This window comes from Natator depressus, chromosome 2, assembly GCF_965152275.1.
Source record: "Natator depressus isolate rNatDep1 chromosome 2, rNatDep2.hap1, whole genome shotgun sequence".
Taxonomy (NCBI): Eukaryota; Metazoa; Chordata; order Testudines; family Cheloniidae; genus Natator; species Natator depressus.
In genome coordinates this window covers 184,645,457-184,933,814 of record NC_134235.1, presented here as the reverse complement: position 1 = coordinate 184,933,814, position 288,358 = coordinate 184,645,457, and the positions used below count along the sequence as shown (strand labels likewise).

At 42.4% G+C, this 288,358-nt stretch overlaps 6 protein-coding genes and 1 non-coding gene across 10 annotated transcripts; 3 read left to right on the top strand and 4 right to left on the bottom strand.

Annotated features, from left to right (window-relative positions):
• Positions 1 to 4,664: 4,664 nt before the first annotated feature.
• On the bottom strand, positions 4,665 to 7,440 carry CCR9 (C-C motif chemokine receptor 9). The gene is given in 3 exon segments (XM_074943529.1): positions 4,665 to 4,770; positions 4,772 to 5,913; positions 7,423 to 7,440. Coding segments are annotated over 3 exon segments (1,266 nt in total).
• Positions 7,441 to 54,768: 47,328 nt separating this feature from the next.
• Positions 54,769 to 74,342, top strand: LZTFL1 (leucine zipper transcription factor like 1). 3 transcript variants are annotated; one of them, XM_074945526.1, is made up of 10 exons: positions 54,769 to 54,871; positions 56,744 to 56,868; positions 60,476 to 60,670; positions 61,313 to 61,373; positions 62,432 to 62,500; positions 65,275 to 65,340; positions 65,474 to 65,551; positions 68,381 to 68,539; positions 72,200 to 72,303; positions 73,320 to 74,342. In XM_074945526.1, exons 1-10 carry the CDS (start codon positions 54,779 to 54,781, stop codon positions 73,336 to 73,338), a joined length of 969 nt encoding a protein of 322 aa, XP_074801627.1. In that variant the 5' UTR covers positions 54,769 to 54,778; the 3' UTR covers positions 73,339 to 74,342. The 3 variants fall into 3 exon arrangements, with proteins under 3 accessions (XP_074801627.1, XP_074801626.1, XP_074801628.1); XM_074945525.1 differs by having other exon boundaries at positions 54,773 to 54,871; positions 68,366 to 68,539; positions 73,320 to 74,341; XM_074945527.1 differs by lacking the exon at positions 54,769 to 54,871 and adding an exon at positions 55,394 to 55,498 and having other exon boundaries at positions 68,366 to 68,539; positions 73,320 to 74,341.
• Positions 74,343 to 82,588: 8,246 nt separating this feature from the next.
• On the top strand, positions 82,589 to 117,251 carry SLC6A20 (solute carrier family 6 member 20). Its single transcript, XM_074945523.1, has 11 exons — positions 82,589 to 82,742; positions 89,742 to 89,882; positions 93,459 to 93,550; positions 97,548 to 97,775; positions 100,135 to 100,245; positions 100,937 to 101,178; positions 104,490 to 104,652; positions 106,792 to 106,996; positions 109,745 to 109,904; positions 112,692 to 112,857; positions 115,586 to 117,251. Exons 1-11 carry the CDS (start codon positions 82,622 to 82,624, stop codon positions 115,730 to 115,732), a joined length of 1,776 nt encoding a protein of 591 aa, XP_074801624.1. The 5' UTR covers positions 82,589 to 82,621; the 3' UTR covers positions 115,733 to 117,251.
• SNRPD1 (small nuclear ribonucleoprotein D1 polypeptide) lies at positions 114,358 to 127,192 on the bottom strand. Its single transcript, XM_074945524.1, has 4 exons — positions 126,989 to 127,192; positions 125,027 to 125,103; positions 121,604 to 121,795; positions 114,358 to 117,205 (listed from the first exon to the last, which is right to left on the bottom strand). Exons 1-4 carry the CDS (start codon positions 127,000 to 127,002, stop codon positions 117,129 to 117,131), a joined length of 360 nt encoding a protein of 119 aa, XP_074801625.1. The 5' UTR covers positions 127,003 to 127,192; the 3' UTR covers positions 114,358 to 117,128.
• A 2,394-nt stretch (positions 127,193 to 129,586) lies between these two features.
• On the bottom strand, positions 129,587 to 187,478 carry SACM1L (SAC1 like phosphatidylinositide phosphatase). The gene is made up of 20 exons (XM_074945522.1): positions 187,265 to 187,478; positions 164,301 to 164,398; positions 161,422 to 161,496; positions 158,379 to 158,506; positions 155,919 to 156,068; positions 151,675 to 151,734; positions 149,558 to 149,591; positions 142,479 to 142,580; positions 141,119 to 141,204; positions 140,832 to 140,918; positions 140,217 to 140,285; positions 140,045 to 140,124; positions 137,120 to 137,218; positions 135,231 to 135,369; positions 134,909 to 134,978; positions 134,738 to 134,810; positions 134,102 to 134,195; positions 133,925 to 134,017; positions 132,970 to 133,027; positions 129,587 to 131,615 (listed from the first exon to the last, which is right to left on the bottom strand). The coding sequence occupies exons 1-20, from the start codon at positions 187,300 to 187,302 to the stop codon at positions 131,479 to 131,481; spliced, it is 1,770 nt and encodes a 589-aa protein (XP_074801623.1). The 5' UTR covers positions 187,303 to 187,478; the 3' UTR covers positions 129,587 to 131,478.
• A 341-nt stretch (positions 187,479 to 187,819) lies between these two features.
• On the top strand, positions 187,820 to 187,892 carry TRNAR-ACG (transfer RNA arginine (anticodon ACG)). Its single transcript has one exon. It is a non-coding gene; the product is annotated as a tRNA-Arg (tRNA).
• Positions 187,893 to 194,488: 6,596 nt separating this feature from the next.
• LIMD1 (LIM domain containing 1) lies at positions 194,489 to 259,119 on the bottom strand. 2 transcript variants are annotated; one of them, XM_074945521.1, is made up of 10 exons: positions 259,018 to 259,119; positions 257,562 to 258,617; positions 256,686 to 257,285; positions 242,389 to 242,490; positions 215,537 to 215,604; positions 213,705 to 213,767; positions 210,072 to 210,202; positions 204,173 to 204,224; positions 203,334 to 203,402; positions 194,489 to 202,497 (listed from the first exon to the last, which is right to left on the bottom strand). In XM_074945521.1, exons 2-10 carry the CDS (start codon positions 258,184 to 258,186, stop codon positions 202,360 to 202,362), a joined length of 1,848 nt encoding a protein of 615 aa, XP_074801622.1. In that variant the 5' UTR covers positions 258,187 to 258,617; positions 259,018 to 259,119; the 3' UTR covers positions 194,489 to 202,359. The 2 variants fall into 2 exon arrangements, with proteins under 2 accessions (XP_074801622.1, XP_074801621.1); XM_074945520.1 differs by having other exon boundaries at positions 256,686 to 258,617.
• Between the last annotated feature and the right edge of the window lie 29,239 nt (positions 259,120 to 288,358).

The window sequence follows — 288,358 nt, the reverse complement described above, 5'->3', positions numbered from 1 at the left end:
ACTCTCCAGTCTATCTTGCCTCCCGGGCAAACTGGATTTCGTGAAAAATGGTCACTTACACCAAAAATCACACAATACCCAGGTTGTTTCCAGGCCCAAGAGACCAGTCACTTGCCTCAGATCCATTGGAACCCTAGATCTTACACCCACGGGCAGCACATATAAAATGCCAGAGGAGGCTAAGCCTCCCCCAAAAAAGGCCAGCCGTGCAGGGGGGAAATGCTGCTGATGCAGTGCAGGTGACCCCTCCAGAGGCGCGCCAGCCAGACACTGCCTTTGGAGCACCAGAAGTGAAGCTCCATAGAAATGGGTGGGGGAGCTGTGTTCTGCCCCTCCCTCGCTGCGCCTCTTCCCCCCTGCTCTGCCTGTCCCCTAGAGGCCTCCCCCCGTCCCCTGCTAACTCCTCTCTGTCCCCTCCCCCCGTCACTCACCTAAGGCAGGAAAAAGTGATAGGGTCATGGCCCCATAGTGTCCCCCGACCCCGTTCCAGGAAGGAGGTAGAGAGGAGCAAGCGGCAGACAGGGGGGCCCTGGGGGAGGGGACAGAGAGGAGCAAGCAGTGGGTGGAGGGGCCTCAGGGATGAGGGTGGGAAGAGGCGGAGTGATGGGGGGGTCTCGGGGGGAAGAAGTGGAGTGGGGAAAGGACCAAGGTCCACGTGCTGGTGGCCCCCCAACTTCTAGGTGGCTTCCAGCACTCACATGTGAGCCTCCCCAAACAGAGGACTCATGCACCACCTATGCTTACACCAAAGACAACCCCTGTAGCCAGTCCTGTAATAAATCATCTAAAGGTTTATTGACTAGGAAAAAGAAATGAGTTATTTACAGGTTAAAGCAAGCAAACATATACACAGATGAGTTGCAATCTAAATCCTAAGAGTGACAGAGATCTGTCAGTTAAAAGCGTCTTTCAGGGTGGACCGAAGGGGTAGCCCCTGGGGAACTTTGGCCTCAGTTGGTGTCTCTGGCCCTGTGAGAGTTCAAACAGCAAAGAGATGGAAAATTTTCCTGTGTCTTTGTTGTATTCCCTCCAAGTCCATAGGACAAGCTTCTGTGCACACAGCATTTCCAAGGTGCGATACAGCCATTAACCAGTCCTTTATATTACAATGCTCCTTGATGACCCATCTGATTGTGACAGTTCTGGATGGGCTGGAGGGAAACACTCTTCCCATCTGGGTTCACAAGTTCAGAGCAAACATTTTCACGTTATAAAGCAAAACTTGCATATTTCCTTACAGCATGGAATACAGCCATTACAAATAAGATGAATGCATGCAGCAACTTACAAATATACTATAAACACTCTTACATTCTTATAACAGTTTTACCTATTTTGAGTAACATTAACACATAAGTGAACTGCTCTGGTCTCCAGTAGGAGTTTCTCGGTTCATAGCTAATACCAGCAGTCTGGGAAAGAGCTGACATCTGGCCTGCCTGCATCACAGTCATGTAGCTGAGAATCTAGTTGTCCTATTTCTGTATAGTGCATTAGGCTATCATAGCTTCAAAATCTTCCGATGAGAATACAAAAATATCCAAAAAGTAACTCATAGGCAAAGTAGCATGACCAGGTCACAACCTTTCTATCTGAGAAACCGTGAGAAAATTCAGATTAGATTTCAGAACACTCAAAACGCTTCACGTATCAATTAACTCAGGAACATGGTTCACCAAATACCACACAGAAAAGAAGCCATTATTTCTATAAAGGAGACTTGAGACTTCAAAGGGCTGGCAAAAAAGTAATACTGAAAGTGACATGCAACAAGGTGGGGGTATTTTGAAGTGCAGTCTTTCACTTTTTTCCCACACTGGGGGATATGTAAAGAACAGTGGTAAAGAACTAATCAATGCCTAATGGGTAATTATCTACATAGTTTGCTCTGCTGGTGTAGATTTTTCGATTGGCAGATGCTAATGTGGTTTTCTTGCTGTTTGGGAAGCCGGTTCACTGTCTATCATACGTAAAGATTCCACTGCTTTAGCCAAAGCCTGAACTCACTGTGGTTCTCACAGCTGAGCTAAAAAGACAGTGAAAGCAGCACTGTGCTCACAAGGTGAGTCCTAGGAGCTGCTGGCTGGAGCTGGAACTCGTGTCAGAGAAGGCCATTTGTCCTGGACATCAAGTCAGTGTCTAAGGTTTGCTCATTTACTGTTCAGGGCTAAGGATTAAGAAGGCAGCTTGCAGGGGAAGTAAAACTTTAACTAGAATTAAAAAAAACAAACAAAAAAAAGCAAGCAAAAGATCAATGCTATAAGATTGGTCATTTCCCTTTGCACATTTCTGTCCCTACCCTGAGATAGGTGAGTTTGCAAAGGGGAGTTAAGAAAAACATGCTTGAAATGATTGTGGTTGTTAACAAAAAATCCCAACAAGCAGATGATTAGAATGTGTTTACCACAATAATTATATTGTCTGGAACAACTTAATATACAAACGCTCAGAAAGGGCTGTAGACTGTAGTTCAAAAATTTGTTGATTACTGGTTTTATTATATGCTCTAGTGCAAGATCTTCTCTTCAATTAGTCATGATCTAAGGATTTATTTTCCATAACATGCTTTGCTGTCTCATGTAGTAAAAGTAATCAGTCTGTTAATGTTCTTTTCATGCTGTTTCTCCTCGTGTTAGGGCTCCATCCAGCAAAGCGCTGAGCACTCCTGCACAATGCTGACCACAATCAGCGCCAACTCTGATGATTTTGTCATAAGTCTCATGATAATTATTGTTTTCCTTAAAGTCCCAGCTCCTGGAGCCAAGTGATTATGTGATGATTTCAGCCTTCATTTTTAAAGAAAAAGTAAGTTTCTAGCTCTTGTGGCTGTGGAGAAAGCTTCAAAATGTGACCCCAGTGCATCCTAAAGGCTCCAAAAGCAGAAGGCAAGTAAAAAGAACTGCAAATCTGTTATTTTTCCATAATCTTGTGATTTTAAAGCCAATCTCATGATTTTTGGTGAACTGGACTCATGATTTTTGAACATTTGGGGTTTGCAATACTGCAATGCTCACTGAAATTTGTGATAGTTTAGGGCACCCAGAATCTTGCAGGAATGCTCAGCGCCTTGTTAGGCCAATCATTTGGATAAACAGCAATTTTGTTGTTTCTTCTTTCAATATGGGGCTCTATCATCAACATCTTCTATGCAGAAGCCCTGTCTTAGCTCTCCCTTTAGGACTTTTGCTTGCCATTTACTCTGAAGTGTTGTTTTTTTCCTTTTTAGGGCCATGTTTTCCAAAGCATTCTCAAAACTTGCACTCTCAAAATTGCCTGTGTATGTCCATTTCCCGCATATGTGCTAAGCAGGTCATTGTGTGTCTAGCTGCCTTCTTTGTGCACAAAAATTTAGGCTTTGTACATGCCGATGGGTCAGTATGAAAATTTTGCTCAGAATGGAGGCTAGCTGGGAACATGGTCCTGAATCTCAATCCCATGTGCCTGTTGCCATGATAACACTGAAAGAGCTCCTTCCATGAGTGCTTACCGAAACTAAAATGGCCACCAAGAGACATACAGTCTAGTGCATGTTAGGGAGCAGAAGAGAGCAGACAGCAAAGCTGTGCATCACTTATGCCCAGATCTTGTCAGTCAGAAGGATGGTGTTTATGGCACCGAAAAGCGAGACAGGAGACCCTGAGCTGGATTCCGTTTCTGACTCTGCCACAGTCTCCCTGTGCACTTGGAATATTGAGAGGCTAAATTCATTCATGCCTGTTAGGTGCTTTTGACACCCCTGAGCAACAGATGCTATAGATGCGCAGGACATTATAATTGCATAATGTGTGAGACTGGCCCATCTCCAGTGACCAGAGTGAGGAAGTCTCTCTAAACTGTTCCTGCACCTTAGGATCCACTCCTTTCCTCTCTCTGCCTTACAGGCGTCAGGCTGGATACACTTTATGAACCAGTTTATTATGCTCAGCATATATCAGTTTATAACCCATGGTTCATTCAGGTATCACTTTGTTCGTTACATCCAGCTTTACCAGAGGGTAAAAGGCAAATGCCATATTGCTAGAAAATTACAACCACGACCCTCTAAAAATTGTGCTGTACGATGCAACGTTTGTTTATGTGTATATATAGTGCAAGTGTCTAACATCAAAGCATTGTGGTACAAACCATGCACACAGTTTCACCCTAAAATCAAAGACCCACAAAAAAATAATCTAAATCAACGCAGTTCCACAAGGGCCACGTTTGTGATAAAAAGACAAAAATAATCAGGAAACCATGATAATTCCATTATTCTAGCAATGTAACAGCTTTGCAAGTGGAACAAAATTAAATCTGCATTCACTGAGAGTACACTTACAAATCAAAGACTGAATAGCAAAGCATTGTGGGAGCCAAATTCTGTTCTCTTTTATACTGGTGTAAATCTGCTGTAGCTCTGGTGAAGTAAACAATTATTCTGAATTTAAAATATTTTTATCCCCTCTCAATTATCAGTCTGCATACAATCAGCATCACATTATTTCCTCTGCATCTTTTCAAAAGTTTCACTTTCTTTCAGCCAAAAGTCTAGGGCTTGATCTTTCAAGGTACTGAGCTCTTCAGGGGAAGATGCTGAGCACCCTTAATTCTCACTGACTTCTATGGGAGTTAAAAATGTTCAGCACTTTGCAGGATCAAGCCCTTTGTGATGTGAACATGCAAATTCACTCTGTTGAGAGGGATCTTGCTTTTTCTCTCAGAATGGAAGAAGAATCACTTATATAGCACTGCATTCCTCTGGCCAGACTCCCATTAATTTCAAAAGGAGCAGTTGGATGTGAGTGAGAAATTTGGGTGAAAGCTCAAAGTGAGAGAGACCCTGATTTATCATTGTCCCAGCAATGCAGAGGACCTATTTGAGCTCCCATCTTGGCTATCATATATGAAAGAGCTCTGTTCTCGGCTCTTACTAGTGCAGTGAAATGTATCCTCCAGAATTTTAAAGAGGGCTTTACGGAATCTCTCCCCAGCAAACACATAGAGGAAGGGGTTCAGGCAGCTGTGAAGGAAGGCGATGCTCTGAGTTATCTGGAATCCAAGGTCAATGTTGTCAGAGGTTTTGCAGTCATATATGACCATGGTGTAGGTGTCAATGGTTTTGACCAGCAAAATGCTGTTGTAGGGCAACTGGGAGAGGAGGAAAGCTATGATAATCATGATGATGATCTTTAATGATTTGTGCTTTTGAGATCTTTTCGCTTGAAGGAGGGTACGAATTATAGAAGCATAACAAGTAACCATGACAAAGAGAGGAAGGAGGAATCCTATTGTGATTTTCAAAGCTAGGATAGTAACTTTGATGGTTCGGGTAACTGTGGTAGGGTATACCATCTTGCAAACAGTTGTACCACTAACTTGCTTAGATTCACTGTATACTATTTCTGGGATGCATAAGCCTATTGCAGTCAGCCAAATACCAAAGCAAACTAGTTTACTGCGCAGAAGGCTTTTTCGCTTAGAGTTCTTAGCTTTCATGGCCTGGACAATTGTAATGTACCTGTCAAAACTAATGCATGTCAGAAACAACATACAGCTGTAGAAGTTGATCTTGTACATGCTATTGACAATTTTACACGTGAAATTCTTAAAGATCCAGCCATCTGAAGCAGCTTTTGCCCAGAAAGGGAGAGTGAGAAGAAGGAGCAGATCAGCAATGGCGAGGTGCAGCAGGTATCTGTCAGTGATGCTCTTTCTGTATCTGTATTTCCAGTAGACGAGGATGACTAAGGCATTACCCATGGTGCCAATGGAGAAGACAATCCAGAAAAATGCTGGCAGGAAAGTTTGAGCAAACTGCCAGGCGTGACCTTTTTCACAAATGATGTCTGTGTGGTTAAACGGGTTGTCATATGGCAGCAAAACAGAACTAGAACTCGTATAATAATCCAGGTTTGCTGAGTAGTTCTGGGTGGTCTGCAGGGGAACATCAGGTTAACTACATGCTGACAAAATAATTAAATAAGAAACAGTGAAGATGGAATTTTTTCATAGTTCCATAACTCATTGCTTGGAAGTGAGATTCTGACATCTCTTTCACCCACAAGAAATGTTTTCTTCTTCAACTCAGAATGTTTGTGACAGCCTGAAAGCCCTAAATCAACTCTGACCTATTGGGGATTCTTCCATGGCAGGCAGCTCCCCATGGATGTAAACCAGTATGCCGTTTCCCCATAACTCTGCACCACCCAGCATAGCTGGTGTGTCAGGGTTGGGAGGTACCCGGAAGGACTATAGCTGATGTGTCTTGCAGTCTGGCAATACAGATGGTCCCATAGCCAGCCATTGCAGTTTACATCAGACAGGGATGGAGCCAGGGTAGAACCAGACCCATAATCAGGGACCTAGAACAGGCAACCTTGTGGCTTCCCTCTCTCTGCTGTGCCCAGAGGAAAGTGAGATCAACAAAGAACCTAGCCAACAGATTCTAGGAAAAACAGGCACAAGGCTAAAATTTCATGGCAGACACGTCACTCTGGTGATCTTTTTGGTGTATTAGAACTTTTACTCCAAAAAGGACCCTCTAGGGCTGTCTCCTCTTGCTTAAATTCTGTAAATACAGAATAACTGCACTGGAATCAATCAGCCATTTTCTGACTTGACTTGGACTGGTGTTGCATCAGTGGAGCTACTGCAGATTTACACCAGTGTGACAGAGATCAGACTCTGGCCCAGTGGAGAATGGCCTGTGTAAAATGGGTGTGTCATCAGAATCAGGCCATCTCTTTCTTACATATTATCTACATAACTATATATCTGATTTTTATATATATATAAAGTAAATGATAGTGCCCTTTTATGGCAACATTTCTAATCTGGGCTTCTAGAAGTCTTGCAAGAACAGGTTATTTCCAGAGTGAGCACCTGAATCTTCTGATGCTTCCCCATCTGTGCGGCATAGGCATGATCCTGCTCTTAAATGATAGGTATGGGAGCTGGCTTATCTATGCTCTTGCCGTGTGAATTTAGGTAAATCAATGAAGTTCTCTGCTTCTCATTCCCTAGGCGAGAACTACAGCAGGAGGAAGTTAACTTAGTTGCCCATTTACATCAGCTGAGGATCTGGCTCCCTTGCTATGAACTACAAACAATAATACTTAGCTTACAAAGGTGTTTAAGATCCTCAGCTGGAAGATCCAATAGGAGAGCAAAGTACAGTTATACCCTCAGCTCAGCAGGCAAATTCACGTCCAGCATCTTTTGGCTGACCCATACTACAAGTTTGCATGAGCCGAGTTATTTGGTATGGCGGGAGCATCCATGACTGAACAGATGTTCATTGCTAGCTTGGAGAGGACAACACAGTTCTAGAATATGTTCGGGGAATGTGTTGTAGCGCCTTAGGGAATGATGGTATAGCCTTGGTCACAAACTGAAAGGGGGGAAGAGAGAGAGATTATTCGGCAGTAGTAGATTTATACTCACCATGCTCGTAAATGCCATCTGCAGTCAGATCTTTATTCAGTCTTGAAAACAACACTATGAACTTGAGAGGGAATAAGGTGGGTAAGTGACATATAAAATACAGACCTTCAGGCAGACTGAGATGAGTGTAAAAACCCAGGAATATTCACAGAAAGCCTTCTCATATGAGCCTGCAGGCCAGATCCTACTCTCCTTCCTCACATGAGTTGTCCCTTTGAAGTCCAACTCTGTGGGTGGGTAAGATGAGCAGGATTTGACCCTGAAGTTTTGAGTTATATTTGCAGCTTCATTTTGATAACAGAAAGTTTTCAAAAAATAAACCTCTCTAAATATGCTAATGTTTTTAACAGCATACTGGCTGTAGCTTTTCAAGTGCTCTGTGCAGGTTAAACTCTTTTGGTGGCTAGGATTAATTCTATTTCTTTTTTAATAAGCTGTTCATACTGGGTTCATACTGAAACTGGCTTTCCAAAAGCGCCCAAGAGTGAAAAAAAAATTTCTCAAATTATGTGTAGCAACTAACAAGAAAATCTACCTGTCTTCACTAACAGCCTGTAGCTTAAAAACACCTCCATTTTCTGCAATAACTGGTTATCTAATCTTTTTCGTTCCCTCTGGGAAATGTCTTTTTCTATAGGCCGTGATCTCTACTTGGGATTAATTTCAATTTTAGTCATTGATGGCCAGGAACCATGTAAAACCCAAGGGTGGACAGGAATGGGCCCAAGGAAACCTGTGATTTGCACCAATTGACAATCCTACATTCAAGTAGGAATAAACTAAGCTAGTGCAAATCATGGCTTTCCTTGTCTACAGCTGAGGTTTGCACCAGTGCAACTGTACACCAATGAGGGAATCCCAAACACTGAGAAGACCTAGAGTTTTCCTCTTAAATACAACTCATACAGTGACCATACACTCACTGGATCTGTACAATTAAATGTCTGGAGTTCAGTGAAAATCACTCAGGACGTTCAGAGTGTCACTTGTTCCTGCATCTTTGAAAATAGGTCACACTACAAATAGGTTTCATTGTGTAGCTGGAGCTGACACGTAAAACTGAAGACCACAACAGCAAAGTTACATTAAATAGAGGTTTTTCCAAGGGGCTGTGACCAACGTTCAAGTGCTAGTTTCCCATGAAAATAAAGAAAAAAAACACGTTTCTCATGTGTGCTGACTAATAAAACCTCTCCTGATCTTATTAGTGGTAGGTGGTAATCCATCATGCAGTCCATGCACTGTATTAATTGAGACGACAATCTCTTTCTCTTACATATATTACCATTATCCTTTGGTCTAAAATCACTTATGCTTGTACTCAGCCCAAAAGGGAAAATTTGAAGAAAATCTACTCAGTGTTTTTCTCATTAGCCAAGGTCAAAAAACAACACTTCTTTCATGCGTTATTTGGATCCTTTTTGTTCACCCAACTCAAAATGATTTTGTTCTAAAAGTACTAACTTTGGAACTGGGCCGACCACCTTTTGTCATCATGGTGCTATTTATGTGAGTATCTGTTACTTTATGAGTAAGGTTTTAAAAATGGCAAAGAGTCCTGTGGCACCTTATAGACTAATGGACCTATTGGAGCATAAGCTTTTGTGGGTGAATACCCACTTCTTCAGATGCATGTAGTGGAAATTTCCAGAAATTTTAATTTTAAAAATGGGCTCTTTTCATTTATATCCTTCTCAATACAGGACATGAGCTTTGACAAGATAAGGTTAAAAAAAAGATTTAAAAAACAACAACATTTAAGGTAATGAAAACATACGTGCTCTGTAAATTTTTAAACAACATATAGAAGAAAGGAATGCAGATTTATGCAGTTCCCTGAAATTCTATGCATTAAAATACATTCAATAGCTTTCTTTTTATGCCTAAGTATATGCTGTGGTGCATTTAGTTGAATTTGTGATCGCACACGTAGGTAAGGCTCACATCGTACATTCAGTTTTCCTCTTTTTTAAAAAAAACAAACAAGGAAAATAAATACGTAAACTATACTAATGCCACAATGCGGGTGGGAATTTTACACTATTAAAAGCAGGCAGATTGAAAATCCTCATCTCCAAAGAAGTCATAAGGCAGTCAGACTACACCTAAATGCTAAGGCATAAATATTAACACCAGAACGTGTCAGATAAAAATAGTAAACTAATGGAACAAACTCTGTTCTGAGATGATCATTGTAAATCTAGTTAACTCCACCAGCTTCATTGGAATTATCTGGATTTATGCTGGCCTAATTAAGAAGTAAAAACCTTGTGTAACATGTTAGCTGCAACACTGCTCTCATGTTGACTTTTTTATTATTATTATTTACCGTAGCTTCATTTCAAATATTTAGAGACACTTTAGATGTTGAAGAAGATACTGACTCATTCTCTTAAAGCAAACCCCGAACCTGAGAGGTGACAAGCAGCAGGCTAGGATGGCTGTTAAGACAATCAGAGCAAAATAATTCATCATAATCAATTTGATCCCCTTTTGGTTGCTTTTCTGCAATGATGCAGTTTGAAGGGGGGAAAACCTGTGAACTGACCCTTTTCAACTACCATTTGTCATTTTCGGAGCCAAAATTAAACAATGTGATCTCCATCTGCCACATTATGTTCATTCAAAATCTTCTAAGCAAGTGGGAATCTCCCAGGTGAGATGTAACTGACAAAATTACTTTCGGAGGGCCAAGTCCTAACCTCAGTCACACTGGTGATGATTCATAGTAACCCCACTGAAAGCAAATTACACGGGGGGTAACGGTGTCATTTAGTTAGTGATTGTCTTGTTTGCTCTCAGTATCGATTTCAAAAATGTTACTGTAAATCCTTTTGGGCTGCACAGGGGTAGCTTGGCTGGGCTGACTGCAGCAGCCTTGGGCACCCCAGCAATTACTTTTAACAGTAAATATTTTAAAGTAAACAGTAAAAAGTCATTACAAAAGGATGAGTTAAAAACTGAACTTACTGCTCGCCAGGAGACGTGGTGTGTCACAAAGACTCATCTCCACTGCAGCAGCATGTGGAAATTAAACAGCAAAAGCTTATCCCTCATGCCAGGGAGAGGATAGGAGAGAACTGCGCACTTACTAGTGGCTGTAGCTCCTTTTTGAGTCAGTCTGTCAGTCACTGCATTGGTGGCCCCAGGTGAATGTGTGGCTCCTAAGACATTAGCAACTCCTGGAAAGTGTTCAATGTGGGTCTAGGAGGGTGTATGGCTCCAGGACACCGAGTTAGGTGAATCTCTGGCTGCTTTTTTATCTGTGGCTTGGGTTGCCTGTGAGGTAAACCAAAGCAACCCCCCACTTCATGTGCAGTTCTATTAAGCCTAAACAGCTGGGTGTTTTCTTCATGCTTGCAGTTGTTTTGTAGTCATTCCTCTCCCATTGGTTCAGTGGGAGGCCACTCCATCACACTACATCACTGGGGCACCGCCCAGTTCCAGATGATTAGGGATTCAAGAGGTGGGGCCGAGACCCCTCTAGCAGGATAGAGCATAGCAAACAAACAGTCTTGGGGCTCTGGACCTCAGGCAGGGCAGATTAACCAAATAGTCAGGTCCCATCCCTTGGGCAGGGCAGAACAAAGACTATGGGCCCAGTCCCTTGTGCAGGGCCGAGCCACAAACAGTCTTGGGGCTCAGGCCCTCAGGCAGGGTAGAACCACAAACAAACAGTGTTAGGGCTTTGTCTCTCAGGCAGGGCAGAACAAACAGTCTTGGGGCTCGGGGGGAAGGGGGTGTCTCTGACCCTGAAGACAGCCATTTGTAAGACGTCTTGGCTCAGGTAGACGGCAGACAAATGCAGGCATTTTGGCCTAAGGTGGTGAGGCTGCCACCCCAGGGATGGGGCTGGCAGCCAGGGGTAGGGGGACCTGAGCCCACCCTATTCCACTGGGTCCCAGCCCAGGGCCCCAACAGTGGGGAAGTGTTCCGTCACTGGGGATCTGCCCAAAACACATTGACCGATGTTGAAGCAGCAACACAACCGGACTATATTGGCTGTCCCTGGGCTACTTCCTACTCTCCCACTGTAAGGTATCCATGGCTCAGTCTCTTTGGGGTACAGGTGAATGGCAGTCCTGGCAGCTCTTCTCCTGGATCACTCTCTTCCAGGAGCAGGGCGTGGCACAGCACAGGTTCCGCTCCGGGGATCTGCAGAGGCCTGGAGACATCTGCTCCCTTTACTGGCTCAGACTCAACTGAATTAAAGGCTCCACTTTTATACTTCCTGTCCCGCCTCTTAGCTTCCAGTGGGAGGAGCAAGCCCAGCCTGGCTCCACCCACCAAGATCAGAGAGTGGTTCCTACTCCTCTGGCTCAGTGGGAGGCCACTCCGCCTCACTACAATGCTGAACAAATGATGTTCTTTATCTTTTTTTTTTATCCTTTGGGGTAAGTAGTTGGATTCTTGGATCCTGTGTAAATGTCTGTCTGACTTTTAGCATCTGTCTGCTCACACAGCAGCTAATGCAGAACAAACCAGAAATGTCCAGTGCCATGACTGCAACTTGCTACAAAAGCCACTTTAACTGACACTAAATTAGCTGTGACCAGCTCAGCCCAGGGACTTCTCCCTCCTAGTGCATCAGTGGGAGCAACCAAACCCAAGGAAAAGGTGAGAATGAATGAGTTGCAGCCATAGTCCTGACCACTCCACATTGACCAGCTCAACTGGCTTCGGGTGCATGGGAGCACATATTGCGCACTCTGAGGGAGGCCTTGTTTTGTACTTCCATGGGGGACCTACTGTACAGACTAAAGGCCAGGTGGGGATGCTAGCTGAGCTAAAGTCTGAAGGAGTCTAAGTTGTTGTAATGTCTTCCTTCTTCCAGCCCACTTGACATGTGTGTTACTGCTGTCATCAGTGTAGAGGAAGGATGGTCATGGCCCTGGACTGGGATTCAGGTGATGTGGGTTCAAATCCTAACTGCTACAGATTTCCTGGGTGACCTTGAGCAAGTCATGTAATCTCTCTGTGCCTCAGTTCTCCAGCTGTAAAATGGGGATGATGATACTTCCTTTCTCCCACCCTTTGTCTGTCTTGTCTATCCCAATTGCAAGCTGTTTGGGGTAGGGATAGTCTCTTACTGTGCAAATGTGCCCAGCCTAGTACAGCCGGCCCTCATCTTGATCGGGGCCTCAAGGTGCTATGGTAACACAAATATTAATAATATTTGAGACTGTCACTGACCTCCTTGAGGGGGTCTGTCAGGAGAGAAGAGCAGCCGTAAAACTCAGCTGGGGCTCTACAAGAGCCACAGGTGTAGACTAGTCAAAAGAGGCACTTAATCAGCACATCTCCCACTGGCTTAGGCCCAGTCCCTTCGACTCTGGTGGCTGTGTCAGCTGACTCTGGATCCTCAGGTGCCCCTGTTCCAGGCAGACTTACTTCCTCCAGTGTTTTGCTGCCCAGTTCCTGCTGACATATCAGACTCTGACCCTGAAAGTAGCTCACTGAGCCTGTGTCTAAGATGGTGTCTAAGATGATGTATCTCACATGAAAAGGAACAAGAAGGGAGGAGCAATAGCAAGAAAAGCAGCTAAGAAGAGGGTGTCAGGAAATGTAACAATTATATAACTTGCACATTCTTACAGTTTTTTCCTGCAATCAGCATGCAAAATACACCGATTAAGACTCCCTTATGCATTGCTATTTTAGTAAGTGGGTAAAAGCAGAGTGACGGGAGCCTAGCTGAGCATAACTTACACCACATATTTCTTGCACGTTCAGCTGTGAATTTGGTTCTAAAACTTTTATCTATATTTAACAATTCCTTGACATTCCTGTTGAAGCTATTTCTTGATTTCCATGGGATATGTGGTCTCCAAATATCTGTTTGTTGCACCTCATCTACACAGCTCTCTGCTAATTGTTTACACCTCATTTTGTACTGCTACTTATTTCTGTTTTCATTTGCTCATTTCCTAAGACAAGGTCAATGTTCTGTGATTGTAGTTCAGACTTTATAGATTTCTATTCATGCTTTAATTTTATCTTGCACTGAGGCAAGGGAGAGGTGCTAACTCATTCCCCTGTGGAGTCATGGTTGCTGTGCCTATGGCTTCCTGGTTGGAAAGGGAAAATTGTTGATGGAAATAGATTCTGACTGCTGCTCCTGCTGCTGGCGAGTGGGTAGGGCCAAGATGAGATGCAAAGATGACTTTTTCTCTCCTTATAGAGCCTTCTCGGCTGCTCCCACTGTCTTTCAGCAAAGTGTTTTTGAGTATGACTACCCCTGACCCATAGTTTCCCCTTCCCACTCTGTTCCCATCAGACAATCCTATTTCTATAAGGAACTACTGATTGCTCTTAAATGATAATGTCAGGACCAGCATCCATTATTCAGATTTGAGGTCACATATAAAACAATCAAAATCTTTATCTACACCAATAGTTTATTGAAATAATAAAATACGACAAGTAGGGAAAGGAGAAAATTTGAGTAATAGTTAATAACCAACTGAAAAAGCACCATTCCCTTAGTCTAACCATTTATCCTTGTTTCAGTGCAAGCTGTGATACCACAAGATGAGTTAGCCTTAAAAGAGAGATTCCATATACCTACTTATATACAAGGAAAGGATTTTTTCATCTGGACCGCTTGGACAGAATGGCACAATCAGTTCAATGCATTCACATTAGCTCTGTTGATTTGTGTCTTAAACCCTAGCAGTTCTATCCTGTATCCACACTAGCATTATTTGGAACAGTATCCGTTGCAATACCCTCTGGGTACCTATCCCACAGTTCCCAGCACAGATCCCAGAGGCAAGTAAATAATCGTCTCTATGGTATATAACCTTTATTTGTATCTGTTCACATTTTCGGTTTGTTCCATTGCTTTTCTTCAAATGTGTGGCACAAGGAGCTGCATACACATTGTGAGACGTGATGTCCACTCACTGTCAGGAGGCATGGCAGAGAACATAGAGTCACCCAACTAGCCACATATTTGAGCCTCTCCCTGGACAGCTCTAGGCTTGGTATACACCATATATGGTGGAAACCATCACTTCCTATTATTTTCACACATTTATTCTATACTTATTTTCATTTTCATTTTATTATTCTCATTTCCTCTGTTTTGTTCTTAAAGCTTAGTAACTGAGCTAACTGTTTCTTTCTCTCTTGTGTTCTTTTCTAGGAGACAGAGTGGAGAGTAGTCTCGGCCCAGATCCAGGGGTGCCTCCTTGTAAGCCAACCATTCTACCCATACTACTCTCCCACCGGTTTCAATGGAGCCCCATAAAAAGGGCTGTATCAGTCATAAGGTGGAGATGAGGAGTGGCTGCTGGAGCACTATGGAGAAGTAAGTAGATATACCTGGGGGCAGGGAGGAGATCTTTGTTGTTGTTCTGTTCTTCCTCACTGAAGACCCTATTCTTATTTTCTCTTTATTAGCACTCTAAAGTGTGGCAGACGCTCCTCAGAAGGGGCCCAGATACCTGTGGCACTCATAAGAACATAAGAACAGCCACACTGGGTCAGACCAAAAGTCCATAGATAGATAGATACTAAGGTCAGAAGGGACCATTATGATCATCTAGTCTGACCTCCTGCACAACGCAGGCCACAGAATCTCACCCACCCACTCCTGCGAAAAACCTCTCACTTCCATCTAGCCCAGTATCCTATCTTCCGACAGCATCCAAGGCCAGGTGCCCCAGAGGGAATGAAAAGGACAGGTAATCATCAAGTGATCCATCCCCTGTTGCCCATTCCCAGCTTCTGGCAAACAGAGATGAGGGACACCATCCCTGCCCATCCTGGCTAATAGCCATTGATGGACCTATCCTCCATTAACTTATCTAATTCTTTTTTGAACCCTGTTATAGTCTTGACCTTCACAACATCCTCTGGCAAGGAGTTCCACAGGTTAACTGTGCATTGTGTGAAAAAATACTTCCTTTCGTTTGTTTTAAACCTATTCATTTCATTTGGTGAGCCCTAGTTCTTAAGTTATGAGAAGGAGTAAATAACACTTCCTTATTTACTTTCTCCACACCAGTCTATGATTTTATAGACCTCTATCATATCCCCCCTTAGTCATCTCTTTTCCAAGCTGAAAAGTCCCAGTTTTACTAATCTCTCCTCATACGGAAGCCATTACATGCCTAACCATTTTGGTTGCCCTTTTCTGAACCTTTTCCAATTCCAATATATCTTTTCTGAGATAGGGCGACCACATCCGCCCGCAGCCAATTTAGACCCCATCATTGTATATGTATAATTGGGATTATGTTTTCCAATGTGCATTACTTTGCATTTATCAACATTGAATTTCATCTGCCATTTTGTTGCCCAGTCACCCAGTTTTGAGAGATCCTTTTGTAGCTCTTCGCAGTCTGCATGGGACTTAACTATCTTGAGCAATTTTGTATCATCTGTAAATGTTGCCACCGCACTGTTTGCCCCTTTTTCCAGATCATTATGAATATATTGACTAGGACTGGGCCCAGTACAGACCACTGGGGGACACCACTGTTTACCTCTCTCCATTCTGAAAACTGACCACTTATTCCTACCCTTTGTTTTCTATTTTTTAACCAGTTACCAATCCAAGAGAGAACCTTCCCTCTTATCCCATGACAGCTTACTTTGCAAATACTAGTTCCACAAACGTTCCATAACCCTAAACAGCAAAGTCTAAGACAACTATGTAAACAAAAAATAGTTGAATGACCAACATTAAATGGGGGCTTTTTTCCAAATAAAAGAGAAATAAGTTATATATAACACCATTCCTGCTCTAGATATCCCCAAACACTTTGCAAACCAAAGCCTGCACACTTTTATTCATGACAGTATCCCTTATTCATGCATTAAATCTCATTCATTTCAATGGGATTACTCACAGGTATAATGGTGTGTTTGATCAGGCATCATGATAGAACAGCAGATGAGTCAAATCTGGATCTTAGTTATACCAGTGTAAATTCAGAATAACTTTGTTGAAGTCAGGGGAGTGAGTATGGTCCAGTGTACAGAGCACTTTCTTGGGAGTCCAGGAGACCTGCATTCCGTTCACTGACCTGCTGTGTATCCTGGGGAAAGTCACTTCATTTCTCTGTGCCTCGGTTTCCCCTTTTGTATCTGAGCCCTATGGCTGAAACGTGCTATACAAGAATTATTATTATTAGAATTTGTAACTGTAAACTCTTCAGAGTAATGACGATGCCTCCTATTGTGTTTGTACAGCACCTCACATCTTTCAGGAGCTACTGACGTGTAAATAAAAATGACATAAAAGAACTACACAAAAGAACAGTAAAGTTGCAAAGTCCAGCACTCAAAAGTGAGGAAATGCCAGAATTAAGGTTGCCTGTGACATTCTTAATTCTTACACACACTATTTTTTCCACAGGATCCTTGCCACATTCAGTGAATGCATTCAATATTCTCTGTATCTCTCTCATGCAATGTGTGGCCCCAGGCCTTATTGAATGCATACCAACCAAACCCTGCACTGAAGACAGAATTATGAATTTCCGCCTAGGTGTTTCTGTGGGGATTCACAAATATACATGAAGTTATATTCACAACTCTTGTGAGATGAGGCGCTATTATGATTCCCATCTTACAGCTGGAGAACTAAGGCACAGAGAAATTAAGGCCAAAACTGTCAAAAGTTTCCATTAACTTTGCATGCCCAGTTTGAGATAAATCGGACCTAATTTTTCAGAGTACTTAGCATTTTTACAGTACTTCGTATGCTCAAAGCACAGTTCCCATTGACTTTTGTTGGAGTTGTGAGTATTCAGCACTTCTGCAAATCTGGTGCTGTGTGTCACTTTCTGGGCACCTAGAAAATGAGGAACACACAACTAGTGGCCACGTTTGTACATTTTGGGAAGTGAATTAAGATTGGATGGGCAACCTTAATTCTGGCATTTCCTAACTTCTGACTTTTCAATCTTACTGTTCTTTTAATGTAGGGTTGTTGCATCATTTTGCTTTGCAATGTAATTTCCTAATTCAAAAAAACCCCAAAACCCGCAAACAAAACAGAAATTCCATCATGTGGAACAATACTGATCCCACCTTGGGTCATCAGCATGGTTCGGACCTTAGATCCACAGCATGGACCTCTACCATTTGAGTTCACAGAGTAAAGGGTAGCAGTAGTAGGTTGGTATCCTATGTGGACCAGACCTTAGAACAGTGGTTCTCAAACTTTTGTATTGGTGACCCCTTTCAGACAGCAAGCCTCTGAGTGTGACCCCCCCTTATAAATTAAAAACACTTTTTTAATATATTTAGCACTACTATAAATGCTGGAGACAAAGCGGGGTTTGGGGTGGAGGCTGACAGCTCGCAACCCCCCATGTAATAACCTTGTGACCCCCTGAGGGGTCCCGACCCCCAGTTTGAGAACCACTGCCTTAGAAGGAGATGAGACACACACTTTGCCGGCAGGTTTCACAGCTATTTGCTGACAGCAGGGGAATGGTGAGACTCAAGCCTCTTGGGTTCAGTTCTAGATTTTGGAGGGCAGTGGTTATAAATCCTTCTGCCCCTGTGCCCTCAGTCTGTCTCCAGCTGCCTTCTAGTCCTATTCCCTCCCCCCACTTCTGCCTCCCTTCCCTTCTGCTCCTGTTGGCTCCTGCACCTATCCAATCCCCAACTCCATGCCCTTGGCTCCTGTCCCACTCCTCCTCTGTTCCTAACCAATCGCCTTCTCCCAGATCCTGCCCCCCACTCTCTGTGTATTTTTCAAACCCACACCCCCACGCTTCTGAAACCCCCACCCCATCTGCTCCTATCCAGTCCTAGCACCACTCCAGCTCCTATTTCCCTCCCACTCTGTACTTATATTACACCCCCATTCCTGGCTTTTGTCCCCCTCCCCCATCCCTTTGCCCTCCTCTGCTTCTATACCTCCCCTCTGCTGCCCCCCACCCTCTGTCTGAAATGAATGGGACTACTCACAGAATAAAGCACTTCACAACTACAAGTGGGAAAATCCCCTAATGAATTAAGCTTCACAATACTTATGTTAAGTAAGTAAAGATTATCTCCATTTTACAGATGAGTAAACTGAGACACAGAGTCATTAAGTGAGTTGCTCAAGGTTAGGCAATCAGACTGTGGCAGAGTCAGAAATAGAATCCACATCTCCTGACACCAGTCCTGTATTTTATCCATCAAGCCAGCTGATTCATAAACTTTATTCTCCCCAGATACTCTTACACCCAACCCTAACAGTAACTCTGACAAAAGAAAACATCAAGATCTGTGTAGAGCTGCTGGGTGGGTAGAGGGAGGTGAGAAGCTTATTTGCATCAATTCCTTGCTCTGAGCTACGGTTGTGTGGGAAATGGTTTTTCTGTCCCGTGAAAATTTTCAAGATTTCAAAAAAATGGTCCCATCCCAAATTGGAATGAAAAGTTAAAAATCTCAAAAACTTTTAATAACCAAAAATTCAAAATAATTTTAGTTTGGGTCAGTTGAAATAGTTCATTTTCATCCTTTTGAAACATTTAGCTTTGATTTAGATCATTTTACATTTTTTTACTATAGTTAACTAAATTTCTAAACAAAGTTGTTTTGAACCACAAACTGGAATTTTTCATCTACAAAATGTTGAAATATTTTGTTTCGACAAATTTGAAACTTTTTTCATTTTTTTTAAGTCAAGAAATTAATCAAAACTGCCCCTTTTCTGCCAAAAGGGTTTGTTCTGAGGAATCTTCATTTTCCGATGAAAAAATGTTCAGTTAAAAAATTCCCAGTCAGCTCTGCCCTGAGCATCTTCATAGCTCCCAAGCACATAACAAGAGTGGATACCTTCCACCCCTCATATGCACCTTACAGGACCAGTGACACCATCTGGACCAGTTTATACAGTCTTCTAGGGCAAATGATCCTGATCTAGCCATTATATATCTTTGAAAAGTAGGAGACTGCATAAATTGCTCACTCTGGAGATGAAAATTAGCTCTTTATTTATTACTTTTTAACATCAAAAGACAAGAAACTCTTTAACCACAGCTGTTGAGACAAGTAGGCACAAAAAGCTGCTATGTCACCCACTTTGCTTATTGCAACCACTTTTCCTAACACTTGATCAGAACAGCATTTTATTGCTTCTTTCTGCGCTTTTCAGCAGTACAGGAATATTTCCTATGAGGGCAACTCATCCACTTCAAACTTGTAAAGAGGCAAGCCCAAATCTCTCAGAAGATCAATGAGAGTCAATGAGAAATCAGGTTTCAGAATAGCAGCCGTGTTACTCTGTATTCGTAAAAAGAACAGGAGGACTTGTGGCACCTTAGAGACTAACACATTTATTTGAGCATAAGCTTTCGTGAGCTACAGCTCACTTCATTGGAAGCATTCAGTGGAAAATACAGTGGGGAGATTTATATACATAGAGAACATGAAACAATGGGTGTTACCATACACACTGTATCAGCAAATGTCTAGTGACAGAAAGAGGGAGGCTATGCAAACTATGCAAGCACCAAGTCAGCAGGGACGTTCAGTGCGATCTTGAGAGAGAGACTTGTAGGGCTGAATTTTCAATAAGACATTCCTGAAACACACACCACAACTAAAACTAACATTTTGTGTGTGCACCTAATTAATTGCCTGCACGTGTGCCCATAACACATTATTAAATTATTACCTCTTAAGATTTATGATTGTGGTGTGGCAGGGTGGCTAAAAGAGTCCTCTCGGGGATTTCATTTAACATTCTTGTTCTAATCAGGCCTCTAGAGTGGACAACAACATGAAGAAATACTGGTTTAAAACTGTTTCAGCCCCAAAAGAGAGGAGGGGGAAAAAAAAAAAAAACACCAGAAAGACACATTACACCATCTACTGGTACAATTACAGGTTAAAAAGTAGATTTACTCAAGGTGGGTGAAACTCATGGGTATTGGTTCCCAAGGGTTTCTACAAGGCTTTCTGATGCATTCAGTTTTCAGGGGGTTGTCTAAAACCTGAAATTTATTTCAAATCTTGTCCAATCATCAAGAGACTCAGGCTCCTCCTCACCCTTTTCCTGTCAATTCTTTTCTTCGGTGGAGGCAGAGAGTGGTGTAGGGGCATTCTCTTTCCTTTTATTTTAGCATTTTTAGGGAAAGTTGATTCATTCATCCCTCAACCTTACCAAAAAAGAAAGAGCCAGATTTTTTAAAGTATTTAAGCTCCTAGTGGGATTTTCAAAAGCATCTAGGTGCCTATTATCCATTGAAATCAATGAGTTTTAGGCTCCTAAATGCCTTTGAACATCCCTTTAGGTGCCTAAATCCCTTCAAAAATCTGTCCCTAAAGAACTTGGTAATTCCTAGAGGAAAGGATTGAACAGCGTATCTGATGGCATAAATGGATGCCCTTGGGCGACAGCTTACTCTGCAATTCATCTTGCTGTATGCTCTTCTGCAACCCAACCTCCACCCCCTATATTTAGCCTAAGTTTGGTTACAGAAGATGAAGATTTGAGAAATACTTTTGTGATGGAAGAGTAGTCATAAAAAAACAAAACAAAGCCAATTTTGGGCATCACTTGACTGTGCTTCCTGTGGGCACAGCACTTCTCAGTGCACCAAAACGGCTACATACAGGAAGGAGAGTATAGCATGCATGTTTCACCATGCATGTTGGATCTCACCAAAACCTGCAGAAAGTCTCTTCACAGGCAGTACATGAGAGGAGCCACGATGGAGCATGATCAGGCAGGGCATAGGGAACAACATAAAAAAATAAGAATATAAGAACGGCCACAATGGCCCATCTTGCCCGGTATCCTGTTTTCTGACAGTGTCCGATGCCAGATGCCTCAGAGGGAATGAACAGAATGGGCAATCATCGAGTGATCTATCCACTGTCATCCATTCCCAACTTCCAGCAGTCTGAGGCGCGGGACAATTCCTCAGATTTGTCACCTAAAAAGAATGGCTGAGGTGTGGGAATCTCCCGATGCAAAGAACTCATTTAGCTTCTCCACGATGGCCTTATCTTCCTTGAGTGCTTCTTTAGCACCTCAATCGTCCAGTGGCCCCACTGACTGGCAGCCTTCCTGCTTCTGATGTACTTAAAGATGTTTTGCTGTTAGTTTTTGAGTCTTTTGTTAGTTGCTCTTCAAATTCTTTTTTTGGCCTACCTAATTATACTTTTATCCTGGACTTGCCAGAGTTTATGCTCCTTTCTATTTTCCTCAGTAGGATTTCACTTCCAGTTTTTCAAGGATGCCTTTTTGCCTCTTAACTGCTTCTTTTACTTTGTTGTTTAGCCATGGTGGCACCTTTTTTGGTCCTCTTAATATGTTTTTTAATTTGAGTTATACATTTAATTTGAACCCCTATTATAGTGTTTTTAAAAAGCTTGCGGGCATTTCACTTTTGTGAGTGTACCTTTAAATTTCCATTTAACTACCTTCCTCATTTTTGTGTAGTCCCTTCTGAAGTTAAATGCTACAGTGGTTGGCTTCTTTGGTATTTTCCCCCTCATAAGGTTGTTAAATTTAATTATATTATGGTCAATATTACCAAGCAGTTCAGCCGTATACACCTCTTGGACCAGATCTTGTGCTCTATTTAGGACTAATTCAACAATTGCTTCACCCCTTGCGGGTTCCAGTACTAGCTGCTCAAGAAGCAGTCATTTATGGTGTCTAGAAACTTTCTCTCTGCATCCTGTCCTGAGGTGACATGTATCCAGTCAATGTGAGGATAATTGAAATCCCCACTTATTGTTGAGTTTTCTATTGTTATAGCCTCTCTGTTCTTTTGGATCCTTTCACAAACACTAATCACATCCTGGTCAGGTGGTTGTTAGTATATTCCTACTGCTATATTCTTATTATTCAAGCATGGAATTTCTATCCATAGAGATCCTATGGTATAGATTGATTCATTTAACATATTTACTAGATTTGACTCTATGCTTTCTTTCACATATAGCGTCACTCCCGCATCAGCATGACCTACTCTGTCATTCCTATATATTTTGTATCCATTGATTGTCATTGTTCTAACAAGTTTCTGTGATGACTATTATATCAGTATCCTCATTTAATACCAGGCACTCAAGTTTACCCATCTTAGTTTTTAGATTTCTAGCATTTGTATACAAGCACTTACAAAAATTGTCACTTTTCAGCTGTCTGCCATTATGTCATGTAATTGAATGGGACTCTTTTTTCATTTGACTGTTTCTCTTCAGCTCCTACCTGTGTTTTACCAAATTCTATCCTCTCCTCCTTACTAGGATTTAGAGAATCCCCATTAATCAATCCTCCCCTAAAAGATGTCTCTGTCAAAACTGTGCGCTCCTCCACACCTGTCAGCTTTCCTGCAGCTCTTAGTTTAAAAACTCATCTACAATCTTTTAATTGTACAAGCCACCAATCTGGTTCCATCCCTAGCTGCAATGAGTATATTCAGTGATGAGCTGCCCAAATCTTAACAACCGGTTCCCTCCTCACCCCACAAGGAGGTCGTGGCCCGCACCCACCCCCCAGGACCCCTGCCCCATACAACCCCCCGCGTTCCTTGATGGCCCCCCCTGGACCCCTGCCCCATCCACCCCCCTCCTCTGTCCCCTGACTGCCCCCAGAACCGGGCAGGGGGGTCTCGTGAGCCACCGTAATCGGTGCCCACCGCGCCCGACCCCTAAGAGCCAGAGGGACCTGCTGGGGGGAGGTGGGGAGTCCCGGTGGTGCTTACCTGGGGCGGCTCTCGGGAAGCATCCAGCAGGTCCCTCTGGCTCCTAGGGGCTGGGTAGCGAAGCTGGGGGGGAACAGAGGGAGCAGCCGCTCCCCCCCCAATCACATCAAAAGTGGTGCCTTAGGCGCCGACTCCGTGGGTGCTCCGGGGCTGGAGCACCCATGGGGAAAATTTGGTGGGAGCGGTTCCGCTGTGCGCACACACCCCGCCCCGGGTTACCTGCTGTGGTGAGGGCGGGGTGTGTGCCCCGCCTCATGCCCCCCCACCCCAGCTCACCTCCGCTCCGCCTCCCTGGGCCTGAGCGCAAAGCTGCCGCTTGCTTCTCAGCCCTCCCAGGCTTCCCGCACAAACAGCTGATTTGCGGGAAGCGGGGGGGAGGGAGAAGCAGAGTGGGGCGGAGCGTAACTCAGGGATGGAAGCGGAGCGGAGGTGAGCTGGGGCCGGGCGTGGCACGAGGCGGGGAGCTGCCAGTGTGTGCTCTGCACCCACCAAATTTTCCCCGTGGGTGCTCCAGCCCCAGAGCACCCACAGAGTCGGCACCTAAATGGCCGGTTGTTAAATTTAGAAGCCCTTTTAGAACCGGTTGTCCCTCGTGGACAACCCTCGTGGGACAACCGGTTCTAAAAGGGCTTCTAAATTTAACAACTGGTTCCAGAGAACCGGTGCGAACTGGCTCCAGCTCACCACTGAGTATATTCCCATGTGTTTTATGCCCCTAGAAAAATGTACTTGGGAGAGTGTACAGAGGGCTGCTATTTGCTAGAAGGAGGACCCGCAAGCTACAGATTCTAAGGCCAGAAGGGACTATTGTGATCATCTAGTCTGACCTCGTCGTGTATAACACAGGCCATAGAACTTCCCCAAAATAATTTCTAGAGCAGATTTTTTTACAAAAACATCCCGTCCTGATTTTAAAAGTCAGTAATGAAGAATCTACTACGACCCTTGGTAAATTGTTCCAATGGTTAATTACTCTCACCATTTCCAGTCTGAATTTGTTTAGCTTCAAATTCCAGCCATTGACTGCTGGATTGAAGAGCCCTTTGTAAAATATTTGTTCCCCATGTAGGTACTTATAGACTATAATCAAGTCACCCCTTCAACTTGTCTTTGCTGTTCAAAATAGATTGAGTTTCTTGAGTCTATCACAGGGGTGGGCAAACTTTTTGGCCTAAGGGCCACATCTGGGTATGGAAATTGTATGGGGGGCCATGAATACTCATGAAACTGGGGGTTGGGGTGTGTGTGTGTGTGTGTGAGTGTGTGTGTGTGTGAGGGCTCCGGCTGGGGCTGTGGGCTCTGGGGTCGGGATGAGGGGTTGGGGTGCAGGAGGGTGCTCCGGGCTGGGACCAAGGGATTCAGAGGGCAGGAGGGGGATCAGCACTGGGACAGGGGGGTTGGGGCACAGTAGGGGGTCAGAGATGTAGGCTCTGGGTGGCGCTTACCTCAAGCAGCTCCCGGAAGCAGCAGCATGTCCCCCTTTCATCTCCTACATGGAGGTGCAGCCAGGTGGCTCTGCACGCTGCCCTATCCGGAGGCGCCACTCCTGCAGCTTCCATTGTCCATGGTTCCCAGCCAATGAGAGCTGCAGGGGCGGCACTTGGGGCAGGGGCAGCATGCGGAGCCCCCTAGCTGCCCCTACATGTAGGAGCTGGAGGGGGGACATGCTGCTGCTTCTGGGAGCCACACGGACCCATGGCACAAGCGGAGCAGGGCAAGCCTCTAACCCCACTTCCTGACTGGAGCACCACAGCAGGGAAAGCCCCAGATCCTGCTCCCTGGCGGGAGCTCGAGCACCAGATTAAAACATCTGAAGGGCCAGATGCGGCCCCCAGGCCATAGTTTGCCCACCCAGGTCTAACACTATAAGGCATGTTTTCTAATCTTTCATCATTCTCATGGCTCATCTCTGAACCCTTTCCAATTTATCAACATCCATCTTAAATTGTGGGCAACAGAACTGGACACAGTATTCCATTAGCAGTCACACCAGTGCCAAATACATAGATAAAATAATGTCTCTACTCCTACGCAAGAATCCCATTTATTCATTCCAGGATGGCATTCGCCCTTTTGGCCACAGCATCATACTAAGAGCTCATGTTCAGCTGATTATCCACCATGACCCCAATATCTATTTCAAAGCCACTGCTTCCCAGGATAGAGTCCCCCATCCTGCAAGTCTGACCTACATTCTTTGTTCCCATATGTATACATTTACATTTAGCTATATTAAAAGGCATATTCTTTGACTGCACCCACTTTACCAACCAATCTAGACCACTTTGAATCAGTGACCTGTCCTCGTCATTATTTACTACTCCCCCAATTTTTGTGTCATCTGCAAACTTTACCAGTGATGATTTTATGTTTTCTTCCGGGTCACTGATAAAGATGTTAAATAGCATAGGGCCAAGAACTGCTCCCTGCAGGATGCCATTGGAAATAGACCTGCTCAGTGACGTTCCCCGATTTACAGTTATATTTTGAGACCTATCAGTTAGCTCGATTTTTATCCATTTATTGTGTGCCATGTTAATTTTATACCATTCTAGTTTTTTAATCAAAATATCACGTGGTACCAGGTCAAACGCCTTAGAGAAGTCTATTACATCAACACTATTATCTTTATCAATCATCAAAAAAGACATCAAGTTCGTTTGACAGAATCTATTTTCCCTGAACCCATGTTGATTTTGCATTAATTACATTACTCTCCTTTAATTCCTTATTAATCAAGTACAGTATCAGTCACTCCATTATCTTGCCTGGAATCCATGTCAGGATGACAGGACTATAATTACCCAGGTCATCCCATTTTAAAAATTGGTGTAATACCAACTTTCTTCCACTCTTCTGGAACTTCCCCAGTGCTCCAAGACTTATTGAGAATCAACATTAATGATCAGCATGCTCCTCAGCCAGCTCTTTTAAACATCTTGGATGCAAGTCATCTGGACTGCTGTTAATAAAAAATGTCCAACTGTAGTAACTTCTGTTTAACATACTCTTGACTAGAGATACTAGTGGAATGGAAAGTTTTCTTATCATCACCATATGATGACACTGTATCATCTCTTTTTTCCCCAAAATATCTTTGGGAGCAGTGACTCTAAAAAAGATATGGTGGTAGTGGTGGATAATCAGCTGAACATGAGCTTCCAGTGTGATTGAACATTTCTGCTTTTTCTGCATTATTATTAATAATTCTACCATTTCCATCTAGTAATGGACCAATGCCATTGTCATGAAAAAGTCCTTCTTGCTGTCCTTAACTCTGTTGGCCATAGATTTCTTCCTTTGTCCCTAGACTTACCTTCTCAATTTTCTACAGTTCTTAACTTCTGATTTATAGTCATTACTATCAACTTCCCCTTTCTTTCATTTGTTATATATTATTTTTTACAGTAGCTTCACCTCCCTGTAAAGCAAGTCAGTTTTTAACCAGGACAGCCTTCTTCCTCAGTTGTGGGACTGTGGCTTTTTGGGCATCTAGTAAGGTGTTGTTAAATGACTCCGAATTATCATTCATATTTTTCTGATTAAATTCTTCCTCCCAAATGATATGGCTCATAATCGTTTCAGGTTTGTGAAACTGGGCCTATTAAAGCACCAAGTATACATATTACTAGTTCGGACTTTACTACACTTGCACGTTCTAAGTGTGATCAAGTCATGATCACTTGTACTAAACTAATTAACTTTTAGTTCTGTTATCACTTCCTCTTTATCTAGTAGGACCAGGTCTAATATAGAATTCCCCTGTGTTGGCTGCCACACTTTTTGAGTTAGGAAATAACACTGTATGTTGGGGACATTCATACATTGGGTGTGAATCAAGACCTTAGAATCATTTCCTGTAATTGCTGTACTCTATGTAGTTTTGTATTTAATGAGACTGATGCATCAGTCACTGGATGTGACTAAGGCGTTTTGTGTACTTCCATCAGCTGCATTATTAGTTCCATTTTATGTAGTTATTACAATGATTTACATGTAACAAAAACACTTTGGAAAATATCAAACATTACACACTATTGTCCCATAATCAGGCCCTTAAAAAGTGACTTTTCTTCCAAGGGTACTTTAGTTTTATTGGATGAAAACCCCATAAGGCAGATCCTCAGCCGGTGTAAAATTGTCATTTCTCCATTGGACAGTTGAGGATCTGATCCCTATATCTATTCACCTTGCACTTGATTTTCATCACATTTTGGCCACCCTTGCTAATTACTGAAGATGTTCATGTCCAGAGAAGGTCTTGCTTTGCTCCAGTCCCTCTCTTCTCCCTAATTTATCCTCAGCAGTTAAAACAGATCAAAATCAGAGAAGGAGCTCACCATTGTTGCTATCTGTCATCACGGGGCTTATGTCATGTTGAGAGGCTGCATTGCACTTTGCATAGGCGCCGACTTCCCCTCTTTGCTGTGGGTGCTCAACTCCCCCACCCCCCGGCGCTACCTCCACTCCACCCCTTCTATGAGGCCTGACCCCAGCCCCACCTCTTCCCGCCCCTTCCCCGTCCCCATTCCAACCCCTTCCCAAAGTCTCTGCCCCCTCCCTGCCCCTATTCCAACCCCTTCCCCAAATCCCCACCCTGGTCCCTCCTCTTCCCTGCCTCCTCTCCTGAGAGCACCACGTTTCCACTCCTCCCCACCCCCGGAGCATGCTAACGCTGACAAACAGCTGTTTGGCGGCAGCCGGGAGGGAAACGCTGGGAGGCAGGCGGAGGAGCGGAGACGCAGCACGCTTGAGGAGGTGGTGGGGGGAGCTTGGCTGCCAGTGAGTGCTCCAGCCCTGGAGCACTCACAGAGTCGGCACCTATGGCACTTTGTATGAATGGGAACAAGAGAAGAAAAGTCTTCGAAAGGAGTTCATGTTCCCAAGCAGGCCCACAGCCAGCCAAGGAGAAGGATATGAGTGTGTGTTCTGTGTATGGATTGTGCAAGTGTACATCCTTGTAGCTCCCCAGCTGCATTTATTTAAATGCTGTCATTGGCCTGAACAGACAATCTGCACTGGCATCAAAATAAATAAGAAGGAAGAAGAGTAAAAAAATCTTTGCTCAGAAAACATCGTCTACAATGTAGGGTATTCACTGAGTATTTCAAAAAGAAATAAAGGTAGGCAAGTGTGACCTACTGGATAAGCATTGGATAAGGATACAGGAGACCTGGATTCTATTTCCAGATCTACAAGTGAAATGTTGGGCAAGTCACTGCTCTTTTCTGTACCTCAGTTTCCCAATCTGTAAAATGGGGATAATGTAAAGCGCTTTGAGATCTACTGATAAAAAGTATTGCATAAGAGCTAGGTGGCATTATTATTTTCTGTTCTTCCACTGCCTTCCCCCTTGAGGTGAAAGACAGACAGCTCCATCTTCCCTTCTTTCCTTGATCACAGGAGAGGAGGAGGTGTGAAGCAGAGATTCCTGCAGAAGATAAGAAGATTGGCATTGTATTTAAATATTGATATAATGCATTGCTCTAAAAGTGAAATCCCGACTAGTTATTCACATTCTAGTCTGTAGTACTTCCAGATTAAACTTTAGTTGCTTCTATGGTAGACATGATTGATTACAGTTTTCAACGTGATTAACTTTCAGGAATGCACAGAAGGAGAAATGCTGAGGAAACGGAATGAAGGGAAATGGAAAATGTACCGTGCATCAGGTTTCTTCTTTTAAGACAGCTGCAGTGCAGACAGAATAACAGAATTCTAAGTGTTAGCATCTTCCTGTTGTGCCTAGGCATTTGCAGCACACATGGGAGAACAAGGTTTATAGTCTCCCCTCAAAACACATGCGACTACTCTCATGCGTAGACAAGGACATATAAATGGTCTGGGTAATATCTTTTGGCCAACCACCTAAATAATTATGAATTCAGTGTGTATGTGTTTGGGGTTGATCCATTGGAGGGAGGTCTGTGGGTATCCTTCTGCAGGAAATTCTAACGGCTGTTTGGTGCAGTCTGGATCATTTCAAAGGCAAAAACTTTGCTCTGCAGGAACCAGCTATTGCCTTTGTGTATACAACTCCAAAGTAATTCTTAAAAAGGATAGTTTCTGTAAGTGTGCATGTGTATATACAGTGATATGTACACAGACATAATTGGTTTTATATTTTAATGTAACTTTTAGAATTATACTTTTTTTTCCGTACATGGTGTTCTTTCCCTTACCTTTCCTCAGTCTTTCTTCTATTCCCCGGCAATTTTCCTCTTCCCTGTTTCTCATCTCCCCTTCCTTCCTCATGCTGTCTCACTATTTTTCCCTTCTGATTTGTTCTCTGTCCTTCCCTTTTATTTTTCTGCCCTCAGCCCCTTAGAAAGAATGTTTTATCTCTTCTCATGTACTTTCTCCCTCTCCCCAAACATATCATCTTGCCCCATATCCACTCCTCTTTCACATGCCTATATGTTTGCTCAGCACCACCTCAATTCACTAGCTCTCTTCCCAGTCACACACCACTCCAATCCACTCTTTTCCCCTAACCACACTTGGTGAACTGCCCCCAACCAAGACACCCCCCTTTCCAATCCAGTCTGTTTTCTCCCTTCCTGGAAAATGCATTTGGTATTCCGTCATCTCCCCGCACCACCAAATGCGTTCTGTGTATCTCCCTATGCCCTGCTCCCAGCAAAATCCATCCCATGTATGTCTCTTATTTCTTCACTCATTGTCCTTATAATATCTTTTGTGGTTGAGCTGAGGGAGGAGTGCTGGGAGAAATCTGATTCCCAGATGTCTCTGGGGAACAGGAAGGCTATAGGGAGCAGTCTTCTTCTCCAGGCCAGGGAGACAAGAGGCAAAGTTGTTCACAGTCTCTCAGAGAGAGCAAGCACAGGCAAGGCAGCTTCTGTCCAGGAACAGAAGGAGTGAGTGACTGCCGGATGCTCTTCCCACTTTCCCTCTCCCCACGTTGGGGTGGGGGTGGGGGTGCAGGAGAGAGTGAGTCTATTTCTCACTAGGAGGAGATTGGATGGAGGGAAGGTTAGCAGCTCACAATGAGAGGGAGCTCTGCCTGCTCTAATATGAGAGCAGACCGAGCCAGTGGAGAACAGCTCACAGGACCCATTCTGTACCAGTTCATTGACCAGAGTGGGCCTGTACAGTTGGGAGAACTCTCAGAAATTGAAACACAACACTGTGAATTAGTTGCAGTTAGAGGACTGCTGGCTGACGTTTTTTATAATTAAAATATTCTTGATGAAAAAATGGCTTTTCAACCAAACTGAAAATGTTCAATGAATTTTCATTTTGGTTGAAATGTTTCTTTTCTTTTTTTTTTTCATGAAAAGCCATACACTGAAAATTCTTCATTTAAAAACTCTGAGTTTGTATAAAACATTTCAAAAAAATTACCAAAATTGAATATTTTAAAACCAAAGCCATTTTTCAAAAGTAATTTTTTGTTGAAAATTCAGAAAAAAATTAGTGGAAAATTGTAAACAATACTTTTTTTTTTCAAAATCTCCCATGAAAAATAATTGGCATTTTTTTTACCAGCTCTGCTCCAGGCTGGGACAGTAGTTCTTCTTCCAACAGGTGCTTCGCCTGTCCACATACCACCAGGAAAGCTGGAACCTCCCATAATTCCTCAGTCGGATGCCAGCTACTCCTGCTATACCCTGTTCACTAAACAAAGAGAAGAAGGGAGTTGTTTGGGAACAGGGCTTCAAAAAGCCAGGGAAGTCCCCGATCCTCTAATCCCTGCTTGTCCTGCACTGAAATCATGAGGTTGTATTTTAGACATGACCACTCCTTTCCCTGACACTAGATTGTGTGTCCCAGAGAAATCTCCTTCTATTCCTTAGGAAGGGAAAAAGTATTTTCCTGATTTAGAGTGGTCTTAAAATACTTCTCCCATTTGGAACAAGTTCACCAATTCCGTTGTTATTCCTCATTTTAAATATGAGGAATATTTTTCTTACTAGTATAATCTTTCCAAATGCAATGAACCTTTCAAGTGTGTTTACTGTATTTGCAATTGCAATTTTAATTAATCTCTGGGAATTTTAGCTGTACACCATATTTCTACTTGCACTATGGGTCTATCCCATTCCTTGGCTACTATTTTGTCCAACAAAAGATATTCGCTGATTTTGAAAACATATTTATGTATTTGTTTACATATTTCTACGCATTTGTAGGGAGCTCTTCATCATAATGCCAAATATATAATAGTAACACATCAAATATATATTAACATATCAAATAGGAATGATAAATAAGCCATTTTGTGCATCTTTACTTTATTTATCTATATAGGGCCATATTTTTAAAAACAGCCTTAGTTTTTGTGCCTGCAATTAATCACAGGCACAGTTTGGGTCACTTAGACATCTATATACTTGGCTGTGTCTGCAAATACTTTTTTGAGTGCCAGACTGTGCCCACAAACTGCAGGAGTAAAAATTAAGAGCCAATTAAGGCTGGGCTGAAGAGCTGGCCCCATCTGATGTATGCACGTTTGTGTCCCCTTTTTTAGTTATGAAATTAAAATCAGATTAAATGTTATGGGATTGTTCCCTTTGCCTGGGCAGGAACCAAGTTCAACTCTTCATGCAGCCCCAATGACGTCAACGCAGCTGCACAGGGGTCAGTCCTCGGAAGAATTTATGTCAGACAGAGGGTGCCCAACATTTTCATGTGCTAGATAGAAGTTGAACTATTCTGATGTCTGTAGTGTAATAAATAATATTTTCACACAGGCAAAAACTATTTTGAGCTTTAAAAAAAATTGCAAAAGGAAGCCTGACGCTTTTAAACCAATCTATCTTTCCCGACTGGAGGACTTACGTGCCCACAAAACTAAACATAAATCATTTAGACCTGAATAACAGAGCAGTGGTGTCAGCCTAAGTGAAACTAATTTGATTTATTCCATGGGAAGCTAAGCAGATGACTTCTGCTCAGTTTACACAAATAAAGGTTGTGCTCCATTACAGGTTTTGCTCCTCTGCATGATGGATATCAAGTCGGATGTGGCTAAGTGGTAAGAAAAACACTTTGGAAAGTGTTTATTTTTGTTTGCTGCTTTGTAACTGAATAACAGAGATCAAAAAGATGTTTGTATCTGTTGAACTTGTGTCTGTTCTGTCAAAATTTTTAACTGGGATTTAAAAAAAAATGCTTTCGTGAATTTTGTGCTGATAAAAGGTGCAGAAAAGAATGAATGAACAGTACAGTAGCAATGCAGGCTCCTCCAGACTGCCAACAGGAGTGCCAGCTGCAGCAGTTGTTTTGTGACGTGAACATGATGGCGAAAATTTTCAAAACTGAGTGCCTGAAGTTAGGCTCCCAAGTCCATATTTAGGTCCTTAAATAAGTGGTCTGATTTTCAGAAGTGCTGAGCACTAAGAATCTAAAGTTCAATAGAAGCTGTTGGATGCTAAGGACTGAAAAATAGGGGGTACTTATTTAGGGGGACCTAAAGATGGACATAAGAACCTAACTTTAGGCATCTATTTATTTTAAATCTTGGGGTGGGATCTTCAGAAACACCTAAATGGCTTAGGGACTGATGTTCCGAAGTCACTTTTAGGTGCTTGATAAAATCCCCTCCCTGACCTTTGCCATAAAGAATTGAAATGAGAGCAACCCATGTTCAGCATATTGAACAAGCAAACTCAGATGGAAGCAATTGTTATTCACTACCAGCCTGAATCACATTCACACCAATGACTTAATGTTGAAAAAAGAAAAGGAGTACTTGTGGCACCTTAGAGACTAACAAATTTATTTGAGCATAAACTTTCGTGAGCTTATTCGTGAGTCACGGCTGCTACTCTGAAACCTTTCATCAATGTTGAAAGGTTCCATAATAAATTACCAGTTCCCCAAGCCATTCAGTTCCCACCACTTGTTATTTGTAAGCATGGTGATAGAGTCTGAATCATAGAATAGAATCATAGAATATCAGGGTTGGAAGGGACCTCAGGAGGTCATCTAGTCCAACCCCCTGCTCAAAGCAGGACCAATCCCCAATTAAATAATCCCAGCCAGGGCTTTGTCAAGCCTGACCTTAAAAACTTCTAAGGTAGGAGATTCTACCACCTCCCTAGGTAACGCATTCCAGTGTTTCACCACCCTCCTAGTGAAAAAGTTTTTCCTAATATCCAACCTAAACCTCCCCCACTGCAACTTGAGACCATTACTCCTTGTCCTGTCATCTTCTACCACTGAGAATAGTCTAGAACCATCCTCTTTGGAACCACCTCTCAGGTAGTTGAAAGCAGCTATCAAATCCCCCCTCATTCTTCTCTTCTGCAGACTAAACAAGCCCAGTTCCCTCAGCCTCTCCTCATAAGTCATGTGTTCCAGACCCCTAATCATTTTTGTTGCCCTTCGCTGGACTCTCTCCAATTTATCCACATCCTTCTTGTAGTGTGGGGCCCAAAACTGGACACAGTACTCCAGATGAGGCCACACCAATGTCGAATAGAGGGGAACGATCACGTCCCTCGATCTGCTCGCTATGCCCCTACTTATACATCCCAAAATGCCATTGGCCTTCTTGGCAACAAGGGCACACTGCTGACTCATATCCAGCTTCTCGTCCACTGTCACCCCTAGGTCCTTTTCCGCAGAACTGCTGCCTAGCCATTCGGTCCCTAGTCTGTAGCTGTGCATTGGGTTCTTCCGTCTTAAGTGCAGGACCCTGCACTTATCCTTATTGAACCCATCAGGTTTCTTTTGGCCCAATCCTCCAATTTGTCTAGGTCCCTCTGTATCCTATCTCTGCCCTCCAACGTATCTACCACTCCTCCCAGTTTAGTATCATCCGCAAATTTGCTGAGAGTGCAATCCACACCATCCTCCAGATCATTTATGAAGATATTGAACAAAACCGGCCCCAGGCACTCCACTTGACACCGGCTGCCAACTAGACATGGAGCCATTGATCACTACCCGTTGAGCCCGACAATCTAGCCAACTTTCTACCCACCTTATAGTACATTCATCCAGCCCATACTTCTTTAACTTGCTGACAAGAATACTGTGGGAGACCGTGCCAAAAGCTTTGCTAAAGTCAAGAAACAATACATCCACTGCTTTCCCTTCATCCACAGAATCAGTAATCTCATCATAGAAGGCGATTAGATTAGTCAGGCATGACCTTCCCTTGGTGAATCCATGCTGACTGTTCCTGATCACTTTACTCTCGTGTAAGTGCTTCAGGACTGATTCCTTGAGGACCTGCTCCATGATTTTTCCAGGGACTGAGGTGAGGCTGACTGGCCTGTAGTTCCCAGGATCCTCCTTCTTCCCTTTTTTAAAGATTGGCACTACATTAGCCTTTTTCCAGTCATCTGGGACTTCCCCCGTTCGCCACGAGTTTTCAAAGATAATGGCCAATGGCTCTGCAATCACATCCGCCAATTCCTTTAGCACTCTCGGATGCAACTTGTCTGGCCCCATGGACTTGTGCACGTCCAGCTTTTCTAAATAGTCCCTAACCACCTCTTTCTCCACAGAGGGCTGGCCATCTACTCCCCATGTTGCGATGCCCAACTATTTTCTACAAAGTGGTTGGGAAGTGAATAGTATGGAACTAATCTGCATAGGGTAGTTCTCCTGAATTAGGAGGAGGCGCTCCCAGAGTGGCATGGATGTAGATTCCAGGGGATGTCCTTTTGGAGCAGCCAAAGGAGCTGGGGCAGGTGTGAAGCAAGAGGTTCTGTAGCTATGGAAAATCTACTCTCCACCTCACTTCAGGGGAACCACATATGAGGCTGTCGGCACTGGGCTCAAGTAACCTCCAAAGAACAGCCCTTAGTCATTCCACAACCTAGAGGTAAGAATTCTTCCCACCTGCCTTCCTTTGCATCTGCGCATGAAATGAAAAACAAGCAGAGAAAACAGCTTCTTGGGATTATTCTTAATGATTTATATTTTCCTCCCCGACAGTAAAATTAATACCACTGTAACCCCTCACCACACCAAACTATGTGGGTGTGATCCAAAGCCCATGAAAGTCAATGGCAAGATAATGATTTCAGTGGACTTTTGATTGGGCCCCATATCACTAGAATCATAAATATTGTTTTACATTCTTATTCTGAGGGAGCTGTTTTGCCAGAAACATCTGCTGAGGCTGCCTTTATTTGTGACCTGCTATCTTTAGGCTGACAGTGTGTGGTTTTCTGCTGTTTTCTGAGAACACTACCAGAATGTTAGTTTTGTTTTTACTAATTATCTTGGGTGATCACATAATGCTTTTCTTGGTTAGCAATTGGCATTTTGTCAATGACAGGAGATAAAGGCTTTGTAGGAAAGCATACGTGATCGTTTTATCAGATAAAAGAAAAGGAGTACTTGTGGCACCTTAGAGACTAACAAATTTATTTGCGCATAAGCTTTCGTGAGCTACAGCTCACTTCATCGGATGCTGCACGAAAACTTATGCTCAAATAAATTTGTTAGTCTCTAAGGTGCCACAAGTCCTCCTTTTCTTTTTGCGGATACAGACTAACACGGCTGCTCCTCTGAAACCTTTTATCAGATAAGCAGCAGATGTGGAAAGATGGCATCGCTTCCTAAGTGGGGAGGCAGAGAAAATGACCATCCTGACTTTTTGTGCATTTTGTTCTCCTTGACCTAATTTTTCTACTATTCTGTGCTTTTGAAATCCTTAGATGTAGGCATAGAAGCTTGTCACATGAACTGAGTCTAAATGGACCTGTGGCATAATTAATATAGTAATTAGAAAACTAGTTAAAAGAAACTTTTCCCAGGTAACGTATATTGTGTGTTGCTAACTAGCTATGCATTTCTAATTTGCCCTTTGTCCTATTATCTAGGCTCTAATGTAGATAGCATCGTATCTTCCACATGTATTTACATTTTGTAGGAATATATTATAGTTCAAAATATATGAAAGCCCTTAAGTACTTTGTGGATCGGGACCAGAACATTTATCACCTAGAAAGACTGACCATTGTGTGAGTAAACCAAAACACGTGAGTCATTTTTTATGTTGAGGGAAAAAATATTTTCCACAAAATTCACTCAATGGATTGTTCTCCCTTTCCTGTTAAAGGATGGACGGAGACCAAGCATGTAAAGTTTCAATGTAAAAGGATAATTTTTCAGAAAGTCTGAACAACTGAAAACGGGTCCTTACTGGAAGTGGGTTTGCAACTTAAAATACAGTGTTTGCTAGCAGATGGATTTGGGTGGTGTCTTGATGTGTGAAACCAACTCAAACCACAAGTTACATTTAACTATATGTTTCTTATCTCTTCCGTGTTTCCAAGCTTGTAATGCAAAGCAAAAAATGGTCATACATTATTTGGCAGAAACTGGACTGTTTGTAGTTTATAACAATATTTGCTTCTAAAAGTAATGTTAGTAAATGATGGTAAGATGAACTGTTGTTTTTTAGCAATACAAAAAAAAAGATCTAACACAATATTTGATATTTTTCTTTGATCAATCATTGTGCCAACTTTGTTGGTGGATGCAGGGGTGGAAAGAGCTAATTCATAAAGACACAAAGTAATAAATTATGCTCTCAATTATACTACTGTAAATGTGGACTAAATCCTTTGGCTTCATGGTACTACCTCAGATTTACACCAGTGTTATAGAGCAGAACTTGCCCTCAAAAAAGTGATGAAGTATACTCCTTTGTACTGTACATATGCTTAACACTGTTTTATGAAGGTGCCTTCTTAATTGCATCCCCAATATTTACAATATTCCTCATCTGAGCATGAAAAAGTGTGATTCTATGCCCTTGTCATTTTCCTCTTAGATCAAGTAACATCATGGCTCCCCAATGTTCCTTCTTCCCTCCCAACTTTCACTGTTTTTTTTCTCTTTTATTCATCTCCCTGTTATCTTGGCAAGTCCAATGGCTGACATTCCCTTGATACGTTCATTCTGAGTAGCTTGCCGTGTAGTACATTGACTGTTGATTGTCATTTCACAGGTTTCATTTATCAGCTATTTGTTTGAAAGGAATTAACCAATAATCCATATTTGTTACAAAGTAATAAAATAAGTGCAGATTTTAGCGGGTTCATTATTGTATCAGGTATTTCTCATAAAGTGCAATTTAGTTAGGAATTTTTCTCATCAAAGCAGGAAATGTCTTTGACTTTTTCATACTTAGTAAAAAATTTTTAAAATGCTCTTGACAATTCTTGGAAACTTTTTATCGGAGGGGGAGCAAATTTGTTTAGAACCAATTCTTTTTCTTTTTTTTCTTTTCAGGCATTATCTATTTTTTTTCTTTTTATTACAGGGGTCATTTGCATTGATAAAGTTCATTTGGATCTGCTGGTTATTCTCCATCTGAAGTCACAGTCTTCTATTTGTGACTTCACAATTAGTTGTGGTGACTGAGACACAGCAGAAATACAAGCAGATGAATGTTAAGAAACTAAATTCCAAACTTGTGAGAGAGTGGGGATTTCCTTAAATCCCAGTGCATTCTGGGGCATGAGTTCAAGAGCCAGCCAAGGGTTTTAAGGCCAACCAAGTGGTATTAATAGCAGAGGAAGCACAAGCCCTTTCCACTTATACTGTTGCAGAAAGGGGTAAAGTCAAGCAGAACACCAATTCTTCAGAAGATGCTTGATAATGAAGATTTGGACTCAGCAGGCCTACTTTGCTGGCTCACTGAATAAACAGAATGGGTGAGACAGACCAATCAGATATCAAAGAGCCAAGAGTAAGCCTGCTAACCACTGCCTGAAGACCCTAAAGAGGAAAGGCTGATAGGAGCAATTGAATCTGCTCCACCAGAAGACAAGTGACCAGAGGGAGGGAAGGAAAATCTGAATGAGTCATCAGTTTTGTAACAAATACAATCTTGTCAAATGAACTTTAGCTTTGAGTATTCAGATTCCCATAAACCCTAAAGTTAAATTGGAGGTCATGAAACCAGGCAACTCATACAATATAAGATTGTCCAAAACTCACTATGAACCAATACATCTGGTGTTCACACAGCCCAAGAACACACTCTTAATTGCAAGAATAGCCATTCCAAGCTGTAACTGGATCCCCAGGGTACAGCCTGGAACTGGGGTACTGCTGTGGCCTCTTAACTCTGCAGCCTGGGCTCTCTCTCTCAATGCTTTGCTAATGACAAGCAACAAACCCCTCTGGGTGCTAGTATAATTCCGTACAACAGCATGTGGAGCCCCACACCCAGCTAGATTGAATGAGCCACTCATGAATCACACAGAGAAAGACACTAGTCAGTTCCACCCAACTCCACACCCTTGTACCCCAAGAGCTGTACCATCTTGCCCTGGTCAGAAGCCTGATCAGTGTAAGTTCCTTACCCAGTCTGCCCCTCCCTCGATGTGGAGAGGATACACACTAGCCTTTGTGACCTGAGCTAAGATTTCCCAAGCACTTCAACCAAAACACACTGTTTTAAGTAAAATATAAAACAGATTTATTAACTACAAAAAGATAGATTTTAAGTTATTAGAAGTGGGAGGCACAAAAGGTCAGAGATGGTTACCCAAGAAAATAAAAGGTAAGCACGCAGTCTAAATCTTAAACCATATTAGACTAGGCAGAATTTGAATCAAGCAGTTTTCTCACCCCATTGGATGTTGCAGGTCGGTTATAGTCCTTAATACACAGGCTTCTCCTTTAAGCCTAAGACCAGTCTCCTCAGTTCAAGTTTTTCTCTTCCCAGTGTTCTTGTTGTTCCAGAGTAGGTGGGGGAGGAGAAAGGTCAAAGCATGATACCACTGTCCCCGATATTATATCCTCAGTCCACGTGCCTGGAAAACACTAGCCCAGACATGTCCTGGTGGGCTTTGCTGAGTCACAGAGTTGAGCAATCCCTCATTGTGTGATGCTTGTGCAGCCCTCTTACCATATTCTAAACCCCTTGTTTACAACTCCCCTGCTGATTAATGGTCGCTTAACACCCTACTCCACCTAGCAGCAGAGACTCTCAAACTTACAACATATTTCAGTAACAACCATACAGCAAAACCCCATAACTTCATACACAATAATGATATACATATTTGGATAGAACAGTGGGTTTCAGCAGATCATGACCTTTCACATGATATCTTACATGGCATGTTTTGTATGAAATATATCATAATTATATGACAGGAGTGAGTATGGGGATTCCAGGGTGCTGTTTTGAGGTACAGCATGTCACACAAGCACATTGCTATTCTTAGCTCTTATGAAACTACAATGTATTATTACTACATTACTACATTATTACTACATATTCCATAATGATAACCATACATTATTATTTATTTACTTATTGTGTATCATAAAATATTACAGTAGACCCACAGACTTTCATACCAATGGTAACACTTATCACTTTCTATTTATTGTTCAATCGCTTTCCTGTGAGTAAGGAGAAAATGACTCACTCTTAGATTCACCAAGCAGGGCTAAAGTAAAGAAATGGTTGCAACCAGGCTTAGCACAAGTAAAATATATAACTAATACCACATTAGAAAACATCTCCAACAATAATGACCATTTTGTAATGTCTTGGCATGATCACACGGAATCACAGAGTAGTGGTCATGTGGTTTTCTTTATTTTCCATTTGTACTCATTGAGTTCTTATTCTGATCAACTTTTTTTCCCCTTTTTCTTTTACTTTATTAGAAGCAAAAGGCAATACCCCTGGCTCCTGTACCACTGGTAAGCCTGGTTCATTTGTCCTTTGCATTACTTTTTTGATATTTGAATGTTTCTTGCCTATATGAAGACATCCAGAGGGACATCAAAAGTTTAAATGCATGCAACCAATGAATGAAAATTAGCAAAATTCTGTTCTCATTTACACCAGTTTAAATCTGAAATTGACTCAAGGTGCCTTATACACCTACAGCCCTATTGACAGCAGAGTAGTGGCAAAATAGGCAATAAAACTCAGGTCTCCTAAGTCCCATTTTAGTGCTCTATCTACCAGGCTATACTGCCTCAAGGTTTGGGAATTGTTTTTAATATAGCATGTTCTTAAGTGCTTTGCCAGATCATGGCTTTATTTAGGATCCTATATAGGTACCTAACTGTAGGCACCCAAACTTGAAAAAAAAATGCATTCACTTTTTTTTTATTTTAACTATTTAAAACTTTAATTGTAGAACCTCAGGGCTGGGGAGGGTACCAGAAGCCTTTTTCCCTCCCTCTCTCTTGTGTCCCTGACCCACCACAATCTCTGACACTGTGACAAAGGGGGAATCCCAGGAGTCAGTGGTGATGTTTTCAGGAAGTTATAAGTGTTTGCAAACAGTTTGTCAAAACTGTTATGAAAATTTTACTATAGCATTTGCTACCAAGTGATCTCTATAATAATAAGTATTTTTGTCCAACCTTCCATCAGAGGATTTCAAGGCAATTCATAAATTGATTAGCTATTACACAGCATTCATTGGCCAGATTTTGCTCTCCGTTATACTGGCTTTACATCACTATTATTGGTATCAGAAACTGGCCCAATATCTTCAAAGTGGTGTACACTCATTAATTAATCCAGTAGAAATCAGCACTCTAGATATGAGTATATGTTTTTTATTACTCCTTTTAAATTGCAAACCTACTAGACTCAGTACCTTCTTTCAGGGCACAAATAGGAACAACAAGTCCTCTCAGACCTGCAATATTCCTGGAGCATTTGGAACCCATTATTGCAACCAAATATGGTAATAGTATTTATTTGTCAACCTATTTACCTATTTAACCTATTTAAACCTTGATTACTTTACTAAGAAGAAGGTGGGTACCTACCAGCATTTCCTTCTTGTTCCTTTTGTGGACTCTCAGCTGACATTAAAATTAGCAATAATTTTCATACCAGTGCCCTTCCCTCATCTATTGGCTGTGGTTCATCAATTCTGGGACCCCTGATAAGACAAAAGAAAGTGCTTTACTAAGCTGAAGGTCTACCCTTCAGGCTTGAAAATTCACAGAATTTTTTTAAACATCAAAATCTTAATACATTTTTAAATGCTAGGAGTGAGGATTGTGAAGTTCATGGTTTCTGCTCTTGCTTTGTCTTTGTATAACTCAAAACCAGCTTTTATATTTTTAAACTGAACATTCCAGTTCATATAAGCTAGTCAGTGGTTTGGGGTATTTTGGAAACAATAAATGAAAGAGGGTGTTGTTTCATTCTGAAAGGCAGTGGTAAATTTTGTTCAACAAACTTTCTATAAAAAGAAAAGGAGTACTTGTGGCACCTTAGAGACTAACCAGTTTATTTGAGCATAAGCTTTTGTGAGCTACAGCCCACTTCATCGGATGCATAATGTAGCTCACGAAAGCTTATGCTCAAATAAACTGGTTAGTCTCTAAGGTGCCACAAGCACTCCTTTTCTTTTTGCGAATACAGACTAACACGGTTGCTACTCTGAAAACTTCCTATACTGATTTTAGTATATGGCTGGACTATGCACACAACTAAGGAATTCTGACTTGACAGATCAAATATAGCTGAAAATGATGCTTCCACAGGAGCCATTTAGTCAATGATCCATGTGTTAAGTATTCTATAGGGACTTGTTACCGTTGGCCTCATCTAAAGCTAATTGAAGTCAATGGGAGTCTTTTTATTGACTTCAGTGGGCTTTAGCTCAGACCACATAGGAGCACAAAATCAGTCAGAAATATGCATTTGACAATGTCCTTTTCTATGGTTTTAGTGATAAACCATAAGGACTGACACAGATCTTTATGGATAATGAAATACTGGATACGTATTGTAAAAAAGACCATCTGTACATTTTCATGATAGCGAAGAGGCTCATATTTTGAAGCTGAAAAATCAAGCACTATTCTATCAATATTTTTGAGAGTGCAAAATATTCACTCAAAAACAAAATTATACTTTAAAAAAAAAGTATATTGGTGTCACTACTGCCAGCTTCTGACTCAGCAGCCACATATGCATGTTTTTGGAGGGTGTTTTTCCCCACAAAATATTAATGTTCTGAATGAATCTATCATGAAACAATGAACAGGTGTCTTAACTTTTACTTTGAGCAAATGAACAGTTCTGATAGTATATAAACTCATCAGACTTTTTTCTTTTCACCCCAGATACTGTTCATCACACTGAACACTCATTCCACTGGATTGTTTGCTCCTGGTAAACACAGAGCAAATTCAATTTAGTAGGGCAATATGTCCTGAACAAACATTTTATTATAAAGAGAAAAATCTGAACATGTTGACTGATTAAATGAAAAACCCAGTATATCCCAGGTGTCTCAGAAAGAAGTTCCTGGGATACCAAGACAACATATGAAAAAACAGGGCATTTCTGGAAAAAACAGAATATAGGGTCTTGTTAACAGTAGCTCACATTGGAAAAAATAATATTTCAGTGGTTCTCAACTCTCAAGCACGTCCATGAGATTTTTCTTACAATAAGTGTTTAAAAAACAAAACAGAAGACATTTGCACCCAACGTGTGTTCTGTATACACTATTCATATATTTTCCTCCTGTAACACTACATTTACAGTTAATTAAAATAAACTATTTCCATTCAGCACACCTGTCTCTGACAGACTTAATTTTCAGAACAAAAATATTTTTCTCCACATAATAAGAACATTAAAATAAACTTAATTTTTGAACAAGTAACTAAACTCATGTCAAGAATGATAACGTTGCTGCTTTCCTTGAACTGTGGTTAATAATAATTGGTTAAACCAAGATATTTGTTCAACAGTGGAGTCACTATATTAGCCTACATTGTGATTTCAGACTTAAACCACTAGGGCAATAAAATTGAAAGGAACAGAAAACAAAGGCCTAGATCCTCAGCTAGCGTAACTGGGGTAGTTCCTGACCTATTTCAATTTACACTGACAGAGGACGTGACTCAGAGTGTGTTCCTTTAGTCTTTGCTGGTTGTTTACAGAGAGGATTTTTTGTGTGGCTGTGCAAATTCTGAGGCAATGGTACATCACCAGATAAGCCTGCTCATCAGAACTTCAGCCTCACAATTTTCCATTCAAAAACAAGTAGAAAACAAAAAAATTACTTCATATTACTGGGAAAGGTTTTATTTTCCATCTTTTCCCATACCCTAGCTCCCAACAGTGGATAACACTCTGGTTTAAAGCAAGGTATAAAACCTCAATAAGAGACAATTATGCTGTTCTCTGCCTGTGGGAGATGTCTTCCCAGCCCCAGACAGTTACTTATGACTTGAAATATGAATGCTGATATCTCATGCTTGGTTTTAGCTAATGCAAATGTGAATAATATTCACATAGTTCATATAAATGTCTAATCTTGTTTTGAATGCTATTAAGCTCTTGGTCTCAATAGTATTTTGTATCAAGGAGCTCCACAGGTTAATTACATATTGTAGAGAAGTTTTTCCTTTTATTGGTGTGATGGGTTCGGTCACAGAGACCCCCCTTGGGACTGTCACCTGATGTGCTGAGACTACCTCTGAGCTCATTTTCTCTGATGGCTTGGGGCTCCAGAACCTGTCTTGTTGAGCCAGCACGCTAGTCTGCTGCAGCACAGACCCAGGTCTGGTCCACGCCCCCAAAGCTGCAGACTTTAACCAAAAACTGCTCAGTAAGTCACCTTCTCCAGCACCCAGACACCCAACTCCCAATGGTCCAAACCCCAAATAAATCCATTTTACTCTGTATAAAGTTTATACAGGGTAAACTCATAAATTGTCTGCCCTCTATAACACTGATAGAGAAAGATGCACAGCTGTTTGCTCCCCCAGGTATTAATCCCTTACTCTGGGTTAATTAATAAACAAAAGTGATTTTATTAAGTATAAAAAGTAGGATTTAAGTGGTTTCAAGTAATAACAGACAGAACAAAGTAAGTTACCAAGCAAAATAAAACAAAACATGCAAGTCTAAGCCTAATACATTAAGAAACTGATTACAGGAAAATCTCACCCTCAGAGATGTTCCAATAAGCTTCTTTCACAGTCTAGACTCCTTCCTAGTCTAGGCCCAATCCTTTCCCCTGGTACAGTTCTTGTTAGTTCCAGATCAGGTGGTAACTAGGGGATTTCTCATGACTGGCAACCCCCTTTGTTCTGTTCCACCCCCTTTTATGGCTTTGGCACAAGACGGGAATCTTTTGTCTCTCTGGATCCCCACCCCTCTTCTAAATGGAAAAGAACCAGATTTAAGATGGATTCCAGTATTAGGTGATATGGTCACATGTCCTGTGATACCCCAAGCCTCCATTCTTTCCGGCCTGACACACATGAACACAGGAAGGCTTACAAGTAAACAGAGCCATTTACAGCCAATTGTCCTGGTTAATGGGAGCCATCAAGATTCTAAACCATGATTAATGGCACATACTTTGCATAATTATAACAGGACTTCAGAGTAATACTTCATATTTCTAGCTTCAGATACAAGAATGATCTATTCATACAAATAGGATGAACACACTCAGTAGATACCTTACAAGAGAACTTTTGCATGAAGCATATTCCAGTTACATCATATTCACACTTATAAACATATTTTCATAAAACATATGGAGTGCAACATCACAATTGGATTTAAATTTGTTGTCTCTAATTTCATAAGGATTCCCTCTGGTTTTGAATTATGAGTGCTAATTCACTTTCTCTCTAGCACTTGTTATGTTATATGTCTCTATTGTATCTCTTCTTATTGATTCCTCTTTATACTAAATGTTCATCTTTTTAATCTCTCCTCACATGGAAGTATTTCTGTGCCTCTGATCACTTTTATTGCCCATCTCTGGGTATTTTCTCTTTCTACTATATCCTATTTGAAATGGGCTGATCCAATCTGAACAAAATACTCAAGGTGAGGCTATTTATTTTTCGTAATAGCTTCACGTGAGGGAGTTTATCAAGTCTTTTTAGACCATATCCTACTCCTCCAAAAGAGTGTGGGAAACCTACTGAAACACAAGGACAGATGGATAGTACTGGGAAAAGATAAGTGGCTTGACCAAAACAGTAGAGCTCAATGCAACATATAAAGCTCAGCTATGTCTTTAAGAGCCTGATCTGCTTTGTGGTGTTTGAGGTAGCAGAAGGAGAGCTATGGCGCCTGAAGGCATTATGCCTTTAAATGACATAACACTTTTAGAAAGCTAGAGAAGCTAGGGAATGAGTAGCCTTTGCTTTACCTAATCAAGCATGGTAGCCAGTTCTGCTCTCAGTGCAACTTTCCAGTAAGTAAGGAGGCAAAGCCATGCTCCATTTCCTTCAGCTGCCCACCCAAGAATACCCTGTTAGCAGTGCTAACCAGCAATTCCATATCTTTGCCATGCCCATAGCTGAAAGCAAAATTATTTCCATGCAGTGAGGTAATAGAGAAGGCTCACTATCACTCAACCCCAACCACCCCAAGGAGAGTTAGCAGCATTGTTAGCCCAATTATATGGATGGACGAAATTGAGGCACAGTATCTCAGAACAAGGTCGCAAACCCAAGGGCATAAAACAAGTGGCATTCTCCTGACTCTGAGCCCCATGCTGTACCCAGTAGAACACAACTATCCCTGTATATGTATCAACTATCTAGAGGGCTGTAATTTGGAATCATAATTTTGAACTGAATTGGCATTTTCTAAATTTATTATTTAAAGTTTAAAATGTATTAAGTTCAACGATTGCTCAGATTGCGCGGTTTTGGGCAATCACACATCTTAAATGAGAAACACATGGCTTAACTAGCACATAATAATTAACTTTTATTTTAACATCTTAACTGGTAATCTTATAAGATCCTAAGCACCAATATAGACAGGTGTTTCCCTACTCAGAAATTAGTTTTAGGATAAAAGGTTTAGTTTTCATTTAATTTTCATTTAATTTTTTGATTCTTTATTTCTTAAGATCTAATACCTTGTGTGAGTTCACTGTCTTATATTAAAGCACTGTCCCTTAAACTTATATTCACCAATTTAATCATTGTTTCTTTCCTTTTCTTTCAAAAAATCTATTTTGTTTAATTAAATTTATAGACTCAGAAGAATTCTCGAGTTTGTGTTTTAGCAAAAACAACCCAAATTTTGAACAAATTAATGGAGATTCTAGCATGGGTAATTGGTCAATTACAATTTAATTAATGATACACTTTTATATCACATTGACCCATTCGTTCTCATAGAAAATTACGAGAAGGACCACAAAAATTTTAAAAAAAATGTAAAAGTTGAAAAAGTAGAGTTTAAAGCCTCATTTGTTTGAAAATTAGTATGAAATGTTTCTTTAAATCAGTGTGCCTGTCTGTCAAGTATGGATACCCCTCTCAGACCAATGCTTTTGCTGTAATCTCCTGGACTGCAGTATTACTTTGTTCTAAATAGGGCATCTATTGTTGATATGAGTTCCCCAGTTTAGCCCTGAAATTCCTCTCAGTGTCTCCTATGGGAGAACACACATTTGTTCCTCATCTTACACAGGGCAGAAGTGATTTCAGATGTGCTGATTATGTCAAAATGCAGGTGTGTGATATACAGAAGTGAAGGTTCTCTGGTGGTACTCTACTACTATTAATTAATAATAATGCTTTGCATTTATAAAGTACCTTCCATCCAAGGATCTAAAAGCATTTTATGAATTCATAAGTTTCCCAAACTACACCTCTGTTGGGTACTTGAGCATTATCATCCTCATTTTACAGCAAGAAAAACTGAGGCACACAGCTGGTTAGTAATTTGCTCAAGGTCATACTGCAAGCCATTGACAGAACTAGGAATAGAACCAAGGATTCCTAACTCCCAGTTACTTGTTTTAACCACTGAACATATTCTGCTCTTTCAAATGTGTAAAGAGTAACAGGTTCCTACCAAAAGCAAATAAAGCACACAAATTAAGCAACAAAAAAGAATATTATAAATGCCTTTCACAATAGTGTATCTGAAATTATAGTGAATCCATCAAGTTTAGATAAAATTAATGTTGCTTACTACCAACAACTTGAAGCACAACTTTACTTAGTAACATTGTTTCAGTTATTTCATATATTTTAATGATGGTAATTTCTCACTATCAAGTTTTAGTTGCAATCTGTCCTATAAAAATTACAAAAGTTAATTGGACATCATTTCTTACAGCAGTAGACTACTCCTCTGATTAATAAATGTAATATAAGCATCAAAAAGGGAGAGGGATATCAACTGAACAGAAAATTACTCCCTGTGTGGCCTTGGACAAGTCATCTACCAGCTCTAGGCCTCAGTTCCCTGATTATAAAATGAAGATAATTCCTCACAGAGGTGTAGTTAATTAGTTGTCAGTCTACCATAAAGTACTTTGAACATGGAAACCACTGCAAAAATTGTGGAGATCACTAACATGGATTTAGTCTAATTGTGCAAGGAGCTCGCATTCCATGGTGATGAACACAATATAAACATCTAGATCAGAGCTTCTCAAACTTCATTACATCGAGACTTCCTTCTGACAACAAAAATTGCTACAAGACCCCAGGTGGGGGGACCGAAGCCTGAGCCCACCTGAGCCCTGCCATCCTGGGCAGGGGGGCCAGAGCCAAAGCGAGAGCCCCACCACTCTGGGTAGGAAAGACAAAGACAAATCCCAAGGGCTTCAGCCCCAGGCAGGGAGCCTGTAACCTGAGCGCGCGCGCTCCCCCACCACCACCACCACTACACACAGTCAGTGCTGAAGCCCTTGGGCTTTGGCCCCAGACAGTGGGGCTCGGACTTCAGCCTTGGCCCCAGGAAGGCTAATTCCAGCCCTTGGCAACCCCATTAAAAGAGTGTCATGACCCACTTTGGTGTCCCAACCCACAGTTTGACAACTGTTGATCTAGATAGATGGATATGTTAGATTGGATAAAGTGTTAACTACTAATGTGTTTTCACAAGAGAATTGTACAACTCCATTTTTAAATGGCTGCTACGGAAAGAAAAAGATCTAATAATAGGGGCCAGATTCTCACTTACCCTAAGGTCCCTTCACACTACCACAGTGATGTAAAGAAACTTAACTGTAAATAAGAATCTGGCCCTAAAACTGGTATGGTTTTTTAATGTGCAAAAAACAGTATAAGCTCTTTAAACTAGTATCAAACTCATACATATTTTGCTGTGAGAAAAACAGTGCTTTTATTTTATCATAACATTTCATGTATGCTTCTAAAAATAAATAACACTTATTTTATCCTGCTGCTTTGGTTTTGTGTTTTTGCTTAATATATGGTGCACAATATTAGTTTAAACAAACCTTGGGAGGGTCTAAGTTTCAGTTTTATTCAGCACTAACCAAAACGTGCTCATCTGTCCATATTGGGGCTGTTGATTAATCGCAGTTAACTCACACAATTAACTCAAAAAATAATCGTGCTGTTAAACAATAGAATACAAATTGAAATTTATTAAATATTTTTTATATTTTTCTACATTTTCAAATATATCTATTTCAATTATAACACAGAATACAAAGTGTACAGTGCTCACTTTATATTTTTATTACAAATATTTGCACTGTAAAAATGATAAACAAAAGAAATAGTATTTTTCAGTTCACCTCCTACAAGTACTGTAGTGCAATCTCTTTATCATGAAAGTGCAATTTACAAATGTATTTTTGTTACACTCAAAAACAAAACAATATAAAACTTTAGCGCCTACAAGTCCACTCAGTCCTACTTCTTGTTCAGCCAATTTCTCGGACAAACAAGTTTGTTTACATTTGCAGAAGATAATGCTGCCTGCTTCTTGTTTACAGTGTCACCTGAAAGTGAGAACAGGCGTTTGCATGGCACTGTTGTAGTCGGCGTCACAAGATATTTGTGCCAGATGCACTAAAGATTCATATGCCTCTTCATGCTTTGGCCATCGTTCCAGAGGACATGCTTCCATGCTGATGACACTTGTTAAAAAAATGTGTTAATTAAATTTGTGACTGAACTCCTTGGGGGATAATTGTATGTCTCCTGCTCTGTTTTACACACATTCTGCCATATATTTCATGTTATAGCTGTCTCAGAAGATGACCCAGCACATGTTGTTCATTTTAAGAACACTTTCACTGCAAATTTGACAAAATGCAAAGAAGATACCAATGTGAAATTTCTAAAGATAGCTACAGCACTCAACCCAAAGTTTAAGAATCTGAAGTACCTTCCAAAATCGGAGAGGGATGAGGTGTGCAGCATGCTTTCAGAAGTCTTAAAAGAACAACACTTTTATGCAGAAACTACAGAACACAAACCACCAAAAAAGAAAATCAACTTTCTGCTGTCTCAGATGATGAAAATGAATGGGCATCAGTCCGCACTGCTTTGGATCGTTATTGAGCAGAACCCGTCATCAGCATGGATGCATGTCCTCTGGAATGGTGGTTGAAGCATCAAGGGACATACGAATCTTTAGCACATCTAGCATGTAAATATCTTGAGACGCGGGCTACAACAGTGCCATGCAAACGCCTGTTCTCACTTTCAGGTGACACTGTAAACAAGAAACAGGCAGCATTATCTTCTGCAAATGTAAACAAACTTGTTTGTCTGAGCAATTGGCCGAACAAGAAGTAGGACTGAGTGGACTTGTAGGCTCTAAAGTTTTACAATGTTTTATTTTTGAATGCAGGGGGTTTTTGTACATAATTCTACATTTTTAAGTTCAACTTTCATGATAAAGAGATTGCACTACAGTACTTGTATTAGGTGAATTGAAAAATACTATTTCTTGTTTTTTACAGTGAAAATATTTGTAATAAACATAAATATGAAGTATACACTGTACACTTTGTATTCTGTGTTGTAATTGAAATCAATATATTGGAAAATTTAGAAAAACATAAAAATATTTAAATAAATGGTATTCTATTAGTGTTTAATAGCACAATTAATCACGATTAATTTTTTTAATTGCTTGACAGCCCTAGTCCAAATACGTTCCAAAATATTATAACCAAGGGACCTCAATGATTTCAAGTTTTCAAATTATTATAGGGCTAGTAATCTTTAGCTCTCTATTTTCTGAATTAACAGTAATAATCATTTTACACTCTAGCACTAAGCTAAACAATGGCATATGTAATTAAGTATTAAGTTTTTGAAGATAATCTGGCAATAACAAGTAGGATTTCTAAAAGATTTTTGTAAAGCATTGTCAGGTGCAGTCATATAGTTTTTGTAAAAAGCTCTGACCTGTTAGAAATTAAATAAACCACTAATGATGTTTATAACCATCAATAGATCTATATTGCTTTATGTTTGAAAAAACAGCAACTTGTGATTTATATATCAAATCTCCTGATTTTTAAGAATTTGTCTCTTGCTTTGGGAGACAGTGGGATTGGCAACATTGATTAATACCCTAGTTTCCTCATATGCCTCTGATTCAGCTGAGCCTGTTAATTTTTGAAATCCAAGGATGACCTGGCAGAAAAAAGGCCTTGGGGGTGGTGGAAGATGGAGGGCTTTGCTAATGCCAGAGGGCCTGATTTGTGACTGCCTGACTCAGTATTGACAACTTCAGAGGCTCACAAATCCGGTTTCAGCCTCCTCCTCTCCCCCCGCCCCCCACAAAAAAAAACCCCACCAGATTGGTTTCAACATCGTATGGTTTCTCTAATTAATCAACGTGGCTCCTCTGGCTTTGCATTGCCAACCTTTCCTCTGCCACCGGCCAGGCTTGGCAGCCCCTTATTCTTTTATACAAAAGTCACCCCATCGCTTGTCTTCCATGGTCGGAGCGTTACGCAAAGCCCTAGCTATCGCCACACCCAGCACCGCCCTGGCTTCTGTGCTGGAGAGGGGACTGGCTGGCTTGGCGTTGGGAAAGTTACGCAGGTGTGAGGCAGTCGCGGTTCTGCTCCACACACCGCCTTTCCCCCTTTGCAAGGCAGGGCCTGGGATGCTAGAACAATGTGTATGGGGGTGGAGGTGCTGAGAGCTAATGAATCAAATTGTAAACCCTGCATATAATGGAAACCCAGGAAGTGAAGCAGCACCCCTTGTTGCAGCACTTCTTTTTTTCTTATTTTTTATATTACATTTTGTACATATTTTATTTACACGATTTTTTTAATCACAATTAATTTTTTTAATTTCTTGACAGCCCTAGTCCAAAGATATTCCAAAATATTATAAACAAGGGACCTTAATGATTTCAAGTTTTCAAATTATTGTAGGGCTAGTAATCTTTAGCTCTCCATTTTCTAAGTTAACAATAATAATCATTGTACACTCTAGCTCTAAGCTAAACAACGGCATGTGTAATTAAGTATTCCTGACTTTATTGGACCTGATTCTCCCCTCTGTTATACCAGATTAAACTCAGCACCACAGAGTGCAGGATCAGAGCTTCCTAACTTCAGCAGGGCTATTTGCACAAGCATGGTGACCCGGTTCCAGCCCAATGTTTGTAATGTGTAATATAAGGGCACTTACTGCAATGAGACATGCTCCAGCGTGAGAGCAGAAAATACCAGACATACCAACTTTGCCAATTTATCGGATTTCTAACTAAAATTAAGCTTCACTCATGATAGAACTCTCAAATCTCAGGAATTTTTTTTCTACTGGTGTGATTCACATGAAGCTTCTCATAAATTGACAAGAAGAAATCTTGTGCAGCTTCCTTGTGTTCAGCAGACATCATCTGGCACGTGAACAATGAAGACTCCTAGGGGTTAGCTGAGGACCAGGCATGTGTGTAGTCAGCTTTTGCATTGGACTCAGCATCAGCGGCATCTCTGTTGAGCTCCCTGTTTGTTTCCCAGTAGCTGGGGTGGGGCTGGGCCAGGCCAGCCTTAGGGGTGGGAGACACGGGCCCAGGGCACTGAGGTCAGGGGGGCACCATCAGAGTACTGCAAGCTCGTGGGCCTGGGCTGCCTGTGCGAGGATCAGTGCAGGTAAGCCTGGGTCTGGAGGCCCTACCAGCCAGGTGGGGAGCGGTCAATGCTACCCAGAGCTGCCAGCCTGGTCGGGAGGTGCAGGCAGCAGGGCTCACCTCTGCGGAGTTAGTGGGCCAGCCCTGGGTCCTTTCCATGGGCAGTGTGGTCAGGGGGTGTATGGCTGGGGGAGCTCCCAGGCTCAGAAACTCCTCCCTGAGCAGCCCAGCCTGAGCTGCTGGCCAGGTGCCCACCTCTGAAGGCAGCGCCGCCACCAACAACAGCGCAGAAAGAAGGGTGGCATGGTCTGGTATTGCCACCCTTCCTTCTGCGCTGCTGCTGGTAGCAGTGCTGCCTTCAGAGGTGGGCACCAGGTCAACAGCCACCGCTCTCTGGCCTCCCAGCTCTGAAAGCAGTGCTGCTACCGGCAACAGTGCAGAAGGCATACCATGCCACCCTTTCTCACGCGCTGCTACTGGTGCCGGCGTTGCCTTCAGAGCTGAACACTCAGACAGCAGCTGCCACTCTCCAGCCACTATGGGGCACCATGGTCAAGAGGCAAGGAGCGGTGTGAGGCTGTGGGAGGTCAGGGCAATGGGGCGTTGGGCAGCAGACCCTGGGGGTGATGGGGATCCTAGGGAGGCAGCAGGGGGCAGCAGGGATGGGTGGGGAGCGCAGGGAGGCAGTTGCAGCCAGATGGGGAGCCCAGGGAGGTAGCGGGATCAGTGGGGAGCCTGCAGAGGTGAGGGGGCAAGGGTTATGGGGAGTGAGTCACACCATAGTATCAGATATATCACAATTGTGCTTCATCTGATCTATGAGCTAGCGGAGCCCTAGGCCTCCAATTACCGTTGTGCTAAAAAACAAAGGGCTGATTTTCCATTGCCTTGTACTTAAAGCTGTCCTTTATACCTATGAAAAGTGGGTGTAAGATGTAACCAAACTGGTTTTTACATTCACTTCATTTTACATATGGCACAAAGCAGTGGAGAATCAGCCACATAATCTCCTGTTTCATTGTTCACAGAAGACCCCGACTGTTCAAGGGCCAACCCTGTCTTTGAGATCTTCCTGTTTAATCAAGGCTACCTTAAAGAGCTCAGTGAAGAGTGAATATACTTCCCTTACTTCTATATATGGGCAGATGTTTATCTGACATATCTCAGGACGATATGATAGTTTCTGAAGATAATCTGGCAATAACAAGGAGGATTTCGAAAAGATTTTTGTAAAGCATTGTCAGGTGCAGTCATATAGTTTTTGTAAAGAGCTCTGACCTGTTAGAAATTAAGTAAGCAATAATGAGGTTTATAACCATCAATAGATCTATATTGCTTTATGTTTGAAAAAACAGCAACTTGTGATTTATATACCAAATGTCCTGATTTTTAAGTTTGTCTCTTGCTTTAGGAGATGGTGGGATTGGCAACACTGATTAATACCCTAGTTTCCTCACATGACTCTGATTCAACTGAGCCTGTTAATTTTTGAAAACCAAGGACTTTTTTTGAAGCAGAAGAAAAGCCTTGGGGAGGTGGAAGATGGAGGGCTTTGCTAATGCCGGAGAGCCCAATTCGTGACTGCCTGACTCAGTTATTGACAACTTCAGGGGCTCAAAAATCCTGTTTCAGCCTCCTTTCCCCCCCCCCAAAAACCCCCATGAGATTGGCTTCAACATTGTATGATTTCTCCTAATTAATCAATGTGGCTCCTCTGGCTTTGCATTGCCAACCTTTCCTCTGCCACCGGCCAGGCTTGGCAGCCCCTTGTTCTTCTAAACAAAAAACGCCCTATCACTTGTCTCCCGCGGTCACAGCATTACGCAAAGCCCTAGCTATCGCCACACCCAGCACTGCCCTGGCTTCTGTGCTGGAGTGGGGACTGGCTGGCTTGGCGTTGGGAAAGTTACGCAGGTGTGAGGCAGGCGCGGTTCTGCTCCACGCGCCGCCTTTCCCCCTTTGCAAGGCAGGGCCAGGGGTGCTAGAACAACGTATATGGGGGTGGAAGTGCTGAGAGCTAGTGAACCAAACTGTAAACCCAGCATATAATGGAAACCCCTTCAAGCCAGGGAGTGAAGCAGCACCCCTTGTTGCAGCACCCATCGGCGCCAACTTTCCCCGGCGCCGATGGGTGCTCGAGCCCCCTGAACCCGGCGCCACCTCTTCCCCCAGCACGCCGCATTCTCCCCCCGCCCTCCCAGGCTTGCAGCGTGAAACAGCTGTTTCGCGGCGCAAGCGCTGGGAGCGAGGGGGGGAAAGCGGGCACGCAGCGCGCTCAGGGGAGAAGGTGGAGCGGAGGCGAGCTGGTGTGGGGAGCTGCCGGTGGGTGCAGAGCACCCACCAATTTTTCCCATTGGTGCTCCAGCCCTAGAGCACCTACGGAGTCGGCACCGATGGCAGCACCCAATGGGCAGCGCCAGGCTCCAGTGGCTCAGCAGCGTCCCCTCCCGTGTGAAGCAAGCCGCCCAGGGGAGGCTCCTGGCAACTGAGGGCTGGCGTCATGGCCAGCCCCATGTGGCTGCGCAGGGGCCAAGCCAGCGCCCCACAGGTAACGTCAATAGCATTAAACAGGGTAGACCAGGGAGTCAGCGGGCGACGTGAGCAGCGGTTGCTCAGGAAAGGAGGCGCGCGCCCCCGTGTGGCTTGGGCGCTCAGAGCAACGCTCAGTGCAAAGCGCGCGAGAGACGGGCTAATGGGCGTGCGCAATCTGCAGGGGGCGGGGGAGTTCCGCGAGCAGCTCGCGGCTACGTCGCCCTTGGAAACCGCACAGCCAGTAACGTACCGCCCTAAAAGTCCACGCAACGCAGAAAATAATCCGTTAGGCGGCCGCGCCCCCTTACTTCCGGTCACATGAACATAATCGTCCAATGAGATGGTAGTAAAGCGCCTGCCAGGTTTTGTTCTCCATGGCAACCGTCGCTGTATAGTCAGCTGTCACCTCCTAGTACCCGTTAGAGTCGCCATGGTGAGTAACGAGGTTGCATCCCGGCCTACCTGGGGACGGTACCGGCTCTGGGACCTTGCTGAGCTCGCTACCCCAGTGGCCCTGTTCCCTCGCCCCAGCCCGCCGATTGAACTCAGGTCCCCGCATCCTTTCCGGGGTCAGCGCTCCTGGGGCCGTCAGGAGCCACCCGCCCAGCCCCGCCGAATAACGGCCGCGATGCTGAGACAAAGACGCGCCCCCATCTCATCCCTCAGCGCGGGGCGGCCCGACCGCAGGCGCTGAACCCCGCCCCCCTAAGTCCCCGGGCGGCGGCTGGCCCAGAGCGGGGGCGGCTTAGTGGAGCGGCGCTGCTGCTGGCCCTCGCCCAGGGTCCTGCCCGTCGGGGTGGCTTTGCCCGAGCCGTCAGTCGTGGTGGTCGGGCAGGAGCTGCCACTGTAGGCGCCATTGCGGTGATTCCCAGCATGGCCAGCCCCAGGCGTAGACGTCCGGAGACTGGCCTAGAGCCCAAGAGCAGTATTTGGAAAGCAGCCCGCGGCGTTAGCTCAGTATTTGCCTGGGAGGGAGCGGGTCCCCGTTTCAGGCTTTTCTCCACAACCACGAGGGTTGGAAACTTCTTCTGCTTCCCTAAACAAAACTGAAGATTGTCAGGTAAATCAACCTGGCTCTGGGAGCTGGGGCTTTGAGAACAACAACAAATGCTGCCAGACTTGCAAGAAACCAGTGTGAGTTGGTTTTATTAATGTTAGGAATCCAGTGCTGCTTTCTTGGCTGCCGTTAAACCCACTTCTAGTTTTGGATTCGAACCGACCCTTCCCCTGCCGTATTGTTTTTAGCTGGGCATTACAGTTAGTGCATGAAAACAATAAACAAAGGCAGGGTGGATTGGTTTAAATCGAGGCGATTTAACTCACCAAATGTAGAGCCTCCAGTTAAATCATCCATTGTAATCGACTTTTCAATTTGTACTTCAGTTGTTTTCTAAAAAAAGCGGTGCATTCTCCTTGGTTGATTTACAACTAAATAGAACTTTTACACTAGATTTGGTACATCTTTCTACTATCTAAGAGGGTACACTAGAACTACATACATTTATTTAAGGAATTACATAGCTTAATATTTTCAGATTCTGATTAAGTGTATGTTTTTCATATGTTAGAAAAAGGTGAATAATATATTGCTTATTTGCTAACTTTTTGATCATGATTTGTGTCAAGCTGAATCATGATAGTAACTGAAATTTAACACACAAAACAGCATATAAAATTTATTTTTATTAAACAAAACAAGTGTGTTATACTACATGTTGTATCATATTTATAAAGCTTGGCCTCCAAAAGTTAGATTTTTTTCCCTGATTATTTAATATAGAAAAGAAGACTTTGCTAGAGGTTGATGGATTCAGCATATTTATTTTTCATTTAAATGTTTTAAGAGATTATTATTAATTTAGGCCTTTAACATATTTTGTATTAAATTCAGATTTAATTTTAAACATGTTTATTTTTAAGAGAAAAACTTATTATAATTTAACAAAATTTTAAAAACTGATTTAAATTTAAAAAGTCCATATTTTCGCCCCAAAATCATCCCTTTCTGTCCACCCCAAACAAAGATGAGCGTTCCAACGCTATTTCATTGTCTAAGCTGATTTAGAAATGCACAAAGTAAATAAAAAGTATAAACAATAGTGTAAAGTCAATCCTGTTTGTAAAAAATTTTCAGATTTAATTAAGATGTTACATTTAACTTGCAGAGAGAAATTTAAATTCCTAACTTCCGTTGAAATTAGAGGAAGTTAGAAGCCTAAATACCTTTGTAGAGCTGGACCTAAGTCTTCTATGTTAGATTTATCTCATAGATATGTTAACCTTTACTGTGTCCCCTGATCCACAGGCGGAGCTGGGTCTAAATGATCACCACCAGAATGAAGTGATCAATTACATGCGCTTCGCTCGTTCCAAGCGTGGCCTCCGTCTCAAGACAGTGGATTCTTGCTTTCAGGATCTTAAGGACAGCAGGTACCATGAGGAGGGAAAAATAATAAAGCAAAAGCCCAAGGAGAGCAAGACTCTTCTGCCAGGGATTAATCCTGAGGCATCTGTTAAATTATCTATCAAATATGTTTGACCTCACCTGTATGTAAAACAGCTAATTTGTATGCAATGTGTCTGTATATCCCTGTCAAGGAAAAGATAAGAATGGCCACCATACTGGGCCAGACCAATGGTCCATCTAGCCCGGTATCCTGTTCTTCAAGAGTGGCCAATGCATCAGAGGGGGAATAATCAGAACAGGCAACTATTGACTGTCGTCCAGTTCCACCATTCTGTCAATCAGAGTTTAGGGACATCCAGAGCATGGGATTGCATCTCTGATGGAGGAACCTATCCTCCATGAATTTAGCTAATTCTTTTTTTGACCCCAGTTATACTTTTGGCCTTCACAGCATGTCCTGAAAATGTGTTCCACGGGTTAATTGTGTTGTGTGAAGTAGTACTTCCTTTTGTTTGTTTTAGAACTGTTGCCTGTTAGTTTCTTGGGTCTCAAATTATGTGACAGGGTAAATAACACTTCCTTATTCACTTTCTCCACACCATTCATTATCTTATAGACCACTATCATATATCCCCTTAGTCATCTATTTTCTAAGATGAACAGTCCCAGTCTTTTTTAATCTCTCTAAACTCTTCCATATCCCTAATAACTTGTGTTGCCCTTTTCTGTACCTTTTCCAATTCTAATATATCTTCTTTGAGATGGGGATGTTGTGCTGTCTGGACGGGCTCATGACCACGAGTGCCTACCTCAGACCAGACAGTCAAGAACAGGGCAGACACCCCAAACTGGTGGTATGTTTTATAATTAGATTTCACCAACCCAGTTACAAATGTGAACTCCTGGATCACTATATCAGTCTTACCATAGAATCACAGACAGTCCCCTTATGCTCTCTCGTTTATCTTGCCATCCAGGCAAGCTGGACTTAGTGATTAATGGTCACTTACACCAAAAATCACAAACTATTCAGGTTTCTTCCAGTCCCAAGAGACCAGTCGCTTACCCTAGATCAGTTGGTACCCTAGATCTTGCACCAAAGATTGTGCCTGTAGCCAATTCTGTAATAAACTAACTAAAGGTATATTAACTAGGAAAAAGAGCCATTTGCAGGTTAAACCAAGCAAGCATATAACACAAAGTAGTTGCAACCTAAATCCTAAGAGTGACAGAGTTGTAGTGATCTGTCAATTCAAGATGTCTTTCAGGGTAAATCCAGGGATAAACCTGGGGCGGGGTGTCTCACTTCAGTTTAGAGTCTCTGGCCCTGTGAGAGTTCAAACAGCAAAGAGATGACACATTTTCCTGTGACCCTGTTTTATCTTTACATTTGGCTTTCCAGTCGATGAGACCAGCTCATTTCTGAGCTGTGATAGAGCCATTCACCAATCCTTTGTATTGTGATTATTAATGGCCCGTGCCTGGGTTCACAAGTTCAGAGCAAACATTTTTAAAGCTATAAAGCAAAACTTACATATTTCCTTATAGCATGGAATATAGACATTACAAGTGAATTTAAAGTAATTTACAAGCATTTCATAGAGTTTAAACACTAAATATGTTGTTGGAAGACTAATACCTATTTTGAACAAAACTAACATACAGGTGAGCTGGTTTGGTTTCCAGCTATGAGTTTCTCAGTTCCAAGCTAACACCATGGCCTTGGCCAGAGCTCGCCCTTGGCTTACTAGCATCACCAAGTTGAACAGAACTGCATGGAATATTCAAGCTGTGGGCATGCCATAGATTTGTGTAGTGTCATTATGATATTTTCTGTCTGATTATCTATCCCTTTCCTAGTGGTTTCTAATCTGTTTTAAAAAAAAAAAAAAAATTGGCCTGCCACTGCACATTGAGCAGATATTTTCAGAGAACTATCCATGATGACTCCAAGATCTATTTCTTGAGTGGTAACAGCTCATCCAGATCCCATCATTTTGTATATATAGTTGGGATTATGTTTTCCATTATGCATTACTTTTCACTTATCAATGCTGAATTTCATGTGTGGTTTTGTCGCCTAGGCACCCAGTTTAGTGAGATCCTTTTGGAACTCTTTGCAGTCAGCTTTCGATTTAATTATCTTGAGTAATTTAGCATCATCCTCACTGTTTATCCCCTTTTCCAGATCATTTGACTCTATTGAACAGCATAGGTCCCAGTACAGATTGTTGGGGAACCCTACTCTGTCCACTGTGAAAATTGACCATTTTTTCCTACTTTGTCTCCTATCTTTTAACATCTTATCTTGACTGCTTACTTTGCTTAAAAGCCTTTGGTGTGGGACCCTATCAAAAGCTTTCTGAAAGTCCAAGTACATTATATCCAGTAGATCACGATTGCTTTTAAAAGTACGAAAAGGGAAAGGTTTCAATCTAAACAATTGCTAAAAGAGTTTTTTTTCTAATTTTTAATTTTAATAGGAATTGATGTGTTAAATTGCTGTGAAACTGTAAGCTTGAGTTACATATTACGGTTGGTAAATCAAAATTAGATTTAAGGCCCAAAACAAAATTTATAATTACAAAATTTTTATTTAATCAAAACTTTCAGAGAGAAGATTCAAGTAAAATATTAAATTGTTAATGACATTGTTATCTAGAATAATAGAAATGTAAGGTTGGAAGGGACCTCAAGGTCATCTAGTCCATCCCCCTGCCATGCTGAGGCAGGATTAAGGTTACCTTTGTAGACAATCCCTGACAGGTCTAACCTGTTTCTAAAAACATCCAATGATGGGGATTCCACAACTTCCCTAGATAACCTGTTCCAGAGCTTAACTGTCCTTCTAGTTAAAGTTTTTCCTAATATCTAACCTGAATCTCCCTTGCTGCAAACTTCTTGTCCTACCGTTGGTAGACATGGAAAAAAATAGATCACCTCTTCCTAACAACCTTTTACATATTTGAAAGTGTTATCATGTCCCTCCTCAGCCTTCTTGTCTCTAGACAAATCCTGGTTTCAGAGTAGCAGCCGTGTTAGTCTGTATTCGCAAAAAGAAAAGGAGTACTAGTGGCACCTTAGAGACTAACCAATTTATTTGAGCATAAGCTTTTGTGAGCTACAGCTCACTTCATCGAATGCATCCGACGAAGTGAGCTGTAGCTCACGAAAGCTTATGCTCAGATAAATTGGTTAGTCTCTAAGGTGCCACTAGTACTCCTTTTCTTTTTGACAAATCCTGCCCATCGTTTTCAACCTTTCCTCATAAGTCATGTTTTCTAAATTTCTTTTTTTTTTGCTCTCCTGGGGACTCTTTCCAACATGTGCACTTGTTTCGTAAAATGTGGTGCCCAAAACTAGACACCATATTCCAGCTGAGGCCTCATCAATGTGAACAGAGTAGAACAATTACCTCTTGAGTATTACATACAACACTACTGTTAATACATCCCAGAAAGACACTTACCTTTTTCTCAACAGCATCATACTGCAGACATTGACACACCTTTTTTTTTAAAAGGTCCTTATGCTAGTTGCAAGCGTTATCTGATCTAGTGACGTTTTTTGGATTGCTGTAGAGTCTTTATTTTTATGATACATGTGACTTTTGTTAACTTTTCTGTTTAGGCTGGTGGAGGAGACTTTCACAGTAGATGAGGTGACAGAAATGCTGGATGGGTTGCAGACTGTGGTACACAGTGAAGTGGAATCAGAACTCATTAATACAGCATACACCAATGTGCTACTTCTACGCCAACTCTTTTCACAGGCTGAGAAGTGGTACCTTAAACTACAGACTGACATCTCTGAGCTGGAAAATCGGTAACCTCATTTGAATTATATAGAAATAGAGAATAGTTTCACTGATACCTTTAAAGTGACTAAATACTATTATGACAGGTTTCAGAGTAGCAGCCGTGTTAGTCTGTATTCGCAAAAGGAAAAGGAGTACTAGCGGCACCTTAGAGACTAACCAATTTATTTGAGCATAAGCTTTCGTGAGCATCCGATGAAGTGAGCTGTAGCTCACGAAAGCTTATGCTCAAATGAATTGGTTAGTCTCTAAGGTGCCGCTAGTACTCCTTTTCTTTTTGTAAATACTATTATGTTCACCTCTTACACCCCTAAAATCATTTTCTAAGATTATTATACCAATGACAATTTAGTTTCAGATGCAGTTTTTCAATTAAAAGATTACAAATGATGATTTTAACTTCTTCATGAAGTGATTTGCCCATGTAAATAATAATCTTGCTTGCCTAGAATTTCATTATTTAGAATTTTTATTTTTATTTCTATATAGGGTGTACTTATGTTGCCTTTTTTGTACTGACCCAGGGGTCTGATCCTGTGTGCCTTGGAAGTCTTACTTGAATAAGAAGCACAGCAGCAGACTTGTAAATTGTGTTTAACAAGATTATTTGTCTAATAAACTTAATGTTTCTCTTCATTTTTCTCTCCAAGAGAATTGTTAGAGCAAGTTGCTGAATTTGAAAAGGCAGAATTTACATCTTCAAACAAGAAGGTAGAGATTTGTTACTCTGAAATACTATAATCAAATGCCCTATGAAACCACTACATTTGTTAAAGATGTTTACTGTAGACTATTTCCGTGTGCTTAAGAATAAAGGTATTTAAGCTAAAAATAACCTTTAAAGATTTTCAAAAATAGCAGCCTAAAGTTAAGTTCCAAAATCTATATATAGTCACTTAGTGTATGCGCAATGTGCCTCAAATGGCAACTTGAACACTGATCCATGACCCTCTCTATATAGTCACCAAAGTAAATGGCCTGACTTTCTAAAAGTGCTTTTTCATTAACCTCTTTGGAACATGTAAGGTATTGTTTTGGTTTTTTGGGGAGGTACAGTTTGTTTTTTAAATCTTGACCATATTTATAAGTTGCAAGGTAGAAAGGACTATCTTATTATTACAAAGAAAGTAAGGTTTCTCTGACGTGACCACATATTAGATCTTGTTTGCCAAATTTATACCCAGTTAACATACACAGTATTTGAAAATTTAAATAGATTACAGTGAACAGAAATTATTTTAAAGGGTGTAAATATTTATGACAATTATAAATTCTGTACTCCTTTAAAGACATAGGCATTCATTCTTTCTTTTAGTGTTTTCTAACTTATATGACTTGTGATAATTGCAGCATCAGGAGCTGTATATACAGTATTAAGATCCTGCCTCCCATCTCAGTTTTAAAACTAGTTAAATAAAGCTTCAGTTCTAAGGATGCCAACTGTAAAATAAATGTATTGTCATATTTTAGTTTCAGAAATCTCTTCTCTTTATTCTGTCTTTTAGACTTTGAAAAAGAGTCTAGTTGAAAAAAATGTGTACTCGGCAAATATTTTAAAAATTGAAAACAAGTTTTATATAAGATTTGTTAGTTTTAATGAAAGAGCCCAAGCCTGAACAAATAATAAAATGAATTCAGAATAAACAATCATTGGTTGCATTTCACCAGACAGCAGAAAGGATAGAGTTGGAGAAATTATTTTAGCTACTTAAAAATGCTAGAAAGAAAACATGTCATTTTAATTTTTTGTATCTTTGTCATTACTTTAGCCCAGTTCAGAGCTCATGAAGCCTAAACTTGCTCCATTAAATGAAGGTGGGTCAGAGCTGCTAAACAAGGTAAGAATTTGTTCCCTTGACATATTTGGGGTTGATGAGCATTTAATTTATTCAGCTGAACTTAGATGCTACCCAGTAATCAGGGTTTGCATAATGCATTAGACGCCTACTCTGAAACCTACAAAACTTCAGTCACTTTAATAAATGAAACACTTTTGAAGATTCATTTTAATTATGTGCTTGTGGCATTTAATGTATTGCAAATATAAAACTTATTTTGCATGCATTTTAGAAAAAACGGTTACTGTTACAGTTTCTCTATTTAATTAATAGGATTAGTGGGAGGTGATGTTTTGCTGAACTTTCATGAGACTGGACTTCCTTCTGGGAAGTAGATTGAAACACAAGTAATGCAGCCCATCATTGGAGTGAATGGGATATTAGAGATTTTCAAAGTCAAATTCTGTTTCTTTTATATTGTTTGGTTTTTTTCATTTTTTATTTTTGCAGTAGTTTAAATTAAATTCTAATTGAAGCACAGTTTAAAAGGAAAAAAATTAAACTTGCCTTTCAACTTTACAAATTTCCAATTTCCCATTTGTTACAGATTTTCAAATTATTGTAAAGCAAATGCTAATTTTTTTTAATGGTGATTCATTCAGCAATAGTTTAGACTACTAAATAACCCGAAAACTTAATATAAAGAAATAGAACTAGCCTTACCAGAACTTAGTGATGCATGGACTCTCATGAGATTTTTTTTTTTCAGTGATGAGCTGTATTTTCTTTCTCCATCACCAAGAGATCAAGTGAAGATGGAGACTCCTTTATGTGTTTAATTCTTATATTTAAAGTGAATTTTAACATTTAGCAAATTTACTTTTGTTTATAACTGAATATAATTAGAACATCCAACACCACATATTAGAATATTACACTGCAGTTTTTTATCCAAATAGGATTTTTTTGTTTTTTTGCAAAGGTGGTTCAAAGCTGAAATGTAAATTTACTGTGACCAATAAAACTTTGTCACATTTTCTGACACAAAACATAGGAAGCAGCAGACAGACTCAGCAGGAACAGCACCTAAGTGAAAGGTAACTGTTGTTGCAAAGCAAACTTTTTCTGCAGCGTGGTGCCAGTAGTTTTTCTGGAATCACTTTGCAGGGAAGAGGTTTTCAGGATTGTTTGAGGAGAATAGTTTGTTCTACAGATATTGTGATTAAGTAAAAGTCAAACTAGGTAGGGAAAACTATTTGTGGTGCTGTGCCAGTAATTCCTAAATATTTGAAAGAAAGAATACCAAGGTTAACATGGTGAATATAACTATACAAGTGAACTTGAAAGCTGTTTAGGCCTCAATCATGCAAACACTTAGGCACGTGAGTAACTTTAAGCAGGAGAGTAATTGTTAATTTTAAATGGAATTACTCATATTTAAAGTGAAGCATGAAAGGGATTATATGACAGGGCTGCAAACCTGATGACCCAGGAGATCCCTTCCAGTCCTATATCCATAGACATAAATAACAGCAGGATCACAGCCTTAATATTTAAACTCTTTCATTCCCCAACTGTTGACATAATACAGTGGCTCTCAACCTTTGGAGACCTACTGTACCCCTTTCAGAAGTCTGATTTGTGTTGTGTACCCCAAGTTTCACCTTACTTAAAAACTACTTGATTACAACATCAGACATAAAAATACAAAAGTGTTAGAGCACACTATTAGTGAAAAATTGCTTACTTTCTCATTTTTATCATGTAATCAAATAAATTGGAATATAAATATTGTACTTACATTTCAGTGTATAGTATATATAGAGCAGTATAAACAAGTAATTGTCTGTATGAAATTTTAGTTTGTACTGACTTCACTAATGCTTTCTATATAGCCTGTTGTAAAACTAGGCAAATACCTAGATGAACTGATGTACCCCCTGGAAGATCTCTGCGTACCCCCAGGATTACGCATACCCCTGGTTGAGAACCACTGACATAATATATATGAAGACTGAACAAATACATTCCAAAATAAACATTTGAAGATCACTTGCACTCCTACTTGGCTAAAAGAGGATTTTTGAGAGGGGTTGCCTGATTTTTCAGAAGAGCCTATCTGTCACGTTTTAAACAGTTTTCAGAGTAGCAGCCAGGTTAATCTGTATCCACAAAAAGAAAAGGAGTACTTGTGGCACCTTAGAGACTAACAAATTTATTTGAGCATAAGCTTTCGTGAGCTACAGCTCACTTCATCGCATGCATCTCAAATATGCTCAAATAAATTTGTTAGTCTCTAAGGTGCCACAAGTACTCCTTTTCTTTTTGTTTTAAACAGTGAACATGAATAAATTGTTTCCTGTCCTGTTGATTGGAAAGCATTTTGACAAATACCACAAATAGGATCTGTATCTCTAAAATGCAATTTTACTTTTGTTTCAGTTAATATTATTCCTTATCCTATGTAGTTTGATCCTGCAAGGTACTGAATGTTCTGACTCTGATCCAGTAAATAACTTATGCATATGCTTAACTTTAGCATGTGAATAGTCCTATAGACTACAGTGCAACTGCTCATATACTTAGGTAAGAACATGCTTAAGTTCTCTGCTCTGTTGGGGCCTGGATGCCCAAGACCGTGCAGGATCAAGCCCATAAAGAAAAACCAGTGACCACAGTGGGCTGGTCATCTTTTTAAGCATTGACATAGTAGCTAGCTTTTCTGAACTAGAAAATATATTTACTTACCTGAAATAATTGAAAATAACTGCAAGTCTATCAAATTCAGTCATGCAAGAGTGTTCATGGTAAAACTAATTTTTATTTACCGAAAGGAAATTACAAGACTTCAAGAAGAAAATGAAAAACTGAAGACCAGACTCAAGACAATAGAAACACAGGTAAACTCACTATGAACCTGGATAGTAAATATATGTACATTTTAAAAAACCTAAATAGAAAGAACATAATTATAATTCTCTCATTTCCAGTAAAAGATGCTGCTTTAAGCTTTGTCTTTCCAATTTATTGCAGGCTACAAGTGCATTGGATGAAAAATCAAAACTAGAGAAATCACTGAAGGATTTACAGATGATTCAGGGAGATCAAAAGGTTGGCTGTTTTCTCCATTGAACTAGCATTACCAAGTCATGTAGAACTAATTAGACCTGACAGGTGCAGTTGGCTTTGTGGGGCACACAAAGGTCCTATTCAGGGTTGCCATGGTCCCACTAACATTTAGGGCTCTGATCCTTTAAGAAAAATATTTCATGCTTATGTGTGACCTAATCTGTGGTAGGAAATTATCATAAGAACCATTCCAAAGTTTGTTTCTTTGTATTCTAAAGATCAAAAGGAGTTTAATATTAATAGGTATATGTTTTGTTATGTTTTTTTCTTATTTTTGTTTTTTCCTCTTTTGTTAGTAAAGAGATGTCCTCTAGTTTCCTTTCTGATTCAGCAATAAAATGTTCAGTCTGTCTTGGTCAATATTATTGTATATTCTCCTTATGTGTATGCATAGCTCTTTTTGGAAAGTATACCAGCATATATTGTTTAAAAAAATGCACAAATAGGATCGGAGCCTATACCAGTGGAGTCAGTGGGATTTTGCCATTGACTTACTTGAGTATAGGATCAAACCCAGAGACCTCTAAATTGCAAATATACCTTAAACACTTTGTCAAAAATAGTTCTTCCTACATTTACCTGTCAACACTTGAATTGAGGGTCTCCGGTTTCTCCTGTAAAAGTTGATAATCCAAATATGATTAAGCATTGCAGGAAAAACATAGAAATGGAAAAACCTGAACTGCGGACAGATTAAAAATATTTTTAATAAACTGTTAGGTATTCACATTATTAAGAAAATAAATAAGAATTAAAAAGGTGAATCAAACAGATTTTTTCAAAGTATTTCAGTTCAACTTGTAACAAATGAGTTGAAATGTTTTAGTCCTATTTAGCTTTTTCTGCCTTCTATGAAAGTAAAGTTGAAAAACTGACATTTCTAATACCGCAATATTGCTAACTTTGAAGTGAGTTTTTCAATTCCCTGTCTTAAAAAAAATTGTATGTCCTCTTAATTTCCATATTTTTAATCCAAGTTTCTTTTTATTTTGCTTTCTTAATGGTTTATGGTATGTACTCTATTTTGTTAATACGTTATAGTGCCCCTTAGTGATTTTTAGGATCTGTTATTTTTCATACAATGATATTATTCAATGGTAGTTTGATTTAAAGGTCACGGCAGATACTTTCCTTATCTGACTTAAGTTTTGTAACTGTAATTATTACACTGGTAGTTCTAAAGGCCTGGAGACCAGTCTTATCTGCTGCCTGTCTGTGTAGGCATCAGCTGGCCTAACTTTCAGACATGTTGAGTACCTGCAGTTCACATGAAGCCAGTTGTTTTCCCCCACCTTGCCACTCACTTCTCCTTCAGCTCTTAAATTTCCTTTTCATGGGCATATATATGTGATGGAACCTAGCTAGTTGATTTTTTTGCAGTGAAATATTTACACAAGGTTGAAATCTTTTTCAGCCAATCTCCTAGATCCTCCATGCTTACCCTTTTTAAAATAGTCTTCAAAGATTTTGATTTCCTTCTTAAAGGAATTGTGACCCTACATGGGATTATTTTGGTTAATAGAACTTCTAAAACAGATGTTGTCCCCATGAGGAAAGGTGAAGAATTAATGTACTCCACATTCATCTCTGAAAATATTAGGTGGCTGGATTCTGCTTTTTAAGTGTAGCTGGTGTCACTGTGCCTTTTAATAAAATGAATGTCAGTAAAATGATATAATCCTAATCATGCTTTAATGGCCCAGGTTAACATGGGCTTAAAATACTCGCATTCTGTCTAACTACTTTCATCAAAACTACAGCAGATCATGTCTGTCACAGAGACCCAGTCATTAGTGAGTTCAAAATCGGAAGAGAAGGCATGTGAACTACTGAGGAACAAACTATGCCTAGAGACACATGCAATTTCCTAACTGTGTAGCATCTTTCAACACAGCATCAATCCGAAAACATTTGAAGATAAAGTAAACGTTGTTTCTCGGTGAATACCATATTGACTGAATTCCTGCTCTTGGCTCTTAGCTCCCTAGCATGAAACAGGCCTGAACTTCTTCCTTCTTAGATTTTGGTTCCTTTGAGGCCCTGATAGTTCAGATCTTTTCTGAGTCCTGATACAAATGCATTGAGACTTCATTCTTTTGTTTCAACACAATGTTATTTTCAAGAGTCTAGTCGTCAGATACCTCTCTTATAAATGAGAGGTTTTAATATACATGGACGTGGCAGTTAACTGAACACACATATGGCCCAGGGCTGGTGCTCGAAGGCGTGTGTGTTGCTGCTTTTCACCGGATGACTGTTGCTATTAAGGTATGCTTTCCTGGTAATTATGGAGATTAGTCTTCTTGTATCTCATCTCCAAACAGTGTGGCTTCAGCTCCTGTTGCTGGTGTGTTCCTTAACACACACACCATCTTCCTCTACACCTCTCATAACAGTCAATGGCTTTAAAAGCTACAGTATAGCCATGTATGTTCTCATTATATTCTCTAAACTTCTTTATACGCTTCATACAGTGTGTAATTTGTATCCTAAGTGATAACTGATAGGAGATAATGAAATATAATTCCCACAGAGAAATGAAGCAGTTTCTAAGAATTTGAAATCTTGACTTGGCAGAAAAGAAGCCTTTCCATTCACCCTAAAATGTATTTATTGACACTTTCTGAAGGCTAAACATGTATTCTTTTACTGCTTTGTGATCTATGGGAGGGGGGGTTAAAGCACTGCGGTTTGCCATTTAAAGACCTTCTGTGATCATTTTCAACAAATAATTTAAAATGCACTCTTTCATTTAGGATTTTGCAAAAAAGATTCATTTTAATATTTCTTTTGAAGACTAACGTAACTCAGGATATAAGTGAACTAGAAGATACAGTGTCTGCTCTGAGGTGCCAGTTTGAGAAGACTCTGAATGACAGTACTGCAAACCAAAAGTTCTTGGAAGAGAACTTGGTGACGACAAAGCATGACCTACTCAAGGTTCAGGACCAGTTATCTACAGCTGAAAAGGTTAGCTTCTTATTGCGGAGCTTATAGATAAGCTCTTTGTTCACTTTTTTTGACTATCTACTAATGTAACAAAGATTCTGTCTATTGTATGCAGATTACTAGGGATACATCACACCATCTTCTGGTGTGTGGGGGTTTTTTTTGTTTGTTTGTTTTTTTAGTATTCTTCCCTTATTAGAGTGAAGAGAGTCTATTTCATAGATATGGAACACAGCCCACTGGTTGGTGCCAATCAGACGGACACTTAAATACAGCTTCTGCAGCCATTTCAGAATGATTGTGAACAGTGACCGCAGATCTTTAGAATGAAGTTTTGTTTTTGTTGTACCTCTGTGAAAAGTTGGTAGCACCAGATTCCCACCACAAGAAAGTGGTGATTGCCTTGTGGAAGCTGGCTACTTTGGATGGTTAGTAATCAGCTGAGACACCAGTTTTGTATTGGAAAGTCCACAGTAAGTGTTGTAATGGTGGAAGATTGCAGAATTTGCCCTTGAATGTATTTCTAATTCACAGACTGCAGCTGAAAATGACACACTGCACTGTTGGGGGGTGGGGTGGGGAAGAGGGATTAACTTCTTCAATTTGGTCCCGACATCTTGAAAGCGATGTGAGCATCTGGTTTGATAATTACCATTGACAATTTCCCCTGCAACACTCTAAAAATGTAGGCATAAATGCATATTTGAACTAATGATGTCATCTGGAAAAACTCACTGCATGCTGTGATTTTCTTCTCTGTAGAACCAGTAGAGGGAACACTAGTCAACAGATTGTTTCTAGACCTATGCTGATATACAAGTATAGCTGTGAGGAAATGGCATGTTAATTTTGTATGAAACAAGGATAATCTTACTTTCATTCTAAACAGAGAACGTAGTTTTTGTTGAAGTCCTCTGTCTGAAATGTGATTGGCAACTATCTACAACAAAAAGCGAAATTGGGAAATGCCACTAACTGAACACATTTTGTTTTTGACAGTCTCAAGGCTGTCAGCCTCATTCTTTAGTTTCACACAGATTTTTAGATGACCTCTTTCCCCCCGCCTCTCCCCCGTCATTGGGGTTATATGACAACGTGTGGGGTTAATTTAGTGATCTAAGGATTAGTTTTGAAATATCTAAACACAGGTGTCAAGGTTCCTCCCCCACTCTGAACTCTAGGGTACAGATGTGGGGACCTGCATGAAAAACCTCCTAAGCTTATCTTTACCAGCTTAGGTCAAAACTTCCCCAAGGTACAAAATATTCCACCCTTTTGTCCTTGGATTGGCCGCTACCACCAAACAAATACTGGTTACTGGGGAAGAGCTGTTTGGACACGTCTTTCCCCCCAAAATACTTCCCAAAAACCTTGCACCCTACTTCCTGGACAAGGTTTGGTAAAAAGCCTCACCAATTTGCCTAGGTGACTACAGACCCAGACCCTTGGATCTTAAGAACAATGAACAATCCTCCCAACACTTGCACCTTCCCTTTCCTGGGAAATGTTGGATAAAAAGCCTCACCAATTTGCATAGGTGACCACAGACCCAAACCCCTGGATCTGAGAACAATGAAAAAGCATTCAGTTTTCTTACAAGAAGACTTTTAATAAAAATAGAATTAGAAATAAGAAATCCCCCCTGTAAAATCAGGATGGTAAATACCTTACAGGGTAATTAGATTCAAAACATAGAGAACCCCTCTAGGCAAAAACCTTAAGTTACAAAAAAGATACACAGACAGAAATAGTTATTCTATTCAGCACAATTCTTTTCTCAGCCATTTAAAGAAATCATAATCTAACACATACCTAGCTAGATTACTTACTAAAAGTTCTAAGGCTTCATTCCTGGTCTATCCCCGGCAAAGACAAAATGTAGACAGACACACAAACCCTTTGTTTCTCTCCCTCCTACCAGCTTTTGAAAGTATCTTGTCTCCTCATTGGTCATTTTGGTCAGGTGCCAGCGAGGTTACCTTTAGCTTCTTAACCCTTTACAGGTGAGAGGAGATTTCCTCTGGCCAGGAGGGATTTTAAAGGGGTTTACCCTTCCCTTTATATTTATGACAACAGGTTTAAATGCTGATAGAAGGCATAAGAGCCTAGTTTACCCTAAGGTAGACAAGTGGATTGTCATGCTAACTATGTAGAGGTCACATGAGAACAAAGATCCTGTCTACACTGTATGGACACTATATCTCTCATGAAGAACAGTTTGTCTTATTGTGTCACTGACCAAAACTTCCCCATTCCCTATGTAGTGTAGCCTGCTTTTGCATGGATAGGTTGCTATTTTGGACCCAGTAGCTAGCTGTATTTCATTGATCTGGTGTGTGTCTAGTTTGTGAAATACCTGTGAATCTTGCAGAAGGAAAGATGCTATTCAAATGTAAATTATTTTATACCTTCATTTCAATCCACCCTGTTCTATGTCATATTCTGTTAGCTTTAAAGCTATCTTAAAAACTGAAAGAAGAAATCCAGTTTGTCATATGGAAATGAAGGGAAAGACTTGTTTGGGCTTGCATGTTTCTAATGGTAACAGTAGACACTAACATGTATATGTATGCATATTTTTTAAGTCTCTTTGAAGTCTGTAACTAATTCTATTGAAGTAAGTATGTTCCTTATCTCCTAAGAACAACTTTTAATGCAAGGAGGAGTGTAATTGGGAAAGCTTTGTACTAGGTAATTAAGAATTCTTGTTGTTTTGTTCAGATATGGTAGATGGCACCTTAGTATTACTGGAACAAATGTGAGCTACTCGGCAGAACAGGTGTTTATCAGTGTGAGAAGAAAATAAAATCGCACTTAGGTCATTTAAAAAAACAAAAATATATTGACCTACAAAAATATCTTATGCTATTTATATTTGGACATACAAAATAAACGCTTGTTCAGAGACAAAAATGCCACTTTACAGATTGCAGCATACATCATAAAGATGCATGGCTATCAGCTAAAATCTGTGTTTGTGGTATCTATACGTGTTGTTACTTGTAGACTTCTGATCCATCACACAATGAGGCTTTAAAAATATCACTGCTTGTAAATCACATTTATAGGGCTTTCCAAAACAACTGGAATGCTTTGGATCACAGGGCATCAAATTATGACATTTACTTGACTGAAGGCTTGCAAGTAGATTGTAGAGAAGTGACTGGATATTCTGTAGTATTCTAGGTTAGCCAGTGTTTGATTTGATCATGAGTATAGTTGAACTGTGAGCTAGAAGTGTACAGTCTGCATTTGCAGTTTGTTCATATGCCTGTAACTTTGTTGATATTATTAAAATGCCCAGATCAGTATCTGGTAAAGTTTTTGGGCGTTTTCTTTTTTCTTAAATCTGTTTTAATAAGGTTGTTCAGCACCATGGTACCTGTGCAGAGCCCCACTGTAGTAGGCATTATCTAAACAAAAGCCAAATGTTTTTAGTACAAGTTTTGTTACATAACAGTCAGCATCACCAAAAGTTCCATAAGTGTTTCATTAATACCTACTGAGTATTGATCAAAAGTAGGTAATAACAGCAGCAAGTATTTTGGAGAGGGAAAAGCTAGACTGAACACTAGAATGAAGCCTAAGGAAAGAAACAGTTGAATGGTTCTTTTAAAAAAATAAACTGTTTTAGATTTTTATTTTTTTTAATTGTAATGCATTGATGATCCTGTTGAGCAGGAGTTGGAGAAGAAGTTCCAGCAAACAGCTGCCTTCCGCAACATGAAAGAGATTCTCACCAAGAAGAATGAGCAGATAAAGGATCTACGGAGAAGACTTTCAAGGTAAGTGGTGCTCTTCCATCTGTTATCTCAAGAAGTCTGTTCCACCTCCACATTGTTTCCATAAATGTAAAACAGATTCTCTTAAAACCAGTTTTGTTAACTTCTCTTTGGAACAAATTCAGTAGGGCTGTCATCAAACTTTGGATATGCCAACCTTGACCCATTTTTCTTCAAAATGCCAATTTGAATTTTAATGTTTTAAAAAATCATTGATATCTTTACAGTAACAATCATGCTGCACATACTCATTGTTAGGAAACAATTTTCATGGGATTCTGACAGAGTCAAAACATGCCTACAAGATCCATGCACAGAGGTGCAGAAGAGGGTGGCAGTTGCTTCTTTTGCACCACCATTCTCTCCTGTTCCTAATGCCAAGGTGGGGTAGGGGTGACTTTTTTTTGCTTTCATGGCTTGGGTAGGTACCTAGACTCCCAGCCATCTCAAGTTACAGGTGGGGAACTGAGGCACAGAGAGGTGAAGTGACTTGCCCAAAATCACACAGGAAGTCTGTGGCAGAGCAGGGACTTAAACCCAGGTTTTCCATATTCTAGGCTAGTGACCTAATCACTCAGGCCTTCCTTAATGTGGAACTATCCCATTACACCATCCATTCAGGGGAAGAAGGACACCCACTGTAGGGCCAGTGGGTGGCCCCATATTGAGTGGGTGTAGGAAAGAAGAGGTGGGGAAAGACCGTTGGGATCCCAAAATTTCTGTAGAAGCAGAAAGCCTAAGTCTGGCTTCCTGTGGCTCTTGAGATTGGTGGGTGGCCACCAGGGCTGATTCCACTGGTTGCAGGGCTGGTAAAGTGGCCAAATGAGTTTGTGTTTAAAAAGAGAATTTTTTTAAAATGAAAAATAGTTGGTTGCATCCTTGTAAATTGTGCAGTGTAAATTGCCATGAAAATGTCACAGATATGAGTAATTGGAATTGGTTGAAGTGGTTTTTCTCTTTGAGGACTGAATATCTATCTGGTATATTACACTCTCTAGCTTTAACTTCTTTCTTCTTAGATACGAACCAGATGATTAAAATGTGAAGAGCATTTGGTCTGTCAAGAAGCTGCCACACAAAGAGAACAGATTGTTGTGTTACTTTAAGGGATTTGTTGAAATACTTTGAGAGATTTGTTTTGAATGGTTTATTTTCTGCTTCTGCCAACACTTAAAAATAACCTTTTGTTGATAGGAAACTGAAATTCCTACTTTATTTACTTAAGTACTGAAAGATGAGAACAAAGTTTATAGAGTGTCATAGTTTCTGTACTTGTCTTTTTAATAGTTAACCTTGTTCATTCCCTGGGAAATAGCAAACACCAAATTAAGAGTTATTTACAAAGAAAGGAGTTTATTTTTGTTAAACTAAAATATATATACTTCTTCTCTACATAGCTTTGAGATGCAATTTACATACCTAAGATGTGACTCTTTTTTTCTTGCTGCGGGCATAACTTTCACATAAAAACACCCATAAGCTAACTTCATAAGGTTAATCTTCCTACTGGATGCCTGATTTCCTCTGTGCAAGTTATTTGCTGAATATAGGGTGTGCATTAGATAAGGGGGACAAATATGCAATATTTGGGAATCAAGGAATGTGTACTCAACTTAACAGTGACATTACTAGAAAAAGATGTACATTGGACATCTGTTGTTATCAAACCGTGTAGTACAGATTTAAAGGAAAACAAATACTTGCTGACTTCTGCAATATATCACAGATCTAAATTGCTCAATAGGAATACAAACCAAAAAGTATATTTTTTCCCCCCACGGGCTCGCCTAAAGACTTTAACTTGAACACTAGAATCTTGAATCTTTCAAAATATTAAAATTAAACCAGCAGGATGGAGAGAGGCTGAGGAAGCTGGTAACAGAGCAACTTTCTGGTGGGGAAATAACTTTTAGGAGGTTTTTTGTTTGTTTGTTTTTGTTTTCCCCCCCTACTTTCTATTGCACCCTCAGCTACCCAATTCTTGCACTCAAACTGTTCTGTATTTATCTGCCAACCTATTTTAATGCATTTTACTTGTTTGTGTCTCTGGTCATATATATATGTTGCATACAACTCTAAATAAAACCATTTATGTTTTCCAACATCAAACTCTGGATTTTGGAGTGTGGCTTCTTTACAAGTACCATCATATTTGCTTTTTCTTGGGGACAAGGCAGTGGAAATTTTTTTTGTAGTGATGTTCCTCAAGGAAGAGCGTTATGCTTTAAATCGCTCTGGACTGTATGATTCCTGTCTCTCTTTATTTTGAGGTAGAAGTCCTCATTGATTAAGTGGCCTAGCCCACCTAGACTAGGCCCTATGTTCTGTAGCTACATACTACTACCCTAGTACAATATTAGTAAATTTGTAATAGTATAGTGAGATTGTATGTGCAGTATTAAGTTAAACTAATGGAAGCTGTTGCTTTAGAGTATCCTCAGATGTTAACATGACTAGTTAAATCCAGTTATTGTTAGTCCTCATCTTTTCATTATTTTGCACACTATCAGTTTATTGAGGGCAGCATTGCTCTTTATTAAAAATAGCAACTCTAACCTTTTCTTTGTAAGGGATAAAATTCTTTACATAGAGATAATGAAGAAATTTCCTTCCGGCATGTGTTCTTGTAGCTAGGTGTTTTGCTCAAATCCTGCCTAAAAATACTACTGTCAGTCTTGCATCATTTTCATACAGTTCATTTACTCTTTAGTCAAACCATAAAGTCCCTTGGACAAATTGTGTCCCAGGAACACTAACTTTACGGGGGAGGGGGTTGTAGCTGTAATTTAGGAAACATTTGGCCAAGAGTCTCTGTTCTAAGGTGATTGATTTTCATTGGTTGGAATACAGTACAGTGATGTATTTGGGGTTGTAGAGGTCATGTTCAGGACATTTTTTTTTTTTATATATACTTCAGTGTGAATTAACCAACTAAAACTTAAATGTTATTTCAAACTGAATTCTTCTAAATCCTCCTTACAGAAGAAGAATGCTAACAGTGAGGTACAGCATGTTGTATAGGGGAAGAAACACATATATAGAGCCAGATGCTGTTCTCAAAGCTTAATTTGGCCTTATTTATACATTCAAGAAAATATCAAAAGCTTCCATTTCCAACTTAGAGCCACTGGTTTAGTGTGTTGATATCCCCACAGATCTATGGGCTATTTATTTAGGGCCCAGTTCTTGGAACCCTTACTCATGTTGAGTAGTCCCATTGAAATCAGTGGAACTACTAGTGTGGGTAAATGCTCTGTTTCACAACTGGGTCCTAAAACCCAGTGATAGGTTAGGAGTGTTAGGCTGGGAGAGGGAAAGCAAGAGATCTCAAATTGTTGTTCATGCCAACATTTACTCTTTGATAAATCAGGGCTATTGACTCAGTTAGACAACTAGAATTGGTGATCATTGATATCCCTACACTGTCTTAGACCCCAATTTGACAAAGCAGTTAAGCATGTGCTTAAATACCACAGAAGTCAGTTGGTCATGGACAGAGACTCTTCAGATAACCTGGGCAAAACTTAGAGAATTTTGAATAGCCGGGCCAAAATAATGAATTTGATTCAGTATTTAACAGGGACCCAATACAGACCATGAAGCTTTAGGGTAACGTGCTCTTGTTGGCTTGTGTTGCTGGGTTGGAGATTGCTGCATTCCAAACCAAATGGAACCCTTAATACAACTGCTCTTGGGCTGACATTAGCCTGGTTATTCAAAAATCCATGGGTCGGTATACAATGTGTATGTTACGTTGAAGTGGGAACACCGTGCTGGAAGTTAAAGCTACCACATGAATTTGTTTTTCTGAACTTCTCCCAAGGCTCTACTTTCTCTAAAATGAGAATCCCAGTTGCACATCTATCACCTTTTCTCTTTTGGAAATTCATTACTCTTCTGATAAACACCACACACTTCTTCCAGTTGAGGTGTTAATTCCCTAGCTCTACCTAAAAGAAAAATGTAAACACAATTTCTCCATAATCCTCTGATCGGAAGAAATCAAATCTCTCTTAAGCTGCTTTTGTGCTTGAGAAGTGAAGCATGTTTTCTGCAAGAGCAAAATTCAGGCAGCCCAGCTTTACCTTTTATTAACTATGACAGAATCAGCAACCAGTAGGACATAATTTGAGTCCAGCAGTTGGTCATTAATAAACTCAGAGGTCATGCTGGATACTAACATTTTAATGAGTATGTTCCCTACCCTTTCCCAGAGTGTTCATAAAATTCCCCACTGTCTGTCTGTCTGTCTCTTTTTTTTTTTTTTTTCTTGTGAATAATAGCTTCATAACAGAAGGCTGGCTGGGTACACTTCCTTACACTGGACATATTCCCATTGCATTCAATAGAGCTACTCACATGAGCAAGGATTGTTGAATTGGGCCATATCCCATGTAACTTGTCTTTGAGGGTCCACAGTGATCTCTCATTTAACCACCTATTTTATCTTTCTGCAATACCAGCTAACAGTTGTTTTATCAGGGTTCATCGATTTGTCTCTTTCTGTCCTTGTAAAGGACCACTGCTGGCTTCTGAGTGACACCAACTACTGCAAACCTACAGCAGAGCGATTCTTACGGTTATGGTTAGTGAATGCAAATTATCTCATTGCTTCAGGTGGTTTAAACTTCATAAGTTCAGCAAGAAACAAGCCTTTCTAGAAAAATAGCCCTTCAGAAATATATTAAGTAAATGCAACAGACTAGTAGTATTTGACAGTAAATTCGTGTGTAAACAAATAGAAACTATTACTTTAAAAGCTCTTGTAAACAGGCAGAGTTCCCACCTTGTGCTAAGCACAGAACTAGCCCACTCACTTTCCTGGATATATTGTTAACTTGATAGCAAATAGAGCACAAGCATCAGCCTAAAATTTCTGCCCAAGTTTGGTAATGCTCAGGGCTTTCCCTGCAGGTCCTCCTCCAACCCAGTCAGTGTGCCTGGAGCACCACAGAAAAGTTTCACAAAAAGAAAAGGAGGACTTGTGGCACCTTAGACGAACCAATTTATTTGAGCATAAGCTTTCGTGAGCTACAGCTGAATGCATCCGATGAAGTGAGCTGTAGCTCACAAAAGCTTATGCTCAAATAAAATGGTTAGTCTCTAAGGTGCCACACGTACTCCTTTTCTTTTTGCAGATACAGACTAACACGGCTGCTACTCTGAGAAAAGTTTCAGTGTCTTATGTTCTGGTTGGGGATAATAAGATCCACCTGGAAGCATGAGTCAGCAAAAACATATCTGCATCTATATGCTGGTCCAAACACTGATCATTATCCTAGGATCTGCTAATGTGGTGGTTGTGCATGGCTACATGTCATTCTGTCCACGTGGCCTGTAAAGGTCAGTCCAGGTGTTTCCCTAGGTAGTCCTGTAAGTGCCTGTAATACATAGATCACGTTGTTTAGTAGACAAAGAATTTAAACAAAAAATTCTAGGTGATCCCTTGTATGTAAATAAATACAAATGAAAAGGTTGGATTTTCAGTAGTCACAATCTCTTCAGAAAGTTATGGAGACAGAATGTAGAAGACCAATGGATAGTACAGCCGGAGGTTAATCAGCCTTCCTAATGAAAATATATAGTGTATTAAGGAGCAGCATTTGTATAAAAAAAAAATCAGGTACAAGAAGAAGTGTCATTCTGAGTAAACAAGACAGACTTAGGCTAAAACGAAGCCAAGTACACAATGCAGAAGAATCCCTTCATCACCTCTCTGTTAATGTAAAGTTTAGTGTTTTTGTTATTTTGAATTTTTGGCTAGCTGTTCTTCAAACTCCTTTTTGCTTTTTCTTATTACATTTTTACACTTAATTTGGCAGTGTTTATGCTCCTGTTATAAACATACAGCTAAGGGTAGCATAAAATCCCTCCTTTACCTGTAAAGGGTTAAGAAGCTCAAATAACCTGGTTGGCACCTGCCCAAAAGGACCAATAAGGGGAGAAGATACTTTCAAATCTGTGGGGGGAAGGTTTTTGTTTGTTTTCTCTCCAGGTCAGCGAGGAACCAGCGCAGGGAAAATACATCTCCTAAAGCCATACCTGAACTAAGCATCTAAGATTACAAATTGTAAGTAATAGGAAGAAAAGGCGTTAAATTATCTTTTGTTTTAGCTTGTGAATTTTCCCTGTGCTAAAAGGGAGGTTTATCCCTGTTTTTTGTAACTTTAAACTTTTGCCTAGAGGGGAATCCTCTGTGTTTTGAATCTAATTACCCTGTAAAATTACCTTCCATCCTGATTTTACAGAGGTGCTTCTTTGCTTTTTTTCTTTATGATAAAGTTCTGTTTTTTAAGAATCTGATTGGTCTGGTCTGTGCTCACCTGGTTTACCTATTTGATTGGTAGATTATTTTCAAGTCTCCCCAGGAAAGGGGGTGAAGGAGTTTTGGGGGGATATTTTAGGGAAACAGGAACTTCAAGTGGTCCTTTTCCTAAATCTTTGTCTAACTCACTTGGTGGTGGCAGCAGTACTCATCCAAAGACAAGAAAGGATTTGTGCCTTGGGGAAGTTTTTAACCTAAGCTGGTAAAAATAAGCTTAGGGGGTCTTTCATGGGGTCCCCACATCTGTACCCCAAAGTTCAATGTGGGGAGGGAACCCTGACATGGTGGCAGCGCGGTGGGATCATTTTGAACCAGAAGCACAAACCTCAGGATATTAAAAGGACTTTTCTTTTGGCTGCTTGAAAAGCAGGGAGTTGTTTTTGTTTGTTTTTTTATTTATTTATTTATTTTTTTAAAGGACACTTTTTTTTTTCTTTTTTTTAAAGCTGAGAGCAGCTGGAGGTTTTTTTTTTTCTTTGCCTGAAGGCAGAGGAGTTAAGTTACAGCAAGGGAATTCACAAGCTGTTTGGGATTTTTTGTTTTTTGTTTTTCTTTTTCTTTCTAGCTCTCGGGTTAGGCTAAGCTAAGCGCCGGAAGCCTAGGATAACAAAAAGTAATATCCAGAAAAAAACTAAAATTAGCCAGACTTGAAGCTGAAGAGAGACAAAAAGAACATGAAAGGCAAATAGCCTTAAAGCGCTTGGAAGCAGAGGCAGAGGCAAAACGCTTGGAGACGGAAATGGAGGCAAAATGCTTGGAGGCAGAGTTAGAGCTAAAGCGCTTAGATCTGGAAAGGGCTAAAATTGGGTCTACTGGATAACGCTAACAATCCTTCCCCAAAAATCCACAAATAGGAGTGACTGTGTCCACAGTATGATGAATCCAGTGATATTGCTGAATATTTCATCACCTTTGAGAGACTGTGCACACTCCATGCAATTCCTGACGATCGCAAGATAACCACATTGGTAGCAAAATTGACTGGCAAAGCTCTAAACATATTCAACAAGATGCCTATTGAGGATGCTTCTAACTATGATAAATTTAAGGATTTGGTTTTGAAACAATTTCAGATTACACCTGAAACTTACAAAGTAAAATTTAGAACCCTTAAAAGAGGGCCTAGACTAAAAGCAGTGCAATTTCTTAAATGTGAGATTTCTAAAAATAGCTACAGCACTCGACCCAAGGCTTAAGAATCTTAAGTGCCATCCAAAATCTGAGAGGGACGAGGTGTGGAGCATGCTTTTAGAAGTCTTAAAAGAGCAACACTCTGATGCAGAAACTACAGAAGCCAAACCACCAAAAAAAAAAATCAACCTGCTGGTGGCATCTGACTCAGATGATGAAAATGAACATGCGTCAGTCTGCACTGCTTTGGATCATTATCAAGCAGAACCCATCATCAGCATGGAAGCTTGTCGTCTGAAATGGTGGCCAAAGCATGAAGGGGCATACGAATGTTTAGCATATTTGGCATGCAAATACCTTGCAGTGCCGGCTATAGAAGTGCCATGCAAATGCCTGTTCTCTCTTTCAGGTGACATTGTAAATAAGAAGCAGGCAGCAGTATCTCCCGTCAATATTAACAAATTTGTTTGTCTTGGCGATTGGCAGAAAAAGAAATAGGACTGAGTGGACTTGTATGCACTAAAGTTTACATCATGTTGTTTTTGAGTGCAGTTATGTAACCAAAAAAAACTACATCTGTAAGTTACACTGTCACGATAAAGAGTTTGCACACAGTACTTGTATGAGGTGAATTGAAAAATACTATTTTTTGTTTATCATTTTTACAGTACATGTATTTGTAATCAAAAATAATATAAAGTGAGCACTGTGCACTTTGTATTCTGTGTTGCAATTGAAATCAATTGAATGTAGAAAAACATCGAAAAATATTTAATACATTTCAGTTATTCTATTTTATAAGTGTGTTTAATCACGATTAAGTTTTTTAATTGCAATTAATTTTTTTTTAGTTAACTGCAATTAATTGACAGCCCTATTTAAAACATTTTCGGTAGACCTAAGGCACAGTTCACATTCTGCAGCTCAGCCACAAAAGTTGAGGAGGCATCTAAAGCATCTAATTCTAAACAGATCAGCGAGAGCATTTCTGTGGCCTTATGCCTCCATCAAACCTCAGAGCCCATGCCTTTACAGCATTGACAAATTCAAGTTTGCTACATGGGGAAACAAGATTGGTGGTGTTGGTCTGTGTAATGTGAGGGAGGGAGAACCCCCTATATATTTAAAACAATGCAGATGATAATATGCAATTCATATTATATAGTAATTTTAATTAACACATAATTAGTATACAGTGTATCTATATGGACCAAATTCTTGTCTCACCTCTGGCAGTGCAAAACAACCCTAAAACTAGATTCACCTACTCCTTGAGGATACACACGCACCCCCTCTGGGGGAATCCTCCAGCAGCGTAGAACTACCATACTGGCTCCGATAATGCCATCCCGACTGACCCTCCACATGAGAAGCATGAGAAAGGGGAAGGGACCAGGGTGTGTTCATCCTGCTGGCACCCCTGATGGCTGGAATAGCCATCTGTGTAGCCAGCGAAAGTTAGAGCTGCCCTCAGGATGGTGTAACTCATGCCATGGATCCAGTTCAGCTCAGCACCAAGATTTGGGGACCAGAGCAGTGGTCCCCAAAACCACTTTGGCCCCCACTCTGGTCTTGTGCTGTGTACAGCTCCACCAGGCTGGAGGATCTGGTCCCTACACAGATAGCTAAAATCATCCAGAGTATTAGATAGCTGCCTCTGCTCAGTTGAATCAAACAAGTAAAAACATTATTTGGAGAACATTTATTTAACTTGCTCAAATCAACGGAAAATAAGATAAACACGGAACTAGAAGAGTAATCAGAACTACACAGGGCCTGTTGCACACACTTCTAAAAGATTTGTCTCAGCAAGTTTGGCCTTTGAGAAAGAAGCCAGATCTTCACGGAGCTATGCTGATATACAGCGGCTGAGGATCTTGACCAGAATTTTCAAGTACAACTTACACTTCTTGTGGGTTTTTTTGCTTTTCTTATTTTAAATTCAAAGTATTTAAAGTTTGGGGTAGATTTTTTAGGGCTGATGACAGACTTAGAGACCACTGTCCTCTATTTAGCCACAGAGTAAGTATAGCACAGGTAGCAGCAAGGCAAGCTTTCTCCTACTGCTTCACCCAAAACTCCTCAGGCCTGACCTGAAGGGACCACCTTTAGACAGAAGACCATGTTTAGACACCTTTAGCCTCCACATCCATTCAGTCCTATTCATCTCATCAAGAGGGTCAGCAGTTAGTAGCTTTTGTGATGTGGACTCTCGTCCTCTAGGAGACCACCGATCTGATTTCACATAGGCCACCTGACCTGAGTGACTGTAACCTGAGATATGTTAGGATAGGCATGTGCACATTTCAGTAAGGTAATCTCCACCTTAGAAGCTGACAAATGCGCGTATTTAAACAAACCCTGATTGTGTGGAGACCTTGCTCATTAATTAGTAAATATGAAATGGCCTACTCTCTTGCCTTGAGCCATGCACACTACTCCCAAAGGAGCACGTCACATGTTGGTGGCAAACCTTAAGTAATGAGGATTTTCCAGCTTTCCAAGTCATTTCAGCCATGTGCAGCCTAAAATGTTTTCTCATTTCAACATCAACCCAGCACTCAGCCAAATAAAACCCTTAATTCAGATCCTTCCAATGCAAGTTGAAAGCCAAGCAACTGTTCACCCAAAGTGCCCATTTTATAGTTTTATAGTTCTGGGTGCGTGCGTCTATAATCTATTTACCAGCATTCCTACTTCACTATGTGCCTGTTAATAAGATTAGTAATTAAAAAGCTTGATAGCAGTTGGCAAGTATACTCCCCCCTCAGCTGGGTTGGCTTTGAGTCTCAGGCAGGGCATTGAAGAGCATCTGAAGGAGTGAAGTCAAGAACCCTCTGCTGAAATCTGTGCTTGAAAGTGCAAATGGAAAACCCCCGGCCATTATGGGACAATCCCTTACAGTTTGTTTTTGCCTGCATTTCTTATGCAGTGGGGCTGGGAAATGTTTGGAGATTTCCATATTTATGTCAGCTGTATGGAGGAGGTAAGTGCAGTTTTTCTTGATTCCCTCTCAGAAGGGTACAGAATGGGAATGGACATATTTTTGGTTTAAAAATATTTAACATGTCAGTATCCCATCCATCTGATCGGTTTTTATATTCAGTGGAGGGGGACTTCTTTAGATTATGTAGGCAAGAGACATTAAATGTATCAGCAGACCATCTCTAGCTACAGAGACGTTATACCTCTTTAGTTTATTTCACATTGCTTTCCATTGTGTCTCTCGTGTAACCCTTTTTCCTGATTACGACCCCAATTCAATACAATACTGTTCCTTCCCAACTGAGCTCTGAAAACACAGGGAGGAACAATGTGTTGTATAAGAGGGCAGGTTCCTGTGGTGCTGATTTTTTAATTCCCCTGCTAAATTACTTTCAGGGCATCAGAAACTGGTTCGATTCCTTATAGGTTTACATGTTTGGATCCAAAAATGCTACTGAGAGGGGAAGAGATTTACATTGATTTAATTAAGGGATTAATAATAGCCATTCGAACTGCTGCTGTTAATGCAGTTCTGTTATATAAGGCTTAATTTTAAAGGGTTGATAACTTGGCTGCAAATTTGCCTGGAAGTTGGCAGAAACCCCTTAGGCAACGAGACTGCTGCAGCTAAAATCTCACAAGAGGCTTTGGAAATGTAGATTAAACTGGTTTTGGTTCAAAAAGAGTTCTCTGGCTGGGATGCTGTTTTTTCACCCCCTCCAAATTTAAGAAAAAAATGTCAGAAATAGACATAAAGCCAGTGTCAGTTGCTTTTCTGCACTTAGAAATCAAAGATCAGCTTATTAGATTAAGTATAGAGAAAATGTACCACCACTTTTAATAGGCAAATACCTACCGTGACTAGCCTTGAAGAAGCTCCTATAAGGTTCCTCGGACAGTTCTATTCAGCTTTTCTGTGCTGCATCCATCACCGTAGAACCTGAATCCCTAGCACCTGTCACTTCTGGTTCTTTCTGCCCTTCACCCTTTTTCTTCCTGGGAGGAAAACTGTTTGCAGATTTTTAAACTCTTTTTTTTAACTTTGGTTCAAACACACGATTTAAACCCACTTGCACGAGGCAATCAATGTGTGCTGGAGCGATTTTTTAAATTAATTTCTCGATAGATTAGATGAGATATTCCGTAAGGGCCTGGTCCAGAGCTTTCTGAAGTCAGTGGGAGTCTTTCCATTTATTTCAATGGGCTTGGGATCAGGGCCTAACTTAGCATTTAGATACTGCAAGTGGTTGATGCTGTATAGAAACGTAAACCAGGATATATTAGCTAGAGAGATGATTTGTAATTCCTGCTGGATTCTCAATTACAAATGTTTCAGAAGGCTAACATCTTCCTCCTTGAAAGTGACACCGGAACATTGCCTTTTAATATTTTTTAAAAATTTAATTGCACATTATGTACACATTTATAGATTGTGTCTAACCCATTGCAGACCATCTGCCTATCCGCCCCAGCAGAGCTGTTCTAAAGGGCAGTTAGACTCAAGTATCAGGCTTTTTACTCTACTGTAACAAGATTAGCTTGCTAAATTTCTCTTATCGAGCCCTGCAGCTGGAAATCTTTATGGCATAGGCAGTGAATGTGATATAACACACAAGTGTACCTTTGATCAATGCCTCCAGCCCAAAGAGAAAAAAAAACACCACACAGCAACATGGATTGTCTGCAAAGTATGGTTTTCAGGGACCTAAATGAACAGCCTTATAAATTCAGCTGACTGCTGCATTTTCCCCCATTAGTATTATTGTGTAGGGCTGACTATGTGGTTGACACACTGCAACACAAAAATAAAATCATTCCCTGCCCTGAAGAGCATAGTCTAAAAGTTCTTACCACAGATATCTATAAGATTCAGTAGCCATCCAAACTTTAAACCGATTCTCTTCCCTCTCATAAATGTATTCACTGCTTATCCTCTCTTTTAGCCAGAGAGCTTGAACTGGGCAACACGGATATGAACCAATTCTGGCTAAGGAGCGGCAGTTATTTTTCTGTGGTTTTCTGTGGTTTGAATAACATATCAGTTAAGATGCTTATTAGTTTTTATGACAGTTCTTTGGCAGCTAACTCATGTATAAATGAGATTATCAAATTAAAGATACAATGGAACTTGTTTATACTGAACTCAGCTATAGGGACAGCCATACTTAATAGATACAGGCCCAAGACACAGAGGGGCAGATCCTCATTTGGAACAAATCAGCTGGGCACCATTGACTTTAATGAAGCTATGCTGATTTACATCTGCTGATGATCTGGCCCAAGGTTTAACTTTGAATGCAGAACTGAGCTGCCCCAGAGTTCATAGGGTGTTTGGCTCTGGGATCTTGGTTCAGCTCATTATAAAGAGAGGGGCTGGATGCAAAGTTTGGATCCAAACATAATCAAAGTTGGGGGGGTGTTTGGATCTGGGCTTTTGGTTCCGCCCAGCTCTCGTTCGTTATGAAGTAGAATGAAAGTCCCTAATTATTTCACTGTGTTACAACATGGCAAACTGCAAATCCAGATATCGTGAAGCTGTCTGGTGAAAAAAAGGACTTCACAAAGGGTCTGATCCTGATCCCCTTGAAGTCAACAGCGGGTTCACTGGAGTTCGACTGTGTGCTATAAAAGGTCCCCACTGAATATGTAAGGACTGTGAAGTCTCTGATACCACCCCAGTTTGAAAGGGAGTTATCTAACATAAGATGCAAACAAAGGGGTTGTTAATAAAAGCATAGCCGGGAGGTATAAAATTAATTCCCTGAATAATACGGATTATTGCTCAGTGTTCATTTCAACGTCTTTGCAAGTAACTGGGCAGATTGCATTCATTTTCATTGCTGAGCAGAGCCCATTGCAAGGAATGTTAATACTGGAGATTAAATGCCAAATAATAGATATTTATGTAAATATTTTGGCTTGCTGTTAAAACCAGGAAAGGCTTCTCAAAAATCTGTTTTTGACTTCGTCAGCAGGTCTTTCTGAGGTGATCTCAAAGTCAAAGGTAGGGGCTTTTTCCAGGAGAAACCTGCAGTGATACATACCCCATTCAAGTACCATATGGTACTAATGAGCCACCCCACTATAACAGAATCTCTCTGTTCCTCCCCGTCTTTGCCCTCTGCAAGGAACCAAGTCTGCTTGTCTGTCTTCCCCTTTGCAAAGACCTTGTCTGTTTCACGCACACAGTGGGGAGTGAGCACATCAGTCGTTCCTCTCTGATGATCTATAAATGCCCAAGTGCAATTTATGGCATTTAAATGTAGGAGCCAGGGCACTTGATCCAGCCTGCAAGTTTACATACTCACCTCACCCCCGTTAGTTACAATTAAGAACTAGGGTGAATCAGGGATCTGTACCATGCCAATCCTAAACAAAGGCATTCAAAGCTGACTTGGTAAAAGCGTGTAAGAGTGAGGGACTCCAGTTAAGGAACTTTAGTTCTTCTGGTTTCAACCAAAACCCAATTAACTGATGTAGCTTAATTCTTTAAACTTCCAAGCCTTGTTGAGATATCCTTTTGTACCCCCGTTTCAGCTATCTCAGTGGCACCTTGCTGGTCAGCAGCTCACACTTGTAAGTGCATGTTCCCTCTGCTACTGCTTCTTCTGGTGCTGCACAGGTCACATCCTGTGAGGGGCTGATCTCTCCCAATTCCCATGGACTTTAATGGGAGTTGTGGGTGCTCAGTATCTCTCAGACAACGTGATTCAAGAAACTAAGCAAGGCTTTGTCAGCAAAATAAGATGTCAATCAATGTAAGACTCACATTATGTTGGGTTATGATGGGGAGAAGGAAACTGACCAAACTTGGGATAGTGATTTCTTCCAGTGGCTTCCCCAATGGTCTTTCTGGGCTAGAGCTCCATCTGATCCAGGTAAATGCACACTGGAGATGTATCCACCTGTTCCCCCATCTATAATACCTAAAGCGTTTCTTCCATTGTCAGTGTAATTATATTCCTGATGTTCAAAGTTTATACAGGGAAAGTAATGTATTTAATGCCACGTGATTGCCACCTCAAAACCAATATGCAGAGGCATCACATGCTATCTTTATTTGCAGGCTAGAACGGTGATGCATCAGCCATCTGATGATGCCAGTAACTCATCGATACACTTAAAGGCATGACCGTAGTAGGTCCTGGAGAGCTCACCACCATTCTTTCCCCTTACATACAGTGGTTGGATAAACCGAGGTTGGTTCAGCATGCAGTGATGATGCCACAGTAGCTTTAAAATCTCTACAGCTCCGCACAGAACCAAATTATTTTACTAGCAGGACAATTAGAGTTACCAACTCACAGTACTTGAAAACAACAGGCCTTCTTGTACCAAGAGCTACACAAATCCTCTTCCAGGTTGGGGCTGAGAGCACACGGGCAAACTAAGCACTTGGCAAAATTTTGGCTAATTGCTTTGCTCTTTAATCTGCCGCTTTTTCTAATACCCATTACCTCGTGAACAGAGCAACATACTATGGGCCTGATCCAAAGCCCATTCAAGTCAACGGGCAAGACTCCTTTTAACGTCAGTGGACTTTGGATCAGACCCTATAGAAATAAAAACATGTAAATACTTCAGCAACATCCACTACAGTGTTGGTCTTTGATCTTTTGCCAGTTTTCACAATTTTTTGAGCCTTCTGCCCCCTGGAGAGTATGATATTCCCTTGCCTCAATCACATACATCAGCAGTAATGGGGACTGCACGTACAGTGACACAGTATCCTGTTAGTCTTTCAGAACACAGGGCTGGATTTAAGAATTAGGGCCCAGAGGACAAAGGAACAGGGGGGCAGGCAGGGTGCAAAGGTACAGCCTGGCATGGAGTTTCAGCAGTTTCCCGGGGGGGGTGGGGAATAGAAGCAGCGCAGGAGCTGGAAATCAGAAGCATGGGTTAGACCTGGAGGGTGAGCTTGAGAGGCGCGTGGGATGCAAGGGTGGAGGTGGCAGAGCAGGGCTGGACTGGAGAATGCAGGCCAACCATGTAATGTCCTTTTGGTGGCTCACAAAATCCAACACCCCTGGGTTTAACAGAATTTATGTGTAGAAAGAGAATCTAACCTGTTTTGTGGGTATTTTGGGATTAGACTATTTCACTGTTTCTCCTTTTTCATTTTTCTGCAGTGTTACCCGGTCTTTCCTGTATTTCCTTCTTCCTCTGTGTTCCGCTCACTCCCTTCTGACTCGGGTTCTTTCAGGTGCTCTCCTCCCCCATGTCCTCGCTGCCAGAACACCGGGGCCAAACCCAGCCCGAACTATGGTGAGAGCCCAACTCCATCGCTCGAGCCTTTCTCTAATTTGTAGTGGGGTTTCACTGTAATTTAAGAGCCACTTAAAGCCCTTTGGATTTCCTTTTTAGGGTCAATACATGCGGAGCTATCTAGCACTAATCTCACTGCATTAGTCACAAATGTGCATTCAGTTCACGACATCAGAATGGGCAAATCAGTTCAGACAGAAGCAAGAATTCACCCTGTGGCTGCTAATTGTGTGTCCCCTTTGCCAGCAACATAGTTAGGACATGGCTGTTCTCCTGTGAGCAGGCCACAATGATTTTATTTTGCTCTGTGCACAGGACCCCGTGTCTATGGAATTGGATTGGCCAGTCTTCCTTCCTTCCAGGTCTGTGCAGTAGGACAAACCAAGAGCACAGTTTCCTATCGGCTATTGGCATTGCTCTGTGTGCATGTCCTCCAGGCAGCCGATCCCCTGCGGAGGAACTATGGGGTAGCTGCAGTACAAATACTGGGAGGCGTTGTGTTAGGTGTGGATGTGCAAATTTAGCTGGCACATGTGAAAAAAGTTGCAGCGTACACACAAGTCAGCCATGGGGCAGACCTACAGGTCTTGTTGCAAACTGTCAGATCCCTAGTGACTTCAGTAGAGCAATGGCCATTTACACCAGCTGAGGTTCTGTCCCCATGTGGTTTTTTAACTAGGTCAGATGAAGGTGGTACCACCTACTTATGAAAACACAGTTTATTTATTATGTAGATAGGCCCTCAGGCTCACGATCCTTTGAGGGTTTTTCCTTACCTCTCTTCGGTGCTGCACTCCTTGGCCCTTTAAGAGCAAAGAATGTGTAATAAACCTCTCCCCCTCATCACCTCCCTCATTACCCTTAACAGCTTGGGTAGCAATTAGTTACACTTTAATAGCTGTGGTCTTGTATACTGCTCAAAGTGAACAACTGTGACATTCTCTCATTGGCCAGGGCTAGACAAGGAAATGTTTAGCAAAAAATCCCAGGGTTGCCAAGTATCAGTAACAGTGCCCCAGTGTAGACAAGGTCACACAGTGCTGTATCATGATTGTTCAGATGAATCTTGGATGTGGTGTGAGCCACATTCCCAGCTGGAGACTGGGGCCGGTGCTGAGATGTGGCTTGAGTCTAGATAGTCTCACGTTTGCCCACGTGCTTTCCTGGTGTCACACCCTCACATTGCTGCTGGCTGGCATCAACACTGAGGTATAGCAAGTGTATCTGATCAAATGTGATGCTTCCACCTCGTAATGAGATGACAACACAGTTAGGGTTTTGTTACATCAATCACGCTGGTGACACTGCCCGAAGCAGCAGGTGCAGCTGGGATCCTAAAACAGCACTCGTCAGCGATATACTGTCATCTGAAAGACAGCTGTTTGGCCCAAGAGCCCTCGTGGAGCAATTACAGGCGAATCATCAAGGGCAGAGAACGTGTTGACTCTCATTATGGACTAGCTTCAGCTGTTCCATAGCTTGTCACTTTGACCACTAGTTTATGGCTGCACAAGCCATACACCGGTGAATGGAAGAGCATACCAAGGTGTACATGCATGGATGTGGTACATGACTAGGTGTGCATGTATGGATCTGTATGTGTGCCAGTTCATAGCATTAGTGGTGAGCCAGCTAATGACAGAGCAGTCTTATTAAAACTGTATTTGAAGTCTCAAAAGTAATAGCTCATTTCTCTCATTTGCTTGTTAAATGCTTTCTTTTGTTTCTCCTACAGGGGGATTTTTAATCCCATATTTCATCATGTTAATTGTGGAAGGGATGCCTTTGCTATACCTGGAGTTGGCAGTGGGACAGCACATGCGCCGAGGGAGCATAGGCGCGTGGAAAATCATAAGCCCCTACCTCAGCGGGGTTGGTACGTTCTCAATTCATGCACAGGGTTACTTTTAACTCCCAGCTGACTTTTGGGGCTTCCTATGATTTTGTATTAAATGTAATTTAGAGCAGGAAAGGGACAGGAATTGGGGTATTTATGGGATATAAAATGAAATGGGCAAGATACATTGACCATACAAATGAAATCAGTTTTGATCAAAGTCATGGATCCCTGGGTAATTAGCAAAAAGAGCTGTGCTAAAGTACGTGCAATGAACTTTAGTTTCCCCCAGAGCACAGGTCATAATTCTTATAATACTTCACATGTATATAGCACCCTATGTATTGAGAATCTCAGAGCACTTGGCAATCATTATATAATTAAGCTTCATAATACTCCCGTAAAGTAGGCAAATATTATCCAGAGTTTCTAAACAGTGAGCACAGAGAGGTTAAGCTTCCCTGACCCCTGCTGCCTCCCACCTAGATGCAGCATTGGCTGAACAATCTGTGAGGAGCTGAGAGTGGCCATCAACTCTAAAAAGAGTACATTGTTTTGCTGCTGGGTCACAATACAACATTTCAGCCACTTCCTTCCATGTCACTGTCTTATACTGTAAGATGGTGATGTATAGCAAAGCCTGAAATGACTTCTCACATCTGTAGTACCTCCCAGGCCCTGTGCTATTTAACATTTTTATCAATGATCTGGAAGAAAATATAAAATCAGCACTGACAAGTTTGCAGATGACACAAAGATTGGCGTAGTGGTAAATAATGAAGAGGACAGGTTGGATTGCTTGATAAGCTGGGTGCAAGCAAATCATATGTATTTTAATACAGCTAAATTTAGATGTATAGATCTAGGAACAAAGAATGAAGGCCATACTTACAGGAGGGGGGACTCTAGTCTGGGAAGCAGGGACTCTGAAAAAGATTTGGGGGTCATGATGGATAATCAGCTGAACATGAGCTCCCAGGGTGACACTGTGGCCAAAAGGGCTAATGCGATCTTTGAATGCATAAACAGACTAATCTTGAGTAGAAGAAGAGAGGTTATTTTACCTCTGTATTTGGCACTGGTGCAACTGCTAATGGAATACTGTGTCCAGTTCTGGAGTCCACAATTCAAGAAGGATGTTTCAGCAGTTGGAGATGGTTCAGGGAAGAGCCACGAGAATGATGAAAGAATTAGAACACACTTCTAATAGTGCTAGACTCAAGGAGCTCCATCTATTTAGCTTGACAAATGTGTAGGTTAAGTGGTGACTTGATCACAGTCTATAAATACTTACACTGGGAACAAATATTTGATAATGAGCTCTTCCACCAAGCAGACAAAGGTATAACATGATCCAGTGGCTGGAAGTTGAAGCTAGAGAAATTCAGACTGGAAGTAAGGTGTACATATTTAACAGTGAGGGTAACTAATCATTGGGACAATTTCCCAAGGGCAATGGTGGATTCTCCATCACTGGCAACTTTTAAATCAAGATTGAAGGCTTTTCTGAAAGATCTGCTCTAGGAATTATTTTGGGGAAGTTGTATGGCCTGTGTTATACAGGAGGGCAGACTAGATGAACACAATGGTCCCTTCTGGCTGAATCTCTGAATCTATTAAGCCAAGGATCAGTAAAGCACTTTACAAGCATGAATAAATCATACTTCATGACATGCCTGTGAGGCAGGGAAGGATTGTCTCCATTTTGCAGAAACCGAACCATGGAAAGTCAGTGGCAGAACCCAGCACCAGACCCCAGATCTCCAGACTACCTGTTTGGTGCTTTAACAACAACAAGATCATCCTCCTGACAAGCTTAACGAAATACATCACAGCAACAAAACAATGCACCAATTTATTACTCTCATCCCTCAACCAAGGCCAGTAACTGCACGAATCCATCTAAAAAAGCCTAAATGGCCCTTCTAGCCTAAACTACCGCCAGTTCATTTGAATGTGAATTGTTCAAAAATGGCGTTGAATATTCACCATAAGTGACCAAAGTTCAGGCTCAACTCCTGCATGCCCTTGAAAGAAGAGAGATTTCAAGAGTGCAGTAAAACAATAAATATGTAACTGTTGTTTGTGTGCAGGAAGGGGTTACAGCACTCTTCCTAGATACCAGGTAAAACAGCTTGGCATTGCTTCCACAAAGGTTTCTTGCAAAGGGTCTAGCTCTAGAATGAAGAGCTCCTTCTTTTACCTGATATTTGATTTATATTTGTGCAGCTCCTGTTGGCCGCAGGTCCCCGTTCCCAGCCAGTGGGAGCTGCAGGGGCGGTGCTTGCAGGCAGGAGCGGAGCACAGAGACCCCTGCTCCCCCCCAGGGACTGCAGGGGTATGCTGGCCACTTCTGGGAGTGGCGTGGGGCCAGGGTAGGCAGTAAGTCTGCCTTAGCCCCACTGTGCCACCGGACTTTTAGCGGCTGGAGATCACAATCAACTGCCAGGGGCTCCAGGATTGACAAGTCAATCGCGATCTACCAGTTGGTGACCACTAACAGAGTGTAGGGATTTTGTCACTGATTTGCATGGAAGTGGGAGAATTCCTTTCAATTGTGAAACTCTGGTAAATGCTGCTGACTCTCTCTCCTAATCCACAGCATGAAGAAACCGTCCTAGCTTGTTTGGCAAAAATAAGGGCCATGTACCAGGCAAGAGTCTCAGATTCCATCCACACTCCAAGTTTTAACTGAGTTTGTAACCTTGAAGTGGCCTGATTGGCTCTAAACATGCCTTTTTTTATCCCCTGCCACATGGTTAATCAGGCAGGTAGCAAGCAGAGCAGCTTACACTAAAGTGAACGTATGTCCCACTATTCCCCTGACAGTTCCGGGTTTTCACACTTCCTGGTGTTCTAGGAATATTTTTGGGACACCTGAATTGTCCCAATTTCTCATTTTATCAGTCAAAATGTTTGTTCAAGAGGCGTTGCTGTGCGCAGGAGAATTTACTGTGTGTTTACCAGAGACAGCGAGTCCAGGGGACTGAGAGTTCAGTGTTTCATCGTGTTTAGAGTGAAGAGAAAGGAAGTGAGGGTTGGCACCAGCCAACTGCTCTTTGGCTGAAAGAAGGATAATGACACTTGTTCAGTATTTCAGGATAGGGTCACTTAGAACACAGTTACCAGGAAATAGCCCTGCATTTCAGGAAATGGCTCTGTCCAGCCAGAAGTTCACTGTAGCAATACCAGCAGACATTTTTTTTTGTAAAGGGTAATTTTGTGGTGACACACGTAGAGTCTGTCAGAAAACACGGCCCCCTTAGCTACCAGGGTTTCACCCCAACTAAAGGCGCATTATGGTCTTCCCAGGAGAGGCTCAGAACGCTAGTTCTTTGCAGTGTGGACGTCGAACCATGAGTCACTGGGTTGGCTGGTCTCTTTGCCCCGAAGGCATTGCCACTTTCCCAATAGGACAGCTCTAGACCTTAGGCAGCTTATATCTAGCTGGGCTCCGATTTTTCCAGCCTTCTTTTCCGAACCTTTATGTTTCATTGGTGATGGTGGTGGTCCTCCGGGAGAGCTAAGATGGCTGAAAAGTGTCCTTTTTAAATTCTGCAGTTTGATGTACAGCCAGTTTGCCCTTCCGCTGACTTTCCCTTTTCTCATTCTCAGGCATTGCCAGCGTGGTGGTGTCATTTTTCCTCTCCATGTACTATAACGTTATAAATGCCTGGGCGTTCTGGTACCTGTTCCATTCATTCCAGGTGAGTAGAAACACTGATGATCTGCATTGCTAGACAGTGACCCAACTTCCTGCAAGGGTGGGCTGGGGCCAAAGTGCTTGGGAATTCTGAAAACATACCTGGCTTGTCTGGCAAAAGTACGATCCATTTACCAGGCAGGTGGCACTAGCCCAGAGGGAAATCTGATATGCGCAGAAGCGATATGAAAACTTAAATTCTGCAGATGCTGATGGGCAGTTAGCTGATAACCAGCACAACAATCTGACCACTGAATGGTCCCATTTAGAAGTGTGTTTATTTGAGTTGCTTATAGTCATCATCAGGCCATCCAGCTCTGCTCTACCGACTTCAGAAGCCTGGTCTGGTTAAAGCTTGTTGGCAGCAAACACTTTAAAAGGTAATTATGTCTCCAAAGGGAGACATGCTTTCACATCCTTGTGAGACCTTTGCTGATCTCTTGATCAACAAAATGAAGATAAAAGCTTTCTGCGATGAGCTATGTAGCTTCTCCCAGCAGCACAGAATGGGTGTTTCTGATAGGAAGTAAATAAGGTTTCATGATGTATCATCTCTGGAGTTTCTGCAGGGGCTTAATAAAGCTTTATTGGTGCACTGACACTTGAACTTGGATAGTGAGGTAATGATCAAGCTGAGTAGCCACTTCCCTATGACGCTGGCACTGAGGCATTATTTGCTTCAGCAGGACTTACAAATGCATAGGACTTGTCCAAAGACATCTGTGACGTGATTTTGTCTTTTACAATGTGCTTCATGTTTCAGGTTTCAGAGTGGTAGCCCTGTTAGTCTGAATCAGCAGAAAGACTGAGGAGGACTTGTGGCACCTTAGAGACTAACAAATTTATTTGAGCATAAGCTTTCATGAGCGAAAGCTCACTTCATCAGATGCATGCAGTGGAAAATACAGTAGGACGATATAGATATATACACATACACAGAGAACATGAAAAAATGGGGGTTCCCATAGCAACTGTTAACGAGACCAATCGATTAAGGTGGGCTGTTATCAGCAGGAGAAAAAAACTTTTGTAGTGATAATCAGGATGGCCCATTTCAAACAGTTGACAAGAAGGTGTGAGTAACAGTATGGGGAAAATTAGCATGGGGAAATAGTTTTTAGTTAATGTAATGACTCATCCACTCCCAGTCTTTATTCAAGCCTAATTTAATGGTGTCCAGTCTGCAGATTAATTCCAGTTCCGCAGTTTCTCATTGGAGTCTGTTTTTGAAGGTTTTTTGTTGAATAATTACGACTTTTAGGTCTGTAATTGAGTGTCCAGGGAGGTTGAAGTGTTCTCCAAGTGGCTTTTGAATGTTATAATTCTTGTCGTCTGATTTGTGACCATTTATTCTTTTGCATAGAGACTGTCCAGTTTGGCCAATGTACATGGCAGAGGGGCATTGCTGGCACATGATGGCACATATCACACTGGTAGATGTGCAGGTGAACAAGCCTCTGATGGTGTGGCTGATGTGATTAGGTCCTATGATGGTGTCCCTTGAATAGATATGTGGACAGAGCTGGCAATGGGCTTTGTTGCAAAGATAGGTTCCTGGGTTAGTGTTTTTGTTGTGCGGTTGCTAGTGAGTATTTGCTTCAGTCTGGGGGGCTGTCTGTAAGCGACGACTGGCCTGTCTCCCAAGATCTTTGAGAGTGAGGGATCATCCTTCAGGATAGGTTGTAGATCCTTGATGATGCACTGGAGAGGTTTTAGTTGGGGGCTGAAGGTGACGGCTAGTGGCATTCTGTTACTTTCTATGTTGGGCCTGTCCTGTAGCAGCTGACTTCTGGGTACTCTTCTGGTTCTGTCAATCTGTTTCTTCACTTCAGCAGGTGGGTATTGTAGTTGTAAGAACACTTGATAGAGATCTTGTAGGTGTTTGTTTCTGTCTGAGGGCTTGGAGCAAATGCGGTTGTATCTTAGAGCTTGGCTGTAGAGAATGGATCGTGTGGTGTGATCTGGATGAAAGCTGGAGGCATGTAGGTAAGTATGGCAGTCAACAGGATTCTGGTATAGGGTGGTGTTTATTAGCACTGTAGTGTCCAGGAAGTGGATCTCTTGTGTGGACTGGTCCAGGCTGAGGTTGATGGTGGGATGGAAATTGTTGAAATCATGGTGGAATTCCTCAAGGGTTTCTTTTCCATGGGTCCAGATGATGAAAATGTCATCAGTGTAGCGCAAGTAGAGTAGATGCATTAGGGGACGAGAGCTGAGGAAGCGTTGTTCTAAGTCAGCCATAAAAACGTTGGCATACTGTGGGGCCATGCGGGTACCCATAGCAGTGCCGCTGATTTGAAGGTATACATTGTCCCCAAATGTGAAATAGTTGTAGGTGAGGACAAAGTCATAAAATTCAGCCACCAGGTTTGTTGTGACATTATCGGGGATACTGTTCCTGACGGCTTGTAATCCATCTTTGTGTGGAATGTTGGTGTAGAGGGCTTCTACATCCATAGTGGCCACGATGGTGTTTTCAGGAAGATCACAGATGGATTGTAGTTTCCTCAGGAAGTCAGTGGTGTTTCGAAGATAGCTGGGAGTGCTGGTAGCGTAGGGCCTGAGGAGGCAGTCTACATAGCCAGACAGTCCTGCTGTCAGGGTGCCAATGCCTGAGATGATGGGGTGTCCAGGATTTCCAGGTTTATGGACCTTAGGTAGCAGATAGAATACTCCTGGTCGGAGTTCTAAGGGGTGTGTGTGCGCAGATTTGTTCTTGTGTTTTTTCAGGGAGTTTCTTGAGCAGATGGTGCAGTTTCTTTTGGTAACCCTCAGTGGGATCAGAGGATAATGGCCTGTAGAATGTGGTGTTAGAGAGCTGCCTAGCAGCCTGTCGTTCATATTCCGACCTATTCACCTGTGGTCACTAGGAAAGGGTTTTCAAAGTCTGGGGCTGACAAAGAAGGTGCTGTCGTCATCATGAATAGGTCGGAATATGAACGAGAGGCTGCTCGGCAGCTCTCCAACACCACATTCACCCAATGAAATTAATAGGCAGCAGGTTTAAAATAAAGAATTTCTTCACACCACGCACAGTCAACCTGTGGAACTCTTTGCCAGAGATTTTGTGAAGACCAAGACTATAATAGGGTTAAAAAAAAATTAGATAAATTAATGGAGGATAGGTCCATCAATGGCTATTAGCCAGGATGGGTAGGGATGGTGCCAGAAGCTGGGAATGGGCCACAGGGGCTGGATCACTTGATGATTTCCTGTTCTGTTCATTCCCTTTGAAGGATCTGGCACTGGCCACTGTCGGAAGACAGGATACTGAGCTTGATGGACCATTGGTCTGACCCAGCATGGCCGTTCTTATGTTCTTATATCAATAGTTCCATAAGAAAATGGTAACATAGACTCTGCCCTTTGGATTATGGTTCTCTCAGATGAATGCTATTTATTTCTGTGGGACTTAACATCCTAAGAACATTAGCATTCATAGGAATTTCCACAAATGACCCCAGCCCTTACTCCTGTGACTGGTCCCAGTACATCACTGGTATTAGCTGAAGAGAAGGAGATAATGAAAATGAAAGAACATCACTACATGTATGTCGGCTTCATGCTATTAGATATAAATATGTCAGCGAGGTTACTCATGGGAGTAAGAGCTGCAGGATGTGTCCCAGAGTCCCCATAGATCTACAAGACAATACGCCACTGGCTTCCTTGCACTGTCACTTTGCACAATACCTTTTCTCTTCCCTGCACGCCTCAGCAAGAACAGATTTAAAAAATTTATTAAGATGATGTTTAAAGAAAGTGAATGGTACAGAGTTGAAGCATAGAAGTTTCTTGTTATCAGGGAATAACATACAGATTATCAAGGGGTGAGAAGTTCGGTTTAGGTCAAATGGCATAAGGAATACATAATCTGTAATATTCCTGATTAGGCGTAAAAGGTTGACGGGTCAAAGTACAGACATTGATAAACTAAAGCTCTGAAAATCCCTGCAACATGCTTAACTTTTGCAACTTTTGCATTTGTTTGGCCCCCAAAGGATCCCTTGCCATGGGCCAGTTGTCCATTGAACAGTAACCACACTGGTTTTGACGAAGAATGTGCGAAGACCTCATCTACTCAGTACTTTTGGTACAGGAAAACCCTGAACATTTCACCATCCATTGAGGAGTATGGGAGCATCCAGTGGGAGCAAGCAGTATGCCTGATCCTGGCTTGGCTGGTGGTCTATCTGTGTATTCTGAGAGGAACAGAGTCTACTGGCAAGGTAAAAGGATTATAACTGTGGATTCAGAGTTAAACCATAATTAGAACTTGCAGAAACCAGCTTTAAGTGATGTTAACTGGAAAAAAACAAACAGGCTTTTTAAACCTGGCTCTAAACATGCATTTTTTTATCCACCTGCCACATGGCACTCAGGCTGACATTTAAAGGCTGATGAATGCATCCAATAGCTTGTACACTGGGAGAGCATTTGCATAACCTCATTGGTTCTAACCATTAGTTGGGTAATAAATCGGTGTGTTGTCTACATTCCCACACTACAATCAATAGCTATGCTGCATACATATCTGACATGGGGATATTTGTCTCCAAAGCATAGAAGACTACCACTTTAGCTAAAAGAGGATCTCTACTAGCTGCAGTAGCTTAAGACATATAGTCTCTGTGGGCCAGTCTCTGGACTGCAGGCAACATATTTGTACAAGTGTCATAGAATGTCACAGTTCATCCTGCAGAGGGCAGGGTACACACATTAGCCATTTCGTTGCATACTGCCCTCATCTAAACAAAGCTCCTGAGTTCTGTCCCTGTTTACAATGTGGTGGTCATTGGCATGTGCCATAGTCAATGACTATGAAGTCAGTTTGCTCGTGGAATCACAGGCGTGAGCTGATCAGACAGACATTAAAGTATCAGAGGGTGCAGGTCAGTATTCTGCTATTAGATATAAACACCAGTGTGATACTGAAGCTGCTTGGTGATCACTTGTGGTGCTGTTATTGAAAAGCTGCCTTTTGACGAGTTTGGAGGAAGAACTTATCTGTGACTCAGACAAAGAAAAAGCAACTTGTTCTGTGGATGACAGGAACTTATGGACTCCATTTGTAAACGTACCTTTATGGGAAGGAAAGCAGGAATTATGTCACTTTGTAGTCACTTTTAAATTGACCTCTTGTGTTAAAGCCTTGAATGTCACATTCAATGAAATTGACTGTCAGCAAATTTAAAACTAGTAAAAATTAATACTTTTTTACACAATACACAGTTATTTAGTGGAACTCATTGACATGGTAACATACAGAGTAAGCTTAGCAAGATTTTAAAAGATTGGACATTTATATGGATAACATGAATATCCAGGTATAATAGTGGTATATAACAATAGTAAGGATTTTTAAAAACCAAGAGTTGTCAAAGGGATAGAAAACCTTCATGCTTCAGGCCATTAGCCATCCTCTAACTAATAGAGGTTAGGAAGAAACTTCCCCTGTGGGGACAGGTTATTCTATAGCTACTTATTTCAGGGTCTCTGGTACCTTCCTCTGAAGCAGCTGGTTCTGGCCCCTGTCCAATCCTGTATGGCAATTCCTGTGTTCCACATGGGAGGCCCGTTTTGAGTGACATTTACTCTGCAGCAGCAAAGTTCTAAGAAGTTCTGAGATGTTACAGTCGAGAACAGGGGCAGGCAAACTTTTTGGCCTGAGGGTCACATCGGGTTTCCAAAATTGTATGGAGGGCTGCTTAGGGGAGGCTGTGCCTCCCCAAACAGCCAGGCATGGCCTGGACCCCGCCCCTTATCCGAACCCCCCAAATCATTGTCCTGTTCCAAGGTGCATTGACTTGAGTGAGCTGCAGATCAGGTCCCAATCATTTCCTGGCCTAGATAATAATATAATATGTTATCTGCAAATCTCAAAGTAAGTTTAAAATTTGAATTTGCTTGTTACCATTTATGTTGTTACTTTTTGGATTTCTCTTAGAATGGACAATGAAAATTGACTAATTAGTTTCCCTGTTTATAGTTAGTTGCCAGTCAATTTTACTCTAGCAAAATGCTGTAAAGTTTGGATTGCAAACGCTGTATTAATAATTCTTATTACAATAAAGCATTTCCTTTGGGATTTAAAAAAGAAAATAATGGAAATATTACCATTGGTCTTAGATTTGTTTTTGTAAAACCTAATATTTGGGCCTAATTTGACCTGAAACTGCTCATTTAAGGATCAGTATAAGGCAGCAAATGTGATATTATGAATATTTCATACAGAACAAACATACATACAGGATTTGCCATACCAGATTAGTACAATGGTTAATATATAGACTGCTACACTGTCTGCAAATGGAGATATACATGCCCACAGTGTACCTAAGAATGCAATCCTATTCCAGGAAGGAAATTTCTTTCTGATATGTCCCCCTCATTGTCTCTCCCCCACTGCTAATCATTGTAAACTCTGAAGTATGAGGATTGATAACCTTTTCCAATTTTCCCTTGATAATGTAACTATAGACATTATTTGACTTTTTCCTTGTTCCTAAACCCCTACAAGTTCTTGCAAAACAGTAACAGATGCCAGTGTAGATTAACTCTTTAATTAATTTACCTTTTCTTTTGCAGGTTGTCTATGTAACAGCTTCTTTGCCATATTTAGTCCTGATCATATACTTAATTAGAGGACTAACACTACACGGAGCTGTGAATGGGCTGATTTACATGTTTACACCAAAGGTACAGAAAATATACCCTGAATTTTAAACAAAACATTATCGTTATAACTGCATAATTTCATACAAAAATAGTCACTTATTTTTATTTAGATTATATTTTCACAATAGTAAGTTAGGTCTTATGTTGTATGTATCTAGACTCTTAAGGGTACACCACTATGTCACCAATGCGTTATTAGCGTCCTCACCCAGGAAAAGAAGTGTCCTATCAAACCTAAGCTGTGTTGTATTATTTATATACTGAATAACAATATCAGACCAAATTCATCCCTGAATTCAACAGAGTTACATCACAGAAGAAGATGGCCTAAGATACATTTCAATCCAAAGATGTCAAAGGAGCTCATTAGGCTTTGCTTTGCTAGCGTGATGGGCGAAGTTCCATTTACTTCAGTGAAATTTTGCTCCTCTACACCAACAGAGAATTTATCCCTGCATATAACACCACCATTTGATTCACCCACTGGAGAAACACACACACAGAGCTCAGTCATGCACTGCTTCCATGTGTAAAACTCCCACTGACGTAAATAGGCACTGTGCGAATATGTGGTCTCAAGCAGAATCAGGTCCCACATAAATGAGATTACTCTCTACTTTGTGTCTAGATACTACAATGATGAGAGCATAGATAAACAGTCCAAAGTCCACTTTTGTTTTCATCAGCCATTTCTCACTCTCTTGTTTTACAGCTAGGCCAATTAGCAAATCCTAAAACCTGGATTAATGCAGCTACCCAGATCTTTTTCTCACTTGGTCTTGGTTTCGGAAGCCTGATAGCATTTGCCAGCTACAATGAGCCAAACAACAACTGCGAGAGACATGCCATAATTGTCTCTTTGATAAACAGCAGCACGTCAATATTTGCCAGTATTGTGACTTTCTCTATCTATGGCTTTAAGGCGACTTTCAACTATGAAAACTGTCTAAGCAAGTAAGAGACTGGACTTTTAACTTATTTTTCCCCCTGAGACATGACATAGGATGTACACATAAGAAAAGAGATTACATATATACACAAATAACAGCTTTGCAGCATAGCTCCTTGAGTGCCAGGAAACGCACTTGAATAGATCTGGTAAACATGCAGGAGATTTTAAATTAGGTAAGATCTGAGATTAGTATTCAGAGTTCACTGTTCTTTTTATGACTAGTACTGATGATCAGAGTTCAGGTTACTATTGTCTGCAAGTCGTGCAGGGATCGTTGCTGACAAATGAGTTTAAAGACCTATCTACATTGCAGTTATAAGCAGGAGGGTTGAGCAGGTTAGAGAACATTGTTCCCTGAACCAGTTACAACATTCTTTACACTTGCCCTGGAGGTGGCATCCACCTATGTCCTGTCACAAGGTTAAAACCTTGGAAGTCCAAGGACTTAGGGGAGGGACAGAGTTAGGTCCTGCCTACACTGCCAAGTTTAACTGTGTTGTGCCCAGGTCCCTGACTCAGAGTGATAGTGAAAATGGCTACAGAGCTTTCTACCTCTGATGAGGGGTATATAAAGTCTATTGCATGAGACAGACAGTGGCTGGATTCCTACTGAGTGCGTTCAGCATTGCAGCCCGCCTTTAAGGTAATTGCAGGCAGGCCTGATACCAGGAAAGGAATGGACAGAAGACACTTTTTAGAAAGCATGAGAGAGCTTCTTTGCTGCTGCTCCTGTTAAAGCACCCTCACAACCGGAGAAAAGTCTGATAGAGTCAGAGAGTTCTGGGCCAGAAAGGACCACTAGAACATCTAGTTTGACCTCTAGTATAGCCCAGGCCACCCACTCAGCACCTGCACACTGACCCAACAACTGAAATGAGATCAAAGTATTACAACCCACAGGAAACTAGATTTTTATGAGCCACAGGCAAAGAACAGGCGGGACTGGGGTGCACCAGTGCCCAAGGCTGATGCCATGGCAGGGAAATTATTAAATGAGATATACCCAGATAATGCTGGCAAGTGACCCGCACCACACACTGCAGAGGAAGGCAAAAAAAACCTCCACAAGGTCCAATCAGATCTAGGGGAAAATTCCTTCCTGACCCCACATTTGGCGATCAGTTAGTCCCTGAACATGTGAGCCAGAACCAGCCAGCCAAGCACCTGAGAGAGAGAATGTTCTATATCACCTCAGAGCCCACCCCTCCCTGCCCAATCTCCTGATGCTTCAGAGGAAGGAGATAGAAAAAATGGTTCAGAAAGAGACACTTTCCAGTCCTTTTTCCACCATCAAAAATTAAAACAGGAGTTCTCAATAAAAGGCTTACTTCTGAGATGAGATGAAAAGAAAAATCATTTGGGGACAGCCACATTTTCATTCAAAGAAACCCTGTGGCTTGCCCCCCACCCCCCATTATAAAAGAGTAAGCATGAGAAGGGAAATCCCAATCATCTCCCTATGACACAAAGGCACAGTACAACTATCACTGCTTCAAAAAGGTTTGTACAATAGCTGGAAATTCCACAGACTCTCCAGTGTCAAGGGCTCTCATAGTACATCATCCCAGGAAATATCCAAACAGATTATCAAGATAGCAAACAAACAAGAACTTTGGAAAGCGCAAATACCGAGGGCCAAATTTTGGAGACATCCTTTTTGCAGATACAATTTACAACCTCAAAACATATATCCAATCAATAGTTTTGCCCACCTTTCAGTTGTGGGCACAAATCTGAGTATCAGATTGCAGGCTCAGTTGAAGTAGATAGAGATGCAGGTGCTCTGATCTGTACTCACGGGTCATTCTGTGAACACAAAAAATGAACACAAGATGTACAGCCACACAAACTCTTAGACAAAAGATTTACAGATACATGCTGTGCCTGGCCTGGCTGAAAACACAGACCTTAATCTTGACCTAAATCCTCAGAGGACTTAGAATCTATTTCTTCAGAATTATCTGCTCTCCAACATGCATTAAGTTCTCTGCTTCCGTTTTACTTGTATAAATAAATAGCTTACCCTGACATGCCACCTTCAGTCTGGTGGTAGAAAATACTGGTGAAAAGACTGAACAAGCAGAAATCCTTTTCTTTTTTCCTGGTGTCAATCGTTTTCAGGTATGCACAGTAACATAACAACAGATCTGTGTGGAAAGGAGATAAATTTGGGTCTCACATGTGTGTCAAGCCTTCTGGTGGAAGTACTGCTGACAGATGTAACAGGAGTAAAGATCATGAAATATGCTATACATTTGATCTCAGAACTGTGTCCCAGAGTCCTTAGAAGAATGCAACCCTAGGTGTCTATTTGATCCAAAAGTCATTTTCATGGTCCTGTCTGGACCACGATTATAAACAAGTGGCTTTGTTGCAGTACCTATAGGATAGCTGTCAGACATGATGTGCCATATGAGCTAACCCCTATATCAGCCTGAATCTCTGTCCAAGGTACTAAGATATGTTCCACCAGCTTTTGGATGATCCTGCAAGGTGCTGAGTTCTCCCTGCTGGGAACTACTAAGCGTCAACTCCTATTGACTACAGAGAGATGTGAAGGAGTTCAGCACTTCACAGAAGATGCTCAGCGCACTGCAGGATCTGATCCTAAAGCCGTGTTCTCACATGTATACAAAGTCTCAGTGACTGGACTACTGTTATATTTTTGTTAGATTTACGCAGCACTAACCTATTGCACTAATCAAAGCAGAGGACAGGCAATATTCCAAGCATCTCCTTTAAGTAATGGATGCCATGTGGTCGTCTTACTAAAAGAGGCACAAAGGAAAAGAGACGGGGCAGATTTTTTAGCTGGTGTAAATACCAGAATACCACTAATTTCAGTGGAGCTATGCCAGTTTACATGAACTGAGGACCTGACCCAGAATTTGGGACCATCCACTCACAGCAATAATTGCAAATGGAACTCAGAGGAATAAAATAAGAAAATTAATTTTCATATAGATGCATAGATTTTAAGGCCAGAAGGAACCATTATGCTAACCTAGTCTGACCTGTTTAAAATAGGGCATAGAATTTTACCCAGTGATTCCTGCATCAAGCCAATAACTTCTGGTTGCGCCAGAGCATATCTTTTGTCCCAGTTTTCCTTCTTCCCTGTTGACAAGTGTAGTTTCACATTCAGCCTCTTTTCAGAATACTTTACTGAAATATAGCAAGCGCTCTCCTGCCTGTCCCTCTGTGGTATTCTGGAATGCACTCCTCCACTTAAAAGCAGCTGCATCCAAATTCTGCCACTGAAACATTTCTTCTAGCTTTAATAGAAAGAAACTAAATTATCTTGGCTTTACAGGGTAATACTGCTGTTGACAAACACTTTTGACCTGGAAGAAGGAGCTTTAACTGCAGACAACCTCGACAGTATGAAAGATTACCTGACGTCTGCTTACCCAAACCAGTATGTGGAATTATTGCCACAGATTAAAAACTGCAGTCTGGAAGCTGAACTAGACACGGTAACTTGCTCCTTTGTGCACCAGCCTTGGTTGTCTTTTTTTCTTTGTTTCCTTTCCCCCCAGTCAGAACTAGAAGCTTATCTTGATGGTCAGATCTAAGGGAGAGAAAGAACACGAACTCTTTTAGCTCTTGTACTGATGAGGAGGTCTTGAGTATGTTTAATGTGATGGTAGAGGTTACACTTAGCTTAGGCAACCTGAGCGACTCCTTCCTTGCTTAGGCCGCTTGGCAGCCCCAGGTGATTGTAGCCTTTAGGTAAATATGCTTCCGCTGAGTAACTTTAGGTGGAACATTTATATATATATATAAATATATGTATATTCTGCAGCATCTGGCTGCCATAATTTGCTTCTAGCATAATAAGACAGCTGTAAATTAATACTCACCTATCCCCTGGAGCGAGGGGGGAATTGTGACCCAGAGGGGTGTCTGTGAGGCACAGTGCCTCCTGGGGCAATGCAGCCTACGCACTAGCCCGGGCTCAGTGCTGTGACGCTTAGTCACACTCAGACCTCTTCTGATGGCCTTGGCTGGGCAAGCAAATTCATGAAAATAAGAACCTTCCCACACCCCTCAAATGGAAGAGGAGTCGAACCTTTTTTCCCCTCTTCTGTTTGGAGACATTCAAGTAAAAACTCCCATTCCAACTTCCCATGTGCCCAGGACTCCCTCCCGGCAAACCTGGTGCACCGGGATCTAGCCATGCAGCTCCTATTAATTGGCATCTCACCAATGGACGCTGAAGATGGCACAACTAATTTTGGTGGATGCTGGCTCTGCTACAATAGACTTAGGACCTAATCCTGTAAACTGTACCTGTGTGAGTAGCCTTTGACGTCAATGGAATGGCTCCTATAAGTAAGAATTTCAGGGTCCAGCCCAAAATGTTCGAACCTTCTATAAGCAAAATACAGTGATCACCACATCTGCCAGAAATACCTCCCTGTAAAGGAACTGGCAGGAGGGAGGTGATGTAAGTGCAGGGCTGCTCTTTTTATCATCCTTTCCCCTCTGCTCAGGCAACCAATTGATTAGCTCAATAAAGCACCAGCTTTACTGCTCAAGCCCTAAGCTCAACACTGCACTAAGGTTTCCTCCAGCACGATTGCCATGCACACTGGGCTTCCACATCGTCCATCCGCCCAGCACTAACAGCGTGGCCATCAGTAGTACATAGGACATTACTGGTTGCAACAAAAGTGGGAAGGTAGCTAGGTTTTTGTGGGGGTCATAAGTCTGGCCCTTTGAGATTAGATGCAAGAGGATGTTGCCATATTACGTATAGAGCTAGGAGGGGAAATGGACTGCATTTCTAAACCCAGCTCTAATAAAGCTATCTAGTCACCTGGCTGCTCTGCCTGCGTTTCCCATCTGTACAAAGGGGGATAATAGCTACCCTCGGGGAGGTGCTGACTCAGGCACGTTAATGTTTGTCAAACATTTTGAAGTCGAGAAGTGCCAAGTATTGTTATTGGCTTCAGTCCTGCCCCACTACTACCCAGGGGAGTAGTAGTTCTATACGCCAGCAGGCCCATTCAAGTCAACGGGTGACATTCTGCAAATCTGAAGTAATTCAAAGGACTTCAGTGGAACTCCTCAGGATTTAGGAACCAAGATCAGGATATGATTCATTCTGATGACTTAGGACTACTTGCCTGAGTAAGAATTGCAAGATTGGTCCATTATTATTCCAGGTAGTAGTAGGAGGCCAATTCTGCACCATTCAAACAGGCCAGCAAAGATCTCAACTAGTTCATTATGCAAGACTATTGGCACATAGTTACCATTTTGCCATCACTAAGGTCCAGATTTTGATGCCTTTATTCATGTTGAGTAGTCCTATTGAAATCAATGGGTCTACTTGAAGAACAAGGCACTACTCAACAAGAGGAAAAAGTGGCAGCGTTTAGATTTACCTTACCTAGTTTTCACTTACTGTTTATAATGGTAGAAGCAGAGCTTCAGCAAGAGGCAGGAGACGTACTTTCAATGAAAGGCTATTTTTTCTAACGGGTTAAAGTTTTTTTGTATAATAATCTGATTTTGATTTCTATCAGTAAATAAGCAAGGGCGCAGCTACCTGAAGAGCTGACACCACCACTCTTGGTTAGGTTCTACTCTCTTCTTCTCATTGGCAGGCTGTCCAAGGCACTGGACTGGCATTTATAGTGTATTCGGAAGCGATAAAAAACATGGAGGTCTCTCAGCTGTATTCAGTGCTGTACTTTATTATGCTGCTGATGCTGGGCATAGGCAGTATGCTGGGAAACACTGCAGGTATCCTCACCCCTTTGACAGACAGCAAATTTCTGTCCACCCATTTTTCTAAAGAGGTGATCTCAGGTAAGTTGACTAGCACATAAGAAAACAGGTCGACAGCGGGTAGAAATTCAGGCTGCATAAGGAGTGAACACACTCAAGTGGGATTTGAAAGCCCCTAGCGTGCAAATTCTGCATGCCCTCTACTCCCACTGGCTTCAAGGGAAGTGAAGGGTATTCAGCCCCTTTCAGGCTCAGGTCCTAAGGGGAGTTGACTGATTACAGTGGGAGTTCTGGCTGAGTAAGGACTGTAGAGTCCACCCCTGCAGCCTGTCAATTGCATGAGGAATGTCACTTGAGGCCTGGTCCCCAGCCTCCAAAACGCAGTTATCTCACAACAACCGCAGACTCTATTGTGTGTCATTTTCAATCATCAAAATAGTGCTTAAAAAAAAAAAGTCAAACATGATACGAATAAGGAAAAACAAAACAATGTCACAAGTACACACTGAATATTTTTTGAAAATCTCAGCAGGAAGCACTTGTGTGTCCCTTGTACTGTCATACAACATGCAGATACTTTGCTGGTGGTTTCACAGAATATATTTAAACATAAACTACAACCAGTGGCGGCATTTCTCAGGGAAGATCGCCTCCGTTTGTTTGTTGTGAGACCCAAGACAGAAAAACTCCCTAGGAGGAACCATAATTCTCCAGAATACACTGCCCAGAGTATTTGATTGCTTTTAAGAAATGGATATTTGCAGAAATCACATCTTTATATTTACAAGGACTTCTGACACAAACATCCAGTCAAATGATCAGTCAAATTAGTATTTAATGATAAGTGAGCATCAAAAAGTTTGCATACGCATCCAAATGTCTCCATATTTATCGGAACTTCTTTGATCTTGAAATCTGATCACAAATTTCTAGTATCTTATTACATCTGTCTCTCACCAAAAGGAGAAACTCCTATCAAAAAATAGCTAGCTAAATTTTTTGCACCTCAAAAATCATTTGCATCTGTCAAGGTTCCTTCCCCACTCTGAACTCTAGGGTACAGATGTGGGGACCTGCATGAAAACCTCCTAAGCTTACTTTTACCAGCTTAGGTTAAAACTTCCCCAAGGTACAAACTATTTTACCTTTTGCCCTTGGACTTTCACAGCCACCACCAAATGTCTAACCAGGTTTTTTATTAGAAAAGAGCCATTTGGAAACATCTTTCCCCCCCAAAATCCTCCCAAATCTTTCCCCCTTGGGTAGGGTTTGATAAAAATCCTCACCAATTTGCATAGGTGACCACAGATCCAAACCCTTGGATCTTAAGAACAATAAAAAAACAATCAGTTTCTTAAAAGAAGAATTTTAATAGAAGTAAAAAAAAGAATCACCTCTGTAAAATCAGGATGGTAAATACCTTACAGGGTAATTAGATTCAAAACATAGAGAATCCCTCTAGGCAAAACCTTAAGTTACAAAAAGACAAAAAAAACAGGAATATCCATTCCATTCAGCACAGCTTATTTTCTCAGCCATTTAAAGAAATCAGAATCTAACGCATATCTAGCTAGATTACTTACTAAGTTCTAAGACTCCATTCCTGTTCTGTCCCCGGCAAAAGCATCACACAGACAGAGAGAGAGGGTTTGTTCCCCCCCAGCTTTGAAAGTATCTTGTCGCCTCATTGGTCATTGTGGTCAGGTGCCAGTGAGGTTATCCTAGCTTCTTAACCCTTTACAGGTGAAAGGGTTTTTCCTCTAGCCAGGAGGGATTGTAAAGGTGTTTACCCTTCCCTTTATATTTATGACAGCATCAGTTCCTATATTACACCACCTGTATAGTTTTAACTATAAATAGTCCATCATTATCAGCAGTCAGAGTTCCATGGTTATTTCATTCAAATAGCCTGCCAAAACCATGCAAAGACTTTTTGTGCTCATGACACAGAACAAAGGCCACTCGGTGGGAGGGTGCATGTGTGATTAAACAAATAATCAGAGATGCTTCTTCTATATCTATTTACAAGACATCATAGTCAATAGCTCTGTGCTCATAACCAAACCAGCAATAACAGTGTCGGAGCAGGGTCATGAGAAAATATTTTGCAAGGAAATATTTTTTAGTGTCTGCATACTTTAACAGCAGTCACGCCACGCCTTTACTGTTGTAACAGGAGATTCAGACGGTCGTCATCAGGTCAAATAAAAAGAAAAATCACAATACCCTCCAGATTCACAGGGATGCTGTGAATCTTAGGTCATTGATGTTTGCAAAGTGCTTTGAGCTCTTCACAAGAAGGAGGTATGCAGATGCAAGGCACCTCACATTTGGTGCTGAGTGCCGAAATACTAAGATACTGCCTTTAAAATTAAATGTAACTTAGGAAGCAGGCAAGAGGAAATTTCACCTTTCTCTAACCCCGCCAGTCAGTGCTGTCAGAGAACATCCCAGATGCTGATTGTAACAATCGGTGCCTTTTCAAGGCATCTCTGCTCATTTATATAGGAAAGTGCCAGATGAAGCATCAGTTTTTCAAGTGTAGGGAAATGGTCATTAATGCTTTATAATGCAAGCTACGTACACTTAACAACGGGGGCACAGGCCTCATCCACATTGACGCTCTAGCCTGGGTATTTATATAGCATCAATCCCTGTAGTATCTAGATATTGCTAGTTTTCTTGGTTCCCCTAATAAGACTACCAATTACCACTACAAACAGGCTAAAACCCAGTGTCTTTTATTCTACGCAAAGCTTCTGACTCCTGCCCTACTAACATTTGCCTTTCCGTTGTGACTCAAATAACCTCTTTGTTTTATTTCTACAGGTACTGTGTGTTTCATCAACTGCATTATTGGCCTGGCGTTCACCATGGAGGCTGGAAACTATTGGTTCGACATATTCAATGACTATGCAGCTACCCTCTCTCTGCTGCTCATCGTTCTGGTGGAGACAATCGCGGTTTGTTACATCTATGGGCTAAAGCGGTAAGAGTTTAAAACCTCCTCCCTTACTGCTGTAACTGTGCCATCGCAGGGATACAGGGCAGGCAGGACACACTGGGGAAAGCACTTAGGCCAGGACAGCAGCTCCAGGAGAAAAAAAAAAAAAACACCTTTCATCAGATTTGAGGACTGAGCTGTTCTTTCAGCCTGGGCAGCCAAGGGGGGGTGACACTCACAGAGCTAGGTGGGGGTGGCACCTCCCTGGCAACATTCTTTCGTTCCCTCACAAGCCTCCCCGTGGAGGGCACCAGGGGTCAGGATTCATCCCTGGGAAAGGGACGGGCTAGAGCTGAAGTGACCACTCTACACATCCCCTGCAACTCTGACCCCACATAAGTTTGTCAGCTGACTAAGCCACAGTGGCAGGAGCCAGTATGGCTGCACAATGCCCCATCACACTTCCCTGGTCTCTACGCAGCTGCAGGCTTTGGGGGTCAAAATAACTCATTCCAGGCTGGGGTCCAACCTGGACTAAAGCACTGATGCCATGGACATGATCAAGGGGAGCCTCCGACGTTTCCACTCCCCCACCCAGATTTTTCCCATCACGGGGACAAGCTGGCCCTAAGCCGCTGGTTTAGGTAACCAGCGGCTTAGTTTAGGCTTTTTCCCTTTTAGCCTGCACCTATGTTTTCCTACGGAGGCCTCTATTAAACTGTGCTTACCCTTCTCTGCTAACTCACCTAATTCTTGCCTTTGACTCTAGTGCACCGCTGCATCCTTTGCCCAAACCCTTCCACTGCCCTCAGAACACTTGCACCCAGGACGGAGCAAGCAGCTCCGGTTACCCTCCCCCCCCTCCCCCGGCAGAGTTTAAATAGGAAGGGGAGGGGAAAGTGAGAGTCAATTGGGTAACCCAGCTCCCCATCCCCAGCCAATGGAAAAAGAGCTTCTTTCATGCTCTCGCGTTCCTGAGTTCTGGGCACTGTACTACCTGGCAGGTGGTCCATGCAAAAAGTGGTGTGTCCCTGCCACACACACTGACTGGGAGTATTGGGTGGGAACAGTTTAATCAGACTCATCCGTTCAGAGGTAAAAACAATCTTGATGTTTAAGGGTCTTGCGACTGCAATCCCTTCCCATGCAAGTACTCAGGTCAGTGGCATTCCTCAGACTAGGCAGAGCAATGCTTGGTACTGCTTGCAAGAGCACCAAGCAGGGCCAAGAAAAACCTCGTAACTACAAAGAAAAGCATCGTGATCTGATCTATTGCAAAACCCAAGCACATGTGTTCTATAAGTGCAGGGGCCAGTGGGGCACGTGTGCGTATACTGACACCTCTGATATGTTAAGTTTATACTTGGTTAGCTGAACAGTGAATTTTAAGTTTTAGGCCTGATAGCCTGTGATGGGACGTTAGATGGGTTGTGATCTGAGTTACTACAGAGAATTCTTTCCTGGGTATCTGGCTGGTGAATCTTGCCCATATGCTCAGGGTTCAGCTGATCGCCATATTTGGGGTCGGGAAGGAATTTTCCTCCAGGGCAGATTGGCAGAGGCCCTGGAGGTTTTTCGCCTTCCTCTGTAGCATGGGGCACGGGTCACTTGCTGGAGGATTCTCTGCACCTTGAAAGTCTTTAAACCACGATTTGAGGACTTCAATAGCTCAGACATAGGTGAGAGGTTTTTCCGCAGGAGTGGGTGAGATTCTGTGGCCTGCGTTGTGCAGGAGGTCAGACTAGATGAGCATAATGGTCCCTTCTGACCTTAATATCTATGTATATCCAATTAAGTCATTAAAATATATAAACATATTTACTACATCCAGTTCATAGATGTATGTTACATCATTATACAAAACCTGGGACCAAATATGTGACTCCCATGCTTAGTATTTCCCACACATTTTCACAAGGGATCTTATGGTACTGCATAGTGCCAAACACACACTCCCCGTAGGTTTGAAAATAAAAAAGGTGGCAGTCAGTTTTGTCCACATGGGTTACTTAAGCATGTCTGCCAGGGCCATAATCTGTCTCCTAGGTAACTGACTGCCATGCATTTTTTGAATGAATACAGAACTTTCTGCCTTTGTTTAGGGGGGAATTGCTTGGGTGAAAAAAACAGCTAGAAAAATTAACAACGATTCTACCTGCTTTTCTCTAGCTCTCTCTCTTTTCCACTTAACTTCTGCTCAATACAAATTACACACCTTTTGACCTTAGCAGATGCTCCTCGTGAGCCAAATTCCCTGCAGCTAAGTCTCTTTCAGCTCACATCTTGCCTAGCCACACACACTTTTCCCCTACAGGCAGATTTGGTCCTTTATAGTTGTAGGGCACACCTAGGTACATGATATTATTTGTACATACTCAGATAGGACTTGTTAATGGGCTTCACACATTAATCTCTAGGCCTTACACATTAGAAAGCCCCCACAACCCTTTTTCCTTCATATCTTTCAAAATACACCTTTTCCTAATGTAGAGCCCAATGGTATTTAGCTGTCTGCAATTATAGCCATCCGAGTTTTCCTGGCCAAGAAATACAATGAGGAAGGGACCTTGAAAAGTCATCAAGTCCAGGCCCCTGTACTGAGGCAGGACCAATGAAACCTAGTCCATCCCTGACAGGCATTTGTCAAACCTGTTCTTAAATACCTCCAGTGATGGGGATTTCACAACCTCCCTTGGAAGCCTATGCCAGAACTTAACTGCCCTTTGCAGGTAGAAATTTTTTTCCTAATATCTAACCTACTAATGCAAAATCTAAACTAAAAATAGTAGCATAGTTCAACAAATTGTGTAATTTTTTTTTTTTAAATAACAGATTTGAAAAGGACCTTCTCCTAATGGTCGGACATAAGCCAAACTGGTATTGGAAAATTATGTGGGCTTTTGCCAGTCCTGTGCTAATTATAAGCTTGTTTATATTTTACCTCACTGACTACATCAGCACAGGAACCCTGCAATACAAAGCCTGGGATGCCACACAGGTATTTATTTTACTTATCACTTTGTTTTATCACCAGTCCCTGCTTGCCATTGGGACTCAGAGCTATTGGTACATTCAAGGAGTGGAGGTAGCCAGCTTAAATTGCACCAGCTGAAAATTCACATAGCAGGTTTCAATTTGGAACAAAAATGGGTCTTTAATTTTAATGGAAAGCAGAAGCAGCTGCATTCCCTAACCCTCACACAAATAAAAAGCTTTCATCTAAGAGTTAGAATCACTTGTGGCATTTTGAACAAACAAAATTTTATAAAAAGAGCAGTGATACCACACTAAGTGATCGATTTATGAAAATGTTATTTCCTATTCACAAAGACCAAGAGGTTTTCAGTACTTTGAATAAAGCTCCCACATACCTAATTACACATACAATAGAATGATTCACAATCCAGTTCATTCTCCCCAGTGGGCATAATACATGTTTTATAAAAGTACTTCAATACATGTTTATCACAGAGAAACAACAATTTGATTTTCTTAAGTAAATATTAATTTCATAACATTCCAGAACATGTTCCCATTATGTTATTAAAAGGAAAGTAATCAATTTTATAGTGTTTTCATGCCACTGCTAATTTGGGTATCTGAAAGGATGTGCGTTTCTGCTGTTGGCTGGAGAACAGCAGATTCCAATGCAGCAAGACTGAAACCATTTTGCAGAGACAGGGCTCACAACTGTGCCATGTCAGGAATGAATAATCCTGCTGAGAAAAGTTTCCAGTGACAAATTTGGCCTCAAAATAAGTTAAAAGTTTACATAAGCACTAACATTTCTCACTACTTAATGTTAACCATCTGTAACAAATATTGACCTGTACCAGTTATGGTAAGCTTTGTTGCTTGCTGCCAACTTCCAACTGAAGGTAAGGGGCAACACTTAAAGGACAGCTGGTATATTGCAGTGTCTCACACAACGCTAGCTGTATGGGCTGTATCACTGCTGACAACCCCTTCAAGTGTTCAGAGAAATCTAGATGGTGTTGCTGAATGCAAGATGCAGGCCTCCATTCAGTTTCTCCATTTAAGCACTAATTACATTATGGGAAAATAGTGGATATATAGTAAAGCTCTGAATAGCTTTGCAGCAGCTTTGGGTTGCATTACATCATTTAGCTTGATTCCCAGACCACCAAAGCTGAGAGCAGTCAGCTACAGTACACCCAGCACTAAACGCACACATACAGCACTCCTGAACAGCCTCCTTATTGATTAGTTCATGGAGCGTTGGTCACAGCTCTGTTCACTCACAGCAAGAATGAGAGGACTACCCATGACTATGAACCCTCATACAGCATGGTGCGGGGTCAGAGGGTAAGGGAGCACACATTTAAAAGAGGAGGGAGAAATAGCAGGATACAGTTGGAATTCAGATAATTCCATTGAGCATGGGAGAAAAAGAGAAGCTTAAATCCCATAGGACATAGTGATGCTGTAGGAATAGAACTGCCGCCATGTAGTTTAGATTTTTTAAGAACAGTTCAGGTTTTGTTTTTTTTTTTTTTTTTTTTTTTTTAAAAAACAGCTTTAGCTCCTCCATGCCACTAAACCTTGAATTCCACACATTTTGGTCTTTTTACAGTGGCACTAACAGGGAAAGTGACACCTTGTACCTTTACTTTGACTGCTTGAGAGCGGAGTGCTTTAGAGATGCGCATACATAATCTGGGAAGGGCTTATTCTAAATTCATGATGAAGACAGCATCTTTCTCCCACTTAAAGAGACAGGAAGTGAAGTGAGCCATACTAATACTGTCTTTAGAATAGGCATACCCTACAATTTTAAAAACAAAAAACACCACCTTTCAATGAACTTAGTGTTCTTAAAAGGTGCTGATGGGAGCAATAACCACAGCGACTACAGACAGATAAGCACAGGCAGCAACAATGCTAGTTACCCCATCTACTAGGGTGACCAGACAGCAAGTGTGAAAAATTGGGACAGTGGAAGGGGTAATAGGAGCCTATATTAAAAAAAAGAGACCCAAAAATCAGGACTGTCCCTATAAAAAAAATCAGGACATCTAGTCACCCTACCATCTAGTAGGGTGTAGTCTAGGGATGAGGGTAACTGTTCCCATGACTGTTCAGGATGTGGCCTCTGTTCAAATTACTGAGGCAATGGCCTATCCTGGGAAGTATGCGAACTGACGTGAAACCATTCACTTATTTTGTGTGGCACACTCTACTAGTACCTTGCCTCACGATGGCAGCTCACATCCAGCCTAGGTCAGTAGTGACTGAAGCTCTATAGTCCATCTCTCTCAACCTGCCACAGCCCAAATACAGGACAAAAATTAATCATGCAAGAAATACAAAATGCTGTGGGATTCAACCCATTAGCCTAAATAACTTTCTATAACTGTTTTCATGATTCTTTATTTCGACTGTTAAGTTTTTGGTAAGAACAAGAAAATATGTATTGTGCACAGCAAACTCAGTGACTAAAATGAGTGATGTCTCTTGAAGTGACAGTCCACACCAATCCTTGATATTTACATCAAGGTATAGTGACCACCTCTACACACAAACATCTGCTTTACAACTTAACTTTGTTCTCTAGCAAAACTGTGCATAAATTTAAGATCACTGCCAGCCATCAAAAATTAAAGATCCAACACTTTTGGGGCAGTAAAGGATCTTATTTCTTATAGTAAGTTACAAAGAGGAGAAGGCTACAATTACTTCATGCTAATATTCTGTCTTATTTGCAGGGTCAACTGGTTACAAAAGACTATCCAAGTTATGCCCTGGCAGTTATTGGACTACTTGTGGCTGCATCCACAATGTGTATACCACTAGGTGCAATAATAATTTTTATTATGAAGAGACTGAAGAGAAATGTATCGACTCTTGAATGAACGTTCATAACTGGACTCATGAAAACTTCATCACCAGTTGCAATACCTGTGTGGATCTTTGAGACCACAGTAACCATTACTTGTAGCAACTATTTATAGATCTGCAGAACCTTGGGTGACGTATTTACCATGAAGTGCTCTTGGCAGCTCCCACAGTGGTTCAAAAAGCTCTTCTGTAGCAGATGAAGCTTTAAGAGGGTCTCTAACTGATATACAAACCTCACAAAAACCCACTTAGCACAAGTTACCAAGCATTACTGGTTAACGACAACTGATGTTAGGCTGTTCTCTCTCACTGTGCAGTACTGCCTACTTCAAACAATAAGCATCAATTATCTGAAAGCAAGTTCTCTTGTAACTGAAGTACTAGAAATTACTCTTCAAAATAGTATGCATATACATGACTGAGTTTCTTGAAATTTTATATATATAGTTTGACTTCTCAAATTTTGTAATCTGAATGTGACGGTCTTTACTATTTGAGAGAAAAAATTACTAGGAAGTATCTGTATGTTGAGGTAAAGGAGGTCAATATTTCTTAAAAGAGCCGACGTAAAAGCAAAACAGCTTAAGCTTATGCATAAGCTGTGTCAATTCTTATGCTTCCAATAGAAGTAAATATCAGGTTCCACTATGCAACTGTGTACAGTACTTGTTTTCTAGGGAGTTACTAGCAGATGCACACCTTTAAGCAGTAAAATGCATCTGTGACAGTTTCACAAACCACTCAACACAAAGGCTTCACACCATACAACTAACTTCAACAAAGTTCACACCCATGGATATGTATTTTGATTTTAATCTTCTGCCACATTCCAATGTTTTATAGACCTGAACCATTTTTCCCTGTGAGAAATTTTTTCTATAACAGAATGAACTCATGATGTGTTACATTAAATTTCAATTAGATAGTAGAATTGTACTAATTTTTGTTTAGAACTACAGAAGAAGTGATCCTGAAATGCAATGTTAAACAAAACACAACATTTAAAAGTATAAATTCTCTAAGTACACATTTTGGTTATGTGACCTTAATAGAACACTGTAGGTGTCTTGCAAAGGAAGAAGCAATGTTCATTTTGATTGAACAGTATTACAACATAACAAGTAGCTTTCCTGGTCAGAGAAAAGCTAGAGGTGAAATTATAGTATGTACTAGGAAAAGAAACTCTCTCGGCTGAACTGCAAGTACAAAGGTAACATGGCATGCTTAGTCCGCACCAATGCTCTACTATTGCATACAATGAATACAAACCCCATTCAGGGCTTAACTGACAAAAAAGAGACAACTTTTCCACATTTGTGTTTATTAAAAATTGACATTGTAAACAAAACCTGTACAAAAAATATCAGACTGCTTAGAATTTTGTAACATGTATCTGTGGTGAGAGAGAAGTTATCGCCTAGGTCCCCCTCTTCCTCTGCCACGGCCACGGCCTCTGCCCCGACCTCTGCCACGGCCTCTTCCTGCAACTGAGCAAGCAAACAAAACAAAGAACAAGTTAAACTCTATTCAGGTGTAAAAGTTATTTGAAATAAAGTGTATGCTGTATCAAGTGTAAAAGACATTGTATTTTATCATACAGGACTTGTAATTGGATACCAGACTCTGATAATGCTACTGAATTTCAGACACACCAAAGGTTTTGGGGTTTTTTTCCCCTCTATTTCAATTCCCTTGCACTTGATTTTTGCATTTTTTTTAAAAAACGCAAACAACTTATATAATTTACACCTATCAACTCTACTTTCACTTCTGAAAACAAAGGCATATACTAGCTTTCTGAATATGAAAGCTTGACACATGCCCTTCTTGCTCTCTTTCTGAATAAAGCTAACCATTCAGGAACTGGGATTTAAATACACAAGATGCTACAATGCTGTTGGCTTCACACCCTATTCATATAACTTATTAACTATGACAAAATATGTATGGCAAAGAAGCAGGCAAAGGTAGGTGTAAAATGTGTAAGTGTAGACAGGCCAGATTTTCCAAACTGCTCAACTTTCTTTTAGGCAAATAAAAAGTGGCTACATTTTCTCAAGAGCTGATCATTCAACAGCTCCTGTTGTTTTCAACAAGAAATGTTGGGTGCTGAGCATTTTGCAATTTTTGGCCATCTCTTGGCTGCAACAGTTTAGTTCAAGAAAGGTGGAAATCATTCAACTGATTTACAGTATTGAATAGGAAAGAACATGCTAAATGAGATCCTATTCATACATTCATAACAAATTTACCTGCTATGTTGGCATGTCTTTTTTCCTAATACATGCCTGACAGAACTACTGACCAAGCTGCTACAGATTTTATATATCCCATTAGGCAGAGACTTTCAAAAAAGGCATATCCCATACAAAAGGCACTTGCCTCTTTTAAGCAATGGGAATTGGAAGCAATAAATGTGCCTCAATCATATGGCTTCATGACATTCTGTCAAGGGGCATGGTTCAATTTCACCCAAAGGAGGCTGGGTATGACCCCGTAACCATTTAGAGGTGTCTTCTAATCATGGTGCTTTGCATGTTTAACTATGGTTTGAGATGATTGAGTATTGTGAAGATCTGAAAAAAAAAAATGGGTTTGTCTTCATAAAACATCAGTGAGGTGCATTATTATGGAGGATTAGCAAATTGAGATAAATAGCTCTAATTACATATTACAGTCATACATGTTGGGATTTCTGATTAATTGAGCTTGTTAATGAACAAGAAATGTTATGGAACTTATCTATGTAATATTGTAAAAACCTGGTCACACTGTAGAGTAAAATATTTTGAAATACATAACAGTGCACTCTTCTTCCTCCCTGCAATATTTGACAAAGTAAGGGGGAGGGGGGATATGAAGGATTTCACAGTTGAAAGCAGAACCTGGCACAAACATGCAGCATGTATCTCCCCCCAAGAGAACTGTAACTACTTCTTGGCAGATTCATTCAGTGTTCATTTACCAATAACTGAAATTAATAAATGAAAAATGTGAATAGTTATGCTGCACATCGATATTAACTGAAAACACCCGAAAGCTTAGTTGCACAAGTAGTGAGGAATTCTGTAGGTAAGTTCCACAAACAACCTGCAATGGATATCACCAGCTTTAAAAAAAAAAAGCTTTGTTGAAATTTCTTTACCTATTTTTCAAAGGTAATTTACTGAAAGATTCTAGACAAAACCATTCAGATCGCAACAAAGAAAAAAATTAAAAATAAATAAATAAATTATAGCAGAAACAAAATTTGATAGAGGTGCTCAGGAACAAGCTACTTTTTTACTCAATTTCCAATAACTTGAACTCTACCCACCATGTCACAGTCTCAATGAATTAAGTCAGAAACAAACTACTATCTAGCTACCTCATTTGTTTCCAGTACATGCCACAAACCATCATCCAACACATATGACTCAAAGATCATTCTCTAGTTCACCTTCCCATATGGTACAATGTAACTTATCCTTCATGTACTGACCTAAATAAATTTGTTAGTCTCTAAGGTACCACAAGTACTCCTTTTCTTTTTGTGGATACAGACTAACATGGCTGCTACTCTGAAATCTGACTCCTATTTCTATTTCCCACATGGTCAATAGATTATTCATAGTGGGTGGGGGAGTCTCAATGTTGTGGAGAGCCCTATCAATGTGCCTACACAGACTAGAGCTACACTGTCTAGACCCTGAAATCATCTTATTAATATAAATTAGAGAACCCAAACTCCATTACAGCTCACTTATCCCCTTTATACAATCCACATAATATGCATAGGCCAGAGATCTCAGAGTACTACAAAAACAACAAGGAGTCCGGTGGTAGCCCTTAAAGACTAACAGAGATTTATTTGGGCATAAGCTTTCACGGGTAAAAAAACCCACTTCTTCAGATGCATGGGTTTTTCAGAAGTGGGTTTTTTACCCACAAAAGCTTATGCCCAAATAAATCTCTGTTCGTCTTTAAGGTGCCACCGGACTCTTCGTTGTTTTTGTGGATACAGACTAACACGGCTACCCCTCTGATATTCAGAGGACTACATTGACCAAACCAGGCTAGGATGCTATTTATTAAGGAGGAAAGAAGGTGGCCAACATTTCTGTAAAGCATACCATGGTTCCATTCACAGAATTTATTGTTTCCAAGAGCAGTCAATGATTTGAAAGCTTTAAGTGAAGTTACCTTAAACATATCCTTATCAGGTGGGTGAAAACATAGCACACAGGTACAGTTGTTTATGAACTCTAAACTACAAATTCTCGAAAGTTTTTCTTGTCACAACAAAGTTCTAATAGTGTGGCTTTAAATTAATAGCCCTCTATTTACAACTTTAATGCTATCTAAAAGTTTTTTGTTTAAGAACTGTCTGAGGAAAAAATTAGAACATTCTTGTGTGAAAATATGAGGTAGATGGGAGTTGGGGCCAGAACTCTACCTATCTGAAAACATCCCAGGCTTATCATGAAAGTTAAGATCTTCAGAGACCATACAGAATCCAAAGGTTCATTTTTTCCCCTGTAACACACAACTCCACAGTTATCCACTCATCATAGTAAGAGAGTCCCCTCTGTACTAGCTCATTGAGATTAAGAAACCTGAAGTTAATAGTGCAAACAGAGATGCAGCGCACACACACTAGTGAACTTCAAAAGTCATTTTGAAATTATTTTTTTCTCCAACTTAAAAAAAATGTCTTCTCTGGTAGGACATTGTTGGATCATATTAAAGAAGTTCTGTATTAAAATCACAAATGAGTTTGATTCCCCATAGTTTAAATTCCAGGGTATTACTAATTAAGAGGTCTCTTGGATTTTGGTACTGTTTCTCTCCCTCTATGTGTGAAACTTGCAAGCTGCTAATTGTGTTAGTACATTCTAAGACAGAGTCTTTTCTCAAAGCCATTCTTTGTAACAACTACTCACACAGAGAGAGACTCAAAGCAATACTCTGTAACAACAGAAACAGCACCCAGAGACTCCCCGCCCTTTTGTTGTATTCATCTCGCTTTGTTAACAATTGTGATTAAAATAGAGATAGAGGATGTATGTGGATGGATGCTTGGTGTGGAAAATAACTGAATGACCAGGGAGGTGCCAGCCTAAGAATCCAGTGTCCATTGGCTGAAGAAGGCGTCAAGTGGAAATAACCAGAGGACCCCCGGAGGGCAGACTGGAATCCACCCAACAGCCTCAAGAATGGGAGAACCAAAGAACAAGATAACATCTGGCAGCATGGAGCCGTCAGGAATGTGCCCTCTGCTGATTGATTCAGCAACAGCATGATGAAGCAATTCTCATAGACTGGCATAAGAAGAAACTCCTATAAAAATGGACTCTAGAAAGTGAGAACTTTGGGGGTCTGACTCTGCAAACCAACTTCCAGGAGCATCAGACAAGGCCCTGCTCCCTCCTCATGTCCAGGCCACCTGGCCGGTGGCTTGGCATGAGCAACTCTAAGGCTGGTAACTATGATAACAGCCTTGCAGAACGTGAGTGTGTGTGTGTGAATAAATATGAGATTGAATGGAATGTTATAGCTACAACTGCTTACTATGATTCTTTCTGTATTCACAATAAATGTGATATTTTGCCTTTTCCCTTTAATAAGATCCTGCTGGTTTTTATTTTATTGGTATAACAACATCACATACACATAATTTCAGATTTATGCAGAATTTAAGAATGGTGTCCAAGTCAGTGAAACGCAATGTTTAAGGTGATCAGAACATCAAATCTACAAACTGCCAGTGCCTTCCAGCTAGAGGACAAGAAACCTCAAAACTTTTTAAAGATTACTTCAGATTCAATAAAAGTACTAATTTATGGAGCAAACAAACCACCCCCTTAGTAATCTGGAATAAAACAAACATGAAATCACAAACTAACCTGCTTCCCTTTTCTTGGATTTGACTTTTGGTTCAACATCCACTAGCAAGGTATCCAGAGGTAAACTGTCTGGCAGAATGAAGTATCGAATGTTATTTCCTCGAATACTCAATGTCTCCAACTGTACAGGCTCTCTGTTCTTCAGTGTCATTTTCACAGCTTTAAGATGTGTATTCATACTGACATCCACTCCTGAAACACAACAGAGGGATGACAAATTTTAGGGAAGAGAATGACTAAATGCATCAAAAAATTGGTTACTTTTAGTATGCTAGATAATGCCATTTTCGAAAGGACATTGTTATGAGACTTACATTTGAAAAGGAGGTGCACAATTAGTAGCTATCTGTGGAAAAATTTGACAACAAATGGTAAGTCTGGTAGAACCAGAAATAGAATCCAATTCACCTAGATAGCATTCAACTGCCTTAATCACAAGACCATCCTTTCTCTTCCTGTAGTCCCCTATATCATTCTCTAAATACCTTCCCCCTTCAACAGCTAATGAGGCAATGGTCGAACAGACTCATTGACTGCACAACCCTGGTTTATTCACTGAGCTTTACTCATCCTGGCACTCAAGTTCGGCAGTGGTCCTGCAAGAAAAAAAGAAGTGTATGATCACTTAATTAAAGACCATATCATTAAGGCTGTGAGTCTGTCATGGACATCACAGAAGTCATGAATTCCGTGACCTGCATGACTTCTGCAGTCTGTTTCTGGCTGGGCCAGCAGCACCAGTTTGGGTGTGTGGAAGAGGGCTCAGGGCTGAAGTGGGGCCAAGGGTGGGGCTCCCCAGCTCACAGTGGCATGGCCTCCCTGCAACTCCTAGGCAGTGGAGGGGCCTCCAAGCTGTGTGTTGCCCAGGCCCGCAGGCCCCGCCCCTGCAGCTCCCATTGGCTGCAGTTCCCAGCCAATGGGAGCTGCGGCAACCAGCGCTTGTGATGGGAACAGCGGAGCCCCTGCCTTGGCCCCGGCCTCCGCCACCTAAGAGCTGCAGGGACCTAGAGCCAGGTAGGAAGCCTCGCCAATATCCCTTCTTCCCAGCACCAGCAGGGATTCCATACCACCCCCAGCCAAGTTTTAGTCACGGTGGGTATTTTTAGTAAAAGTCATGGACAGGTCACAGGCCTGTGAATTTTTGTTTACGGCCCATGACCTGTCCATGACTTTAAAAATACCCATGACTAAAATGTAGCCTGATGTATCATGATACATACAAGGAGGCAGAATTAATAGACAAACTTAATAACTTATAAGTACCTAACTTTACAATCTTAACATTTTAACAAACTTTCTTTGTATTTAATTTCCTAGATTTTATTAAAAAAATATCAAATTATGTGCATTTGTAACAACCAACCTCCATGTGTAGTCAGTATCATGTGTAGTCAGTAGGGCCTTATCAAATGGCCATGAAAAACATTTCACCGACTGTGAAATCTGGTCTCCCCCTGTGAAATCTGATCTTGTGTACACTTTTACCATATACTATAAAGATTTCACGGGGAGACCAGTGTTTCACAAACTGGGGGTCCTGACCCAAAAAGGAGTTGCAGGGGGGCGGGGGGGGGATGCGCACAAGGTTATTTTAGGGGGGTTGCATTATTGCCACCCTTACTTATGTGCTGCCTTCAGAGCTGGCCAGCCAGAGAGTGGCAACTGTTGGCTGGACACCCAGGTCTGAAGGCAGCGCTCCGCCAGCAGCAGTGCAGAAGTAAGGATGGCAATACCATACCATGCCACCCTTGTTTCTGCACTGCTGCCTTCAGAACTGGACAGTTGGAGAATGGAGGCTGCTGAGGGCCCAGCCCTGCAGGCAGCAGCGTAGAAGTAAAGGTGGCAATACCATACCATGCCATCCTTACTTCTGTCCCGCTGCTGTTGGTGGCAGCTCTGCCTTCAGAGCTGGGATCCCAGCCAGCAGCTGCCCAGCTCTGAAGGCAGCGCCGCCACCCGCAACAGCACAGAAGTAAGGGTAGCGGTACCGCAACTCCCCTTACAATAACCTTGCGACACCCCAACTCCTTTTTGGGTCAGGACCCCTACAATTACAACACAGTGAAATTGTGGATTTAAATAACTGAAATCATGAGATTTATTATTTTTAAGATCCTACGACCATGAAATTGACCAAAACGGACCGTAAATTTGGTAGGGCCCTAGTCATCAGCGAAATATAAACCCGGTACCTCCAGCAGAAAAAGAGCCCTACTGTAGACGAAATTATACCTTTATGAACATGCTTACACCGGACTAGCTTACTGTGGTTCAACAAAACAAAATAAGCTATCCAGGTATAACTGCCTACACTAGGGTGTTTACTGCCATAATTGTGTCTTAAAAAAAGTAATAATCACACCCCTTACTGACAGCTGTACACAAACATCCACAGTAAAACTTGAGAGTAGACCAAACACACCCTTAGTTAAACCAGTGCAACTCTGTGAATAGACAAGGCCTAAAAGAGATTCCCCTAAGCCACTTTGGTGTGCCAATTATTACAATTCAGGAGTACCTGGCTCTCAGTATTATAATCCAACAGACCAGAATCTCAATACAGAAGCTTATTACAGTATTAAACAATATTACAAAATTTGACATTTTGCCCCCTGGTCTATTATTGTGACCAATTATGATCTGTGAGTCTTCAAAGCACTTCCTGGTGGTCTATGAAGAGCTGGCAGGTCAGAATGATGGCCATGCTTCCAGTTGCTTCTACATGCACCTGGGCTCTTGATAAGAGCTCAGCTGCCTGTAAGTACAGATAACTTATCTCATTTTTACCTGCCTTTAGTAGGGGATGCCTCTATATAAAGGAGGAGAAGAAACAGGAGCCACCACCTGGGTCTGGAGATGCTAGTTACTATATGAAGAAGAATGACAGTGGAAATGTAGGAGAAAGGAAAAATGCAGTTTAGCAGCAAATTCAAGGCAGAAGGAACTAAGGGATCAAGAAGCATATGCAGGAGCAGAAGGCAGCAAAGAAACCTGCATGGGAAGGTCAGAGAGGATAACAGAACACAAGGGTGGGAAAAAAACAAACACAGTAAACCCCAGTGAGAGACAGGGGGTGGTCCTCAACACAGTATTTATTCAGATGTGGTCCATGTTATTAAAACTTTGAGAACATCTCATACATTAGATTAGTTGCCTGTTGCTGGTCTTTAAATTACACGTACAGTCTGAACATTCACCACAAATATGTGAGTAAGGAAGAACCCTAAACTGATGTTCCTAATGCTACTGGTTGTGGGGTGATTTTAAACTTTTTGTCACCAAATATTTCACAAAATGCATCTCTTAAGGAGACTCATTTAGCTATCACAGTGGAGTCTCTTTAGAAAAGAACAGATTTTCCTTTCACTGTCTATCAATTCCTTAATTATTTTAGTTTAGGGTCCAACTTCTTGAATATGATACCTGTGATTGTTCCATGCACCTGTGTTCCATTCTTCAGTTCAATGGTCACAGTCTCATGACTCAATTTCATTAGAAACCTGCAAAATAGAAGTGTAGTTGAAAAATAGAACTTCCATTCCAATATCATAATACATGAATAATCTTCAGAAAGTACCCAGGCCCTGCCATGCATATTGCACAAAGCAGGGAGAGATCTCAAACCTCACAATATTCCAAAAAAGTAATTCTGTATGGACTCTGAGGGTTTGCAACAACACCACCACAACAGTGAAAACCATGCAAGAGAGCATCCTTGCGAAGCAACCTGATTGAACACTGCTCCAAAGAATCCCCAAACATACCAAGTACAATTCTGCTACACCTTTATTTGGAAGTCAAACATTATAAAGCAGTTGCTTTTTGCTGGTTACCCATCACTTAAGACAAACTTTGCTTTTTAACAAAATAAATGTAACAGCTATACTTACTGCTATGGTGCAAATAGCCAAGTACGTTACTTGCATCATAGGGCTAGAAGGCACCGTTAACCCCTTGCCAAAATGCAGGACATGTTGTCTAAACCACCCAAGACAGATGGCTGTCCAGCCTCCTTTTGAAAACCTCCAGCGAAGGAGGTTCCACAAACCTCCCTTAGCAATCCCTTCCATTGTCAACTGTTCTTACAGTTAGGACAACAGTACCTAAACAGAGACAGGCTAGTTTATCCCAAAATTTGTTTAGTTAAAAATGGTTTTACAAAGCTGTCAATGGTAAAGCTATTTGTTAAATAAGCCATTTGCATGAAACAGTCATTGTAGCCCAAACACCACTGCATTGTGTTAACATTTATGAACCTTAAAGTGAACATGACAATACAAGAAACTAACCTATTTTCATTTGTACAATCTGAATGAAGTGCAAGAAGTAAACAGTACCAAAAGTGAAAAATAATTTAGTTTTTTAAAATTGTTTGAATTATTGTTTAATGGGGTTAATTAGCACTTTAAACATTGCTTTAAAGGGAAGCTGTTGGGATTTTTACAAATCCACTGCCATACTTGCTTTTTTTTCTTTTAAGTTAAATATGACAGATAGGAATGCCCTGACATAGCAGCACTTACAAGCACTGCATGAATGCTTTTTGTATGTGGATTAGCTGGGGGTAGGGAGTCCCTCTCTTGCTCAATTTAGCAGCTCTGAGAAGTGAGCCAAATTTTTCCTTATTCCCCCCAAACTCTCAATTACCAGAGAATAAATCTTCTGGCTAGTAAACAATTGTATAACTTGTTGAGGGCTGCTTTAAAATACGCGGGAAATAATGACACCAGATTGGGCGATGGCATTTTTTTTTAAATCAATAACCGGATTCATGTTTGCTTGCTGGCTAAGGAAGAAAGCGGAACTAGCCATGGAGTCACAACCAGTGAGCAAAGGTCAGAGCCCAGCAAGAACTACCCAGCTAAAAGTCTAACCCAGAGACCCGCAACCCAAGTGCGTGATGTTAAACATCAGTTTCCTTAGGGGGGTGTGCCTAGGAAAGGAGCAGCCGCGGGGGGAGAGGGGGACGGGGGCAACCCCGCGCTGCGGGAGTGGGGCAGGATCGGGGGCGGGTGGGAGCAGCCACCCCCGAGTCCCCGGCTCAGGTGCGCGCTATAGGGGGAGGGGGGGCTCCCTGGCACAGCCCTGCCTGCCAGCCCTTCGCGCCCCCGGGCCGGCTCGGCGAGAGCAAGGCCGCTACCAGGCGGCACCTGCTCCGGGCGTGGCGGCCACTAGGCCCCTGCTCGCACCCGCCGTGAATCGGGGAGCCCGGGGCGACAGCGGCGCGAGGCGAGCGGGGGAAGGGGGCGGGGGGAGAGGAGCGCGAGCAGCCAGAGCGGCACGAGACGGGGGAAGGTTCATGCTCTGGCCCAGCGCGCGCGCGCGCGAGCCTTTCCCGCCGCTGCCCGCTAACCCCCAATCCGCCTCCATCCGGGCCCATCTCACCTCACGAGCTTCATGGCGGCGGAGCAGGGGCGTCAGGCCAGCCGGCCGGGACCACAGAGCGGCAACCCCGGCAGCGGGGAAGGAAAAAAAAATTGAGCTCGGTGCGGAGGCCTCAGACCAGGCCGCTCCGGCGCTCGGTGAAAGAAACGGCGCTGCGGAGCGACGCACTGGCCGGAAGTGACTCCCCTCGCACCCGGATATGAGTGGAAGAGGCGGGGCTTGAGCGCCCCCTGCCGAGCCGGGGCGAGTGGGCGCCGCGCCTGCGCGGTGGTGCCAGCCCCTTATCTCCGGCGGGCCTGCGCCGCGCTCCTGCCCGGGGCAGCGCCGAACAGCCGGAGCCAGGCGGTGGTGGCAGCAGCGCCGGTGGCGGGGGCTCTGGGTCGGTAGGGGTCAGGCTGGGCCCCCGCCCAGACCCTTCCCATTAAGAGCGGCCGGGAGGCCTGGGGTAGCGCACTCATAGAGTGGCTCCAGCCTTCGGCCCCTCCCGCCCCGGCAGCCTGGGTGGGGCGCTGCTAGGCCGGCTCGCCCCCGGCCTTGCCCCCGCTTGGGTTCGTGGAGAGTTGCGGGAAGGCCCAGCCCGCCCCAAGGGTCAGCAGGGCTCTGCAGGCTATTCCCCATTTGACCCTGGGTGCCGGCAACCCCGGGCAGGCTGCCCGAGACTCCGTGCACAGCAGGTGCGGTCAGGCTTCAAATAGCCCAACTCTGCCCAGGGTGGTTGGTCCTAGGCAGAGGTTGCAACATTGATTCTGAATGGAGTGTACTTTACCAGGCAGGTATAAAGATCAAAACTTACCTGACCAATACAGCTGTACTGCAGCACGCCCTGTACAGAGTGCGGCTAGTGCCATAGTTCTGGTCCAACTACACGCCATTCAACGTAACTAGTTGCATGAACTAAACACTAAACTTTTGTGCCAATGAACCCCCTTCAGCTACAGGTTTATTTATAGCACCACGCTCAATAAGTAGTAATATGGCACCCCTGTTGATGTAGACCATTATTTCCCAAATTGAAAATGGGACACCTCCCCCTCTATGGGGCTGTTAGCCCCAGCCCTGCCACTTGCAGGGTTGTCAGCCTGAGGCAGCTGGGGTTACCACTCGCCTGAGACAACAGCCTGACTTTTTTGCCAAAACTGGGTATTTGTCCCTTTGCTCTCCCCACCCCACCCCAGCACAAAAAGCAAACAGGACAAGTGCTCAGTTCGGGGGGAGGAAAATAGTCAGGAATCCAGGACAGGGCTCAAAAAGACTGTCCCAGCTAAAACAGGATGTATGGTCACCCTATACCTCTATCACAATGCCAATTGAAAGAAAATATGTAATTGTTTCCACAATGGTAGAGATGAGTATTCTACAATCAGCATTTAACAAATAAAAGGGATTTTGAATAAAATATTGACTTATTTCTACTTTAGCTCTGTGCCCTTAGTTAAACATGATACTTTAAAAAAAAACCAAAACAAATAACCAAGCTCTTAGCTACTTTGCACTGGCAGTAGAGACTCCATGGCATTTTTAAGGAAAAAGCCTTGTTAATCAAAATTCCCCTTTTCCCACTTTTGTGAATGATGTTGTCCGATTAGCTGCTACTCTACAGTGGAGAATTGGATGCATTTCAGTATCCCATTTAAATTTGATATGCAGTAGTAGCTGTAGATTGTGGTGTTTTTGAGGTGCATTTGTACTGTCAAACGGGAACAAACAGATATAAAAAGCTTCTGTAAATTCAGATGTGCCTGTTTTCAATGAATTACGGACATTCTTCTGCTGTACAGCTCACATATACTATCTTCACCTTGTCACACTTTCTATTATTTCACCCACCCTTTTCAAAAATGCCAAAGGAGGAACAGAATCATCATCCATAGTAACTGCTAGTTCAGTATCATCTTGATATGAATGTATGGTTGGTCTCTCTTAAATTTAAGGGCTAGAGTCCAAAGTCTGCCAAAAGTTTAGACTCAGAGTTCAGAAACATCCTCTTCTGAATCTTTGGAATATATACATGAGTGCCCCCTCTTCAGGGATCTGTTTCTAGCAGGTTTCTGATAAATGTGATTCCTTGGTAGTCTACCATTCTTCTAATTCTGAGGATACAAAAAGGTCATGAAAGCAAATACAGAAAGAGCTGATTGTAATACCACTACTTTAGCAGTTTATCTGAAGAATAAGATGTGCAGTATTCACCTCATGTGTCTAACACTCTGTGAGCCAATCAAGAACAGTAGTCTAAAATGGCCTTGTAAAGGGAGGGACAAAGAATAGACTCAAGTAGGGAGTCCAACTTCAGATCTTATTTCTAAACTTCTCCTTTGTCTCCCAAACACTTCTTTTTTCAGAAAGGTAAAATCCATACTTGGCAGAGGGAAATGGAACATATGCTAATTAAAATCTTAGTTTTAAACTAAACTTTTAGTGGATTAAGTATAAAAATAGAAGGCCTTTAATTTTGTATTTAGAGATTAATCACTCAGAATGTACCTTTCTGATGAACAGCAATTTCCAAGAAAATGTTTAAAGTTTGCATTTTTTAACCCTTCAACTAAAATACAGAAATGGAACGGTCAGGATCTAGAAAAGATTAAAGTTTTATTGTCATGAGTACACCATATGTGAATTTAGAAATACAATCTCCTTGCAAAGCATTGGAATACAGATGCCCTTCCAAGTCTCAAAACCTAGTTCGTGCAATGTGGTTATAGTAGCAGTCCAGGTTTGGTCTTTGTTGCAACAAACTCTTAACGGGAGATGCACGGAAAGATTTAGACACACACTGTAAGACAGTTGAGCTAAATTTCAAAACATCACCCGCCAAAGAGGCACACAAACCATTATTTAAATATTTAACTATAGAGTTCTTATACTTTCTTCCCCATTATGGAGTTGATGTCTGAGATTAAGTTACGGAGAATTTCTCAGTTAAACTGTCAACTGGTATTTCCATTGTAGCATCTAAAAGCAAACAGGTACTCTGCGTTTTTATGACTAGTGCTTATGAACAGGTAATGTTTAACAAAACCCAAAGAGGCCTTCAGAAACATTCACGGTTAAAATGAACAGTTATTGCAAAAAACTGTACATATTTTCAATCATAACACAATGAAACACTGATGATGCAGTGTTTTGTGTTCTAGGGCATTAATGACAACCGTGCTAACCCTAGTATTCTACATTTTTTTCCTAATATTTAATCTTCATAATTGCAATCTGGATATACAACTGTACTTACAGGAAATATTAAACAATGCACAGTGCCGTAAGCAAATTTCAGGTCGGGTCTGAACAGAAATCATAAAATAAGTGATAAAATAGTTTAAAATTGGTCCTTGATTCAGATTAGCTATTTTATGTAGATTGGAAGCACTAAATTTAAAGACACACATTTACTGATAATCAGAACAAATTATTTTCATAGCTTAATTTTTAGAGTTTTATCATGCATGAAAAGCAAGCTGCTGCTGCTTCCCCCAAGTGCAAACATGGAATTTAGCAGAAGACTGTCACCTCAAAGATTTGTATTCTTTCTTTCACAGGTTATCCCTACGTAACCATAAACTACAGAAGCAGGTGATTAGTAAAACAATGAGGCGTACCTTCTACACTGTGACTGTTCTTCAACTATGGAATACTTTGGACCTTTAGCATGAGGGTCAATAAACACAGTAAAGAAGTTTTACATTCTTTGATTTAATTTACATCTTAAAAAAAGACAACCTTATTTGAGACCTTCTGAATCACACTTAAATTGCTGTATAGCTGTAATAAAAAGTCATCTGAAGACTGCAGTAGTTAGGTAGTGCAAGACATTTGCAACTTCAGAAATGTCCACCAATAACTCACCCTCCCAATGATTTAATAGAATATTGCATCAGTCCTAGATGAGGCAGAACAGAAGACTTGCATTTTGACAGTAAGGTATGATTCTCTACCCTAATGAAAATATGCAAAGGACTCGTGCTAACAGTGACTGCTTTTATGATGACAAATGAAACCCAGCTGAAAGTCTAGAAAGAAAACTTCTTAGTAGGAATGCTATATTAGCTCAAAGAACATGATGTGACTCTATATTACTAACACTGCCACAGCTGGATATGGTGACACGTGAACAGAACCAGAGATCTCTGTTAAGATTATGAGATCATGTTTGAATGAAACTGCCCTGCTGGGCTGTAAGCTTAGTAGGCCAGTTCATATTCTATAATACTCCAGAGACAACACTGATAACTTACAGGTGAAAGCCAAAATATCTTGTTATGAGCGCAACCTCCCCAATTAATGCAATATTCCAAAGATCATTGTGACTAAAACTGTAAAACCAGATCACAACTGTAAATTACCACCACCAAGTGAAGGACACAATTTACTTTTTCTCTCCACAAAGATGAAAGCTAGAAAGACCACTAGTTGGTGTGGAAAGCAGGTCAGTAGAGACTCCAAGTATGGCTTGAGGAGTCCTCCATGCTAAGCCGCTTTCCACACACACAAATTCAGTCCATCTTCTCTTTCTGGACCAGTTTTGGTGCATCTACAAAATCCTTGCCATTGTAAAAGATGATAGCTAAAGTTCCAAAGCTTGCAGTTCCCCAGAAGAGCACATAAGCCAGTGTCTCAGTCCATGTATCACCTGTAATCAGATAAACATTATAGTAAGTCATTTTCAATAAATAGTGGAGAGATCATTTTTAGCGTGACAATAAAACAGTTAGTAAAGTGCTCATAAGGAAGCTTTTATCAAGAACTGAAATTTCATATCAGCTTCACATATACTAGAGCCTGTTATTTAGTACTGTGTATTTCCTTCTGAGAGTTTTCTAGCTCGGAAACTAATGTTCTACAGTTAAGCAAAGGCTAATTTACAATGGCTAAAAATTGACATTCATATAGCCCTTAATTCAGAGAGATTCCAAAGCAATTTCATAACAAACTGATTTATGACCTATATAGCCAACACTTGACCTGCCACTGAAATGCTGTCAGTCTCTAAGCAAAAGGAGGAAGATTGGTAACCATTTAACTTTTCTCAAACTTTTGTATTCGTGACCCCTTTTACACAGCAAGCCTCTCAGTGTGACCCCTCTTATAAATTAAAACACACATTTTTTATATTTAACATTATTATAAATGCTGGAGGCCAAGCAGGGCTTGGGGATGGAGGCAGATAGCCCACGACCCCCATGTAATCTCGCAACCCCCAGTTTGAGAACCCCTGATTTAACAGCACACACCAACACAGGAGTTTAGGTCATTCAGGTTACATCTACACTGCAAAAAAAGCAGCCATGTGGCAATAAGTTTCAGAGCCTGGGGCAACAGACTCGGGCTCACGGGATTCCCACTACGGTGCTAAAAACAGTAATGTAAATGTTCTTGCTTGGACACTGAAACCCAGCAAGGGAGGAGAGTCTCAGAAACCAAACTCCAGCCCATGCAGGAACAGCTACACTGCTATTTTTAGTGCCATAGCATGACTCAGTCTGCAGACCTAGGCTCTGAGATTCCCTACCCCCACAATTGTAGAGATACTCCAAGTGAATACCTTAACCAACTGATATAGAGGGAGGAGTTTCAGGGAAGCAGAACGTAACCACCCAAATAGGGGGTTGGTGTGGATGTCAGTGTTCTCAATTCTACTCCTTTAGGAAGTGCCACTGGATTATTAACTAACAATTTTATACCTGATTCAACCATCATGTTAAGGAGAAGCGATTACTCATAATATCCCGCAGTAACATTGATTCAACATCAGAGGGAAGAGTGCTATCTGCTGAATGTCCAGCTCTACTCTCTGTAGCTTCTGAGCTTTCCCATCCGAGTACTGACCAGGCCTGACCCAGAAAAGCATAGCTCCAGGTTGTATGGTTAGAGGTATGACTTGAATATCTCATAACTCATAAGCACATACCTAGTGAATAGCTTCCAACATCTTAAGTGTATGCCTGCAAATGAATTTTGCAAATGTACGCCAAATAGTGACTTACCAGCCATAAGCAAACAGATAATGCACATTGAGAAAGCAACGACCATAATAATAGGCAACTGCGGAAAAAGAAAAACAGAATTAAAAAAGAATATATATGATTGTATTGATTATTTCCTTCAAGAAATTATATTTATAATTCGCTTTGTAACAGGTAAAGTTACATCATTTCTTTGATGTCCTGATTTGGTAAAACAGAGTCTCCTTCTGAGTTTTAGATTTAATCTAAATAATTCTTTAACTGTATATTTAAGATTAGAGGATAATATGCTTGGTTTCTGCCTGTTTAGGCTCACTGAAAGATCAAGTTCATTAGTTCTGTTTGGGTATTTGAACAACCCTGCATAAGCCTCCAGTGTTAATCTATCCCACTTGTGTACTGAGTGTACAGAACAGAAGGGGTCCGTGTAGGTATTCTCCATACTACTTTTTCCAATTCCCTCATGTGTTCCACAGTGATCTTTTTTGTCATAACTGCAGTTCTGAAATTCAATAAGTGCTTAGCCTCCCCTTCCTGACTGTCTTGGCACTGGCGAGAAACCAGTATTTGCCTGCATACAGCATTTGATGTTGTGAGATGACATCTTCATGATTTTTTTAGATCAACAATGATGGCTCTTATTACATTAAAAATGGTTATCCCCTTCCACTTTTCTTTCTTAATGAACAGACAAAGCAAGAGATCCGAGAAGAATCCCCATCTTTCTAACAGGGGCACAATTGGCCAAAGAGCACCTTTCCTTCCAACTCCATGTTTGAGGGATGCTCCCTTTGTGTCATGGCTGATGTTCTGGACTTAGTCTTCCTGTAAGTGGCTACTATAAAAAATAGGACCAGAAGACACAAATGGCCCCACATCAACAGTCAATAACTACTTAGGTTTACTGAAGCAAATAAAACAAAGCATTTAGTTTCCAAAAAAGTGTGAATCAAAGCTTATTAAAAAAAATCCTTACAGCCAAGAACTTCCAGTCCTTCTGTATATGTAGAGGGCTGACAGACTCTACTTCATCCACTGAATAATTTCCAAGAAACAGATCGATAGCATCCTGTAACAAAAACATACATACAGAGTTAAAATGCATAGCAATAATGACTAAGAATCTATCTGCAAAAGAAAAAACCCAACTTACTTGTCTAAATCCATCAGAAAAGTTGTTCTTGTAGTAACGTATTAATGAGTTCCAGCCATCCACTAGTAGACCCCACTGAGTTCTCTTCCCAGTTCTGTAAGAAAGCGGTTTTATGAGCATATTAGAACTAACTTGTTTGCAAATTGAAAGGAGAAAGTTATACCAAGTGATGTTCAGTTTTATGATCCTTTCAGGTTTGTATTAACAATCATATAGAGTTTCTATTTATACTTAAGGACAAAGATGCAACTGCCTAGTGCTGCCTCTGCACTCTAACTCCTATAGGCAGTAGATTTTTATGAAAAAAAGTTTTAAGAAAAGGGTGGAAAGATCTGAGAGTAAAGTCAGGAAAATGGTTTCTCAGAGACTCAGTTTTCCATCATGCAATAAAACAAGATGGAATATTTTATAAACCCATATTGATTTTATTTCCTGACTTTTAATGTTTTTTTAAACTACAAAAGGTATATTATTGTTTATTATATCATGTTGACATAGGCTGAATTTTTCTAGTAAGAGGTAGTTCATATTACCAACTTACATGTTAATGTGTGTCTGGAAAATTGAAATTTCAATCTGTAGATAATTAAGTTACAAAAATGCATTGTCCTCAAAACATAACCGTCTCTAACTTGCCTTGTGTAGTCGGTCTTTAAGGCACCAGTTCCAGCATATTGTTTGGCACAAGCATTTGCATTATCAGCCCATGCTGTGAACAGAGAAATAGAATTATGTCCGTTTTCCTTTAAAAAAGGCTGACTGGTCCTTATTTGAAAAATAGTAATTTAACTTTAAAGACAAACCTACCATTTTTGTAGATTTTTTCAAATTCTGCTTGTTCCTCAATTCTCTGTCCAACGTGCAGAACACCTAGCCTCTAGAACAAAAAACACACTACAATTCAATAGCAACTCAGAGGAAGTCAATATTTAAGTTTATGTGGGACATAGCTTTTTCGTCCAGCTAAAAGCTGGACAGTACATTTTAATATCAAGCAGGTCTTTAAGTACTAAAGAAATTTATGAATGTAAGCTGCTACAAACTTTAGTTGTACTTAATCCCCGACAGAGGATCCATCCTCCCTCCCTCCCTTTTGAAAAACAAAAGCAAACTAGAAAAAAATCTTGACCTGCAGCTGTGCTTGCAGAGAACGACGTGCTAATAGGCTCTGAATCACATTAGTCCGGTCCAGGCAGTCCATGCAATTACTGCGGAATATTCCGTCCTGCTGAGTCACCACTTTACCATCAGAATCAACTAGAAAATAACTAAGATCCACGACACATTTAAATGTGTGTATATAAATAGGTACCTAAAATAATCCACTTCAAAATATGTTCTGCGACTGCATACTTTAACAGGTTTCTTTAGTTACCCAAAACAGAATCTTTTCCCAAGTTAAATTCTTTGCCATATGTGTTTAATTTTATTTGATAACATATTATTTATACTTTTCTTTCCGTAGCAGATAGTGAATACATAGCATTATCAGGAACAGTGTCTAAATGGTTATCCTATTGCATTACACACGTCAATAACTTACTTGCAGTTGCTATGAACCTTGGTATTACCTTTCGGAAGAAGAGCAGGTTCCACTTCCAGCTTCAAGTATATGTTGTAATCATGATGTACACATGGTAATAACACAATCCTTACACTACACAATTACAAAGACTTGGCTTCAGCCTCAAGAGAAGAATTCTGCTTCTGTGTCTCAGGCCTGCAGAATCTAATTTTCAAGAGAGCCCAAACTCTCCAGCCCCCTAGTGTTAGCCATATTTTGAGGACTCCTCAAAAAACAAATCAAATAATGTTGTGTAATGCCTTATTTTGAGACATCAGTTCCATCCCTTTATTTAAAGAAAGCTGATTGGTTTTGGCATATGCCTACATAGTTCACTACCTGCTACAGCGTATTATTAGTTTTAAGACATGTCTCAGTTACTCATTCTAGGGTTGAGAATCCTATATAGCTGGTATTTCAAAGACAAAATTACTTGTTCATTCTGCTTCTTTGAAGGGCTCACATGATTGTTCTCTGTTCACGTCCTCTCAGACTTTATGGGCTGCTCCTTTTCAGGTTTTTATATATGTATTGCTATCCTCAGGAGCATGTTTGGTTTGTACTATCCCTACAGAGTGAGGCATTTATGTCGGCCTAGATCAGTGGTTCAAGCTTTCATTCATAAATGGAACTGGGAGAGGTTTCAGTGGGCTGTTCCTCACATTACAGGGGCAGACAACCACCTGTGTAGAAGTGGGGGTGTAGCCGTCAAATCACTAGATATAGGAGTTCCTGGTCTGCCTCATGCCGTAGACTTGAGACCCAAACGGTGATGATGAGATCTTCAAAGAAGCAGAACTACAACGTAAATAGGTTTCGCTTCATAACCTGTAAATCTGTGAGCGGTGAATAATAAAATAAAGACTGATGCATTAAGCAACAACTTCATATAGATCATACAAATTCATTTAATATATGAAATAACTTTATTGGGGGAAAGGACATCAAATCAAGTTGGACATTTGCTACTTTTCTGTGAATCCAAAAAAAAATATAAATAAAAAGAGTCAGGAAGGGTTGGTGTCTGGTTGCTCACGTATGGCATTAATACTGCATATGAAATTACCACACTGAAAAAGTTGTGCTTGGTAATTTCTCATTCCCATGTAATAGGCAGACTTGTGTTTACCCCCCCAAATCCCTTCACCAAGAGAGACATTTAATTCTCCTTCACAAAAGCAAAACCATGGTGAGTGAGTGCATTATAAACCACATTAAGGCCTCTACTTTGCTGCTGAGCAGGAGTGAGAGATCACACAAAGATATCTGCAGACTCCACCCTGTAATCTTCATCTCATTTGCATATGCATCTTCAACTCAAGGCCATAGAATCCATATGAGAAAGTGATCTACTTTTGAGAATACAGATTCTGCTCTATGAATCTGCTGGGCATCTATCACTTTATGCTAGCCACCACAAGATGACCACATAGTGCTATAGAGAGACAGATTACCTAAACTCATCTTGTTGTTCTGAGAGTTGATCCATCAAAAGCTGGAGTCGGTCCCACCTCATTCGACTGCATTCTTTATGAAAGTCAAATGCTATATATCTATTCAGAGACAAGCACATCTGATCAAATAAATTCACGGCACTCTTCACTGCTCTGAAGAGATCACAGTACAATTCTATTTTTAAAAAGGTAATTTTTTCAAAAGAAAAAAAGATTGATAAATATTGAAGTGCAGAGAAATGATCTTCTTCAGATGAAGATTTGCCAACATCAGCCAAAATTTAAGAGCAATTCTTTAAAACTGGGTTCCATAAATATCAAAGGACGTGTTTTCTGCTTTTCTGTCCTCTTCCAAAATGTCACCTTGCACATTTTGAGGATGCAAATTTCTGCACTCCGTTAGATCAGAGGTTCTCAACCTTTTCCTTTCGGAGGCCCTCCCAACATGCTATAAAAACTCCACAGCCCGCCTGTCCCACAATAACTGGTTTTCTGCATCTATAAGCCAGGGTCTGAGGTAGGGGGTAGCAAGCAGGGCAATTGCCTAGGGCCCCATGCCACAGGGGCCCCTGTGAAGCTAAGCTGCTCAGGCTTTGGCTTCAGCCCCGGGTGGTGGGGCTCAAGGCCTTGAGCTTCAGCCCCATCCGGTGGGGCTTCAGCTTTCTGCCCTGGGCCCCAGCGAGTCTATGCTGGCCCTGCTTGGTAGACCCCTGAAACCTGCTCACGGCCCCCCATGGGGCCCCGGACTCCTGGTTGAGAACCACTGCTTTAGATGATCCCACCACTCTGGAAGCAGGATAAGGAAGCTCATGTTCACTAGTATTTTACAAAATCACTTCTGTCTATCTTTTCCCCAAAAAGGTGCAGGGAAGTGTGTATGGCAACTTAACTAAAAAGACATGGTCCCTGTCCTGAAGTGCTTCCAATCCAAGTGTTCGTTTGCCATATTTACGAGACAACATGGGGAAGGAAGGATGGGCAGATGGACCTGCATTTGCTTTTTTCTAAGCTGCTTTCTGCTTTGTATGTAGTTTAAAAAGCTAGAAATGATATTTATATATTTCCTGAAACAGAGGCAAAGAGGTGGGATATATAATGTACAAAGGAATGAATGGGCGGAGTATGGGAACGTTAGAAGAGGAGAAAGGCAGAAACAGGACAAAAAGCAGGTGGGCCACAATGAGAAAAGTTTGGCAAAATTCACTAAACTGGCAGTAAGAAGTCAAATATCAAATAGCAGCAAGCCCTAGCAAATAAAAAAGAACCACCACCAGTTAATGGCAACAGGGTGCTCATTTCCAAATAGGAAATTAAAAATGATAGAGTCACCAAGTTATAAGAGTTCAGAATCTATACAAAGAGGCTAAGACGAGACCAAACAAGGGCAGAGAAATTAAACAAGTTCAGGGTGCAAAAGTATGCCTTTGCTGTAGACAACAGGAGTAAGTTTCTTGGGGTGGGGGTGGGGGAACTGTTTAATAAAAAACAAAAGACTCTTCGAGATGGTTTGTGCAGGACTGGAGGTGGCATTCATAAATTGTGAATGTTTATTGATGGCAGGAGGTGCCATGCAACGCAATTAAAGTAGCAAAACCCTATTTTTAGCAAAAAAATTTTAAATTTTTAAATTTTTTAAATGTTAACATCTGCGGAACTTACAACTGAGGAAAAAAAAAAAAAAAAAACAGGCCAGAGATAGGATTTTACACTTCAGTTTCTGTAAAATGGCTTTTAGTTCTACAGAAAGTAGTGCAAGGAATCCCACAAGTCATTTATCTCTTAAAGATGTAACCAATACCAGCTTCGAAAACTGAATAGAAACTCTACATTCGAAGTGCTCTTAAAAACATGTCTTCCTCTTCACAAATCAACATATATGCGTAAATATGCAAATCTACAGCAAAACTACTGCAACCGTTGGAAGGGGCAGAGGGCAGCAAGGTGCAGAAAAATGTGAGTAATCTAATTCCCTGTCCTTCTGTGAGAGCCTTGTAAAATGGGGATCGATCGAACAGAAACAACTAAAAATTCAATGCAAATGCATACTATACAAGTAAGATTAACTGCATTCATGGCTAAATTTTGCCCTTAAATGTGCATGTGCAGGTTCTACAGAAGTCATTAAGAATTATGCATTCATTCTAGAGGGCAGGATTTGGCCCCTAAACTTGTTAGGGACTCCTGACACGAACAAATGTCTAAGTCCCTTACAGGAGAATCTCTGAGATGAAAAAAATAAAAATTTTAAGCTTTGTGGAAAATCCATATTATTCTCTCAATATTCAAGAACATGGTTAAAGAGAAAGCAAGTCAATAAGTGAAGATTACTGTTTTAAAATGATGAATCGCCATTGTTAAACTGCCCATGCACCTGCAACTTCTGCAATCATGAACATTTAACAATAATTTATGTGCTTTCCATACTCCTGTGGCCCCTACGCTCCATTTAGGCCTTGTCTTGGTGTCTTTTTCCCATGTGACTTCACACCTGGAACCCCTTGGTCTGCAATGCCTCACCTCTTTCATCCTGGAAGTGCATTTCTTCCATGAAGTCAATAAAACACTCACCTTTAAAGAAACAAGCAGAACTTTCAAGACACACCACTAGCCAAAACAACAATGTGCTCTTATTACTGTAAGCCTCATACTCCCTTCTTTTTATGCTGTTGTTCTGTCTCAATTCCCTTTACATGCATCCCAGGCCTATCATTTCCAATTGGATTGCAAACTCTTCTGGCAGGGACCATATCCTTCTCCTGCAGTGCAGTATCAATGTGTATTTTAAAAAATGCAATTCTCATGCAAGTTAAATTATTTTATAAGGGCCCCATGACCAATTTGATCACACTTTTAATTTAGGCTTGTTAAAAGGAGCCAGACATGTACAATATACACATATGTATCATAATTTCAGTTCACATGTACCTGACCATTCCATTTCCCAAGCTGTTTACCATTTTTGCAAATGTTTGTTCAAGAGGCTTCTCTGAGCCCTTCTGGTTAACCTGTGAAAAATGAAATGGTAATACCAATCATTCAAATTTGTTTAAAAAGGAGAGGCAAACAATTCAGCTAAGCAGAATAATTAAAGGCATACCAAATTAACAATCATTTGTTTTCCATAGCTAATTATCTGAGAGTCAAAATGTCTTTGGAAGCCATCCATCTAGAAAACAAAGGACAAAAAAGTGACATCACAGGTCTTCAGAGATGCATAGGTCTGTAAATTACTAAAACTGCTACATTACAAGAATCCCTTAATGTAACACAACAAGTCGTCTTCTGAATGAGAATGTGGTGCTTAAATGAGGCAAATATCTGCACTCCGCTCTGTCAATGCACCTCAGCTCTCATCTACAACAGCCTTGGGCTTCTCTTGTATAAATTACTAGTTGTGCCAAATAATGCAGTGGTTTTTATCACTGTACACAAATGAGAACCAGGAAGAGACGACTGCATTCATTTATACTTATGACCTCATTCAAGCTTTGAGCCAAAGACTCCATGGATAAAAAAAGCTAGTACACTGGCCCAAGCCTCTTGCTACTTCAACTTTAAAGGTAAGGTTTGACTTTTATATTAAGAACAGATTTAAAAACAGTATACTGTATGTTAATGAGAAGGCGCAGCAATGTTAAGTTTATTACCACATTATATCCATGCAAACACTGAATACCATTTTACCACCACACAACCAAGGAAACACACATACATGATTTACTACTTTGCTGATCTGTGGCTTTGGCTTATACTTGAGGTTTGGTCTCTGTGACCAGAAAAAAGGAATTGATCCACGGGTCTGGAAAACAAAGGAAAAGGAAACTTAAACAACAAATGCAATTTCATGTTCTTGTTCATTACACCTTCCTGACATCTGTATTTTAACTTGTTTTTTCTTGTTAAATGTAAAATCAGGTTTTGGGCAGACAAGACAATAAAAACTTGCCAGCTGAACTTAAGCTAGTCGTGCAATCAATTCTGATAAGCCACTGAATTTACCTGGACAAACGAAGCTTTGCTCCCATTGTAATGTACAATTTGTTCCGTTTCAACAAAATTAGCTGCATGGCCTTCTGAATCAATACCTGAGTTAGAAAAATCCTGAGTTAGAAGAATCCAGTTCACAGCCGGCCACAAACACCATTGCTTTAGGTTTGAATTGGGGTCTCATTTTTCAGTTAGTAAGATGAAACAATACAGAATAGCCAGAATATAAGTGAAATCTGTGTCCTCTGTAGATCAAAGCCACCATCTGAGACACTGTCAGCTCATGAAGCAGAAACTTGGGGTATGTCCACACTTTGGGGACTATAATGGCATATCTACAACACTGTAGCTATGCTTGCACGACTATATAGTGTAGATGCAGCATATAGCAATGGAAGGGGATTTTCAGTTTGTGTAGGAACACCACCTCCCAGAGTGACAGTTGGTACATTGATGGAAGCATTCTTCCATTAACTTAGCTGCATCTACATTGCAGGTTAGATTGGCATAGCTAAAATTGCTCAGGGGTATGGATTTTTCAGAAGAGCAGACCTAGATATTGCTATCATTCAGTCAGTGCAGGGTCTTTATTATACTGCCAGCATGTCTTAATAGTCTAACTTAAAAAATACTTAGGTTATTTTAATACTGAACAAAGATGCCAAAGCGCAGACACTGAAATTTATCTTCCCAATGGGAAAATTACGGCACAAGGAGCAACAAGTTTGTCCACGCTTCCTCAGTGCACCTCAACCATAACATGCAGAGACTGGTAAGGAGAAAGTACTTCAGTCTGCTTCCTTTTCAGCCTTTGGCCTGAAATCAGGGAAAAGCGGACTGCTACATAACAGACAGCCAAACAAACACACATGAAAAGTGTAGTTGGGGGGGGGGTGTGTGTGTGTGTGTGTGTGTGTAACCCAGCTTAACTTTTCTTTCCCTGCACATGAGAATGTTTTCTTGTAAAGTTCTTTATTAGTTTGAAAATGTTATGTAAGGTATTTTACTGAAGTAAATACCACCAGCTTATTTACAGGATAATCAGTATTGTCAAGTGTTTCATTTAAAATGCTCATCATTTTAAATATTTGGACTAAACACAAATCAAATGCCTCAAGGAGCAATAAATGAGGTTTGCAGTTTAATAGATGCATCTGTAGATGAAACTACAGTTTCGTGCTCAAGGATGTTTTTCTGTCCAGTTATTACACTGAAGTAAAATATTTGGCACAAAAATTACATCAGGTTGTGACAGAATGGAACACAACAGTAATGTAAGTGGTTAAATACCTATGCCATTTGAAAATAAGAAATTAACGAGTTACAGATACGTTGACCATTCCAGCAGTGGTTGCATTATTCGTCATCCTACCTCTCACATAGTAACGTACACCAGCTCTGAAACAGCTTCTTCGAGAGATAAGCAGCCAGTCAAAATACTTTCCATTAATTGAACAAGAGTGCATAGCTATAACTGGTAAACTTGTTAAGGAACACAAACTTTTGCAATGTTTACTATGGTATTTTTAAATAAAAGGGAACAGGCACAGACATAGGGCCAAATGATGATTAAATAAATAGAAAGGATTTTGCAAATATTCATTGATGTGTAGGTATATGTATAAATATACTGTTATCCCTATGTCAAGTTATTTATTGATATTTAACTTCAGAGTCAGTAGCCTAATACTCAAATTAGTATATGCATGACAGAGTAAGTTTTAAGGGATGCTAATTAACTAAAAAAATATGAAGTGATTATAAATAGGAGAAAACAGGATTTGAAGAGACTTGAGACTGGTCTCAAAAGGTTCTTCAATTAAATTAAAATGTTGACACTTCTGATGATGAAACATTTAAAATCTATTAAAAGCCCATGCACACAAATAACCATCACAACTGAAAGAAATAGGTCAATACTATCAGCACCATATGTATGATCTCAGGCCCTGGCCAAAAAAAAAAAAAAAAAAAAGGCCTTAACTCAGGGGGGAAAAAATTTCAGACTGCAGACCAAGCACTTTCTGCAATGCTCTCTCTTTTCTAAAAGTAAATTTTTCCCACCTTTTGCAACCAGAATTAGAAAAGAAACCTTCAAACCTGATCATGCTCTCGCACACTATGAGCATCTTGACAATATGCTCCTGGAGCACCATGGCAGGAAAACATTACATTGCCAACAGGCCACATTCTGTCCTTATATGTACACAGCTCCTACTGAAATCTCCAAGGGGAGCTGCTTATGCAGAGACTTCTGTTCTTTTAATTAAGCCCTACACATCATTTTGGTACCAGATTCTAGTCCTTACTGTCAGGGCAGGGGTGGCCAGCCTGAGCCTGAGAAGGAGCCATGATTTAACCAATGTACATTGCCAAAGAGCCACAGTAATATGTCAAAAACAATGAGTCATCCTTGTGGCACCTTAGAGACTAACAAATTCATTTGAGCATAAGCTTTGTGATGAAGTGGGTTTTAGCCCACGAAAGCTTATGCCCAAATAAATTTGTTAGTCTCTAAGGTGCCACAAGGACGACTCATCATTTTTGCTGATACAGACTAACACGGCTACCACTCAAAGTAATACGTCAGCAGCCCTCCCATCAGCTTCCCACCCACCTGCTCCCAGCACCTCCCACCCACCCACCGGCTCCCAGCACCTCCCACCCACCCACCGGCAGCGTCCCCCCCCCCCCCGATCAGTGCCTCCCCCTCCCTCCCTGCAGCTCCCAATCAGCTGTTCAGCTGTTCTGTGGCATGTAGGAGGCTTGGGGGGGGGGGGGGGGAGAAGCGAGGGCATGGCAAGCTCAGGGGATGGGGTGGGAAGGGGTGGAGTGGGGACAGGGCCTGTGGCAGAGCCAGGGGCTGAGCAGTGAGCACCCCCGGCACATTGGAATGTTGGCACCTGTAGCTCCAGCCCCGGAGTCAGTGCCTATACAAGGAGCCGCATATTAAACTTCTGAAGAGCTGCGTGTGGCTCCAGAGCCACAGGTTGGCCACCCCCGTGTTAGGGGATAGTTGCTAAGGGCTGGCAATTTAACTTAGCAGTTCAGTTCTGTCAAGGTCATAACTACTTTCAGTTGATGTTAGATAATACAGCATCAAACTAATATCAGAAAGCAGCACTCCTCAATTACTGCAGCAGGACGCAGAACACAGATTCATACTACCCTCTATTGCCAGCAAGGTAAAACTACAACTTCAAAGGTTTCAGAGTAACAGTCGTGTTAGTCTGTATTTGCAAAAAGAAAAGGAGGACTTGTGGCACCTTAGAGACTAACCAATTTATTTGAGCATAAGCTTTCGTGAGCTACAGCTCCCTTCATCGGATGCATTCTGTGGCTTTGTTTTAGCTTTTAGTATAGGCAAGCTATCCTGTCTCTCTGCTCTGTTCTTTTGAACAACCAATATGTTAACCATCTTACTATTTGCTCAGGTCTGCAAGGCAAGTTTTATTCCAATAAACAAAATCAATTTTCTGGGTTTTTATTCAAGCATAAAAAATTGTAATTCTTAAAAATACAACAGATTACTTACACATACACATTTCACCTCACAAATTTCATCTCACCAAGTGTTTTTCCCCACAAAAATCCTGTGGAGGAAACCCACTTTGTTGGGTAACTGCACATTAGGCCAATACTGCAGATTTCATTTACATTTGTGGCAGCACTCTTTGTAAAAAATCCGAACAACTAGTTCAAGTTTGGTTAAGAGAATATACAAAGAGATCCTTTGCCACCCAAAATGCCCTCAATAAAGAGTTCCGAGAGAGGGATCTAAAAAGATCTAAAATTAGACCTAGAACCACATGCTCAAACTCTTAAAATCCTTGTAGATCCAGATGTCACTTCAAATATATCAGGGCTTGGCTTCTATTTAGCAGGAAATAAAAGCAGTAGCTCTAAACTTGGATCTTTATCAACACTGCCATAAACCTAAGATTGTAGGCTCAATCTATCTCCTCCGGAGAATTTAAGAATGGAGGGATGGAATTTTTGGGTAATTAGACATATTCCCCATCTCTCCACTCTTATTCTGAATCAAGAGAGATGAAGATAGATACCAGAGAAGTTTTATAAAAATGAGAAAGTTACTTACCTTATAGTAACTACAGGTTCTTCAAGACATGTGGGCCCTATCGGTATTCCACTGTGCATACACATGCTCCATGTACCTAGAGTGGGAGAATTCTAGAAAGCAGTGTCTTGTGGTCTGCGCACGTGCCCTCGCTCTCCTTATGCCTCTGACTGAGGAGATAAAGGATGGAGCAGACTGACCACTTCTCCACTTCCTTCTCTACTACAAATCCAAGAATCTTGTGAAGCAAAGGGGAAGGAGGGTGGGTAGTTGACTATAGACAGAGACCACATACCTTGAAGAACCTCGTCACTATTAGGTAAGTAACTTATCTTCTTTGAGTGCTGGTCTTTATGTGTATTCCACTGTGGGTTATTGACAAGCAGTACTCAAGTAAGAGGAGGGTGTGAGGATGCTATTGCTTGTGCTCTTGTAGTATGCCCTCCCCCTCCCACGAGTGGGAGGAAGATGAGACAACCAATAAGAGTACGATACTGTCCAAGATCCATTTACAGATCCTCTGCGAGGATATTGCCTGACACGAGACTTTTTCCGCTATGATGATAAACAGTTGGAGATTTTCTGATTGGCTTTGGCCAGTCTGTGAGCAGGACAAACGTCCACATGGAAGTACATATCCTTGATATTGAGAGCTGTAAACCCCATACCTTTTTCAGGATGGAATTATAGATGCCAATATGACCATGTGAAATTTCAGTTTGCAAATAAACTAGTTGACATGACAGATTGAGGATGGGTCTCCAGCCACCCTTCTTTTTGGGTACTAGCAAGTATATTGAATAAAAACCCTTTCCTTGGTGTTGAAGAGACACCCACTCTACCACTCCTCGCTGTAGGCGGGACTCTACTTCTTGTTTGACAATCTCTGTGAAAATGACCCCTGAAAAGAGGCAGCAATGGGGTTTTGGAGAGGGCAGGGAGGTAAATTTGATTGCCTAGCCAGACTGGATGATGTTTAATACCCACTTGTCCATTGTTATTGCACTCCACTTTTTGAAAAAGAGTGATAGGTGATCCCCAAAGGATGTGTGGAAATCGGCAGATGGTGGCATCACTCACTGGTCTGCAGTTTTGAAGTCCCATCAAAAATATCATTTAGACAAGGCTGGGGTTGGGATGATGTTGCGGCTACAGAAGGTGCAGGGAAATGGGACATCTGAACCTTTTGCCTCTTTCGGGGTGGCTCATAAGACAACCGATAGTAAAATTGTTGAGCCATCAGTCTAGGCTTGTATGATTGCATGTGGAATGTTCTCTTCAGGGCAGATGTATATATTCCCTGGGAATGGGACTATGTAAGCTTTAGAATGTTTAAGGACTTATTTGTCTTTTGGTTAAAAAGATGAGTTTCATCGAAGAGCAGGTGTTCTGGACTTCCCTGGGAAGCCCTGATGTGCAACGCCACGATTCACAGAGCATCACAGTGGCACTTGCTATTGAACTTGAAGATGAATCTGCTGCATCTACTGCTGACTGAAGAGCAGTCCTGGCAACCAACTTACCTTCCTAAATGAGAGCCTGGAATAAAGCTCTATCTTGTAAGGGCACCTGGTGGACCAACGGACACTGCTTTCCAGAATTCTCTGACTCTGAGTGCCTATAGTGCATGCATACACACAGTGGAATATACATAAGGACCAGCACTCAAAGAAGAAAAACGGGATTTGCCAGACCAGTGGTATGATCAGTGGTAGAAGCAAGTACTAAATTGCTTATAACAGGTTACTACCCACAACGCAATTATTCAGCACACAGAGGGCTGGAAAAAAATTCCTTCTTATCCATGGAAGGAATCACTAGATCCTAAAATATAAAGGAGATCACTGGAATGGGAGTCTTCTAATACTAAGTAAACCATGGTCTCAATTTTTAGTTTATAACACTTCGTCTTTTGTTAATCTCTCTAAGACTCCGTACATTTGATTAACTACAAGGCTATAGTCAGAGAGCTCATCCTTGGGTGTTGACTGTGCACTCTTATCTTATGTAATAACTCCCATGGAAACCTGCTGTGGGCCACCTTCCAAGTGAGCACAGGGAAAGATGTACTTCCTTATTTCATGCAGACTTACTGGGGGGTAGGAAGGAGAAGAGAGTCTGGGGTAGAAAGCCAGAACAGCAAAGACTGGAGATCAGTTTGAGCCAAGAAGATTATATCATTGTGTCTCATCAAATCAGGATCTGGTTCCATGCTGAGACACAGTGGTTGAATTCTAGACCGCTGAACAGAGCATATTTATGTAATCATATTTGCTTTAACAAGAAAAGGTCACTATCAAAGTTAGCAAAACTCAAAATTAACAGATAGGACCCTGTAACAGCGTGGCACCAACCTCTCGCGAAAGCCCCTTCTGGTTGGCTGTGTCCACAGTCTTTAAATAGTCCCGGCCCTGTTATCAGGCCGTACCCCCAGGGCTTCCTCCCTGAAGGCAATGGTTTCGCCTCTTGGCCTACTCTGGCCCCAGCTCTCCAGCCAGGCCACTAAGCAGTTCACTTTTTCTGGGGTTTATCATTGTCCGATTGTAGGTCTGTTCCCCAGTGACCTATGGGGGAGAGGGGGGGAAAGAGACCAAGGCCTGCCCACTACGCTGGGTCCCAGCCCAGGGACCCTAAAAATAACAGTCACATGCCGCTGTTTCCCTTTAATTACACTGCTTTCAGTTCCTTGGACCACTTCCCCGCAGCCCCAGCCTTCACCAAAGTGTCACCCTTACTTCAGGGCTCATCTAAGCTCAGGCCCAGCAGCCAGCCAGGAGCTCTTCCTCGCTGCCATGGTCCCTGCCAGAACTGAGCTGTCCCTGGTGCTGCAGTTCCCTTTGGCCAACTAGGACCACCAGCTGTACTCCTCTGGCTCCAGCAAGGAACTGACTGTATCTGGCTTTGCAGTGCCTTTCTTTATGTCCCTCCTGGGCCCTGATTGGCTGCTTCTGCTGCAACCACTCTAGGCTGCTTGGAGGACTTCTCTACTGCTCTTTTTCTGGGATGGGTGTGGTAGGACCCTGAGACCTCCATCAGGGGATCTCTGGGCCTAGTCCACCCTGTCATAAACCCATCTACCCCAACAAAACAAAGCCCAGCTGTCCCCCAATTGGGGCTTTTCGTCTTTTCTAACTCAAAACTGGTAATATTATTGAAAATCCCAGCTTCTGTTAGGCAAACTAGTTTACAGTCAATGCAAGGTATCAAGTTAGTTTAGGATTGTGGGAATGTATGTGTATACTCTGCTCCATGCATCATTCTTAGGAGTAAGGTAGAGTATTGATCTCAAAAGCACTGTTTGTTAAGAGAAGGATTCTTGTAACTTTCAATTTCTGAGAGGATGAGCAGAAAGATGGCAGAATGTACATGCCTACTCCTGTGACATGGGATGGGGAGGGCTCTGAATTATTACAGAGAACTCTTTCTCAGGTGTCTGGCTGGTGAGTCTCCCCCCCCCCCCCCCAAGCTCAGGTGCAACTGCTCACCAAATTTGGGGTCAGGAAGGAATTGTCCCCAGGTCAGGTTGGCAGAGACCTTGGAGGTTTTTCGCCTTCCTTGGCAGTGTGAGGTAAGGTTCACTTGCTGGTTTGAACCTGAGTAAATGATGGATTCTCTGTAACTTGAGGACTTCAGTAATTCAGCCAGAGGTTATGACCGTATATTACAGGAGGGAGGTTCTGCAGCCTGTGATATGCAGGAGGTCAGACTAGGTGATCATGATGGTCTCTTCTGGACTTAAAGTCTACGAGTCAACATAGGTCTCTTATTTTAAAGTCTGTTAGCCTTGCTAATGCCTGTTTAAATTGTATCTGATGTCTCCTTACATATATTTATGTCCTTGTAAGAAAAAAAAAATTCACTTAATAGGTGTCATTCAACAGATCACAGTCTAACCCTCTAAACATTCAGTAATATGCTAGGTGAAAGTACCTCTCTAGCAGGATATAATCACATAAATATTGATAGGAAAATGTTTATTAAACTGAGCTTTGTCTCCCAAGAGAACAGCCAACACTAGAAAGATGATTGTTCAAATCATGCTTATGAGAGTGGTTTATATAAAATTGTGTTAAATATGAAAAGCAAAAAATATTTACTATTTGCATTCAGATGTCCAAAATATAAATTGCCTACTATCAGTACGTGCTATATGTTTGCAATTAGGACAAGATACATCAAATTTTGCGAGGCGACTATTTGAAGATTTATGTGGTAGAGTTCCCAACTACAGTTAACTCTTGCACCAGCAACATTTTCTGTCTTAGAAAGTCAAATATTCTCCTAGATAATCTGATGAAACCTCTACGGTTAAAAAACAAAACAAAATATTGATACCTAGAGTAAATTTAGATTACAAAACAAGAAAAGGATACATCCATGCATCACTGGAAGAGCAAACCTATGGATCTGAAAATACAAAAGAAACTGTATAACACATTTTAAAAATATATTTTATATAAAGTTGTCTAACAAAACAGGTATCTCCAAGTACTAACCCAAGGAATAGATAGATGACAAGTGTATGAAACTCTAGTAAAAGGCAAACATTGTAAAGGCAATTCAGTTTGGGAAGAGGGACATTTATTGCCAGTGAATAAGAAAAAGTTTCATGTTTTCTAGACTAGTGATTTATTTGCACAACCACAAAGATTTTTTGCTCACTAATAAAGCAACAAAGTGTGATATTTCTTACCAGTCATCACTCTGTTAAGCAGAAGATATTCTGTAACCATGCTTATCTCACAGAGAGTCAGTGAATGACCTTGGTAACAGCAAGCTGCCTTGGAATATAAATGGGTATTTGTACTCCTGTTCTAAACAGAGATCTGCTTAATATTTTTGCCACAAACAAGCTCAATGTAAATTAATACCTAAATGTATTTTCTAAAACCTACTTGAATATTGTCAATGTATGACATGAACAAATGTGTTTGCTGAGTTCAGAGCTACCAATACAAGTCTTAGCTAAGAAACACTATCTACCCCATGTGAATAATTTAAGACTAGACTTAAGAAATCCAAGGGTGTAATGTTGTCTGGATAGAATTTGCTCAACACAAGAGTAAATATGGCAATATACTGCCCTTTACACTAATTAGCATTTAATTAAAACAAGTTAAAGGTGGTTTGCAAATATAACGCTATGTTTCTCTACATGGTGTAAAGACTAGAAAAAGGATGGCAGATCAGGCATTAAGTCACCAGGAAGGAAGGTATTGAACAATGGATCTGCTGCATTCTCTCAGTCCCAGACCACCATGAAAGCCCTTCTCCCCAAATCATGATCCCCATCTAAAAATTTCAGTATCTCCTGAAGTTTTCTGCTACCACATTCTCTCTGCTAGCTGCTACAATAAAGTCTTCCCTTTCCTTTTCATTATGAGGTTACATCAGTGGAGGAGGTTACAGCTGGTATTGAAAGGGGGTGGGTGCAGCAGCCAGCACAGAGAATACGGCAGTAAAACACCCTTATATGTAATGGAGTGTAGATGCCCTGGTTCTTTATGAAAATGTTCCTGCCTTCTGTGGATGTACAGGCTGCCATGTAACTGCTGGGGATGTCTGTGGGTTTTGGAAGCAGAGTCTCTGTGCCGGTATTATGGAGGAGGTGGGGTGGAGAAAGAGTAAGGAAATCATAGGAACACACACGTGACTGGACAATTCTGAGGAATTTCCTACTGCGTGTGGACTTTCCCTATGCAGTTCACATAGTATAGTCCAATCTGGGGGAGAGGGACATCAGAAACTCAAGTGACATCTTTCTTGACTAGTTCACGTTTCTAGCTCGACACTTCATGTGACAATAAATGCCCAATATAAACACACAGTTGTGTACGACCCTTCACTGTGCACTTGTACAGCTTAGTTTATATTAGGATTTACCTGGCATGTCTCTAAGCTTATGATCTCTTGAAGAATTTGTTTGAAAAGTAATGCTGATTTAGCCTCAAAACCTTGAAAGTGTCCTTTCGATCATGTGTGGAAATTTTGAGGGAAGGCAATCCAGACTCATAGCTGTGCCAAGGGAAAGAGGCAGTATCCTTGGGGAACAATATCCACCTTACATAAGGCACAGCAGAGCTCAATATTTTGCAGAATTTGACCTACTAGGCACATACGGCGCACCTCTTCTTGATGTTATTTTTCTTAGCATACGGCTGAGGCCATATTATCAAAGTCTATTTTTTTTTCCTAACAGACATTTTCAAGAAGTTATTATTTCACCGGATAGTATCAGAGGACTTTGGGGTGAAATTGAAGTGAAGTGATTAGTTTAAGACACTTAAATGTAATGTCAATAACTTACACACACACACACACACACACGCAGGTAATTTTGCTACAACTAGAATACAAGTAACCAATATTTTATCTACGAGAGTTCTGGGTATCTGAAATAAAGACATATGCAAGACTAAAACACTTTCTTCATAATATTATATCTGTGCTACATTTCATATAGATTATTAAAGGAAACTTCCAACATTACCTCTGGCTGAGCAGCAAATTCTCTAAGAAGATGCCCATTCCACACAAACCGTGGATCTGCCTGTAGTGAGAAAAATAAGCAAATACGCAAATAGGGTTGTTGGGGTTTTTTGTTTGGGGGGGACAGGGGAGAGAACAGGTTTCTGAAGCTCAGCTTATTCTATGGTAGGGCAGAAGCTCAGCGCTATCCTGCAGTAGCATAAGTTTGGGTGACTAGATATATGGTAAGGGTGGTTTCAGAGTAGCAGCCGTGTTAGTCTGTATTCGCAAAAAGAAAAGGAGTATTAGTGGCACCTTAGAGACTAACCAATTTATTTGAGCATAAGCTTTCGTGAGCTACAGCTCACTTCATCGGATGCATTCGATGAAGTGAGCTGTAGCTCATGAAAGCTTATGCTCAAATAAATTGGTTAGTCTCTAAGGTGCCACTAATACTCCTTTTCTTTATGTAAAGGTGGTGCACCTGGCTTTCACAAAATGCTGTTTGCACTCTTTTGGCTGGACGGGCTGCTGCACAGAAGCATAGCTGGAGGCCCTACCAGAAACGAACAAGATGTTCCTGATCTAAGTGTAGACAAACCCTTAGTTACTATCCTTTTATTCTGCAGAACAAAGTCAGTACATTGCAACAAAAATCAACCCAAAGTGCTTTTGAGAATTTTAAACTGCAAGACATCTTTAAACAGCAGTACCCAATGAATTTTGGAACAAGTGGAAACTCTCAGAGAGGAAAGTGAGAACATGCAGAGAGAATCTCATCCCAAAGGAGATCACAGCACTTTACTGGCTTCTATTTCAAGATGAAATATTTCTTCATTGAAATACTGTAGCCTTTTAATAGCAAGCAAAAGCTGCATTCAGCAATTTAGGACAGAAGAAATACAGGGGGAGTTCTAACGAAGCATGTTTTTAGCTAAATTAGCATTTGACCAGGATTATCAGGACAACACCTGCGCTTGTTAAAAATGTTATGAAATATTGAAGGTCAGATTTTAAAAGATAAGTACCACAATTACATGGGCAAATTTGGGTGTCTGAGCAGCTGTCTGGCGAGTTAATGGGTAACTGGCAACAAGCATGCAGCTACCTGATTTTGCATGCATATTTGTATTTTATCTCAGTTATGTATGGATAATTGCATGTGTCCATCTTTGAGCAATTTAATCCTTGACCATGAAGGACAAGAACATTGGTTTTAAATCTTATTTGAATGCCTGCATCTCCAGAAACATAATACTCCTGCACACCATACTAGGATATTATTTCTGAACAAGTGAATGAAAGACTGCTACTCAGAGGTTCTAGTGCCACTCACCTGAGTCACCAACCCTACTTCCTATAGTACCCTAGGTTTGGCTGCATTCAAGTGCTGACCAGGCTTGAGCCTACTTGGACTGTGAACCCATCAGATCTCCCAAGATGGCATGGATACAAGTAGATCATATCTATTTCAACAGCTGCAACACAACTGGCATCTTACATACCTTTTAAAAATGGTTATATTTATTAATATAAATCTAGAGTGCTTACTGACTCAAAAAGGGATACTTCAGTATGTTATATCATTTTAAACTGGAACGGACAATTTTTTAAATAACTAATGTGCTGACATGTCCCTTCCTATGGTTGAAAGAATAAATACATAATGACACTTTTCTGAAACTTGGTAGATTGATTTTAAGGCTAAACAATCATTACAGCTAGACCATTTGTGGGGGAGAATGAGAAAGTACCATATAAAAATTAACACAGAACAGTACCTAAACACAGAATTCTAGGGTTCATTAACAAGCAACATGGTCTGCTGAAGTTTTTTTTAAAATAAGAAAATGAAATGGACATGAAGGTTTAAAAAGGGTGTGAGAATCGCTTCTTGTTCCCAGTTCTGAAAATATTCAGACAGTTAGGAGGCAACACCTTGTAAAGGAGGCTTTATAGCTTCTTCTTCCAGCTGAAAATGAGCTGTCTCAATGCATTTTAGAAAGCACTTGTTGAATCAAAACCATGTTTAGCAGATTATGGATTCTAAATCTTCATGGAAGCGGAGAAAGTTTACATTCCTAAAGATATCCCCTGGGGCCTTAGTGTGGCTGCATGGTTTTGTTTTCTTTAAGATTGAAATTAAACATACTAAATACTGTTGCTAGCAACATATTAAGATAGTCAGGTTTAGAATGCAAAATCCCAGGGCAAGAGGCCACAAATCCACCACACTGTTCTGTATCCTTCCCAGTCTCTGTCCTAAATGCAAGCTCAAGTGACATCTCTTTCACTTTTTGATGAAGCAACCCCCACTTTCTCTGATCCTAATCTTAGAAACCCATAATTTTTTATCTAACTCCTTCCCACAGTGTCAAAAAAAGTTACTATGCAAGTTGCCACAGACAAACTCCAAATACATCAAGTATCCTACGGGTTAAGAAACGTGTAAGAAATCATGTAAGAGTTATTCATCTCAGAAGTAACATTTTCTGATATCACACACAAAATTAACTCTCGTTATTTCAGTCAGCAGTACAACTAAGTTTTAGGATTGTGGAGTTTTGTTCTGTTCAAAACTGCCACAATAACTAGCATTTTGGAGTTCGCTTTTTAACTACACTGCTTATTCTCCACAGGCTGGAGAACTGCAAACAACTATTTTTTCAGTTCTTACTGTTTGAAGAGGAATGAAGACAATGCTAAAACACTTAAAGTGTAACTTCTGTAATTGATTCTCTCATGGCACACATTTTCAGTTACTTCCCTTTCCTCTTGTGGTCAACTACTCATTCCAAAAAACACCCCTACCATAGCCAATACTGCCAGGCTGAAGATTTTACACAGCAAGTGTGACAATGGACTAGTTGCATGCTGATAGTGGAAAATACAAAAGGCACACAAGCAATATTTGCAATACCATTTCACTAGTTTAGTTTGAAGGTGGAGAGGTAAAACCATTTTTACTATAATTTTCAGAATCAAGGGACCACTAATGGCTTTGTGAAAAGCTATTACACTATGAACATACATATTCAACATACATACCTACCCTTTTTACAGTTTATGCATTAAAACTCTGGCCAGGTAAGTGCACAAGGAGCTCTAATTTCACTGACAGTACCATAAACTCTTAATTTAAGACCATAAATGAGGATGTACGTAAGATTAAAAACAGCTGGAAGTGCCAAGATGTTCGTGCAAGGAAGAGACAAGATACACACAAAACCAGGAGTATTGAACTGCTCAGATGTGTAGTTCTCAGAATTCTAGTGTTGAGAAGTTGTATTTTAAGGACCTGATCCAAAGCCCAGTGAAGTTCCTGGAAAGACTTCCACTGATTTCAATGGGCTTTGGAGGAGGCGCTATAAACAGTACTATTCCACAATGATGTGTCTTAAGAGGATTAAAATGTATATTTAAAACATTTGAAAGTTTAAAATCCAAGCTGGGGAGAGACCTGTAGCTATATTTAAACTTTATTATGAAGTTACTTGGGAACTGCATTATGGTAGCTATGTATTTTAAATCAAAATGAAACACAAAAAAGAGATAACCAGCAGTGGCAGGCAGAAAAGAGAAAGGAGTTGCAGTCGCTGTATATTTGTGGCATTTAAGGCCAGCATTTTTCCTCACTTTTGGTAAGCACACATCCACTAGCTTGCAACTCCCACACCACTGCTGCCCGACATATTTAATTTTCCTTTATAAAATAATCAGGAACATTGAGCAGCCCCTAACAGAAGTTTGTAATATAAGATGACCTGAGCATGGGACATTAAGGGTTGTGGCAAGGAGGTCAGAAGCAGCAAGACACAAAGACCTACGTAGGATGGCAGAAGGAAACAAAAAGATAGAATAGTATACAAGTCAGCTCCAAAAGTATTGATTTTTTTAAAGCAGTCTTGCAACAGGTTTACCCACAGGCTGTTGAGAAGTGTAATATTCACAAATTTAATGCTACAGAGCCAGAAATGCTAGGGCTCTATTTTAGGAATGCAAAAGTTCAACATTAATTTTAAGGGGATATCTAGTTTACAAAAACAAAATGGCAAGTTTGAAAGCTAATCTATGTCACAGAAACATTAAAAAAAAGATGAAACTGACTCTTGTCCCCTCAGAGTTCAGTCCAGCCAGAAATTAGAATCTAAATAGACTAGTGAAATAATCCCATCAGTTACCTGATCTATAAAATAAACCCATTACCACACACAAAACTAGTTGACAAGGAGCTGGATACAAGACAGAAATCAGTGGAATCCTTACCCTCTCTAGTAGGCTCATTTCCTGGAATTCTGGACTGGTGTTGGCTAACCTTTGCAAAGTGTGGGTTAGGTCATATGTTGTAGAGAAGTAAAATCCATCCACATTCAAGATGTGACTAAGCATTGCTAAAAAGGCTTTATTGTCCTGCAACTGTTGGCAGAAAAAAAAGAACAAGCAGCATTCTTATTTACTAACACCACATTGTTGGGTTTTTTACATTCCCCTTTTTAAAAAGACACTGATTTTTTGCTTACCACCATGTTTTGCAGGAGTGCATAAAAAAAATAAAACCCCAGTACAAAAGGATACCTTGAGATTACAATTTTGAGACAATAAAAGTAGACTGACAGTTTACAACATTAAACTGCTCCAGTACACCCTGATTCAATATGTACAGTACATGAGAGAAAGCTGAAATTTAGGGGATTTGACCAATAATTGCTCCTGGGGGAATTCTATGCCACTGCATACGGGCAGAATTCATGTCCCCCGCAGTTTTTTTTTCTTCTCCATAGAATAGAGATTCTGCTATAGAGGCATTGCCGTTACACCTTTTGCCCATCAGCGGCATCAGAAGAGAGGGCAGCCAGTGTGCAGAGAGGGACGGGGAGAGACTGTGTTCCTCACAGCAGTGCCAGGTGAGGAGGCATGGGACGGACAGAGAGGGGCACATAGGGCTGCTGGGGGATGGGGCGGGGTCACAGACTAAAGTTCAGAAGGGCTAGTGGGAAGACAGATTGGGGCATGGATTTAGAAGTTTGTGGGGTGACAGCATTGAGCCAGGGGCTGAATGGGAGGGGGACTGCAGGGCCACCTGGGATGGGGAGGCAGATGTGCCTCATTGAATGGGAGAGGCTAGGGGTCAGCCAGGGTCTGCATGGGGGAGACTCCCCAACTCCCTAACATACCCCCCCAAAAAAAACCTCCCCCTACCTACCCCCCCAAAAAAACCTGTTCCAGACTTCTCCCACCCACACCCAACAACCCTCCAGGTTCACTCCCAGGCTCCTTCCCTCTCCTTCAGCTCCCCGTTAGCCCTGAGCCCCCCAAGCCTTTGCACTGCTTCTGAGGGGTGCAGGAAATACATTACTGTATTGTAGTTTAAATGAATTACTCAAAGTTCTGTATTCATATGCCTAGAAAGGAATCAGTCAAAATTTTTTTCCCTGAATAGAAATAGAATGAGAGAGAGAGAGAGAGAGAGAGAGAGAGAGAGAGAGTGTGTGTGTGTGTGTGTGTGTGTGTGTGTGTGTGTGTGTGTGTGTGTGTGTGTGTGTGAGAGACACATACTTGCTGACAGGTATTTTTAAATAAATTACCAGAATAATTGCAACTGGCGTCATTAAGTTGTATTATTTTAACAAATACAATGTGTAGAATTTTAAAACACTGTGTGAAGAATTTTTAGGCACAGAATTCCCCCAGGAGTAAATAATGGAGATTAGACTGATACCAAGTGCTTCCCAACCACAGAGGAAAAAACTGTTGTGCCCCAAAGAGTGTACAGTCAAAAAAAAAAAAAAGGACAAGTGAGACGTGGGGGGAAAGGATACAACATTCTGGCAAGGTGATCCCAGTGACAGGCACATGTCTTGGTTGCAAGTTTGCCTTATTTTATTTTTAAATAGATACTAAATTCATCTCCCATCCCACCATTCAACCCCCGTGTCTTTGTTTCACAGCAATCCCCAGTTTCAGTTCCAATGAACTTACACCCTTTCATTCCTCCCAACATTCAACCCCTTCCCTCCATGTAAACAGAAATGATCAGTTCAGTGATAAGCTAAGTGAGATAAACAGTTGGATGACTTAGTCAACTAGTTTCTTGTAGGTTTCATGGAAGTAGTAAAGGATTTGACATGGAGAAGGTAGTGGTTTTGTGGACCAGCTCAGGGAGGACATGCCATACCTAGGAGACAGTGTGGAAGAAAACACAGTTGGCTGTGAAAGAACTGGACAAAGAGGGTCTTAATGGGCACTGTGGGAAGAAAGAAGGGGTGCAGTTTTGGGAGACATAAGAGACATGGGTTTGAAATTGATGCAGTGAGAGATGGGACCTAATGAAGGATGATTTGGTCAGAACAATAAGAAAGGCCATCTTAGAAACTGGAGGGAGGGGACTGTGAAATTGGTGTCAGGAAGGCTAGTGACACAGTGGTTGCACAATGGAGTTCATTTGGGAATTTGGAATCCATAGATTTTCTCTAATTTACACTGATATAAGCATGTGCATGTTCTTGCTTATAACATTATAAATAAATCAAAGCAGATGGACTACAATGCCATCAGCATTTTAAAAGAAATTGCACAACTGCTGTACCCATCTACAAACTATGCTTTGATCCCAGGAGACCTACATTTGAAGAGGTTTTTTTTTAATTTCGCTAAAGATGAAAAGCCATCAGAAAACTGCTAATCAGTTGTGGCTTATTTATTTTTCTTCTACCAGTCTATTCCTACCTGAATATCAGTTAAGTGCAGCATGGTCTTTTTGTAGGAGAGGATGTCAAAATCAGTTGCTTTCCAGACTGCATGATTGAAACATTCACCTACTTTTTTCTTTTTTGTTATTACAATGAGATAGTTCCCTGTAAAATAAAAAATGTAGAAGTCAAGGGTAGTTAGCTATAATGTGGTTCAAGAAAACAAGGATAGCAAGCACAAGGCTATATATGAAAAAAAATGCATGAAGGGGAAAGAGGGAGACAAATTCCTGGAGGTTCCCCTCCTCAAGAGTTTCCTCTATATCCCTCCATTGGAAGGAGGTTGCTCCACTCCAAAGTCTAAAACCCACAAATGAATTAACTTTCCTGCAGATTCCCCATGGAGTTGGGTAGGGATAGCGCACACCTTTCCAAGCACCCACCACTCCATCCGCACATGCAGATCTGAAGCACACTTCAGGGTCTTGAGGAATGGGGAGAGAGTGTAGCGGGGCGGCCGACCCCAACTCCAGATCCAAGTACAGACAGTCTTCTCCACACTCAGATCTTTTAGGGTGGGGATGCAGATAAGTGACTGAGCCCATAGTTTGGAGAATGCAGAATCCATCAGCAATATGTACAATGACAGCGTGCGGCAGTATTCAACAACTGAGATCCATCTTAGAAGTCTTACAGAAGGTCACAGATATGCTATTTTATCCTAAAACATAGTTGACCTAAAGCCTCCAATATCTATTAAATGGGGTGTCGGGGGGCAATTTGCATTAATATAGAAAAATCAATCAGTCAGAAGAACTGCACATATAACAGTGCAGCCCCTCACTATAGCAATTTGTTAGCTTGCCTCCACCTTGGAAAATACAATGTAGTCTTACCTTCCATTGAACAAAATTACTCCTATGGAACTTATTTACTGTTGGAAAATTGTGCATTTCAGTGTACAACTGACTGTGGTTTTCAGATGCAAATATAACCAAGACAGGATTTCTAAAAATCTTGGGTTGATCAAAATTATGAATAAGCTATTTCACAAGAATGAAATGCTATGAAATCTCACACCTACTACTATGAAGTGTGAGTCAGTGAATGCCAATAAGAAAAACCAACAACCATGACTTTATAAATTGTTCACAGTGTTTGTGTTCCATTAAATTTACTAACTCCCATTTATAGCACAACGCACCCTGTAGTGCTTTAAATTTTCTGGAGAAGTAGTTAGTTCAGTGGGTATGTAATCCACCCAGTTGCATAAAACTGATATGTACCACCAGTTAACCTTCTCCATCTACAGTTTTAGTTACTAGTTTTGCGCATTTGATTTCATCCAGAAGGATGCAAATGATTCAGATCCAAAACTTGATTCTTCTTAATTTACAACTATTCAAATTCAGAACTTGCTCACATAATAGTGCTTGTAAGACAACCCTCAAATATTTGTCCCACAGATATATTGATCTCACAAGCAATGTTGCACAAGTAATAGAAAAAAATATACACCATATTGACTTGAACTCAGCTTAAGTGAAATGTAAAATGTCTACAGTAGAAGAGGATAGTAAGGACATAATGTTTGTTTTATAAAAGCTCAAAGTTATTAAGTCAGGCGAAGATTTTTCTTTTCTTCTAAACTTTTAAATAAATACAACATTAATTCTTGTGAAAGGTCATGGACTGACAATTGTAAAACACAAGTTTTACCTCTTGATAAATATAGATCATGGTCAGTGAAAGGAGGTTTACATTAACACTGCCTCACAGCTGTGAATAGAAGAAAAGAAGGTAATTCAATCTCAATATTCATTTCTGATCTCTAATTAGGTTGCTTTCACCCTTATTGATACCTGTCCACCAGAAACTGGTCTGAGATTTTTCAGATAGGCCACTCAAAATGTTACACTGCCTGGGACAGAATTCAGTCACTGATCCTGAAGTGAAAGGCAGCGTACTATTACCAAACCGCTACGCCATTCTCTCTCAATCCTCTTCGGGATAATTCAGTTTTAAACACAAACAGGGACCCTTAAAGATACCAAAGTACATATATTGTAGACTGTGATACAGTTATTTATTACATTTGTCTTACTTTGGGATAGACATGTTTAAATCTTGTTTTGTCTATTAAGTTTGATAATCTCAACCTAGTCAAGTGTTCATATTTTGTTTGGAAAAATTGGCACTCTGCTCTAGAAAAAGGCTTTGCACAGAATGATTAAGGTGCACAGACAGACAATCTATGTAGAGCACCTACACACTTTATTACACTCGTTTCCAGACTATTGCTATTAATCTAACTTTCATCAGAATCAAATTCACTCACTCACATAAGAAAAACACTTAACTTTCATTGGAAAAGTTGGCCTCATACCTGTGACTCAAAGTTTACTTGTATCAGTGATTATTTCCATCAGCTTCAGAGTACAGTATGACATACGTTTTATAGAACAATTTGTTCTTACCCTGCACTATTTAATATAATATTAGGAAGTTTTGTTCCAATTTGTCTTCTTCCTTTTGTTAACTGTTGACTTTTCCTCTATATTTGGGAAGAGGTTTGAACACAACCATTGATTAAACAACTAAATTACAAACTGATCTCGCATCAGGTCATTCCCAAATATCTTTTTTTGTATACCAACACTATTGACTTGAAAGCAAGCCTCACCAAAAAGTATTTATAGCAAATCCAGCGATGAGGGTGAAAGCAAGGGGGCAGGGGGAGGAGGAAGAGGAGGAGAATTAAACTTTTTGTAGGTTCTGTAGAAAGAGATTTAAAAAGTAAGTTGACAGAATGGTCAATTAACTCCTTTTCTACATTTGGATACTTAAAATTCATAAGACATCTTCCCTTCCTTTCATTTTTAAGCATCTTTAGTTAGCTCACAGATGACGTGTCATACTATAGCAACTTTTAAGAAATGATGAAAAAAGTGATTTTCTCCAACAAACTAATTCCAGATTTCCTTTATACATGAACCACACTCTCTCCCGGCTTTTAGATTTCTCTAGTAATATATTTTCACCTACATTCTTTCACCAGTATACCATTTTGTTTTCCTTACCTGCCACCAGACGGATTGTTCCCAAAATACCATATATAGACCTTGTAACAGCTGAAGGGGGAACATCTTTCTTAACTGAAAAGCAGAAAAACAAGATGTCAAACTACATCTGTTTCAAGATTATATCCCACGTAACTTTATTAAATTAGATTTGATCATGAAGTTTCAGCCATGTCATTAATGAGTCACCATAGTGAGAGGCAATGGATTAGAGAGTTTGAAAACCTGCTGGGAAAGAATTTAAAATTAGGAAATGAAAGTTTTCTGTTTTGTTTAATCAACAAGAATCATTCTAACTGAAGAAATTCAGGCTCATTTACAGGACAGGCTAGCTGGGTAGCTCAGCAGTAGCACACTGTCCTGCCAGCAGCAAGGAGTTTCCTATTTTGAACCAAACTCCAGATGTCAAGGCCCCAAGACCCGCCTTAGCCACAATACCTGGCCTCCCCACTTCTGAGCACTCCTGCACCATCTCAGTCCAATTCCACACTGAGCAACAGGGCCAGACAAGCAGTCTGAATTGTGTTTTCTAACTTGTAAGGCCAGCTCTTCAAGGCAAAGACTACTAAGAGCTGTACAGCTGTGGTAAAGAATATAGGAAATGGATGGATATGTAGATGCAACTTGCAAAAGTGCTTCAGTATTGTACTTTTATCATCCACAGATTTAGGGGTCATTGTGAGGACCATTAACACCAAGTTTTAAACCAGGCTTAAGTCACAGCTAAGTGCCCCAACAGAGTTTGAAGAATGGAAAAAGATGGGACTAGATTATGCATTGGGTTACATGCCAATGAAATTATAAAGTAGCTGCTGGGACAACAACATACCTTGGCTTGAAGAGTTTATATGTTAATGAAACATCAGCATTAGGAAAAGATGGCAGACAACAGAAACCTGGGAAGAGTAATCCTTACAGCTCTGAAGGAGTAAATTGCTATTCCAGTACTATAATATTTCAGTAGGATGAGCGCTCTAATCTTATACAAAAATACTGTAAGATTTACAGTCCAAATTTAGTTGGAAAAAGAGGTTTTAATTTAATTTTCTCAGGAGAGAAAGGAGATATACAGATTCTAATATGAAGGGAAAGTATTGTAGCAGCTCCTCTCAGTAAGACAGCATGTGAGTTCACTTTTAACATCCTATTTTCTGAAGTTCATAGCTCAGCATTAAATGGTTTGTTTCAAGCTGTAATTTAGTATCAGGCCTTCACCTGGGAAACAACTTGTTTGTTTGTTAAAACCACACAAATTTGCAAAAATAAAAATGTTAAGTTATGGCCATAGCACAGAACTATCAAACAATTCAAACTGTAGCCTTTTAATAGCCTCAGGAAAAAGCTAAAAATAAAAATCACCAAGTAGAAATAAGAGTGAGATATGCTGGCCAAGTTCATAGATTCCAAAGCCAGAAGGGACCACTGTGATCATCTAGTCTGCCCTCCTGTATAACACAGGTCATAGAACTTCCCCAAAATAATTCCTAGAGCAGATCTTCTACAAAAACATCCAATCTTCATTTAAAAGTTACCAATTTATACTTGGTAAATTGTTCAAATGGTTAATTGTCCTCACTGTCAAAAATGTACACCTTATTTCCAGTCTGAGTTTGTCTAGCTTCAACTTCCAGCCATTGTATCGTGTTATACATTTCTCTGCTGCACTGATGAGCCCATTATTAAATATTTATTCCTTGGGTAGATACTTGTGGACTGTATTCAAGTCACCCCTTAACCTTCTCCTCGTTAAGCTAAATAAATTGAGCTCTTGGAAGTTATGGGAGCACATTTGCACGACATTCATCATTCCTGTGCTTGAGTCCAGACTGTGGCATCAGTCCTAATTAGCATGAATAAGTCAACATTTCAAACTGACGCAGTCGTACAGTTATCAAAAAATAAAATGGTGAGTGGGAGCCCCAAATCAGTTGTTATGAATAAGGCTATGATTTAGTCAGAGGAGGTGACGGCGGTCAAGGATTTTGTGACTTTACCGGACCTCGGTGACTTCTTCCACTTCAGCTGTCAGCAGCTGAAGCTGGGGCTGGAGACGGGACTCTGCGCCCCTATCCCGCAACGGGGGCTGGATGGCTGGAACCAAGACCCTGCAGCCCCAGCCCCGCAGCTTCTGCCAGGGGCCGCGTGCCCCAGCCCCGCAGCGTCCAAGGGCCGTGCTGGGGCTTGGTGGGGGCTGCAGTTGGGACCGTGCACCTCTATCCTGCAGCTATGGCCAGCACCAGAGCGGGGGCGCTGCGTCCCGCTGCAGCCAGGACTGTGCCACCCACCATGGCTGGGGGCTTGGCCTGTCGGTCCCTCCCTCCCCATCATGAGACTCCATTCATCCCCCCTACTTGGCCCTCCCTCGTTATTTTTAGTACAGTCACGGACAGGTCATGGGCTCTGTGAATTTTTGTTTATTGCCCGTGACCTGTCTGTGACTTTTACTAAAAATAACCATGACAAAAATCTTAGCCTTAGTTATGCACCATATATTTTCACCGCACATTTTTAATACACACAGCTACATAACTGCAAAGAACCTTAAAACTATCTTCCAATAAAAATTACATGTTGATCTACAGAAATAAATATCAACGAATACTTTAAAATGTTGATTTTACTGAAAATAATCAAAATGCTGTGGCACATTTTGGATTTCTGCTACTGCAAATTAATATCCAGTCCACAAAGGAGACAAAAAAACTCAACATCACGAGTGAGGTGAAGAGAGACTTACGATACCACAATAATTAATGTGGATATTCAGTAAGCTATCCAAAGAACCATGACATTCAGCTTTGAAGTAGTATTTAGATTGCTCATTGCACTTTGTCACTGTACTTTTTAATCGACTGGCCTAGTGCTGGTGAGAAGCATACCTGTAAGAGTGACCTCTGTGGAGACTCTGTCAATGGCAAGAACATCATCTGCTCCATCATCACAAGCTTCCACGTAAAACTTCTCTGGTGTTATGTGCCTTTAAAAGAAATTAAAAGCCATGAGTAAAATAAACCAGACTTGCCATACAAGTTCCATATTTAATTATAAACAGCTGGGAAGCCAGTTATGGCTTTCTCCTAATTGCTGAACAAATTTTAAACAACTGTTGACTGGAAAACAGCTGTACACCACTCATTTATTTTGTAAATAACTGGAAATATGAAATATGACTAACTGGAAATATGAACCTGAGAGTTTTAATGGCTGAATGCAAAATTCCTTGCTTGCTTATCACCAGGGAAATAATCCTGTACCACTCTACTGTAAGTGAAAAATATGAAAGTTTCTTGCTGAATGTTTCCTTAAATAAGCTTTAATTTAAAAAAGGAAAGAATTAAAATGTGATTCATTTCATAAGTTTATATGGGCTATGTACAAAGTCTTAGGAACCTGACAGAGTTCAAGTTATGGCAAACAAAACTACCATTTTACTGAACAATTATTAATACAGTAACAATTAATGTACCACATAAGTGCACATTTAGCAGATTTCAGATTGAGGGAGTGGAAGACTGACACATTAAAGCTTATTTTCCACTAAGACAGTGGTTCCCAAACTGGGGTTCGCAGAACGTTACAGGGGATTCGCCCAGAAAAATTTCACGAATGGCGGCCAGAGGACCCCGGGCATTGGCGGCAGCAGGTGGGACCCGGTTGCAGGGCAGACAGCCCGAGCCCCAGGGAGAGCAGGACAGGGCAGTTGGGGCTGGCAGCCCGAGCCCTGCCCCCATGAGCGGGGGAGCCGGCAGCCCAAACCCCAGTGCTCCGCGCGGGGCTGGCAGCCCGAGCCCCAGGGAGAGCGGGGCCGGGCAGTTGGGGCTGGCAGCCCGAGCCCCGGCGGTCAGCAAGACCTGCAGCCCGAGTTCAGCTGACCGGGGAAGTCAACGGGGTCCAGCAGCAGGAGCCCCACAGAGTGCGGAGGAAATTTAAACTTAAATCCCTGGAAATATTCATTTTTAGGAGGGGGTTCACGAGATTTCACCATTTAGTGAAAGGGGTTTGCGGGCTGTTAAAGTTCGGGAACCACTGCACTAAGAGAAAGCTTTCTGGAAGATGCCTGTAAAAATCCACTAAAAAAAACCCTAATTTATATCATAATTATAACCCAAAACAGCAGAAGGCAATTCCAGCAAGAGTACATTACACCAGACGTACTTTAAGACTGGCACTTTCCAGGCTGCCAGCAAGATCTCTGCTTCTGGTGACATATGTCCATAATATCCAAAGCATTATACAAACAAACAATCTGAACACCTGTCATCCTTTTCTTTAGGTAAATCCTTTGCAGAATATAGGCATTTTTAAGACTAGTAGTTTAAAAGAAACAAAGACAACCAAATGCCTAAAACAGAACATGGCTATGGAGGCTGACTGTCCAAAGCCATATTCCAACTGGATAGATGAGGACATCATAGCTGTACACCAGTGCCAGTGGTACACTGGAGAGGAGAATCCCTCATCCATTATATTAGCTGGATACAGATATGGGGAATTATTTTTACTAACCTTTCTCCCTCATTCCCTTCTTGCAGGATTGTTTCTATTACACAGCTTTGTCTAGTCAAATTTTAAATGCCTCATGTGATGGTGAAAGTCCAGTCATTTCTTGGGAGACTCTTTCACAGGCTAAATCATTAGGATCTTTCCCCAATTTTACCCCCTCCAATTAAATCTTGTTTTTCTTAATGTTATCACTATATTGTCATTACACCTCAGGGCTCTAAATTAATTTCCAAAACAAGAGGTAAAGAAGATGGCTTCTTTAACCCCTAGATAAAGAGTATCAAAATGCCCCTTGGAAACTTCATAGCTTTCTCTCTGATTTAGTTTCCTGGTTCTAATTTTTCTAATAATCTCAGAATAGACAATATTTCTACCATACGTAAGGCTATTTTTTAAAGAAACACCATCAACTTGAAAAATGTATCCACTACTGTTAAAATGGAAAATTAACAAATTTTCTTCATCCTCTAGACTGTAAACTCTTTTTGGGCCAGGGATAATCTCTCTGTTGTGTGCATGTGCAGTTTAGCACAATGAGCCCCGAAACCAGAGGTGGGCAAATTACAACCCTGAGGCCACATCCGGCCCTCCAGACATTTTAATCCGGCCCTCAAGCTCCCGCCAGGGAGTGGGGTCGGGGGCTTGCCCCACTCCGCATGGCTCCTGGAAGCAGCGGCACATCCCCACTCCAGCTCCTACGTGTAGGGGCATCCAAGGGGCTCCGCATGCTGTCCCCACCCCAAGCACCGGCCCCGCAGCTCCCATTGGCTGTGGTTCCTGGCCAATGAGAGCTGCAGGGGCAGCGCTGCCTGGCAGTGCCTCCACGTAGCAGCCAGAGAGGGGACATGTCGCTGTTTCTGGGAGCTACTTGAGGTAAGCACCACCCAGAACCTGCCCCCCTGCCCCTCTCCTGTGTCCTAACCCCCTGCCCCAGCCCTGATCTCCCTCCCACGCTCTGAAACCCTCAGTCCCAGCCCAGAGCATCCTCCTGCACCCCCAACCTCTCATCCTCAGCCCCACTTGAGAGCCCACACCCCCAACCAGAGCCCTAGCACCCTCCTGCACACCAACCCCATGAGCATTCATGGCCCACCATACAATTTCCATACCCAGATGTCGCCCTCGGGCCAAAAAGTTTACCCACCCATGCCCTAAACCCTCATAAGGGTCTCCAAGGCCTACCATAATAACTAAATTTCCTTATCACCATACTTTGTGCATTTGACAGCATTTTAGCTTAGTATATTTCACTATATATTACACCCTTCCTCGTTCCCTTCAAGAGGGTTTCATCCCTAATACCAGCAGCAGCAGAGTTTAAACTGAACAAGTAGAACACAACTGTGGGCAGACAAAAAGGGGAAGATATGGGTGGCAGCATGTTTGGTAGCGTTGATCTCAGGTCATCTCAAAAGAAAAAAATAGGGGAGCAGAAAAACCCTTATTTTTTAAAAAAAATAGAATACTTTTTAGAGATGCAAGCCAGGACACTAAGGAGTTCTATTTGGAAACTAGATTTCTAAAAAATTAACTTTAAAAAAATAATAATCAAGATTATAGCACTCCTTTAAGAGAAAATGGCATTTATTTTACTTAGCACAACATTCTGAAGTTTTACACAATTGACCTATGAGGAAAGACATAGCCAAATATATAAGTCATGGCTAAGCAACAACGAAGAAGGAAGAGGTTAAATTTTAAGTCTAGTAATATTTAAAAGGATGTAGATCCCGATGAAGGGTGAATACAGGGTGAAAAAAAGGTGTTTAAAAAAAGTGAGGAAATTAAGAAAAAAAATAGTATAACGTGAAAAGCTTTCTGAGCATGTTCTGTATCAACCTGTGGAACTGTCTCCCAAATAATGCGATGGAAGCCTCATTTTTCACGGCCCTCAAAACTAGAACTGACGGTACACTGGCATGCAATGGAATCCTGTGCTGGCAGAGTAATGGACTCTCTAGATGACTTAATTAGGAGTCTTCCATCTATAATTTCTATGATCAATATTTAAACACTCTGGCTTGCACAGCATCCATAGCATGGACATAGCTGAAAAGATATTTGACATGACAAAGCTATTTGGCCACTGGCAGTGCAAGGCTCAGAAATTAAAAACTCTAGTGAGACCCTTATTTTCAAATACTTAATAGCTTGTGGGGTGACAAGTGTTCATTTATAATGTGAGCTTTTGGCTTACTGCACTCAGCAAGATGGTTAAATCTTTCCTTTAAAAGCAGTTTAAATTATTCTAAGAATATTGTATCAACTGCAAAGTGCTAATAATGATAATGTATAAAGTACTTCTAAATCACACACAAAAGCTACATTAAAAGATTAAGGTTACAAAATTGAGAGTTAGGAAATGAAATGCCAAAATTAAAATTGCCTGTGCAATCTTAACTCAGCCCTCTTGCACTAGCTATAGAACACACTATTCCCCTCAACAATTCTCTGCCCAGCTCTTAATCCTCTAGCAAAGCCATTCACTGCCTTCAAGTCCCAGTCTCCTTACCTAGGCACTACTAGTCTCCGCCTAAACTTGAGTCACTGTTCTCTCCCCCGCCCCCATTAGCCTCCAATCCCAGTTTCCACACACTGCACAGCTTTGTTCCAATGTACTCCCTCTACCCCTCACTCAGATAGCTCTTGTCCCCCTGCATTAGAATCAGACAACTTCCTCCTCCCTGGGCTCAGAGGGGGCTGGAGATGCAGTCACAGAGCACAGGAGAGAGTCGCCCTGTTTTCAGTTCAGGTACTTGGACTCAGCATGGCCTGCAGCAGTCCAGAGCTGCTATTGCAGGGAAAGCTGACACTCCAGTCAGAGCTTAGCAGTTCAGTGCTGATGAAATCTTTGGGGAATTTGCTGCTAAAAATCTAAGAACTCTGATTTTTTAAAGTTGTATAACTTGGCAAAATTTAGACAGATTTTCATGAGGACAACAAAAGGCACATCTCTGACAAAAAGACCAAATTTCAGGCCCCTGCTCCAAAGCATGAGGATGCTAGCTAGCACTTAAGAAAAAAAAAAAGTCACCAGAATTTAACACAGGAAAAACAATGTATTTTCTCCCTAACATCATTCTCAGAAACTTCTGAACTGTTTCGGCTGAAATTTTCCAAAATCAGCCTCAGGCAGAATGGTTACAAACTGACAAAAAGGTTATAAGCTGTTGAAAATATGGTCTTACACGAAAGTGTCTGACAACCTTAATAGGCAGTGCATCTAGTCCCACCTATAATTAAAATGAAAGAGCATTCAAAAATTGAGACAGAATTGTGCATTCCATCCTCTGAAGGAACAGCATTCTTGTATATCTAGCCCACAAAGCTAGCCTGCTTGCTTGTATATCTTTTCTTATAATAAAACCAACAATATCCAACCCATAATAGATTTATTCTAGAGTATTTTGGCTGTAATGTAAGTAACCTGAAGGCCACGTCCTATTGACCTAAAGCAAGTTAGCATACATACATTCGGGGCCTTTAGCCTAGGTAAGTGATAATGACCTAAAGCATAAAGTATATAACTACTAGCTCAGTCTCACATCTGATGTTTATATAAAATATAATGTCTGTGACCTTTAGCATAGGTAAGTGAGGATGCATTAACTCAAGTTGGCATAGATAGGGGATTAGCTAAATTCATGCCCTCCATCAACTTAAAGAACTTGGAAATAACCAGTTAGGCAAGAAACATCAGATGCGAGACTGAGCTAGTAGTTATTACTATGTATGAATAGGTCATTAAGACATATGAACATGCCAGCCTATAGAGTAAGTGTGCCCTGATATTTTGAGGTGAGGAAGTTATGTTTGGACATGGAAAGAGACACATAGTGCTCAGGCTCTATAAAGAGGAACAACCCACCATTTTAGTTGGTATTTTAATTCTTAATGGTTAGTTCTTAAGCTAATTGAATCAAACTTTAAGTTAGCTTCTGTAGTTTTTCTTTAGCTTTTTACCACTCTAGCTTCTTCTAAGTTCTTCACCTCCCACTTGAGAATTGAGGAACCTGGACCTTTGGACTCTCTTGGGATGTCAGAGGCGAGGCTGGTCCTCTGTCTCTTACCACCAGGTTATCAAGGAAGGGCGCGAGTATGTTAATCTAGAAAACTTTATAGTATATAATACCATATGTACCTCAAACAATATTATTGCCTTTGTAATTCTGATTATTTTTCCATTTGATTGCTATTCCATTTATCTCAGTACAAGTCTTTAAGGCTGTATTTAGTTCTCAGTGTAATGTCCTTGCCATACATCCTGACGATCCTTGAAAACTGTGTAACCTGATTCTGGGACAAAAACCTTGTCTTCTGATCAGCTTAATTGGCAAGACTATATAAACAATAATATTAACCTCCTAAAATCAGGCAACATATTAAAATCAGTATTATGACACATGATGTTTATCACATACGCATAAAAAAAATTCTGCTCATGCTCACTTTAATGTGAGCAAGAATGAAATATATCAGCCACCGTGGAGATGAGGGGGATTATTCACCCATAGTCGCGGATCAGAGTTATTTGGCTGTGCTTATACTAAAAACAATTGGAGCAGTGTTGAAAATCCATCAGATCCGGATTCTATTTGTAATGCAAAAATAAGAAAAGAAATAGATTTTCCAGAAAATAAGATTCAGAACTTCTGACTAACTTTCACATTCAAACCAAACTCAACTTTACTATGATCTTCATATTTTTTATTTGTATCCGAGAATGCTACATAGCCATGCTCAGTTAACAACTTCTTGATGCTAATCAGATGGGGTAACAAGACATTGACGTCAGTGTAGCTCAACAGAAGAAATATGTCCAACAGTCTTGACTTCAACTAAATGAGCGACATCAAACCAATGTTACTATCTCTGCTGCTCAATAGTTAAAAAAAAAAGTGAGACGAGAACACACACACACACAAGCATGGAGACTAAAAATCAGATAATGCTTTCAACAGTTCTGGCTTAAAGAACACCAAGAAGAAAATACAGGGGAACCATCACCAAAATCAAGCCCTTTGGTTTGTTTCTTCAGTTCAGACACTATCATGGCTATGAAATAGTTGAGAGCTGGAACTTCATTGTGGGTAGTGACATGTAAATGAATACAGTATTAACATAGGAAAAAAATTAAAAATGGCTCAACTCACATTAAAATCTTCCTCACTCCCAAAAAGAAATGAAGACCTCACTCCCACACACAAAATATACTTACTTGAAGTGTTCACTAAATAGTTGAGAGACTTTTATAGCATAACTTGTAGAATCCATATTTTTCAGGTATTTAGTATGTACCAGGAGGCTATAAATCATATTTTAAATTCAAACTGTTTTTGCATATGTGTACTATGAAGAAAGTAGTATGTCTGTGCAAAGGGCAGTTAAAAATGGGACAATTCTGCTCGACAGCTTTCCAAAGTATCTTTAGAGAATATGTACATATTTTGGAACTAAATGGCAGATACAGAAGTTTAAAAAAAGCTACATGTGTAATAAGGATTCCTTCCCTTCCTGAGTGCAACTCAGCTTTACCACAGTTTGCTATATTTTAAGAATCTCAGTTGATGATAAAGGAGTTTCTTCAGAAATATTCATTAAAAGTAGTACATTTTGGTTATCAAATACTCATTTGTTTTCTCTATTCATGGAATAACTTGCTCAGAGCATCATTTTTCTGTTTTTAGAAGTTTTGGCAGCTTTTGCTGCTTCTATTAATAGCTTTAAAAGGAAACAGCAGTGAACTTAAATTTAACAATTCTCTACTTACACAATTAAGCGTCCAGATCAAGTTCTAATAGAATAAAACCCAAGAAAGGTGAAATGTGATTCAGGTACTGCAGCTTATGTATGTGAGTATTAGCTTGATTAAAATTGAGAAATTAGGTGCAAGATTTTCTCATTTGTAGTTTGAATATTTGCTTTATACAAGTTCAGAGGAGCCCACAGGTGAGACAATGATATCCCTTAGGGATGAATTTATGTATATCTTAGTATAGAGGATAGGAAAGAAGCTGGTAAAGTATAGGTAGAATCTAGTAAAGAATAGCCAGTCAAACAAAATAGAGTCCCATTTAAAACATAATAATGAAGGCAAAAAACTGAATATTGACAAAATATGTAAGTGCTTATATACAAATTATAGAAGTCTAAAAATACTAAGATGGGTGACCTAGAGTGCCTGGCATTACGTGAATGTATTGATATAAGAGGCAGAGAAACACGGTGGAATGAAGATAATCAATGGGACATGATAATACCAGGGTATAAATATATAGAAATTATAGAGTAGGTCACACTGGTAGGGGGTGACATTATATGTTAAAAGAAAGCACAGAGTCAAATAAGGTAAAAGCTTACATGAAACGAACTATACCATAGGATCTCTATGGATAGAAATTCTATGCCTGAATAAAAAGAGTATAGCAATAGGAATATACTACCAACCACCTAAACAGGACGGTGACAGTGACTGTGAAACACTAAGAGAGGTTAGACAGACTACTAAAGCAGAAAGTGCAATAATAGTGGATTATTTTAGCTATCCTCATATTGACAGGGTGTGATGCAGAGAAAACTGCTAGCCACCATGAATGACTGCTTCTTGGAGCAGCTAGTCCTGGAACCCCCAAAGGGACAGGTAATTCTTGACTTAGTCCTAAGTGGAGCACAGGATCTGGTCCAAGAGGTAACTATAGCTGAACCACTCAGTAATAGTGACTATAATGTAATTAAGTTTAACATCCTTATAGGGGGAAATACAAGCCAGACACAGACACAGAGGGAACATGTCACTTTAAAAAGGGGAACTTCAAAAAACAAATGGTGCTCATTGAATGGAAATTGAAAGGAACTGTCACAATGGTAAATGCTTGAAGCTGCAAGGGGGCTACTTAAAAACACCATAATAGAGGTTCAGAATAAATGTATACCCCAAATCATAGAAAACAATGAGAGGACCACCAAAAGAATGCCACCATGGCTAAACAGCGGAGTAATTGAGGTCCTTAGAGGCAAGAAGGCATCCTTTAAGATTTGGAAGTCAAATCCTAGCAAGGATTAACAGGAAGGTGCACAGACTCTGACAGGTTAAGTGTAGAAGTATAACAACGCAGGTCAAGAAAGAATTTGAGAAGCAACTTACTAAGGATGAAAAGACTAATGGTAAGAATCTTTTTAAGTGCACCAGAAGTCTGCCAGAGAGGCAATGGGGCCACTAAAAGACAAAGGTGCTAAAGGAGCACACAAGGCCATTCCAGAAAAGCTAAAGAACTCACTGTAATGGTCTTCACTGCAGAGGCTGTGGGGAAGATGTCAGAGCTATCCTTTTTGGGTGACAAATCTGAAGTACTGTCCCACACTGATGCATAAATAGAAGAGGTTTTGAACAAATTATTAAATTAAATAGAAATACGTCAACACGACCAGGTGGTATTCACTTAAATTCTGTAGGAATTCATATGTGATATTGTAGAACTACTATCTGTAGCATATAACCTACCACTGAAACAAGCCTCTGTCTTAGGTGACTGAAAGGTGGCTAATGTAACACCATTTATAAAAAAGGAATCAAGAGGAGATCCTGGCAATTACAGATTTGAGAGTCTAACTTTAACAGTGGGCAACTATAGTCAAGACATATAGATAAACATGATTTCCTGGAGAAGAGAGTTAACATGGCTTTTATGAACGCAAGTCATGCTTCACCAATCTATCCGAATTATTTGAGGGTGTCAATATGCATGCGGATAAGGGTGATCCAGTTAAAATACTGTACTTGGATTTTCAGATAGCCATTGACGAGGCCTCTCATCAAATGCTCTTAAGCAAAGTAAAGAGTCACAAGATAACAGGGAAGTCCTCTCATGAATCAGTAACAGGTTAAGAGACAGGAAACAAAGGGTAGGAATAAAATGGTCAGCTTTCATAATGCTCTCTCCATGTGTAAACAGCAAGATCCCCCAAGGATCTGTACTGAGACCCGTGCTGCTCAACATATTCATTAATCATCTGAAAAAGGGAGTGAAGAGGTGTAGTCTGCAGATGGCATCTTGAATAATTTTGAACAACAATTTGTAAGTCGAAAGATAACTGCAAAGAGTTACAGAGGGATCTAGCAAGGGATGTGGAAGGTAACAAGAAAGGTTTCTACAGGTTTGTTAGCAACAAAAAGGTCAGGGAAAGTGTGGGACCCTTACTGAATGGGGGAGGCAACATAGCCCTGGTCTACACTAGGACTTTAGGTCGAATTTAGCAGTGTTAAATCGATGTAAACCTGCACCCATCCACATGATGAAGCCTGTTATTTCGACTTAAAGGGCTCTTAAAAATCGATTTCCTTACTCCACCCCTGACAAGTGGATTAGTGCTTAAATCGGCCTTGCCGGGTCGAATTTGGGGTACTGTGGACACAATTCGACGGTATTGGTCTCCGGGAGCTATCCCAGAGTGCTCCATTGTGACTGCTCTGGACAGCACTCTCAACTCAGATGCACGATTGTCTGCCGTTGCTCTGACGCAGGGAGGGGCGACTGACAACATGGCTTACAGGGTTGGCTTACAGGGAGTTAAAATCAACAAAGGGGGTGGCTTTACATCAAGGAGTAGTTCAGGCAGGACTACTATATATATATATATACTCTTACTATATGTTCCATTCTATGCATCTGATGAAGTACGCTGTAGCCCAGGAAAGCTTATGCTCAAATAAATTTGTTAGTCTCTAAGGTGCCACAAGTACTCCTGTTCTTTTGCGGATACAGACTAACACGGCTGCTACTCTGAAACCTCTCACCACGAATACTGTGTTCAGTTCTGGTGGCCCCATCTCAAAAAGGATATATAAAGCATGGGTTCTCAAAACGGGGTTGGAACCCATCAGGGGTCACGAAGTTATTACATGGAGGGTCACAAGCTGTCAGCCTCCACCCCAAATCTCGCTTTGCCTCCAGCATTTAACACGGTGTTAAATATATTAAAAAGTGCTTTTCATTTATAAGGGGGGGAGGGGTCACACTCAGAGGCTTGCTATCTGAAAGGGGTCACCAGTACAAAAGTTTCAGAACCACTGATACAGAGGAACTGGAAAGGCAACAGAGATAATCATGAGTATGGTATGTCTTCAATATAGAGAAAGACAAAAAAGATTAGGCCTGTTCATCTTAGAGGGAAAAAAGATGATTAAGGGGGAAATGTGATAGAGATCTATAAAATCATGAATGGTCTGGAAAGAGTGAAAAGTGAAGTGTTATTTATTTACCCTTTCTCTCTCACACACACACACACACACACACACACACACACACACACACAAAATATACAAAAAACAGGGATCACTCAATAAAATTAACAGACAGCACATTTAACACAAATAAGAGGAAGTACTTTTTCCACACTGCACACAATTAACCTGTTGGATGTTGTGATGGCCGAAAGTATAGTTAGGTTAAAAAACAAACTAACAAAAAAAAAAAAACACCACTAGATAAGGGGATAGCTCTGTCAATGGCTATTAGCCAAGATGGTCAGGGATGCACCCCATGCTCGAATGACCCTAAACCTCTGACTACCAGAAGCCAGGAAGGGAATACAGGGGTGGAACATTCCAACTGCACTGTTCTGTACACTCCCACAAAGCTCGGGTACAGGCCACTGTTGGAGACAGGATAAAGAGCCAGATGAACCATTGGTCTGACCCAGTATGGCAGTTCTTGCCTTTTATGTAATTTCACATGCTGAGTTTGAGGGTGGTAATGTGCATTATGGGGGGGAGGGGAGGGAAACCGTTACACACGGAGTTTTAATTATGTTGATTTTACTGAAAAAAAAAAGAGTATTGGTGTTTTCTGATAAAAACAGAGGCATGATAAGGTTTGCTCTTTGATGCTATGACGACAATTAAAGAAAGCACAGTATTCAATATCACTTAAGAATCCTTTTACCCTTTTATGCCCAAACCTTTACTTCTGTAATTGACGTATATCATAATGCTTAACATTACTCTAATGCAGGAAACTCCTCAATGCCATCCTCTAAATATTGCAATAAAAATAAAATTAAAAAAGCACATCCTGTTCTATGCAATAATGTATACAATGTACTCAAAGTACCATCAAGATGGACTCTGAAAATGGGGACAAATAGAGATGTTAGTGTTTACACAGCACTTTGAAGATGTACAACTTTAAGTATTAGTACTATAGCATGTTATTTCAACACTGCATAGTTCTCAGATATTCCAAGTTAACAGGTGTTCTAATTAAACATTAGAAACACTAGTTTATCTACAGGCTCTCTCCCTATTTGAGTATTACATTTAATAAGAGCGTAGTAACCTACAATAGTTTCCGGGAACAGCGGGGGAGGAGGCAAAACACAAAAGTAAAGTATACAGTCCCAAAAAGTCTCTAGTATCAAGCTAGTGGGAACTAAGTGTAAAGAAAAGTCAGCCACATAAGAAAAGTGCTACTTACATATTTTATATTAAGTCCAATAAAAGTCACATTTAACACTCAAGTATTTCTTGCTCAAGTTGTATCTTCCTCAGCCCTGGATCCCAGTAGTACTACGATTACCACTTATCTTTATCAAGAAAGAGATGTAGGCAGTTTCCCTCCATTGACACCAATGTCACCCTGCAGGCAGACTATAATTAACTAACTGCCATTCTAAAGACAATTCTAGTTGTTACTAGATGCTGGTTCACGAAGTACTTTCAGAAATATGGAAGTCTAGTGTGTGTAGAAAAGGGAAAGATGAGCTTAGGGTCAAAGCCTGGAAAATCCACTTATCATTGGGAAGTGACCAGTTTTCCCTGGCAAACACAGGGACTTAAATCAACTTCTGCAGAAATTGCAAATCAAGTTTCTTGCACTAAAGACTGAAGAAAAACTTCCAAATGTGAACCAAAATAAAAGGATAAATATTATGAGCACCTGCAGACTTTGGAAGGAGACAGATATTAACCAAGCTGATCAGTTTCACGGCTCCCGGGAAGGTTCTCAATCACTGACAAGATTCATGTTGATTTCATGCTGCCCCTGTTTGGGAAAACTCAGCAGAGGCAAGTACTGGAGTTACTTAGGGTAAACAGACCTTAAAAAGGTGACACAGGGAGGGTAGTGCAATACGTACCACTTCTCCCCAGTTCACCTCTAAAGATGGAGAAAGACAGTGAAACCGAAATACAGAAGACTTGTTGCCCACAGACAGTCTCCCACCTTGACAGTAACCACCGGTGCAGCTCCACCAGTGGAATACTAGCATAGGTAGGGTTCAGACAGACACTCGTGTTTTTATCAGTGTCATTTAGATCTGATCTGAGCAGTGGCAGATGACATCATAATAGAGTACAGTTGTTCCTCATCTACCTTTGTGCTGAGATCACTGCTTGCAATAGTGGAATATTCCCCAAGGTACTTTTCCTCTTCCAGCAGCTTGGGAGGAGGATGCAGGGGAACCAGTTTCAAACTTAGGGCAACTGCAAAGCACCATAACATTCAATGAGGCTCCACACAGAATCATGAGTCTACCTATAAAGATCCAGTTTCAGGATTTGGCCCTTAGATAGCTGCTAGTGAGAGGCTGATACAAGATCCCACTAGGAACTGGCAGGAAGTTTAAATTAGGCTTCTCACATGGACATTATCCCTAGACATTGCTAGACTTGTAAATGTAACCCATCAGACGACAGGTGTCTACCAAGTATTTTAAAACTTGGAATAAGCCCCCATTCTGCTGGGGAATTTATCCATAACTTGTTCCGAGAGGAAGAACAAATCTGTCTTCCATTCAGAGGGGAGCTATTTCAACTCCAAAATTAGCTGATCAACACCCAGAGTTACCACTTAGAAAAGTCCATTTCCCTATAGTCAATGGGGGGGTTGGGCTCAGAGATCCATATAATTACTATTATGCTTTTATCATGTCATGTCAAATTGGTTCCAGCATGCTAACATCCTTATACCCACATGGGTAGAAAATGAATAGATACATCCCCCTGCAGGTGTACCTGGTTCCTCTCTTCGTCCGGTAGAGAAAAATAAGGGGCCTACAAGAATGGTGGCCTCCCAAAAGGGTCTAAGTTACCCTAGCTAAAAAGTATCAATTTCATCCTTGCTGTCATGCAAAAGCATCAAAATGGGGTAACCCAGACTTGCAAATTGGGAAAGAAACCTATAATTTGGAGGAACTGGCTGAGCAAGGGCATCATACGTATTTTCCAATTAGTCAAGGATGAGACCTTTGTGGCTTTTCTAACACTGAAGCAATACTATTCATATTAACAACAAGGGAAGAAACGGAAACCAAAACAGGGAAAGAACAGGTTACAGAATATTTAGACAAATTAGATGTATTCATATCAGCAGGGCCTGATGAAATTCATCTTAGGGTACTTAAGGAACTTGCTGAAAATCTCAGAACCATTAGCAATTATCTTTGAGAACTCCTGGGGGATAGGGGACATCCCAGAAGACTGGAAAAGGGCAAACATTCCCCTTTTTAATGCCCCTATAGGTACTAAGAGGACCTGTGGAATTATAGACCAGTCAGCTTAACTTTGATACCTAGAAAGATACTGGAACAAGTTATTAAACAATGCGTTTAGAAGCACTTGGAGGCCAATGAGGTTATAAGGAATAGCCAGCATAGATTTGTCAAAAGCAAATCATGCCAAACCAACCTCTTTTCCTTCTTTGACAGCACTACTGGATGGGTGGAAGCAATAGTACGTGATGTATCTTGATTTTAGTAAGGCTTTTCACAAAATCCCACAAGACATTCTCATAAGCAAATAAGAGAAATGTGGTCCACATGAAATTACTATAAAGTAGGTGCACAGCTGGCTGAAAGACTGTACTCAAAAAGTTAAAGATGTGCTGTCAGGCTGGGAGAACATATCTAGTGGGGTCCTTCAGGAGCAATTTCTGGGCCCAGAAAAATCAGTATTTTCCTTAATGACTGGATAACAGAATGGCAAGTATGCTTATAAAATCTGTAGGTGACACAATGCTGGAAAGGGTTGCAAGCACACTGAAGTACAGGATTAGAATTCAAAAGGACCATAAATTGGAGAATTGGTCCTAAATCAACAAAATTCAATAAAAGACAAAGTGCAAAGTACTTCACTTAGGAAGGCAAAAATCAAATGCACATCTATAAAATGAGGAATAACCGGCTAGGTGGTAGCACTGCTGAAAAGGATCTGGAAGTTATACTGGATCACAAATTGAATCTGAATAAACATGATGCAGCTGTGCAAAATGAAAATATTCTGGGGTGTATTAACAGAAAAGTAGTATGTCAGACACAGGAGGTAATTGTCCTGCTCTGCTTGGAACAGGTGAGGCCTCAGCTGGAGTACTGTATCCAATTTTGGGCACCAAAGTTTAGGAAACGTGGAAAAATTGGACAGAGTACAGAGGATAGTAACAAAAATGATAAAAGGTTTAGAAAACTGGTCTCGTGAGGAAAGGTTAAAAAATCTGGACATACTTAATCTTGAAAAGACTGAGGAGGGACCCAATAACGATCTTCAAATATATTAAGGGCTGCTATAAAGAGGACTGTGATCAATTGTTCTATACTTCTTGTCCTGCCTTCAGTGGATGTAATGTGCTTAACCTGAAACAGGGCAATTTTAAATTAGGTATTAGGAAAGACTTAACTATAAGGGTAGTTAAGCTCTGGAATAGGCTTCCAAGAGACACTGTTGAATCACCATCATTGAAGGTTTTTAAGAACAGGTTGGACAAACAGCTGTCAGGGATGGGCTAGGTTTACTTGGTCCTGCCTCAGTGCTGTGGCATGAACTTGACCTCCCAAGGTCCCTTCCAACCCGACATTTCTGATATGACCTGCCACCCTCAATGGACTAGCAGAACTTGCAACTAAGACAACTGCTAACAAATCAGTTTGGTCCAGATGCTGTAGGACTGCCAGAGGCCCCAGAGCTACTGGGTACTTTAAAAATGCTTCACAGACTATCCAGGCCTATGTCCACTATGTATGCATTACTACTGAAGAGAACTCCACTAGTCTGGAGTTCTTTGTGAAAGCATGGGAAGGAGAGTTATCACAGCCCTTAGAAGATTCCCAATGGCAGGGCATATTACAGAATGTTAAAAATGGTCCTGTGGATCTCAAGCTATGCCTGATATAGCAAAAGATTCTATTCAAAATGTATTGCGTCCCAGAGGTTGTGCAAGACGGGGGCCCTGTCTTCAGATGTCTGTGCGTGCTGTAATAAAGAAAAAGGAGCCCTCATGCATATGTTATGGGACTGTCCAACAGTCAGACACCATGGAAAGAGGTGGACACAAGAGTAAAAATAGTGCTTGGCTTCAGCAACCAAATCTCAGCTGAAGTTACATCATAGGTTATGTGCCTACTGCGGTGGGTTCAACTTCACCACAAATATTTTAGTTCTTGAGGGCTGTAATGTTCATCAAACACATGATTTTACAAAAAAGGAGTAGACTTATGCCAATAATAGAGCAGTGGTATTCAGACCTGTCTGAGTTAGCAGCCAAAGAAACAATAGCTTATCAGTGTAGAAAACAATTGAGAGAATTCAAAGAAATGGAGGTCTCTATTTCTTGATATACTTGGATAAAGAATGCTGAGATAGCTCAAAGAACGGCATTCCATTTGACCGCTCCACTTTTCCTTTCCCTCTTCCCCCGCCCCTCCTCTTTTTTTTTTGCGTCTATTTGACTATCTCTATTATTATCCCCCCTTAATAGGTTATGTCTGTGTAATATGTCTGATTTTGTATTGTATGATCTTGCAGCTTTGATAAGCGTAAAGTTACATAATTTTATTGGATATCCTGTGAAATGTGTGATATTTGGTAACATACTAGCTATAAGTAGCTGTAATTCCATCTATATTTTTTGGATGTGAAAATTAATACAAAATTAATCACATTAGCTCAGCATTCTTTTTAAATAAAGCGACAAATATTGGCCATCGCCTTATGGCTAGAAACCTCATGCATCCATTCCCCTTAATGTTTAGTCTTGAGTCAAGAGGTGTAATTGCTTGCCTCCCACCCCCAACCAAAGCAGAGGTCTGGGAACTTCTAGAAAATTTCTTAATTCAATGGCTTATGCCAGCTGTAAGTCACCAATTTGTCCTCTTCTACACAAAAACAAAAACCACACATAAGTTTGGCTCTCTTTTTTTCCTTTTTAAATACACTCCTTTCTGGTCAGACCACGCCCTCCCTCCATAGGATTAAAATGGCTTTAATTATAAGGAGGCGGTTTTGTTACTGTTTTTCTATGACAGATACTATGTAAATATTTGGCAGTAAGCTTTTTGCTAATCAGGCAGGAATGTTCAGTACAGACCTCACTGAATAATTCTCAGTGGATTTCCTCCCAGTATTTGTGTAGCTTTTCATAGCCATCAAGGAGGCGGCATATCTAAGGAACTCTCTCAAGAAGGAAAGAAAGAAGCCAAGAAATTGTGCTATGAAGCAAATAATTGATACAGGCTTTGATTCTGAAGATACCTGCAGATTCTTCCAGCAAGTAACATTTATCTGATCACCCTTGAAAATTTAGGTTTATGTCAGCCTTACAAAGCTGACTTACCATTCCAGGCACATCATTCTGCTTATTCATCCTCACAGTGAGGGTAATAACAATAATGAAAAGATAGTGTTTGTCAAATTGAAGTACATTTTTTGATGAGTGAGCAAGCAAGCAAGCAAGCAAGTAGAATTTTGTGAAACTGGTTTTTGATAAAATTCCTGATTCCAGTTATCAATAATGGTCCATCCAATGAAACCCTGCTACAGTGAATATACGCTGACTTCCTTTCTACTAGATTAAAGTCCTTGTAGTACAGAATGAACCCCAAATATTGTTGTTAACTGCAGGTTAACAGTAATTTTCATGGAAATATTTTTAACCTAAGCATTATCATTTGTTCCAGTTGAAAATGGATATCAACTCAGAATGACATCATACAAAAATATTTAGTTGTGTGTATGCAATTTTTTAAGAAGTTGAATACAGTATAATTTATGTTGCTCAAGTTTAGGAAGGAAGGAAACCTTCTTTGAATAGTAAATGATTTTTCCATGACTAACATTAATTTAGGAACTTTGATGTGGATTTAAGACTAACTACACAACATCAAAAAGTTTCTTTGAGGCACTCTGCAAACATACCCGCTTCCTAGTGTATTCTGTTCAACAGTCTTTAAGACTCAGTGATCACTATGACATTGATTTTACAAATACTTGTGTTTGATTCACTTTAAATATGCGTGTAGTACCACTGACTTCACTTTCGTAAGTGCCTGCAGGGACCATAATTTCCACAGAATGACACTTCAGGAAAGCTTTCTTCTGTTCCTGGTGTTGATTTTAATCACAACTCAGACTACACGTGCCAGAGTCAACAAATCTATAACAGGGATTAAACAAACCCCCCAAGAACAGCTCTCTTGCCAATAAATATACTCATACCAGAGCAAGCAGGTCAAATGCTGTAATTATATAATTAAGATTATATACAGAGAAACAGTGGGCTGAAATTCCTTATGATTTGTTCTCAATCCAAAAGGAGACAGTGTTTTGCTTCAGAAATTTTGGTTAAATTTTGTTTGACTAATTATTGTCCAAAAGCGAGGCTTAAAATATCGCCTGGATGCTGTTTTTGCCTTAAGACAACAAAAGTGGCTTAATTTTAAAAAGTTCATACCCAGCATGGACTTTTGTTCTCCAAACATGTGAAATACCTCAAACACCTTTATAAGAATACAGAGCTTCCTCCTCCTCCCTTCCCTCTTTCCCTCTCCTTCACCCCCAAAAAAACCAAATACCACACACGCACTTCACCTATGGGTTTAGACCAAGCATGAAAAGTTTCAGTATAAAGTATAATTTTTCCCAGGAAATTCCAAGTGTAAGAACTAAGGTCTTCCAACACATGCCTCCTTAGTCTTACTCGATATTGGGTCTGTAATGTAATTTTATTAGCTGAATGAAACAAACATTTAAATGTCATCTGGCACATGAAAACATAGGAGATTCTGTTCTCCCCGTTATATTATTAAAAAGGTAAACAAAACAGAAGGTTACAGGTTTTTAGTGGGGAAGCCATGTCTCAAGCTCCTAACAAAAAAAACCACCATGCATACCCCAAACCTGGAAGAAAAAGAAACCAGAAATTACTGCTGTTTACTTCATTTGACAAACTGACAACAGAGCTGTACAACAAACCAGGCAGTGATGCCTGAGGAACTTACTGTTGGCAAATAATATTGCAACACTAAAGCTATTTCCAAAACTTTACTTTAGTGTTCATATATTCACCAGAAGGCTCCTGGGTATCACTACTTGCTTTACTGAGGTAGTTACCCAACAGGCAATCAAGTAGCAGCTTTGGCTTGTTCCCTTGCACCAGGCACTGTTTACAGATCCAAAACTTTCCTGAAAAGTAACAAGGCAGGTAAATGGAAAGTCAACCGTTTAATTAGCCGATCAAAACAAGACACTGAGCATGGACAAGCATGTCCGCTTAATTCCTTCACTTAGAAAGTGCCAGGATTTAACAAGCCCCTGGTTACACTGGGAAAAAGAGGATCTCCCTTAAAACCACAAAAGCCAGTAATAAGAACGAGGAGTACTTGTGGCACCTTAGAGACTAACACATCTATTTGAGCATAAGCTTTCGTGGGCTAAAACCCAATTATTCGGATGCATGCAGTGGAAAATACAGTAGGAAGATATACACACACACACACACACACACACAGAATACATGAAAAAATGGGTGTTGCCATACACACTATAATGAGAGCGATCAATTAAAGGTGAGCTATTACCAGCAGCGGGAAAAAAACCTTTTATAGTGATAATCAGAATGGCCCATTTCCAACAGTTGACAAGAAGGTGAGAGTAACAGTGGTTGGGGGGGGGGGGAAATAAGCATGGGGAAATAGTTTGACTTTGTGTAATGACCCATCCACTCCCAGTCTTTATTCAAGCCTAATTTAATGGTGTCCAGTTTGCAAATTAATTCCAATTCAGCAGTCTCTCATTGGAGTCTGTTTTTGAAGGTTTTTTGTTGTAATATTGTGACTTTTAGGTCTGCAATCGAGTGACCAGGGAGATTGAAGTGTTCTCCCACTGGTTTTTGAATGTTATAATTCTTGAGGTCAGATTTGTGTCCATTTATTCTTTTACGTAGAGACTGTCCGGTTTGGCCAATGTACGTGGCAGAGGGGCATTGTTGGCACATGATGGCATATATCCCATTGGTAGATGTGCAGGTGAACAAGCCTCTGATAGAGTGGCTGATGTGATTAGGTCCTATGATGGTGTCCCCTGAATAGATACGTGGGCAGAGTTGGCAACGGGCTTTGTTGCAAGGATAGGTTCCTGGGTTAGTGGTTTTGTTGTGTGGTGTGTGGTTGCTGGTGAGTATTTGCTTCAGGTTGGGGGGCGGTCTGTAAGCAAGGACTGGCCTGTCTCCCAAGATCTGTGAGAGTGAGGGATCGTCCTTCAGGACAGGTTGTAGATCCTTGATGATGCGCTGGAGAGGTTTTAGTAGACTGGACTTCTTTATAGAGTGCTTCTGCCGACAAGCATGGGCTGAAATTGTGGAAAAGCAGCATCACTTGCCCCATAACCTCAGCCATGCAGAACACAATGCCATCCACAGCCTCAGAAACAACTCTGACATCATAATCAAAAAGGCTGACAAAGGAGGTGCTGTCGTCATCATGAATAGGTTGGAATATGAATAAGAGGCTGCTAGGAAGCTCTCTAACACCACATTCTACAAGCCATTACCCTCTGATCCCAAAGGGTTACCGAAAGAAACTACACCATCTGCTCAAGAAACTCCCTGAAAAAGCACAAGAACAAATCTGCACACACACACCCCCTAGAACTCCAACCAGGGGTATTCTATCTGCTACCCAAGATCCATAAACCTGGAAATCCTGGACACCCCATCATCTCAGGCATTGGCACCCTGACAGCAGGACTGTCTGGCTATGTAGACTCCCTCCTCAGGCCCTACGCTACCAGCACTCCCAGCTATCTTCGAAACACCACTGACTTCCTGAGGAAACTACAATCCATTGGTGATCTTCCAGAAAACACCATCCTGGCCACTATGGATGTAGAAGCCCCCTACACCAACATTCCACACAAAGATGGACTACAAGCCATCAGGAACAGTATCCCCGATAATGTCACGGCTAACCTGGTGGCTGAACTTTGTGACTTTATCCTAACCCATAACTATTTCACATTTGGGGACAATCTATATCTTCAAATCAGTGGCACTGCGATGGGTACCCGCATGGCCCCACAGTATGCCAACATTTTTATGGCTGACTTAGAACAACGCTTCCTCAGCTCTCGTCCCGTAATGCCCCTACTCTGCTTGCACTACATTGATGACATCTTCATCATCTGGACCCATGGAAAAGAAGCCCTTGAGGAATTCCACCATGATTTCAACAATTTCCATCCCACCATCAACCTCAGCCTGGACCAGTCCACACAAGAGATCCACTTCCTGGACACTACAGTGCTAATAAGCGATGGTCACATAAACACCACCCTATACCAGAAACCTACTGACCGCTATTCCTACCTACTTGCCTCCAGCTTTCACCCAGACCACACCACACGATCCATCGTCTACAGCCAAGCTCTAAGATACAACCGCATTTGCTCCAAACCCTCAGACAAAGAAACACCTACAAGATCTCTATCAAGCATTCTTACAACTACAATACCCACCTGCGGAAGTGAAGAAACAGATTGAGCCAGAAGAGTACCCAGAAGTCACCTACTACAGGACAGGCCCAACAAAGAAAGTAACAGAATGCCACTAGCCATCACCTTCAGCCCCCAACTAAAACCTCTCCAACGCATCATCAAGGATCTACAACCTATCCCGAAGGACGATCCCTCACTCTCACAGATCTTGGGAGACAGGCCAGTCCTTGCCTACAGACAGCCCCCCAACCTGAAGCAAATACTCACCAGCAACCACACACCACACAACAAAACCACTAACCCAGGAACCTATCCTTGCAACAAAGCTCGTTGCCAATTCCGTCCACATATCTATTCAGGGGACACCATCATAGAACCTAAACACATCAGCCAAACTATTAGAGGCTTGTTCACCTGCACATCTACCGATGGGATATATGCCATCATGTGCCAACAATGCCCCTTTGCCACGTACATTGGCCAAACCGGACAGTCTCTACACAAAAGAATAAATGGACACAAATCTGACCTCAAGAATTATAACATTCAAAAACCAGTGGGAGAACACTTCAATCTCCCTGGTCACTCGACTGCAGACCTAAAAGTCACAATATTACAACAAAAATCCTTCAAAAACAGACTCCAATGAGAGACTGCTAAATTGGAATTAATTTGCAAACTGGACACCATTAAATTAGGCTTGAATAAAGACTGGGAGTGGATGGGTCATTACACAAAGTCAAACTATTTCCCCATGCTTATCCCCCCCCCCCCCCCCAACCACTGTTACTCTCACCTTCTTGTCAACTGTTGGAAATGGGCCATTCTGATTATCACTATAAAAGGTTTTTTTCCTACTGCTGGTAATAGCTCACCTTAATTGATCGTTCTCATTATAGTGTGTATGGCAACACCCATTTTTTCATGTGTTCTGTGTGCGTATATATATACATATATAGAGAATCTTCCTACTGTATTTTCCACTGCATGCATCCGATTAAGTGGGTTTTAGCCCACGAAAGCTTATGCTCAAAGAGATGTGTTAGTCTCTAAGGTGCCACAAGTCCTCCTCCTTCTTTTCGCTGATACAGACTAACAGGGCTGCTCCTCTGAAGCCTGTCAGAAAAGCCAGTGGGATTGACACTGCAAGCCGAGTCTCCCTTTCTCCCCCCAGCGCAGCCACTCCTCGGAGACCCGCGATCTCCAGGCCGTGCTCCAGGGGACCGGAGAGGAAGCTGGGCTAGGAGCTCCCCAGAGCCCCCGTGCGGACAAGCGGGAAGGCTGCGCGGTGCTCCTGCCCCGACCAGCTCACGGCCCAGACGGTCCCGCCAGCCCGGCCGCGGGCTGGGGCTCGACCCCCCTCCTCCCGCGGCTGCCGCCGGACCCCACCCGGCCGGCCTCTGCGCGTGCCCGGCTCCCTCCGCCCCGCCGGGAGGCGGGTCACCCCTCTGCACGCAGGCTGGAGGGAAGCGGCCACCGGGCGGTGGGGAGGATGGGGCGGGGCGGGGCGCCGCTGCCTGGCGACTCCAGGTAACTGGGCAGATGGGGGGGGGGCAGGTGACTGCGTGGCTTCCCCGGGTCACTCACAGCTTCAGCGTCTCATAGGCCCCCGCCGTCGCTGCCATCGCCCCCCTCCGGCTGCCCCGCCGCTGCCGGCTCGGCTCCGTTCTACGTCCTGGACTTCCTCCTCTTTCTGACCCTGACGCGTCTCGGTCTTGAGGACGGGGCCTCGCACAGGACAAACACCTTGTAGCGGCCGGGCTCCAGACACGGAAGGGAATGACTGGCCCTGCCGTGATTGGCTGCGTCTCCGGCTGTGACCGCGCCCACTGAGCCACCTAGTGATCAGGCGAGAGTGCAACTGTGAGGCTACCGCTAGGGTGGGGGAGAAGAGGGGCGTGAGACGCTCGACGAAACGGCTAGGGATTGGCCAAGCGTGTTGTTGTAGCTCCGCCCCCTAGGAGCTAGTGAGGAGGAGAGGGGCCGGGCGATGGGCGGAGCTACAGACGGGCTTTGATTGGCTGCACATCCCTCCATAGTCCCACCCGTGGATCCGAACGCCCATCCATTAGTGGACTCTGTGTGTGTAGGCGGGGTCAACGAGTAGTTCGAGGGTGAGCGCCACACCTTTCGCTGCATGCAGGGCCAGTGGCGCAATGGATAACGCGTCTGACTACGGATCAGAAGATTCTAGGTTCGACTCCTGGCTGGCTCGGCTGATTTTTTTTTTTTTTTTTCGCCTCCTGCCAAGGCACCCTCATTTTACTGCTCCTGCCTCCTGCAGTCACCTACAGCCCGATCACTCACCCCCATAGAGATATATGGAATACAGCACACCCCTTCCCCACTCACCTTGCTGCGACCCCCCTGAATCCCTCCCGACACCACTCACCTTCCATACACCCCCCCTTCTTTACTCGCTGTGCTGTGCGCCCCGTGTTCCCCCACACCACTCGCCTTCCCTGCACCCCATATCCCCTCACCTTCTGTACCCCCTTCCCACTCACCCTGCTGTACCCCCACACCACTCACCTTCCACACACACCCATACCCCCTTCCCCACTCCCCCTGCCATGTACCCCCATACCCGCTTCCCCTGCCGTACACCCCAACGCCACTCACCTTCTGTACACCCCTTACCGCCCTCCCCTTTTCACCCTGCCACACGCCCCTTCCCACACCGTACCCCCCACCCACCCTGCCATACACCCCCAACTACTCCATCTACCCTCCGGCCCCTCATGCTGATGTGCTTATTCCCTCACCCCCCCTGCGCCATTATAACCCTATCCTTCAGACAGCCTCCCTGTACCTGTTCTCTGTATGCCAACATACCATCCCTCACGTGTTTGTGTGTCACACCTTCCCTGTGTCATTATAACCCCACTAGTGCTTATATGACATTATGTCATGCCTGTGCCATTATCTGCTTCCATATGTTGTTATACCTCCCCATTCCCCCATTCCTGAGCCTGGGCCATTATACCTCCATATGATGATGCCACCTTTGGGTAGCTAGGAGCCCATGTGATTTTAAATCTTCTACTATCATTCTCCTCTCATGTGATATTACACCACCTCACTCCTGTGTGTGTCACTCGCCACACCCCTGACATTACTGCTCAAGAGAAGGTGAGGTAAGTCTTACCTCACCTGCTCTGTCTCTCTAATATCTGGGGACCAACATGGCAACAGCAACCCTGCATATTACTGCTCAAGGGTATTCCATAGTGTGGAGGGGGAAGATGTGCAAATTACACAGACACTGGCTCCAGTAGCTTGCTCCTGTTTGCTTCGCAGATTTGGAAAGGGGCAGAGAATTTGATAGATCCCGACCTCAGGACCCCCTTCCCCGACTCTTGATTTTGGCAAGTAGAATGGGGAAACAACCCCAAAGCTGGCTGTTCCCCTCACAGATCCCTCTTGTTGGCTTTTCTTCACTCATCAGAGTGGAAAGCAATGGGGGGCTCTTAATAGGGGGTATCACAGGTAACTCCCATTTTATAACATTTGCAAGTGTGAGAGCTAAGCCGGAGACAACGCAAGAGCATCCAGGCCACACGATGCAGGGTGGTGTTTGATCACCTGAAGGGGCTGGAAAGGAATCTCCTCCTACCACTACCAAGAAAGCCTTTGCACAAACACCCAGGTGCAGAAGCCTCAGGCACCGACCATCTCGGCGGGCAGGATTCCAGACTAGCTGAACCTGTTGTCTGATCTGCAACTGCCATGTAGCTTTTGTAAAAGGGCTTTCAAAATTAATTGGCTGGGGGAAGGGAACCTGAATGAAAGGTGCTACTACCAGTCAGAGCTATTGTCATTTGCTTTGAGAGCCATTTCCTCACTGCACACATCCGTGTGGAACCTGGCCGTCAAAGAATAAAGAATTAAGCATCACAATGATCTTTTGAGGTAGGGAAACACTGTCCGCATTTTGCAGATGGGGAAACTAGGAACTAGATTGGTCAATGGTCTGGTTTTCAGAGGTGCTGAGCACCTGCAACCCCTTCTGATATCAACAGCTTTGAAAAATCCCAGCACCCACTGGAAACGCACGACAGAGCTGGGTCTCCAAGCTGACTTCTACTTCATGCCACCACAACCTCCTTCCTAGCTGCCTACTTAAACTGGACTACGGAGCCAGTCTCATTGCTTGGCAATATGTCAGCTCTTAACCTTTAAACTGGCTAATTGTTAGACGCATACCACCTAGAGATGGGCTGTTCCTAGAGGTTTGTCTGGGTTGGCTAGGATGTTAGCAAGGCCTGGAGTGAATGCCACCCTGCCCCCTTGCTGTCAGAAACCCTCACTGATTCCCCCCATAGACTCGCTGTGACGAGATTTCCCACTGTTGGCTTCTCCTAACCCAGCCACTGAGGTGGGGAAAACAGAGCGGGGGAGGGGATATTTGAGGTTCAGGCAGGAACATGAATGATGGAGTTCAGGAGGAAATGGGAATAGCCAGCCAGACAAGACCAAAGTGGGGGGGGGGGGGCAGAAAGAGGGAGAGGTGTTTTCACAGGGTGGGGCGGTGTCAGACCAAGGGCTTGTGTATCTGGCAATTTAGTGCACATCAAGCTGGGGTGTGAAACTACAGCCCACTAGCCTGGCAGCGTGGGTCCTGCTTGCTGCATGCTAAAAGTTCCCTGGTGCGCTTTGATCTACTGCACAGGGTTACACCCCAGCTTGCTGAACACTGAATTGCCATATAGACAAGCAGTAGTGCAAGTAGGGAGATACCCTCCACTACCTAGTAGCGGAAGATATTTTTAGTGGACACGGGGTACCAGAAAGACATGGGGCTAGCCCCCCCTCCCCCCGTGGGGGGGCTGCGCTCTGCTCCACAGGGCTAGGGAGGGCATTTATTCTTTATATGGCTTTAACAGCACAATACATATGCTAACAAACTTAAACAAAGCCTTTGTTTAAGTTTGTTAGCATATGTATTGTGCTGTTAAGTTGGTCAGGAGTCCTGGGGGCGGGGGGGGGGGGTGGAGGGAGACACAGAAGATGTTTAAAAAGTGTTTTTGATTCTGTTTCTCCCCATTGGTCTGAATTATCTATGACATCCATACTGCATCATGTCAAGTCCAAATCATTAGAGGAATGCCTCTGCTTGCACTGACCGGAGGATGTTTGGATTCTGATGTCAGCCCATTTCTGCATCCTGACAGGAATCAAGTGTTGTCCACAGTGTACATAGAATTCTTCTTTGCAGCCAAACTAGTCTAATATGCATTTTGTTATCTGGAACTGGAGCAGCAAAACAAAGAAAACAAATGCCTCATTTTCCAGCTTTATGGGTGAGAGAACTATAAGTGAAGATTATAATGCCCCCGGACAGTGACAGCCTTAAACCAGCTGCCTCAGGAATCTGCCAAGAATTTTGCTGAAAATATGTTCCTCATTTTAGCAACTGAGCTAAGACTTATCACACATCTTCCCACCTTTATTCGAATGAAGCTCCTTCTGATCTGACAGCTCAGGCATTGTGAGTTTCATCCAGAACAATTTACAAACTTGGAACCTAATCCTGTAAACCCTTAATCATTTGATCAATCCCATTGAAGACAATGGGACTATTTGCATATCTATGGACCACTTCTGTGGTACAAATTTCAGGAGTCTGTTCAGTTCCTATAAAGGAAGTTGAATCCCCCATTGAAATGCGATGTTTGGGTACAATACCATAAAGCAGTTTAGGATACAGTGCTACTTAAAATTTGTCTTTTAATAAGTCATACATATGCTGAAATGGCTCCTCACCCAACTCCCATATTCCATATAAACAGACTGAATACTAAATATTTTGGGGGAAGGTGAGTAGTTAATGTTTATATATACAAACACCCATTTCATCACTGTACTGGAAAATATAGCTGAACTTAATTTTCTATGGAATTTGAAGAAAGTTTAACAGCCCCAATTGTTTTGTGTTAATCAGCCTGTACCTGAAAAAATTACATGCCTTCTAAGAGAAAAGAATCAGTCCATACTTACTGAAAAAAAAATTCCTTCCAACTTGTGTTCAGAAGTCTGCTACAAGACACATACATAACCTCATGAGCAGAGGGCAGAGAGGATACCCTCCCACATTATGACCAGGAAAAAGAATAAATAATAACAATAAAATTTCAAAGAGGCAGAGGTTCATAGATTTGCAAACCTAAAAACCTGTATTATGCTTTAAACAACCTCAGCACATACCACGTTTATGAACGTTAAAAATTTAACTGCAAAGGAACACTGAAGCCCATTAGCCTGAATGTGTGCCAGCCAGTATGCCGCACTGACTAAAGGTGCATTCACACCTGAACAGCTAAAAATTAACCTTGCCCTTTTAGGCTAAACAGAGTCACGTCACTGGCTCCATCTCTGTTGTTACATAACAGATAACAAAACTCCAGTGGGGCACGGTGCTAGCGCATAGGGTCTCAGGTACATGGTGTGATTTTTCAGAATCTCTTTTAGGAGTAGTCATGTACATGAAATTCCTGGTACTTATAATTATGCTATTTCTATGCATGTATTTTCATCTTGGTATCTGAAGTTATGAATATTAGCTATGTTTACTACATGTTTGCTCCTGTGGTAATGCCCACAAGGTATTTATCCAGCACACGAAGGGACAAGTCAAGTTGAATGGCCCATTAACACTTAGTTCACAATGGACCCTGGAAAACACCTGTCTACACTTAATGGACTTTTTGTGAACATTCTAACTAGAATATGGGAGGGGATGATGGACATATAACTTGCCCATGTGACTCCAAACACCATCTTTCACAGTGAGAACAGATTTCCCTTTACTTCGCACTTGGCAGAAGCTAAAAGGCCCTGGCCCTGGCAACATCTCCATTTTGCCTCTTTCCTGCTCCAGCCTTTGGACTATGAACATACACTAATGGGAGCATTCTAACCAAGGGACTGAGGACTTTAAGGTAATCTGGAGCCTTCATATTTCCTTGATCCTTTGCAGATTGACTTATGAGTTGGATATGGTACAGAGACTGTTCTAGCCTCATTGATTGCTGATTTCTCCCTTGCGATGGACAAAGATCAGATGTCAGCAGCCTTTGATACCTGTGCTATAAACAACATAGCCCTTGCTTGAGTGGTTTTGTTCTTTCCTCTCCAAATGTCAAAGCCTGTTCCCATTGAACTCAATAGAAAAATTCCTTTTGGATTTCAATGGGGACAGTATTTGGCCACAAGAGATCAGAGAATGTGGTTTTGATCAATTGCTTAACTGCTTAACAGATGCAGTTGTAAAATTTTAGACAGGTAAGGGGGGTGTTGGAGGGGGCGGGGAGAGCGTGGGAGCTGTGGGCTGGGGAGGAGTCACATGGAGGGTCACATGGGGAGGTCACCTGCCCCACCCCTTGTGTCCCTCGCATGAGTGCAGTACCGGCAAGAAATGATTTCTACTTGCACCACTGTAGATAGGCATTAATTTAGCTAGCTCAGATCCTAGAGCAGCAAAGCTGCTTCAGCACAGGCTAGTCCCAGGGGTAATTACCCAGGGTTCTGGGCAGACTTGTACTGCCTGCACTGAGACATGCACAGGCCACGCTTTCACTGCTCTGAGACCTGAGGTAGCTAGAGTAAAGCCAGCTTTAGGGTGGCTACTCAAGCTGTCATCAGACCCTGTGATCACAGAATAGACAAGTCATCCAAAGGACTTCTAGTCTGTTGTAAGGAAAGTTCAGAAGTAATGGTGGAGTAGGAGGGTCTAGTTACGAGTTGACAAGTCAGTGAGGCTTCTTCTGTTCTGCCAGGCTGTCAGGATTCACACATGTTATTTTTGTAAGTTTTCTCCTTTAATAATAACAATTCTGTAGTAGACTAGTAATAGGAGTTATATGGCACTTTAAAGTGGTTCTGCAGTCTGACCATGTAATTATTAGTCCCAATAAAAAATAGGTAAATAGCCTTAGATTTGTACCTAACCCTACACCCATGGTGTGGCGAGAACCCCATGTATCAACAAACTGGTACAGCTGTTTTTTTTTCCCTACTATTTTCTCTCCAAAAAATGGAAAATATTTTCTTACAGGCATAATTTTAGATAGTACCCTGCCATTGTCAATCATATTGAAAAGTGAAAAAGTCAAAAATTGAAAATTTTTCAGTGAACAGGGAATTCCAGTTTGTAGGCTGGGAGGGTGAGGCACGATTAGTGAAATATTTGTGCTCAAGACAACATCAGATGCTTCAAGGTGACACTGGACCAATTTCAAAATGAAGTGTCTCAAAATAACAGGGAGGAGATCTGTACATGAGAGAAAAGACAACGTGCTTTAAGTCAGGTGTGAAAAATAAATGAGACACTTTAGAACAAACATATTCTAAAGAACTTTTTTCAGAAGATCAAGAATACCTTTAGGAAAAGATTTATAGTACCAAGGACGGCAGGAGACTCTAGCTAGCACTCAGAAGGAAACCTTAGAACAATAACTTCCTGCGGGAGATTGCTACAGGGACAGAGCACACAGTTACTAAAAGGATGAACTAAGCCTGAGCTAGGTTTCTGTGTTGAAATTGCGGGAGGGGAGGGATGAATTGCGGTTGGAATCTATGTACACTGAAGTATAAAGGCCTAAAGATAAAACTTTTGTTTAATCAAATATTTGTTTTTCATTATAGATCCAGCTGACCCAATCCCCCAGTTTACAATATAAATTGCTCCCCCTCAATTTCTGACCTGACTAAAGCAATACACAGTAATCACATTAGAAAAGAATTCAGACTCAGAGTTACTGTATTATATTCTTTTTAATCACTGAAATCACAGCAGGCCAAAAGGTTTGCCATTGCTACAGGCCTTCATTATAAATATTTAACAGCACAGAAGAAAGAAAACCATATTCACATGTAGCCGAGGTTAGTAACACCAACAGCAGTTCTAGTACACTCTCTTTTGGATTTGAGTTTTAAGGCAACAAAAATTAGTACCATTCAGTATTTCCACCTGGGTTCTGGATTTACTTTCTGGAGTAGAAAGCAGTGTAATTCCTGTGTGCGCCTGAGTTCAAGTGTGGGTGTATACTGCAGACCAGCTGCATTGGGAATAAGGGTCACTATTAGTAAGGGCATAAAAATAGTTCTGGAAGCAAGTTATTCATTCATCTTTGCAGCAAACACCAGAGTATATGGGACACAGTCTCTGTGAGGTAACTATCATCTAATGGCACTACATTATACATATATTTTCCACATACGGCAGAAATTATGCCCAACTTCTTTCCTCAGGCAGGCGGTGCACTCTGCTGCATGATCTCCTGTTTCCCTTTTAGTGGGCTCAGGAATTTTAGTGCTAGAGATGCCTGAATTTGATTCTCCTCAGTCAGTTTATTTCCCTATGAGCCCTCTGAGGGCCTGTTTCAAAAGGCGGGTATTTCCAAAGCCCACCAGAGAATGCAGACTGCTAGATCTGCTTCTCTTAGGTGTACATAACAGTGCCATCTAGCCAGTGTCATAGAAAGTGGACTTGCCATGTGATGGGAGAAGGGAAAGTCTTCTGACTCTCACTGCCAGATTCAGATATTCAGTCAGTCTTTTAGGATGGGGAGAGCATATGTTGTTGACCCAATCCATCCCTATTGTAATGACATTATGCAGCCCAGTATAAACAAGGACCAATGAATCCCACATTCACCTACAAAAGCTTGTTTGGAAACCCTAGAGATACTGTACTTGCTATCACCAGGGTGAGGTCTCAGTGACATAATATACCTGGCAGTTCTATTATACAAAGCACAATCCCACTCTAACTCCACAGACATACACAAAGACAAAAAAAGGAAACAGTGTTTTGCTTTTGGGGCCTGATACTCCTTGCCCTGATGTTAGAGGGAGCAGGGCTCTATAGAATGGGGGGGAAAACCCTCAAAAAAATCTGTTAACTAATTTTATGGTAATATGATGAACAATTTTCCCCCACAAAGACCTTTGGCTCCTCCCTTACGATAAGCACTTTGTGTCTCACACCCAAAACCAGAGCATTGTTTGAAAACATGCTCTTTTTTTTTATTTAAATGAGCACCCACTGTTTAAGTAACTGAAACAAAGAGGCCCCAATATATTAAATGACAATTTAAAACAAATTGTATACCATTTATTCCCATGCCTGCAACATTTTTACATTAAATACTTTTGGCCCTGATCCTGCAAAAACTTGTACACACAAACTTTACTTCAGGGTATGTGAGTAGGCCCACTAACTCCAATAAGAAAACTCATATACATAAAGTTAAATACAAGCATAACCCTTCAAAGGATAGAGAGATTTCTTAGCATCAGGATCAGTTCAGCAGCCAGCCCATAAGCACAACTGCCACCAAAGTCAATAGCAGTTCTACTTTCAGAGCATTTGCAGGATCAGGCCAACATGGTGAAGTTATGAAAAAAGGAAAACTGGTAGCAAGTGTAAGTGTTCGTTAAACAAGGACCCAATTCTGCTCCCATTGAAATAAATGACAAATCTCCATTGGACTTCAGTGGCACAGGATTGGGCCTCTTTGTTTCTTTTAATAGCACTGCAGTTTTGTGAATCTTCTAGACGCTGACTACTTTTCATGCTGTTTATTTCAAAACACACACAAATGTCTTTACTGCAGTTTTTCATCTTGCCCCATGTTTTATGCAAAAATCCCAATTTAAGCCAACATCTTCTAAATAATAGAGAATGCATGTGCTTAAAAGCATGAGCTGAGTTAAAAATATAGTAAACCTTGGTTTTGGAAAGCAAACCCTAGATATTTTTAATTTAAATAACTATGTGGCTGTAATGAATAATCATATGAAAAATTGAGACTGCAAAACATTCTTTACCCTAAAAGCAAACTAAAAGAGCAAAGTTGTTTCCAAAGACTAGACTAACTTTCAGAGCATACTGCTGCTTTCAGCTGATGCTGTTTCGAGAGCTCATTTAACAAAAGATTGCACATGCACATTAACAGAAGAGAGATGATGTTTAGAAGCCATGTAATAAGCCAGCATTTGTCACACTTTTTGTGATAGCTCCATCTTTCTCTTACCTCTCCACAGAGGCTGCTTTAAACTGCTTAAGGCCTACACTTCCTCTCCTGCCAAAATGCCCATGGCAAAAGGTGGCCCAGGAAAGTCTGCCAGGTTGATCTTGCAGAAGGCTTGGTCTTGCAAAGTGCTGAGTGCCCTCAATTCCCCGTGAAGTCAGTGGGAGGCAGGCTGCTCAGCACTTTGCAGGCTCAGAGTTTCCTGGCATTCTTCCCTTGAGGGAGGTGTTTGAGGACAGGGAGTGGGGCCTCTCACCCCACAGATCTCCGGGGTCCTTGAGGAAGGAAATCCCCAGTTCCTCAGAGGTGCTGGTCCTCCCTCTCCCTTGACAGTACAGCTTTCAGGCTCCCTGACCTGCATAAACCCCCCTGGCAGAGACTGGTGCAGACCTGGGGCCACTACTAGCAGCATCAGCATAGGTTCAGATATCCACAGCCTGGGAAGGGGAGAATGTGGTGAGGACAAGCTCTTGCCACTGCCATCCCTCGAAATCCTGCAGAGTACTTGTGGAGGGAGAGGACGCTGCAAAGGCAGCCACACACCTTCTGGTGAAATCTGCTGTGTCCACTCCATTCAGAGGGGAAGAGGGCCTTGGCAAATAAGTAACTCAGAGATGAAAATGTACATCAGATTTTAAAGCAAACCAGTAAATATCTTCCTCCAAATAACAGGAACAAAAAGCATCTAGAATTCATTCAGACTGACAAAGATCTAACAGTACAAGTTAAAACAGGTAGGTGAGCAATTATTCAGTACATGTTAGCTTCAAAACCACAAACATATACACTCCATTCCCAATTGCTTAATGCTGCCGCCTAGCTCTCTGCAAACACACCAGGAGAAAAAAAAAAGTTCACACCACTCATAATTTATAGAACTTTAAAAATGAAAGTAGGACAATCCTCCATTTCCCCAGTGATGAGGGCTCTGGGATTACTCACATGAATAACAAGACACCATGTGGAACCAGAGGCTGAATTTTCCATCAGTTCAGAGAAATCTTCTCCAGTGTAACTCACAGCAGAATGACAGGCCAAAAGAGGCTTTCCACAGAGTAACTTTTTCATTCTCTCATTTCCCTCCCCTCTTAGTGTTAGTGAGCAGAGTGAGAGTTTAAACCCAAGAAGAAGCAGCGAATATCTATTGATCAGTAAGTTGTCCTGTACTTGAGTCTCATTTTCCATGGGCACATTTTTAAATTAACAACAAGCAGACTTCTTGTGAGATTGCTTTTCCTCTGGTCTGACTGCGGCCCAAAATAACCCAATCATCTTTATTCTGCATCACTCAGATGTTGCCCTAAATGACTGAGGAGTCTATTGTGTTTAAACAAGAGTCCAGTCCTTGTTAGTGTTTTCACATCTTCTCTACACTATGACCAGAAATGCATGAATAGTAGCGGCTTTCGGAAACTCAGAATCACTAATAAAACTTAACCATGGGATTACTGGTCTCTTGAGGATAGAGCAGTAGTGCAGGGCCTGGCATTTATGCCTCATCCCTATGAAAATTATTCATATATTCTACAGTCAGAATGCTTTAGTTTACAAGGAATGGTCAGTGATGTTCATCAGTTGCCAATTTACACTGCTTCCCACCTAGGTACCTTGGCACAATCTTAGATTGCAACTGATTTTTTCAAACCCCTACCGGGTGTGGCTGCAAGCACTACAGGCCTGGATCCTGTGGAGAGCGGAGCAGCCTCCACTTCCATTAAGGTAAATGGTGTCGAGGATGCTCAGCACCTGGCATGATTTGGTCCTTACGTATTACTACTCCTGGCTCAGACGTCTTGTGTAGAGCACCCCTGCTGCATCAGCACTCCCCCCTCTACAGTTCAACAGCTGCACATTGAGCCCCCCAGTTGCATGTTCCAGTCCTTGTACGTCTTGGAGAGGATTCTGCTCCTGCTGAAATCAACAGTAAATCTCCCCATCATGCCTCAGGGCCAAGGGCACTATCATAGGAATTGTTTCTCAATACTAATGCAGTGACTACCTGTCCTTAATAATATTCCTCCCCCACTCATCTGGGGGCTGTAAGTCTTTGGGGATATTGGGGCTCCGGAGCTAAACTACCCCGCTTGCTCAATAACTTGCTGAACAGCCCTAGTGAACATTTTCTCTGGCCTTCATTGTGTGACTGCTTGCCAACCTTCTGCCAGGGTCATCGTCCCAAAGGGCCGCAGCCACAATGAAGTACATGCAGAGGCATTCACCTAATGGACGGGTCATAAATATCAGTTTGCTGTTCTCTGTAGGGGTTTTTGCTGATCTGACTGAGCCCTGGGCCAAAATCAGAGTCCAGAGCTGCCATAAGCATACAGCTAAGGGTAGCATAAAATCCCTCCTTTACCTGTAAAGGGTTAAGAAGCTCAGATAACCTGGTTGGCACCTGACCAAAAGGACCAATAAGGGGAGAAGATACTTTCAGATCTGTGGGGGAAGGTTTTTGTTTTGTGTTTTTGTGTGTTCTCTCCGGAGACAAAGAGAGAGACCGAGCAAGTAATCCAGCTCCTACTGAATGATACAACTAAAATTACAGAAATACTAAGTAATAGCAAGGAAACTTGTTAGAGTATCTTTTGTTTTAGCTTGTGAATTTTTCCTATGCTAAGAGGAAGGTTTATTCCTTTTTTTTTTGTCACTTTAAAAATTTTGCCTAGAGTGGAATCCTCTGTGTTTTAAATCTTATTATCCTATAAAATTATCTCCCATCCTGATTTTACAGAAGTGTTTCTTTTACTTTTTTTCTTTATAATAAAAAGTTGTGTTAAGGATCTGATTGGGGTTTTTAGTGTCCTAAAAACCCAAGCGTCTGGTCTGTGCTCACCTTGTTTACGCTCAAGCCTCCCCAGGAAGGGGAGTGAAGGGACTTGGGGGGATATTTTGGGGAAACAGGAACTTCAAGTGGTCCTTTTCCTAAATCTTTGTCTAACTCACTTGGTGGTGGCAGCGATACCGTTCCAAGGACAAGGAAGAATTTGTGCCTTGGGGAAGTTTTTTTACCTAAGCTGGTAGAGATAAGCTTAGGGGGTCTTTCTTGCGTGTCCCCACATCTGTACTTTAGAGTTCAGAGTGGGGAGGGAACCCTGACAAGAGCCTTGCCTGGTTTCTGGCCAGAGCAGGGCAAACTGAGGCATCGGATTGAAAACCTGCCCATCACTACTAAATCACATCGTAGCTCTTGCCTGCAGATGTTGAACCAACGCCCTCCCCACTGACTATGCTTGCTTGTGCAACTGATTAAACCTGTGCCTGGCTGAATGATCTCAGCATACAAATCTGACATTGCTGGGTTCTGCTCATTTCTACTCACACTGTGGCAAATGAGGATATGTAGTAAATTGTTAATGCAGATTAATATTTTAAGGTCTTAAAAAACACCCAGCAAAAGTTTCCTCCACTAATCTAGACAACCTTAGAGATAGTGTGTGCACAGGAGAGAGAGAAAGAAAGAGAGGTGGATGAAAGGAGAGTAGGGAGAGTGAAAGTTGCTTGTCTCATGGTCTCCAGGCAAATGGAGCAATCTGCACTGCTTTCTTTCATCCTCTACCACAGGAAACATCATGATCAAAAGCTCTGAAAGAGCCCTCTCTGTCCTCATGACAGAGTGACTGCTGCACCTGGAAGTTGCTGTTGTCACTGGAAAGAGTGACAGAGGGTGACTTTGGCTGGGATGCTGAGAGCTACTGCTGTGTGGGACAAAATGCCCCCCTCATGCCATTCGGTGAACAAAGAAAATCAGCTGGGCCCAATTCTGCAAAGTGAAGTTGAGCACGCTTAGCAATTTGTAGGAAGCACTTATCACCTTTCAGGATTGGGCCCTCTCAGCTCTAGGCTGGGGGGAAAACATGGAGGGGCAGGAGTGGGAGAAATGTATATATTAGAATATCATCAACTGTGAGCGAGATTCTGCCAGCATTAGCTGAGTAATACCTTATTCCTCCATTCATTTCAGGGGGACTACTCCTGGGATAAGACACTATTCAATGGGAGTAAGAGTGGCAGAATCTGGCCCTATATTTTTTAACTTCAAGCAGTTAGCTAGCGCCAGAAAGTTGTTATTGGGAGAGATGTTTGGTTGAAGAGTATTACTACTTTGCTCTGGCTCATTCCTGAAATGTAGTTACCACTGGTTAGCTAATTTAGTCAGCCCTGTTTCATGGTGGATCTTGGAGAAAACTATACACCATACTATCAAATAGGGTTGAATAAATAGCTTAGCACTGATGCAGAAGGATTTAGTTAGTATTTAATTAGTCTTCAATGCATTTCGGATACGTTGGGGAGGTCAGTTCACAGACACTACACAGCAGTGAAACAGTTGGTTTTTTAAATAAAAAAAAAGTACCTGTATACCAGTTTCTGCAAAGCGTTAGTGTGCACAGTATGTGTACTGTAAATAATACCTATCCCATATCTAACACGCACAGGTGTTTAAAAAGTAAAAACAGCTGCCATTTTTGCTTTCTGAACGGAACAAAAAAGTAACGATCTAATCCTGCAAGCCCTGCTCACGTAAGTAATCCTCATTCATGTGAGCAAATCCATGTGTGCCAATGGACTTACTCACAAGTGAGGGTTGCAAAGTTAGGCTCTAAATCTGTGCAAACATAAAGCCTTCACATCATGCTCTTGAATCTGTTCCCAGAACTCTAAATAGGCACCATTATGAAACAGGTCTGAGCTGGATAAACACTGTCGAAGTGAGTATCGAGGCCTCCTGACTCGCACCTTTTTCCACAGCCAAGTTGATATCTGAGCTCCATGGGCAAAACGAAAGGCCCAGAGCTCTTTTCTAAAGTGACCTTTGCAAGAGACAATGGGAGACAGACTGCCCTCACGTACAGATTTTCAGCATCCAGAACTTTTCAAATGTAATTTGCTGCTCAGACTTTATACAAAGTGATCCTCGTGTACCATGCTCATGCACAAGCAGCAGCACAGGTGACCATACTGGCCAAGATGGCTTTGTATATCATGCTCCAGCTGTAAAAAAAATAATCACTGGGATGTGGACATTCAGCAGCCAAGTGAGATGCCTGGTTGGTCTGTGCTCTGATTGCTAGGCTGCGTCTCAACCATTTCACAGCCAGGCTGGCATTGAAATTCTGGGAACAAACTGAAAGGTCTGAATGTGCTTTTGTGCACAGAGCCCCTTTTCTAAAGAATTAAAAAGATTCTAAGAATCAGTATTAATAAGCTGATCTCCTTAGGGGACCTGATGAAACGTGCTCGTCAGAAACCACTTCACAGACTGAAGAAATGTTCTCAGCAGGTAGGTAGAGAGGTCTGTGGCTTATTAATTGTGCATGGCATGATATGAACTCACTGATGTGATAGATGGTTGTGCTTCTACTGAAAAATCTTCCCAAGTGAAAGCAAAGAGCTCTTGAGATCAGAAAAAGGCACAGGGAAATAAATCGACCAGCCCGAAAAACATTACATGTTCAAACAAACATATTTGTGATAAGAGTGGAGCTCACATACATACAAACCTTGAAAAAAAAAAAATCTACCTAATGTCTCTGTATCCTCTTACTGTAAATCACTGATTGGGGAAAATGCATACTGGAAATCAACTGGGGAAAATGTGTACTATAACAAGTCCTCTGACAGGCTTCTGGGAATTAGCAGTACGGACTAGTAGTGATGCTGGTACATAGCTGCTGGAGTTGTGCCTTTCTCTATATGCTTCAGGTGACAGGAGTGACAAAGCAAATGTTCATCTAGTGGATAACAGCGATGTCCATCTTCATCATTGAGTTCCATCCCACAATCCTACAAACAGACCAGAGTGGCTATTAAAATGTATATTTGCTTTCTGATGCCAGAACCAACTAGTACCTGATGCCAGTACTTAAAGGAGATCAATTCCCTGATAAGGACATAAGCTCTTAAACTGTTGACAGCTCTTTCAAAATAAGCCCCTAGTACCTAGATTTGTCATGGGTAGGAAAGCATCCATCATAAACATCCATAAGATTCAACCTCCAGCACAGTAAGGTTAGTCTGGTTTAGTAGTTTTTCTTTATTACTTAGATCTTATGGGAGAGTTATGTCCCTGTACATCTTAAATACACTAGCATTTTTCTTAAAATATCCAGGCTGGATTCATCACTGTTTTACTCCATTGAAGTCAATGGAATTACACCAATGTAAAACTGGTCACATGAATCAGGGCACTACCATCTCAGTTCCTCATCACTAGCAATAGCAATGGAAATATAGGTGTTTAGATGATTACTGTGTCACCTATACTTGCTCAGAAGTCAAGACAATGTGGAGAACATGCCTGATCCTGCTGGAGCTCTGTCTAAATGAATGCTCCCATTAGGGGAGCTGTGCCAAACCTGTGAAGTCAATAGCAAAAAGAAAATTAATCTCCCAACCATGAATTTCCAGGTAATAAATCACATCAGAGTTTGGACATATCCTTGGAAACCTTTGTCCCTAGACATATTATGTTGGACATTTCCCAGCAGTTAATAACTGCTGTAGGAACTTAACCTGAGGGTCAGTTGCTGATCTGCTGAGTTCCCAAGATACCTGCATATTTTGTTTCTTTTTAAAATAGTATTTTTTTTCACTTTGCCCCTAGAAAGCTGTCGACCCACCTCACAGTGATAACATTCCACGTGGTAATCCTTGTCCATGGACACAACCCGAATTGTCTCATCAGACCCCTGTAAGTATTAAAGCAAAAAATTATATTAAACGGGGGAGGAGGGGGTAAAGGAGGATGTGACACATGGGTTCTGCGAATTTCTTCCTGTAGCAATGTGGATATTGAACAAATGCATGTGGGCCACTGGCAGAAAACCTCAAATAAAGCCTGCCATCTGCAGATCTGCTTTCAGCAAAGCTTCGTCATCAATCTACTGTAGGCATCCCTGGAAAATTGAACATCAGAGACTAAAAGATTTCTGCTGGCCAAGTCAGTCCCAAATGGATACAGCAAGGAGTGTGTGCAATCCTTCAATATTTCACATTTCTGAGAAAGTGTCAGCATTTTTAACTGGTTCTACCAAAAGACACAAATTAACAAGATTATGATGAATAAGAACTTGATTCTAGTGGAGGGCACTCCCTCATACATGGAACACTCTTCAAATCAGCAACTTGGTATTGACTAAGGGACAAGTTAGCCTGACCTACCAGTAACAGCAACGAAATCTCACAGAAGGTGAAAAGAGCAGATTAACACAGTTGTAGCAAACTGAACGATCAAACAGAGGAACCACTGAGTCTCAAACACTGCACCTTAACCTTGGGCCAACAAAGGCTGAGACTGCTGTGAAAGCAGCACTCTGGTGGAAACGTACAGCTCTTGTGAGCCAGGAAAACATTCAGTCTGACAGAGAGTTAAGCATAAAGGAAAAAATGGCATGATCCTAGGGGTCCCCAGGAAAGCAGTGGAGTAAGAATTGTAAGCAATAGCAAAAAAGGTTCTTACCTCAGTCGGCAGAATGGGATGTCCACATGCTGCACATTTTGGAGCTAAAACTCTAAAAGAGCAATGGGAAATTACAGTTACACCCATACCATCTGTATGAAAGAGGCTTGTAGGTTCTGACTAAGAGGTAATCTGCAGCATGTGGTTTTTCACTTTACCTGCAAGGATAGTGTTGTGAAGAGCTTTTCATTCCAAGTGTTTGTTAGTTCATTTTGAAAACAAACTGGATACCACCATATAGCCCTAATATTGGCTCAAATGGCTGCACAATCTGCAGTAAACACTACTTATGGAGGAAGTAGTAAATCCCAGGGCCAGTCTACAAGTTTTTTATACATCCAGGCCATGGAGCATCCGGACCATAGAATCTATCAGTGAATATTGCACATGATCCATTCAAATGTGTCATTTATGCCAGTTATACCCTGGTGTGACTGACAGAAACTGCTCTGATCTGAGGAGCTGCCATTTTGGAATAAACACTTTTGAGAAACTACTTCTGAGGTCAACTCTCAGTACTCTGTTTTCCTCTAGAATGGAAGGGCACCTGTGTTTAGACACGTTTTTTAAAATTGAAAACTTTTAGGAGTGGTGAGCATGGCTAGTTATTCTGAGAAGGAGCCATACCAAGCTGGTAGCTGCAGACCCTCAGATAAAACAGTCACTCACCTTCTTGCAACTGTTGTTCTTCGTGTTGTTTACATCCATTCCAATCAGGTGTGCGTGCGCCGCGTGCACGGACGTCGGAAAGTTTTTCCCTTAGCAGCTCCTGTCGGGTTGGCTGTGGAGCCCCCTGGAGTGGCGCCTTCATGGCGCTGAATATATGACCCTGCCGACACGACCCCCCTTCGGTTTCTTCTTGCCGGCTACTCCGATAGAGGGGAAGGAGGGTGGGTATTGGAATGGACTTGAACACATCTTGAAGAACAACATTTACGAGAAGGCGAGTAACCGTTTTTTCTTCGAGTGCTTGTTCACGGCAATTCTAATCAGGTGACTCCCAAGCTCTACCCCAGAGGTGGGGTCGGAGTCAAGGAATTGCTGATTGGAGCACCACTCTGATGAATGCCGCATCATCTTTGGTGAGCTGGGTGATAGCATAGCGAGTGGTAAATGTATGCACCAATGACAAACTTGCTGCTCTGCAGATCTCCTGTATCGGGACCTGGGCCAGGAAAGCAGCTGACGAGGCTTGTTCCCTTGTAGAATGTGCCATAATAGCAGGGGGTGGGACCTTGGCCAGCTCATAACATGTGCGGATATAACCTGTCCAGGCCCTTGAGGAAACACCCTACCATGGGGTTGGCGAATATGGAATGTCCAGACGCTCTCCGATGGAAGGCCGAGATAGCACTGAGGTGTACCTTATTGGATGATGCTGCCAGGCCTTGTTGTTTCAAGTGTAGGAGAAACTCCAGGATGAATGGTACAGGCACCTGGAGTGGAGGTGTGTGATGCTGGGCACACAAGCAAATAAACCTCTTCCACTTAGTTAGATAAGTGGCTCTGGTGGATGGTTTCCTGCTGCCTAGTAGAACCTCCCTCACCGGTCCCGATCACAGGAGCTCCATCGGGTTTAACGATTAAGATTCCAGGCCGTAAGATGGAGGGACTGGAGGTCCGGGGTGGTGAAGGCAACTGTGGTTTTGTGTGTTCAGATCGGGGTAGAGTAGTAGTATGATCGGGGTGTCCACTGACAGCTCCAGAAGCGTGGTGTACCAATGTTGACGGGGCCACGTGGGGGCAAGCAGGATTACCTCTGCCTTGTTTCTGCGGATCTTGAGCAGCACCTTGTGCATGAGTGGGACCGGTGGGAGACATACATGAGGCGGTCTCTCCAAGGTAGCAGGAACGTGTCCGAGATTGAACCCGAGCTGTGTTTCTGGAAAGAGAAGAACGTTGGGCACTTTCTGTTGCTCTGGGTGGCAAACATCGATTTGGGGAAATCCCCACCTTTGGATGGAATGTATGACATCTGGATGGATGGACCACTTGTGATTAAGGAAGGACCTGTTGAGGTTGTCAGTTTGTTCTGCACACCTGGGAGACAGCCCACTCCATTCACCTGGAGGCATCCTATGCAGAACTCCCATAGCTGGAGGGCTTTCCAACATAGGGGAGAGGACCAGGCTCCACCCTGCTTGTTGATGTAAAACATGGCTGTGGTGTTATCCATCATCACTGCCACAAATTGGCCTTGCAGTAGGGACTGGAAAGTTTGGCATGCTAGTTGCACCGCTCTGAGCTCCCTGATACTGATATGGAGTAAGAGTTTGTTCTCTGACCATGGGCCCTGTGTTCGGAGATCTGCGAGATGTGCCCTCCAACCCAGTGCTGACATGTCCATTACCAGGGACAAGGAGAGCTGTGGGCTGTTGAAGGGGACTCCTGCGCACACCATCTGAGGGTCGAGCCACCAATGGAGGGACTCGAGTACTTGCTGTGGCACCGTCACCACTGAGTCCTGGCTGTCGTGCCCCAGGTGATAGGCCGAAGTGAGCCACGCTTGGAATGGTCTGAGCCTCAGTCTGGCATGCCAGACTACGTAAGTGCAGGCTGCCATGTGGCCGAGGAGACTCAGGCATCCCCTTGTTGTAGTGGTCGGGTATCGCCTGAGGTTTTGAACAATGTCTGTTATGGCTTGGAATCAGGTCTCTGGCAGGAACGCCCTTGCCTGTACCAAGTCCAGCACCACCCCGATTTATTCTATTCTTTGGGTCGGGGACAAGGTTGACTTATTCACATTGAGGAGGAGTCCCAGTCCCTGGCAGTTGGCTGAATCGAGGCCGGGGTCTGTCACAGGGTCTTTATGTTGTTTTGAATGTCTTGATCAAAGGCAGAGCTACCCGTGATGGACCTTCGGGAGTGAGAATATCCACCATGGGGTCCTTGGCCTCGACCACCTCCTCTGCTTGCAACCCCACATTGCGGGCAATCTGCCTAAGGAGGTCCTGATGAGCCCTGTGGTCAATTGGAGGAGAGCCCAAAGCTGACCCCCCTGCCACAGCTTCATCAGGGGAAGAAGACAAGCTGGCCAGAGAAGGTACCAGGTCCTACTGCCCCTCCAGCTCCCTGACCTCTTGGTCAGTGCATGCCCCTGCGGCAGCTATAGCTGGGGTGGCTGTAGCCTGACTCTGCGGCTGGTCCTGTGTTGGAGGTGCCTCAGCCGCGACCCGAGCCTGAAGGGGCAGTTGGGACAGAGTGGCCTCGGATCCCCGAGGCGTAGGCCCGTCCCTAGGAGAGTGGGGTGGCCGGTGTTCTGAGGCTACCGATCTTGAACCCCTTGAAAAGGTGTCCTGGGTCTGGGGGTAAGTCTAGGGGGCCCAAAAGGGCCACTGCGCCGATGGCTGTCAAGGTGGTTGCCTCGCAGACCTATGTCGACTGTGTCTCAAGTAGTACCAGCCGGCATCAGACTCTGAGGAAGTGGAGCCTGGTTGCGATGACCACGGCGGCGCCGAGGGCCTATGAATCAAAGGCTGGTGCCATGATGTGGTGGAGCACCGGTGCCGGGATGACCTCACTGGGGACTGGTCTTATTGGCACCTGAGGCTTGTCCCTGAGAACTGGGAGCTGTGCAGCCGTCATCTCGATCAGGTCCCTGGTGGCTTCAAAAGTGTCCGGGGTGGAGGGTGGCTCTAACACCTCCACTTCACACTGCCCTGCCAGAAAGTCGCTACGTGCTGGACTCAACAGTCCCTCTGGGGCACTAAAGTCAACGGCGCCGACTTAGCACCGGGTCCTTTCTGGGGTGTGCCCAGGCATCCCGATGGTCCTGCGGTTTTCGGGGCCAGCAAGCATCCCCTTTTGGCCTTCTTGTGTTGCTTGTGTGGCATCGCGGAAGTCGAGCAGTGCTGGGCTGCTATTCCTGGCTACGGTGCCGGGGAGCGCTGGTGCCAAGGGTCTTTTGCGCTAGAGTCCTCCCCTGGTGCCGTGTCGCGTATGGATGCCAGAGCACTCCGTACGGACACGCTCGGTGCCAATCTTGGCAGTTCGCAGCCGGCTGTGGGCGGAGAGCGGATTCCATTAAAAGTTGTTTTAGGCAAAAATCATGCTCCTTCTTGGTTCTTGGCCGAAAAGCCCTGCAGATTTTGCACCTCTCCGTTTGGTGCGCCTCCCCCAGACACTTTAGGCAACAGTCGTGGGGATCACTGATGGGCATAGGCCTATTGCAAACACTGCAGGGTTTAAAGCCTTGGGCTCGCAGCATGCCCCAGAGCACAAGGGTGGGGTCAGGGATTGGGAAGAGGCCCTACTCCCAACCTATGTACTAAATTAACTATGTAAATTAACAATACAACTATGTGCTAAATTAACTATTACACTAACTTGAAACTTGAACGACTAACAGGAGAACGCTAAGGGAGCACTTGCTGAGCAAGTGAGCGCTGTTCCAACGGCCATAATGGATGGTAAGAAAGAACTGAAGGGGGGTCGGGTAGGCAGGGTCATATATCCAGCACCATGAAGGCGCCACTCCAGGGGGCTCCACAGCTGACCCGACGGGAGCTGCTCAGAGAAAAACTTTCCAACGTCCATGCACGCGGCATGCGCACATCTGATTGGAATTGACGTGAACAAGCACTCGAAGAACCACCGAGCAGTTTCTATCACTAGGTCATACAAGCCTTTTTAACGGCTCATGTACACTATAATAGTAGAGTGCCAGCTCTTTTACTGTGAAAGGTAGGAAATTGCTTTTTTGTTGAAAGGCGATCCGGATGGTCTGGCTCTAGGATTTACTTTTTCATCTACAAGTACTATTTACTGCAGATTATTCAGCCATTCAGGGGTAGATTTCAGGTTGAAGGAGTCCTTGAAAGAGCAGTGAACCCCACTTAAAGAAGGGCTAGGAAGTAGGAATAGGTTAGCATTTCATTATCTGTCTGAAAACAGACAGCCACAAGAGTAGCTACTCTGAGAGGTGGAAGTGGGGACAGGGAAAATTAGACACAGGAATAATCCTTGCACAGACATATTAAAAGACCTGGGGCCTGATTTCATTACAGCTGGGGCAGGATCAAGCTTGAATAGTGTTTTGGATGGGTTCAAATCATTTCAAGTGCAAGGGAGTCTGCATTACTTTATAGCAATAGTTTATAATATATTTATATTACTTTGTAGTAATTACTCTATAGTAATAGTTACATCTACAAGAAATTAAAACCTTAGCACAAGTGCAACATAAGACAATTCTATGGAGCACCTGAGAGCAGGAGTATTGTATATTTCAATACCCTCCTTGACCGTAAGAGGAATCAGGCAGCAGAATGGAGTAAGTGAATGGCTCAAAGTGTATATCAACTGGTAGGTCTAATATTACGTATGACAGTAGCCCTTTAATCTCCCTAGATAGTATATTTCTAGTGATTTGCAAGTAGATTTTTTTTATGATACATCATTTGTTTAATTAACTAACTGTATAAAAAGCTGGATACTACCCCCTATCCCCTCACGAAAACAACCACCACCACCAGACACACACACATACACACACACACACACACATTCCGCACTGACATCCTAATAATATTTAGTTCTTACAAGCCAGAGTCAGCCCCTGGTATAACTAAGTGTAGCTCCCATTGGCTTCAAAGGGATTTACCAGTTTACTTCAGGGCTGATTTAGTTCTTACTCCTTTAAAGCACTTTACAAATATTAACTAATTGAACCATACATTCCCCCTGAGAGATAGGTGAATATGACATCAATTTTGCAGACGGTGTTAAGTGACTTACCCAAAGCCACAGAGGAAGTCAGTGGCAGAATGAAGGGAAGAGGTCAGGAGTTCCTAGCACCCAGTCCCATGCTTATTCCACTAGACCATACACCTACACTATTTTGAAGGTTGAATGAGTGGGTTTTCGACTAGGTTTACTTAGCTGTTTCCTTTGTTCTTACTTGTGGTAATCTCTGACACAGTAGATTTTGTTCTCAGTGTCTACCGTGAATGGCACTCCATCCAGACATTCATTACAGATCACACAACGGAAGCAGCCTGGATGGTATGATTTCCCTAGAGCCTGCAGGATCTGCAATAAACCAGAGACAGAAGAGAGCTCACGAACAGGCATTAAAAGATGAGAGTATAGCAGTAGGAGCATACTACCAACCACCTGGCCAGAATGATGGTGACTGTGAAATGCTAAGGGACATTAGAGAGGCTACAAAAACAGAAAACCCAATAATAATGGGGGATTTCAACTATTCTCATATTCACAGAGTATATATCACCCCAGGATGGGCTGCAGAAATAAAATTTCTAATCACTATTAATGACTGTTTCTTGGAGCAGGTAGTCCTGCAACCCACAAGGGGCGAAGCAATTCTTGATTTCATCTTAAGTGGTACACAGGATCTGATCCACGATGTGACTATAGCTGAATCATTGAGTAATAGTGACCATAATGTAATTACATTTAATATCTTTGTGGGGGGGAATACTGAAGAAACCCATCACAGTAGCAGATTAACTACAGAAAAATGAAGAAGCTAGTTAAACAGAAATTAAAAGAAATAGTCACAAGAGTGAAATGCCTGCATGCGGCATGGAAACTTTTTAAAAACACCGTAAGAAAGGCTCAAATTAAATGTATAACCCAAATTAAAAAAAAATAAAACCAGTAAGAGGATAAAAAAATGCCACCATGGCTAAACAGAGTAAAAGAGGTGTTTACAGCGGTGAAAAAAAACTTTTAAAAATTGGACGTCATAGCCTGCTGAGGAAAATAGAAAGGAACATAAACTCTGGCAAATCAAGTATAATGAGGCAGGCCAACAAAGAATTTGAAGAGCAACTAGCAAAAAACCCAAAAACTAACTGCAATTTTTTTTTTTTAAAGTTCATCAGAAGCAGGAAGCCTGCCAAACCATCAGTGGGGCCACTGGACAATCGAGGTACTAAAGGAGCACTCAAGGAAGACAAGGCCATTGTGGAGATGCTAAATGAATTCTTCACATCGGTCTTCACTGGAGAGGATGTCGGGAAGAAACCCACATCAGAGCTATCCTTTCTGGGGGACAAAATCTGAAATACTGCCCCACACTGATGCACAAATAGAAGAGATTTTGAACAAATTAATAAATTAAACAGTAATAAGTCACCAGGACCAGATGATATTCACTCAAGAGTTCTGAAGGAACTCAAATGCGAAACTGCAGAACTACCAACTGTGGTATGTAACCTATTGCTTAAATCGGACTTTGTACCAGATGACTGGAGAATAGGTAATGTAATGCCAATTTAAAAAAAAAGGGGGGGGGGGGCTCCAGAGGCAATCCTGGCAATTACAGGACGGTAAGCCTAACTTCAGTACCAGGCAAATTGGCTGAAAGAGAATTGTCAAACACAGAGATGAACTCTATTTTGGGGAGGGTCAACATGGTTTTTGTAAAGGGAAATCCTCACCAGTCTATTAGAATTCTTTGAGGGGGTCAAACATGTGGACAAGGGAAATAGTGTACTTGGAATTTTAGAAAGCTTTTGACAAGGTCCCTCACCAAAGGCTCTTCAGCCAACTAAGCAGTCATGTGATAAGAGGAAAGGTCCTCTCATGGATCAGTAACTGGTTAAAAGATAGGAAACAAAGGTTAGGAATAAATGGCCAAGTTTTTTTTTTTTTTTTTAGGGGAGAGAGGTAAATAGAGTCCCCCCCAAAATGTGTACTGGGACCAGTGCTGTTCAACATATTCATGGAAATAGGGGTAAACCCCAAAGGTGGCAAAGTTTGCAGATGATACAAAATTACCCAAGATAGTTAAGTCCAAAGCAGGCTGTGAAGAGTTACAAAGGGACCTCAAAAAACTGGGTAACTGGACAACAAAATGGCAGATGAAATTCAGTGTTGATAAATGCAAAGTAATACACATTGGAAAACATAATCCCAATTATACATACAAAATAATGAGGTCTAAATTATCTGTTACTACTCAAGAAAGATCTTGGAGTCATTGTGGATAGTTCTCTGAAAACATCTGTTCAATGTGCAGCGGCAGTCAAAAAAGCTAATAAAACGTTAGGCACTACTAGGAAAGGGATAGAAAATATAATGCCACTATATATATCCATCGTGCATTCATACGTGGAATACCAAGTGCAGTTCTGGTCGCCCCATCTCAAAAAGGCTATTTTGGAATTGGAAAAAGTACAGAGAAGGGCAACAAAAATGATCAGGGGTATGGAACTGCTTCCATATGAGGAGAGATTAAAGAGACTGCGGAAGTTCATCTTAGAAAAGAGATGACCAAGAGGGGATAAAATAGCGGTCTATACAATTACAGAAAGTGAATAAGGAAGTGTTATTTACCTCTTCACGTAATTCAAGAACCAGATGTCACCCAATGAAATTGATAGGCAGCAGGTTTAAAACAAACAAAAGGAAGTACTTCTTCACACAACACACATTCACCCTGTGGAACTCATTGCCAGGGGATGTTGTGAAGACCAAAAGTATAACTGAGTTCAAAAAAGAATTAGATAAGTTCATGGAGGATAGGTCCATCAACAGCTATTAGGCAAGTGGTCAGGGACGCAACCCTATGCTCTGGGTGTCCCTAAATATCTGACTGCCAGACACTGGGACTGGATAAGAGGATGGATCACTGGATAAATTGCCCTGTTCTGTTCACTCCCTCTGAAGCAACTGGCACCAGTCACTGTCAGAAGACAGGATACTGAACTAGATGGACCATTGGTCTGACCCAGTATAGCCATTCTTATGTGCTTATGAAAATAATATACTTATGACACTACATCAGACAATGGTGCAGTGTCATAGGACATACTATGTCCTGTTTTAGTAATTTAATTGTAAGAATGATTTAGCAGAGATAGAAATGGTCCAGAGAAGACCAGCTGGGATCTACATTTAGCAAGAAATTCCAAAGACTAGAATTATTTAGCTGGAAAGAAGAGTTGGCAGGGGCTAGATTCAGAGATTCAAAATTACAAAAGTCAAAGGAAAAAAGTGACTGATTTTTCCTTTAAACTCTGTCTAAAACCTTAAGAATATGGGGACACTGCATAATTAAAGGACAGGAAATACAGAGCCAACAAAAGAAAATACCTCTTTTCATTCTTCTGCAACAGGCTGAGACAAATGTAGCGAAGAGAGGACCAGCATAGTAACAGATACTATGGTCCAGCCCCCAGCCCACCAATGCCCTACCTGCCCCCAAGCTCAATGGGCTGCGGGGAGCCATGCTCTCATGCAATGGGTGTGGACAGGATCATCACTGAACTGCCACAGAAGTTCATAAGAAGTCAAAGTCAGTGTTTTTTTAAACGTCCTGCTCTTCAGACCAAAGTTCATTTTAAACAGACACTGAAAACGTGTCTGTGCAACAAACACGAATGGATGCTAGTTTTGCTTCCCTGGCCATGACAAGCCAAAGGATTAGGATTCTTTCACTGTCACAAGTCATCACACCAGCTAGATTAACAGATCAAATGAGGTGATCCTATACATGAATTTCTTTTGCCCTGGAGACATCATTCTAAAATGCTGTTTTCTTTCTGAGGCAAGCATCACTTACCATGTCCATTATCAAATGACCACAAATGAAACACCTGTCAGCTGACTGCTGGAAACCTGAATACTGCAAGGAGAAAAAATTGGCTTAACATTTTACACGGCTGGGTAACACACACACTTTGTATGATGGGGAGTGATGTCTTACTCTGCTCAGCACTCCTTAATGAAGCAAAGCTTCCTTTTGTTTTGTCTAAACAACAAATATTGGGTAGGCCCTCATTAGAATATCTCAAAGTTACAGTGTCAGATTTTCAAAGTTAAGAGGGTCTGTAAATTTCCATAACTCTAGGGTGCTAATTTAAGTTTAAATTGAGTTTAACATATGTGAGCAAATACCAGATGTGCACATGCAAATCAGGGATCTACTGATAATGCATGTGTGCTTATCTGACCATGTATGTGCAAATATCAGGTATTATGCATGTACATCTCGTAATTGTATGTGTAAATTAGGTGTACATCTATAGAACCTGGCCTAATTTGAAAATCCGGCCCGCAATCTCACTAGGTTCATAAATGTAAACTTGGAAGGCCAAATTCTACCTTTACTTATGGTGGTATAAATGTGGCATAAATGTCACTGAAGTCAATGGCACTGTCCCAGCTTAGTGCTGGTATAATTCAGAATAGAATTTGGCCCAGAGGATTATTTTTGCCAAGAACTAAACATATGGACCTGATTCTCAATTACATTAATGCCACTTTTACACCACTGCCACCAAATGTAAAAGACATCCACTTTAAATGTGCTTTACACAGCATGATTAGTAAAAAGGGTTTTAGTGTAAATGAGCATCAAGCCCACTGAGTATTTTTAATATATCTAATTAGATTGTATGTTTTACAATGCCTGGATTATTAACATCTATTGTTTTTAAATTACACAAGAGAGGGGGAAACTAAAGAGGGACTCCTCTTCTCCCCAATAGCAATCGCTGGGGCTGATCAATAAGAGGGCACTTCGGTGGAGAAAGGGGGAAGCAGAATGAACTCACTCACTCACTCACTCACTCGCTAACTAACAACCAACAAACAAACAAACAAACAAACAAACAAACTAACTCACAAAACAACACAAAAAAAATACAAAACAAAACAAATCACCCTCCCAAAAGTCTTAGCTAAACACCCATAATCTAATGCTTCATTAACTTATTTTTCATAGTCTTTTTTTTCTTTACATCCTGTTTTTTCAGTGACTTTTCTTGTACTCCAAGGACTGTCTCTCTGCCTGGAGTCCAAGGTCATTTCTGTGCCACCCAGATGCACCTACATAGGGACCACCAACCACTCCATAAGTGATCAGAGGGACCGCTTCTAGAGCCATGCTGTTCACATAGCTCAGCCCAGTACCCAAAGTAAGGGTCTGGTCCAAAGCCCATTGACATCAATGGGCTTTGTAACCGGCCCTAAGCGTGCCACTTCCACAGCGTGTGAAAGAGCCGCAGAAGTCTTAATGTTGTTTCAGGGTGCTGTTATGAAGGGCACCTAAGTCAGATAGGTATTTAATAAATATTTTTAAGCACTGCTCGCCCTACTCTGTCCACAGTGCATCAGGGTGTCTCATCTCTCTCAGAAATGCCCAGTCAGAGAAAGTTGATAGGAAGGGGAAAATCTGTTCCCTCGCTTGTTTCTCTCTCTCTCAGTTTATCATGCCCTCATCCCCACCATATCTGAACATACAACCCAATCCCTTTCCGGTGAATGCTGCTTGTTGCCAGTTTTTTGCTGAAATGTCAGTTCTTGGATTCTGTGAGTTGCCTGCATTACAGTTTCTCTGAGTCACAGCATGCAAGTTGCAACAGGAGAGGCACAGGGCACAAATGCACTCACCAGAAAGTCTTCTTCACAGAATACCTTTCCGTTAACAAAATAAAAGGCTTTTCCTCTCAGTTTTCGACCTAGGGAGAAAAAAGAGGAAGGAGAAAAAAGTTAGTAGATGGATGGAAAAAAAAATATACTACCAAAAGCTGGTAAAAGAGATGCATTTGGGGCAGTATCTGTCTTTTTGGTTTCCGTTTGTGCAGCACCTAGCAAAAATGGGGCACTAGTTCTTGACTAGAGCTCTTAGGTGCTATTGTCATGACAATAATTATGATGATTACTATTATCATCCAACTGAGCTGAATGCTAGAAACTATTCCAGGCCTAGAATATCACTAACCAGGTTTTCTTTTTAATGACAGTCCTGTGATCTTTGGACTCTAATCACTGTGTTGCAACAAGGGTGATTTCAACAATGAGAGTTTCACATTCCATGTGGCTAGATGGTTATTAAAGTCTCAATGTCCTTTTATCGAATAAAACTTACCTAAGAAACGACCTCAGCACAACATACTGCTTAATGCCGCAAAATACCATCTCCCACACTCCTCTCTGAAACTAAGTGAGAGAGGGAAGCAGTAGGGATAGTTTGCTGATTCACTCTGGAAGCCACCGCTGGTGAGTGGTTAGGTAAATACGGGTGTGTGAACAGGGGTTTATCTATACTAGACTTTATTTCTTTAAAATTTCCCACCAGTGCTGTTCCACCAGTGGGAGCATGTCTTTAGGTAGACTAAGGCACTGGCAGCTGGCAGCATTTTAAACACCAAATCATCTGGACCTGCTCTGAGCAGAGTTAGGCACCACAACGGCTAAACGCCTGTGACTGAACTATACTAGCATGCCCATTATTGCTACTACCTTGGGAGTTGTGCTGGTGCTAGCAATGGTGTGATTTCTTTTTCCCCCGGGGAAAAAAGAGCTTTTTTTGCATTCATTTTTAGAGTACCTCTTGTGTCTCTTTACAATCCACTTTCCCCGTTAAGGCTGTGACATTATCCTCTAAAGTGGCAGCTGATCTGCTTGTGTATCTGTCGGAGGTAAAATGTTACAAAACTTGCTGCAATTTCCAAGGAGGAACCCTGCAGCCAGCATTCCTGATTAGAAACTACATGGCCAGAGTCTGATTTCAGACACGTACATGGAACTTCAGCAAGGAAAAGGCAGTATAATTCTAGGAGCAGAATGCACAACATCCCATTTGATACATTACATAGGGTAAGTACTGTCTAAGAAAACAAATATTGCCAGATTATTGTAGGTTGCTGTGCTTAGAGCGTAAGCTGCTAGGCATAGGATTTATGTTTTCCTCTATGTTCTGTGCAGGATGAAGCACATTTCTGGCACTCACGAAATAATAATGCTACTCACTGTAACGTACAGAATTAACAAAGGCAGACAACAGAATGAAGCAACATAATTAAAGTGTAATCAGTTTCATGGTGTGTACACCAGAGGGCGCTTTCAGACAGGCCAGAAAACACCATGTACCACTAGTTAGGAAATCAAATGCTTGAAATCCTGGCCCTATTGAGGTCCATGGAAATTTTGTCACTGACTTCAATTGGGCCAGGATTTCACCCTTTGTCTTTAGTGCTTGATCTGGAGGAGAACAAAGAAGGGAAAAGAATATTGCAGCCGCATTTCTTGAAAAGTCAGCCACTGTTTGCTCATGCAACAGCCAATTTTATCAGCAGCATGGACAGGTAACAAGTGCATCTGAAGGGACTAGCTATGATAGAAGAACCACCATGTAATGGGGTTTTCTGTCACACTTAAGGACAACTGGGTTACGATAGGTTTTTATTGCCAGGTCGGATGGGAAAGCACAGCTTGATAACTACGTGATGGAATGATGGTCCAGTTTAGCTCTTAGCCTTGCCCCCAAAAGACTGTTCACAGCAAGGTCAAATAGTTTCAGACAGCCGCTACAGGAAACCAGACATGTTTCAAAATCCCACTGGGTACAAGCCTGTCAAACCACAGGAGGGGTTTGGTTTTGTTTTTTAGAGGTGTGGGGGGAGTTCATGCTTGCACTGAACACACATTTCTGTGAGCAAACACAGGTTTGCACTCTGGATACAAGCAGAATTTAATGATGCAGCTCACTGACAATTTGACTCTCCAAATCAACTAGCATGGAGCATTCAAACATATGCACTACAGCAGACTTCAAGGCCAGTGAACGTAGCAATATATGTAGCATGGGACATTACAAAACAAGGACACGTCCAACCACTGCTATGATTCCTTAACAAGCAGTCTTTGTTGACCGGAGGACCACCCCACTAATAACCCAAACCTTCTCCCGGGGGTTAACGTTCTCCCTGCATACAGCAGTCACAGACACACCCACAGCAGAAACACCTGCTGCAGAAGACAGAAGAATAGCCATGGTAGGTTCAGGCTGCCTTGCAGAGGTGCACTGGGGGTGAAAGAGATGGTGCAGGGAGCTCCCTTGCTCCCTAGCCTATGCTTGCAGGAAATGGCCATAATGCTGCAGGTGGTGGAGGAGCTGCTGCAGGAGGAGGAGCTGCAGAAGCTGTTTAAGAGGGGATTTGGTCTTGGCTCCCCACCCGGCACCACTCAGTTCTGAGAGGGCTGCACCAGTGGGAGCACACATGACATCAGTTGTACAGGTGCAGCAAGAGTTGCTGCTCAGTGTGCTCTCCCCAGCTCCTTGGCAGCATTGTGCATAGGAAGACGTGCCTCTTTCCAAGCCACTGCACCACTCCACCTCCATCACACGCACTACGGGTTCTAAGAGCAGTTATCTGGTCCATCATTTTTAAAGCATTCTCAGTTAATCATGAATCTCTGCCCTGGGGAAATGAAAAGCAGAACAGCAGCACAGGCCTGCAATCTTTCACCAGCCCAATAAGACCCCAGAGAGAAGGATGGCATAATCAATGGTTGTGTCTACATGAAGGCTGGCACCCAAATAACTACATGGGGTTTAATCTACACCATGTGCTATGCTGGTGCAAGTCTGTGTGTGTGGACACCCTTATTTCAGCACAAAAACGCCCAGTTTCTATTGTGCTGAAGTTGATATTTTACTGAGTTAAGCAAAATCAAAACAGAACATTGATTCCACAGTAAGAGTGTCCATACACTGACTTACACTGAAATAAGACAAGGTGTAGATTACAACCCATTCAGTCATTTGGGTGCCAGTTTGTGTGTAGATCTGTCCTACACAGGCACTGATTTTGATGGAGGGTTTGGTCAGCGGGGAGATGAGGAACGGAAGAGAGCTGTAATGAGACAATACTTCAGCTACTAATGATTATTTAGAATGTGATTGCCAACTAGCTTCATGAGCAATTTAACAAGAGGCCAAAACAAGCAGTCCTAACTCAGAAAAATTGCCCACTGATTTCAACAGCAGTTTTGCCAGAGTATAGGTGTCAGGGTTTGGACCTACACAGCTAATTAAAAAACAAGAATTGAAACATTCAACTTAAAAAAAAATAACAGGTTTCAGAGTAACAGCCGTGTTAGTCTGTATTCGCAAAAAGAAAAGGAGGACTTGTGGCACCTTAGAGACTAACCGATTTATTTGAGCATGAGCTTTCGTGAGCTACAGCTCACTTCATCGGATGCATACTGCGGAAATTGCAGAAGACATTATATACACAGACACCATGAAACAATACCTCCTCCCACCCCACTCTCCTGCTGGTAATAGCTTATCTTTGTTTCATGGTGTCTGTGTATATAATGTCTTCTGCAATTTCCACAGTATGCATCCGATGAAGTGAGCTGTAGCTCACGAAAGCTCATGCTCAAATAAATCGGTTAGTCTCTAAGGTGCCACAAGTCCTCCTTTTTTTAAAAAAAAAATAAGTTACAAGCTAGCACACACAGTAGCATAGCAAAATGTGAAGATGTCCAAAGGACTGTCCTGCTATCTGTAATGTATCTCCATAAAGACAGCTTGGGGAGGAGGAGGGGAAGAGGCTGAGGGAGAGAGAGAAAAGGCAGTAAAGCTGTGCCTGTTTCTGGATGAAGGCCCTGACCCGTGTGCTAGTGATACCCATTGCAACAGAGGGACACAGGTTGAATTGCTGCCACAGTCATTCTTTGACAATGACAAAATGTATTTTGCAGGCATTGTACGCTGTGTGTATTTTTAACCCCCTGACCCTTGCAGTCAAGATTTATTACAGCAATCCCCAGTGGGGTGGTCACAGTTAATGTTCTGTGTCAATGTTTTCTTTATAAGCTCCTTTAGCAGCATGATAAGTCCCTTTGGAAGGTATTTATAGTTTGGTTGTCAAAATTTGAAGTGGACAGATGCACAAGAGGTGCTACTCCCATGAACGCTTTACAGGAAAATAAAAGTCAATTTTTTAAAATTTTTTTTTGCTTTGGGGGAAGGGACAGAGGTGATTATTTAATTTTTAGCTCCTCTCTCGCCTCACCCCAGCCTTCTTTTTCTCTAACCATCTGGCAGAAATTTAATGTGAAATTTTTCAAGTGACTACATAAATGGCACCCATAAACACGTCCATGCAGCAATTGCGTGCACAGAACCCCCAAGTGTGCACACAAATCAGGGAACTGCACACACAAACAAGGCAGACAAGAAAGGATTTATCCTCACAACATCCTTCTGAAGTAGGGAATTATCCCCATTTAACAGATACACAGAGACTGACTTCCCCAACATCACACAGGAAATCTATGGTGGAGCTAGGAATTGAAATATCTCTGGTTCTAGGCCAGTGCCTTAAACCATAAGGCTACCCATCCTCCCTGCTACTTGTTTTAAGTATACAAGTGTAAGACTTTGTGCAGTAGATGCATGTGCATTTTTTCCAGGCACCAACAGAAACCATAGATATACCAGAAGCACATGACGGGTCTAATAGACAGAACACATATGCCCATATTTAAAAATTTGACTCTTACTTCTCAGAAGTAGGACTGTCAAGCGATTAAAAAAATTAATCATGATTAATCGTGCTATTAAACATCACTTATTTACATATCTTTGGATGTCTTCTAGATTTTCAAATATATTAATTTCAATTACAACATAGAATATAAAGTATACAGTGCTCACTTTATTTTTTTTGTTACAAATATTTGCACTGTAAAAAACAAAAGAAATAGTATTTTTCAATTCATTTAATACAACTACTGTAGTGCAATCTCTATCATGAAAGTTGAACTTACAAATGTAGAATTATGTACAAAAAATAACTGCATTCAGAAATAAAACAATGTAAAACTTTAGATCCTACAAGTCCTACGTCAGCCAATCGCTCAGACAAACAAGTCTGTTTACATTTGCAGGAGATAATGCTGCCCAATTCTTGTTTACAATGTCACCTGAAAGTGAGAACAGGCATTTGCATGGCACTGTTGTAGCTGGAGTCACAAGATATTTACATGCCAGATGCGCTAAAGATTCATATGTCCCTTCATGCTTCAACCACCATTCCAGAGGACATGGGTCCATGCTGACGATGGGTTCTGCTCGATAACGATCCAAAGCAGAGTGGACTGACACATGTTCATTTTTATCATCTGAGTCAGATGCCACCAGCAGAAGGTTGATTTTCTTTTTTGGTGGTTTGGGTTTGGTAGTTTCCGCATCTGAGTGTTGCTCTTTTAAGACTTCTGAAAGCATTCTCCACACCCCCGTCCTTCTCAGATTTTGGACGGCACTTCAGATTCTTAAACCTTGGGTCGAGTGCTGTAGCTATCTTTAGAAATCTCACATTGGTACCTTCTTTGCATTTAGTCAAATCCACTGTGAAAGTGTTCTTAAAATGAACATGTGCTGGGCCATCATCCGAGACAGCCATAACAAGAAATATATGGCAGAATGCGGGTAAAACAGAGTACAGTCACAAATTTAATTGATGCATTATTTTTTTAAATGAGCATCATCAGCATGGAAGCATGTCCCCTGGAAAGGTGGCCAAAACATGAAGGGGCATATGAATGTTTAGCATATCTGGCACGTAAATACCTTGCAATGCCAGCTACAAAAGTGCCATGCAAACGCCTGTTCTCACTTTCAGGTGACATTGTAAATAAGACGCAGGCAGCAGTATCTCCCGTCAACGCAAACAAATGCGTTTGTCTTAGCGATTGGCTGAACAAGAACTGAGTGGACTTGTAGGCTCTAAAGTTTTACATTGTTTTGTTTTTGGGTGCGGTTATATAACAAAAAAAAAAATCTACATTTGTAAGTTACACTTTCATGATAAAAGAGATTGCACTTCAGTACTTGTATGAGGTGAACTGAAAAATACTATTTATTTTATTTTTTACAATGCAAATATTTGTAATAAAAATAATAATATAAAGTGAGCACTGTACACTTTGTATTCTGTGTTTTAATTGAAATCAATATATTTTCAAACGTAGAAAAACCTCCAAAATATTTAATACATTTCAACTGGTATTCTATTGTTTAACGTGCGATTAATTGCGATTAATTTTTTTGAGTTAATCACATGAGTTAACTGCGATTAATTGACAACCTTACTTAGAAGGCTTTCATTTTATTTTACTGAGTCAACGTGTTGGGGTCCCTAAGTAGCAAGAATAGTACGCAAACCTCAAATAAAGCAAAGCCTTTCAAAAAGTTATACTCTGGGGTCCTCCTCATGCACCTCAGCACAAGAATCTTGTGGAGCACAAGCCCCACTGAAGTCATTTCAGCAAGTGGTAGGATCGGGGCCTTATACAGTAAAACCTCAGAGTTACGAACACCAGCGTTATGAACTGACCGGTCAGCCACACACCTCATTTGGAATCAGAAGTATGCAATCAGGCAGCAGCAGAGACGGGGGCAAAAACATGCAGCACAGTACTGTGTTAAACGTAAACTACTAAAAATATAAAGGGAAAGGTTTAAAAAAAAAGATTTGACAAAGTAAGGAAACTGTTTCTGTGCTTGTTTCCTTTAAATTAAGATGGTTAATAGCAGCATTTTTCTTCTGCACAGTAGAGTTTCAAAGCTGTATTACGTCAATGTTCAGTTGTAAACTTTTGAAAGAACAAACAATGTTTCGTTCAGAGTTACGAACAACCTCCATTCCTGAGCTGTTTGTAACTCTGAGGTTCTACTGTATACTATATCAATAGTTCTCAATTTCTCCAGACTACTGTACCCCTTTCAGGGGGCAGATTTGTCTTGTGTACCCCAAGTTTCACCTCACTTAAAAAACTACTTGCTTATAAAATCAGACATAAAAATACAAAAGTTTCACAGCACACTATTACTGAAAAATTGCTTACTTTCTCCTTTTTATCATATAATTATAAAATAAATCATGAACCACCCCCCCAGGTTAAGAAATACTGATATAGTATATAGAGCAGTATAAACAAGTCATTGTCTGTATGAAATTTCAGTTTGTACTCACTTCGCTAACACTTTTCATGTTGTCTGTTGTAAAACTAGGCAAATATCTAGATGCATTGACGTACCCCTGGTTGAGAACCACTGTACTACACCTTAAAACTGACATCAGATCAAGAGGTCAGAAAGCTGGATGTAATTTTTCATTCCAACTTTTTCTTTTAAAAATCCATGTCTCAAATACTGAAGAGATTACATTGATATGGTTGCTGAAATGATGCCCTTGCTTGCCCATTAGAATGTTTAATTCATGGGTTGCCACTCTGAGAAGTAAATAATATAATGATCTTTGGCTTGAATTGCTGGCTCTTGGCAATATTTCACCATCATTTCGCTCGGTTATTGGCAAAAACATACTAGACAATTAAAATGTTTCCACACCTCTACCATCCCATCCATCTCTGGCGGTCATTACAGGATTTCTCAGTCCTACCCATGATAAGAGCTTTGATCCTCACACCTCTATGTATTCATCAGTCCTACCTAGGATATCTAATCCATTTAGCTATGGGACCTATCAGATGACTGTCACCATGGCATTTAAGCACTGCGTCAGTACTACTTATAACTGTGTCAGTAGCATCTTTATGCTCCAACAAGCACTCTTTGTTCTGCAATTAGTAGTAACCATACAATCAGGCTGAACTTCCAGGATGCTAATGCTTTTTGGCCACGATAATCTCACATTATGGATCTTGCACTTTAAAGTTTATACCTTCATAAAACTCTGAATCTGCTACTGCTCCCACAGAAGCCAATTGGAGATTTGCCCTAGACCTCCGTAGAAGCTGGATTGAACCCTGAGAGTTTAATTTTGTCCAAAGGCTTTTTAAATTGGTTTCACATTAATTAGCATCAGTGGCTATGCTGGTTTAAAAGGAAACCAGGATCACAAGTCCCTGTTCAAAGGTAAAAAGTTATTGTGCGCCACAAAAGTTTTCGTCTCAATGTGTATAATTAGAAGCCTATCCATCTTAGCATAGCTCTCCAGTTATAAAACCAACCTTCTGCTGTAATTACAGCTGGCAGTTTTTGGTTTTTTTTTTAAGCAAAAGATTTAAGTTCATGGAGGCTATAACCTCCAAATTATCCACGTGGCTGGCAGTCTGGAAAATGACAGATTCTAAGAATTAAAAGACAAGAGCAATGGATGATCCTTGCTGAGCCTGGGAGCCATGGAGTAAAGCTGCAGTTTCCTATTCCTTTTTTGTTTCCCTCAGTAAAACTCAGATTGTAGGCCCCACTCTCAGGCAGCACAGACTGGCTGCAGACCTCTAGCTGGAATTCCTCCAGGTCCTACACCACACTCCCTGTAGCCCCTTGCGCAAGGGATGTTTCAGAGGCAGGGAAGCACAATGAGCGCCAGCAGTCCCCTGCTGATGAATGATACCTTGGGGACCATCACCGGATGCCACATGCTAGAGCCACTTTTACGATGCGCTAACCTGTGCCTCAGGCCAGGCAGAGAATCAGGAAGGCTAGCTCCTTACTAAGGAATGAGAGCAGCAGAATAAAGACAAAGGGCTTCAAAAAAGCAGACTTCAACAAACGCAGGGACCTGGTAGGTAAGGTCCCACATCTAGAAGAAAATCTAAGGCAAAAAGAAGTTCTGGAGAGCTGGCAGTTTCTCAAGGAGACAGTATTAAGGCACAACTGCAAACTACCCTGATGCGAAGGAAAGGCAGGAAGAATAGTAAGAAGGTATGGCTCCATCAGGAGCTCTTTAATAAACTGAAAATCAAAAAGAAATGCTACAAAAACTTGAAACACGTACAAATCACTATGGAGGAGTACAAGAGAATAGCACAAGCATGTAGAAACAAAATCAGAAAAGCTAAGACTCAAAATGAGTTACACCTAGCATGGGACATAAAAGGCAATAAACAGCAGTTCTTTAAATACGCTAAGAGCAGGAGAAATAGGAAGGAAGTACAGGTTCTCTACTTAGTGGGGAAGGAGAGCTGATGACATCAAGAAAGCTGAGGTGTTCTATTTTGCTTCAGTCTTAACTAAAAAAGGTTAATGGTGACAAGATACTAAAACACAATTAATATTAAACAACAAAGGGGAAGGAATGCAAACCAAAATAGGGAAATAATAGTTTAAACAATATTTAGATAAGTTAGATGTATTCAAGTCACCAGGCCCTGATGAAATTCATCCTAGGGTACTTAAGGAACAAGCTGAAGCAATCTTGGAACCTTTATAAATTATTTTTGAGAACTCATGGAGGATGGGTGAAGTCCCAGGAGACTGGAGAAGGGCAAACACACTATATTTAAAAAGGGGAACAAGGAGTACCCAGGGAATTATAGATCAGTCTGTCACACTTCAGTACCTGGAAAGATACTAGAACAAATTATTTAACAATCAATTTGTAAGCACCTGGAGGATAATATGGTTATGAGGAACAGCCAGCATAGATTTGTCAAGAACAAATCATTCCAAACCAACCTAATTCCCTTCCTTGGCAGGGTTATGAGCCAAGTGGATGGGCGGGAAGCAGTAGACTTGATATATCTTGCTTTTAATAAGGCTTTTGATGTAGTCCCACGTGACATTCTCATAGGAAAATGGCCTAGATGGAATTACTATATGGTGGGCGTACAACCAGTTGAAAGTCTGTACTCAAAGTGTAGTCATCAATGGTTTGTTAGCAAACTCAGAGGGCGTATCTAGTGGGGTCCTGTGGGGGTGTCAGTCCTATTCTATATTTTCCTTAATGGCTGGATAATGGAGCGGAGTGAATTGTTATAAAATATGCAGACGACACTAAGATGGGAGGAGTTGCAAGCACTTTGGAGGACAGGATTAGTATTCAAAACGAACTTGACAAATTGGAGAATCATTCTGAAATCAACAAGATGAAATTCAATAAAGAAAAGCACAAAGTACTTCACTTAGGAAGGAAAAATCATATAGACAATTACAAAACAGGGAATACCTGGCTAGCTCAGCGTTTCCCAAATGTGGCCATCAGGGGCTTTTCTTGAGGCCATAGCCTCCTGGGCGGTGACTGGTGGTGGGGCAAATCAGCGGTTCCTCCCCTTGGGCTGCAAGGAAGGGTTGGGCCCTGCCCCCTTCTGGAGCGACAAGCGCCGAGGAACAGACAGCTGGTGAGTTCCCCACCTTACCGGGGGGTGGTGGGGCGGCTCTGGCTTCCAGCTTCAGTCTTGGGGCTCCGACCGTGGGGCTATGGGCTATGGGTTTTGGCTCTGGGTTTTGGCTGCACAGTGGCGGGGTCCATTTCCCTGGCCTCACAACCCCTTGCCCCCACTGCTGCCCCCATCCCCTCACCCATCCACCTCATCACCCCTGGCCCCCGCTGTCTCCCTACCCACCTCCCCATCCAGGGCTTAATTTGTCCCCCCAGCTTGCCAGTGCTGAGTAAATCTGCTGTGAAAAGGGGTAGGTGTATGTTTGTAAATATCACTCATCACTGTCTCAGAGCTAGCTAACAAGTCTGCTGCTGTGAAAAGTGATATTAACAAACATACAAATATCACTTTTCACAGGAGCAGACTTAGCTAGAAAGTCTAAAAAAAACCCACAACCAACAAAGCAAAAGAAACAACAACAACAAAACATAAGAACATACAGAACACCTTATTTGTGTTTCTATTCTGTTTAGGTCCAGTAAAGAAGAGAGACAACTCTACATTAATTAATTATATTATATTATTATTATTGAGTCTGCAAATAAAAACCCTACATAAATAAATTACTATGATTTGGACGTATATATGTGCATATTTATTTGTTTTTCCTAAATTTATTAAGTATTTTAGGAAAAACTGTCATAGTGGCCACCAGCAAGAGTTGGTGGCCACACTCTGAGGCCACCAAAAAATTTGTGGTAAGAACCCCTGGGCTAGATGGAGGTACTGCTGAAAAGGATATGGGGGTTATAGCGGATCACAAATTGAATCTGAGTCAACAACATGATGCAGCTGCGTAAAAGGCGAATATTCTGGACTGTATTAAACAGGAGTGTCATATGTAAGCCCTGGTCTACACTACGAGTTTAGGTCAAATTTAGCAGCGTTAGGTCAATTTAATCATGCACCTGTCCACAACACCAAGCCTGTTTTGTCGACTTAAAGGGCTCTGAAAATCCGTTTCTGTACTCCTCCCCGGCAAGGGGTTTACCGCTGAAATCGACCTTGCTGGATTGAATTTGGGGTAGTGTGGACGCAATTCAACGGTATTGGCCTCCGGGAGCTATCCCAGAGTGCTCCATTGTGACCGCTCTGGACAGAACTCTCAACTCAGATGTACTGGCCAGATAGACAGGAAAAGCCCTGGGAACTTTTGAATTTCATTTCCTGTTTGGCCATCATGGCGAGCTGATCAGCAGAGGTGACCATGGAGTCCCAGAATTGCAAAAGAGCTCCAGCATGGACCGAACGGGAGGTACTGGATCTGATCACTGGATGGGGAGGAGAATCCGTGCAGGCAGAACTCCGTTCCAAAGGATGAAATACCAATATATTTGCCAAAATCTCCAAGGGCATGATGGACAGAGGCTACAACAGGGACACACAGCAGTGCCACATGAAAATTAAGGAGCTCAGGCAAGCCTTCCAAAAAACAAAGGAGACAAACGGTCGCTCCGGGTCAGAGCCCCATACATGCCGCTTCTATGATGAGCTGCATGCCATTCTAGGGGGGGGCCTCTACTACTACCCCACCACTGACCATGGACACCTGCAAGGGGGGAGTCGCACGTAACAGGGATGAGGATTTTGTGGATGAGGAAGATGAAGAGGAGGAGGCGACTGAGGATAACGCACAGCAGGCAAGCGGAGAATCCCTTCCCCCTCGCAGCCAGGAACTGTTCATCACCCTGGAGCCAATGCCCTCCCAACCCTCCCAAGGTGGGCTCCCGGACCATGAAGCCAGAGAAGGCACCTCTGCTGAGTGTACCTTTGTAAATAGAATACAGGGTTTAAAAGCAAGCACATTTAATGATTAATTTCCCCTGAAGACTTGGGATGCATTCGCGGCCAGTACAGCTACTGGAAAAGTCTGTTAACGTGTCTGGGGATGGAGCGGAAATCCTTCCGGGACATCTCTATGAAGCTCTCCTGGAGGTACTCTAAAAGCCTTTGCAGAAAGTTTCTGGGAAGGGCAGCCTTATTCCGTCCTCCATGGTAGGACACTTTACCACGCCAAGGGGACATTCAGAGGTGCCCATTCCTGCTGGGCTGTTTGCCTTTGGCTGAAAAGAAATCATCCCCGCTGTTAGCCACGCAGTGGGGGGAGGCCTGTTCATGCTGAGCTGTTCGTGTTTGGCTGACAGGGATCTTCCCCGATACTAGCCATGCAGTGGTGGTATGAGAAAGGAGGGTGCTGCTGTTTGAAACCATTCCCACGTTATGAAGGTTGAAGAAGCTGAAATCCTTTGCCTTACCATGGCTGCCTGCAAGCCGAATTCTGTTGCCCAGCTGAGCGTGTGTGATGTCTCATACCAAACCGGCAGGCACTCAATATAAGAGGCAAAATGCGACCTTGTACCAAAAGCACATGTGAATCGTCTGATTCAGTGTGAAATAGTCTTCCCTTTGTTCTCTAAAATGTATCTTTTAAAATACTACTCTCCCTTTTTTTCTTCCGGCAGCTGCAAATGTTACTACACTCCCCCTATCATCTCCGTCCCAAACGCTAGCGCAGATTAGAAGGCGAAAAAAACACACTTGCAATGACATGTTCTCAGAGCTCATGCAGTCCTCCAGCACTCAAAGAGCTCAGCAAAATGGATGGAGGCAAACAATGGCAGAGTCCAGGAAAGCATTAAATGAATGCAATGAGAGGAGGGAGCACCACAATGAGAGGAGGCAGGATGCAATGCTGAGGCTAATGGGGGAGCAAACTGACATGCTCAGGTGTCTGGTGGAGATGCAGGAAAGGCAGCAGGAGCACAGACCACCGCTGCAGCCCCTGTATAACTGCCTGCCCTCCTCCCCAAGTTCCATATCCCTCCTCACCCAGACGCCCAAGAACATGCGGCGGGGAGGCTACGGCCACCCAGCCACTCCATCCCAGAGAATTGCCCAAGCAACAGAAGGCTGGCATTCAATAAGTTTTGAACTGTAGTGTGGCCTTGTCCTTCCCTCCTCCACCACCCCACCCGGTGCTTCCCTCCTCACCCACCCCTCCTGGGCTACCTTGCGAGTTTCCCCCCTATTTGTGTGATGAATTAATAAAGAATGCATGATTTTGAAACAATAATGACTTTATTGCCTCTGAAAGCTGTGATCCAAGGGGGGAGGTTGGCTGGCTTACAGGGAAGTAGAGTCAACCAAGGGGGCAGGTTTTCATCAAGGAGAAAAACAGAATTGTCACACTGTAGCCTGGCCAGTCATGAAACTGGTTTTCAAAGCTTCTCTGATGCGCAGGGCGCCCAGATGTGCTCTTCTAAATCACCCTGATGTCTGGCTGTGCGAATTGGCCGCCAGGCGATTTGCCTCAACCTCCCACCCCGCCATAAACGTCTCCCCCTTACTCTCACAGATATTGTGGAGCACACAGCAAGCAGCAATAACAATTGGAATGTTGGTTGTGCTGAGGTTTCACCTAGTCAGCAAACAGTGCCAGCAAGCTTTTAAACATCCAAAGGCACATTCTACCACCATTCTGCACTTGCTCAGCCTACAGTTGAACTGCTCCTTACTACTGTCCAGGGTGTCTGTGTATGGCTTCACGAGCCAGGGCATTAAGGGGTAGGCTGGGTTGCCAAGGATAACTATAGGCATTTCAACATCCCCAACGGTAATTTTCTGGTCTGGGAAGTAAGTTCCTTCCTGCAGCTGTTCAAACAGACCAGAGTTCCTGAAGATGCGATTGTCACGCACCTTTCCCGGCCATCCCACGCTGATGTTGGTGAAACGTCCTTTGTGATCCACCAGTGCTTGCAGCACCATTGAAAAAGTACCCCTTGTGGTTTACGTACTGGCTGCCAAGGTGGTCTGGTCCCAAGACAGGGATATGCGTTCCCTCTATCGCCCCACCACAGTTAGGGAATCCCATTGCAGCAAAGCCATCCACTATGACCTGCACATTTCCCAGAGTCACTACCCTTGATAGCAGCAGCTCAGTGATTGTGTTGGCTACTTGGATCACAGCAGCCCCCACAGTAGGTTTACCCACTCCAAATTGCTTCCCGACTGACCGGTAGCTGTCTGGCATTACAAGCTTCCAGAGGGCTATCGCCACTCGCTTATGAACTGTGAGGGCTGCTCTCATCTTGGTATTCTTGCGCTTCAGGGCAGGGGAAAGCAAGTCACAAAGTGCCCTTACGCATGCGAAGTTTCGCAGCCACTGGGAATCGTCCCAGACCTGCAACACTATGCAGTCCCACCAGTCTCAGCTTGTTTCCTGGGCCCAGAATCGGCGTTCCACGGCAGGAACCTGCCCCATTACCACCATGATTTCCAAATTGCCAGGGCCCGTGTTTTGAGAGAAGTCTGCGTCCAAGTCCTCATCACTATCGTGATTGCGCTGTCATTGCCCCCTCGCCTGCTTTTGCAGGTTCTGCATGATAATGTGCGAGGTGTTTACAATGCTCACAACAGCAGCAGTGAGCTGAGTGGGCTCCATGCTTGCCGTAGCATGGAGTCTGCAAGACAGCAGAGTTGCAGCGGAAGCGGTGGATGATGATGGATGCCACAAAAATAGATATTTATACAGAATGACGAGAGGACCTGCGAGGTGGATTCATGGCACCAGGAGAGCAGAGTTGCAGCGGAAGCGGTGGATGATGACAACATGGAGAAATTTGCTATTGAGTCTGAGCTCATTTACAAGAGCAGGAGAGCAGAGCCGCAGCAGATGACTATGGTTAGCAGTCCTACTGCACCGTCTGCTGACAGCAGCACCCAGGACACAACAGCAGAAGTGATGGTGAGCTGAGCGGGCTCCATGCTTGCCGTGGTATGGTGTCTGCACGGAGAAAAGGCGCAAAACGATTGTCTGCCGTTGCTTTCACGGAGGAAGGTGCGACTGATGACATGTACCCAAAACCACTCGCGACTATGTTTTTGCCCCATCAGGCATTGGGAGCTTAACCCAGAATTCCAGTGGGCGGCAGAGACTGCGGGATAGCTTCCACAGTGCACCGCTCTGTGAGTCGATCCTAGCCACGGTAGTGAGGATGCACTCCGCCCACTTAATGCGCTTAGTGTGGACATATGCAATCAACCGTATAAAATAGATTTCTAAAAATCGACTTCTATAAAATCGACCTAATTTCGTAGTGTAGACATACCCTAAGACAGAAGGTAACTCTCACTCTATTCAGCACTGGTGAGACCTCACCTGGACTTCTGTGTCCAGTTCTGGGAGCCACAATTTAGGAAGGATGTGGACAAACTGGAGAGAGTCCAAAGGAGAATAAGAATGATAAAAGGTTTAGAAAACCTAGCCTATGAGGAAAGGTTAACAAAATCAGACATGCTTAGTCTTGAGAAAAGAAAACTATGGCAGAGGGGTGGTGGTGGGGGGGGGCAACCTGGTAACAGTCTTCAAATATGTTAAGGGTTTCTATAAAGAAGACTGATCAGTTGTTCTCCATGGCCACTGAAGGTAGGACAAGAAATAATGGATTTAATCTGCAGCAAAAAAGAGAGATTCAGGTTAGATATTAGAAAAAATTCTATCAAGGGTGTTAAGCTCTGGAATAGGGTTCCAAGGGAGATTGTGAAATCCCCATCACTGGAGGTTTTTAAGAACAGGATGAACACACACCTGTCAGGGATGGTCTAGGTTTACTTGGTCCTACCTCAGCACATGGGGCTGGATTTGGTGACTTCTTAAGGTCCCTTCCAGCCCTAACATTTCTATGATAGCTGGCTCCCTCATGGCCCACAGCCTCTGCTGTGGTCATTTGAAGCTGGATGCAGCAGAGAAGCTGACCCACAATACTCAGCTACTATTTCAAATCAGTTCTTAACTAGGGTTACATGAAAGGTTCCTCTACAAACCTGAATCTACCCCAAGTCAGGGTGAGTTCAGGGTTCTCCTACCTGGCAGGCATCTCAGCTCAAGTTAGGGAAAGTTTGATGCAGGTGTGCTTGAGCTGATAGGGCAGTTTCTTCTCAGAAATGCCTATCCTTATGCCCCAAGACTCTTTTAAGGACATACATACCAATAACACTTAACATATAAATTGCTCAGTCTCCTCTCTCTCATTTAATCACTTGGCTACAAAAAGTGCACTGTAAAAATTGCAAAACTTTGTCCGTCTACTCAGAAAACATTTGGGCCAGCAAAAAATTAAGTGGGAGAAAGGGTCTGGATGCCTCTGAGCACAAACATGCACTCCAGCTGGAGCACATGGAAACAAAGGCAGGCACTGTTTAATTACAACCACAGGTGTGAGATGCAAATACAGGAAACCACAACCCGCCACGACACCATAAATAAAGCCTCCTCTCTGCTTATGGCAGATCTCTGCAATAAGCTCCCCAGCTCCACTTTATTTATTTATTTTTAACGGACCCATACACCATATACCCCAATAGCACTAAACTGTATAGATAAGGCAACTCACACTGGGAACAGAGTATTACCAATGGCAGAATCCCTGCTGAGGCACATTTCTGTACACAACACTCAGTCTCTCTCTCTCTGTTCCCTCCGCTAGAGAGATGTTCTCTTCTCCCAACACACCAAAGAAACAGGGGAACCATGTCTGTGATTCGATACTTAAGGCTGTTTACACAGGTTCCATTATCTGCCTGACTAAGCCCACAGTGCTCTATCTTTCTTTTGGGGGGGGGGTAGGGGGGAGAAGAGGGGAGGAGCTCCTTTTTCCCTTAACATTCTCATTGTGAAACGTAGCCAGAAAAAAATTGCTTTGAAAACATAAGAATGGCCATACTGGGTCAGACCAAAGGTCCATCTAGCCCAGTATCCTGTCTTCCGACAGTGGCCAGTGCCAGGTGCCCCAAAGGGAATGAACAGAGCAGGTAATCATTATGTGATCCATCCCCTGTCACCCATTCCCAGCTTTTGGCAAACAGAGGCTAGGGACACCATCCCTGCCTATCCTGGTTAATAGCCATTAATGGACGTATCCTTCATGAATTGATCTAGTTCTTTTTTGACCCCTGTTATAGTCTTGGCCTTCACAACATCCTCTGGCAAAGAGTTCCATAGGTTGACCTGTGTGGGAAAGTTTGAGGTTAACTGGATGAGGAGTTTGTGCGATAGCAAACTTCAAAGAAACAATTCTTTTTCACTTTTGGGGGAAAGTCTTATCTTTCACAACAAAAAACCCACCACTCAGTAGTATCGTTCCAATGGCTTGTACTAAAAAGTTATAGTTTCATGCATTTGCTTTCTGTGGAAGTACAATAGGCTATTTTTACTAAGGTTGAGTGGAAATACAGTTATTAGAGATCAATTTTCTGAAGTTCCTGAGGGTGTGTGAAGGTCTCAGTGAATACTGAAACTGTAGCTAGAAAATTTATAAATATTCTCAAACTTTTTAAGGAAATTCCTACCCCAGGAACCTTATAACAGAGATAAACTTGCAGACATATCTTCTTTAAACAAGAAAAAATTATTTAAAATTAAAATTAAAACATCAGAAAACCTAGAGGTATATTCAATTAAAAGTTCCAATCTCAGTTTTCATCTTCCCCTAACTATATCTCATATTTAAACTTCGACTGCAGACCACTACTCCTCCCTTCATACACACACCAGCCACAAAATACACACATGCTTCAGAAAACTCTGCACACTGGCCTGTAAGCGTCAAACCCAACCACTACTTATGGGCTGAAGACCCAGCCTTCTCACGTCCTGGGAGTATGGGCGTTTTACTCAATGTAAAAGCCACGTCAAGCCAACGCCTTGTATATCACTCACCTTAGCAATAATGCTCAGAAGTCCTTCTGTACCTGCAACAGGCCAAATGGATGGGCGCAGGTTATATCATCATACAACAAAAGCTGTACTTCTGGGATTCATACGCTATATTTCCTGTGGCACATGGTAGGGATCCCTTGCCAGGATGCGGAGAGGGTAAGGGGCAGTTTAAGTTGGGATTGGAACAGCCATTGATTTTTCCCTCCCAGACTATTTCTGATGTTATTTGAATTCCTGTGCTCTACTGAGGTTTTTTTTGCTTTTTGTCACATTACGTACAATATAGTTTTTGCTTTGGTAATTTTATTAAGAAGTGGTCCCTTGATGGAGATGTTCATTGATACTTAAAACTTCCCCTTCTGGAGACAGGTACATTTGTCACAACTGGAAGTTAATTTGGTTGTCTTATATGGTCAAATTCAGCCCTGCTGTACGCCACACGCACCCAAAACTGAATCTGGCTCTAGTGGCCTAGTTGCCTTTGGTTTGCATTTTTAAAAAACCCACACATGTACAATTTGGTACCATTGGCAGTATGCTCAAAGGAGGCCCAGCACCGGATGGACAGGGATGTCGGTCTAGAATTAAGTGCACTGGCAGACCAAGGAAGCTTACAAATATAATCATTGTTTAGTTGTAATATAGTATTACCTGGAGGTCCCAAGCAAGACCAAGGCCCCTTTGCAATGGGTGCTGTACATGCAGTAGTGAGATAGATTGAAATTAGATAGGCGGGCCAGTGATTCTAACCTAGTGCTAGTAACCTGTCCCCCTTTCACAAACATTATGTTCACCCCAGGTTTTAAAAAGAGATCAACAGAGTCAAATTCTGCCATTTGATAAAGACACACTAGTCTTGTTAATTTCCAATAGAAGATCAGATCTTTGACCCTCATTTTGGATTTTCTGCTTTAATCTACTATTTGAACATCCTTCCATCCCACCACCAGTTTTCTATTTTTGACTTCCTTCCTCTCCTACAATTTCCATTAGTCACTTCTTGAGCATCCTTTTTACTTTTTTTGTCTTCATATTTCCTCTGAGGACCTCAGAACTCATACAGCTCAAATATGAGAACAATATGTTCTAAAATGTGTCAGCAATGGTAGTGTGGGACCAGAGCTAGAAGGGTCTGTGGTCCTATAAACCTATAGCCATCAAGCTTGTGGCACATCAGGGTTTAAAAAGCACTAAACTAAAAGTAGGTTAGAGGAAAACACACACACACACACACACACACACTCACTCATAGTGAATTATTTTTGAAGTCCCTACTTATTACCTGGAAAACCTTTCTTTTGTCTTGAGCAGACACAGCACAAACTATATGTGCATAGATATTTTTCATACAATGGGAGTAACTATTGCACAGCAGCTGCATAGCAGGCTGAATGGTTAATGTTTAACAAACTGATGACTGAGAATGTTTGGTCTATAGACTAGAAACAACAAACAAGCAGACACCACGAGCATGCAGGAAATGGCTATATTTTTGACATACCTCCACAGGTTTAATGTAAGGCAGATATGTATACTGAACAGGCAAAAAACTGCCTGCCTAAAGATTTATGGGCTTTATCCACTAAAAACTATTCGGTTTGCACACATGTTCTTGTATCAATGAACTAAATGTGATAGTTTATGCCAAAGTAATTAATCATTCTAAATCTGTTGGTTTTATCTCTAAGCCAAGTTTTCTCTATACTATACCAGTGTCTCAGATAAAGTTGCTGATTTTTTCTCTGCCAACTGACCCCTGTAATGTGTACATATCCCCATCCAACTGCTTTCCCACATCATTTCTCACTGACCACACTGCCAGTATATCAGGAAACAGGACTTAGTAAAATCAGCACTGTGAAATATCTTAGGTCTATTCTTTCTTGGTAAAGCTCTCCGAGTCTTTCATGTCTGGGAAACCAAAAAAGCATTTGGACAGAAGTCCAGCCACAAACAAAATTAGAGATCATTGCTAAAATGAAACTAGTGAGACAGCAAATATAACTATCTGGAATTTTGGCTGACAAATGAGCTTTATCTTAGTAAGTAATTCTATTTATTTAATTTATTTTAGTGCAGAGATTCAGCGTTCCATCCCAGCAGAATTTTAGGACTGAGACCATGGACAATCTTGACTTCTCGATGACAGTTTTCACTGGATGTTGTCCAAGATGAACTCCACTTGACCTTACAGACAGTCTAACTTCTTTCTGTTCAGAGATAAGCCAGCATGCCTACATACGCTGTTGAAACACATGGTTTTCAGCTAGATAGACAATATGGTCCCGCCAAACATTTACTTCACTGGCATTTGAAAGTTTCCTACAATCTACAACAGTGGTACGATGGTATGGTGCAGAGAGTGTGTGCAGGAAGGCATACATTATCCCTGTCTTGATGACAGAGCTATACTTCTTTAATCTGAATTATGGTCAACAGAGTGAATGATAAACAGAAATAGTTTAATATGCACCATTACAGGCCGGGGACCAGAACAGAAGGGGGGAAAAAAGCCCTTATAGGTACATTTCACCTATAACTGCAAGGCAAAACAGGACAAAGCAAACCATCTGAAAGATCAACTAAGAGAGTGCAATCCACAGAGGCCTGTTTCAGAAACAGAATTCAGCAAAACATGTGCAAACCCCCAGAATCCCAGGCATACCAGCAAAACATACAACTAGCAGGAAAAATGCAACACCTCGTCACTCCAATATGTAAGCATGCTAAGAAAGTTGATGAAGTAGCTCTTTGTACCTATGTTTTGCAGCCAAAAGACATCTCTACACAGCAGCTGGAAGTATAATTCCCAGCATAGGCAGATAGCTCAGCTTGACCTAGCACACTAAAAATAGCAGAGTGTGTGCAGCGGCACAGGTAGTCGCTCCGGCTTGCTGCCAAAATATGTACCCAGGAGGTCAGGTGGGATTGGATTTGGGCAGGTAGATATTTTTAGCATGCTAGCTCAAACAGAGCTAGTGCTCCTACGTCTACTTGAGCACTGAGCTGGAAATTACACCTTCCAGCTGCTTTGTAGACATTTTCTAAATGTGAATTTCTTCCAGTGTAAGTTTGTTTGGCAGCTGGTGTGAGCGAGTGTGTGAGCGAGAGAGAGAAAACAAGCCTCCTCTGAGGGTCTGCTTCCAAGAGTTCCCCTTAAATACCATTACTGCACCCAACCCTGCAAACACTAGAGCATATATGTAACTATATTCATGTGAGTTGTCTAAGCGAATGCTATTTAATTGAGCACAGCACACAGGACTGAGGTTTTACTGAGTAATTGCTATATTGTATAAAATGAGCCAAATTATACTCTCAGTTACGCTTGTATAAATCCAGGATAACTCCACTGAAGTCATTGGTCAAACTCCAGATTTATACAAGTGAAACCGGGGACAGAATCTGGGTCAGTGGGGTCTGATCCTGCTCCCCTGGAAGTCAACAGGGGTTTTGCCATGGACTTCAATGGGAGCAGGAACAGGCCAATCTTGAGCTTCTAGAATGGCTCAGAACACATATTTAATGTTTATATTTGGTGATGCAAATACCCTTGCAAATCTCTTCAACTTTTTATTGATTCTAAAATAATTCTGAGTAATGCACACAAAAATACTAACAAACAGAAACACCAAAACAAACATGAAAAAATAGAGCTAATACTTCTGAATTAAAATGAGTATTAAGACAGGAAAGAGAACGGAACTACGCTAGCAACAACATGTAATGTTTAAAGTGTGTTTCCTTTCCTCCGTTACAACAAATCAGTCAGGGAAGTAGTTACTTTGACCTATAAAGCATGTCCAGTTTTGTTTGTTTGCTGATGACTAGCATAAAAGGAAAGAATCAAACACCCTCAAAGGCATAATGAAGATTCTTAAAAAACAAAAAACAAAAACAAACAAACAAAAAACCTTAGAGCCACACCTACGGCAAGCAAACAAGCAGTAGGAATTTACTGAAACTCCATCCAATGAGGGCAGCTGAAAGAAAATGAACCAGATTCACCCCTGGCACCTGTGAGGCTGGATGGATGGGCAGCATCTTTTCACCCCAAGGGAAGGCAGACAGTGGAACCCATGGCCCTACATTCTCAGGGTTTACACTGGGTCGGGGAGGAAGGGAGGGAAGTCGATATTCCAGGTCTCCTACCAGCAGAGGTTCCCTCATTGTTGTGCTGATTCAGCACATCTTCCATCTGGCCCAGCCCTTCCTGGTTTCATTTGCTTTGTGGGGTACAATGACTAGCTCTCTCCAGCAGAGCAAGTATCACAGGCCGCTTGCGTCATTATGTCTATCACCAATGGGTATGGCCCTCCATTTGACTTCCAACAGTTTATGCTAGCAAAACCAAGGGGTGAATCTGGCTGAATAACTAAGGGACACAGCCTTCTCACTCTGTGGCCCTATCACTAAATCCCACTAACAGTAGTTACACCTCCACGCACATGGAGAGCAGAACAGACCCCTATGCGAGGCCAACGCTGCCTATCTACTAGTGCAGAATTATACACATGGAATGGGCCAAATTCTGCTCCCAGCCAATGGGGATGTACTGGTATAACTGAGGCAAGGATTAGGCCCACCATGCATAAATCATATACCACAGGCAACTAGAGATCTATGTCAGCTGATTGCTTTATGCCAGATGTTATAATTAGATACAATCAGGCTAAAACAGGAATGCCAGTCTTACATTTCCTAGTATAAGCAAGTGGATTTCTGGAGGTCTGTTACGCTCCTCGTTTCTGACATTAGACAGAACGTGCTTCCTGTAATGTACTCAATTTTAGTAAGAAAATAAAAGTTTCTATCAACTTCCTGAAGCAAGTGAACAGCTACTGGCTGCTTAACATGTGAAAATGCTGGCCTCTGAATTATGGGTTTGATGCCCCTGTTCTCCCCACATGCTGAAATACATTTTAGTGAAGGCTTCCATTGGTAGCTTTCCATATGAAATCTTTTGCACTGATTCCTAACTAGATTGAGTCTTTGGCTACAGCATTGGCAGGGAGAAGCAGGCTTTCCCTTGCTGGATTCCAGACATAGATAAATCCACCTATATGGTCTATTCTGAAATGCAAATAATTTTACCTTGCATTGAAATGTGTTGAAAATAAAAAAGATCTGTATTTTAGGCTCAGCAGTTGAAGCAAATAGTCACTCTTACAATCTAGAGGGATAAAAGCAAGCCCACCCTGCCAGCACATTTGGAAATGGATTAACCCTGATTTCTGTTTCCACTGGGCTGAAACAGATGTAAACAGAAATAGAAATAACTATGTTTAAGCCTTTAATGCTGGTCTCCTTATAAATAGGATACAAGTAATTCTAAAATGATGATATAACGTCCATATTTATTGACCAACAGTTGCACAGTGGTAATTTTGGAAGCTCAGGACAGCCAGACCTCACCATTGAACTGTTTTTAACAGGAGCCTAGGATGGAATGGAGGTCTGGGTTCCACTGGCAAAACCCTGCCAGGGGACTATGAACAAGTATTGCAGAGGATTCCGAATAAACTGAGAATAGGGGGTGAAAGAGGAAGAAGCTGCTTTCTGAATGTTCTAAAAATAGATGTCATCTGTAAGCATACCCTTTCCGTAGTCATATCTTTGATCATATGACAGGGGAACAGTCTATAAAGGAAAATGTAAGTGAGCGATGAAGTAAGCTTTTAACAGTTGTGTGATGAGCACAGTTCAAGTTTCAACTATTATTAAAAAACACTTATACAGCTCTGTAAATTTACTCACACTTTACAGCTATAGATAAGACACATTCCCTGCAGCCTCGCTAAGCTTACAATTCTAAATGCAACAGAGAAAGAAATCCTTATATTGGAAAATAAAACTCCAGTTACGCAAATGCACCGTGTGGTTTTTACTGTTGCAAAATACACCACAAGGAGCTACATTTCTAAATACATACTAGCAGCTACAGGGATATATAATGGACAGAGCACAGGCTTTAGAATCAAGAGAAGGGTGCTAGTCCTAGCTCTGCTATAGACTTCCTGTGTGTTCATGGGAAAGTCACTTTGTCTTTCTGGGCCTGTTTCTCCATCAGGGAAGTGGAGATAATACAAATTCCTAGGGCTGCCAATCAACCATAGTAAACTCACGCAATTAACTCAAAAAAATTAATTGCGATTAAAAAAATTAATTGTGACTAATTGTACTGTTAAACAATAGAATATCAACTGAAATTTATTGAATATTTTTGGATGTTTTTCTACGTTTTCAAATGTATTGATTTCTATTACAACACAGAATACAAAGTGTACAGTGCTCACTTTATATTATTGTTTATTAAAAATATTTGCACTGTAAAAATAAAATAGTATTTTTCAATTCACCTCATACAAGTACTGTAGTGCAATCTCTTTATAATGAAAGTTGAACTTAAAAATGTAGAATTATGTACCAAATATAACTGCATTCAAAAATAAAGCAATGTAAAACTTTAGAACCTACAAATCCATTCAGTCCTACTTCAGCCAATGTCTCAGACAAACAAGTTTTGTTACAATTTGCAGGAGATAATGCTGCCCATGTCTTGTTTAAGATTCATATGTCCCTTCATGCTTCAACCTCCATTCCAGAGGACATGGGTCCATGCTGATGGAAGCATGTCCTCTGGAATGGTGGCCGAATCATGAAGGGGCATATGAATGTTTAGCATATCTGACACATAAATACCTTGCAACGCTGGCTACAAAAGTGCCATGCGAACGTCTGTTCTCACTTTCAGGTGACATTGTAAATAAGAAGCAGGTAGCGGTATCTCCCGTACATGTAAACAAACTTGTTTGTCTTAGCGATTGGCTGAACAAGAAGTAGGACTGAGTGGATTTGTAGACTCTAAAGTTTTACATTGTTTTATTTCTAAATGCAGTTATTTAACAAAAAAAATCTACATTTTTAAGTTCAACTTTCATGATAAAAGAGATTGCACTACAGTACTTGTATGAGGTGAATTGAAAAAATACTATTTCTTTTGTTTTTTACAGTGCAAATATTTGTAAAAAAAACAAACATAAAGTGACTTTGTATTGTGTGTTGTAATTGATATCAATATATTTGAAAATGTAGAAAACATCCAAAAATATTTAAATAAATGGTATTCTATTATTGTTTAAACACACAATTAATATTTTTTAAATTGCTTGACAGCCCTTGACAAATTACTTGCTTTGCATATGCATTGTGAAGCTTAGCTCATTAGTGTTTATAAAACACTTTGGAGAGCCTCAGATGGGAAGCATTATAGAAATGCAGAGCTATTATTGTTATTATTTGTAGTAAAAACACTACTAGCACAATAACTTTGCAGAGCACCTTATGGAGATTATTAAAATAAAGCAAACTGTGGCTCCCTACCCCCACTCAAAGAACTTACAGTCTAAATCAGACAAACATGGAACATGAGACTAGACAACGGAAGGGAGTTGCAAAAGCAGGGATGAGGATTAAAAGAGATGAGTATACTACAGAGTGAGTGAAGGCGAGTTCTTAGGGTAAAAGTCGTCTTCCAGTCCTGTGCAGTCTACATCAGGAAGCAAGGCAAGAGACATGGGTGTGGGAGAGAGGGGGCAGAGAGTAGAGGGCAGAGTTTATGCATAAAGTTACAGTAGTTCCATTTTTCTTCATAGTAGCCCATTTATCAGCAAATGGCAATGGTTAGTCATTTCAACTCCTAATCCATTCTGGGAACCAACATACTACATAGGGGTAGTACTTTGTAAGTGCAGCATGTATCCTGCCATCTGTGTAAGATAACAAGACATAGCATGGACACAACTGAAACAAATGTAATAATCAGATCAGGGATATAAAAATTTGACTGAGAAAAAGTGAAGTTAGAACGCAAATTAGCTCCAATTCTAAAAAGCTGTGTCTTACTTTACAATGCCTATAGCTATACATAACTTAGAATCATAGAATCATAGAATATCAGGGTTGGAAGGGACCCCAGAAGGTCATCTAGTCCAACCCCCTGCTCGAAGCAGGACCAATTCCCAGTTAAATCATCCCAGCCAGGGCTTTGTCAAGCCTGACCTTAAAAACCTCTAAGGAAGGAGATTCTTAATTTAGGGCCCAATCCTGCTAGCCCGTCACATGCAGAACTCTCATATCTGGTCCTCAGATTGTATAGTCTTCTGGGCAAAGAATCTGTCTTAGAGACACCTAGATTTTAAGGCAAGAAGGGATCATAGGATCATCTAGTCTGACATACACAACTCAGGCCATCGAATTTCACCCAGTGATTCCTGCATCTAGTCTTCTAGGTCTATGAAGGTCCATGCATAAGATACAGCTGCACTGGAAGAGAACAGGCACTTACAAATATCCAAAGGGCTTTATCTTGCTTTAAATACCATGTAGTAGAAGGCAGGCATAACCCAGAACACCTAATCTAAATGACATGCAAGAACTACTGTAAAAAAGTAGAGCTGCAACAGAATCCATCAGGTACACGCAACCTGCCATGTAAATAAATAACTACACCATATGTTTTGAAAAGATCTGAAAACCCATTTGCTGTAAAGCTCCATTACCATGTTTCCCTTTACTATATAGGCAAAGACACACTTACTGCATGCTCCACAGGTGAAGCAGCCATCATGGTAGAGATTCCCCATGGCTTGGCAAGCCTGGTTTGCTCCATACACACCTTGGCTGCACTTCACGCAGGTTCCTGAAAATAAAATAATGACAAAGAAGAGAGATCAGAGGTAGAATGTATTAAGATGACAAGTGCACATAAAGGAAATAGATGGCTTAGCTGCAGAGGATCTTTACCTGCAACAGAAGCACTGGCTCATTAATATGTGCGTCTCGATTAACGAACAGCAGAAGTTAGACACAGTCATCGTAGCAGGGGAAGCTAGGCGATTTTAGTATTATACACCTTGCAAACTATTGTTAAAGGCTGATGCTATCACCAGATTTGTGGAGTGCACATCACTGTAAATATGTGAAAGACTATCTCAAGACCCAGTTTTCTACACTTATGCCCTTCCCTCCCCACATCCACCCTTTCCCAACCACCTCACACACACACTATAAAAAAGAAAACTTCAGAAAGTCTTGAAGGTAGTGAAACTTATTTGGTTGTTCAATGACAAATAGCTTTCACTACTTCAGTGTAGAATGTACCTTTTGATTGCCACAATGGCTTAAGGAAACTAGGATTCCCCTTTAATCGATCAATTTAAATCTTCATCTATTTCAGTTTACTACCGCTGCTGATGAACACAAAAATCATGAGCCTGCCCACTAATCCAGCCTCTAGACTAAACATCAAATCCGCATTTCTTCCCTTTCCAAGATACCTTCTGAAAGGAAAGTCTCAATGTGAATATTATCTACATATAATGTATTCCGGGCCAGATTCCCACCCCACAGTTCATTTAAAACAATTCCATCTGGTGGAACAGATGTTTGCTGGTAATAGCAATGAAGTAAGCTAGTGTGGACTTGATTCTCAGAATAGCCTGTGGAATGAAGAACAGCCAGTGCATGCACACACTGATTTATCTTAGGGAGCCAAAACTCTGCCTATATATGTTGGCTCTGAATAAGATGATCTTGATTATGAAGGCTAGCCTGAGCTGGCACACAAATCCACCCACATCCAGTGTGCTATTACAGAGGACATGTTGAATGAAACTGAATGCTTTGACTGTGAGGCTGGTGGGGGCAACCGTTGTAACCAGAAGGACTAGCCTGCGTCCCTGTCTTACTCGCTCAAGCAGGAGAATACGGGGGAGTAACCCCCACACCCTATTGCTCATCCAAGTAAGACCAACACAGATCTCCAGATAGGCTCTGTTGCCAAGCAGCACCCCAGCTCTCCGAAACACTCCCCACAGCAAGCAAGGGGTCAAGGACGACGCAGAACCTTGGCAAGAGAAGCTGGCCAGACCAGGGGGAAGATTAAACATCCTTTCAAGGGCTGCAGTAACGTACCCTCTCCCTCCTCCAAGAAGCAAACAAGAGCCAGAGAGGAATATCTCTGAAGCATGATGCCTCTTGGGGTAGTGCGTTTTACGCATTGCCCTTTGGTCAGGCCTGTGCCTCGAGCAGTGGTTCCGAAACTTGTTCCACAACTTGTGCTGGGAAAGCCCCTGGCAGGCCGCAACGGTTTGTTTACCCGCCGTGTCCGCAGGTTCAGCCAATTGCGGCTCCCAGTGGCCACTGTGCGCTGCTTCCAGCAGCTCCCATTGGCCTGTAGAAGTGAACCGCGGCCACTGGGAGCCGCGATCGGCCGAACCTGCAGACGCGGCAAGTAAACAAACCGGTCCGGCCCGGCAGGGGCTTTCCTTGCACAAGCGACGGAACAAGTTTGGGAACCACTGGTCTAGAGGGACAATGTAGCCCCACGTAAGTAATTTGTAGTTGCATTTACCTAGCTGTTTACTGAAAAATCAATGTGTTTTATGATTATTGCTCTGTATATAACAGCCTGGGTGTTGCCTGATGCTGGGCAGGCAAATAAAAAAAAGGACAGGGCCTTCCACCAAGGAGTCTACTATTTAAGGCCCCATGCATGAGCAGTTCCATTGAACATCAATGAGACTATAAAAGCATGGAATTGCAGGAATGAGGCCTTGAATAGACACAGCACAATAAAAGATGGCAATGGGGGAAGAGGGGAGTGTATAGGAGGAAAAGGAGGGATATAGCAAGGAAAGATTGCAAGACGTACTTGAGGTTATGTTAGACCCCTTTTAAAAATTAATATGTTTCAATTTGGGGCAGTGCCCAGTGATAGCTGGACTTGGCCTTGTATCTTCCTTGAAACAGACATTGCCTCACAAGCAATAAAAACCTACAATTAGTTTGCTTTGCCCTCTCCCTGCAGTCACAGAGAAAGGGCAGCCTAGACCATGTTTAATGACTGCCTACCACACTTGTCCCGTTTGATTTCCAAATAAATCTTTTTTGATAATGAAAAGAGATTACAATTAAATCCATTTCCATGAGGCAAGTATTACTGAGGCTTCTCTCCTTCCTCAGTCTGAAATGTCCAGAAATTCTGCAACTGAATGGGAATTTTACTCATTACAAATTATTGCTACTTTCCTATGTTCAAAAACAGCACAAGCATAACAGAGGGCTGGGAAGATGCACAGCAAATTACATGTTTTGAGGGGAGGGGCAATCACCCTTATCCATTTCCTTCATGGCTTTTGAATTGGAATATTCCTTGCTGCTCTAATTCTGTATAGAATCCACAATGAAAGGCATGCCGGAAAGCCGCTGTCTGACCGAAGAGAAAGGGAAGCTATTGTCTCAAAATAAATACCAAGTGGAGCTAGCTTGTCTGTGCTAAGCATTATCACATGATCACCACAGACCAGTTTTAATGCAGAATCAGGCTCAAATTATCTGAAAAATTAGCATTCAACATTTTCAACAGGGCCAGCTCTGTTTCCACAATGTTGTAATCTATGTTTACTTCACTTACCAGAGGTGGTATAGACCTGGGGTTTATTTCTGCCTCTGCACTGACCTACTAGGTCAGAGGTGGGCAAACTACGGCCCGCAGGCCACATCCAGCCCATGGGACCGTCCTGCTCGGCCCCTGAGCTCCTGGCCCAGGATGCTAGCCCCTGGCCCCTCCCCTGCTGTTCCCCCTCCTCCGCTGCCACGTGGGCAGCGCTCTGGGTGGGGGGGCTGCACGCTCATGCAGGGCAGTGCGGCAATGTGTCTGGCTCCGGCTGGGAGGTGCAGCTCCCAGACATGCTGCTCTGAGCGGCATGTTAAGGGGGCCAGGGCAGGGGGTCCCGGGGGGTAGTCCGGGGACAGGGGGTGGTTGGATAGGGGGTGGGGTCTTGGGAGGGGTGGTTAGGAGACAGTTGGATGGGGTGGCGGGTAGCCAGGGGACAGTTGGATAGGGGGTGGGTCTCGGGAGGGGCGGTTAGGGGATGGGGGCTGTTGGATAGGGCAGAGGTTTGGGGGGGGGGCAGTCAGGGGCCAAGGAGCAGGGCGGGGGGGGTTAGATAGGGAGTGGAGTCCAGGGGGGCAGTTAGGGGCAGGGGTCCCAGGAGGGGGCAGTCAGGGGACAAGGAGATGGGAGGGTTGGATGGGTCAGGGGTTCTGAGGGGGGCAGGGGGCGGTTGGATAGGGGCTGGAGTCCCATGGGGCCTGTTGGGGGTGGAGTGTGGACAGGGGTTGGGACAGTCAAGGGACAGGGAGCAGGGGGGGTTGGATAGGGGGCAGTCAGGGGACAAGGATCAGGGAGGGCTGGATGGGTCAGGAGTTTTGAGGGGGGAAGTCGGATAGGGGCGGGAGTCCCATGGGCCTGTTGGGGACGGGAGTGTGGATAGGTCATGAGTTCTGAGGGGGGTAGTTAGGGGGCAGGAAGTGGGAGGGGCGATACAGGGCAGAGGCCAGACTGTTTGGGGCCCGATGTGGCCCTCAGGCCAAAAAGTTTGCCCACCCCTGTGCTAGGTGATCATGGGAATGTCACTTCACCTCCCTGTGACTCTATTTCTCCTTCCACCCTTTGTCTGTCTGATCTAGTCAGACTGTAAAACTCTCTGAAGCAGGTACTGTCTCTTACTATACGTGTGTATAGTGCCTAGCACAGTGAGGTCCTGGCTTCATTTGGGATCGGTAGGCACTATTGACATAACTAGGGTGACCAGACAGCAACTGTGAAAAAACGGGACGGGGGTGGGGGGTAATAGGTGCCTATATAAGAAAAAGTCCCAAAAAACGGGACTGTCCCTTTAAAAACAGGACATCTGGTCACCCTAGTCACAACTGATTATATAGCTGATTTAAGGTTTCAAACTAATTTTAAGTGACTGAAAGGTCTGATCCACATTAGGAACAAAACTAATCTATCTGCAACAGTGTCCAAAAGGCGTTGTCAACTATGGCTCTGGCAGAACCATGCTGGCTATGGATTTTTAGCCAACGTTTCTCCCTCTTGCTAACACTGGTAGCAAGTTTTCATCATTCAGTGGTAAAAATGCCTGAGACACGTCTACAGCTACACTTGCACTGTTGCTGAAAAGCAGATACTAGTCTTCCTACTACACAGTATCCCTGAGCACATTACAATGCATTAGGCGAAAACTCTGAAAATGGTTACAAACACAGTTCCAAGCCCTAGTGTGGTCAGATCCAAAGAGCAGAACTGGAAAGAATCCCATCATAAGACTGAGAAGAATAGAAAGCTATTCTACTTGTCCAAGTGTGGTCTGAACACACACACCAGCTGGTTATGGATCCACACCAACATGCCAGTCACTTGGCAAAACTTGCTGGATTTCTCAAACAGAGAGCAAAGCTATTTTAGATATTTATTACAACATGCATTATCTGAAAGTAAAACAGGATGGAGAGAGAGAGAATAGCAGATAAGCTAAGTTGTGTAGGCATTTGGGGCATAAAAAGAGGAAAACCTGACCTTTCAAATGCATATATAGTAAGTCAAAGTCTGATACAACCCAATATTTTGTCCTGTCATCTGACATACATAGCTCAAGGCTAATTTGTAAGATTCCCTCTTGCCTAGAACCAAGGATGCTGGAAAGCAGGAAAACTGCAGATTTTGCAGTTTTAAGATCCTTCCATGACAGTTATTGGTCTTTCTGCAGAATCTATACACTTTTTTAATAAAATAAGGTGCCTAACTTTTTTCCTTGTACATGCAAATGTACTTTTTCTCCATTAAGCCTCCAGAACATTTCTTCCTCTCCAGAAAGTGTCTAGATACTCAATATGAATCAGTAGTAACAACAACTACAATTCAGAGAGGGACGACATCTGTAATTCATCTCACAGGCCAAGTCTCCTGAAAAGTACTAAAATAGTTTGAGCCACATTATGCCCCACCCGGATGGAGCCATCTGTGCTGTGTAATTGCCTTAATTGCTTTACACTTAATGAACCAGGCGTGTAGGATAAAAACATACCTTTCTTGCTGCATCACGTGATGGACAGATCTGTGTGAAAGTGACAATGGCCCAATGGAACGTTGGCACACCGTACAACACGACAGCTATTTAATTTTCTGCACGGCTGTCCCTCGCCAAATGACAGCAGCCCAAGAAAAGCTACCAAATAAATCTCTGTTCGTCTTTAAAGTGCCACCAGTCTCCTCGTTGTTTTTGTGGACACAGACTAACATGGCTACCCCCTCTGATACTCACCATCCAGTTCATTTCACCGGAGTTGCTGAATTCCAATCCTAGGTGGTGCTATTTAAACGCTGCCGTTATCATGATCAGTGACAACCTATCACACTACAGACCTAAAGGTTCTTTTAAAAACAAAAGAAAAAAAAACACTGGGCCAAATTCAACTTTGGTGTAATACACTGAAGTCAATGGTATTACTCCAGGGATGGGTGTTCACTTCTATTACTATGCTAAGGTGGTGTTAGCAATGTATATCAGAAAGCCTTTACCTCTCATTTTAACCTGACCCCTTCCAAAGAAAAAAAAAAAAAAAACTACAGAATTAATTATAATTTTTACCTTACACTAGTCAGTCTCTACAGCCCTCCCAGCTCACCCCCTAATGCCATGATGAACCTGCTCTTTCAGGCCTGCTCTACACTAGGACAAACCTATCGCTGATGACAGGAATCTGCAAAATGTATGCTGAGCTACAGCTGATCACAGGTTAATTGCCAGAGGAGAGCAGTACACACAGTGTTCAACTCCATTTTAGAACTGTAGTTATGCCCTGCTCCAAGCAAGTCCTAACTCCAGTGTTTTGTAATGCTGCTGAGTGTGCTTTCTACTGGCCTATACCTACAGTTTAACTGTTATCACCATCAGTTTAGCTACATGTCACTGATACTCACCAGCTGCAACAAGGAAATTTCCTACTATAGATTAAGCCTGAGTAAAAGTAGAGAAATCTTATTCTTCAACTTCAAGCATAAGGCTGAATACTGTATATATGCTTATGTTTCAAAAATGAGTGCCTTAGTAGGATGCCTGTATCTGCATTTGGATGCTCAGACCTGCACATTATTTAGGCAAGCAAGTGCCAACTTGAGCATCTAAAAGCACAGGATGAAGATGTTCTATTAAATTATCCACATCTGAAAATCAGGCAACACACCTTTAACCCTGCACAGTGTATTATTAAAATGTACTCTAAGGTATCTCTTTTGTCAGTATTATGACGAGCCTGAAAAATTACATATGTGAAGTGCTAGTAAGTTCACACTCAAAGTGCACTGGTAGAATGGTAACCATATTTGGAAAGGGAAAGGACATAAATTGCTGATTTCAGTTTAATTTCTGCTTCTAGGGCAGCTTGCCTCTGATCAACAAAGAAGTCACTGTTCCATTTAGCATCATGTGGAAAGCAACTGCCCCAAGTTACATCTGAGGCTCTGAACAACAGGACCTTTGGAGCACAGCTGGGACTGAAAACAAGTCTTGAGAGCTGTGTCCCAACTCTTATACTTAGTTTCTTCATTTTAATTAATCAGAAACGCTGCCACCGGAAACAGCCCAGGCTCACATGTCTAGCAGGTCAGAAGACATCCCAGAGCTGTCAGAAGCAGAATCTGATCCTCTAGTATCATCCAAAATGTCAGTCCCACCCACTAAGTTCAACAATTGGATTTCTGTTTTCCACAAATTTCAAAGTCTAAAGAACATTTTCTCCTCCAAATGTTACTACTTCATTTCTAATTCCTTATAATCCCTAATTCGCTAAGAATTCAATGAAATGATGCTGAATTATAGCGTTCTGTATGACTGATTGGGGCCTTACACCTTCATCCACCAAAGTCTGTTCAGCTGAAAAGCAATAAGACAGTTTTTCAATGAACTTTTGGGACATAGAGTCCAAATCAAAATATTTCACTGCCACATTTACATCTGTGCCCCCCTGTACTTTCTCAGCAGGAAGCCTTAGCCATAGAGGGGAGAATGTGAGGGTGTGATACTTTGGTTCAGATGACAGGCCACATTCTGCCATTTCACCAATACAGCCCCTAATGATGAGGAGACAACATGGGCATGACTCAGGGTAGACTTGGGTGATATAATAAAGACCCTTTACTGGGTCAAAATCTGGAGTTGGCATTTAGCAATTCTGTGGCTCTTATTCCTCGCATTTATTCTCTATAACCCTTGATACCTACATTTGGTTCTGATAACTAATTTCATTCTTCATCAGCAGTTTTAACAGTTATTCAGCTGTTATGTTGGTTCAAGAATTACAGCCATTAATATTAACTAAAGCATGTTTGTGGCCCCTCTTGATAGCTGGCTAGATTTACGTGGAAGCAATTAGTCACATTTGGAAAGAAAAATAAAGTTGTTTTAATTTAAATGTCTCCAATACAGTTTCTGTATGTTCTTTCCCACATATTTGCACCCAACAGCTACAACTGTCATGGTCTTGCTTTTTGCGTTAACTCTCCCCCACCTTTTTTCTTATGTTGTTCCCATCTCACCCCTATGCTCCATCAATTATGAGTCTTGACTGCTGGCTGGCCACTACTGTCTTCTCATTCTCCCTCCTGAAAACCCATTTCTACCATGAGGACCACAAGAACTAAGTCAACGACACAACATTATAAAAAAAGAAAAGAAGGACACAACTTGCTAACTCGTGGTGCGCACATTCCCCTTCCCAAGTAACTCTAATCTCATTGCTCTAACTCCTGACCTTCCCCGTACCCCAATTCTGTTTTGTGGTTGCACATTTCACTGAGCCATGGCTACGTTAGAACGTACTACCACTGCCACCTAGGTCTTTTATAGCACTTTTCATCAGTACATCCCAAAGTGCTTTACAAAGGAGGCCAGTGCCATTATCACTGTTAGCTCTTTGGGGCAGGAGCCTCTGTACTGAGAGGTGCTTGGCAGGCCCTTGCGTGCTACAAAACAACACTTAATAATAATGCTCCTCAAAGAACCAATTTCCAAAGTGGGATGGAGGCTCATGTGAATAGTGAGTCCTTGGCAAATGTGGCTAAATACCTATTCAATCACCACTCAATGGTTGGCACAAGTCTGCTAACTGCCCATGCAGATAATTGGGTATGCAAAGAGGAAACAGGTCACTACATGCAATTTTTACACATTACCCATAGTCTGCACACTTGTGAACACTTGGTCCAAGGTGTTTAAAGCCCCTAGGCCTGATTCACAGTTATCCTACACCTTGTGGTGTCATTTACCCTTGTGCAAAGTGAGCACAAAACGCCACCATTCTGATTTGGTGGCATTTTACACTCACATTGCACTGGTGTAAAAGACTGCAGCAAGTACAGGGAAAAGTGAATCAGGCTCCATATCTTTTGCAGCCTTTTCCTCACCACCACCACTGCTGATCCTCAGTCACTGCTCTCTCCCCCCCTTTAAAATAGCCATTTTTATTTACAAAGTCTAGTTCAGCTTCCAGGAGAGGGGAGGAGGGCCATATACAGCTTTAATCCTAAAGAGTCATATTCCAGGCAAATATTTATTCACTTGCTTCCTTGCACAGAGATAAGCTTTGTGTTGTCCACAAGTGTACTAATTCATGTTCTGAAATGAGGAATGTTGGAAGAGTTACTGCACGATTCCCCTCTTCCTGCCCCCCTCTCCCTGCACCACACACATGAAACTTCTTCCAGCATCAGAGCTTTTCCAGCAACCGCCATGCATCTAGCAGGAAGAAATGAACACATTCACACATTTCCACAGGGAAAGCTGCCCTTATCTCCAGCCCATAAAGTGTGCATGTAAAACAAATCTCAGAAAATTCTTCTATTTTTACCTGAGGTTCCCACTGCAGCAGCCCTCAAATTACCTTTTCAGCATCTGAAACATTTTGGTGGCAATACCAGCTATCGGATTGCAAGGATTGTGCAATGAAACACCAAGTTCACTACAAAACTGCCCTCTGCTCTGACAACTAATTATACCCATCTGCACGTGCCAAGAGTCCAAGTCTCCACTTGGGTAAATGATTCATCTTGAGTTCTAATTTGGTGAAAGGAAAAATCCTCAAACTCAACTACATGATCCACTCTGCTTGCCTGCTACAAAGCATCTCAGTGTTCAGCTTCAAACTAGGATGCCTGGGGCTCTGATAAAATATCAACAGCTTATCAGCTCCACCCTGAGTAGTAATGAGAGGATTTAGACCTTAAAAATCTAAGAATCACTCATAATATGAAAAAACACATTGAGTTTGTTTTAAAATGCTACTGATAACCAGTGTCTTTAAAACACTAAGAGCCAAATTTCCATCTATGGGCACAAGAGGTACACTCATAATTTGTGTGCACAGCTGTTTCACCTGCAAAAACCTGCGTTTGTACATGCAAACTGGGTAACTGCACATACAAATGGACAGTCAGGCACACCTGGCTTAATCATGTTCCATTGAAATCAACAGTAAGAGGTTTATTGGCTTCGATGGTGCATGATCAGGCCTGGAACTGTATGATTTTCATTCAGAATTCTGTGTTCTCTTACAACACAGTGGGCACATGCACATTTCTGCAGTCCACCTGCTGTGCTCACACCTGAAAATCTAGCCTTAACTTTAGCCAGTGAGAGAAGATGAGGAAATTTCAAAGGAACCTAAGGAAAAAGTTAGGCACCCCAATACCACAGAAATTCATTTGATTCAGGCACCTAGCTCCCACAGGCTTCCTTGACAATGGCAGTCTAAAACTTTAATAAAATCAAAGTTAATTTCCAGATCTGTGTCACATGGACTCAGGGCTCTTTCTCCACTGTAGTAGAAACAGACCCCTCAAAGTTTTTTATTCCTAACCAAAAGTTGGATAATAGCCTTTGATTTTGACTGTACAGATAGCCCCTCAGTTTCCTTATGTCTCTTTTGAAATACTGCATAATCCATTGCAGTGAAGTCAGCATTTCAGAAAACACTCTTAAAACAAAAAAAGCTCGAGAGACCCAAGCAAGACTCATTTTTCTGACACTGCTTATACGTATGCATTATTGAAAAATCCAGACTTCTTTGGTTCTTTCCTTCCTTTCCCATACCATATATGGTTTGAGAAGCCAGAAGTATTTTGTATGGTAATCTGGTAATCTTGTGTTGGCAGATAACTAGACAGTCTGTTACTCCTCAGAGGAATCCTATCTATATTGGATTTAGTCCTTAAAAAAAAAAGTTCGCGTTTACCAAAGTTGGTTTTCACACAGTAGTAGATACAAAAATCTTCCTTGTTAGGAGCAGAGCTCTTTATTAATAACATCCATTCCTGACACCTGTGTTACGAATAGCATTTCAGATTACCAAACATGAAAGCATTTTCTGGAACAATCATTTGCACTTGTGTCTCTAGCCAATTTCAATTCCTGGTTCTGAGGTAACAGCAGAGGTGTTGCATTTGAGTTCACAATAATGCAGAGGAACGTTTAAAACAAAAACAAACTGTTGCTGTTCTCTTTTTAAATCATTGTTACATAAAAATAATTATTTTCAATACTAAGTTTTGGTACCTTGAGGAACTGGCTTAGTGAAAAAACAGATCTGTAATACAGTACTTAGAATTCCTCGAGTCAACTCGCTGTATGCAATGTAGTGTAGCCATGTTGGTACCAGGTTATTAGAGAGACAAGATGGGTGAGGTAATCTCTTTTATTGGACCAAATTCTGCTGGTGAGAGAGACAAGCTTGAGAGCCTCTTGTGTGCCTCAAAAGTTTGTCTCTCTCATCGACAGATGTTGGTCCAATAAAAGAGACTACCTCATCCACTTTGTCTCTCTAGAGACAATTCAGTGCTTTATCCCTGAGTAACAAATAGTATACTGAATGCATAAAAGTGAAAATGAGAGAGCAAGACGACGACAGCAATAGTTTACAATACTTCTGCACTGCATCAACTCTTTCAAAATATTCCAGGAAGTCACCACTAAACCTCCCTTCATAGATCTGGGACTCAAAGCTGCTGCAAATTCTATTTCTTCCCCTAGCATTTCTGCTCCCTTACGCATGTATCGCTTCCTAGCAGGAGTTTGTCACTGGATCCTTCTGGGAATTAAGGAGCCTCCATCTCTTCCCCCTCCCCAGGATCCTGATAAAAATAATTCAGTGGACCCACCATATAGACCTTGCATGTTACCAAAATACCATTACATCACCACATGCTTCCTGAAAGTTAAAAAGCACATTCCTTGCATTACTGTCAATTTAAAGGCGGTATAAATCTAGTTATCCATTACATGTGTCTGCTCTGGCATGCCCCTACTTCCCACACACACATTAAAGTATGTATAGCCTAGGTCCTCTGTTCACCCATTCAAAGCAGCATGAATCCAAAATCCAAGTAGCATCCTCTATTGAAGAGGATCTCACAGCCTTGTCAGTGGACCATTCTATATTCAGAATAGAGGAATGGTATTTAAAACACTATCCTCAAAAAGCAGCAAAAAGAACACAAGACATTGTAATGTGACACAATAGGCATTTTACTCCATCTGCCCTTTCATTGGACTAAATTTGATTACAACTATACTCTCTATCAGGGGAACATCACATACTGATATTCTGGAATATGTTTTCCATGCAGTTCTCAACTAACCATTGGGAGAAACAATCTATATGTCCTTCGGATACCAATATTGGCAGCTACCTAGCTTGCAGTCGTTTATTGTGAAGTTCATAGTAATGTTGGCAAGACTAGAGTGCTTAAGTATCATTGGTGTATAGACTGCCCGTGCTGGCACCAGCAATGGTGGCCTTCAAGGAGCAGCAAGAGTAAGCTGAAAGCATAAAATCCTTCCCCTGGTTTGTGTCTGTAAGTCTGCATAGGGATCAAGATGCACAGAGGTGAAAAATGTTACTTCATATTAGAAAGGAGAGTTCAAGCTACTGCTACATTTGGGATGTTCAACCCATGTATCTAAGGGCATGTCTACACTACAAACTTAAGTCGACATACAGCTGTGGCAGTAATTATTGTGGTTTTTCATGTCCATATTACCCTCCTTCTGTTGGTGGAGCGCATCCTCACCAGCAGCACTTGCACCGATTTAAGAGGGGCAGTGTGGGGGGCTGAGAGCATGGGCTCTCAGCTCTTGGTGGAGCTCACTGCTCCAAGCCCAGCTGCCGCCCAGGCTCCCAGACGGCTCCAAGCCCAGATGACAGCCGGGCTCAAAGTGGAGACCCGAGAGCCTGGGAAGCAGCCAGGCTCCAGCCCCAACCTAAGTCTCCTGTAAGCTGTGTAGCCACACAGCAGCCTATATAGCACCATGCAGGCACTCAGTAAACCCGCCCGGGGACCTACCGGGGCCAGGGCAGGGGCGTCCCTCCCCCAGCTCCCATCTAGCCTGGCCCCCAAACTGCCACAGCAATGGCACCCCTCCCCCCAGCTTGGGCACAGCCCAGGCTGGCCCCAAGCGTGGAGCTGGGGGAGGGGCACATATCTTGCAGCCCCAGCCCCAGAGCTGCCACGGTGGGGAGAGGCGCCTCTCCCACCCTGACCCCCAGCTCAGGTGCTGCAGTGGGGAGAGAGAACTGCGGGGGGTGGCAAGGAGTCCTCTCTCGCCGCCATAGCCCCCGAGCAGCCTCCTGCACCCAAACCCCTCATCCCCACCCCCACCCCAGAGCCCGCACCCCCAGCCGGAGCCCTCACATCCCTGCACCCCAACCCTGTGCCCCAGCCCTGAGCCCCCTCCCACACTCTGAACCCCTCGGCTCCACCCCCACCCCATGAATTTTGTTATGTGCACCAATATGAAGACAATGTGTCACACATCACCTCCATATTGGTGCACATAACAAAATTCATTCCGCACACGAGTGGGAAAAATTAGAGGGAACACTTTCTCCCCCAGCCCCGGAGTGACAGCCTGTGAGCTGCGATCCTGGTGCAGGGTCCACAGCAGAGAGCCATCAGCCTTTTTTGTCAATTTCACAGCTCCCTCTACCGCCACCACCATACACCCTACAACTCTCATGGAGGAGGATTTATTGTGTTGGTGTAGTAGGGCACTAACATGAGCGGGAGCAAGGCTAATGTGCAGACACTGACATAACTGGGTCCACGTAAGCCATCCATCAACTTAACTCTATAGCGTAGACTAGGCCTAAAACATGTAAGAACAAAAGTCCTGCTGGGCATGATCCTGCTTCTGTTGAAGTTAATCACAGAATTCTCATGGACTTCAGTGGAAACAGGATCAGACCCACTCTTCCCAAGAACTGGGTAACCAGACTAAATATCCTCTATCTTGTTAAGCTATGACATGGCTGAGAAAGAGAGAAAAATATACTATTAAACTCGCCAACAGGTCATTGGCGCCCCATGTTATCAAATGGACTGAAATCAGCAGAATATTTTAACTACTTATTCAGGTACCCACAGATGTTAAGTTCTTCTTCTCTCTTCACTGCAAGGTACAAGCATACCTTGCAGCACTGGACAACTTGTGGATCTGAGCTGTAGAGTGCAGTACATTTATGGCCTGGTTTTCAGATGCGCTCATTCAGGTTGTTAAAGACCTGCAAGCCTTAGCCTTGTCCAACTTTTTGATCAATTAAAAAACTAAGTTTTAATTGAAGCTGAATCACAAACAATTTTTAGAAAAGGAAGTAGTCTATTAATATCTTTAAAAGATGTTAAATTGCGATAAAAAATTAATTAAGGTACTTCAAAAGTCATAACCCTTCCACCTCACCCTACTTTCATGATTCCCTCCTGAAGTTACTATGGAATCCTTGCTTTAAAACAAGTGAAATGAAAAAATGTTTCATAGTCAAAATAATTTCTAGCCTCTGTAGCGAATGACGCTTAAGTACAAAAATAAACCACTGAACGCCCCCCCCCTCAAAGTGTTTCCCCCTGCCAGTCTCTGACGTGAACCTTACAGCAGTTAGTACTGTCAGATGCGTTAATATAACTTACAGATTGCAACTGCAGAAATATATACTTACCAAAGTAGTCAGCCTTGGGACGAGCATCCATCTCTTGCTCCAGACGCTGGGTAAGTGCTTCTAATTTTAATTCAGCTGCAGATGGCCCTTGTTCTTGCTGTGGAAGGAGGGTCTGACAGGGTAATTTTACTTTTGTAGAACTGGAATTTTCCTGGTGTCCTGAGTCATGCTGCAGACTGCTTATGCCCTCTTTAAATGGAGACCTTGGAGCATCAGAAATCATTGGCCCATGTGAAGCTACGCTGATGGAATTCTGCTCAGGACTTATGCCAGAGCCAGGACAATTAAGCCTGTGATTTTGACCACGAACTATGAAATGGGCTGTAGACTTGGGATAAGCACTGGCTTGTTGATAATCTACGCTTGGAGGCAATGGAGTAGGAGCTGAACTAGACGTGGAAGAGCTAGAATTGTCATGGTACCACAATGAGTGGTCATGACTGGTTTTGTGTGGTGTTCCAGAAGCTAGCATCTCACTCTCAGGGTTTGGGCTAAATTGATCAGACAGACCTGAAAATGCTTGTGCAGGCAATGTTGATGGGGCCGAGAATGAGGAAGATCTCTGTTGTGGAAGTACTACTGCTGTCTCATCATCAAACCCTGTAGAAGTGGAAAAGGAGGTCAGAGTATGTGAGAAAGAGGAAGATCTCTGACCAGTTGGGTTTTGGTCATAGCCCCGACTGAGTCTGTTGCTTTCATTCCCATTTTCCTGGCTTCCATACCCACTTTCAGAAGACCTGCAGGAGCTCTGTGACTTCTGATGCTGGTACGGGTGAGGATCAGCTTGGATTTTTGTAGGACTCCTTGGTAGCTGATCACTATGATTAACACTGGATCGTGAACTCCCCAAACCAGATTTTGGGATGGAAAACTTACCAGCATCTCCTCCCCAAGCAGGGACGGCTGTCTGATTCTCCTTATAATGATGTCCATGGGGAAGAGAAGGAAAAGATGGCTTTGCAGCGCTGGGATTCACATGGGCAGTTCTGTGGAACCCATGTCCTTCAGATACCTCAGAATCCCCCAGATTCTCTCTACAGCCATATTCTTTGCTAGCTGTTTTGCCCTCTTGGTATAATTTTGTTCGCTGCCCATCAGGAACAGCTTGTGGATGGTGTGGAAAAGCAAGCTGGTGTGCTGCACACACTGATGCTGTGGCCAGAGGTGGTTTGGCAATATTTTCTCCTGAATGCAATGTACTGGCCCCCGCAGCTACTCCATGCACAGGATGGTTTGGAAACTGCTGCTGGACGCTGAAACTGGCCCCACCATTTAGAGAGCCAGAGTCAGCCAACATCAGCTCCTCTTCTTGCTGCTGCTGTTGTTTCTGGAGATGAATTTTAGCCATTTTAGTGGCAAAAACTCTCCTGGTTTCCTCAAATTCCGGGTTGTTGCCAACAGCTTTGTCCACCCGAAAGAGTCCATCCCTGGAGGCTTCATACATATTGAGATCTTCTATAAATTTACTTGCCTCCAGGCCCAGATCATCATATTTATCCATTTTTGCAAATTCACTAGCGTCCCCCTCCCACGAGACTAAACTTAATGATGAAAGCTGCAAGCCATCCAGGCCTGTAGGAGCAGTCAGTACTAAATCCACTTTACTTTGTAATCCTCAGCTTCATGCCCAACTCCGTCCTTGACTCAGAAAAAGGTTACAGAAGTTTACCTGCTTTGTGAAAATAATTAAATGTTCTTGTTTGTAGCTCCCGTTAATAACCGGGTCAGCAGCAGCCGTATCTTCTTACCATAAGATGCAAGAAACGCAGCTCAAATTTTTATTGTAGATCTGGGGGTGGGAGGAACAGCCCCCTCGAGGAAGCAAGATCTGAAAGGGCTCCAAGCCCAGAGGTGAGGATGACGACTGAGGAGATTTCCCGTTCACCCTGCAATCAGGGCTTACTCAGCCTGAGCCCACAAGCAGGAGAGAGGCTAGAAAAGAAAGAGAGAGCTCGTAAGCGTCTCGTGGAAACAGGCTGCAAACCCCTTCCCCCTCCCCAGCGGGAGGCCCAGTCCCCGGGAGCGCGCGCAGCGCCTGAGGGGCGAGCCAGGGGCAGGTCTCTCACGCCGCGCGGGGCTGGGGGGACCCGCCCAGACTCCCGGGGAAGCGGGGAGCCGCGGGAGAGCCAGTCCCTGCCCAGAGGCCACGGGGAGGGGCCAGGGTCCTCGCCTGCGGGACCGGGGGAAGCAGGGGCTGTGGCCAGGAGCCCCAGGCACCTCCCGGGGGGGGGGGGGGGAACCTCACGTAGCCCCTTCGCCTGCCCCGGCGAGGCGGCGGCTGCGGAAGTTTCTCCTGCGGGAGCCGCCGGGGCTGGGGGCCGGGCGGACTCACCCGGGCGCTGCTCGGGCTCCCCGGCGGCCGCTCTCCGTGACTCGGTGCCGCGTCTCTCTGCCCCGCCCGCGTGGCGGCCTCGCCCCCTTCCCGCGGGCGGGGGGCGGAGCCGGGCGAGCCCCGGCTGACGGCGGGTCCCGGGCTGGGGAGGGGGCGGCGGAGCCGCTGCCGCCTCTCGGCGCGGAGCCTGACCCGCCCTGGCTCGGCCCCGTGCAGCTGGCCCGGCTCCGCCTGTGCCGGTTCCCCCGCCGAGCCGGGACCCACCTGGCCGCTGCTCCCGCTCGCTGCGGGCTGCTCCGTGCCCGGGTGAGGGCCCAGCGCTTTGCCCAGGGTCCGCCCGGCTACAGCTGGCGAACGGGGGGGTCGGGGTTTGCTCACAATCACTCCTCGCACCCCTGGCCCTCAGCGCTGGCCTGATCCGGTGCCAACTCTGGCCCCCACCCTGCGAGTTACCCCGTGTAGACAGACACCCGCGTGGGGCTCCCCCGGGCTTGGTGACTTGGAGGATCAGGACCTCTCCTGCTGCAGAGAATCTCCTCACCCGCAGTCTAGTCACATTCAAAAGCAGTTTTCTTCTCTGCCTCATTGTTAAAGCTGAGCATAAAGTTCTCTTTGCTTTTTGCTTTGCTGTTTGGTGGTGGCAGCTCCCCTGAATAGAGTCGTCATAGTTCAGGTCAATTTACTTTCAAGTCCTTCTGCACTAAACACAGGTCCGGAGTAGTTGGGTTACAAACCCTGCAGTGGAATGTTTTGCTAAAATAAAAGTAGAAGAACCCAGTGGTTGGGAAGAAGCATCGGGTGCGCCCAATCCTGCTAAAATGTGCAACTTCCATAACTCACTGAGCAGCTACAGGACCTGTGCAACAACTGGGGAGGAACATACAGACTGTCTGTTTAACTAGGGTGACCAGATGTCCCGATTGTACAGGGACAGTCCTGATATTTGGGGCTTTTTCTTATATAGAGGCCTATTACCTGCCTCCCCGTCCCGATTTTTCACACTTGCTATCTGGTCACCCTATGTTTAATTGTCAACAGCCATTTGTGAACACACAAAACTGCCTGGCAAGTATGGATGCTTTTAGAAAGAAGTGGCATACCATTTTTTTCATTTGGGGCATTGCTATGCAGTTTTTCAATAATCCTAACTACAACCTACAGTCCTCATCATGGAACTCCTCTGAAGTCCGTGAGGCTCCAGGCAGACTTAAGCGTTTGCTCACTAGGAGCTCATTGCAGGATCAGAGTCTTAGGCCATGAATTGGCAACCGCTTATGTACATTTGTAACTTTATTCACATGGAAATTCCACTGACTTCTGAGATGCGTAAAGTTTGTACTTGCATAAGTCTTTGCTGTCTCGGGGTCATAGGCATGATCCAATGCAGGGTTCTGCTTGCACAGACCCAAAGATTGGAGGAGTGGTAAATAATGAAAGGGTGCAAACAAACAATATAATTTTAATGTGGCTAAATGTAAGTGTCTATGGCTAGGAACAATGAACGTAGGCCATACTTACACGATGGGGGACTTTATCCTGGAAATCAGTGTCTCTGAAAAAGATTTGGGGGTTGTGGTGGATAATCAGTAGACTATGAGCTCTCATTCTGACACCGTGGGCAGAAAAGCTAATGTGATCCTGGAATGCAAGAACAGGGAAATCTCAAGCAGGAGTAGAGAGGTTATTTTACCTCTGTTTTTGGCACCACAGCAGATGCTGCTGGAATATTGTGTCCAGTTCTGGTGTCCACGAGTTAAGAAGGATGTTGATAAATTGTTGAGGGTTCAGGGAAGAGCCCTGAGAATAAATAAGGGATTACAAAGCATTCTTATAGTGATAGACTTAAGGAGCTCAATATATTTAGCTTAACAAAGACTCAATCACAGTTGATAAGTACCTACACTGGAAATAAATATTTGATATTGGGCACTTCGGTCTAGTAGAGAAAGGTATAACATGGTCCAATAGCTGGAAATTGAAGCTAAATAAATGCAGACTGGAAATAAGGTGTACATTTTTAACAGTGGGGGATATTAACCATTGGCACAATTTACTAATGGTTGTGGTAGATTCTCCATCACTGGCAATTTTGAATCAAGCTTGGATGTTTTTCTAAAAGATCCGCTCTAGTTCCAACAGGAATTGTTTTGGGGGAGTTCTATGGCCTGAGTTATGCAGGAGATCAGATTAAATGGTAGCAATGGTCCCATCTGGCCTTGGAATCTAGGAATTGTGGGATGAGACCCTTACTGACTTGGGTTGGTTGGGGGTTTTTTGTTTTGGTTGTTTATTAACCTTTAATGTTTCAGGAAACCTGACCGCAAAATGTTTGCAAAACTACCAGACACAGCAACTAATGAAACACACTGAGGAATATATCACAACGTGCACTGTTCATGCTAATAGTGAAACAGCCCTTAGGGACGTGGTCAAATCATTTCCTTCTCCGCAAAATGAGTGGGGGGAGAGACAAAGTCTCTGTTTATTTTTGCTCTTTTGTTTATTTTATATGTCACACATACACTCTCTTTTCTTTCACAGCGTAATTACTGCACTCAAGCCAAACGCACATGACTTAGTCTATGATTAATCATTCAGAAGCCTTGAAGGGGAGGAATTCCCACTGAACCACTGAAGGAAAAGGAAAAAAAACCAAACACCTGCTTTCCTCCTGGTGGTATTTGTCTAGCAAGAAAGTAGCTGTGCAGGACTTTTTGCAAGACTGTACTTGAGAGACAGAGAGGCCGATTGCAACCTGATTGCTTCACTGAAAAATAAATTGCTGGGTCCACAACATGATGGGGCCAACCCTGCCCCTGCCTCCCTTCCCCTCCCACCCCCTCAAGAAAGAGAGAGAGAATCACATTCAAACGTTATGTTTATTTCCCAGGCTTATTAATGTTATATATTGACACCTTTCTAATAATATTCTATGACGATTATTATTTTTATTATACTAATGCTCCAACTGAGATCAGGGCCCCAGTGTGGAAAGCGCTGTGCAAACACATAGTGAGAGACTGTCCAGCTCATAGTCTACATAGAAAGAACAGACAAAGGAAGAATTATCCGCAAGTTACAGTTGGAGAGCTGAGACAAGTGAGATTAAGGCTCCCATTGGTCAGGGCTCTACCTGCACAGAGCTACTTGCAGGATGGGGGCTTTAAGCAACTCAGGACTGTGGAAGTAAATTAGTGACTGGGGGAAACTGAACTCAGAGCGCCTGAGTCTACTCCAGCACTTTAACCCTTCTCATACTATGCTATACCCATATAAATGTTTTCTTCACTGGGGAAAACTACTCCTTTTAGCGCTAAATTCTATCCTCAGATGTGTTTAATATCCCATAAAAGTCAACATGAGCTGTGCATGTCTGAAGGTAGAATTAGCCTATGTACACACTACAGTTTATATCGGTATAAGTCATGTCACTCACATGAGTGGGTGTGAATAAGTCACCCACCTGAGCAACGTAAGTTACACCGACCTAACCATCAGTGTAGACAGTGCTATGTCAGCGCAGAGAACTTCTCCCATCAACATAGTGGCCACCGCTTGCGGGGCCTGGAGTAATTAAGTTGACAGGAGAGCTATTTCCCATTCGCTTAGAGCGTCCGCACTAGCAGCGCTTCAGCGGCACAGCTGTATCGGTGAAGCTGCACCGCTATAAACTCTGTAGTGTAGCGAAGAAATCCTCGTGGAGGTCTGGCTCCCAATTCAACAGGGCAGCAAATTCTACCCTCAGGCACGTCCATTCTGCCCTAGCAAACTCCATGGGATAATGCTGCTGTAACTGAGAGCATAATAATCTGGCCCCAATAATTTAAAACCTGTCCTGTGGTATTTTTATTGGACTGTACGGTATGAAATGAGTTAAAGACTCTTTGAGTTAAAGACTGACAGGCCCAAAATTGGACATACCCTATAATATAACTTCAGTATTAATGTCCTCATGATCTTGACACATCCTCTCCAACACACTGTCACACAGACACGATCCCAAACGACCCCCAAACACAAAGAAGGTTGATGCAGATAATTGGATGTGTGGCAGGAATTACATAAAAGGCTGCAAATAATAAGCATTTTTGAAAGGCAGGGAGGGGCAGGTAAGTGAGGTATTTATGATTATGAGAGAGTGAAAAGGGATTGGTCCTTTTTACAGAGTCCCATAATATAAGCACAAAGGATACTTGATTAAAATTGATTAAGGTACATTTAAATATAATAGAAAGAAATACACACATTGTATAATCAGCCTATGGTGTTAACTTCTCTGGGAGAAGGTACTCACAGTCAAACACTGTAACTGAATTTAAAAGGGGACTGAATAATTTTATGATCAGGAAGATTATAGTTATAACTTGCTAAAATAGGATGAATCAACTCTCAAGCTTCTGGACATAATGAAGGAGTAAGGAAGGAGTTTCCTTCTGCATCCTTCCTCTCTGGACAACAATACACAATTGTTCAGGTGCATTGTTATCATCATTATTACTTCACATTTCTCTGGTGCATCAAGAGTCGGCCACTGGCTATGGTTCTACATCAGATGTGATCAACTAACTGTCTGATCTGGAAGGAAAATATTATATATTTCTGGTTTGAAGATGCATAAGCACAAGTATGGACTGTGCCACCCCAATTTTTTAGGAGATGCAACACTGAAATATATACCAATCCTGTGGTGTAAAATGAACACACCTGTGAAAAACAAAAGGTGATCAGTCTTAGCTGAGCCCTGCCAGTCTTGAGAGTATTTGGTTGTGCAGTTGTGACTGGATCCCCAGGGTACAACCTGGAACTGGGGTGCTGCTGTGTCCCCTTAACTCTCCAACCTGGGCTGTCTCTCACAATGCTTTGCTACTGACAAGCAGCAAACCCCTCCAGGCTCTGTTATCACTCAGTACAATGGCATGTGGAGCCCACCCCACACCCAGCTAAATTGCATGGATGTTCCCTGAGCCACTCACTCGAATCAGACAGAGAAAGGCACCAGCAAATCTCTCAAGCCCCCAGACTTGCACCCCAGAGCTGTACCGTCTTGCCCTGGTCAGAAGCCTGACCAGTGTAAGTTCATTACCCAGTCTACCCCTCTCTCCATGCGAAGAGGACACACACTAGCCTTTGTAACCTAAGCTGAGATTTCCCAAGTGCTTTAACCAAAACACACCATTTTAGATCAAATATAAAACAGGTGTATTAACTATAGAAAGCTAGATTTTAAGTGATTAGAAGTGGTAGGCACAAATGATCAGACATCGTTATCAAGAAAATAGAGGGTAAGCACTCAGTCTAAATCCTAGACCTTATTAGATTGAGCAATATTTGGATCAAGCAGTTTTTCTCACCCCACTGGATGTTGCAGGCAGGTTACAGTCCTTAATACGCAGGGTTTCTCTTTAAGCCTGGGACAGGTCTCCTCAGTTCAGACCTTTGTTTTCCCAGCGTTCTTGTGGCTTCCAGTGTAGGTGGGGGAAGAGAAAGGTGCCCTCATGATGCCACTATCCCTTATTTTATACTCTTAGTCCATGTCAATGGAAAGAAACTAGCCCAAGCATGCCTGGTGGGCCTTGCTGAGTCACAGGGTTGAGCAATCACCATTGGTAGTGCTTCTCTTAGGCCCTGTCTACCCTGGCAAGTTTCTGCACAGTGAAGCAGCTTTCTGCGGTGTAACTCCCGAGGTGCACACACTGCCAAGCCACGTAGTGCACAGAAACTGCGCAGTTGTAGTGCTGTAAAAAAACCACCCCGATGAGAGGCGTACGGCTTTCTGCACTGGGGCTACAGCGCTGCAGTGCCAGTGTAGACACCATGGCAATTACAGTGCTGCAATTGGCCTCCCAGAGGTGTCCCACAATGCCTGTTCTTGCCTCTCTGGTCATCGGTTTGAACTCTACTACCCTGCCCTCAGCTGACCAACCGTCAGTCTCACCCTGTAAATTCCTTTGGAATTTTGAAAGTCCCCTTCCTGTTTGCTCAGTGACACGTGCACCCGTCTCAGCGCATCTTTCCAGATGGCCATGCCTGCTCCACGCACCAGGCGATCCCCCGCTTGGAGAAATGCCGAGCTGCTGGACCTCATCGGCATTTGGGAAGAGAAGACTGTCCAGTCCCAGCTGTGCTCCAGCCATAGGAATTATGATACCTATGGACAGATTTCACCATGCATGATAGAAAGGGGCCATGACCGGGACACACTGCAGTGCAGGGTCAAAGTGAAGGAGCTGCGGAACACCTACCACAAGGCATGTGAGGCAAACCACCGCTCCAGTGCTACACCCATGAGCTGCCAGTTCTACAAAGAGCTGGACGTGATACTTGGCGGCAACCCCACCTCCGCTGTAAAGACCACTTTGGATACTTTGGTGGCTCGCATCCCAGTCGAGAGTGAACCGAGCCAGGAGGAGGAAATCTTGAATAAGGATGTGGAGGGGGACCCGGGGCAGAGGATGACTCAGAGGTCAGAGATGCATGCAGCCAGAGCTCTTTTCTACCCCGGAGGAGGCTAGCCAGTCACAGCAGTTGGATCTTGGTGAAGCGCAAACAGGAGAGGAGGCCCCTGGTAAGTGGATCTGATTTGGGGAATTGCTGAAGCGAGTTGTTGGGGGCAGGAGGGTTGCAGAAAGCAGGCTTGTCTCCCACCGCATGCCTAGTCTGAGCGGTGGGACAGGCTGTTGATTGACTCCCTCACTTCACTGGAATCTCCCTCAGAGATCTCCAGGAAACTCTCATGGAGATACTGGGCAATCTGCTGCCGCAGGTTCTTTGGCAGAGCTGCTTTGTTTCTTGCCCCATTAATGTTAACTTTCCCACGCCACTCTGCTGTCACAGGGGAGGGAGGATCATTGCTGCGCACAGGCAAGCCGCATGGGGCCAGGGCAGAAGCCGCAGGCTTGGAGAAGACCCTCCCTTGATTCCCTGCTCATCCTCAGCATCAAGATATCTTCCATAATGATCACATCCTGTGGAAAGTGTGGGGACAGGAATGATTATCAGGCCCCCACCTACAGAGCTGGTTCTCCCCAAGAGCCACGTGCCCAGTACGGGGCTGGAACACTGATTTCCCATACCCCTGCGGTTACTCACAATTTTGGGGATCTTGTGGCTCACGGGTGCTTGTCTGGGGTCAGCCAGTTAGTGAGAGGTGTGTGAGTACTGGCTGTGTTTTAAAGCACTGAATCAGTGTTGTCTGTGTTGCAAACAATACTGCTTCTGTGAAATGTTGCATTTAAACTTCACAGAGATGACCTTGGGAGCCCAGCCTCCCTCTTTGTTATCAGCAGCTGAATGGCTGCGCAGAATTAGAAAGCGACCAAGAAGAACTAAAGAGGACTTTCTGCGTGATGTTATGATGCACTCCGCCACCAAGAAACAGGAATCGAAGGAGTGGTGGGACAGCGAGAAGAGGGACCAAAAGGAGAACGCAGCACACCAGAATGAAGCCATGGAGCAGCTCTTAAAGTTTATGGAGTGCCAAGCAGACACGCTCCAGGTGATACTAGCTCTTCAAACCGAGCAGCTCTGCGCCCACCCTCCCCTGCAGCCACTGTCGCAAAACTCTTTCCCATGCGCCCCCCAGACACCACCAACACACTCTTATCAACCTCCTGGCTCCAGTCTATACCCGCGGCATTCCACTCCTCCCCCTTCACAGTCCAGCACTGCAGACTCCCAGTACCCACTGCGCTCAACACCCGTCCCTCTGCAGTTTAGCCCTGCTGAAGTACAGTACCCGCTGCACTCCAGAGGAGAAGGTTGGATATGATCCCTGGACATACACAAATCTTTAGCCATTCCGGGATCCCTCCTCCTCCTCGGACCTTCCCCCATTCCCCTCACTGATTATGCGTTTTTTTGTTTGACTCTCTCCTCCGATTGTTGTCTTTTAATAAAAGAATTGTGTTGATTTGAAAGAAATATTTATTCTGTTAATTGAAAGCAAAAAGAGCCCTGCAAAGCAACATACAATTATGTTAAACCTACATATTGCATCATGTGCACCAATCACCTCCTAGCATCACAAGCACTGCACTCCCAAGCATATCAACAAATATGAGCGGCTTTCAGCTTCAAACTGTTGCCTCAAGGCATCCCTGATCCTTATGGCCCTGTGCTGTGCCCCTCTAATAGCCCTGGTCTCTGGCTGCTTGAACTCAGCCTCCAGGCGCTGAGCCTCTGCGGTCCAGCCCTTAGTGAAGCTTTCACCCTTCCCTTCACAAATATTATGGAGCGTACAGCACGTGTCTATAAGCATAGGAATAGTGTCATCAGCCAGGTCCAGTTTCCCATAGAGGTAGTGCCAGTGGGCTTTTAAACAGCCAAAAGCACACTCCACAGACATTCCGCACTTGCTCAGCCTGTTGTTGAACCGCTCCTTGCTGCTGTCAAGTTGCCCCGTGTATAGCTTCATAAGCCATGGCATTAAGGGGTAGGTGGGGTCTCCCAAGATCACAATTGGCATTTTGACTTCCCCTGCAGTGATCTTCTGGTCCAGGAAGAAAGTTCCTGCTTGCAGCTTCCTGACAAGCCAGTGTTCTGAAAGATGCGTGCGTCATGCACCCTTCCAGACCAGCCTGTGTTAATGTCCATGAAACGCCCACGGTGATCCACAAGCAGCTGAAGAACCATAGAGAAATACCCCTTGCGATTAATATACTCAGTGGCTAGGTGGTCTGGTGCCAGAATTGGAATGTGCGTGCCATCTATCACCCCTCTGCAGTTAGGGAAGCCCATTTGTGCAAAGCCAGCCACAATGTCATGCACGTTGCCAAGAGTCACGGTCTTTTGGAGCAGGATGTGATTAATGGCCCTGCACACTCGTCAACACGAGTCCAATGGTCGACTTTCCCACTCCAAACTGATTAGTGACTGGTCGGTAGCAGTCTGGAGTAGCCAGCTTCCATAGTGCAATCTCCACACGCTTCTCCAACGGCAGGGCAGCTCTCCTTCTCGTGTCCTTGCGCCGAAGGGCTGGGGCAAGCTCATCACACAGTCCCATGAATGTGGCTTTCCTCATCCAAAAGTTCTGCAGCCACTGCTCAACATCCCCGATGTGATGACGACGTGATCCCACCACCCAGTGCTTGTTTCCCCAGCCCAAAAGCGGCATTCCACGGTGGTCACCACCTCCATGAATGCCACAAGCAATCTCATGTTGTAGCTAGCACGCTGGCGAGATCAACGTCACACTCCTCTTGCCTTTGTAGTTTAAGGAATAACGCCACTGCCACTCGTGACGTGTTGGTCAGAGCGAGCAGCAGACTGAGGCAGCCCAGAGAGGCAGGGCGCGCAGTACACAAACTGTTGAAAGATGGCGCCAAATGTGGACAGAAGCCCAGGGATTGCTGGGATGTGAAGCAATGCATCATGGGTCACTGGGACAAGACCCAGGATGTCCTGTGACCCCCTCTGCCTTCCCACAAGTCGTAGCAGCAGAAGAGGAAGAGATGCTCTGTGGGTAGCTCCGAATACTGCTGCAAATGCCACAGGTGTGAACACGCTATTGTGCAGGCAGCTGACAGTGTGAACACACAACAGCGGTTTCCCTTCAGCGCTCTCTGAGCGGCATAACTGCCGGCGCTGTAACTCTGCCAGTGTAGACATACTCTTACAGAATTGTGAATCTCTTGTTTAAAACTCCCCTGCTGATTAATGGTCATTTAATGCCCGCTTGAGTGTGGCTCACCTCCTTTGTTGTCCCTAGAGAACTAGCAATGGACGACTCCCAAATTTACAACTTATTTCAACAACAACATACAGCAAAATCTCATAACTTTATATACATTAATGATATACATATTTTGACAGAACAATGGGTTTCAGCAGACCATGACCTTTCCTATGATATCTTGCATGGCATGCTTTGTATGAAATATCACAACCATCTATGAATGATGCGTATGGGGGTTACAGCGTGCTACTTTGAGGTATGGTGTGTCACAGCAGTGCTGTCAGATGAAAAATGCCGGATTTCTGCAATGCAATTTGTGAGATCTCTGTAGAACTTCATAGACATTTTGCCAAGGATTTTGTTGAAATCCTATTTCAGATTTATGAACTGTGGCCAGATCCTGGGGAGTGTGCAAATATTCATTCCCTTTATTAATCACCACGCAGATTTTTAAAACTGGAGAATGACCAAAAAGCATCAAGAAAAGGAGTAGTTGTGGCAGCTTAGAGAAAAAATCTCCTCCCTTTTTTAACCATTCAATTACAAAAACATTGCTTACCCAATTGTGACTATTTTCCCAGATCTAAGCAAATGTTACTGTAAGTTTCAGCCTGATATGATTTAAAACAGCAGTTAAAACTCCTTGGAAAAGATATTGTCTTTAAAATGTAAATTCCAAAGACCCTTAGCAAGAGGGGCACTGCCGGATGCCAGTATAATGATAGCCTTATGTTTGTGTATGGGTTCTAGACGTTTCAGACTTGTAAAAGTCAGTTTGAACATCAACCGATAATAAGGAAGAGGTTTTGTTATTTCCTGAGACAGGTACTGTACAAAGGTGGGGATATGGGGCTGAATTCATCCTTAATGTAACTCCACTGAAATCAATCGCATTATATCCAAGGTTTATTTGGTTCCCTGAGTTTGTTGCCAGCAGATCTTAAGCAAATATGTACCATAAATTATTAGAAATCGGCACTTTGTGAACTGCTGTGTTTAAAAATGACACATAAAACTGGGATTTTCATATACAGTATGGAAAAATATTCCAATATATCCAATTATATAAATCTTATTCTCCCTTTAGGGGTTTATCGTTGTTCTCACTAACGTTGGATTGAGCAGGCCAAGGTTTACTTTTCCTCAGATCTTCCTTCCATTTTATCCAAGCCCCCAGAGTTCAGAAGGAGCAGGGTCTAGCCTTTGGACCCTGCAAACCTCAGGGCTCCTGGCCCTGCCTGATGTGGTAGAAGTGGAAACTTGAAGGAGGATCTCACCTAGGGTTGCTTGTTTTAGGTTAAGCTAAACAAGCTTGGCTTGTTTAGCCTAACCAAAAGAAGGTTGAGTGGAGATATGATTGCTCTCTATAAATATATCAGAGGGATAAATACCAGAGTGGGAGAAGAATTATTTAAGCTCAGTACCAATGTGGACACAAGAACAAATGGATATAAACTGGCCATCACGAAGTTTAGACTTGAAATTAGATGAAGGTTTCTAACCATCAGAGGAGTGAAGTTTTGGAATAGCTTTCCAAGGGAAGCAGTGGGGGCAAAAGCACCTATCTGGCTTCAAGATTAAACTCGATAAGTTTATGGAGGAGATGGTATGATGGGATAACATGATTTTGGCAATTAATTGATCTTTAACTATTCATGGTAAATAGGCCCAATGGCCTGTGATGGGATGTTAGATGGGTTGGGATCTGAGTTACTACAGAGAATTCTTTCCTGGGTATATGACTGGTGAATCTTGCCCACATGTTCAGGGTTCAGCTGATTTCCATATTTGGGGTCGGGAAGGAATTTTCCTCCAGGGCAGATTGGAAGAGGCCCTGGGGGTCTTTCACCTTCCTCTGTAGCATGGGGCACGGGTCACTTGTTGGAGGATTCTCTGCTCCTTGAAGTCTTTAAACCACGATTTGAAGACTTCAATAGCTCAGACATAGGTGAGAGGTTTATTGCAGGAGTGGGTGGGTGAGATTCTGTGGCCTGCGTTGTGCAGGAGGTCAGACTCGATGATCATAATGGTCCCTTCCGACCTTAATATCTATGAATCCCTGATGTAGAAAAAAAAAGGAACATCTGGGATGATCCTGAAGCCATAAAACTGGACAGCGCGCACCGTGTAGTGAGCACTCTGATAGATTTCCCAGGACAGCTACCTCAAAAAAGGGATGATCCTGGGAAAACATGGACAGGTGGCGACCCTAATCGCATATTTCTTGAAAACAAATCATACTAGTAAAAAGTTTACAACTCTTTTCTTGGCAAAAACAGCACTACAACTATAAACCAGTATTGACACATCACTAAAGTTCAAAGGAACAAAGAGCTGGGCTCCACTTCTGAAGCAGGTGTCTTGGGAAAAACTAAAAATACACACGTACACACCCAGCACACACAGACTCTGTCAGTTTAGCGTGTCTCCCAAAGAACCCTGGGCCTTGGTCAAACCCTCTCGAGTCCTAGAGCCAGCGCTCTGCATGGTGGTGTGATCATGATGGTGTGTGCATTAGTTGGTGAGGAGAGGTAAACATTTGCTTTGAAGGCCTATCCAAAAATGTTAAGGTTGGGCCATGTGTGTCAGATAAAAGGTTCTGGTCTGGCCCCATCTCTAATCCTCATCAATTCTGCTAAGGGCTAGACTGTGATTTGAACAAACTCACCCAGCCAAGGGAGTAAAACTGCCATTATAGTCCAGCTTGTCTTCCCTGCATCTTATATGGGCATGAATAGGCCTGTACATTCACCTTACCCCCTCAGGAAGCGTGGGGATGGGCTGAACCTTGGTTCCACCCTCCTCCCCCACTCAGTGGCCAGTGCACAGAGTCAGGGTGAGGTACTAGAGTACATGCTGCTACTGGCCAACGGTAAATCACTATCCTCCCACCCATCCCCCCAGGGTCCAGGAAGGAGCAGGAATGGAATTTGATCTCTGGTTTACAATGACTTGTGGGGCTTTGTTGGGTGGTGCGATTTATGCACCACCCCTCGCTCTAGGTTGTGCCTAAAGTTAGGACTCTAGCCTGAAGTTATTTCGCGTTTAAAATGTGGCTCCTCCAAGCTCAGCTCTTGTTTTTTCATCCTGTGATGAAATCGTAGCCATAGTACTTTGTGATATCGAAACCATTTTCATGGAAACAAACTGCGATATGACTTCAGTGCAAGGCCAAGGAGGAGTAGCCAGGCAGTGAGGATCATAGAAATGTAGGGTTAGAACTTAGGGACCCCAAGAGGTCATCTAGCTCATGCCCCCACCCTGAGGCAGGATGAAAGCCTTTATTCAAACATAGGTGCTCCCAATACTAAGGGCAACTCAGACAAATACAAGGATATTTATTTCCCTAAAAAGAACAGGAGGACTTGTGGCACCTTAGAGACTAACACATTTATTAGAGCATAAGCTTTCGTGGGCTACAGCTCACTTCATCAGATTTGTGCAAGTGCACAAGTCCTCCTATTAAACACTTTTTACAGAAGTGTCTGGGACAAATTTAGGTGCTTAAATCTAGGCACCTGAGTTAGGCTGACCAGATACCAAGTGTGAAAAATCGGGATGGGGGTGGGGGGGTAATAGGCACCTATATAAGAAAAAGTCCTGAATATCAGGACTGTCCCTATAAAATCGGGACATCTGGTCACCATAACCTGAGTTGACTCTTATCCATGGACTTAGATCTTTCACTTTAGGCAGCTAAGGGCCTGATCTTGCAAACACTGAAGTACATGAGTCAGTGTACTCTTTTGCATAATGTCATTGCGTCAGCTATCAGGCTGTGTTTCAATTCAACAGGACTGCTTGTGTGAGTAAATCTAGGTAGATTTTAAAAGGCTGCTGGTTATCTTTTTAACTAGAGAAGGGGTATTGCTGTTATAATGTTCTTGTGAGTGCAACACTTAACTTCCTAGAAGACAATGTGTATTAACATATGCAGCTGGAAGCTGAGTTACTCTATGATTTGACCACATTGGGCCACTCAGAGTTTCCACAGGGCAGAGGTGGAGGCCGTGGTTTCTCTGAGGTGATTAGCAGAGCAGACTCAAGCATCTGGCCCAGAGAGCACTGTTTGTTTTGTTTCCTTTGTTTAACTTAAACTTGTGAAAGATCTAAAACCAATTTGAAAGGCTCCTTTCTAGCAGGACAGTGCTTGTCCCTGTGGGAAGAAAAGACCAAACAGCACTTGCAGCATGAACAGAGAATCATTTGGTTTGGAACTTTTCACCTCTGCTATGTCATTTAATTCACTCCTGGATAGGATCACCATTGACTTTGTTTTGCCTAAGCCTTCCCCCCACAAGGGGGAGGGTCCCAGAGCCTAGGCTCCAGCCCGAGCCTGAACATCTACACTGCAGTTTGCAGCCCCAGCCCAAGTCAACTGGCCTAGGCCAGCCACAGGTGTTTAATTGATGTGTAGACATATCCAGAGTTATGTGTCTAGTCTAGCATGGACTATCTCCAGTCCTGGTAATGCCACAGCCTCTTTCATAACGTGTGGGATCTCAGGAAAACTGGGAGCAAAAGAAAATTCTACGGGGCCATTTTGGAGTGGACAGTTCTCTCTTGGGACTGGTGTTCTGCTTAAGGTGTTCTCACTGAAGAGATCTATCAAATTCTTGAATGGTCCAGCTACTTCTGCTCTACCCACCTAGTCTATTTAGGGGGAAGGTTTTTAAGCCTATTAACACAATGAAATTAGTGAAACCCTTGGTTCAGAAACTGTTGCAAGACTCTGTTCCCTTCTCTGAGGCCCTCCTAGCCCCTTTCTGAGCTTTGAGGATTTTTCATCTATATTCCCCTCGCCTTTTGTTGTGGCGAGCATCTTGGCCAAGCAAGCCAGGAGGTTGCTCAAACTGGATCATATTAACACTACTCTTGAACTGGCCAGAAAGTTCGCTGCCGTACAGCGTTCACTCCCCTCAGGCAAGCCCTATCGGGCTGAGAACTGAACCCAGAATTCCTCTGTGATAGTGAGTTCCACTAACCCACAGGGCAGGTCTGGGAGAGTGTATTTAAACAAAATAGAAACTGTTGCAGGGAATATTGTTTGCAGAATTTCACAGTAGCTATTGCTACACAGCTTTGCAAAGTCCATTCTCTACAGATTGCAGCACTGCTTTCATTCAGCTCCAGAATGGGACTTTCTAATTGTGCTAGGTTATTTGGGGATGTGGACAGATGCAGGGAATAAGCTGAAATCATCACACATTTTTCACCAAGTGATCCAACAGTCCCTTGATGAAAAGCTACCATAGTGATGAATATAGAATGAGCAGCAGAATAGAAGAGAATAGCTAACAGGTAAATACTGGTTGCCTTATCACATGTCTCGTCCCATTGACTTCAAGTGCATTTGGGAATTAATTTGGCACAGATCTTAAGACGGCATGTGCTCAAAACAAACAGCAGCAGTAAGATCAGTGTCTTTTGGGGAGCGAAAGTTTTACTTTTTGGATTTAAGATAGAAAGCCAAATAGATGATGAGGAAATAAGTAGATGAGTGAGCATTAAACAAACTAGTTACATCTTGTAAATGTATGTATGTTCTTGCAACCTACTAGAAAGCAGTTTGTGGTGAAAAGGTAAATACAAAAAAATAAAAATTTAAAAGGAAAAGTAAATACAACAAGTAGGTAAGAATATAGGGCTAAATCTTGCTTGTCTGACTTAAGTGAGTAGTCCTTGTGACTTAAATGCAGTCCAGAGTGTAAAACTATGGAACAAATAGTGCTCAGAAATGAAACTATACGTCCCCCATTTAGTTTCTTCCCCTTTCCTCACCAAAGGATCTAAAATTAAACAAGCAAATGAAAGTTCCTTCCCAGAACATCAGTGGCTGGGCTCCTTCAAGAATTAATTACTGTTGTTTTTCTAACACATTGCTACACAGTTATCTTTAGATCTCTTAGAGCTGTCCCTCAGTGGGGCAGAAATATTGTGGTAGAGAATAGTTACTTTCAACTTTTGACAAACAAAAAATAGAATCTGTCACTTAGCACAAATCATTGCTCTTTCTGTTTGGTTTGGTTTTTAAAGCATTGGAGTGATATAGCATTTACTTCCCCAGAAACTTTGGGAAATTTCTTTTTATCTGTGATCTTACATAATATGGAGGTTGATTTATAACTGGGCCTGTGAGAACTCCTCACCTCCAAGGAAGCAGCCATCTTACTGTATGTCCTTCTCTGCCACTGCTGACCTTTATCCAGCTAGGTAAGACACATTTCCTTCCTATTCCAAAGGATACAATCAGCTGTGAGAACAATACATGCTTAGGCAACATGGAAGACATCTTAAAAGAACCCAAGACTCTTAACTGTAAAGCTTCAAGGACTGTGTTTATGCTAAATAAGCACAAACATATGCCTTAATTGTAAGCTCCTTGGAGCAGGGACAGAGACCTTATTCTCTCTGTGAGATTTGGTCCTGAGTCACTGCTACCTTGCCCCTACTGAACAAATCCGTAACCTCAACTCAGCATCTCCTCCCCTTTCATTTGGGAAGGGATATAATTATTTTTACTTGCCATATATTATTCAGTTATTAGATATCTCTCTGGGTTGTAGAGATTTGCCGATAGGGTATGGTCCTGATAAACAAGGGAGACAAAGCTGGAACTCAAGCTGCATGGAAGCCTTTGTGTTTGTAGTTTATATTTGCTTTCTGTATATCATGACAAGGGATACTGAATATAGGAATGGAAGGCCGCAGAGCCATTGTCATAGAAATCAGGACGGGGGACATTTTCTCTTACTCCTCGTGTTAACTTGTCTTGATTTCTCTCTATAAACATTATCTTTCGAAGAAAATTTTTGCTGACTTAATTTGTGTTTATTTCTGTGGACACCGTTCACCAGCTTCATATACTGGAAAGCATTATGTTCAACTATGGAGCTATAGACAAACATTGAATAATACAGGGATCGTTTCATTCACAGCCAAAATGCAGCTACCTGTGGGGTAGAGTGAGGTAGCTCTTTAAGAGAACACAACAACACTATCCAAAATAATGGGACTAGAAATAAACAAGAATTGTGAATTCAATTGAAGCTGCAGAAAGAATTTTCGATGGGAAAAAAGTTATTACCCAAATTGGAATTTTGTCAGGATGCCCTTACTCTTGCAAGAAGTGTCCTAGGGTTTCCCACACATGGTCAGGATGTTAGTTTATAGATGGCAGGTAAAATTTTCAAAGACCCTTCTTCAAAAGTGGCAAAGGCACTTTTGAAAAAGGGACAAAGGCTCCTAAGTCACTTAGGTAACTGTGAAAGTTTTACCCACTGGCTCTACACCAGGGGTAGTCAATTATTTTTTGTGAAGATCCAAATTTCTTGGTGAAGGTCGAGTCAAGGTCCAGACTCCAGAGAAAACAAAAACCAACAATAATGAAAAGAAGTAAATAAAGATTTTAGGGTCAGTTCAAAAGCGCCTGGCAGTCCAGATTTGGCCCATGGTCCATCTGTTGACTACCCCTGCTCTCCATGCACAACACTGCCTAGTATGGTATTGGGAGCTTAGTTTCACTACTGACTCAGAGGGAAGAGTGCCACCTATTGAATCACCAACAATAATTACTACAGCATCCTGGATCTCCCATCTAGGTATGGACCAGTGGCTCCCACGTTTCTTGTGAGATCTGTAGAGAGCATAGCCGAAGATGACATAACTAAAAACACTTTTAAAAAGTCCCCTCTTCCCTTCCCACTTATTGCATCAAAAGAGCAAGAAATGTTTCTCCATTACCACGGCACCAGCCTGCAACTTGAAATCATTTCCTCATTACAAAGAATTAAACCACTATCCCTTAAAATGCAGTGGAAATCTCGACCAGGAAAAAAATAGTGCTCCAAAACAGAGAAGGCTTTAGAGTGTTAGGGGAAATGTTACATTTCAACCTTCCATGAACAAATGTGACCCTTTCCTAATAAGGAATCTGAGGAATTTCCCTGGTTTCCTCAAGGACATCTGAGCCCCCTTTCATAGCAGCAGCAGCTGCCAGCATAACATGTTCCCCTTTCTCTTAAAAAAGAAAAAGGATCAGCAAGTGAGTGTGCATGCCCCACTCATGGGAAAAACACACACACACACACACACTTTCCAAATGTAATCTGACAAATTCAGTCATGTATTTGTAACTGGAAAATAACCCTAATAACGACAACATATACAAGCAAACTAAATAAACCTCACTAGTCTTTCACATATTACAATAATACTATCACTAGTTCTTAGAAAACACACCACCGTGGATAAGACACAACGAGGTGGCGCTCCCAGTGTGGTGGTGTGGCAAATAGGGCTAAGGGGATCCTTGGCTGCATAAAGAGGGGAGCAGGGAGGTGATTTGATCTCTGTATACAGCACTGGGGAGACCGCTACTGAGATGCTGCATACAGTTCTGGTGTCCACGGTTTCAAAAGGAGGGTAAAAAACTGGAGATGGTGCAAAAAAGAGCCATAAAAATGATTTACGGATGGAGAAAATGTCTTCCCTGGAGAGCCTTAAAGAGCTCAGTCTATTTAGCATATTAAAAAGATGGAGAGGTGATGATTACAGTGTGTGAGTAACTTCAAGGGGAGAAGATACTGAGTACTAACGGGCTCTTTAATCTAGCGGAGAGAGGCATAACAAGAACCAATGGCAAGAAGCTGAAGCCAGTCAAGTTCAAGTTAGACACACGTGTTTAACACTGAGGATGATTAATTACTGGATCACACTAGCTAGGAAAAAGAAAAGGAGTACTTGTGGCACCTTAGAGACTAACCAATTTATTTGAGCACAAGCTTTCGTGAGCTACAGCTCACTTCATCGGATGCATGTAGGTGCCACAAGTACTCCTTTTCTTTTTGCGAATACAGACTAACACGGCTGTTACTCTGAAACCTAGCTAGGAAAGTGATGGATTCTCCATCTCTTGGTGTCTTGATATCAAGACTGGATGTCTCTCTGGAAGTTATGGTTTAGCCATGCAAGTTATTGAGCTCAGTACCAGGGCAACTAGTTGAATTTTAATGGCCTATGATATACAGGACAGACTAGATGAGCCAATGGGCCTTTCTGGTTTAAACTTTAAGAATTAAACTCTCTGGATGGATACAAGGGCTCATTTGAATTAATATGCAAACTAGATACCATTAACTTGGGTTTGAATAGAGACTGGGAGTGGCTGGGTCATTACACATATCGAATCTATTTCCCCATGTTAAGTATCCTCACTTAACAACTGTCTAAATGGGCCATCTTGTCAACTGTCTAAATGGGCCATCTTGATTATCACTACAAAAGTTTTTTTCTCCTGCTGATAATAGCTCATCTTAATTAGTCTCTTATGCCACCTTTTCATGTTCTCTGTATGTATGCATGTATGTATGTATCTATCTTCTTACTATATGTTCCATTCTATGCATCTGATGAAGTGGGCTGTAGCCCACGAAAGCTTATGCTGTAATAGATTTGTTAGTCTCTAAGGTGCCACAAGTACTCCTGTTCTTTTTGCGGCTATAGACTAACACGGCTGCTACTCTGAAAAGGGCTCATTTGTAGCTTTGACCTCAGGACAGCTTTAAGCACTGCAGCCTTAACTGTGTTACACAGAATTGCAGGTGCAAATAATAGCTAGACATCTAGCTGTGAAGGAGCTCTTCCAAAATGCCTGAGGAATTTAGGAACACAATTCCAATTGACTTAGATGCTTTTGAAAATCTCCCTTTATTTGGTTTGTGCACACAAACAGGTCTAATTGCTCTTATCTGTACCCACAATTCACTACAGCTGCAAGGATTTTTGGTAATTAGCTATGGCCACAATTGTTTGGGCCGGCAAAAAACACCCCACCGAATCAGGCCATCACAGAAAATCAGTCCCCCAAAGTCAATCCTTGTCATAAATAAAAGCCACTTTACACTTACATAGCAGCCTTGCACCAAGGACCATATGGCGCAAGTGCTCTGAAATACCTAGGCACTACGTTTTAGTGGGAAAACAATATACTTTCAATCTAATAATAAACTAAAAATAACACTTTAAAAATATATTTCCAGGATCAAAGCTGGATATGTAGGTTGCAGAAGTGAACAGATCCCTCCAGTCTAGAGATAATAGACACTGTCGCTGAAAAAGAAATTGGGGAGGGGAAAAACACACACCCAAGAAAGGAGACTATCTAGGCCCCTGTGGCTTTGTAAAGGGGCCTTAAATGGGTGTGTAATTTATGCTAACTTGAAGGCTGCTTTACACTGGCCGGGTGATGTAACATGGCCTTAGTGTAAATGAGAATCAGGCCCTAAAAGTGTTAGAAGCATTACATTCCCTTAAAGAAAAAAGCCTGGCTCTGTTCTGAAGAGGAGGAGGGAAGGGATGCTTTCCCTCTCTTTTCCTCTGACTCTTCAGGGGCTGGCGCAGCCACTTCTTTGTTTACGGGGCAAAGCAAGCGGAGGAGGGAGGGAAAGAGCCTTTGAAAGCAGCAGCTCTCGATGCCTTTGCAGATGAGCAAGAGGATGGATGGCAGGAAAGAAAGAGAGATTTAAACCAGGCACATTCGGAGATGCTGCTGGGCCATTTGAAAGGACACTGCCAAGGTTGGGAGGCCACACATTAGACCTACCTTCAATAAGTTCCAGGAATGCACTGAAATGTTTAGAGATGCCATCCCCCACACCGCCCCCACCCCCGGGGCCTCCGCATTCCTCTGGGAGGCCTGACACTTCCTCCCACGTTTGCTCCGGTTTAACCCACAGAGACACTCCAGCGGAGGCTGCTTAGGGCTATTCTTGTCTCCGCTGGGGATTTTAGCCACCAGTGCAGCTGCACCAGTGCAAACCACTGCAGACAGGGTGTAGGTTTTCATCAGATGCCTAGCTGAACACTTCCATCTGGGGAACAGGGCTTTGGGCCTGCAAACCCCACAGGTCCTTGGAGATGCACCAGAGCCACAGACACTTCACCCCTGCCCTGGCTTTGGGGCTCTCTCCCCCCCTTCAGCTACAGCTGCCCTGGAACTCCCCTTTTAAGAGGTGGGGCAGGCACCACAGCATTCAAGGGGCACACGACAGGCAATGCAGCCTATAGTCAGCCCTCCATGACAGTGGGGCAGTGCCGTGACCCCCCTTCCTGAGGAGAGAGGACAAATCTGCACATAGCACTTGTGGGGATTATTCCTTCCCCTCCCTCACAAACTGGGGACAGAAATGGGTCCTACTAAATGCGGCTTTGTCTTTTCCCTCCATTTTTGTAGTCAAGTTCACTGAGTGTAACTTAGAGAAAATGTTCCTCCAAAGTCCAGCTAAAACCATCACAGCTGGAGATACACCTCTGCTTTGGAATACAAATCATACAACCCAATGAAAAGCTTTCACACACAGTCAGTGGTAAAGGTTTTTGTTTAATTACCTCACCCTTTATAGTTATAACGCACCACAACAGTGGCTCTCTGGCTCACAGTGCTATGTAAATACAGCTCACAGCACCACTCAGGTGTCATGTATCCCTATTACAGAGGGGTAAAGTGAGGCACAGATCGGGTATGTGGCATGCCTCAGGCCCCACAGCAAATCAGTGGGGGAGACAGGGCAAGGGAACAATCTCAGGGATCCCAGCCACTAGATCACAGAGCTGCTTAGTTGTGATATGGGGCAAATTCTACTGTGTTCAGTAAACTGTAGAGCCTGGTGCGGTGTGCTTCCCCGTGGGAGGCCGGGTGGTGAGTGCCAAGCAAGAGGCTTCTCTGGCTTTCCTGCCTTTACTCAGCAGACACATTGTTTGAATTTCTCTTTCTAATCTATGCACATACCATCCGTGACATTTGGTGTGGTTCTGATCTCACATCCATGTAAATCTAAACTCTTGCTCTCAGTGATTCCAGATTTACACTAGTGGCCCTCACTTGGTGAGAGTTGCATTTTTCTTGATTTACACCAACGCGAATGAATAGAGAATCAGGCTCTTTTCTGTTAAATTTTTAAAAATTTTCTCTTTTCTGTTAAAAAGATCCTGTTTTTCAGGAGAATAAATCTGGAAAATTTGCCAACTCCTCCCCTCCCCTCCCCGCCCTTTGCATTAATAAATACAGTGTTGTGATCGGCTTAAACACTGTACACGGCTCTTCGTATTCCTAGTCTGAAAGAACTCTGTAAGTCATGTGACATCCTGTCATTAATCAATGGACTAATTCAACATAGAGGATTTACAGTGGACATAACAGATGTGGCTAACACGTCCACCCATCCTTTCACTGTATGTTCTAGAAGGCTCTTGCTGACCCACAGATGTTTTTTAAATGCTCTTTCACGTGGGAAAGTTGCAAAGCAAACATTTTTATTGCACCCTTGATATTTTACATGACCACATGGATCTCCAGGGATGACACATACTCAAGAAAAATATTTCTAAAAAGCTTTCTAACTTTTGACAATACTTGTTGGCTGCTCAACACCAGGAATATAACGACAGTTTCTGAAAAAACAGCTTGCAGCAATCAGTAAGATTCTCTAATGCGGCTGCTGGATATTTTAAGCTAATCACCTTTTCTTTGTCACAGAAAATTTAATTTCCTCTTGAAGGCCTGTTCTTTTAGCCTTACCCTCAAAACAAACCCAGAATGCCCAATGCCAGTAATGTGTCATATTGCCTTATTACATTGCTCTCTTTTCTGGCCTCATTATTTGTGCCGTGTGTTTATAGTTGCAGATTCCGGCACTGTATTGTTTATAGTTGTCATGATTATAAAACATGTACCTTTGGGTACTGTTGGCATGAAGCATAATTAGCAGAGGTCAGCTGCAGTTGCAGGGTCTGATTCCCCATTGCTCTGAACCTTGTGCAGTCATTTACATCAGTGAAAAGTAGGGGTAGAACACTACTAATAATCAAAATGGAAGCATTTTACACCCATTTTGGACTGGTGTAAATGACTACACCAAATACAGAGAAATGGAGATTCAGGTCCTTAGATCTGGATTTGACCATCCCCCTGCACCAAAGCTCAGGGGTGTTTGGATCCAGTGGTTTGGTTGCAGTCTATTTCTAATGATTAATAGCATGCAAGGCCTGATTTTGAGTACATGTGTAGATGCACAATTTAGCACGTGCCCCTGCTTTGGATACTAGTAGATGCATGCATGCAAATGGAGGATTTGCACATGGCAAAGTGGCTGACTCGCCGTGTGTGCAAAACATGGACTTGCACACACACACACATATCTAGTAGTGCATGCACAATAGAGGTAAGTGTTTGGATGTGTGTAAATGCCTCCCTGCAATTGTACTGAAGAGCAGGCCTTTAAAGTAAAAAAAAACCTGTCGAATTCTTTGCACCAAGAAAGGCTGCAAATGGGTTTGGGTGAGCATGGCTGGAAAGAACCTACTGCTTCAATTGAGCACAGCCAAGTGGTTTCCATTCATGTGCTGTTGTGATGAGCGAGAGATCAAGCTGCCTACAATGGCCTGCAGATCAGTAGAGCATGCAAAGGAGTCTAATGGCTGCCCATTACTACAGGCTACTTTTGATGAGGTCATTATGAACGTCTCTATGGCAGATTTAGGTTATGTTCAATTTAAAACAAATACAAAAATCCAAGAGACTTTCAATATCTTCAACTTTTCACTCCATCCAGTACTTAATTGCCAATGCTAAGGTTGTGAAAGAACAACTCTGTCACCAACCTGCTGTTTCCCTTTCCACAAGTCACTTATACCCACACTGTCAAAAGCATCCACTAAATGGTGCTGAACTTGAGATATCCAAGGTCAGATTTTCAGAATCCCTGAAGAAAGTCAATTCCAGAGGGAGTGAATGGGACCTCTGGGTGCTGAGTATCCAAAATTGAGGCACCAAAAATCAGCAGACACTAGAAAATGTCAGCCTTAATTTCTCTGCGTCTTAGATTCCACATCTGTAAAATGTTAGCTCGCCTTAGAGGATCATTGCAAGATAACATTTTTGCATTCCTTTGGGACTCCTTGGACAGAGAGGCTAGTGAAGTGCCATGTTATACAGTACTAGAAAGTCACTTTCCAAAACATTCTAAAAGGAAAAACATCATCACAAAGGCCAGAGGATGAGCCCAACTCTCTCCTTCACATTTGACACACGGCAGGCAAAATTCTCTTCTCTGGTCTGCATGGTGACTCGGAACTGATATTCTGCTCTCCTTACACATGTGTAGTTCTGCTCTCACTGCTGTACACAGCAGACCACGTGTTTTTGAGTTCCTCTGCATTTACCGGATCAACTGAGATCGGGGGCTGGTCCCCATATTTCTTCTGAGGGCGCCTGCCAAACCCGGCTGCCTGACAAAAATATGTAGGGGTAGCTTTATGGGTATTTCTTTGAAGAGGGATGATCAGAACCTGAGCTAACAAAGGGCTGATGAGCTAGATATGGTCATTAGTGGGAGGCACCAAAGAAAGCGGGAGAGAAAGCATCTCTCTTGAAAATCTGTGCATAAAACTCAAAATAGGTAAAAATAAAATGTAGGGAGTTGACTCCCTTCTATAGGTTACCCTAAAGTAGACATATAAAATGACATGCGATTTTTTTCAGTCTCTAACCAACCAGAAACAGCCCCAGTGTAAGCTACAATGAAGCTTTCGCTAAAGCACTACACATTGCACATCTCTCTAGGAATGAACAATTGGCAAAGTGCTACTTAACATTCTTTCCAGTTCACGTTGATTGTAAAAGGTTTAGCGAAAGACCACAGCCTTCTGGGAGGCTTTACACTGAAAAGAGGAGACACAAAGGCTTACACTTTATGAGCTTCATTATGGGCAGAATTCCTCCTATGGGGAGGAACCCTCCCTTCCAAGTTCTTTATAAAGGCAAATAAAAAATGCTGTTAGCCAGGTGTTTTGGTTCTGAGGCATTGTTTAAAAAGCTAACAAACAAGAGTTAACTGCATTTGCTTTTCAATCAGATCTTCTTTTTGGAGTCAGCTGTGGGGCCTGGAAAAATAAGCATTTTCTCAAGAGAGTGTTCTCGCTTAGGTTTTTGTTTGAAGTGTGGCTGAGACACGTTTAGAGAATTGTGTTAGCTCACGACCTAGGCTGTAACAGCCTTCTCTAACATGGTTTTAAAACCATGTTGCCTCATCCACATTTTAAAACCAAGTATTCGAATCCCTTGATCATGCTAGCCATACAGCCATGTTTAATAAGTAAGCTTAAACATTATTTAGCCCTGGTCTATGCTACAGGGTTAGGTCGAATTTATAATGAATGCATCTACACAAGCAACCCCGTTCCGTCGACCTAAAGGGCTCTTAAAATTGACTTCTGTACTCCTCCCCGGCAAGGGGAGTAGCGCTAAAATCAACCTTGCTGGGTCGAATTTGGGATTGTGCGGACGCAAATCAACGTTATTGGCCTCCGGGAGCTATCCCAGGAGTGCTCCAATGTGACCGCTCTGGACAGCACTCTCAACTCCGATGCACTAGCCAGGTAGACAGGAAAAGCCCCGGGAACTTTTGAATTTCATTTCCTGTTTGGTCAGCGTGGCGAGCTCAGCAGCACAGGTGACCATGCATTCCCCCCAGAATCGCAAACGAGCTCCAGCATGGACCGAAAGGGAGCCACTGGATCTGATCGCTGTATGGGGAGAAAAATCTGTGCAGGCAGAACTCCAATCAAAAATAAGAAATGCTAATATATATGCCAAAATCACACAGGGCATGATGGACAGAGGCTACAACAGGGACACACAGCAGGGCCGTGTGAAAGTCAAGAAGCTCAGGCAAGCCTTCCAAAAGACAAAGGAGGCAAACAGTCACTCTGGTTGAGAGCCCCACACATGCCACTTCTATGATCAGCTGCATGGCATTCTAGGGGGGACCCTACCACTACCCCACCACTGTCCATGGACACTTGCAAGGGGGGAGTCTCACGCAACAGGCAGGAGGATTTTGTGGATGAGGAAGAGGAGGAGGAGGAGGAGAATGTGCAGTAGGCAAGAGGAGAATCCGTTCTCCCCGAGAGCCAGGACCTTTTCATCACCCTGGAGCCAATACCCTCCCAAGGCGGGATCCCTGACCCTGAAGGCGGAGAAGGCACCTCTGGTGAGTGCACATTTGTAACTACAGTGCAGGGTTTAAAAGCAATGGTGTTTAATGTTTGATTTTCCCTGAAGAATTGGGATGCATTCACAGCCAGCACAGCTACTGGAAAAGTCTGTTAACGTGTCTGGGGATGGAGCGGGAATCCTCCAGGGACATCTCCATGAAGCTCTTCTGGAGGTACTCTGAAAGCCTTTGCGGAAGGTTTCTGGGGAGGGCTGCCTTATTTTGTCCTCCACGGTAGGACACTTTACCACGCCAAGCCAGTAGCAAGTATTCTGGAATCAAAGCATGGCAGTGAATGGTCCTGGGTTTTGGTGGCATTCAAGCAACATTCGGTCTTTATCTTTCTGTGTTACCCTCAGGAGAGTGATATCATTCACAGTCACCTGGTTGAAATAGGGGAATTTTTGTAAGGGAACAGTAAAAGGACCCCATTCATGCTGGGTTGTTTGCACTTGGCTAAAAGGGATCATCCCATAGCCATGCGGCACGGGGAGGGGTGAAGGGATCATCCCAAATAGCCACGCAGAGAGGTGGGGGGAGGTGTGTGCTGCACATCCACCCGAAAACCGCAGCCCCTCCTTTTAAACGGAAAACCCAACCGTCATTGCTTGCTATGGGAAAGGCGGGCACTGCGGTTTGAAAACATTCCCACATGTTATGAAGGCGTTAGAAGCCAAACCCGCGTACCCTTTGGCTTTCCATGGCTACCTGGAAACCAAATTCTGTTGCTCAGCCATGTGTGATGTGTCACCATACTGGCAGGCGCTCAATACAAAAGGCAAAATGCGACCTTGTACCTAAAGCACATGTGCTGTCTGCTGTGAATTGCTTGATTCACCGTGAAAGAGTCTCCCTTTTGTTCTCAGAAATGTATCATCCTAAAGTTTACTCTCCCTTTTTATCCCCCTGCAGGTGCAAATATTTCTTTGCTCCTCCTATCATCTCCATCCCTGAGGTTACTGCAGATTAGAAGGCAAAAAAAACGCACTCGCGATGACATATTTTCCAAGCTCATGCAGTCCTCCCACACTGATTGGGCACAGCTGAATGCATGGAGGCGTTCAGTGGCAGAGGCCAGGAAAGCATTAAGTGAGCACGATGAGAAGAGGCAGGATGCAATGCTGAGGCTAATTGGGGAGCAAACGGACATGCTCAGGTGTCTGGTTGAGCTGCAGGAAAGCCAACAAGAGTACAGACTGCCGCTGCATCCACTGTACAACCACCTGCCCTCCTCCCCAAGTTCCATATCCTCCTCACCCAGACGCCCAAGAATGCAGGGAGACTCCGGGCACCCAGCCACTCCACTCCAGAGGATGGCCCAAGCAACAGAAGGCTGTCATTCAAACAGTTTTGATTTGATTTTGATTTGATTTGTGTGGCTACAATAAGCAATGTGCCCTTGTCCTTCCCTCCTCCCCCACCCCACCTGGGCTACCTTATCAGTTATCTCCCCCCCCCCCCTTTTTTTAATTAATAAAAAAAGAATGCATGGTTTCAAAACAATAGTGACTTTATTTCCTTTGCCAGCTGTGATCGAAGGGGGGAGGCTTACAGGGAATTACAGGGCTTACAGGGAATTAAAATCAACAAAGGGGCGGGTTTGCATCAAGGAGAAACACACACAACTGTCACACTGTAGCCTGGCCAGTCATGAAACTGGTTTTCAAAGCTTCTCTGATGTGCAGTGCGCCTATCTGTGCTCTTCTAATCACCCTGGTGTCTGGCTGTTCAAAATTGGCCGCCAGGCGATTTGCCTCAACCTCCCACCCCACCATAAACATCTCCCCCTTATTCTCACAGATATTATGGAGCACAGAGCAAGCAGTAATAACAATGGGAATATTGGTTGTGCTCAGGTCTAACCTAGTCAGCAAACAGCGTCTGCGAGCTTTTCAACATCCAAAGGCACATTCTACCACCATTCTGCACTTGCTTAGCCTATAGTTGAACTGCCCCTTACTACTGTCTAGGCTGCCTGTGTATGGCTTCATGAGCCATGGGAGCAAGGGGTAGGCTGGGTCTCCAAGGATAACTATTGGCATTTCAACATCCCCAACAGTAATTTTCTGTCTGGAAAGTAAGTCCCTTCTTACAGCTGTTCAAACAGCCTGGAGTTCCTAAAGATGCGAGCGTCATGCACCTTTCCCGGCCATCCCACGTTGATGTCGGTGAAACGTCCCTTGTGATCCACCAGTGCTTGCAGCACCACTGAGAAGTACCCCTTGTGGTTTATGTACTGGTTGGCAAGGTGGTCCAGTGCCAAGATAGGGATATGCGTTCCGTCTATCACCCCACCACAGTTCGGGAAATCCATTGCAGCAAAGCCATCCACTGTGACCTGCACATTTCCCAAAGTCACTACCCTTGATAGCAGAACGTCAGTGATTGTATTGGCTACTTTAATCACAGCAGTCCCCACAGTAGATTTGCCCACTCCAATTGATTCCCAACTGACTGGTAGCAGTCAGGCGTTGCAAGCTTCCACAGGGCTATCACCACTTGCTTCTCAACTGTCAGGGCAGCTCTCATCTTGGTATTCCTGCGCTTCAGGGTGGGGGAAAGCAACTCACAGAGTTCCAGGAAATTGGCCTTACGCATGCGAAAGTTTCGCAGCCACTGGGAATCATCCCATATGTGGAAGACTATGCGGTCCAAGCAGTCTGTGCTTGTTTGCTGAGCCCAGAATCGGCGTTCTACTGTATCAACCAACTCCACTGCCACAATGATGTCCCAATTGCCACATCCTGGGCTTTCAGGAATGTCTGTGTCCATGTCCTCCTCACAATCGTCCTCGTACTGCCGCCCCTTAGCCAGGTTCTGTACATACTGCAGTATAACGCGCGAGGTGTTTACAATGCTAGCAACAGCAGTGGTGAGCTGAGCAGGCTCCATGCTTGCCGTGCTATGGCGTCTGCATGGGTAACCCAGGAAAAAAGGCGTGAAATGATCATCTGCAGTTGCTTTCATGGAGGGAGGGGAGACTGACAACATGTACCCAAAACCACCTGCGACAATGTTTTTGCCCCATCAGGCATTGGGAGCTTAACCCAGAATTCAAATGGGCAGTGGAGACTGCGGGAACTGTGGGATAGCTTCTCACAGTGCACCGCTCCATAAGTCGATGCTAGCCACAGTAGTGAGGACGCACTCCACCGACTTAATGCGCTTAGTGGGGACATACGCAATCGACTGTATAAAATCAACTTCTATAAAATCCATCTAATTTCGAAGTGTAGACATACCCTTAGTCTATCTATGGTTTTATACAGCCGTCCATTACTGCAGTATCTGAGCACCTTCCACGTGAAATCAACAGCAAAGGCCCTAGTGGACTTCATGGAACTCTGACAAGTCTTCCTTTCTGGGGTTAAAACTCAACTTGGGGTAAGGGTTGGGGGGTGGGGTTGGGGATTTTAGGTGTAAGGAGGTGTCAATGTTTAACTTTTTTTGAAACTCAAAAGTTAACTTTAGAAACATAGGAATGGCTCGATGGGATCAGACCATGGTACATCTAGACCTGTTATCTGCTGACAGTGACCAGCTGCAGATACTTCAGAGGAAGGTGCAAGAAACGTTGTTACAGATAATTTACCCATAGGGGAAATTTCTTCCTACC

Bases quoted from the DNA above. Each gene is read 5' to 3' on its own strand.
- LIMD1 (XM_074945520.1), bottom strand. From the start codon at position 258,186: ATGGATAAATATGATGATCTGGGCCTGGAGGCAAGTAAATTTATAGAA. The intron at 215,605-242,388 runs GTAAGTGTGTCT...TTTTCTCCCTAG, and splicing joins CTTCACCTGTGGAGCATGCA to GTCGAAAACTGAGAGGAAAA. The intron at 204,225-210,071 runs GTAAGAACAAAG...TTGCTCTTTTAG, and splicing joins TGTGTCAGAGATTACCACAA to AGTTTTAGCTCCAAAATGTG.
- SLC6A20 (XM_074945523.1), top strand. From the start codon at position 82,622: ATGGAAAACCCCCGGCCATTATGGGACAATCCCTTACAGTTTGTTTTT. The intron at 93,551-97,547 runs GTGAGTAGAAAC...TGGCCCCCAAAG, and splicing joins ACCTGTTCCATTCATTCCAG to GATCCCTTGCCATGGGCCAG. The intron at 109,905-112,691 runs GTAAGAGTTTAA...TTTAAATAACAG, and splicing joins TACATCTATGGGCTAAAGCG to ATTTGAAAAGGACCTTCTCC.
- SACM1L (XM_074945522.1), bottom strand. From the start codon at position 187,302: ATGGCAGCGACGGCGGGGGCCTATGAGACGCTGAAGCT. The intron at 137,219-140,044 runs GTACATGTGAAC...GTCTCTGAATAG, and splicing joins TTGGGAAATGGAATGGTCAG to ATATATAGCATTTGACTTTC. The intron at 134,979-135,230 runs GTCAAGATTTTT...TTTTTGTTCTAG, and splicing joins CTCTGCAAGCACAGCTGCAG to AGGCTAGGTGTTCTGCACGT.
- LZTFL1 (XM_074945525.1), top strand. From the start codon at position 54,779: ATGGTAGTAAAGCGCCTGCCAGGTTTTGTTCTCCATGGCAACCGTCGC. The intron at 56,869-60,475 runs GTACCATGAGGA...TTTTCTGTTTAG, and splicing joins CAGGATCTTAAGGACAGCAG to GCTGGTGGAGGAGACTTTCA. The intron at 61,374-62,431 runs GTAGAGATTTGT...TCATTACTTTAG, and splicing joins TTACATCTTCAAACAAGAAG to CCCAGTTCAGAGCTCATGAA.
- SNRPD1 (XM_074945524.1), bottom strand. The intron at 121,796-125,026 runs GTATCATATTCA...GTTGTGTTTCAG, and splicing joins GGTGCATGGAACAATCACAG to GAGTGGATGTCAGTATGAAT. The intron at 117,206-121,603 runs GTTAGTTTGTGA...TTGCTTGCTCAG, and splicing joins ATCCAAGAAAAGGGAAGCAG to TTGCAGGAAGAGGCCGTGGC.